Raw genomic sequence first — 261440 nt, 5'->3', positions numbered from 1 at the left:
GAACCAGGAACCCCACGCACTAGAAGTAAGCGTTCTATTACTGAACCACCGATACCTCCAAATTAAAACTAGCAAAGGTACCAATATATAAATAAAACGAAAAAGATAATGGGCCATATGCAGAGTCCTTTTGGTGTCTGATTTAAGCCATGCTACAAGATTGACTAATGAATATCAAAATTGTATTCAGAGACCCTGATTAGGACGTAGTATTTGACGAAGTTAATCACATATGACTAATTAATCTAGAGCAGAGGCTAATCATATACCCGCGGTTTAGCGTGAGACACAACAGTTTGTATTTCGTATTTCATGTATTTTCATTTTTACAGACTACGCATGCGCTCATCTAATTTTCCATAGTTATTGTTTCAACCGATGCATTGGGATTATATTAGTTAAACATACCCAAATCAAAATTTTAGTTGTACTCAAATTAGACTCTGAATACCTAAAAGTGCACCTTACTTAGTACGGATCTAGTATGACACTAAGTAGTCTGTGTCTAACCACCGGTTAACGAATTCTCTCTGAATGCTGCCCAATGTATCTAATTATAGACGAATATCATTTTTATTGCCTGTTTCTTAAATATATGAAATAGTTATGGTTAAACGGGTAACAAATTTCTGCGAAAAAAATGTGAAATAATAAACCCCGTTCAACATAGTTTTATCTCATCTACAGATTTACTGCACTATGAGACTGCACTGTGTATATAAATAACGTTTGAAACTGTTAATCATAAAAAGTAACTTATATATGGCATTAGATGAGTTGCTTTCAACTGGTTTGAATCATGTATGTGCAAAAGGCTACAAGCTGTATATTTTTGCCATTGTGATAGACTAAGCAATATAAATCAAATATAAAGCGAGTGTAGTAGGCCGTCGTTTTTCTTATTCCATATTGTGGACTTAAGTAATAAAAATGGAAATTAATATTTTAATTTTGTTGAAATTTTTATGTTTATTTCCCGTATGTGGATTTCTTAGTTTTGTTTTTATCTGCATGTTAAATTGTCTTAATAAACTTAAAAACAATGTAAATTATGTTATAACATAATGTATTATTTGTAAATTATGTTGTCTTCATCGTATAACTTCCCTGTCATGTAAACCTGTGATTGCAACAAACTATAAAAACTAACGTGTCATGCAAATCTAAGTATGCAAGAAGTTGTAACAAACTGAAAGAACTTAGTAATTTGTACATTATACTGGCGAATGTATTTTTCTGCACACTTCGAGATTATATATTTGAGACATTACAAATAGTACCTTTCCACATTTCAGTGCTATCTCTTTCGTGGTATGTAAACTGAGGATTTCCTAGTTTTATTTATTCGGTCTCTACTCTAGTCACCCATAACTAGCAGACCAATACATTACCATTTCAGAGATCTCCAAGAATTTAGATTTTCCCATTCTCCTCCACCCTTTTACATTGGTTTAGAGTATTATACACAAATCAACTCAGACAAATCGAAAAACTGTTTAAACATTGTCTAATCTCTTCACTACCTGTTGTTCGTACCTTGTCAAAAGATGTGTACTAAACCCTGTTCGGCGTAAGCTCTAAACTGTAATAAACAAAGCCACGTGAAACTAAATCTCGCTGATTTGCTGTTGGCCTACCGACGCTTTTACTCCTCCGCAAAACAGTTCATATGATTTGATTATTATTTTTGCTATGAAGCTCCATATAAAACTGCTACATTATTATAAATGACAGAAATATAATTCGGATTATCTAATAAAACTGCAATGGAGTGTGCTTAGAGAAACAATAGAAATAAACACTAAGCATGCACAGTAATTATGGCGCCAATTCAAATGTGAATGCATGTTCTGCTTTTAAGTCTGAAAGATAGCTGACATGAATCCCGGTTCAGCGAGTGTTGTGGTGAAATATCAACAAAGTAAACCTTTACTCACTAAGCAACAATTGTTTACCAGCGAAATTAAAAAATATTTTTTAATCTTTCGAGTTTTTTCTTTCTTTCCTGCTGCTCCTGTATCTGGACAACACGAGACAGTGTTGTCAAAATGCACGTGTATAATTTGCTCATCCCCGTGGGGAGTGGGAGTGATACATCACTAGCCAATCGTATTTGTGACAAGCGGAAGGATACAAATACTTTGTTTATCGGAGTTTAGAGCTTACGCTGAACAGGGAATAAATAACCCGTAAACAACACGGAGCAGGCAAACAAGATGAAAGCTGTGAAAGTACTGGGATATAGTAAAAATAGTGTTTTGAACTGTGGATTGTTCTGAAAATATTTCCGTACTCTATACGTAGTTTCTACTGAATTCTTCAATTATTGTGTTTTGTTTTCGAGTTGAGTAAATTCCATATTATACAAAAGTAAATAACATTGTATATCCTATGTTATTGGCTAAGACCATGGAATGTGTTCACAATGAGAAGTTTCCTCCATATCCACGTTCCGATTTGAACAAGTTTTATTGTATTTAATTTTCCAACTACCGAATTACAAGAGAATAAACAAAACAACTATAAGTCTAGCAACTAAAATACTACATGGAGATACCACAGTTAAGTTTTTTAGATATAATATTAGAAAGTGGTCGAAGTGAGACAGTTTGCGGTGGTATGCCATACGGTGGTATGCTATGCGGTGATGTGAGGTAGAAAATTTTGTGCCGCTATATTTTTCCGGAAAATTTTCCGTTCTAAAAAAAGTATCAGTAATCAAGTAACAATTCCTCAGCAATCATAAAATTGGTTGAATTCGTGTACAGAAATGTAAAAATGTGAAAGATCGTTTAAAGAATCTGAAAGTTTTCATCGCTCACACAATTTTCAGTACTATGTAGGAACAAAAACCATTTTTCATGAATCGAAATATTTTCTGTCTTATATGGAAAAATTGAAGAACTTTTTATGAGTCGGAAAATTTTCATCATTTTGAAGCAAAAAGTAAAACAACTTTTTGTGCATCGGAAAGTTTTATTGCTCTAACAAATGAAAGGAATTTTCATAGATCGGAAAACTTTCATCACGATGTAGAAACAAGTGGAAAAAACTTTTCAGAAGCCGGAAAATTTTGAATATTATGCATAGTTATGTTAGGTGGAAAATTTTCCACTATATTTAACTGCACATTCAGCTACAAAATTTAATTTCTGTAGAGGAAAGTTAGTCAACAACAAATTATAATTTTCCAATTAGCTTTCGGGAACCGGAAAATTTTCTAATATTTCAAGTTGGGAAGTAAATTTTACACAGTGTTTCTCTCTCTCTCTCTTCATCTGCGAGCTCCTTCGTTCCTTACCAGTTAGCATACGCGCCTTTGGCATGGAAGACCGGGCTTCGATTCCCAGCGGGAGCTCATGTTGTTCGGATTTCACGTTAATCAGTTGGTCCCGTCTTATATAGTCTCGCTGCTGAAAAGGACGTTAAACTCAAAATCAACTCAATTCAATTCCTCTCTCTCTTTCTCTCTCTCTCTCTCTCTTTCTCTTTTTCTCCCCCCCCTCTCTCTCTCTCTCTCTCTCTCTCTCTTTCTCTCCCTGTGTGTGTGCATTCAAAGTGCAGAGAACATGAGTTCGTAGAGTACAAATATCCCATTCTATTATTTAAAATTTCAATTTATTAAAAGTCATGAATGTATTCCGACTCATAAAAACATACTCCACTTATTCCTATATCGTTGTTTAGCCGTAAAATTTATTGGTAACAAATAATATCTTAAAAGTTTCATGAAGTGAAAATCTAACAATTCTTCATTTCAAGAATGTTTCAAAAACTTCAATGCGTTCTTCCCTCAAAATCCACCTTTGATCTTACAATATTAGATTTCGTCAGTTTAATACGCATAAGACGGTTTTCTTATAGCTTTACTACTTTTATAGATTTACATTCTGCAACATTTATAAATAAGTAGATATAGTAAAGAGACAGAGAGAGAGAGAGAGAAACTCTATGTAAATTTTTACTTCCCAACTTGAAATATTAGAAAAATTTCTGGTTCCCGAAATCTAATTGGAAAACTATAATTTGTTGCTGTCTAATTTTCCTCTACAGGAATTGTATATCTCAATGAGCAGTTAAATATAGTGGGAAATTTTCTACCTAACATCACTATACACAATATCCAAAACTTTCCAGATTATGAAAAGCGTTTTCACTTGTTTCTACATCGTGATGAAAATTTTCCGATTCATGAAAATTCCTTACATTTGTTTCTACAGAGGAATAAAACTTTCCGATTCACAAAAAGTTGTTTTACTTTTTGCTTCAAAATGGTGAAAATTTTCCCTCATAAAAAGTTCTTCAATTTTTTCATAGAAGACAAAAAATATTTCGATTTATGAAACATTGTTTCACTTGTTCTTACATAGTACTGAAAATTGTGGGCCATGAAAATTTTCAGATTCTTTAAACGATCTTTCACTTTTTAACATTTCTATACATGATTTCAAACAATTTTATGAATGCTGAGGAACTGTTACTTGATCACTGATATTTATTAAGAACGGAAAATTTTTCGGAAAAATATAGAAGAAAATTTTTCACCTCACATCACGGCTAAACAACGATGTAGGAATAAGTGGAGTATATTTTTATGAATCGAAAAATTTTCCGTTTTAAAATTTTCCGGAAAATTTTCATCGCTGTACAGGACAGACAATTCTTCGATTCATGAAAAATTGTTTTACTTGTTCCTACATAGTACTGAAAATTATCTGAGGCATGAAAATTTTCAGATTCTTTAAACGATCTTTCACTTTTTAACATTTCTATACATTATTTCAATCAATTTTATGAATGCTGAGGAACTGTTACTTGATCACTGATATTTATTAAGAACGGAAAATTTTCCGGAAAAATATAGAAGAAAGTTTTTCACCTCACATCACGGCTAAACAAACGATGTAGGAATAAGTGGAGTATATTTTTATGAATCGAAAAATTTTCTGTTTTAAAATTTTCCGGAAAATTTTCATCACTATACAGGACAGACAATTCTTCGATTCATGAAAAATTGTTTCATTTGTTCCTACATAGTACTGAAAATTGTCTGAGCCATGAAAATTTTCAGATTCGTTAAACAATTTTTCAATTTTTAACATTTCTATACACGAATTTAATCAATTTATGAATGCTGAGGAACGTCACTTGATCACTGATATTTAATAACGGAAAATTTTCCGGAAAATATAGAAGAAAATTTTCCACCTCACATCACGGCTATACAACGATGTAGGAATAAGTGGAGTATGTTTTTATGAATCGGAAAATTTTCCGGCATACCGCCTCTGGTTTTTTTAGTGATGAAGGCACACCGTCTCTGGTTTTCAGTGATCAAGACATACCGTAATTGGAAAGTGAATGCTAATATAGCCTTAATAATTCCATTTTTATACACAGTAATTGACGAATAGCATTACACGTCAATGATTTTATTTATTATGTAGAAATAATTTCTAAGTTTCCAACACCAACAATTTTGTTATTTTCCCCATCTTTTGTTTTTAAAATGAGTTGTCTACAAAGAAGTTCAACCTTTCCTCCTACGCAAGAATTCGTGTTGGTTGTAGATAAGGGTCATAGACAGAAAGAAATGAATTATGGGTCAAATCCAAACAAAAAAAAAAAAATAGTGTGTTGAGGTAACTCCGTTATACTAACAGTCGGAAAGTAATGTTATGAGTTCGTCGGGACTTCTTTTGCGTTTACAACGATAAAGAAATTCATAACTGAGTACAGTATTTACGAGAAAGAAATATAATTTAGGCAATCAAATAATATTTTCATTGAAAAGTATTTTTGCGTTCTTCTAATAATTGGATAAAACAGTGAATACGTGTGCGTGAGTGTACCCTAATATTTAGATCTTTGTGATGATTGCTTTCAATTCAATTTGATGCTGTTAGTTAATAGAAGTTAAACATTTTCAATATGGAGAAGTTTTTAGAAAAAAATAGAAAAGCAATTCTTTACATGCTTTTCCAATAAATTAATCAGCAAATTAATTCTCATGACACGAATTTCGCTTTATTTTCTAGTTATTTTACTAAAGCTATAGGAGTCCAAATTTAAAGAACATACGTGGATGACATACAATGATGGTGGTTTTGATTCTTCTATACTTATAAATGCGAAGGGAACTTTGGGTGCATTGAAATCAGAAACTTTGAGTATGGACTGATTTAGGGGTTGTCTGATGTGGAGGGGGCAGACCTTGCGGGCGTCTGGAATACTCCGCAGTCGAGTTGAAGGTCTGGGAGTTGTCCCGCGAGAAATTGCTTAAAAATTGTTCATACAAAAGCTCAATTTTTGAACATTTTCGTGTATAATTCTCTATAATACAACATAAGGAAATATTTTTTTTTATTTTTCTCAGAAAATTGTTAGTCATTGTATAAATAGAAAGGCAAGTTTTTAAGCAATGCCGGTATGCCGAGTAAAAAATTGTACTAAAACATACCGCCTCTGCTTTTATCCCACTTCGAACACTGATATTAGATCAGAATCTCAAATTGGATGATCACATAGAACAACTCTGTAAAAAATTGAGAACGATGTACTTAACAATTCGCTCATTAATCAATAAAATATTAATGCATGCAATTATAACATTATATTATACAGGTGTAGAATGTCATACAAGATGTAGAATTGAAGTGGGGTAACATTACAAGATGACACGAAGTATTGAAAGCACAAAAGAAAATTATAGAACGATTAAACGAAATAATCCAATAACTACTCCAAAGCATTATTTAAAAAAATAAACATGCTAATTTTACCATAGCTTTACATTTCAGATTGCATAATGTATGTAAGAAAATCAGAAAATATTCAAAAATGTAAATATACATGGTTTTCAAAACAAAACCAACAACAACGTTTGGGAGGTGATTCCTGTTACAAAGATAAGACAAAAAGTATTGACCAACTTGGATGCACAAATACCTGAGTGCACAATATTGAGTTATAGGATGCCGGAAACATAAAAAAAAAAAGAAGTTTAAAGGTCCATAGCTCCAAAACTATTTCACCTACCGTAGTCGGGTAAAGACTTCACTGAGAAACTAATATGTGCGCTATCCAAAAACACGTGTTTCAGAATTTTAAGGTAATCACGCAACAATTTTTATGGAGGCAGTTTGGCTACGAGCATATAATTTGAAGTACTCAACAACTACCTCTATAAAAATTGATGCGGAAGTAGCGCAGGATTTTGAAACATAGATATTTGAACAGGGCACATGATAGTTCCTAAATAAAGTCTTGACCTGACGATGTAAAACTAAAAAAAAAAAAATCATTTCATCTTCATTTTTACTGTAGGTCCCATAGTATTGTAGCTATGGACCTTTAAAGTGCCTGTTTTTGTTTTCAGCAGCCTATAACTTCGAAAGGAAGCATTTGTGCATCCAGGTTAGTTTATACTTTTCGTCTTATCTTGGTATCACTAATCATCTTCCAAACGTTGTAAGTGTTGTTTTGAAACACCCTGTATATAGTCTTAATACAAGAGTTAACAGTATACATGTTCCTTCATGTACATTGGATAATGTCGGAAAAGTATCTTCTGAATATCCATTAAATTGTTAAATCATCTACCTCAAACTGTTCAATCCTCTATCTCAAACTACTTGAAGATGTTGATAAGTTCAAGACAACAGTAAGGAAAATCTATTAAATGCTGCGTTTCATTCTGTCAATGGTTGTCTAAATAATGAACATGAATAGTAGCTCTAGAGTAACTATAGGGATTGTTACTTCACTTAATGTCATTCATGTAAATAGTACTTTCGTATATTATAATCAATTAATTATACGTAGACATAATATATTAATAACGTTAATATTCCTACAAGTTTTATACCTATGTACAATGTGCACATGTATTTGGTACGCGAAATGCATAAATAGAATACACAAAATACGCATTAAGAAATTTTAATTTTGAATTTGTGAAAGAATTGCAGAGGATGAAGTATTTCAAGGGCAAAATTTGCGTCCATGACTGCAAATCGTAAAACCAGTTTGCGGTATCTATATAGTAAATCAAATTTTGCGTGTGTAGATATGAACCAAAAGGGAATGAGCTCCGATACGGAAACAGTTCAATAATAACGCAGTAGGTATCCTATTTCATACCCAGATCTTCATCTCACATTATCTTCCTACATTTACATTTTCGGAGTATAAAAGATTAGAGTAGCAGACTTATTCTGTTTCTAAATGGTCGAAGAAAGTTTGAACAGGACAGTTGTTCAAGGCTATTCAAGACTATTTGATGAAAAAGACGTCAGCACTGACATCATTTTTTGTCTTGAATTTAATATTTTTGTTCAAGAGACTTCGTTTCGTTCTTGTTGTAAACAATCCAATTCAAGAGCATTCAATAGCAAATTTGGTCCCGAGTTGATTACGGAGTAAATATAAAACAATTAAGTTAGTGTCGTGGGACAGAGCGGCAGTTGTTGAATAAATATCTTTTTATTAATCTTTTCCATATTTACCCAGAGGCGGACTGGGCCACCTGAATACCCGGAAATTTCCGGGTGGGCCCTGCTCTCTGCAAAATAAATTAAGATATTGCTCGATTAGTTATAACTAATTCAAAACTCCGTTCTCGTTCATAGTAACCACTGTCGTAACTAAGGGGCCCGCTGTGCTAGCGAAGGGGAGGCACTAGGGAAAGGGGTCCAGAGCCTTGTTTGTTAAGTCTAAACAATACATGTAAGTTATAAACTCGAAAATGTAATCTCGTCCATAAATTACACATTCATTAATGAGATGTGCAATCGATAATATATACCACGGAGTTGATTGTCCAACGGTAAGGAAACCATGTTATACATGGAGTTGTTGGGGGAGAGTGGCAGGAACGGCGCCAGAAACGCTTCATGGGGTGGGCGGAAAGAGGCGGACCTAGTTGCTGGGTGAGCGGACAATGAAAATGAGAACTGGACAATGTAGACATTTTTTGACAATAATTAAGTTTCAATTTTTATACTCTTTAGTTAGCTAAGGCTCAGACCGAAATAGGGGAGGAACAAGGATATGGAAAACAGCTGTCTTGGCCTTATAGAAGGTACAATTCCGGCATTCGCCTGGTAGGACTGAAGAAATGCAGGACTTACGATGGGCTGCGGAAGTTCGTATATGCTCGACCTACAGAATTCCGCGTGGCAGACACAATACCTCTACTTCCAGTTTTTTTAAAACAATAATAACAGTGTGTACTGTGTAGTCGATGAAGTTCAAGACAGCTTTACCTCCTCTCCCTCCAAGAATGCACATGAATGCATAGAAATAAAAGAAGGTTCAAACAATACAGACCAACAGATAATACTGTACCTTTCGTTAATAACATAAAATACACAATAAGTAGGTAAAGTAAAACAAGGATAAAATAGGCTACTGCAAACATTTTTGTCTTTGAAGGATTTGTTACAAGAAAGCAAGAGACAAAAAATATAAATCAGTATCTTCAGAAGCAATGCTGTCATCTTCGCTCTCTCGAAATAGAACACTTCAAATTGCAAATCCTGGTTGTCAATTTTTTTTTTTTTTTTTTTTTTGTCTTTTTCCCTATTGAAGAAGGATTATCAGAACGTCAACGAATTAAAAATCGCGCTTCTTTGAACACGAGGATGACACTCAGCCTAAGAAGAAATCGCTGATAAGTTTTTCGACATATTAGCTGAACAAACACCGACCGCCGACAAGGGCGCCGATTTATCTGTAAATTTGGGGGGGGGGGCTCATTCAGATGGAAAAAAAATATATATATAAATATTTTAAGACAAATTATGCCAAATATTGTATACACATAAATACAATAGGGGGCTCACATGAGCTTTGGGGGGCCCGGGCCCCCTCGACCCCCAGGATCGGCGCCTTGTCTAATGCAACAGATATCAACTCAACAATGCTACAATAAGGGCTTTTACAAATCTGTCTAATGCCACACGGGTAAACATGAGGTGCATTGCTGTAAACAATTGCAAGTTGCAACCCTTTTTTAAGAAGCTATCGCGCCGACACAAAGCACTACTCCCCTCCCTCTCTTTCTGAAATGAGACAACAGACAATACTGGCCAGTCATGTTCATTATTTAGTCGGCTTTTTAAAAAGGAGTGCTTTTTTTATCAGTGAAGCATATACAAACACTGGCGTTTCAATAGCACGATTGTGTGTGTGTGTTAAACTTTAATTCATTAATCACGACTTTTTGGCATCATTATATTACTACTAGGGTTCCCAGATTTGTAAAACCAAAAAGAACACTTTGACTTAAAAAAAAAAAAACTTAAAAAATTGCTTTTATCGAAACTTAAGTTTGCTTCCAGATTATATCAAACAGCACATTTTAAAGAAAAAGAAAAAAAATATTATAGAAATTAATACATTATTAAAGTAAACTAATAAAAAAAATACAACTACAAAATGATGACTCACTAGCAGGCAGCAATACTAATGATACTTTAAGTCATGGCATTTAATAAAGTCATGGTTCTAACAACTTATTAATTAATTGGTCTGTTTCATTAATTAGTCTACAAACTCGAAAAGGAGGACAAAACCACGTCCGGCTTGGGTACAAAGCCGGGCATCAATTTTCATGTCCAAAAGCCGGACGTCTGGCAACTCTAATTACTACAAGTTTCTGTCTTAAAATCATTGTTCATTGCAGAGTTAAATAGAGTCCTAGAACCTATTAGATTACAATCTACTTCTGTTGAGGTGGGCGGTCGCCCAACCCCGCCCACCCTTAACGCCGTCCCTGGCGAGTGGTGGCGATAAATAATGGTCCTTTGAACACAGCGGTGATGTCAGAAAACGAGTTTGAATTCCCACAAATCGGGCCCCGAAGTTTCGAGCTTGGATCCCACAGACAAGGGATATATCCTTTGTCTGTGTTGGATCCCTTCTAATCACCAATAAAATATGTAATTCTTGGACGTGGGAGGAGGCAATGGAAAGGTCGTGGTCTCCTGAGCACAGCGGTGATGTCACAAATCGAGCCCGAGACCTGATGTCCCCAGATATCGGACCCCGAAAGTATAGGGTCGGGTCCCTTCTATTCACTAATGAAGCATGGAGTTTTGGGACGTGGGTGGTTGCATTGGAAAAGGTCGGTTACCTCTGAGCACACCAGTGATGTCGTAAATCTGGCCCGAGGCTCCAAAGGATGTTCATGCCATATTCTCCATGCTTTTTTTGCTCAAAAAAGTAAGTTTCCTTATTATCGTTTCTGAACATTATTCAACCGAACATTACAAAACAATACTGTGATGCTGCATGTTAGTAAGGAACAGCGCAATATATTTGATATAGAACAGAAGGGACATGAGCCCAAACATGTGGGGCCCGAATTCTTGGGTTTCGAGCCACGGGACCTATTTCTAACATCACTGCTGTGCTCAGGGGACCCAGTTATTTCGAAACCCACAACTCACGTTTACAACTCCATGTCTAACACGGTTTCCTTACTGAAGGAGGATCTTCATGATATATTTTTCATGTTCTTATCCAAGAGTAACAAAGACATTACAAAGCTGTGTGAATTGACAGGACATTAGATTGGGACAATATCTTTTCATCGTATATGTAAAGTATACGTGAAATAGTGAACTCCAATGGAAACGCACCACTCCTTTCTTATAAATCTATTTTTTAACTTATGATTTTTATTTCGAGTCTATAAAGAGAAATTGGGATAGCAGGATGGAGTTTCTAATTCGGTATACCTAAATACTGCAACCAATATTGAAGGAGGCTCATTTGCGAATGTTGTGGAGGGTTGGAGGCACGCGATCTTAGTTACGCTACTAATAGTAACGTTAAAAATAATATAACGTGAATTGAATTTATGCGTGTGTTATGTGGAATAATTCATCCTATAGAAATGTGTGGATTACACAGGTCATATGGATCTTTAATACGAAGGGGCTCCCGAAGCAAACAGATCACGAAAAGATATTACAATTAATCATTGTCGTAACTTGGAACCCGATTAACGATGAGCTTTGTGGTATTTTCTGAATATTTTATTTCACAGCGATTAGCAATAAAGCATAATCTCACCCTTTCCAATCCTTAGAAAATAAATTTTACAATCATAAAATCTTTTTTTAATTAAGTTTCAACGCCGACTGTTTTCATTACCATCTAAAACCTCGACAAAATAAAAGAACCGCGCTCATTGTTTTAACCCGAACATTTTTAAACTTAGAATTTAAAAGAGTTAAAAAAAATAAACTCCATTATAGCTAAGTAAACACTACTCGGAGTATTCTAGTTAAGTTTGAGTACAATTCCGCTAGGTTTGCGAATCATTGCTAACGGTTAGAACGTACAGTACTCAGATAGCTGCATATTTCTTACGCCAAAACTGTAAGGATTATGTTCTAAATGCGATACTCTAAGCGTAGGACTGTTTCATTTGGCGAATTTGGTTTTCTTTAAAATCTGAAAGTAATGGAAACGATAAAAAGGTACACGATTAACACAAAATCCAAAGAAACAAACATTCGAATATCAGAAACATAAAGAAGCATAGAATAATGCACTTGTCGCAGCTGTAAGTGATCGAAAGCAGCGAAAACTGCTTTTTCTAACAACCTCTGAGGTGGTAAAGGTAAGCTATATATTCTTTGTAGGCATATTTTCCATTCATTTATTTGAATGTGTGATGTCAGCGACAAAGCAATTTATCTCAATAGAAATAACTAGGGGAAAATGTTACCCACGGCCAATCCGGATTAATCTGCGTGGAGGCCTCCAAGCTACTCGACTCCCCTTCCGCGATTTTAATAATAGCAAAATAATACTTGGCTATAGATACGAATACACAACTTTACATTTCGTGGGGGCGGGGGTTTAGCCATCCAAGACTCCATCTAAGGGTTCATTCCTAAAAGAGCAGTCCAGACTCCAGACCAACTCGGTATTCATTAAGGCCCTTAAGCGTTATTCTCCGAGTGGGCTCTTGTACTACCAGTCCGCCTCTATATTTACCTGATATCCAAAGCGTACATTATCATAAGAAACAACAGGAAATATCCCTCTGGAGATAGTAATTTTGTCAGGTATTGAATGGTCTTGTTCAATCTTTCTTTGAGCGTGTATAATCTTCATTATGGATCCTAAGTACTATTCTTGTTCAATTTTTTTTTCATCCAAGAACATAAGTAGGGGGAGAATTCGCTTCTCCTACAGTAGTGAAGTGAAATGAGAACCTCGGAGCTTACTATCTATATTTACACCAATCTGCATTTTTTTTTACATCTTATAAAAATCTCTAAAGATTTAACTCGTTCATCGATCTTTTTCTTTTGAAGATTCCGACTGTTATTGTCCGGAGAATGATTATAGTTCAGATACCAAGACTCAAGGTATTTTCCTTCCTTCTCTTCGGAAGTTTGGTTCCTGAAAAAAAAATTAAAAATAGTGAGAAAAAAATCATATACTGCTCTTTTTTCATTTAACATTTTCCATTTTCGTTTTCCACCAAAATTCAAGAAGTTCTTTGTTTTTTTTATTTATTTCTCACTTAGCTCCCTTCCATTTACATTAAAGCCTAGCCTCCAAGCTAATTTAACCAAATTTCCTTCCTTTTTCATTTCATCGTTCCATTTCCATTTTTCCCTGATTTTTAGGGTTTCTTCACATTTTAACAACAATTGTTCTAATGTTTCATCTTTTTTAAAACATAGTTGACATTCATCGTTCACTTCTTTAATTTTTTTTCAATCTTACCCCTGTTTCAACGCTCCCTGACCTGTCTTTGAAAAGTAAAATGCTTCGTAAATCATTGTCCATATAATTTATTTTCTCATAGCGCCTTTAATATGTGTATATTCCTTTAAAACTGCTCCTCTTGCCTACTTCTTATACCATTTTTCCTACGCTTTTTCTTTAATTGTTTTTTCGGTGATATTTTCCCAATTTTTATAATTCTCTTCTCTGTACCGGGTAGTTTGAACATATGAAGGATAAGGGGAAAAAACAAGGAATGTCCATGTGTGTGCTTTATCGGGTACTTTGTCCTATCTGTTGGTGACTCTTGGTACTATTTGACTGTATATGTAAGCATCCGTAGATGTAAAAATATCCATGTATAAAGGGGCAAAAGTTTTGACTAATCCTATTCTTTTTTTACGCTGCTTTCAATATTAAAACGCCGTTTTCTCGAAAATACAGTTTTGTGACATTCCTTCTTTTTTCCCCTTACCCTTCATATTGTCTTTCTAATTTTCTAACTCTCCTAAACCATTTTGTGTTCTCCCCTTTTCTCATATGTTTAGTGGCCTCATGCACAACTTTTACTAATCTTGTTTTCTCCATAAATTTTAATCTTTCAAGATATTTTATTTTACTCATAACTTTTCCTTTTTCAAAATCACTACATCTCATCTCTCTTGTTATTGTTAAATTTGCACTTAATTTATTTGCTCCTAGCACAAACCTTCCTCTTTGATTCTGTGCTTGTTGTAAAATATTCCTGGTTTTATCCGTTAAAGTTTCATTTGCATATGTTAGCGCCGATACTGCTACTTTTTTCCGTAGTATTCTTGACACCTCATATCTGTTGTATGACCACATTGCTTTATTTTTTATAATTGCTGTATATTTTTGTATTTTATTTATCAGATTTTTCTCGTGTTCAAGTAAGTATTGTTCTCCTCCTTCAAGTGTAATTCCTAAAAATTCTATTTTTTCAGTCCTGTTTATTACTGTTTCCTGCTTGTATATTTTGATCCTCTATGTCTCAATTAAAAACCATGAACTTGTTTTTTTCTTAATTTATTTTAAACCAATTTCTTTTCCTTTCCTAACTACTGTTTCTGACATTTCCTTAATGTCTTCAATATTATTACTCATCAATGCTACATCATCTGCAAATAGAGTGCCAGGAATTTTCTTACTTTTTCTTTTCCTTGCAATTAATTCTATCCCTCTGTTCGTTTTGATCAATGCTTCTTTCATTTCGTGTATGTATATCAGGAATAGAACTGGTGATAGAAGACATCCTTGTTTCAAACTTTTGTTACTGTCTATCCATTTTGATTTTGTTTCCCATTTCATATCTCTATTTGTTATCCTTATATAGTTCCTTAAGGAACATAATAAATTTCTTTGATATTCCTAAGTTTTCCATTACTTCCCATAATATCTTTCTCTTGACTATATCATACGCCTTTTCAATATCAACAAATGCTACTATAAAATCTTTTCTTTCTCTGCATATTTCTATCAGTTGTTTTTACATTAAAAAAATATTATTTTATATAATAATAAATGATAGTACATTATTGTATTTTGTATGATGTTCCCTTTCCTTGAGATTACAGGCTATGTTGAATGTATCACCGACTAGTGACACCGAACCTACTGGGCCCGTATGGGCTCGTCATCAACAGTCACTGACACACTCACCAAGCCAATCATCTACGGAAAATAGAACTCAAATCTGGCCCGAAAATATAAAGATTCCAAACTCTCTTCCATCTCGACTCACAGTCCGGTATCCAGGCCTGCAGTTCATCATCCACATCCCATCCGAAAATAGGTTGCGAACCACGACTACAGACACAGGACATCGACCTACGAGTGGAGCTGGCAATGAGCACAATGAAGATCTTAATGTTGTCTGTGAAAGCCCTATCTAAATAAAAAAAAAATCTTGAAACAAACAGAATTTTGCAACTAAAAAAAAAATCCAAACTGAGATTTTGATTGAAACTGATAAAAAGAGAAAATTTCTACAGATTCGGTTGTTTTCAACCCCGGTCACACTAAGGAAAGTCTTTTCCCTTGATTCACAGCTATTTCATTTCCCCAGTAAACTTATTATGTACGCACTGCTCTTTGCTTTGATCATGCTTCGCATACATACCAAAACATAACTGTAACTCAATATTTCTACTACTTCTTAAAACTACAAGATAATTATATTCTGTATTCGAAAAGAAAGATGTTTTCACGGCTAGTAAATTTTATTCGAAAAATATTCATGAAAGTAGTGTTGGACAAAATATTTGATAACAGAAAATCTTTACACTTGACTGACATACCCATCTAAGAAAACTAATATGATCGATTTCTATAACTTTCAGAGCCAAAACATTATTTACTTTCCACAGATATTCCTAAAATATTCATATTCATTTAATATTCTTCACTTAATATTCTTGACTTTCAAAACATTCACATTCAATCGACACATGAAACAAATGAAAATACACAATATAAATACATTACACTATTGAAAATAATACGTCACTGCACAAGGTTGTGGTTAGCTACTTTCACTTTTCTTTATCTATTCTTTGGTGCTTAAAATCCGCTGTGCGTTAAGATTGTGGCCGGCATAGAGGATTTACGCTCTTCGCTACCTCTCTTACAGCTCGGACCCACTGTACAATCTAGCACAGGTAAACACTCACACAACATATTGCCATAACTTAAACCTAAATCCCTATTCTAACTACACTAACTTAACCTAAACAAAATGAAAAAAAAAACACACATATATTTCATGAAGCACCATCCTTATTTTATATTTTGTTTCGCTACCACATTCAAACCAAAGACGCAGTGGTTACTTGCATTAGTGTCGCTCTGAAATTTTAAGTTTCTTAATAAAGAAGGAATAAAGTATCTACTAGTAATTATTAAAAAAAACTGAAATTTCTAAAACTTGATGGGTATCAGGATAGAATATTACGTAGGTTTAGCCTATTGCCGAAAGTTTTCTGTTACCGGTACGCAAAATTTCATGTACTTTTGCACTTAACTGTAGCCGTGAATCTTACTTCCAAAAGCCAACGTTTAGAATTATTTTGTTTAAAACCAAAGAAAACATGTCAAAATAAATTAATATTTAATTTCGAACAGTGTTACCGAAAATGAATAATTTCAAGATTTCAGGGAATCTAAACATCTTTTCTCTTCACTGGGGGAAAATGTGTGTGTGGTCCACACATTTTCTTGTGGTTACGACAATCGCTCTGTGCTGAGATAATCTAGCTTTCTTTCCCCCCCATTGAATGAAAACACGATGTCACATTGACCAAATCTGCATGTGTGCGGCGTTGAGGGAAACTTTATGCACTTAACACATCATGTTAAGAATTTCACACATGCACCAGAAAATATAATCACACATATTTGTTCTATCGAGACAAGGAATTTTGAAGATGCCAATACCTGGATTGAATTTCACTTCCACTGGTTCCTACTTACGTGAGTCCATTCCTTTGACAGCGACTAAGCGGATATATTAAAAAAAAGGGTTTTCTGATGAATTATGCCACTAGAATCTCCTTGGAGATTCTTCACTTGTGGTTCCAAAAAAGTTTCAGATATTAACAACTGTAGCACCGATCTAAAAAGCCATTGAGCGTCACTCAACTTCTTCTTCTCCGATGCTTGCACACCGACTCAATATTTACTCTCTGTCACCGTCTCCTCCGGCTTCTCCTACGTTCTCTCGCTGACCGAGAACGTAAAATTTGCCAATGAGCTCATTCCGTAACAATAAGCACATTCCATACTAGTATCCCTTATACAAGACGAAAATCACTTCACAGGTTTAGAATATTACTTGTTTAATAATTTTGTTAAAACACCAAACACAGCACGTTTATCTCTGCTGACAACTTCTGATACTAGCCAAAACGAAGAATTTATCACAGTTTCAAAATAACAACAAATTATTCCACAATTTCTACAGACGACGAACACCGTACGCCTGTCTCCTGAAATGGCTGACGATGTAAGACAAAGAATCACATGAAGATGATCCCTAATTGGAAGATAATCGTGACGTAACTATCGGATGATAGGCTTCTGTGCGAAGATCAAAGAAAGCCGAAATCTCAGCCGCAGCTGTGATTGTGGATTATCCAATCAAATAATTTACTTCGAAAACAAAGAGATGCACCAAGAAGAAATTATGGCTGACTTTCTTAATTTGGAATTTTGAAGAAGATTTACGAAATTAAAATTTTAGTTTTCTTGTGAAGATTCCCTATGCCGAAATATGTATAAAAATAAACTGAAAATCATTGAAAAAGCTGGAATATACACTTATTTTCTAAAATAATGTTATATTCTTGGATAAATACGTAAAATATACAAAATATAATTACTAATCATGTAATCTTCATGTAATATTCGTTGAAACGATTTACTTTACTGAAATTACACAAAATTTGCGACCTACGGTTTTCCTACTATAAAATAAAACAGTTTTCTAACGTTTTAAATAATATTAAAATTTCCCTTCCAATATACAAGGTGCTGAAAAGCACCGGGCCATGTTACGTTATGCCGAGCATAAGGTAACATTGTGTTATAATGTAGATGTTATCTGTTCTGAATTCATTTTGTAACTCACTTAATATTTTGTTTTTCTCTAGCTAGTTCATTAATCTGTCTCTTAGAATATTTGCAAAGAACTTATATACGCAGCTGGTAATAGCTATTGGTCTATAATTTTTGTCATGTTTATTTTTTCCTTTTCCTTTACATATTAACTTAATCTTTGTTTTCTTTCAACTTGGAGGAATGGTTCTTGATTCAAGAATATTACTCATAATAACCTTTAAACTTTCCAAAGATTTATTATCTAGGTTTATTAACATCTCATTTGACACCTCATCTGTTCCTGTTGCTTTTCCTCTTAGCTCTTTCCTAGCCTTCTCTATTTCCATAGTTTCAATATCATATGTTAATTTTTGACTTTCTTCTTCTACACTCTTATTACTTATTTTTGCTAATTTGTCTCATTTATCCGTTCTTCATAATTTTGTTTCATCGCGCAATTTGTTAAGTACGTCTCAATTTCTTTCAGCATTCCTATCTTTCAGCATTTGTCCCTTTTCATTTGTAAGAATGTTTTTTATTTCGTTTTGTTTTTGTCTGACATATCTCCAAAATCTTTTCCCTGCTTCTCTCCCTCCTGACTTAATTTCTTCTGCTATTTCTTCATTGAAATTTCTTATTTCTTTCATTTTAGCTATGTGTGCATCTTTCTTGCTATTTATATATTCATTTCATGCTTGAATTACTTCTTCTTTACCAATTTCTCCTTTCCTAAATTTCTTTAGTATTAATCTATGGGTTCGGCTTTTTTCCTTTCTTATATTAATTTTTGTTTCTGCATCTTTGGTCCAAATGAACTTACTACTTTTTCTATAACCTTTCTTGCGTTCCTTCACATTTGTGACTTCAGCTGCAGTACTTTTAATTGTTGTTTCTAGAGATTCATAGCTTTGTTCATTTATGCATTCTTTTTCTCTTCTCTTTATATTTCTTTATATCTTTTTTCAGTCTTCTAATAGTAGGTTTCTTTTGATCTCTTTTATTTATTTTTTGAGGAATTTTCTTTGCCCTCCAGACCTAATAGCTCCAGTTTTAGTAATCTAAGATCACTTCCTACACTGTAAATTCCCTCTTCATCAACATCAAGTTCTTTAACCATTTTCTGCTTTTTTTACCAACAAGAAAGTAATCAATAGTAGTAGATATCTCTGTTTTGAAGTATGTCTTCTTAACTGATGTGTGTATTATGCTCATTATTTCAAAATTAAAATCCTCTACTAGTGAGTATAAAAGCTGCCCATTTTTGTTTACTCCTCCTTCCGTTTCTATGAAATGCGCATTTAAATTTCCTCCTAATATATAATGTACATTTTCTTTTCTTATTTCATTTAAATCTTCATTTACACAATTATATATTTCCGAGTTTCACTCTAGATTTTTTCGGGTCTCCAATATATTGCAACTATATAAGATTCCTTTTTCTTGCAGTTTTACCTTTATCCATAAATGATCATTCACAGCCTTGGTTTTGCATCTTAATTTGTTTTCTCTGATACTTATATTTTTACCTTTAATATCTCTAGTCTTTTTTCTTCCTTCCTACTTGTACTTAGTATCTTCCAAAAGTGGGGTAATTTCATCCCTCATGTTTGTTGCTGTAAGTAGCATTATGTTTATATTTAATTCCTCCATATTATCAAGAATTTCCTTCCATTTTTCCATTTGATTTCCCCCTTCCTGAATATTTAAACAACCTATTTTATATTTACATAATTATTTTTATTTACTTTTTCATTTCTACTCCATCTTGCTTTCTCTTCCAGTCAGAAATTCCGATTCATAATTTTTATTTCAAGAATTTTTTTCGCATTCTTCCAAAATATGTTGTCCTAAGAAACACCCTCCTCTCCAGTTAAGGTGTATTCCATCATTTGCTGTTTCATATTTGGTTAGACTTTTATTTGCATTAACATATATCGTTTCTAACTGTTTACAGATCCAATTTATGCCATCATTCAGCTTTTCTATAGTATCTTCATAAACATCATTTCTATATATTAATCCATTTACGACCCATTTACTTTCAGGATATAGTTCCTTACCTTCTTCAAGGAACACCCACATTTCTTGGATTAGGTGCTTCCCGTTTCTTTTTCCTATATTATATGTTCCAACATGCACTACAATTACTTTTGGATTTTTATCTTCTTTATTTTTCTCTAACATTTTCCCTAATTCATTTATTCTAATTCTTGGGAAAACCTGGGTGTTTGCTCCATATTTTTCGCTGCAACTTTTTACCATTGAATCTCCTATTACTAATACATCTCCTTCCTGTAAAATATTTTTAACATTTGGATTTTGTTGCTTATTTCCTATATTTGCATTTGATCTTTTTCTCTTTCTACTATTTTCCAGTATTTTTCTTCTTGTTCACTTACTACCTGTTCTTTTTTATTTTCTGTAACTTCCTGTTTTACTTCTCTTTCCTGTCCTTTTACTTCATTTTTTCCTTTTTCACTTTCATTATCTCCAATTGTCTCTATGTGTATTCTTTCCTCAGGATTACTGTTTGTTGTTGATTTTTTTTTACCTATTTCTTTTCCAGGTATGCTCTCTCTCTGCAGGTATGTACTCTCTTCACTTACATTTTCACTTCGGAGCTTCTTTCTTTTGTAGCTTCTTTAAAATGTTGTTTCTTGCTTTTTGACTTTGGCACCTCCTTTGCTCGATTCTTCATTTCTGCTTTGTTTTGTTTCTTATCCTCTACCGTCTCTGATTTCTTATCTCCTAAGTGCTTACCTGTGTTTGTTTGTTTGGTTTCTTCTCCGCATGTACATGACTTTTCTTGTATTACTTTCTTCAGTTCGTCTATTTCTGCCTGAAGTTGCTGTTTTATAGGTAATAGGTTTTGTACGTCTTCTGTTTTACTCTATTTCCCTTTCTTTAAGTCTATCCATTCCCTTTTGCAGTTTTCACAGCTCCAAAAGCTATTTATCTCATTTTCGTCTATTTTACGTTTTACTTTTCTCAATTATATGTCTCTACTTTCTGTTTCATCAGCTGTTATCCCTATACAAAGTAGGTGAAACCAATTATTACACAGATCAAAAGCAACCATTTTGTCTCCACTGTCCTTTCCTTTGTATTTACATTTTTGAAAGCAATACTTTTATCCATATTTATTTTAAATTTACACTTAAAATGTGGTAATTCTTTTCCCAATTCCAGTTATTTAGAAAAAAGGCATGCACTATTTAACTACTAAACTATTAAGTTTCTAAGATATATTATTAGCTATATCAGAAAGTGTTATTTACACCCGATGCACATGCTGCAACACCTAGTGGTACTATCTGTTTTTCACATTCTTTTATGTAAATCTATATATGTACTTTACCTCCTAGTTTGCGTTCTTTTCCTGTGAAGGAATTTTCTAGAATCCTATACTCTATTTGTAAGTTTCTTGGACATCACTATTTAGTTCCGAAGTAGGTCACTCAGGTCCTTGATAAAACCTTGTTTTGCTTATGTAAGTCTTATAAGTACAAGGGGACAATTTATCCACTTACACATTTATATCGTTTAACCACTAAATTCCGATTGTTGATAATCGCTGGTTTTCCTTATGTATAAAACTCGTGGGCACAAAGTTACACTATTATACAGTAATAACACTGACCATTAATAACGAAAACCTGCCTTCCAAGAACAATTCACTTCAATTTACAACCATTCTTCATACAATTATGTGCTCAAATTTCTCCAATTCACACAACTCACTTCAATTCACATCCATTCTTCACACAATTAAGATAGAAACAAAAACGACAGCGTGTCTCAGTGATGCCGATTGAAGGGAAATTTCTCTTTGTGCAGGGAAATTTTGAGTAAATTTTGGAGAAAAGGGAAAAAGGGAAATTTCTTGTAATCTCTCAATATTGCAGGGAAATTTGAACCTCTCTTCAGTCATTTATAGATTGAATGTATTTACGTATCTGATTAATCTCATTAAAATTCAGTATAAATTGAACATCCTATTTGTTCCAAACATAATCTGTTGCACATATTTCACATAAATTCTCATAAGTTATCTTGCTTTGCATTCGTTAATATTTATCAACATTACACATCGATCAACATATTCAGTTAAATTCGAAACATTACAACAATGCTTATTTAAAATCTTTTAACAAAATTAATCTCCCTATTGTTGAATTAAATGCAATGCAATAAGATGAAATATTTCTCAATTAAATTATCATTCCAACTATTATAACAGTTTGGTTTGATTCGTGTTCGGGACGTGTCGTGAATGTAAATATGTATATATGGGCGAACACTGGGTCAATAGTGTATGTGTGTAAGTTTACAAATTTTCTAGTGACTGTGTGCACAGAATTATAAATTCTTAAGAATTCCGCATCTCTAAACTTTTATTTAGTTTGTATTGTGCTTACGAACATTCAGTAAAGTAGTAGCAGTTAGAGTTTTCTTTGTAACTGTTCGTATTCGTTTCAGTAAATATGGTATATCTGTTCTTAACTAAGTACATACCAAATATATACTTAATATTTTCTTTGTACCTTAGGTTACATTAATATTAAAATCTATCATGATATCTAGAATAAAAATTAAATTTACATAATATTTATTTTATATTGTTTATGATTTATTTAGGTTGTCCGTCCTGACCGAGGTATTTATAGGGTTTTTTCTGTCACACCAGAGATTGCACCTGACCTACACCTTTCCATATCCTTTCCCGGGACGCCTTAGATACCTAAACAACAAATCAAGTTCAAATTCTGCATAAGTTCAAAGGAAGGCTGTCAGGTATCTGCTTATATGTGGTTATAAGATTGGGGTGAGGGGTGGAAGCGAAAACGATTAAAAATACGTTTACTAAGTACAGTACTTGAACGGTTTGGATGAAGGGAAATTTTTCCGGAAGAGGGAAATTCTAACGCTTGTGAAGGGAAAACGGCTCTGAAGGAATTGGCATCAATGGCGTGTCTGCTAGTCCACTGTACACATGCACATTCAGCCAGGACTTGAGTTGATTCACATACTTCAATTGTCGAACTTTTTAACACTTCTCTTTTAAAAGCTGTAATTCAAAAACAAACCTACTTGGAGTCGACAAAAACCAGAGATTAACGTATAAATATTTTCACCAACACCTCATTCTATTTTATACAAAGCCAGAGTTTTCGTATTTTCTATGAATTGTCTCAGGAAAGAAGAAGAAGAAGAAAAGTACAATATTTTGCAGCGTATTTCGAACGTTCTGTATTATTTTATATACCTTGGTTCTGTAGTAATTTTGTCTGAAAGATTGTATTTTACGTTTCATTTGATGTCAATCATCTAGCAATCTATATAATTTAGAAAATGCTTTATTTCTCAATGGAGGTTGATTCATGTGAGAATATTGCATGAGAGCTTGGTTTAATTTGCAGGTAAATCTCTAGAATTAAGTTCATCTGACCAATCTAGTGTCTTACGATAAATGTACTTTTATTAATTGGTAGTAGTATAACACATGGGCTGAAAAGTCCCGGGCCTAACACATAGATGGCGCTAGTTGTATTGCAGTCACCTTGTTTTCAGTGAATACTAACCTTCACAAGACAGCTGTGAGAATTTCATGATATTCTATTCATTCGTCTGTGAGTTATTGTGCTAAGAGTGACCCTACTTGTGTTAGTTTCAAAACAATGGATCAAAAACAATTTCGTGTTTTAATTTTACACTGCTTCTTGATGGGAAAAAATACCGTTCAAGCGAAGCAATGGCTTGAAAAGTGTTATGGGGACTCCGCTCCATCAGAAACAACAATAAAACGTTGGTTTGCTGACTTCAAACGTGGTCGTAGAGACACCGATGATGCAGAACGCAGTGGACGTCCAAATGAGGCAGTAACATCAGAAAACATTAAAAAAATCCACAAACTTGTTTTGAATGATCGAAAAGTGAAGGTGCGTGAGTTAGCTGACATCGTAAAGATATCAAAAGAACGTGTTGGCTTTATATTGCATGAGCATTTGACTATGAGAACGCTCTGTTCAAAGTGGGTGCCGCGTTTGCTCACTGTTGACCAAAAACAAGAACGTGTTGATGCTTCTGAGCAGTGTTTGGCCATGTTTAAACGTAACAAACCGGACTTTTTGCGTCGATATGTGACCATGGATGAAACATGGATCCATCACTTCACTCCGGAATCAAAACGATCGGCATCTGAGTGGACAGCAACTGGTGAACCTCGTCCAAAGCGCCCGAAAGCACAACAATCGGCTGGCAAGGTGATGGCCTCGGTATTTTGGGATGTGCGTGGTGTAATATTCATCGACTATCTTGAGAAAGGACATACCATTAACAGTGACTATTATATAGCGTTATTGGAGCGTTTAAAGGCCGAAATTGCAAAGAAACGACCGCATATGGCAAAGAAAAAACTTTTGTATCATCAAGACAACGCACCGTGTCACAAGTCAATCAAAACAATGGCAAAACTACATGAATTGAACTTCGAATTGCTCCCACATCCACCGTATTCGCCAGATCTGGCTCCCAGCGACTACTGGCTGTTCGCAGACCTGAAAAAAATGCTCGCCGGTAAGAAATTTCGCACGAATGAAGAGGTTATCGCTGCAACTGAGGCCTATTTTGAGGCAAAAGATAAATCGTTCTACAAAAGTGGTATTGAAATGTTAGAGCGGCGCTGGACTGATTGCGTTGCTCTTCATGGAGATTACGTTGATGAATAAAGCTAATTTTGAACCAAAAAAACGGTGTTTTCTTTGTTAGGCCCGGGACTTTTCAGCCCATGTGTTACATGAGAACTCCCACAAATATTCACCCATAGCGCGGTCAAGTTTAGGTATGCTATTCGAAATTTACTAATTGTTAAAAAGCTATAATTTATTAATTTCCTTGTCCATCAAAAGATTTGCGTTTTCCTACGTGAGAATAACCCACTTAGCATAGATAAAGTTCAATGGAGCCACGAGTTGTATTTGTTCAAAATTTACAAGGATAATGTTTAGCAGAAAAGATACAGCTTTTTTTTTTTTTTTTTTTTTTTTTTTTCATTTATTCCGAAGGTTATAGTTAAGGAGCCGTACTTCCCATTTAGGGAAGGACGAGAAACGCCATACTTTCAGGAATTATTCATCGACTATCTAGGATGTTAAAAAGTAGGTAATAGACTGAGTTCTTGCCCGTGTACTTAGGGTGAGTGCAACAGTAAGATGTATCCTCGTGCACGGTGATGAGAAGTAGCTGTTCTTAACTATTACCATTCCGAAGTTGGTTCTCCGCTTGTTTTTCGACAAAAAGGAGGAGTCAAGTTCCAAAGTTGGGCGTCCATTTCCAGCAATTTTTTAAAAATTTACAGGAAAGATATGGATAATTTGATCGTTTGTGTGCTTGATAATATATAGGCTAAGAGTCTAGAAAAATTTGTTTGTTTGTTGTATATAAGCGGTTATAAACATGGGACTATACGGCGAGCGGAGGGAACTACTTGGCGCAAGTTAACCGAACAGTTGTATTGTGGGAAAGAAACGAGCATTTATGTTATCAACATGGCGAATATACAAGGGCAATGAACCAACAGTTTTAACACTTGTGAAGCAATACATTGATAACGAGCAAAATCTTTTAAAAGTTTGTGAAGAGCACGGATTAATGAACCTAATAACAAATTGCAGAAAGTGTGGAAAAGAGATAACAGCGAAAAAACGTGGCGAAAGCGGACGCCCAATTTCGGAATAAATGTCAAAAGGAGTAATAATAGCTACGAAAATTTTAAATCGTCGATTTTAGGACCGCTTTAGAAGGGTATAATAGAGTAGGTGGTGCAGTTTTACTATACGGATCCAGAAATTGTAAAATGTATGAAAAAATGTGGAGAAGTCTTTAATTTCCGCATTTTATGTCAAGTTAGGTTAGAGTAAAGTAAGCTAGAGATAAGTAGGGTTAGGGAAGTTCGAACGCATTTTGTTAAAATTAATACAGTGTAAGTTGTCTCCGCGTAAGGATACCAACTAAAGTGTTTCTGTACACCTGCAGCCATGTTCAGAATACAAATGCTCGGTACTTTCCCACATTCAACCATGCGCTGACTTTGCGCCAAGTAGTTCCCTTCGCTAGCCTAAGAGTCATGATTATATCCGCTTATTAAAAAAAAAAAAAAAAAAAAAAAAAAAAAAAAAAAAAAAAAAAAAAAATCCGCTCTCCGTACATATTATCAAGCACACAAAGGAACAAATTATCCATTTCTTCCCGGTAAACTTTCAAAATTTCGCAAGAAACGGACGACCAACTTCGGAACTTAACCCATTTTTTTCTAAAGATGTTACAATGTCGGTAGTTTCTGTTCTCGTATGTTAGTTTATGTTAGTGTAGGGGTCCAGCATAGTTAAAAAAAATCGCTTATTTCTTTTAGTTTTCGTTATATTATGCTAGTTTATGTTCAGTTTAGGTTAGGTTATGTTAGGTCTAAGTACTTGCATCTGGCAAGAGTGCTGTGCAAAACAAGTGATTTGTCACATTCTTGACATGATGCAAGGTGGGAATAACTAGGGTAAGTATGGTCGGGTTAGCTTACGGTTAGGGAAGTTAGAACCCATTTTGTTGAAATTAAGAGAGCGTAATTCCTCGTGTTGCTATGCATTGTATCGGTTCCTATGAATGTTCTGCACAAAGTGCACTCTTACCATTCCCATTACTCATGTAAATTTTGTATCTTTTACGTAGGCTACTTGTGGACCCCTTCTGCTAAACCAGGGATGCAAATAAGGAACAATTTTTTACTCGCCCAAGAAAAAACTAGCCAACATCCCACAATATAAATCATTTACTTACCTTCGGTATGATATTAGATACTCGCCCACACGGCTTAAACGCGCTAAACATTGACCAATTACAATTGGGCGGTGTTATGCAACAACCATTCCACCCACAACGAATCAGTTTTGGGAAAATCGGTTATAGGTTTCTCGACCCCATAAGATATTACCGTATTTGGGTTGGATTTTCTCTTCATAGATGGCAGACCGATCGCAAACAAGTTACCAGAATTTTTTAGTGTGTTCCTTACATATGTTCGAACCCTGCAGCAGGGTTAACTATTTTTTTTAAATTTTGTGGGTTGACTGGTTGTTGCATAACATCGTCCAATTGTCAAGTTGTACGCCTAAACTTGTCCACTTGCACAGCAACCTTAAAGGGCTGTACATATGTGATTTAGATTTCGTGCTGTAGATTTGTTTATAGAGAGCATAAGAGTAATGCCTACAGTGGAGTGAAGTGAATTTTATAGTGCCTGCTCTAGTGGCTTTCCTTACACCGAGAATAGGAATCACACTTAGATTAATTTTAACAAAATGGGTCTAGACTTCCCTAACTCTAAGCAACCCGGCCTGTTTCTACTCTACTTTTCCCTATCCTATCTAATCGTACTGTATTACACCTTTTTAAAGCGGTCCCACCATTCGACGTGCGGTTGGTAATGTATTGTAAAGATTATTTTGAAAAAAAAAAAAAAAAAAAAACTTTTACGAGTTCTAATTTCGCGAGCGTATTTCGTGATCCACTAATGTGAAAGCTCTAGAAAGTGAAGGATGGGGATTAGCACAGAGAGGGTAAAAAGAAGGGTTCTAGAACACTGGCCCGTCTCCAAGTTCACTACCCACCGGACAAGTTACGTGAATTACAACGAAAGTCATCTATTCAAAAACTACTATTTGCTGATCAAAATAACAGTTGCAAAAATGAATTTTTGGAACTTATCTATTTCCTAAAATAATAGGAGATACAGCTTCTCTATCCCTCCTAACAATTTATTCTCAAGAAAATTGATCAACTACCTGATAAATCATGTGAAGTTAAGAACTCGTTCTAATGTTAAAAAAAAATTAAATATAATAAAACACTTAAAATGAAAAAGCAACAACATTAATAACATATTCAAGGACTAGGCCTACAATATAAAGAAGTGTCTCACGAAATTGACAAATAACTTAAAAATATTACTAACCACTCTATGACGTATAATATCTACTAGAAATTCTAAGCATACGTAACTTCAAACCAATTAATGACTGTAAGTGAAAGACAGGATTGTATCTACGACCTAACCTTCATAAACTTTGGCGAGCGTATCTTTAAAAAAAAAATCGGAAGAATACCAAACAGGAACGAAATTTATGAATGTGAAAATTGCGAGAATATGGTGAAAGCAGTGAAGGATAAAAGCGTCAACCTAGGGTATAGAGTTTAATGTACAGAGAAAACGAAAAGGTAATGGCACAAGTAGGCTGCAATAATACAGTAATACAATGCATAACTTGGCTGTATAACTCAAAACTAAAAGACATACAATTTTCATTCATACTACTATCTTTTGTAAGCAAGCGATCAGTGCAATTTGTCTGCGGAAATCTCAGAATAGCCAAACGAAAAGCCTGAACTGTTTCAGTTTCTGCCGTGAAATCTATAAAGTCATGTGTTCACAGACAAGAGAACATACACATTGGTGGGCCAGGAACGACTGTTGAAGTTAACGGAACCTTCCTTCGAAGAATAAAATACAATTGAGTGACCGTATTCGGGTTGTATTATCGTGAAACCGAAGAAGGAATATATTTCAGAGTGGCAAATTAATCCAAAAACATACTGTGACCATACATGAAAATGTACATAAAACTGGCACCACAAAAATATCCAATAGTGTAAGGCAATATCGCAATTGCGAAGAAATGAATTTCAAGGATCATACAAGGCACATTATACTGTGTGCTACAAAAAACTTTTTTTTTTTTTAATCCAAACAACCCAAGCATCACACAAATACAGTACAGAAGGTTGATTTGTCTATATGTGTCCGATTTTGATGTCTGACTTACTTTCACGGGAAAATCACGGGACCACCATCGGTTACACTCGACGGGAATACCATGTATCTTGGCAATAGCTTTGCACTGTAACTTTCATTATATGAGGCCCCGTTGAAGTACAGGAACGGGAATCTTGAGCCACTCCTCCTGGCAGGTTTGCCAGAGGCCACGGACAAGTGACACGACGGGATGCGATTGCTCTTTCAATATAGACCAAACCCGCAAAAATCCGTGGGACTGACATCAAATGACTTCATTGGTATTTCCTGGAAGGGAATAACCTGAATGCCAGTGTCTGGTGCCATCTGTTGCAGAAATCCCTGAATAGAACGGGTTGTACAGTACGTAATAAGGCCTTATTCATATGCATACGGACTTGATTTATTGTATTTCCGTCAAACGGGGCAGATCTGTATAAATATGTGTTACAATATGTTGCTGATTTTTTTTTTTTCCTGCAGTTTTTACGCAGCTGCTGGATCGTTAACTTGCCTTCATAGGAGTGCTCGACAACCAGAAATCCCTTCGAGAAACTTGCTTTGCATTAATGGATGAAATTAGAATGAGTTTTTGCGTCTCGTGGAGTGTACGTTACGGATCGAATTTTGACACAATCTGATAATAAATCCATGCCTCATCGAGTGGGGCAAAAATTTTCCTGTTCTCCCCAGATAGATGGCATTTCGTGGAGGCGTCTGCAGTGGATTTTTCTCTACTTTCGATGGGCTGTAGTAAGGACATGTCCGCGATTTTTAACATCATCCGGAGCTTTAATTTGCCACGTAGATTGCGATTCAAAGGCCATTCCGCGCAGCTTTCGAGCTACAGGTAGAGTCACCGCAGTACATTGTCGCTTTCTACTCCCATTGGTGGGTGTACGAAATTCTGGAACATCGTAATGTTTATGACGATTAATTGTTCTTGGTGGTTTCCAATGTACGTCCATTATTCCTGCACTGCTTTTGAATCTGCGTATCTAGCCTTCCCAAAACCTGTTTACCTTGAGAGCCACAATGCACACACCACCGACACCGGAACTGTAGAGACTTTTAATTAGTCAATTCGGTTTGATTCTGTAAGCACGAATGAAGATTTAAAGTCGATATTTAGACGGATCAACCTTCTATAGAAACAGGAAACAGGAGATTCAAGGAAGCAATAAAATCTTTAAAATACAAGAGCAATCAAACAATACATAGCACGATACACATACTTCGATCATTTTGTGAATGGAAAAGTTAGTCCAAAATTTTAAAAATGAACAAACTTAAAATATAGTGAAAAAAAAGTATCCAATACTACAACGCAGAAATTACATTGGAAAAATGATCAGTTTCTAAAACTTGATAGTATAATAACATTTTTTCAAGTTGGTGAGTGGTCATATGACCAAGATATTTTCTTGTTACCGGTATTCTACTGAATTAATTACTTCGGCATTGGAAATAATTCATCATTAGAGAGAGAGAGAGAGAGAGAGAGAAAAAACCTTTGAAAATAATAGGCCGGCCAGTGTTCTAGAACCGTCCAGGAGTGAGGCGTTGAGATGGAAGCTATTTACTTAATAACTTTGATTTGTACTTTTTTTTTTAATTACCCATTAATATACCATTGCATTTATTAATTTCCTTTCATAAATACGGTATCTACTTTTCTTCCTCAAAATATCGAATAATTTCAACAAATTAACCTCATTGTTGGGTTTCCGTTTATTGTGCAAAATTTATAAGCTTTATGATATGGATTGAAGTTGTGTAAATATCTCTGTTGGTCTAGTGGTTTGCACGTGTGCCTTTGGTACATGTGGACCCGTGTTCAATTCCCGCTGGGAGAACAAAATAATAATAATAAATTTTTATAATTCTTCACTGTCCTCAATCACTCGTCTCCTTTAGCCTAAAGGGTATATTGGTGAGACGTTAAACTAAAAAGAAAGTTCATTTCATTTCTGGAGTAACTGTGCCCTGTATTTTTTTAAAGTGATTAAAGGTAATTTGAGGGTGTTGATTCGATTCAACTCGATCTTGATCTTGATAAGTAACCGCAACGCGGTTAACTCGAGGTCATTAGCTAATTGGAGTAGCTTTACAAATTTCTTTTTCATTCTCTTATTACATTCACAGTTTGTTCAGATTTGACAACTGCTTCATTCTTTTCGGCTTCCATCAATTCGATTTCATCCCGCTGCAGATGTTTTAATTGAAGAAGTCTTTCAGTTGTCGCTGGGTTTCTTTTGTAGTCTCGCCTCTTCAATCTTTCTGTTATATCGGAATCAAATTTAGCCTTCGTTTTGTTGATAGAAACTCGGACTTGGAGGATTTTTACTCAGTGGTAGAGCATTTACCTCTGGTGCGTGGGGTCCTTAGTTCGATCCCCTTCCAAGTAAGTTTGTGGTGGTCAACATCGTTTCCTGGTGGTTTCTCCCGTTTCCGCCTACATTTTCATTCCACTAATTCTTCCTTAGCCTAACGGGCAATAATCATGGAACGTAACTGAACTATTTAATTTTCATTTCATTTCGGCGGGTTTCCAGGTGTAGGCAATCGGTTGGCGGTAGACGGGAGGCGACATAAAGGGCAAAAACATGTTTGATAGTAGCACAATCTGGATTGAATGAATCCGATTCATTCTTGGTGTCAGGTACTTTAGCATTAGCTCTATGAGAAAAGAAAAGAAAAGAAACGAAATCTTCAAGTTTTATGTTCTACGATTATGCCGGTTAGGCGAAAGGAGACGGTGATGATGAGAAATGAATGAAATGGTGGAAGGAAGGAAGTGGAAGAATACGGGAGAACCCCGTGAAAACCCACGCTCACAGTATTTGGCCACCATAAAGCTCACTTGGCACGAGCCCAGGATCCCATGCGCCAGAGGTGAACGTTCTACCACCTGAACCACCGCGGCCAAATAGCTCTATGTGAGTAAGCAAAGTGCCTCACTCTGTGACGAAAAAGAACTTGTTGACCCTTGACCTCGAGTTTGTCCAGGTTACTGTCACTTCTCGAGGTCAAGACCGAGCTCAATCTAATTAAAGGGGGGCGCGGTGGCTCAGTGGTAGAGCGTTCACCTCCGGTGCTTGGGGTCCCTGGTTCGATCCCAGCTCGCGCCGTTTGGACTTTGTGGTGGACAAACACCGTGCTCGTGGGTTTTCTCGGGGTTCTCCTGTTTCCTCTCACTTTCTTCATTCCACCATATCACTCATTTCTCATTATCACCATCTCCTTTAGCCTAACCGGCATAACCGTGGGACGTTAACTTAAAGATTTAATTTCATTTTTTCAATCTAATTAATTCTTTCAAATTACGTGTATTCATTAAATATATATGTGTATATATAGGAATCACATTTATTCATTTTTAATCTGTAATATGGATAGGCAGTAGTCTTTTTATCTGGTATGGTACATTTTGTCTGTAAATTTTCTAAATCTTGGCAACCCTTTTCTTAATTGACACATTTCTACTTTCTTAAAAAGATTATTGTGTTAACGAAATCTCTATTTTCATTCCCAACAGGCTGGTATAAGGTTAAGAAAGTACGGTTGCTGCCATATAATTATTAATGCCTTGAGGACCCTTGTTTCATTTGCGACTTTACACTTTAATTTGAGGCCTCGGTGTATATTAAGCAAATGTTGCTGGAGAGTGCACGTGTACAGTTCTGTTTTGGAGTATTAAATGGAGGTGAGGCTAATATTATATATACACTATTTCTTATTATTTTAGTTAGAGATATATCTCCTGCAAAATAAATTCCCTGAACATATGTTTTCTTTCTGAAGTAATCTGTTCTATCAGTAATTTCTAATCTTGGCTCCCTATTCAGCTTCCGCGATGAAATATTTCATACATCAAATTCGCTATAAGCATTAAAAATAAGTTTTGCAGTTGAAATAGAGTTGCACAAACAGAACGTTTGCATCAGCTTAAGCTGCTACGGTCAGAGACTTGTGTGTGTGGCGACATGACGGTTTACTCATTTTGCATGAAGAGGAGCGGCCGATATTCATTACGCAAAGCTTATAATCGCAATCTCAGTCTTTCACTAAGGTAGACGACTCGGCCTACTTATTGTAGATAAACTTTAGGAGAGCCACCTGAAATTCTTACGATACAGATTAACTTAAAGAGTAAGAACCGATTTGCACCAGGTCGTTTCAAATTCAATTTCCGATCGGTAGCTGCAGACTGAAATATGAGGGTTCCTCAAGGGATGCGTGTGCTTTAATGGTAGTGAGTATATACGTAAACAAAGGCATGTTTGAATTTTTTATAAATGCAATGAACACTACTATCAATTAGCTACTTACGAAAGAAATATACATTTAAGATATTGCTTCAATTCATAAACGTGTAAGCGTTATGAAGTTTCTAAGCTTGTGAGACCTGTTTCTTATAAATAATATGCAAAGGCGCTTAAAAATTTTAACAATCATCTTTATTTAATTTCTGATTGCACAAAATTCATTGCATTTGTAAGTTTTCGGTTTTCGCCAGGAGATCTATAAACAAATAAATTAAATAAAACAAAAACTTCATGGAAAGATAAAGGAATGGAATCACTGGGGAAGAACATTGAAGATACGCCTTATCCATTGTTGCTTGTTACGTATCAAGTAGTCTGATAAGTTCTTTATTGTTATCCTGCGTGAACAAGGTTCCAAGGAAAAGTCGAAAGCTTGGAAGTGCAAAGAATTTTCAGGAATCAGAATTCAATATAAATGAGATCCTTACTTGCTAATGAATACTGTTAAACTCCATGATTCTGGATAATCACAGTAACATTTTAAAACACATTTTTCTGACCAGAACAAAATGAATTATTTAATAACTATACGATTTTTCTTACAGTTTCAAGGACCTAACGTCCTCTTCATCAGACATTGAGAAAAGACAGATGACAGCAAATCTTATATCTTCTTCAGCCGTTAGTTAGCATATTCATTTATATAATTTTAATTGTTGTTTTTGTATATATAAAATTTAAATTTGTAATATGTAACAATATCATATTTACATTGTTAATACATGTTAATTGTCAATGCAATTTTACAATTCTGTTGATCTTTATATAAAATAAAATAACAGAAATTTGGAAATATTCAAATTGCACTAATAGTCTTATGCATTTTTCTTTTCTATCACTTCTAATAATTTCTCCCATTGCTCATGTATATTCATACCACTTGTCCAGTTCATTAAGTTCTCCTCTTGTTCTTTCTTTATTCTTCTCGCTTCCTTTCACTTCCTAATAATCTTTCTTTCTTTTTTCTCTTTCTAAGCCTCTATCCCCTTCCCAATCTATCCTATGTTCCGCTTCTTTCACATGTTTGTAAATAGCATCATTTTCTCTTTTCATTCTAACATCATCTTTATGTTGTTTCAATCTGTCCATGAGCCTCTTTCCCGTCTCCCCTATGTATTTCATGTCACATTCACTACATTTCACTTCATAGATAACTCCTTCTTCCTCCTCTATATTGCTTCCCCTCCATTTCTTTTTCTTCCTCATACACCTCAACAACGTTTCTCCTCCTTTTCTATATGTCTTAACACCTCCTTCTCTTAATAACTTCTTTAGCACTTCCGTCTTTTCTCCTATGCTCTGAATTCCATACCACTTCTTATTTTCTTCCTCTTCTTTCATTTTTATATTTTCTTTTTTCTTTCCTTTTATCTGTTCTATCCTATATCCATTATTTTTAAGTTGTCTATAGAAGTTTTCCAAATCTTTCTTCTTTTCCTGTTCTTCACTATTGATGTTCTTTATCCTCCTTTCCATGTTCCTAATGAAGTTCTTCTAAGTTGCTTTGTCTACATCACTTCTCCAGTGACAATAAATACCTACCCAACACGTTTTTTGATACCAACTGGTAATTACTTTCTCACCTTGCTTCTCTATCTTCATATCCATAAAATTGATGGATTTATATTCTTCTACTTCTAATTCTAACCTTATACCTTTTTCTTCGTCTTCTATGAGTTCAACATATTTCTCCAGTTGATCTCTATTCCCTGTCCATATGTAGATGATTGTTTAGGCAGGTTAAAGATACTTGTATATTTTGCGCTTCTACAAGTCTACGTTGTTTTACGAATGGGTCTTTTGTTTATAGATAATACTTCCTTTTAGCGATATATTCTTTCTACGTTATTCAGTTCTCCTGTCTAAAATTTTTTGTTAACATTTTTACCTGTTATTTATAGCTTCATAACTCGTCTAATAGTTCCATATGTTTTCTTTTGGAGATTCTTCGCTATTTTGTCCAAGCCTTCTACAAAATCTATATCTATTAATTCTAATCCATTCCAAAAGGTTTCCCACCTGATATATATATATTTTAAATAGTGCAACATAACTTAAATTCCATATTCAGACTTCAGTTCAGATCTAGAGGATTGTGCATGAGAAGAAATACTTTTTTTATTCACTTTCAAAAAAAAGTGGCATTAAAAATATAATATTCAACAAGAAATATCCGCAGAAACCCTAGTTATGAAAAGTAACCATAAACGATTTGAAATCGTAGAATAAAAATTGAATGGTAAGGACAGAAATCAATGGAGAGCTTTTGTGAATGCAACATTGAACCTCCGGGTTCCATAGGCCATAGAGTTAGTTAGTTAGTGAATACAAAAATGTAGTTCAATTCCCGAGCATATGAATGTGTGATGTATGTCATTAACATCTCGGTGACGGCTTCTGTGGGTTCTGTCATTTCGTTCCACAATTTTATTCCACGAATGCTTTCATAAATAATCATTTACTTGCATGTATCATCCATCGATCTGTTATTGGCCAAGATATATAAATTCAAAGTTTTGCTCTTTTTTTCAGATGTTTGTTTATTTGTTTCAGTCTCCTCCTCAAACTACATTTCGTACCACTTCAGTAGCTGTTGACAGAGAAAACTATTATAAGTTATGGATATATGATCTACAGAATTCGCCTTTGAACTCTGAATATCAACCTAAAAAAGGTTTATGCCTAAACTTCAAAGGTAGGCTAGTACAGGCAGTGGATATAAGTGGTGTAATCACGTGTAAGAACGTGCGCTTCAACTCAATTGTCTATGAAGGTAAGTGGGATTTTTCTTTTCCCATTTTGTACACTTTCTGTACACCAACATAGGTTGTAATATATTAGAAATAGAACAGTAGAACTGAAAATTCAATTACAGATCGCACCCTGTAGATTGATGAAGGACAGAAATCATTGGGTACTTATTTGTTGATTAACCTCGTTAATGATGAAAAGGCTACCATTTCTGAGAGGCTGGTGTATTCTGGGATACATAATTCGGGAACAAAGCACTGTAGTTAATTTAAAATGTTTATTATTATTATTATTATTATTATTATTATTATTATTATTATTATTATTATTATTTTGTTAAGGAATGCATAGTAACTCCTTTTAAATTAGAAAAAAATGAAATAATTTACCTTGAAAGCGTTGAATTGTTTCCTTTTACTACATTTCATTTTCTGTCGTCTTTCTGGAAATAATTTGTAAGTGGCTGACTAGTGAAGATGAGTTGATACGTACTTCGTTCTTGCAAATTTCTTGGTATATTTTGGTTCCGTCCGTCATTAAATAACACTAAAATGAATACAGAATTTACCTTGTGCCACTATTCTGTTCTCTATCTTCAGAGTTTAATTCTTCTCGATATTCCGGCTAGCTCTGTAGTCATGAACACGAGCCACCCTGAATGTAAGCTGGCTATTCCCATAGCTTCATCTTATTAAATTATGGTGACAGTTATTTATATGTAAGAGGTAAACTCTCCTCTTTGCTGTTTTAAACACTTTTTACTAATCTCTGTATTATATTTCTATTGCTTCTTGTTGCATTAATTAAGTAATGAAGTATCCTGTACAGTATTAATTTTCTGCTCTTCCAGTCTACAAAAGTGACCCTATCTCTCCAAATGTTATAAGTTAAAACCAATGATCTACAATAGATTGTAATTTTTCATATACAAATTATTAACTCGTTGTTAATAATTAAGTTGCATAATTGGTTTGTCTATTCTGAAGCTATTCACGTAATATTGGAGAGAACTTTTTATTTTATTTTATTTTATTTTATTTATTTAAGTGTAAAATTACTTTTTGTTTTTAATGAAGAAGAGGGTATTCATCACTTATTAACATTTTCACTGGGCCAAATATTGGGTTGTAAAATGGTTCGGTGATTGAATTGATCTGAAGCACTACTCTGGCTTGTGTGTAACTAAGACTAGTACCCTGCTCTGGGAATAAAACCAAGGACTATTCAGACAGAAAGTATTCGTGTTTGCCACGAAAAGGCATAGTTTTGTTATTAGTTAGTTGTTATTGTTGATAGTCGTATGTAAAGTTTTTTCTTTCTTTCTTTCTTCAGTTGATGATGGCACAGGAAGCATAGAATGTTCCATATTTGAATTCAAGAAATCAAACTTGCTAGACGATCTAAAATACTTTGAGCGAAGATTTGGTTCTGACGACCTGCCTGAGGAAATTGAGGTATGATTGCTGTATAAGTCGAAGATTCTTATTCTTATTACTCGTACTTTTTTTTTTTTCGTAACAAAAGTATTAAATATTATGAGCACTATACAATATCTAAGGGTATGGTGGAAAAATATCGATATAGTGATCCTAATATCCTCACAGTGGTAGTTATTATTGTCATTTCATGACGTGATAAAATGTGTATTATACTTTGATCCTTAATGGAGAACAGCATATTCATTACTTATTGAATTTTTAGTGAATTTATAGTAGATCCCAAAATGGTTAGTTGCGTAGTATTGAACACCCCTTTTCAAATTTGTTCAATAATGAACACGAGGATCGAACTCAGAATCTTTCATATTCCCTGCGCATTGATTCACTTCTTCACTGTGTGTTAAGAAGTAAAAATGTAACAATAATAATAAAAATGAAAGACCTGCTACTTGTCTTTCGAACCCATTTTCATTGAGTGAACATTATTGCCTGTTTAAGTGAAATCTCTAGTTTAACATCAGACACTTATGCCCTTTAGGATGAAGGATACGAATGATTTGTGAGAGACTTGGTGAAATGAAAGTGTGGGAGGAAATGGGAGAACGTCGAGAAAAATAGACACGCGATGTTGTCCACCATATACTCCTAGACCTGGGACCAAACCACCTAACTCTCACTTAAAATAATTGCTATATTACTGAGCCACAGTGCTCCCTCCCCCCCCAATTATGTCTGTTGTATAAGATAAAAATAGCACTATTGTCAAGTAATTATTACTACGCAATGATACTCAGATATTTTATACATATGCTGGTACTATGAACACTGGGCTTAATTCTGTCATGTTTCTTCCTTACCATTGTGTATTACCGAGAACCACATACAATATATACAAATAAAGAAAATTATACATTTCTCACTTGTATATGTGTGAATATGTACACCAATGCAAAATACCGGAAATTCAGAAAGTAAGCTATTTAGTTCCTACAACATGCTTTTAAATAGGTTCAATGTTATTAAATAGATAACAGTTCTAGATCTTTTCTTATATCCCTGAAATATGTAGGATCAGTTTATGACATAATAATGTTCAGGTTCGAAAACTGCACTGTCTGATCTTGATTACAAGCATTAGTTTATTAAATAGTATTTTAAAATTGTCTATCAATTTTCATGTTTACTTTAAGTTTCTGTTCTTATGAATTACATAATTTTCACGCGCTTCCAGTGTTTATCTAAGGATGACTGTAATTGGAGTAGGGTGAGGTGATGTGTGGGGTTTCTAGGTTACAACATAACAATTTGAGGGAATTTATCCTATACGCATACATACATTAAAAAAAAATAAAATAAAATAAAATAAAAAATAAAAAAAAGACAAAAATGTTTTTCCGTAATGTCCGGCTACTAAATGTGTGTGTCATTATTCTAGGTTTAGAATTCAAAGCTTATCTGTTGGTTGAAGAAATTATTGCTGTTTTTTTGAAATAATTGTTACTATTTTTTTTTAAAAAAAAATAGCGTCTAAATTATGGTGGCTTTTTTGTTAAAAATATACATTGTTTCGTACGTATTTCGTTTGTGTATGTTCCTGACTCATGGATTTATTGAGTATCATTCAACTTTCTTTTTACGTATCTCTATGTATTTGTACTTAATTGTGGCAATGTTTCTTCCCTAAATCAATAATAAACTTTTTTTTAATGTTCAGACAAGGCATATTATTTCACCTAATTTATTTATTTTAAATATTAGCCTTGGTTAAAGAAAAATGAGTTGACCTATTCTGTACTTCTCCAACCATACACTTATTTTCGTTCACATAGACGTCAGACTTGAAAATGGATGTTCTGAGATTGACGTACATATCAAGCCTACCGAGTGTGTGCATTTCCTCCACTTCAAGAGCTCCCAGCCTCACCGCAACTTTTCATGCCTTATGTCTTTACTTTTAGGATAACTCGTAGCTGTTGTACTGCATTGTCTTTCCATAAATATCTTAAGATCCTCTCATCAGAACTCCACAACCACAGATACTGACCAACTTTATCTGCAAATAATTCAGTCGTACCAGAAGCTTCGAAAAAAAATAAATAAATAAATAAAAAATACTGTATGAGAAAAAGCGGAAAGACTATTACTCACCGCAAAAAATAAGTGGCAGAATTTTCTTCTACATGCAACAGACTTCCTTCATCAGCCTGTGGTAGACTTCAAAAAGGATAAAAAAAACATGAAGGATGGTTAAAAGATGATTTTAAAGGTTAGGATATGTAAAAAAAAAAAAAAAACAAATCTTCTGTCAAACATTAAAACTCATGGGAATTTCATGTTTGACAGAAGATTTGTTTTTTTTACATATCCTAACCTTTTAATCATCTTTTAACCATCCTTCATGTTTTTTATCCTTTTTGAAGTCTACCACAGACTGATGAAGGAAGTAGCATCTTCCGAAAGCGCTACCTGTTGCATGTAGAAGAAAATTCTGTTACATATTTTTTTGCGGTGAGTAATAGCCTTTCCGCTTTTTCTCATTGAATATAATCACCGCTCGCAATAGTGTGATAAAAAAAAAAAAAAAATTACTGTAATTTTTCATTTTATTGTTTTCATTAAATTCATTAAATTACTCATCTGTCTCATGAGATTCACGTTAACTTCATTTTATTGCTCTGATTGCTTTATTTCTTTCTGTTAACTGCTCTTATTTTTATTGATATGTTACAGCATAAAGTGGCAACGCTGCTTTATGGTATTTTGTTCAATAAGTAAATAATTTGTTTTTTTTTTTTTTTTAGATGTTTTTCAAATACTTTGATATGTTACATAATGTGTGATGTTTCAGGAAAGTGGAGAATTAGACGATACGCAGGAAAATCCACTCGATAATACCCCATTTAAAGTGTTGTTGGAAAAAGCAATTGCTGCTCAGAAGACATCGGCCGTAGAACTTAACGTGGGGACTGCTGTCAATGTATTAGGAAAAATTTTTGGTAGTTCTACAAGAAGATTCGTGTATATAAATAACATCCGTATCCTTTTTATTTTGTGTGTCTAGATTTAAACAAGTGAGTCTCGTTTCACAATGTGAAACTACGGCAGACTTCCAAAATATGTGAATTCAATACTCAAACTTGAAGTACTACAACTATAACTACAGGTTGCGATAGAGAAATAAGATGAAAGATAGAACCTATTTCTCGAACACTGAATCTATACCGGAAAGCTGCCTGTTAGTCGTTTCCTGTTGCAATGAAGGAATAAAATTAGACGTGAAACGTGTTATTGTGGTACTGAATCCATATAAGAATACTATTTGTCACTCTCTGCTTTTGTTTCACCCATTATGCGAATAATGTTGTAACCAAATAATCGGAGATTTTCACCACTTTCGATTTCGACAGATAGATAAAAATCTGAACAAAACTTATTTTTGAGACGCTGAATCTGTGAAAAAAATATCTTTTCGAAATCTGTTACCTTCTTTGCTCTATGGAAATAAGTACCGAAACCGGAAGTAATAGTCCGGTTTTGGCAGAGTATTGCTAGTTGTGATGGTATTTCCCTTGAGACGCTGAGTCGGTTGTTGGAAAAAGACCGCGGTGGCTCAGTGGTAGAGCGTTCACCTCTGCTGCATGGGGTCCCGAGTTCGATCCCAACTTCTGCCAAGTGAATTTTGTGGTGGATAAACACCGTGTGCGTGGGTTACCTCAGGATTCTCCAGTTTCCTCCCACTTTCTTCATTCCACCATTTCATTCATTTCTCATCATCACCGTCTCCTTTTAGCCTTACCGGCATAACGTGGGACGTAAAACTCGAAGATTTCATTCCATTTCATTTCGATTGTTGAAAACCGCTTGTCGCTATTTGTTACCATTTTTGTTCAGTAACGATCAACGTTGAAAGGGAAAATGGTTGATTTCTACTACTTCTGGTTCGAATAGAGGTTTCACTAAGAAGATCGACCTTATTCTTTGGACGCTGAGTCAATTGCGAAAACAGTTTCTGCGTATCAATTACCTTTTTTGCTCTATGGAAATCAATATTGAAAGTTGATTTACTAGTAAATTCCATCTACTTCCGGTAGAGTATTGCGGGTGGTGATGATGTGTTCCCTTGAGATGCTAAATCGATTAAAGAAAAACAGCTTGTCGTTATCTGTTATTATTTCTGTTTAATGAGGATCAATGTTAAATCATTCTATCATTTCTTGTTTACATAGAAAGTTAACAGAACAGCTGGATCCTATTCGCGGGACGCTGAATCGATTGCAAAAAACCGCTTCTCAGTATCTTTATCGTTTTTGCTCTGTGTGGATCATCGTTCAAATCGGAAAGGTTGAGTGTACCACTTCTAGTTTGGATAGAGGGTTAACAAAAGAGATGGATCCTATTCGTGGAACGATGAATCGATTGCAGGGAACCACTTATCGCTATCTTTGGACCGTGTTTGCTCTATATAAATCAGTATTGAAACCGAGAGTAGTAATATATTCAAACCACTTCCGGTTTCAAACTACTCCCTGTTTCGGTCGAGTATTGCGGGTGGTGACGATATGTTTTCTTGAAACACTGAATCTACTGCAAAAGTAGCTAGTCGTTATTACTTTTTTTTGTGTAGGGCGATACATGTTGAAACCTGAAATAGTTAATTTCAGCTACTTCCGGTTCGAATAGAGGGTAACGACGGTTCCGGTAACATGGAATCTATTCTTGGGACGCTAAGTCGATTGCAAAAATCCATTTTTCGATATCTTTTACTGTTTCTACTCTGATTCCTGGCGACAAACAGACGGACATAGCCGTTCTATAATATTTCTGACACATATACATAGCACAGTTTGGAAGTCTAATTAAAGATTCAAGTAATTTTAGATTTTTAAGGTTATTTCTGAAACTTAATTAATGTAAGTATAAAGTTAAACGATTGTGCTATTTTTTAATCTACCTTTTGATGCATCTGAAATGTTACAGAGAAAAAGAAGAAATATAGTTTTGTAAACCTTAGAAACACTTTTAGGCGGGGATGCAAAAAGTGACCTTTGCATGTTTAAGCTATAGTATTGATATTAATTTCAGTGTTGAAAGTTACGTAAATCCGTAATGGTAATCTTCGCTTCAATCTACCCTCCCTCCCATCTCTTTTACTTTCAGAGATTTTGGTCTTCGAATGTTTGACTTCTTAAAGGTTTTATCTTCTGCAGTAGGCAACTCATCAGAAACCATTCTACAGGTGATTTCTATATTTTATTCATTTTGTAGTCTCTCTTCATACATGTAGAATTATTCTTTGCAAAGAACAGATTCTAGCGGTTGGTTCATCGATTAGAAACTAAACAATCTGTGTGTCAGGTAAGGATACGTACGTTACAGTCGCACCACATGACCGAGCGCCAACAATTTGCCCTCTGTAGAAATCGTAGGTCGCCTATTTTAGACTACCAGCGTCTTCTCAGTTCACTGCACACGGCCATTCGACTGCTTCTGACGTAGTACGGAATTTATCCTAACACATCACCACAGAAAGCCTAGCACTGCGATCACCACTTTATTGTTGCCAACCCAGGCATGTGACATGCTTGTATTAAGTTGATCTGGATTTCTGAACTTGGGCTTGCAACTTTGGCTAATTCTCAATTGTAATCAGTTATTGTAACGACATTTACATGACAGCAATTAGGTATTGGGATCATAGTAATTTGCGTATGCTTAAATTATCATAAGTCTTTGGTTTGAGAAATACCATTTTTATTAGCTTGCACCATTTAATTTATAATGTCGATTGGATCGCGCCATTCTAAAAGGACACAACATTAGTAATACCAAGGAAAAAGAGTGAGTGCTTGCTCCACTAGTATAATAATTCCACTTGAGTTGGAATGCAGATTTTCCTTAATGAGTTACAGGTGTACTTAGTACCGATGAGGAAGCTTTAATGGTTTATCACACGGATGCAGTGTACAGACGAGTGTATAAATTAAAGTAATTCCTCTGCTGAAGTACTTCAGAGTCTAAAAGGCCAGTTCCCTATAACTTTATTGTGAAGAGGAAGACAGAAGAATTCTTACCATGGACATAAATGAGGAGGACCAAGAAACTCCGACCGAAACTGTTCGTTCGAAGCTCCAACATTTGTGTAAGCAGAATCGTGAGAAGCAAAGAGGGCTATGGCTATTACAAAGACGAAGTGATTTTACCAATGTGCAGAAGAGTTTGACAACTATTTCTGAGGCAGAAGTGAAAAAACTTGCAAACAATGTCAAGCATAAGTCCAAATGCAATCAACAGGTTTTGCGAAAGTTGAAGATAGCTTTCTATGATAATTCTGAAAACATAAAGACATTTTTATCCGTTGATGGTTCCCTACCAGCTGTGATTAGATCTTTATCAGGTATAGTATTTAGTTTCGAATGTAATGTAATTTATTTTTATTTACTCAAAGACAATACTTGATATATTTTTATTAAAATTTGGAAAGTGGTAAGTATCGAGGACTTGACTTGGATTCTAGGAGAATTTGTATCTGAAATGTTTCGATAAATTTATGCAGTTGTCTTTATCAACAATATTGGGTCACCCACGAGTATATCAATACACTTCTTAAGATGGCGAGTTTCTTCGTGGCTAAGCGGTTAGCATACGCGAATATGGCGTGGGAGACCCGGGTTTGATTCCCGGCAGGAGCTCATGTGGTTCGGATTCCACATTAATCAGTAGGTCACGTTTCATATAGCCTCACTGCTGAACGGGACGTTAAACTCGAACTCAACAACAACTTCTTAAGATGGCATCTTGCAGTTTTGTGGTGCAAGAGTAGATAAAGTTGAATTCACAAAATAATAGTAATTGGCAAACAGATTCCTTTGTATTCCTGCAGTTAGATTTCCTTAATGGCGCACTGGAAACACGCAAGCTTATATTGACGAAATACGTCTTTTTAACCCTCCGGCTTCTAACGGCTAGCGCGTGAGCCTTTGGTGAGCTGGTCTCGGGATTGATTCCCGGTGAGGAAACATGAAAAAAGTGTTGAACGCATTACGGTCGTTGGGATTCCATTTTAAAGTGTAGGATTTCATATGACCTCGGTGTTGTAAAAGGACGCAAAACTTCAATAAACAAACAAATATGTCTTTGCACCGACTTCTACTATCAAATGTGCTTTTCTTGGTAAATATTACACTAATGATTGAATGTACATGAAAAGAAAAATAAAATTGTATAAACAAGATATTTGGAAGACACTATGAATCTGTACTTGATTTACTCCTGAAAACTAAGATTCCGAAGTCTTCTAGACGCAATCGAGGTAAGTCCTCAGTTTTTACTATTTTCCAATTCTGAATTACATTAATTTTATAATAATCGGATGTCATGTTTTTCATTCTCATAGTTAAATGTGCGATTTTATTCTGATATTGTGGGATAAATTAGGGCCAACAATGTTTCGTAGTTCTAATGTGTCTGAACATTTTAAAAAGAAGATTACGAAGTAGAAAAAGACTTCGAGTGAATATAGCATATATTGTAATTATATTTTACTTGAAGTCTTGTACTTGATTATTCATTATTACTACCATACTCTTGCCTAAAATTTAAAAGAACGAAGTAACAGGAACCACCCAACTTACTTAAAATGTCTGGAATTTGTGACTGTAGATATTCAACTTTTTCCGTGTGAATGTTCATGATTTGGCAGAAATGTCAAGCACCAATCTTCTTTTTTGACTACCACCATTAGTATGATATGCTCTGAATTTTCAAACTTTTTCTAAATATTCATGTCATGCTGGTATTCCAGATTTGTTTTTACAGCATCCATAAATGCATGGAGAATAGGCATATTGTCGACTCCGATTGTAACTTAAATTAAATATACAGAAAGATCCTCATTAGTGCTTATTACATTTTCAGAATTTGAAAGTAATGTCCAAAATTTCTGAAATAAAATGAAAGTCAAGAAATAATACTAAAATTTCTTCTATAACTGTTTATTACTTAGAAAATATTACCAGTGAAGTAGTCTATATATTTACCAGTGTAAAAGAATATGTCTTCAAATAAGTTAGAGCATGGTGGGGTTAAATTAGGTTGAAAATTGAGTTGTTTTTGAGTTTAACGTCCCTTTCAGCAGCGAGGCTATATGAGGCGGAACCTACTAATTAACGTGGAATTCGAACCACAGGAGCTCCCGCCGGGAATCGAACCCGGGTCTCCCACGACAAAGGCGCATACGTTAACCGCTTAGCCACGAAGGTGCTGTAGCTTAAATTAGGGATTGGGATCAAGACCATCTCGAAAATATTTGTTAGTATACCAAGTACGACTTTGTACTACATTCTAGAAAATTACACAAAGAAAGTATAATATTTCTGCATTAGTTTGGGAAAAATGGAAGTTGAAAAACGATCATATTTAACATATGGTGTTTACAGCAGGGTTGGCAAAAACCATGGTTTTTATTGAAAAAAAACAAACAGAAAAACCGTTTGTTTTTTGGTTTAAACCCGGTTTTTTTTGGTTTAAATAATTTGCTCTATGTATTTATATCACATATGGACAGAAGTAAGTTTGTTTCGGCTTGGCGTTATTATGCAACAACCGGGTTATGCTGGAAGGGGTCACATAAGCTTAAAGCGGAATCCAAACAGCTTTTCGGCTTACATCCGAGAGAAATTGTCCTCCATTTGAACTCGAAACCGGAACTAATTGGCCACAAATGCGATACGTCTGCCGACTCACTCACGAAGGACTCCTGATAAAAATACGTTGTACTGATCTTTACATATTTGTTAATATAATTATCAAGAGCCATTTCAGAAGGACAAAAAAAATAAACAGTTGCCCAAGTGAAACCATTATACAGAATTACATATGGACAATTTCAAAATACTGCAGAGTACGGAACTAATAATTTAGTTCAAGTTAGTTCACTGCGACTTGTATCAGTCTAAGTTAAAGAAATACAACAACTTAATTTGCATATCAGTAAGAAAAAGTGAATAAAGATACGAATTATATGAGTTCACTTTGGCTCTAACCCATTTATACATAAATAGATACCAAAGATACTTCTGATTTCAATAAATGCCTCTCGTGTGGTTTGTATGACCCCCTCCAAAAATAAGTATGGCATTTCGATATATTTTATCAATAGTAAACATTATTAAAATGAAATAGTATTTAGAATTTTTCTTTAATTGCAATTGCATAACAATAATAATAAACTATAAAAATCACAAAAGAAACGTTCATAAACTTATAAAAAAACAAAAGTTGCTTCTGTAGTATAATCCCTAATACGAATAATATACGGGAGTGAAACGTAATAAACCACAAATGTGTGTTCATCAAGATTTTACGAACACACTTACACCTTTACAAACATTTTTTTCCTTTTTTGGTTTAAACCACCACGGTTTAAGCCAGCCAATCGTGGTTTACAGTATATTACTTAGTACAGATTCAGTATTGAGCTATGGTCTGAATTGTCCATTAGAATTACAGCTTCGAAATTAAAAGTTAAATTTGCCAATTATCTTTTCCGAAAACAGTGAAATTGTGACAAAACAGTGGAGTAACAATAGGTATAATTCTTACTTACAAAGGGAAAGCTCAGAACACATTAGGTTAACTTCAATGAGGTGAAGGAACTTAAGAGATAAATAAACCTTACTTTGAATCGGAAAAAAAAAAAATGGTAACATATAGAAAAGTTCGTTTTTTTTTTCTGTGAAATCCTTTTAAGAGAAATAAATAATCATCCCTTCAAGAATTGTGGAAAATGTGCCGTCTTGAAAGAAGAAAAGTTATTATAAGTTGTAGTTGCGTTCTACTTTCGTGGTATTGAGTTGTGATTTTACACGAATTCGTAAAAAGTAAGAGTTGTTTCTTAACACCTGCGTTAGACAGAGCCATATTTGCTTATTTATGAAGTATACTTCCTGAAATACGTATATACCAATTTTCAGACTCAAGTCCATGTGTCGTACTTCATATTTGTTAAATTTATTATATTTAACGATACAATGTTATGAATCAAATAATGTAACTTTTTTTTTGTCATTGTCTTTACTGTTACTTACAAATGATACTTCCATTGTATAGTCAATATCTATGAAAAGTGGGTACATATTGAAACAATAACTGTTCTCTATTGTAGGTCAAAATGCTGTGTGCCAGTTGCAGGCTGTGAGCTGCATTTGTAATATGGCTTTTGCTGATGGGAAATTATTGGTACAGCTCACAAAAGCATGTTCTCCTTATTTGCTGTCTGACGTTGATAGCACAAATAATGAATTAAGTGTAAGTATTCAATATAATGGATTGTTTAAGTGTATAGTGAATTCTCTGTTAGTATCCGTATTAAGAGTTCATCCCGGCGAAATTAAAATACCGCTAATTTTACAGTAATTATGTGTTATCTTCAAATAAATAAAAGATAATTGAAATATGGACAAGAGCGCCCTAGACAATATTATTTTGCTTGCGGTACCGTTATCAGAAGTCACCTAGTGGCTTTCCGTTTTCAGCTGTTTAGAAACGCGAAAATAAATGCCGATTTTCAAAATGGCTCGAAATCGAAAGCAGATAAGTGAGTCATGATAACGGTTTCTCATGTAAAATAATATTGTCTAGGGCGCTCTTGTTCCACATTTCGATTATCTTTTATCTGTTTGAAGATATCACATAATTACTGTAAAATTGGCGGTATTTTAATTTCGCCGGAATGAGGACTTTTAATATCAGCATTGTGCGAATTCAATGCTGAAATTAAAAGTAATACCTCTATAATTTTTGGTTACAATATGGGGATAAAGTCAGAGATGGAACCTGTTCTTCGGTCGCTGAATCCATGTCACAAACAATTCCTCTTATTTCTTAATTATTACTATATAATGTGCAGGTGCGGGTTGTACGTTTTATTGGCTTAGATGTTAGTTTATATGTCGACAGAGCGGTGACTGGGTTGTGGCCACAATTGAAACTAACACCAAAACATCCCTTGACAGCAGGGTTACCAACTACAGAATATGTTACAATAATTTGCGTCCCAAGTAAAATATCATCCTCACATTTTTGTTTGATTGAATGTTGTGTGAAATGTATGAGATTGATCGTATTGGAATTTCGAATGTTTCCACGAAAAGTATGACAAGAAGTTGTCTGGTGTTTCTAGTTTACCGAAATTTGCGGGGTGCATGCATTGACTGACCACCTGAACATTCCTTTCAACCTGTGGTTCATGTCTTATCTACCGCAGATATCTCCTTTGTATCCGACAAAGAACCAGAAAGAAAAACAAAACCAGTCAGCATTCACATTCGTTTCAATGTTGAAAAGCATAGTAAAATCTGAGAGGTTTACAAAAATGATACACTGCAATATAACATTACACTTCCGTTGAATAGAAGCATTTTTCGAACGCTGCTTATTCCAATTTAGTATGGCAACATGCAACTAGCCCTCGGCGAGAAATGTTCGCGGATCCCGGGGCAAGAAAAGTTTGTAATGCCTCCGTTATATATATATATATATATATATATAGAGAGAGAGAGAGGGAGAGAGATAATAATAATAAATTCTCCAAATCAATTAATTTCAACGATGTTATTAATGCTAAACAAATGAAAGATTTATAATTATATGGGCGCATGGGGGGATATTCAAAATTAACAAATTTTTCAAGGGAGGATTCATTGGTAAGTAGCCATTTTTTTGTTAAATAAATGAAAGATTTGTTTACTTTCATTACTGAAACGTTAAAGTATGCTCACTGCCTGTCGCCTATGGTAGTGGCCTAATATTACAAGAATAGTTGATAAGTTTGTTTCAAGCCACCATTATGTAATGTTTTATGTAAACAAAACTGAATTCATAATTGTTGGTATTTAAATTATTAATTATTGAATCGATGAAACTGTAAGAACACCGCCTTCTACCATATAAACAAACGATACTAGCGGCCTCAGGAAAAGGGAGCCAGCGCTTGGTGGCACTATAATTTATTAATAAATTAACATAAAATTTTAAATAAGGGAATGTGGGTGGAGATGAGAATTGACAGTTTGTTTGCAACTGTCATAATGTACGGTTATGCTTTAATGTATACATGAAATTTAACTATTTTAAATGGATAAAATAGCGACTAGATTAGGTAGAAGGTAAAAGAGGGAGAGAAGGGATTTAACTAAAAGGATTGGAATGAACACTTGCCTTAATTATTTTTGGTGTTAGTTGACATTGTAGTTGTGATGAATGATGATTAGCCTTTTTGAAGTGCTGCTGTACTTGTTGGGTGGCAATTGAAGAAACCAAATGAAGTTGACGATTTAATTTTTATTTTGTAAAATTTGCCAGGAGCGATGAATGGATTGCTGGAGTAGTTCGATAATAACTGCTAGATGATGGACTAGTTTTTTCATGGCCTGTTTTTGCTGTGATGAATTTTCAGCGCTTCAAGGTTTGGGATGATGGCTTGTAGACCGCTTCTACTTCTAAATGGAACTGGATAATTTTTAATTCATGTTTATCCACTTGAAACGTGTTTCCAATAGTTTTGTTAAGAAAGGGCATTGATGTTGGAGATCATTTAACTAGAAGACTCATGCAATTTAAAGAAATGTGGTGTGATGGAAAAGGTTTACTAGTGTTTTGTTTATTGACTAATTTACACGGTTACGGAGTGAAAATATGATTTTAGAAATATTTGTTTGACAATGTACGTCCATAGTTAGTTGTTTTAAGAAGCCGAGTTAATGAATTAAGATTTAAAATGATTTGATTTTAACAATGATTCGGGTAGTCCAATGAACTGTAGTAATTCTAATAGCGTTTGCTTGTTTCACAATATAGCACGTACTACACATCCTTGTTGGGTACTGCACAATAGGAATCAATATTGAGACCAAAAGTTGTACTGCTTTTTCCGTTTTTTCTGCTTCTGATTTTAGTAGAAGGATAAAGGCTGAAATGAAACTTACTTTTAGGACGCTGAACCCATATTAGAAAGCAATTTTTGCTCTCTCTTCCGTTGTTGCGCTATAATAAGGTGCCCACCCAACCGTGAAAAAGCCGTGGATTTCCTATACCATGAAAAAAAAAAAAAGAGTAAACCATGAATTTTATCAAACTTTGAAAAATCTAGAAAATTTTCAAATTAATAGTAAAAGCTTATCAGAAAAAAAAAAAAACAAATCCAATATTTTAATGTTTTTTCCGTTTCTTGTACAGTTTAGACATTGTAAGGGTGAACGAGGACCAGATGAATTATTCTAGTACAACGCATCGACCGCCGCGCCGCGCTTTGTTCCTGCACGAAGAAGTTTTTACTACTGTGCGGTCAGTAAAAGTGATTTTTATATAAACTTTCCGACCGTGAAGTTGAAAATTTTTGAACCGGGAATTTTATATATTTAGTTTGGGTGGAAATCCTGACGGAAACCAAAATTGAGACCCGAAGTGGTGGGAAATTTCTATCACTCTTTTGCAACAAAGGAATATAGGCGGAGCTGAAACCTATCCATGCGGCACTGACTCAATAAATAAATAAATAAATAAATAAATAACTTCTCGTTATCTATTACTATTGTATTACTATGACGATGAATGTTGAAACCAGAAATCATAGATCTCCATCACTTCGGAAATCTGAAAAATGAAGTATTCTCAAAAAGCGTTGTGTTTGATTTATTAAGACCCAATACGGTTTCAGTGAACACTATTACCTTTTTCAGATATAGTGTTTCATTATAACAGATAATCCAAAAGATGCGCACATCAAAATAATAAAAAAACCAAACGACATTAAGTAACACTACATAATACTATATGATATAGTATTATATATTTTCCCAACACTTGTATTTTCACAACATACGAACTCTTGTTAATGTATATTTTCACAATATGCTCAAAATAGATGTCCCATTTAGTAATGCATCTACGAACTCTTTTAACCATGTTTGAGGCCACTTTGTGAAGCACATGTACACTGATAGTTATTCTTATTTGTTATGTTCATCTTTAGTTCCTCCGCTGTGTGTGGTCTGATGTTAAAACAATCCTTACTTTTGAGGTAGTTCCACAGGAAGAAATCTGGAGAAGCCAAATCGGGTGAACTTGGGGACCATAATCATTTAGAGATTATATGCTCGCCAAACTCGCGCAAGAAATGCATCGTGTTATTAAATGTGTGAAATGTAGCAGCGTCGTGCTGGAACCAGCAATCATGTTCATCGTCGTCAAGAAGCGCAATGAACTGTGTAATATTTGTATCAATTGTGAACAGTGATCTGTCTCTTGAACTTCTTGGGCTGAGGAGAACCTGAGTGTCACCAGCCCATTGACTGTTGTTTCGTTTCAGGATCGCAATGTTACAACCATATTTCGTCCATGGTTGCTATTCATGACACAAAGTGGTCGGCATTGCGGTCAAAATATGAGATTACTTCCCTATGATGCCGCCACTCTTTCACTTTTTGATCTGCTGATAGATTTTTGGGAACCCATTTTGCCAAGAGCTTGCATATGCCCAGATCTTATGAACTGTATGCTATCCCGAGAAATGCCCATAATCTCTACCATACATTTTGCTCAAATTGTACGATTTTCAAGAATAACGTCATGATTTCATCAAGTATTTCGAGAACGGTCACTGTTTTTTCTTCCTGCACGTAGATTATTATCTGTTGAGAAATCGCCATCTTTAAATTGTGTCATCCACGTCTTCACCACTGCTATGATGGAGGAGAGTTGTGTTTTACTGATTTCCTCATGAATTTGCTTTGGTGAAATTCGCAGATTGGACATACATGTGATTGCTTCAGGGCCTGAGAAACACAATAAGAATTTTGTTCCGAAAATATGTATTTATACATAAAGAGAGATGTTTGTTAAAACTGTACAGTTTCATCATTCTACCTACACTCCTCCTGGCTTGGGCTGCAAATTTTTCAGCATTCCTTTGTAGGGAATGTATGTACAGCTTTTTGATTGTCCATCCTATGACGTAATAATTAGACTGACTTGAAGATCACAGAAGCGAAAGCACAAAACCTCCACTTTAACATTTTTCTGCTTTTGGAATGATTTTTAAACATATCTCATTCATATTTCTTTTCTATGATTCTGGGAGCTTAACTTTTCCTGGATTTGGAATTATTTATGTATATAATGACTTGTAGACATCAGCGTTTGAATAGCGTAGTAAATTAGTACTAGATTTAATATTACATCGTGTGAATTAAAAGTTTTAACTTATTATCTTCAGATAATGTGCAGCTGGGCACTTGGAAACCTGGTAGGCAGCAGCACAGAAGCATGGGAGGTACTGCATATGCAAGAATTTCTTCCAAAAATGCTGCAGCTTCTAGATTCCAAACCTCCTGATGTTATTCCGTCAGTTCTTTATGCTCTAATTCAGTACATAAAAACTGGGCATCAAAAATTGCAGTAAGTATTATTATTATGCCAGGAAATTAAGAGTATAATTTTTAAAATTAAAATTCTGATGATCAAAATCGTTCACATTTTTTAGCTATTATTATTATTATTATTATTATTATTATTATTATTATTATTATTATTATTATTATTATTATTATTATTATTATTATTTCAATTTTTGTCTTTTTGAGAAGTAGTAAATAACACGTTGTATGCCTTCAGAATTCAGAAAAGTCATTCGTACAAAACGAAGTCTATTCAGGGCTTTATAAAACAGATTATAAAGGTAGCACACTAGTATCATCTAATGGTCGAACTTTAATAATTCCCAGGGTCTTTAATGATAAGAGTTGTATAGTCAGGTATACGCTTTAACAATTTGAAGCGTAGTGATTTCACTGTCATATCATATATATTACAGTCATATAATAGTTTGAGGCGTTTTGATTCCACAACGAAGCCACTGATCAGCGTGTGTATAGTGGTGCACTCTACCGGTTGTTTGTTCTTGTAAAACTTGCTTCAGCTTGAATATGGCTTCGTGCTAGTTGATGGTTAATGCTTCAGTGTTTCAAATGATTAATCGAAATCTACAGTACCTCCCTTCATATGCTGAGTCATAGAAGATTGGTGAAGTTTTTTGAAAGCGTAGTTCATGCTAGAAACACGACCATAAATAAAGTTATAAAGTACATATTTTTCTTTATTAGACTGTAAAAGGATCCATCGGCAAAGTTAAATACATTGCAGAGTATTATTTGCAAAGTTCTACGAGACAATAAGGAAATAATTTTTGTTTGTTTACTTCTACTGGAGGTTAAGCACGGAAACATGCTCATGGAAAGGAGAAGCAAAGTATTGTTTTAAATATACAATTCTTGAGTGTTTTAACAGATTTTAAGGAATAAGCCCAAAATGATTGACGTTTTCAAGGACAACATTTCGAATGGTAACTCATTATTGTTGTACCAAGTTTGACGTATCTTTTCGGCAGCGAAGCTATAATGAGACGTGAACCTACAGTTTTAAGATGGAATCCGAACCACCGTAATGCGTTCAACTTTTAAATCTCTGCCGCCAGGAATCGAATTACACGTGCCAAAGGCACACACATTAGCTACTAGACCAGCAGGGAAGACTGAATGGTAATAATGGTATCTCACAATAAATTCATTGAAGTTTAAAGAAGTATAATGACTCAGCTTTGTCATTGTTGGAACGTGAATAGTAGCAAATGTGCGAGATATGCAGAGGGTCAGGTCACCTAAGGTGGCCAATTTTACAGAGCTGATGACGAGTACAGCGTAGAAGGAACCAGAAGTCAGTAGCCCGTATATCCAGTAGTGAGTCAAGTACAACGTTGTGTGGAAGTTGTGGTGAACAGCTATTATGTCTGTTAAAGTGACATCTTATTGGGAGGGGTACATATGTGCACTTTCCGATGTACAATTCAGTGCGTCAGTGATTGTGAAAGTGTGTGTGTCAAGGGGCAACAGTATCAACAGGCCTACAGTAGTAAAGGTAAGCCAGCGCTGTAAAACACCGGTCCTAAATATCAAGATCAAGTCGTAAGAGTGAAAAGGAAACTGTCATGTCCAGCCAGGACACCACGCATTGTGATAAACATCAGGGCATCAGTTGTGAAGAAGAACCCACCCACCTAAAGCAACCTTGTCACCTCATGTAGGATATCACAAAGCACAGTGTGTCGTAAGGACAATTTGGGACTGACGTCTTAAGGCGATGGGGCATAAGTTATCACCAAGGTATATGCAAGAGAGATTCACGAACGCAATAAAGTTGTATGAACAGTACTTCTCAGGTGACAAATGGCAGCGGGCTGTCACTCTGGGTGAAGCCTGGAATCTACCTTGATGACACCAATAAGCCCAGGGCCATTTCTCATTCACCACATGATGCGAAGGGCCACGGCGAGTTTGTCCGTGAATGTCGCAAGAAGTTTTCGAAAGGCTTCATGGTGGTGGCAAGTTTCTGCGCCCGTGGGAAGTTTCCAATGCATAGTGTAGATTCGAAGGCCAAGGTGAATGCAGCCTGCTTTCAAACAAACATCATGGAACCCTTTTACACAACACACATCCCACAGTTGTATGGCAGGAGCACCCGGAAGGTGTGGATTCACATGAACAAAGCATACAGTCACACTGCTCACAGTTCTGTCGCGTATTATCGGCGTATGGTGTGTCTGTTATACCCTTCTCGTCCATACCTATGAAGTCTCCAGATGCGTCGCCGATGGATTTCTGCGCCTTTGGCCTTCTGAAACAAGGCCTTGCGCGAAGGCATCCACCACCATAGCAGGGCTCTGGAAAGCTTTCAAGCGGTGTGGTCTACAATTCCTCTCATACACCTACGACGCGCACTACTTCAGTTGTGTGGAGATAGTCCAGGCTCGTAGCCACCATATCGAGCACAACCGTTGGTGGAGGAAGGGATTGTCGTGAGCACGTGAACGCACAACTTTGACCATCTTAGGTGAAATGACCTTCTGTATATATATATATATATAATACTCTGCAATATACACTGCTCCACAAAACTTAAGCAACCCGAGAGAACGTGGTATAAGTGACGTGTGGGGTCCATTCAACACTGGTTAGTGACATGCACATACACAGAGACACACAAGCAAGGCGAGCACCCACTCTATATCATAAGCAGCACCGTTGCAAGCGCGGTGAACAAATTATGCCATGAGGCGTACACCACAGCCCAGTAGTGTCCGAGGCTCCAAGCATTGAGTTAGTGGTTCTTGTGTGGGGTACACACCTTGCAATGGCTGGTAGACGACATTTGAGTGTCTTTGACCGCGGGCGAATAATTGGTCGGTTGGAATTGGTCCGATCGCAAGTGGAAATGGCGCAGGAATTCAACGTGAACAAAAAATTGTGTCGAGGCTGTGGAGTCGCTTCCAAAATGGAGGTGAAGTGAATAGATGTCATGGAATAGGCCGTCCGAAGAAGACGTCGGCCGTCGATGACCGATTTCTCATAATTGCTGCCAAACGTAACCGTCAAGCTTCGTGCTCTCAACTGGCCAATGAGTTGTTTCAGGCTACAGGACAACGCGTGAGTCGTGAAACTGTTCGTTGGCGGCTCAATAGAGCAGGACTGTATGCAAGAAGGCCTGTGCTGTGTGTGCCATTGAAACTGGAGCACAAATGTACGCGTTACACATGGTGTCAGGAACATGTTGCGTGGGAGGAACACCAGTGGGGGCGTGTCATGTTCTCCGATGAGTCGAGGTTCAGCCTGTCGTCTTATTCTGGTCGAACTTTAGTGTGGAGAGAGCCAGGAACACGCTATCATCCAAACTTCATTGCTGAATGGCCGTCCTATGGCGGTGGTTCCATTATGGTGTGGAGTGGAATTATGCTGGATGGGAAAACGGACCTCCATATTGTGTAGCATGGCACTTTGACAGCACAACGGTACCGGGATGAAATTCTCAATACACATGTGCGCAATTTCCGCGGAGCATTTGGCCCAGACTTCCTATTCATGGATGACAATGCCCGCCCACACCGTGCACATCTTGTGTCCGAGTATCTGGAGTGCAAAAACATTACGCGTATTGCATGGCCTGCATATTCGCCGGACTTTAAACCCATCGAGCATGTGTGGGATGCTCTTAGGCGGGGAATAGCGCAGCGCAGTCCACCAGCACGCATTCTCCCTGATCTGCAAACAGCTCTCCTCGAGGAGTAGCGCCATCTGCCGCAAGACTTGATCAACACTCTGATTTGCAGCATGGAGGCCAGATATCGTGCCTGTATAGCTGTTCGTGGCGGCCACACGCCATACTGACTGCCTATGCCCTCGCACAATCCAGCTTCACCTGTTGAGGTATCGTTGTGCTGAACTTTTTGGTCACTCTGTACATCCTAACTGTATTGTTCGTCTTCACTTGTGTTGCATTGTGCATCTGGACCCTCTGGTTGTTCATTATACTTGGTTCAGTATTTTCTGTATTTTCTGCCACTTTCTTCGAGTTGCTTAAGTTTTGTGAAGCAGTGTATATTGGTCTGTATGAATATAGGTGTATGTATATGTATACAGGGCCGGATTCAGAATTTTCTGAAAGGGGATGCACTAATAATTACCACTACACTTGAATTAAATTTGAATTTCTTAATGTCTTTAGGTAGCTGTGGTGTGAAGAAGGAATATTGTTTTGCTTGGTGAATCCTTTTCCTTCAACCGCCAGAAAATCGACTTAACTATTGATTTTGTAAAATTCCGCTTTTTTGTAATCCCCAAACGGAAACATGACGGCAAAAAGTTTCGACTATTGTCATTGTTAGCTTCTCATTTTAGATGGTGTATATTTACAACGAGGGAGGTGGAAAGGACATACGCACTGGTGTACCCCTAAATCCGGCCCTGTATGGATATATGTGTATGTGAATGTATATATGTATTATGTATGTATGACTGTTTCTAGAATGAGAGTATGACTTTATGCTTCATAATTAGAGAAAACATTATGTGGTAAATAAGAATTCGTAATTTCGTTATAAAAATATGCGTAAAGCGGGATAAAATCGGCGAATAAAAAATCAATGTAAGAACACTATTTTCCGTGTCAATTACAATTAGTTACCTTTTATTTCACCTTAATTTCCACTCATCAATCGTCATGACATGAGCTCGTGCATGACTATATTAAACAGTATTTGAGTTTAAAAAAAAAAAAAATAATAATAAGACTAAGCATCCTCACTGAATAGAAGTAGCATTTAAAGAGGAAAATACAGAGAGAGAACACTAATAGGAAAAATAACTTTAGTGTTCATAGTTTACTTACGCAAATAACACGTAAGCATTGTTTCAGTGTTTTCTAGTATTAAATTTGTTCTTTTGCTGGTAAGTATGCCATTGTAAGAAGAGAGAGCCCTCTTCACATCAACATTCGAAACTGATATGTACACTCATGTCCAAAATTATTGTCGCATGTCTATAAATATGTTGTTCTACGAATATAATTTGATAACGAATTCCCCCAGTATTTCTTATGTTAGTATGTGTATAATCGGCGAAGACATGTATGTGACAAATTTCATGTCAAAAGAGCAGTAAATAAGAACAATAAAACGAAAAGAAATCTTTCTTGTCCATTTAGCAACATTTTGTTTTATTCGTTCTAATTTTCGTATTTATAATTCTTTTTCTATAAAATTTACTTCAAATATACATTTCCCGATTATACACATAGTATTAGTATTAAAAGTACCCTGCAAAGTTTTTATCAAATTATATTCTTACAAGAAGACAATTATAGAAATGGGACAACAATTTTGGACATGAGTGTACATTAGTTGGAGACACTTTCCGACGATTTCTGAATGCTTATCTAACATACCTTGCAACACTGCTTCCACACTATCCACTTCACCGTTAGATACCATTTGGAGCTCATTTTGTAACTGCATGTAAAATTTCAAAAATTCATAGTGGTCTGCTATCTCAAAAATGGGAATTTTCATCACATTGCTAGTAATTGCCAAATAGTGATAATGAATAAATCGTAAAAGCGTCGAAAAACTGTCACTTTTGCGTAAATTTCGTGGAATATCGAGACTTGTTGCAAATTTCGCTAATTCGACAGAATTTCGCGTTTAATCGTAATCGGTTATATGACCTAACAAATAGTGAAAAAATACATATTTTTTATGCACACAACAGTTTCATACAAAGCTGATACATTTTGCGCATCACCAAAAAATCGTGTCTCTATTCATAATGCATGCATTGATCTATAAAATGTCCGCATACAAGGTTGTATACTGTATTTGCTTATTTCTAGTTCAACATTTTTACTATTTTCGTTTATTAATTTTTGTTTTATTTATTATAACATAATAATGTAACAAATTATGTATACCTTCTATAATTGGGGATATCTCTGTTGGAGGAAATAAATAAATAAATAAATAAATGTGCTCAATGCTACTCGTATATTCCACAAACAATCTCCAATCTTTAGGCTTCCGTACATATATATATATATATATATATATATATATAATATCTATCATAGGTGTGCCTTTCACGTTTCACTCAACATTGTGAGCCGAATTTAAAGAAAGGCTGATAGCACTCCACCTCCTCCGCAAATATTGAAAATATTACATGACATGAGTTATGGGATAAATCCTATCAATGATGGGTAACAGGTTTTATTCCAGCGGCACGAAAAGTCCTATTTATAGTACTGTTGACAAAATTTATTAAAATTAATAGGATTTCTAGGGCGATGATATTGACTTGTATGTTTCGAGACAGCACAATGAATTTAAAGGCAGTGACTGAGCATGTTATTCAAGTTCATGTCTTTATTTATGGGTTCTCATTGTTTCCCATGTTGACTCTAAAAGTGTGTCTTGAAGTGTTCTGTTAAGAAGCTCCAATCTGCTGATAATATCTTTAACCATTATGATCCCAAGAAACGTAGATCCTTCCTTCAGTCTTCATCTCTTCCAACATAAAGATAATTTCTTTATGATGCTCAACAAGTCCAGTTATTTGACTGAGTCTACAAATCTAACTAATGGACCACAAGAGTTTAATGTTCACAATGTTTGAGACGGAACCTCCGGCATTAGCCTCGATCAGAGTAGAAAATCTTGACTTCACTGGAAGTGACTGCGAAAACAGTATTCCTAGTTCATGCACCTACTGCAGAGTTTCTCAGTATTTCTGATGCATAACAGGCATTCGTAATCACGAGATTACCACAGTGAACTCTACAATGTGCGTGCAAGGCAAGAAGTTGCTGTTTACATATGATAGATTGAACACCAATGTTTGGACCACTCATATTTCGAGCACCATCATAAGCTTGTCCTCTGAGTTGAGCAATAGGAAGCTGGAGTCTTACCATTGCATCCAGAATAACTGAAACTCACCAGTGGTTTTTCATAAACTGTAGAACCCAAGAAAATTTTCATGAGGACAGGTCTTCATTAACCCACCAGGCACAATAGTTCTTCATCACTGACATCACGAGAACCATCACACATGATAGAAAACAGAAGAGGGTTTTGAGATTTGATTTTGTTACATATGTAAAATAATAATAATAATAATAATAATAATAATAATAATAATAATAATAATAATAATAATAATAATAATAATAATAATAATAATAATAATAATAATAATAATAATAATAAATAAAAATAAAAGAAAATCTTGGCCCATGATTTCCAGAATTTTGTTCCGGATTTTATCATCTATGACATTACATGTCTTCATGTTTAACTCTATCCAGCTCTTCAACTGTGGAAAATCTTCAGATCGAAAACTCATGAACTGAAACTCCCGGACCTGGAGTCATGTCCTCTAAATGCGAGTCCCTGTGGCTCGCAAGATAACGTATACTTAACATTTTAATTTTCTTTTCTTCAATAATGGCATTGCTTTGGCCCACAGTGCTGTCTTCTTTTCTTTTTCTTATGACAAATTTATCAATTTCAAACAATAAAACAACACTAAACACATTAACAGGTGAAAAATTTTCAGATCAACGTTATATTCACGGTCACATACATAGACATAGTTATCTAAACAACGTTACTGTTGGATAAAATACGCTGCAAAATAAGTCCTTTCAAAACCAGTGCGCACAGCCCAATTTACGAAGCTTGAACAGTACACGAAGAAAAAGGTCTCTGTAGGCAGGGATTCGAAATATTTTTGCTTTGGAAGCAAGTTGTAGTCTTTCAAAATCACTTGCTGTAAATAAAAAGGCCATACAAAATAAAAAGATATACTAGGAACTGCGTACTTTCAATTAGAATACTATTTTCATAGAGGTACATTTCAAAACCACCTTTTTGCTGCAATTGAACGTGTGCACATGTTATGGTAATTTTTGATGTACCTAATACAGTCTCGCTACGTTTTGTACTCCATTTATATTCCATGGTAATTGTTGCAGGAATTCTAAGAAATTGTAATTCTTTACCTATTCCAGGAATCATTAATTGACAATCGACGTTCTCATTTCAGTATTTCATCATTTTTGTCGAAATATTTGAGGAAGAATCCATTATATAATTTTCTGGGAAGGGGAGGACAATCTCCCTTCGTGGAAACTTTATGGGGGGTCGCGTCCCCCTCATCCCCCGGCGGGCATGCCCATGTATATTGCCCCCCCCCCCCTTCCCAGAAAATTATATAATGGATTCTTCCTCAAATATTTCGACAAAAATGATGAAATATTGAAATGAGAACGTCGATTGTCAATTAATGATTCATGGAATAGGTAAAGAATTACAATTTCTTTGAATTCCTGCAACATTTACCATGGAATATAAATGGAGTACAAAACGTAGCGAGACTGTATTAGGTACATCAAAAATTACCATAACATGTGCACACGTTCAATTGCAGCAAAAAGGTGGAGTTATATAACTCATGAGATTATTTAATAATAATAAAGATAATGAATAAGTTTAATAATAAATAAACATAATAAATAAGTTTACTACTTAGACACCTTCTGTATCTAACATTATTGAATACATTTTTTTCTTTTTTAATCCTAGATCGGGAGAATTGCGTGAAGTTGCTCAGCGAGTGATAACTCATGTTCCAAAATACCCAGAAGCTTGTTGGATTATGTTCCTTCTGTCGTGTTCACCTGATTACAACAGTGTATTTTCAGATTTGCAAATTGTGTCGTTAGTGTTGGAAGTATTGCATCAGAAAACTGTAGAAGTTGATTTAGACTATGTAATGGTGACGCCATTAATACGAACATTAGCCAATCTTTGTGTAATGGAAGAAGTGGCACTAGCTATCTTAAGGACGTCTTTCCGTGACCTGATCATATCCTTATTACTGAAATCAAAATATTCTCATATTAGCAGAGAAACAATGTGGCTTGTGGCTAATTTAATAAATCATCCATCACCTGCAGTATCGGCACTGGGAGTGGAAGTTAATTTGTGTAGTGTATTATCGATAAACGATTCTTGAGAACAACCAATGTTAGAATGGTTTGTATAAACTCGTTTTGTATCCTTTGAAGGAAGTAAATAACAGTTTTGAATTGAATTTTAGAAAATTTTGTCATGTTGGATTTTGAACTCCGTGTTAACGAAATATTTGGAATTAAAGTATCTGTTCTTAATTTGCACTGTATCATCATTTGAATTTGTAGAGTATTAGCGGTTTAAATAATTTCATCTTTTTAAAGGCGATCTGAGTATAACTACAGTTTCAAGAGAACAAGTTTATGTGAGCTTGGTTGGGTCATTCCACAGTCACCAGTGTAGTATTCACAGGGGGTGCTTTTTACGAAGGATGATCGAAAAAAAAATTACAAAGCATAAAATTTTATGTAATTCACTGTAACTTAACGAAAATTTATTTGTAGAGTAATAACTGTCTTGGTGCAGGTTTAAGATTTCGGATTCTGATCATATATACTCGAGAAGCGGACATAGAAATGATGACTCGTCTGGAAAATTAACCGAGAGTAGAAGCGAGGTCAATATTGTGGTTCCTGTGGACCAAAAACAATAAACCTGCAGACATTTATAAGCAAATTGTAGAAGTATATGGGAAGGGATAAATTGCAAAGCAACATGTTGATAAGTAATGTCGTACTTCAAAGAAAGACGAATCAATATTGTTAATGACAACCCTGGATACAGCGGTAGACCCAGTAATTCAACCACTGACATTACGCTTGGAATTAGAACACCCCTTCTACAACCCTCACCTAACCCCAGTGACTTTAACCTTTTCCTTGTTCTTAAAAAAAAAAAAAAAAAAAAAAAAAGGCTGGCCACCATTATCTGGGATGTGATTCTGTCAAAACCGCTGCATCACGGTGGCTACTAGAACTTGACGTAGATTTCTTTGCAAATGGTATAGAAAACTTTATCTGCTGTTGTGATTAGCGGTTGAATAAAAACCGTGGTTACATTGAGGATTATTGTTGTATGTCCTTTATCATTAGGTGTGTTGATCTTTCAGCTATGTCTCATACATAAGCCATAATGAGCTTTGTAACCTTTTTTTCGATCATCCTTCGGGTGGAATTGCAGCGAAAACAGATCGATTATTAACAGACAGATTAATTAATAGCAATGCAACAAATTAATATTATCAACTAACTGTTTTATATATATATATATATATATATAGATAGATAGATAGATATATATAATTAGTATGTAGATAACGAATTTAAACTAATTCATAATTGTGTTTGAATCATGGCTTGGACATCAATTGGAATCAAGTAAATTATATTGCATTTACGAGGCAAAAAAATAACCAATCAGAGTCAACGACCATGAACTAGAAAGTAATACGGTTACAAAATACCTAGGATTACGGAGAAATTAATATGGAGATAACATTTGGATTTTTTAAAGAATTGTAATGAATAAATTACAAAACATTCTGGCCAACTTAAGCTTTAAAAGATTGGAAGTAAACCCACTCATCTTAAGAGCCTGGCATACTAAAAATAATGCAAAATTTACTATTTTTGTTTTGCTTGTTTTTCATAAGTGAAAGTATATAATGAAATGTAACTTAATACAATCATAGATAATGTTATTCTACAATAGAAAATACATATGAACCTGAAGGATTTTTAATGTTGTCGAATAACATTTCCTCCAAAATCTAAATTAAGACAGCGATTAAAGGAACGAACTCAACTGCATTTAATTACGTATCATATTGTCTTGGAATCCTGAGGATTATTTGTTAAATAATAGTTGTATTTAGTTTGTAATAAATAAAATAGTTTTAACATACAGTTATTAAAACTAAATAGTAATGTTATTTAAAAAGTAGTTCACAGGATTCCAAAACAATACGCTACGTAATCAAATGCAGTTGAGTTCGCTCTCTAGCCGCTACCTTAACTTAGATTTTAGGAGTATTGTTATTCTGGTAACACTGTAATATCTACGGATGGCAACACGGAAAATTCTTCAAGTTCATATTTTCTGTTGTAGAATAACATTATATATGATTGTGGTAAGTTGCATTTCATTCTTTCACTTATGAAAAACAAGCAAAAGAAAAATGGTAGATTTTATATTATTTTTTGTATGTCAGGCTTTTAAGAATTAGTGTAAAACAAAGTAAAACAAACTATAGAAGCGAAAATACTTTATAGCAGTAATTTTATTTTTCTAACACAGGATGTACTTGAACCTGAACCAACAAAGGGGTGATGTATATATTTCCTGAAAGCTTGGGTCAAGGTAAGATCAAAACCGGTTACCAAAATTGGGGAGGTCTCAAGCATTCCGCTTGAGGGCAGGATGTTACTCATTTTTATTAACACCTATAAGTGTGTCAAGTCCGTTGCAACCCCCAAAAATCTGAAACGGTGAGACAGGTGTGAAAACAGAAAAACATGTCTCATCATTTCAAAAGTATAACGTATCAAAGTAAAATAAATTGCCCCGGGTCCCAGACGGGGTCCAACTCAAAATTTTTAAACGGAAAGGGGGATCAACTTGCACATCGTATGAAAGTTGGTGTTAAATAAAAGAAGATAAATCAGGTCGCGACTCTCTACGATAAGCATGTGCAAAATAGCGGTGGGTCAAAATATCAACACAGTCTTCATTGCAAAGTCTATGGCCACTCGTATGTATCTCAAACGGTGGAATAAATGTAGAAACAAAAACACGGATATGTCATTATTTCAAAAGTATAATGATTCAAAGTAAAGTTAAAAAAAAAGTTCCAGGGTCCCTCGCAGGGTCCCAGACGGGGTCAAACCCAAAATGTTGAAATAGGAAGGGGTTCAAATTGACTATCGTATGAAAGCTTATGTTAAGTGAAAGAAGAGAAAACAAGTCTTGACTCTTGATGAAAAAGTCTATTGCCAGTCCCAATAATCTGAAACAGTAAGACAGGTGTTTAAAAAAAATTAAAAAAAAAAAAAAAAAACTAGAATGTATCAAAGAAAAAAAGAAATATCCCAGTTTCAACAGCAGGATCCCAGACGGGGTCCAACTCAAAAGTTTCAAGTGCCAAAGGGGGTAAATAAGCACATCATGTGAAAGCTCGTGTTAAATGATACAGAATTGGACATTGGACAAGTCTCGACTGTCGATAAGCATTGCAAAATGGCACGAGTCATTTCCTTTGATACATTCTAGTTTTTGTTTTGTTTTGTTTTTGCACCTGTCTCACAGCTTCAGATTAATAGGAGTGGCAATAGACTTTTTCATCAAGAGTCGAGACTTGTTTTCTCCTCTTTCACTTAACATAAGCTTTCATACGATACTCAACTTGAACCCCTTTCCATTTCAACATTTTGAGTTGGACCCCGTCTGGGACCCTCCGAGGGACCCTGGAACAGTTTTTTTTTTTTTTTTTTTTTTTTTACTTTGAATTATTATACTTTTGAAATAACGACATATCCTTGTTTTTGTTTCTACACCTATTCCACCGTTTGAGATACATACGAGTGGCCATAGACTTTGCAATGAAGACTGTATTGATATTTTGACCCACCGCTATTTTGCATAGGCTTATCGTAGAGTCGCGACTTGATTTATCTTCTTTTATTTAACACCAACTTTCATACGATGTGCAAGTTGATCCCCCTTTCCATTTAAAAATTTTGAGTTGGACCCCGTCTGGGACAATTTATTTTTACTTTGATACGTTATACTTTTCAAGTGATGAAAGACATGTTTTTCTGTTTTCATATTTTTGCAACGGACTTTAAGATATGCTTAAAGGTGTTAATAAAAATGAGTAACGTCCTGCCCTCAAGCGGAATGCTTGAGACTTCCCCAATTTTGGAAACAGGTTTTGATCTTACCCTGACCCAAGCTTTCAGGAAATATATACGGAGGTTGTTCAGCCTACGTTTGGCCGATTTCGTTCCTTCCCCCTCCCGGGCAGAATGGACTCACTCGACCTGGCTCGTGGCGTCCTGCAGTGTTGTGGAGTGGCTTCCTGGGAACGTAGTTGTTTTTCCGCGCGGACGACAATAACGCACAAAACAGGATCATTGTTGTGAGTGGGTTTCCGCTCTCTGACCAAAATGCCGCCCAAACTAAGCCGGTTTTGGGAAGGCTATGTTGCGGCTCTAGTGTTTCTGTCATTAGAAAACAGTGCAAGAAGAATGGTTGCAACACGAGTTTAAGTGGAATAAAAAATGTTATTAAAAAGTACAAGGGCAACGAAGCTCCACTATTTGGATCACCAACGAAGTTGCCTAGGAAGCGGGAATGCACCAAGGTCACCTCCACCGTACAGAGGAAACTTCGCAAAATGGCAATGCAAGAAAATCCGCCAACACAAAGGTGTATGGCTAATCGTCTTGACGTGTCTTTGAGGAGTGTGAGCCGGACGTTACACCATCAACTGAAGCTGGAAAAAGTCATGAAAGCTCGCGGCCATCTTCTCACGGATGCCACCAAAAGGATCGAAAGTGTAACGCCCGGAAGCTGTACGAACGGCATCTGGCAAAACAAAGGTGGATGTACGTCGTAATACTCAATGAGGCATGGATTTATCTTTTCGACTGCGGCAAACCGAGAGCCATCATGTACCGAGAGAAAGGCGCCAAGAACTTCAGAAGGTGGGTCCGTGTCTGTAAAGAATCCTTCCCAAAAGGGTTCATAGTCGTTACTGGCTACTGTTACCGAGGTAAACTGAAGATTCGTAGGGTGGTGAAGAACTGTAAAATAAATTCGCAGTATTTTCAGGAGCAGATCATTCGGCTGATCTACGAGCATGAGATTCCAACAGTGTACGGAAATGACGCCAACCTGGTGCGCATTCACATGGACAAGGCCTCATCATATACCTCACGATCGTCCCTCGCATTCAACAGGGAGATGGAGGAGGCAAGTGGTATACAGGTGATACCTTTCAACGAGGTATCTGTTAAATCTCCAGATGCAAGTCCTATAGACTGTTGTGGATTTGGATTGCTGAAGCGGCGTGTGACAACTGTGGAAGGACTTTGGAAAGCTTTGCAAAGGGAATGGGACAAGATTCCCCTCCCAGTTCTTCAGACAAGCCTATTACAGTGGAAATTACGCTGTCGGGCTATTGTTAGGGACCAAGGGAAACACATCGAGCACTTACGGACCTGGCGCCATGGATTATTCTAAATTTTTAGGTAAGTCGAAATTGGCCAAATGTAGACTGAACAACCTCTGTACATCACTCCCACTTTGTGGGTTCAGGTTCAAGTACATTCCGTGTAAGATATCACAATTTTACGAGACATTAGGGAAAATTAAATATGAGATACTAGAAATTAAAAAAATAGGTGAAATCAATTTTTTCTACCTGAAAAATGCTTTACGTGAAGAGAGAATGACAAAATCTATATTGATTAAAATGTTTGCTTTGGCTTGTAATTTTGTTATTTCAAGACTTGCAACCTCTTCATCGGTACTGATATCTGAACCGAGTCAACTTGACATTATGAATCAAAACAAGAAATGTGCTTATATCAATCAACTTCCATGAATATATCGAATGGAATTCTTTTAAGACTTGGGGGCCGCGGTGGCTTAGTGGTAAAGCGTTCACCTCTGGTGCTTGGGGTCCCGGGTTCGATTCCAGCCCCCGCTAAGTGAACTTTTCGGTGGACAAGCACCATGTGCGTGGGTTTTCTCGGGGTTCTCCCGTTTCCTCTCACTTTCTGCATTCCACCATTTCATTCATTACTCATCATCACCGTCTCCTTTAGCCTAACCAGCATAATCGTGGGACGTAAAACTCAAAGATTTCATTTCTTTTAAGACTTACGAAACAAAATATTGAAAGCTCTCTCTCACCTTGTTCCGTCTTTGATTATAAAACAAACATGTTGAAGCAACAATTCAGATTCCTTCATTAAAATATTAAGCATTATAAATTCCCGAATCTAATATCAATACTTGAGGGAGAAGCTTTTTCAGTTCACCAAGCACGTATCTTAATAAAACAAAATCAGAACATCTTGCATATGTAAATATCTCTCAGTGTTTTAAAAGCTCTGTCTACAATTCATTGGGAAAATTCCACAGATGCTACAGATGCTGAACTCCCATTAAAAATTTCCAATGGGTGCTTGAGCTTCTGAACACACATCTTTTTGGCACCTATTGTCATAACCATATTTGGGTTGGAGCATAGTTGTGTGACCGCACGTTTGGTCACCAAATAACCTAATTGCATATGTTTTATACTAGAAACCATAGTATTCAAGGGTGCAGAACAAAAGTAATATAGTATTTGATGTATAGCTTGGGCTTGCATCTATTTTTGTGTGTCAGTCTCTGATGATACATGGATGAAATAACTATCAAGGGTAATCCCATAAGGTAAAACCAATGTTAATATTGTATAGACTCGGTTAAGCGCCCAGAGCACTTCCGTGGCTAAGCGGTTAGCGTACGCGCCTTTGGCGTGGGAGACCCGGGTTCGATTCCCGGCAGTAGCTCATGTGGTTCGGATTCCACGTTAATCAGTAGGTCCACGTCTCATATAGCCTCGCTGCTGAAAGGGACGTTAACTCAACTCAGCTTGGTTAAGCACTCACTATGTCGCCGTAAATTTAGGTGAAAACACAGTTCTTACGAGGATGATTCAGAAAGTAATGCCTTCAAGGCGATGCCTTTATTTGTATTTGACAGATAGCACCGATACAGGTATCAGTGGAAAGCTTGCAATGACAGCTACAAATGATGTCATTATTTTTCAACATGGTCCCCATTACGGACAACACACTTATACGCCAACGCGAAACAAGGTTTCTCATGCCGTCGGCGAATAATTATGGTAGCTCCTGGCGACATCATTGTCGAACTGCTGCTTCCACCTGCGTCACAACTGTAGCGTTGGCCCTTAAGGTGATCCTTAAATTTGGAGAAGAGACAAAAGTTGCAGGGCGCAAGATCTGGGCAGGATGAGGCAGAATGTCCGTAAACCTCAGGCGCTGCAGTGCTGCGTTTTGTGGCTTGTGTGCGGACGAGCATTGTCGTAGTGCAAAATTGCCTGTTTATCTTTGCGAATGCGTTGCAATCTGACCCGCAGTAGCTTTAGAGTTTCAACGTAGCGATCTGAGTTTCTGGCCGCACAACCTTCCGCAGTCAGAAATTCAATGACAGCGCGCTGTTTCAACTGGATGCCATGGATTGCTCCATTACTCTGGAACGAAAAGAGATAGGAAGGTGAAACAAGCGACATTCTACAGCTTAAACCCCAGTGCATTAATGATAAACAATTCAGAATGTTTGCAGTACTGTTGACCAAGTAGTGGGCTTGAAGGCATTACTTTCTTAATGCCCCTTGTATCTTTGCTGCAATGAAGATACAAATGGTTGTACATTCCCGCCATCTACATAAGTACACGCAAACTACTTTCGAAATAGCAGTAAAGTCGCTCAGAGAGCCACAATAAATTGCAGTCGACTGACAGCAAGGAAAAAGTTTTTTATCATTTTTTTTTAATTTGCGATTAATATTACGATTACGAATTGATATTACACATTAATATCGCGTTTTTTCGCATTCACATTCGTATTCTAACAGCGTTTGTACACGTCTCCAGCAATGCCGGTTCCGGCTCGGACAATGCCGGCGATGGAATCGGCGGCAATAATCAAATGATAGCTTGCACACGCTTTCCGATCCGGCAAAAAAGCCGGTAGAACTCCCGGGACCAGCTCCGGCAAACGCAGTTGGCCTAGCCTCCGACAATGTTGGTGTCGGCTTCGGTTTTGTCGGCGGCAATGGTTTCTTATGCGTGGATGCACACGCAGCCGGTAATGCCGGAGCCGGCTTGCTGATAGGTTTCTTCAATCTAGCTGCAGTGAGTGGCAGGGCATTGTGTATTCTTGTTTATTTTCCTGTATTTGGATTTTTTGTTTACTTTAGTTTTTTTCTGTTCTTTTTTTTCACATGATTTCAATATATAATGATGAATGAAATAATCAAAATGGCTGTGAGGTACAACAAGTATAGCGGCTTGCTATTTGCATACATTCTCAGCAAGGGAAATTCGGATCTTGTTTGAATTACCCAATTACGGCAACGCGGAAAGCGAGTTTCACAGATGTATATATTTATATTAATTTATTTCCTACAGTCGAAACTTACTTAAACTATTTAAACAAAGGGCTCGTTGGATTCGTTTTGATAGAGAATGTCTTACCATATATGAAGTAATAATTTAAAAAATCAACATGGCGGAAATGAACAAAATGGAGATACGAAGAAATTATAAATCTAGGATAGTTTCGCAGTGTTTATACTGTTAATTATGCAACCCAGTATGTAGGGTATGAATAACCTTCATAATAAGAAAACAAGGGTTTAAATCTCCATCATAATGGAAGAAGTAAACATTCCCAAGCGTAACAAAGGTTCTAAATAAAATGAAAGTAAATAAAAACTAAAACACAACTACAGAAAGAACTGAAAAAGCACAAACAGAACAAGAAAATTTCCAGTCTTGTGGTTGCATGCTGCTTTACCCTATAGATCATAATAAAAATATTAATCTTTGTGCTGCTTTGTTTCCTCTTTCTTCGCCGTAAGTAAAGCAAGGCACGGAGATATCGTTTGTTTATTGCTGGACTCATTTTCTCTCCTTCACGTTCAAACTCAAACTACTTCTTGGCACCGGCATTACCGGTATGTGTGTGCAAAGCAGCGCCGGATCCGGTCTTGCAGGCCGCGTGTGTAAAGTATCCCCGGTTCCGGCATTGCCGGGGACGTGTGCAAATGCTGTAATAATATAAAAGGTAAATGTATCAGTCTGTGCAACAGGATAATTACTAATAGTGAACAGTTACACTAATAGATGTGCTACTGTGGCCCAGGCCAGCTCTAGGCAAGTTGTGGCTCCGTGCAATGGCATTATTTGCCGCCTTCTCTTTCTCCAGAAAGAACAAATCTTAAAAGCCAGGCCCATCATGAACAGTGAAGGGAAAGGGAAGTGAACTCGCACTGAGAAAGGCCTAAACACTACAAATACAATCTCGTTATATCCGTATATTAGTGAAAGATGATATTCCTTTTTATAGAATTCAATATCGAGCTTCAATGTCAATATATCAATTTGCAATTTCAGTGCAACTAGTTTTTTTTTTTAATTTGAATTTCTTGATTTTCCTTCTACATCTGTTAAAAGAAAAAAAAACTTGTTTCCATCTTCAATAATAAGGAACTTGTTTGTGTCAAAGCCAAGATTAGTTTGATATCAAAACTGTGATAACTAACTAAATGGAACAGGTGTTAGCTAATGTTCGAGAACTAACTTCTTCCATTTGACATCAATCAAGTACTTCATGCTGGGATTTGTTTGACCATTTGCTTTAGCATTGTCCATGCGCCCTTAAACTAATGAGATTCAAACATGATTTATGAATGTAGTATTCCAGTAGAGGGTCAGCTTAGCAAATTTATAGCTATCATCATCATCATCATGAAGTCTGTTTCCAACAAGGAATATTTATTTTATATAACATGACAGATTTTGACGCCCCGTACAAATGCACGTGTTGCACATGGTAGAGTCGACCCTGCTGCGGCCTTTCTGACGGTAATAGATGTTACCTGTGGGATTGCTGTGTATAACTAAGTCCTTGAATAACTGAATGGAATTCGGGGTGGTTAGTGGAAAATAATAATAATACTAATAACCACTCCTGCTGGTATAGTGGCTAGAGATTTTGATGTATTTAGTCCCTGGTTCGGTTCCTGGTCCGCGAGTAGCACAAAAAAATATAATTTCACAAGCACTGACTTTCATTGGTCATCTATTTGTTTTAGGATAAAGGGCATAATCGTGGGACGTTAAATTTTCATTTCATTTCATTATAATAAATTTGTGAGTAAAACAAACAATTGAATCTTTTAATTAACTACGATTTTAACCTACGGCGTAGAAATTCTAAAGGATTGGGTGCAACAACTAGTTTAAAATAACAGAGAGTTCAAAAAGAAAGCTTAACAATATTAAAATAGTTTCAAATACACTGAAAAAATCTGTTACAGTAATAATAATAATAATAATAATAATAATAATAATAAATCTTTTTATGTCCCACGGGTAGGCCGGCTAGGGTAAAGGGGACGGTGATGATGAGAAATGAAGGAACTGGTGGAATGGTGAAACAGGAGAACCCCGAGAAAACCCACGCAAACGGTGTTTGTCCACCACAAAGTTTACGTGGCGCGAGCTGGGATCGAACCAAGGACACTATGCACCAGAGGTGAACGCTCTACCACTCGGCCAGCGCGGTTTCACCCTGTTACAGTAAAATAAACATTGAGTACATACTTGAACTACTGGACTTCTACTAAAAGCCACCGAAGCGAAGGGGCTGCCGTCGTCGTAAATTAGATGTCAGTTGCCGCTTTTTCGCCAGGTGGTGGTATAAAGACTTTTTGACGAATGACTGCTGAATGATCGTGAGAACTCGGTAACGTCCGCTGAGAACTGTGCTGCCACCTGTTCTTTCTTTCTTTTTTATCTTTTTTTGCTAGGATATAAGAACAGGTATTGCTACTCATGTAACTGTTGTCAGACAATTCAAAGGCTTACAAAACTAATTTTCGTGACAGGTTACAGCAGAACATGTTACGTTATCCGTTACTTAGCAAAAATGTCAAATATACTGCGTAAAGCTTTGCTCATTGCAAACAATAAAATCCAATTAAAATTCTCACTAACACGCTAAAGTGGTAGCCATTTTGTGTTTTAACCATGTATTGGTATAGAACTTTTCAGGATATGAGTATCAATGCAATATGTTGTTGGCAAAATTGAGAGTAGAGAATTAAAAAGCGAAAAGAAACGACCGTGTGGCGGTACTGACGGTATCCAGCCGGCACTGGCGATTACATAGACCATATGTTTGTTTAAGTGCAGCACTAGCGGTTCAGACGAGGAGACACGGCGGATACAATCTTATTACCGCCATAGCGGCAAAATTGCGGCATTCGTGTAATTTCGTAACGGTACCGCTGCCATCGGCGCACGAAATTTTAGACGGCAGGTCACCGCGGTTGGCGGTCGATCCGACTACTCTTACACATGGGGTACGCACGTTTCCATAGCACCAACCCAAAGCTTTGCACTAAGTGAAGGATTGGCGTCGCGGCTCCGAATGCTTCGACAGGGCACCACTTCTTGCTCCTTCGCGTACGTAGTTTCCATCTGCAGCCATCCCTCATCCAACGATTGGATTTAATACGATACGAAAAAGTAGTCAAACATATATTGCACTGCCTCATTATCAGCAAAAGTCTTTCTTCGCAAAAAAAGTAAAGAAGATGCTGGAAGAGGTGGTTTTCAATGGGAGAAACATAAGAAGAATACAGTGCAAGAGAATGAGTTTGGTACTACAATCTTAGAACATGGACCGTCTTTTTAGCAATGCGTGGGCGTATCTTTGTCGATTAACATGAGGCTACTATGTTTGCTGACCACTGCTGGTTACTTGTGGACAAATTTAAGGTGTATTTTATGGAGCTCAGCACTGTAACGAACCACATTGATGGTTTCGCCTCGACAAACGAAGTTATGGTGGATCACTTCCATCGTAGTACACCATACGAACAATAGCATCCAGGGGTTTTCACCTTATCGATTGCACGGAGCTGCAAAACAGCAGTGGTATGGAGTCTGCAGTTGCACGATAATTTTCCATCATTGCTTCCACAGTATACTTGAGAAGCGGATCAGAAATTACTATTGGTCGGTGGACATGCGCTGCTCATTTTTAAATCGGGAAGAAATTTCACAAACTAACGGTGTACGGTGCGTTCCTTTACCATTCCTGACCCTTGGTGTTTTCGCACTTAGATGTGCAAAATATCTTCGTTTGAACACGTAAAGGAACTTCACTTGCAACTGTGTCTCTATGGTGTACTTTCACACGACTCTGTGCAACAATGCATTGACCCGTGACTGATTGGGCACTCTAGCCTGTTTCCTGAACAGATACGAAGTTTATGATGTCTTACATGTGACCTAGAATCGATAATTACTGAGCTTCTGAACAGTTCGCGCTCTCAGATGCTAGAGTCTCGCCCCTTTGCACACGTAGTTACTGATTCCAGTGGCCGAAGTCAGCGATAAATCTTGGTTAGGGCCTTAGGGTCTTTCACTTGGTAGGGTTCAATGAGTATGTGATATATGAATTTAGTAGCCAAAAATCATAGAAGTGATGTAAAATAAATAAATAAAAGAATGGGTTGCTTTTGTGTTAGTAGTATATAAATATTATGAATGACCCTAATTCCTTTTAAACTCACGATTACTTGGCAACTCTGGACGAAGCAAGAGAAACAAATCTTGTCCACGCAAGAAATGTAATAAAATGATATCTTTCAGTTTAATGTCCCACGATTCCGCTCGTTAGACTAAGGGAGATGGATGATTAAGGCAAGTAAATGATGATAGAACAATTGGTGGAATGCTAACGTGGAAGGAAACGAGATTAGCCCGAGAAAACCCACGGATTCAGACAAGAAGATAGAGATTAATGTAGAGAGGGGTCAGAAAATAACCTAGCCTACCCTACCACTTTATGTATTGTACATTTGGCCCCATTGTGCAACATATTGTCTGAAGATGGTTTCAAGTCATACCGGTACTTTTGGAAATCGATAAGAGAAACAGTATGTAAAACCATTACAAGTGGTTTCGATGGATAAAACGAGTGCATATGAAAAATGACTCTATTAGATGCTACTTTTCACTGGCGGTGTATTTGTGCACATTGTACAGTATTGTATGGCTACAAGTAGAGCGTTACTAGTGTGAACCATGACAAGTGCTATTGAAACTCATATCATTGCCAAAACCCAATTCTTTTCACTACCCTCGCTTGCGCGTATACTTACAATCGCTGACGAGCCTGCTCCTTTCGAACGGCCAAGCAATTTTGCCCTAACTCAGTTAGATAGCATTCGTGTTTTTAGTGGCCATCTAGCACAGGTATATTTGTGTTTTTTGCGCTAGTTTTTATGAAAATCGTAAAAGAGTTGGGGATAGTTCTGGAGCTGGGGGGCCAAAATCAGGTAAAAAAATGTTTACAGAAGAAATTAGTTCATGTTACGTAAGGGAAATTATTAAGTACTAACATAACCTAATCTAGCCTAAACCAACAAAAAATGGAAGAAAGTACGAATTTTAAGCAAAAAATTCTGCCCAAATCCAAAAATCCTAACCTAACTTCACCTAAACTGACTTAAGTTAACCTAAACCATCAAAAAAATACAGAGAATATAGCAAGCACGAAATTGAAGCAAAATATTCTGATCCCCTAATTCAAAAAATATGCTAAAAATTGTAATTTTTCAACAATATTTTTGGTGGTTCCCTTGAACGTTACCTAGGCCTATATCAAATGAGACATCGCCCAGCGGAAATCTTCTAGGGGACAATAAAAAGGAAATTAGGGAAAGAATTATATATTTTCAAATTTCGAGTGGTGTGCCAAACGTAAAGCTGTACTCTAGTACAACTAAACATAGCCTAACACAAACTTATACTACCAAATACCTGTTCATCTCGTCTAATTTGAACATTAAATGTTAAAAACGGTCGCTGTAACTAATAAATTACTAAATAAAATATTAGCATTAAATTTGCAATTACAACTAATAAGCGCAATTGTAACTCCTTTCAAAATGCATTTAGAAATATTCATAAATAATTCGTAATCAGTACGTGCAAAGTGAAAGAAGACATTTTGCTTATACCTAGCTAAAATAAGTTAGCCAACATTACAGCATTCTATATTATACAGCTTCGATTCTAAGCTTTAAAAAGCGTTGTCTTATACTCCTACATCTTTAATATAACAATCATGATTTTTAATAAATAAATGTTATGCATATAAACTTCTATCATGTTTTCAACCTTGAACACAAACGGCAATATCAATACCCTACTTACTTGTGTCTTACATTTAGGACTACGATTTGCTTGCATTATTGTACTTAAAATGTAAAACAGAGAAAACACAATTGCTAAGAAGTATTTAGAGGGGAAAAAACATTGTAAACATGTTATTAACTTCGAAATATCTGCATTATTATGTTACACTATTGATTGGCCCCCCTACACAAAATATTCCAAATTGTTTAAAATATCTAGAAAATTCCAGTTTCCCTTGGTTGGACCACATTGTTTTCTGAGACGTCCGCGCTTATATTATATAAATAGTGCTCTCAATTCACATTTACCACAGTTTCTTCTGAATTTCGTCCCTATCAGTTCTGTCACTCACCTCACTCCTATAGCTTCCGTCACAAATAACGTTTAAATATGTCGAAAAATTCAGACAGAGTGACAAGTATGATTGTATCAGCGATTAAAAACATTAGTGTTAAAGGAGGAAGCGACGTGAAGAGCATCACAGATTTTATAAGATGTAAGATGGGCGATAACCCTTCAGCTCGCGAAGTAAGAAATGCTTTAAAGCGTGCTGTAAACATTGGTCTCCTGGAGAAAACTAAAGATGGAAGATTTAATTTGAAATGGAATCCACCGAGTATAAACCTTAAGGAGCTTGAAGAAAACAAAAACTTTAGCCGTGGAGACATAAGAGAAAGATCAAGCACTAGAAGTCGTCGATCTGGGAGATCCACAGGATCTAACAGAAGCAGGAGCAACAGCAGAAGAAGAAGCAACAGTAGAAGCAGATCGAGTAGAAACATAAGCGGTAACGCGGACTTCGTGAAGGAAGATCTTGGCTGGCTTGTAGAAAGAAGCTCAAGTTCCAGCCGATCTAGTAGGAGTCGATCTGGTAGATCCAGCAGATCCAGTAGAAGCAGCAGCAGAAGTAGAAGCAGTAGGAGCAGTCCCAGCAGTAGAAGCTCCAGCAGTCGAAGCAGAAGCAGCTCTAGCAGAAGCAGCAGCAGTGATGCAGACGTCATGAAGCTTCTTGGTTCGCTTGCAGAAAGAAGCTCAAGTTCCAGCCGATCTAGTAGGAGTCGATCTGGTAGATCCAGCAGATCCAGTAGAAGCAGCAGCAGAAGTAGAAGCAGTAGGAGCAGTCCCAGCAGTAGAAGCTCCAGCAGTCGAAGCAGAAGCAGCTCTAGCAGAAGCAGTAGCAGTGATGCAGACGTCATGAAGCTTCTTGGTTCGCTTGCAGAAAGAAGCTCAAGTTCCAGCCGATCTAGTAGGAGTCGATCTGGTAGATCCAGCAGATCTAGGAGGAGGAGCAGCAGCAGAAGTAGCAGGAGCAGTCCCAGTAGTAGAAGCTCCAGCAGCCGAAGCAGAAGCAGCTCTAGCAGAAGCAGCAACAGGGATGCGGATCTGCTTGATATTGGCTCGCTTGCAGAAAGAAGCTCAAGTTCCAGCCGATCTAGTAGGAGTCGATCTGGTAGATCCAGCAGATCCAGTAGAAGCAGCAGCAGAAGTAGAAGCAGTAGGAGCAGTCCCAGCAGTAGAAGCTCCAGCAGTCGAAGCAGAAGCAGCTCTAGCAGAAGCAGTAGCAGTGATGCAGACGTCATGAAGCTTCTTGGTTCGCTTGCAGAAAGAAGCTCAAGTTCCAGCCGATCTAGCAGGAGTCGATCTGGTAGATCCAGCAGATCTAGGAGGAGGAGCAGCAGCAGAAGTAGCAGGAGCAGTCCCAGTAGTAGAAGCTCCAGCAGCCGAAGCAGAAGCAGCTCTAGCAGAAGCAGCAGCAGTGATGCAGACGTCATGAAGCTTCTTGGTTCGCTTGCAGAAAGAAGCTCAAGTTCCAGTCGATCTGGTAGATCCAGTAGATCTAGGAGGAGGAGCAGCAGCAGAAGTAGAAGCAGTAGGAGCAGTCCCAGCAGTAGAAGCTCCAGCAGCCGAAGCAGAAGCAGCTCTAGCAGAAGCAGCAGCAGTGATGCAGACGTCATGAAGCTTCTTGGTTCGCTTGCAGAAAGAAGCTCAAGTTCCAGCCGATCTAGTAGGAGTCGATCTGGTAGATCCAGCAGATCTAGGAGGAGGAGCAGCAGCAGAAGTAGCAGGAGCAGTCCCAGTAGTAGAAGCTCCAGCAGCCGAAGCAGAAGCAGCTCTAGCAGAAGCAGCAACAGGGATGCGGATCTGCTTGATATTGGCTCGCTTGCAGAAAGAAGCTCAAGTTCCAGCCGATCTAGTAGGAGTCGATCTGGTAGATCCAGCAGATCTAGGAGGAGGAGCAGCAGCAGAAGTAGCAGGAGCAGTCCCAGTAGTAGAAGCTCCAGCAGGAGAAGCAGAAGCAGCTCTAGCAGAAGCAGCAACAGGGATGCGGATCTGCTTGATATTGGCTCGCTTGCAGAAAGAAGCTCAAGTTCCAGCCGATCTAGTAGGAGTCGATCTGGTAGATCCAGTAGAAGCAGCAGCAGAAGCAGTCCCAGCAGCCGAAGAAGAAGCAGCAGAAGCTCCAGCAGCCGAAGAAGAAGAAGCAGCAGAAGCTCCAGCAGCTGAAGCTGAAGCAGCAGTGACGCTCAGTAAACTCAAGTCGCATGGGAATAACTTTAAAAGGAACACTCGTTTCAAAATAATAAATGGATCTTTTTTCTTTAATTCTTGACGGAGTGAGGTGATCCGTTCTCATTTCAAAATATATCTAACCAAACCACAGAATATTGTATCACAATACGACACTGGTAATAAAGCCATGAAATCTGAAATTATTTTATAAATGAATAATAATAGTTTTCTTTCAAGAGTGCTATAAATAGCTGAAGAAAATATAAAAATAAAAATAGTTCACACTGCAGATCACTAATTGTTTCGTCTATTCCATGGTTTCAAAAATGTAATATAGTATATTCAAAGTGCTATGAAATATTCTATACAAATTTAAACTCCAAATGCTCTAACGTATGAATTAACCACAAGTCACTACAGGAATGAGATCGTTTTATTTAGTTTACTAAATAATTGTCATAGTTATAATCCACATACATTAGAATAATTAATGCCTAACTCTTGACATATCAGACGTAAGAATAGCATATTCTTTGAGGATAGTTATTTGTAGATTTAGTCTGACTCCAGATTTTATCTTTGTGTTAAAATTTGCGTCACGTTGTAGCTATGATTCACTCGAAAATCCTTTAAAGTGGAACGCAAATATCTGTTAAATTTAGCGTGAGGTGAAACTTCTTACGTTATTGAATTTTTCATTTAAAAAAAAAAAAAATTGAAATCAACCTTTCGCTAAAGATAGTCTTCTGCTGAAGACTGAACGGTAAATGTTTAGCAGAAAGGGTCCAGACGTACGTAAAAAATACAAAATTCACAGGAGAAATGGAAGATGCAAGTACTAACCTATATTAATAGAAATAAGCGAAATGTAATTTTTTCAAAAAATTATGGTGGATCCCTACACTAACATAATCTAACCAAATCCTGCCTAAACTAACCTAACTTACGCTAACCTAATGTGAACAGAAAATACCGAAATTATAACCTATTTTAGAAAAATAGCTGAACCCCTTTTGCTAAACATTGTCCGACTGAACTCTCATGGCTATGTATATGTGTTAAATCATTCTTCTTTTCAAGAGCATTCTTCTCAGACCATTGGGCTCCTTCTCTCCTTTATATATACGTTAGAGAATAAATTAATTCGTTGTACTAGAAATTTCCCTTCTCTTTTTTGAGTGATCCTGCCTTATACAACGTGTATTCAACAAGACACTGTGTAGTCCTCACAATACTTTTACCAAATATTAATCAGCTACTTAAGGATTACCCTGTCCATGGCAGTCGCTGCTCTACAGAAAGCTCTCGAGATTAAAAGCCGAGCTACAATCAGTGATAATCGATAGAACTAGCTATCTGCTCTGAGCTGAATACATCCATGGATTTCAATGATGGATTCTAAGATTTGACAGCTTAAGTTTAGGGGTGCCTCTCCCGTTTCATACGTACAAAAAAGTTGAACATGTAACCTAATGTTAGGTTAACATGTAACCTAACCTAACATGTAATGTAACCTAACATTAAAAGTTGTTAGGTCACCCGATAAGACTTTAGTTAGACTAGAACAGTGACTGGAACCAGTTCTCATAAAAATTTAATAAATTCTCTTCATTATTCTTATATAATTCTGTAAAACTCAATGTGGAAAGAGCATATTCAACGTACCGATTCTCCATCGTATACGTTTACCATGCTACTGAATCACCGAAATCTTTCGCATCTTGCAATAGCTTCTACATGCCTTCTCTCGTATTAAATATAACTTTACTGCCAAACTTACACATTGGCATAGTAAATAATGAACTATTATATCTATGCATGATTTCGTATTTTTTTAATCAAGTATTTTTATTTTGTTTACGTTTTTACGCGTTTACAGCACTACAGCAATTAATACAAACACAAGCTTTATATAACGAATTAACCAGGTGGAAGTGTGTCCGTATTTTAGCATTTTTAAATATAACTCTACACATATGATTTAAGAGATAAATCACAACAGAAAAGGTGTTAATTGACATATCTGTTAAACGTGGAATTGGTGTGCGTATTTTCAGTTGTTTTACGTCCCACGCATATGTCGGCTAGGCTAAAGGAGATGATGATGTAAAATGAAGAAAGTGGAAGGAAACGGGAGAACCAGAGGAAAAACACACACACACACAATGTTTGTTCACCACGAAGTTCACTTGACGCGAACTGGGATCGAACCAGCGACCCCATGTACCAGAGGTGAATGTTCTACCACTAAGCCACCTCGGCTTCTAGTAGTAAACGTGATTAATACATGGTCAGGTACCATTATTTCTGGCTTTCTGGACTGTAGCTCACTACTTCTTAATTCACATATTGCCAATTACCTCATGATGAATCAAGCCGAAGTAATGTGTCACGGACTCCGAACTCATGTGCGCTAACAATGCAGCTTCAGTGATCGTCGCATGTCATCCGCACCTTACAAAGTGGTTTTGCAGGCTGCGAAAAAGGTGGTAATCTGTTGGTGCAAGATCTGGTATAAACGCCAGGTGGGAGATTTTCTCCGAGCCACATTCCTCGACCTTAGCACAGACCCTTCTTGCCATTTGTGGGCGCGAGTTATCACTGCGGATGAACACACCCTTGCGATGAACCAGAGCAAGATGTTTCTCCAACAATGCAGTCCATAGGAGTTCAAGCTGCCGACAGCTGCACTGGGTGGTTGAGTGGCAAGAGCTCAAAAAGGATCATCCCATGGATATCTAACCAAACATTCATTAGTATTTTGCAGGGGGTGGAGGTCCTGCTTCGGCACAGTTCATGCGGCCTTCTTCTTTAGGTACCCGTTGGCGTTGGCGTGTAATGTAGTAGTGAAGGACCCTGTCAGTTTTCTGTCCAAAATGGCGCATGTCTGTGACAAGTGAACACGGTTCTGAAGATATTCACTCGTTGTTGCATATGTTGAGGCGCTAACGCATGGGATACCAATTTACCGAGTTTGGACATGACCCAAGGTCAAGTTGATGACACTAAACGGTCGAATGGGTAACACTGGAATTCGCTGGTTAGTTCTTCAACAATTTACATTTGATTTGCCTTCACTGCTGCTCGCAGGGCTTCGTTGTTCAGCCACATAGGTCTCCCTTCCCGTGGCTTATCGATGAGGTTGGTGTCCCTAGAGTGAAATCTGGCACTTGCGCTTATACACAACAGAATGACCATGTACGGCATTGATGTTTCGTGCTTCTGAACTGGCTGAATGTCTCTGGTAAAATTCATACAGCATCACATGCCGTACGTGGTCATCCGACATTGACAAACGGAGTAGACTGTTATGGTTCTGCACACTGCTGCGAGATGAAGCAGTGTACAAGGTAACCAACAAAGTTCTTGCCGTTCTAGAGCAGCGATAAACAAAGAACAATACAGTGAACGGTACGTACCTTTAGGCTTCGAAGTAATCTACATCAGAATCCGACACCTTTTGCTAACGTTCCTGCAGCTCAGAACACCGTGATGCTAGAACTCCACGGTCGTGGATGCAAAGAAATCCGTGTGCGTTCCGCACATCTCTCATTTGCTAAGGATCTCCTATGGAGGTGGTTGTTGAGGGGATGAAACAAGTCGTAATCTGTTTGCGCAGGGTCTGGTGAATATAGTGCATGGTACAGAGTATCACCCAGCCAAGTTGCTGAAGGGTTTCCCGAGTCCTCTTTGACATATGTGGCTTGGAATTATTATGTAGGAACAGCACATCCTTGCGACTCACCAATGCCGGCTCCTTCTGCCCCAATGCACGGTGGACCCTTTGCAACTGCCAAGAGTTGTCAGCAGTGAGGGTCTGACCAGGTGGAAGTAGCTCGTAATGCACCACTTGCCGACAATTCCACCATACAGAGGCCATAACATTTCGTGGGTGCAGAGGTGGTCTTGAGGTGTGAGGAGCAGGTGACAACCAATTTCTAATATGCTTGGGAGTGCCATAGAGGATCCACTTTTCGTCACCGCTGAGCACGTGATCAAAGATGGGTGTGTTTAGGTGCTGAGTAAGCAAGGACAAATATGCAGTCGTTGTTCCTTGTTGGCTGCAGACAGTGTGTGGGATACCCATTTGCTTAACTTGTATGACTTTCCTATCCCATGCAGGTGCAGTCTGACTGTTTCAGCGGAAACATAGAACCTGTTTACAGGTACATCACACATTAGATCACTATTCTCCTCGATGGCTGCTTTCAAGGCCTCGCCATCCAAAACATGTGACCGTCCATTGCGAGGTTCACCCGAAAGGCTCACATCTCCGAACGGAATTTCTGAAACCAATGCCTCGTGGTGCGTTTGATCACGGCACTCTCTTCAAATGCCTAGCATATGCGACGACTTGATGCGCCAGCTGACATGCCCACTTTACAATCATACAACAAATACATGCGAACAAGATGTTTCGATATCTCCATTTCTGTTTGCTAGACGAGCTTTGACTGCTGTATGAACGTAATGTGCCTGTATTACTGAAAGTCAACGGTTGGACTAACTCCTGTGCGTCATTTCATTTCCTATGACTAATGGAACGTCGGTGCGGCGTCCATGGAGAACATTATATGAGAGAGACCGAATCTGGGGCGCGCGAAGAATTGCATTCTCCACGATGACAATGCAATGTCTCACTGAGCATTCTCTGTTCGTGAGTTCAACAACTTGCCTTTTCTGTACCAACTACTGTTTTTCCGAAAATGAAAACGTAGCTGAAAGATCATAGTTTTTACACCGTTGCCGGGATTCAGAGCGAATCGTGCAAGATCATAGATTCACTTACGCGAAGTGACTTCCACGTAAGAATTTTGCACAGGGTGCCTACTTCAAAGGAGATGCAGTTCAAACTTAGATACTTAGTTTTTTTCTTTTTTTTGGGGGGGAGGGTCAACAGAGCTAGTACCGAAGCTTTTTGACACACCCTTGTATTGAGCATAACTTTTGTTTACACGCTCCGTGTCTGTGTATCGTTATAAATATACCAGTAGATGGCATTAATCAATCGTTGCGTCCATCAGTAAAATATCACGAAGAAAATGCAATTATGAGTGAAGTGGTATTCACGAGATATAATCAAATAAGTTAGAAGCCATACCAAGAGCGATACTATTGTGCAAAATAAATAGTAAGTTGGAGGATGGTGAGACGGGTCATCTAATTATAATGGGAGAGCTGTTGGTCAGCTTGACGCAGATACAAGCGAGTACGTGTGATTGGTGTATGCGTGTGCATGGTCGAGATGGTAGATGATGTACAAAACTTCGACAAGATCGGCGCATAAACCAAATTGACCCATCTGCCACTTCACTCCATATTGCTTACGCATTTCGTGATGCTTCTGATGTCCATGTGTCCTCCCTAGTGTCATTTCGCGACAGCTAAACAGTGTTTGGATGTATCCGGAAGCCAGTGAAATATGTTCCATAATCTCCCGCCCGTCGTTGTACCATATTACAAACACTGTAGGGAACATGGTGACTGGGATCAAGGAAAATGGTCCAATATGTTCGCAGAAAAATGATGATTTTGTGCGACAAGTGATTCTTGGACTCTCTCAGTGTAGAGAAAACAGGGAGCACGTTATCATCTACAGCTTATCTGTGAATATGAAATGTATGGAGTCCTGAGTTATAGTACTGGCGGGTAAAATGAAATCTTTCAGTTTAACGTCACACAATTATGTCCTTTAAGTATGAAGAACACCATTGAACATTTTCGACGCAGGATCTGTTACTAGAGAATGGTACCTAGCTAGTCTTACCATAAATACTGTCGCAAAGCATTTAAGTACATTTGTACATTGACACAAAATGGTTAGACATGTTTTAATATTCTAATAACATGAGTCACATGAATGTATCATGAACCAAAATCACAAATAATTATTCAAAATGGTCACCATTTGCACAATCATTACGTCTTTGTGGTTAACAGTCAATTGCATTATGCAACACATCAACTGGCAAATCTACAGCTGCCTTCCGAAGAGACCGCTTTGAACTTTCAATATTGGGATGTCTCTTTTTCTTGCAAGTCATCTCCTGAAGCTTGGATCACAATTAGTAGTCCAAAGTGTTTAGGTCCGGACTAGCAGAATGCCAATCTGAAGTGGAAATGAAGTCCGAAGCATTTTCCTCCAGATACTGCTGGGTTGTCCGTGCCTTGTGTACTGGGCTGAGTCCTGCTGGAAGCTCCAGTTCTGCCTATGGAAGAGGGTGTTGGTGAGACTCTTGACTAGTCTTTCAAGCACTGTCTCCTGGTACACAGACGTTTTGACTTTTTTTTTAAAAAAACAGAAATGCAGTTTCCTTGTGCCCTCGTAGCTCCCACCCCACCATACCATGATAGGGTGGGATGCTGACCGTCTGGATCCTTGGAGCCTTTTCACCAGCTTCTCTAGAGGGTGTGGCATATATCCTGTCATTCTGGGCATTGAAAGTCTCCTCAACACTGAAAATCTTTTCATCGGTGAAAAGGATTCGACAATGTCCATTTGCTACGTAATGCTTTTAGGAGCCTCTGCACTTCAGTTCATTTGTCAGGAGATGTCCTTTGCGTTGTTTGTAAGCACGTAGTCCTAGGTCACTGCTTAACTTGTGAGACATAGCCATTTTCGATATCTTTAGCCCACGAGCCATAACTGACTGTTTTCTAACTGGATTTCGTCGGACACGCGGTGCCACTGCTTTTTCACACGTTCAGTGTTCGTATTGCGCGTGATTTTCCTTGCTGCGGGCTAATTTTCACAGTTCCTATTTCAACAAAGCGCTGGATAGTGCGATAAACGAATTTTTTACTATATAATTTAGTTTCTGGGGGGTTCTGAAAATCTTCTCTGGTGACTTGCCTACCTTGTACAACGCTCTCACAGCCTTTACGATACCGCTCTTAACGTCGCTCGCTTGTACGGCGGAAGTACAGCCACCCTCAAAAGTTGGGGCAGTATTCATGGTCCTGAAAAGATATGTTTCGACTTTTGTGTGTTGCTCTGGGCACTCACTTTGTTTACATGGATGACAGCACCCACAAGGATCCGTACAAGAGAGGCACTGAAGAATAACTACATCAAACGTGTGGAGTGGCTTCTCCGGATCTAATTCCATCGAACGTGCCTGGGATGCTCTCGGAAGACGAATAGGAATCCAACACTCCAGATGTTTCAGGCTTTCCTGAACACTTTTGTGGACAACATGCCAAACAAATGTGCAGGACGCTGTACTATCCGAAATATTTAGATCAAACCAGAATTATCGATGATCAAAGAAATATATCACAGGTCAGTACATTAGAATATAATATTATACTCTGTTTCCTACAAAAAAAGCAGACAGTTTACAGATATATATATAATATTTATTTATATATTAAGAAGAAATATATATATGCATAAGAAGAAAGTATCAGATTTATCATGACAAAAAAAGTAATAATCACACACTGACTCCAACAATTATCTACATGAACCTGTAAATGTAACAGATATCTATATCTATAGATAATGCAAAGTAATGTTATCACGTTGACGCACCGCCAGTAAATTGCAGTCAAAGATAATCTACTTTCACATACAAAGAAATTTTGGAAAATATTTACATTGCAACTTTGACGCTGCTTAGTCTTAAAACGTGCTGTCAGCAATCAACATAAATCTTGTAAACTTATATAAATATTTCACAACGTAAGTCAAGCTATAAATTATCAAACAATCACTTGATTTTTATTACTATGTCTTCAAATTCGTCCATGAGCATTATTTAATTTTCATCGTACAACGGCGTAGCATCTCCACCCAAAGAACTCTCTACCATTGAGTGGGGACTAGTGTTCGTTCGGGGTGTAGAGCGTACACTATCCCTTCCGGAGCCGGAGCCTCCGGAGCGTGGGGTACTCCTCGGGGACTTCTGCATGCCAAGATACGGCAGTCTTCCTCGACTAGGGTCCATGTAACTGCGGGGAGTGCCTCGCATCGATTCTTCTGGATGTCGGGGAACTTTCCGGACATCGTCAAATCGAGGTGTAGATCCACTGTAAATACATATAGGTTGATAAAGTAACAAAATTTTCACAAAAACCAAATGTATGTATTGCAATTAAAGATTTTCTACTCTACGTTTATTGGGCAACAAAGATTATATATATACGTACAGGGTGGACGGTAACAACACCGAAAAACTTTGGGAGGTGATTCCTTATATGAAATGGGGGGAAAAAGTTCTAATAAACACGGGTGGAAAAATGTCTACTTTCAGAGTTAAGAACTACCGAAAATTCGAAAAATCACGTTTCAAAACGCCCTGACTTAGAAACTATAGGACCTATCCCAAGCGGTTCAAGGATTTACACAGGAACTAGTATGTCCTATCTAAATATCCATGTTTTACCATCCTCTGTTATCGGCGAAACGAACTGTAAAAAGGAAATTGAGATATAGGGACATCCCTTTAAGTACTAATTATGTGTTCGTTTCGCTGGTACCGGTGAATTCTGAAACATGAGATATTTAGAAACAACGCATACTAGTTCCTGTGCAATTCCTTAAACTGCTTGAAATAGGCTCTGGTTTTTAAGCCAGGGCGTTCTGAAACGTGATTTTTCGAATATTCGGCGGTTCATAACTCAGAAAGGAGACGTTTTTCGACCCATGCTTATTAGAACTTTTTTCTTTCATTTCATATACGAAATCACCTCCCAAAGCTTTTCGGTGCTGTTACCTTCCATCCTGTATATATAAACAGCATAACGAGAAAGAAAACAACTTAGTTGCATTCGGAAAAATACTTAAGATTTCAAAGCTGAACCGGGACTCGATCCCGGGATCTACGTTAACCACTACGCCACCCAACCCGCTTCTCAGAACAGCCATACACTTTGTCACTCCTAAAGTTGGTGCTCTCCCTTTAAACACATGGCTTGTACCAAAGTCTAGCTGCCGTGCTTGGACAATCCACTGTCCATGTATTGAGAACACCTGTTGAAGGTTGTAATTTTATATATATTAATGAAAAGAGGAAGCAACAGTTTTAAACTTATTTTTATACACCTGATCCTCTGTTGCTGCGAATTCAATATCGCTAGTGGTTAACGCATCTGCACGGTATGCCGGAGATCCCGGAATCGATTTCCGGTCCAGTGTTATCTAACTAAAATATATACACGATGTTGATAAACATAACTTTATTTCCTTATGTTGATATAATCGTAGGGAAAAACTTAGAGTTCAATATATATTCGTCCACAGAGCGTAGTACACAAACGTATTGTCAAACAACAAACTACACTACACCACAAGAAAATGATCAGAATTAAACTAATGTTGCAGCAAATCTGAACACAACTGTTAATATGTTTTCTGCAGCAAGTCTCAAAACACCTATTAATACACAGTATGTCGCAAAAGTAACGGATCTTTTTTTCTTTACAGATAACCTACTAGCTCCATCTATTGAAACAATACATAATCGGAAAACTGAATATCTGCTCAACAAAACAAGTGAAGAATCATGAGAACCGATTAATGGAGTGTCAAGTTAGTGCAAGAAAAGTGAGTGTAGCTGGCGTCACCGTTACAGAAACACGACGGAGCAAAGAGCCAATATTATATTTCGTTTCAAGCTAGGTAAAACATTTACGTAAACATTGGAAAACGACCCAAAGCCAGGCACACCAGAAAACAAAAATCGCTATGATTGGTGGAACAAGTGTGTGAAATAATCGCCCACGATGCGAATTCGACTGTGAGATGGATGGCGGAGGAATTAATTACGACGAAAGACATGATTCACGAAATTTTGACAAAGGATATAAAGAAACGGAAAGTCTGTGCTCGATTTGTTCCGCACACCTTAACTGACGACCAAAGACCTGCTCGCGTTGAACATTGCGTGAACTGAAATTGCTTTTCAAAAGTCACGTGAGAAGAAAGTGTTGATTTCTGTTTTACGATTCCAAAGGTATTATACTTCGGGAATTCGTTCCACAGGGTCAAACTGTTAATGGTGAATATTATCTGGGTGTTATGGAGCGTGTGTGGAAGTGAATCGTTCGCGTAAGGCCCGAACATCAAGCGCCAGCCAGTTAGTCTTTATTGCACGACAATCCAACATTTCAGAGAACGCAGTTCGCGACTTTTTGGCTAAAAGACAAATCTCTTTTCTTCCACATTTTCCGCATTCGCTTGATTTATAGCCATGTAACTATTTCCTGTTCCCAAATAAAAATTGGCCATGAAAGCAACATTTTATGACAGTGTTACACTGTTCGGTCTGCCGTGACGAGGGTTATTGAGGCGATTCCGAAAAAGGGCATTAAAAAGCTAGCATTGGTTAAACGTGCCCAGTGATGTATTGTTGCGGAAGGACTGTATTTTGAATAATAATAATAATAATAATAAACATAGTTTGTAAAATACCTAATTCGTTTTGTTTAATTTAAAAAGTTCCGTTATTTTTCCAACATAGTGTATGCTTACTGCACGGGCGTAACAGCTACATGGGTTGTATTCAGTGGTGTAATACTAGAATGTTTGGTAGGCGATCGTTTTCAAAAGTATAGCATATACGGAAGACTATTCGGCGTATACGCACCGCAATATACACTCATTCTTTCGTAAATTTAAGGTGAGTATACGCTGGAATACAAAAATTTTAGGTGGGTATACGCCGTATACTCCCGTATACGCCCCATTACATCCCTGGTTGTATTATTTCCTACACAAGGTAAGTGATAAAACACAGAAATGTAATAATTACCCATGTCTTGGAGTTGTTTTCCCATCCTGCCTCGGAGTATTCCATCCGGCATTTTCCCTTTGTTTTAGTCTTGCCCATGCTTCTGCCGCTTTCTTCCAGTCCATTGGTTCAGTTGGCATACTTGGCTGTGGTTGTGGCAGTCTGAAAAGAATAATTAAAAATCTTAGCAAAGCATATTATATTCTACAATATTCTATCTTATTTTCCTTGTAATTCAATTCACTGCTATGGAAAGATTATTACTGTCACCAGTCTTTGCAATTCGCTGGTGCTCTTTAACGTCATTTTCTCCTTCCTTCTCAGTGGAACGCCAGGGAGACATCACTGATTTTATGGAAGTAATGGTGGCAGGGAAACAATGGCGGAGTTGATTGTATTACAGAAATACTTTCAAACGAGTACTGACCCGTCTTACAGTGTCAATATTCTGGACAGTTATTACCCCCTCTCCCCCTGCCAGTTGGTCCCCTGCCGCTGCTCCTGCTCTTACATCAAACAATAATGAACATGTTTGAGAATTTAAGACTACTTTTTAGCATAGGCAAGACAAATCACTGTATTCCTCACACACAAAAAGCAAAATGAAATGTACTCATTGGTTCTTAATATAGAAATACAAGCTCATTCAATAAAAAATAACTATATTACTATTTTTAAACATGGTCTCCCCTTTTAGTTTATGCACCCACGCCAGCGCTTGACAAGGTCATCGATTCCACACGAATATATATATATATATATATATATATATATATTGCTCGCGGAGAATAAGCGCGTGCATAACCATTCATGCTCCGTTGACGACTTTTTCGTCATTCTGGAGCCTCAATTCACTTAGTGCTTTAAGTAGGTCAAAGATATGGAAGTTGCGAGATCGCACGAACATGAAGGCTGGCTAAGCACTCAAAACCGTAGTCTCTCCATGGTGGGGAATGTGACACTGGCAGTGTGCTCTCTCGCATTACTATTTTGCAAAAGCATACCATTTGTACATTTAGGAAACCATGTCGTCTGTGCAGAACAGCTGGTTTGTTTTTATCACGTAGATTGTTTAAGCAGGTTGTAATGTTTACATTATCATCTCTGGGCATGTAATGTTCAAGAACGGACTCATGTAAGTTCCAAAACATAACGTCCACTTCAACAATATTCTCTCCCGAAACTGCAGTGAAATAGTGACCTGGACGCGGAGGAACTTCAACAATGTTATACAACAGAGAAAATAATACGATAGATATATAACGTAAACAGACAAACGTCTACGCGATTTAGCAAAGATATCGCTGTAATCGAGCACCAGATGGCTCTGGCAGTCTCATTTACGAGATTAAATATTACAGAAATCTTTATATTTTAGCGCTCAATCGCATAATCTGCTACTTTATTTCCTCATAAGGAAAACAATTAAACTAAAGTTAAGCTCCACAAAACCGAAATTCGTGAAATAATGAATCATTTCAAAATGCTGTCAGAGCCATCTAGTGCTCTATTACTGCGATCCCTTGCTAAATCACGTAGACGTTTGACTGTTTATTACATCCCTGTCTTGTATTTTCTCTGTGGTTATACCTTGTTTGAACTCAGCCCACTAGTAACTTTGTTGGCTGCTGCTCCATCTTTGAGCAATCCTGTTAAGGTCCCGCTAGCTTGTGTAACTATTTTCCAGCGTCTTTTGCACAACCCATACGTGCCAGCCCCAATTATGAATAGCTCTAGGATCTCATCACAAAATAACCAACATCTAACAATCATGTCCTATTTTTTTGATTTTTATATATCTTTTTTCGGTAATTTACTGAATGAACCTCGTATATAAAGTAATTCATTGAAATATTTCGATTGTCTTAACCGTCAGTACACAAGAAGACAAAATGTCAGTAGTGAACGAATACAAAATAAAAGCAAAGTATTAGTTTACAGAAATATCAGAAAAACTCGAAAGATATTCGATATACAGTGGATCATACTTTGCACAGACACAACTTCTAGCATTTATCATATATTAAAAAATCATACGTTAATAGAACATTTATCACTTACATATGATACAAATAACGCAGCAAAAATTATACTGTATTGAATCACTGTATCATTTCAAGTGTTACTTACCTTTGAGGTGTAGGCGGAGCGTGTGTTGGAACCCTATGAGAAGGTGTCCTGTGCGCTGGAGTCAAATTACCCGGATGTAAGAACCCGTGATGAGGATTGTGAGGATTGGGCGTCTGTTGTCCATACCGTGGAGTCTGGGAAGTATGGGGTGTTTGATAAGGTGTCATAAACGGCGTCTGTCCTGACGGCGTGTATGGCTGAAAAGAACAAACAAATTACAAGTTTTATCAAAACATATATTTTGTAAAGCTTACTGCATTTACAGTATATAACACATAAGACCCACTAAACTAATTTCAGTTTGGTCTGGTGATTAGATCTCGCAGTCTTTATTTTAGGCTTTACTCGCTGTTTGTTAATAAATCAATCTACATTTTTCAATTTCATATATTTTTTGATAGCATCTGTAGAAGAACCAGTATATATAATCCTTACCTCAGATATACCATTTGGGAGGTAGGAGGGGCAAGGATCAATTTTGCTCACGCTCAGGTTTTCAGTTCTCTGCAGGTTAAAGTGATTTCTAAGAGCTCTTAATTTTTTACATTGTTCGCTTGAATGTAATGTTCACTTTTGTTATTTTTATATTATATTCACAGTATTATTTTTATACATACTGTGTATATATTGAAAGATAAATTTGCTGCGAGCAGATTTGATCTTCCGTTGGTCCTAGGTGTAACTCATTCTTGTTTCGCCAAAATTCCTTTTTATTCCAAACCCTAATTGTGTTTTTAAAAAGTATTACTTTTCTCTTTCTTGTTCAGACATTGAACCTTACAAGAGTGTAATATATTTTATTCTGAAACCGGACGTAAATACAAACATACATCGTTACGACAAAACCGAAGTTCAGATTGTTACGCAACACATGCCGGTGCTTTAATAATGTAAACTATGTTATGTAACCATTTACGATAAATGTACAGTAGAAGTATTTCAAAGTTTTTGTTACTAGTTTAGAATAAAATGTTAACTTAAATTCAATACATGTAGTGTTAACAATCATTTGAAAAAAGCGCTGGAAAATTTGACCCATTCCCCTTGGCACTACACATAACAGATACGGGCTTAGTAATTCTGGGGTAGTATTTTAGTGTGATACTGTTACAGTGCAAGTTAGAGAAAAAGAATTCAGAACAGATGGAAGAATATGACAAAATGTAGATGATAAATAGGATCTTCATCTTGAAAAAGACACAAAAAGTCTTACAACTTAAAGTCTTACAAACGGAATATAAACGCAAGGCAAGATACGTGCATAATTTTATTTCTAGATCAGAGTTAACAATACCTCTCAGTGGCCTTTATTTCAGGCTTCTTCGACAGGAGTTCAACATCTCTTAATGGCCTCTATTTCTAGCTTTCTAGATATTAAATCTTAATGGAAGTAGCTCCCGACTGCCTCACAATGTTACGTTAATACCGAAAATTATAAGCCCTTCACCGGGAATTAAATCCAGCACCACATACGCTAATCATTCCACCACACGGCAGAATATACACCAACTTCATAGTGCACATAAATTCTAGGTAACTCATGCTCGTACTCTGGATGTAAACATATATTCAGAAAATCCTGCACACACATACTTCTCTTTCAGAACGTGTATGCCCTTGTACAACTATAATTATTTTCTTAAAATTATTATTACTATATGCCCGTGTTCCCCGTTAAGACAGGCACATATTATGCGTCCGTTTGAAACCTTTCTCAAGCAACTGTGTCAAAACTAGATAATGAAAAGCATGGACAAAGCGCCTTTAAATTATTGCACGTACATAATATGTATATTATGTAACTAAATTTAAGCCTCATTTTTCTACTTTGAGTACTTTAAAAAAAATAGTAGTTAAAATTCATTTACTGTTTACAGCACGATTTTCGCCTGTAAAAATTAAAAAACGTGTCTGCAAACCAGAGCAACTTCACTCATTATGTTTCACCTTTTTCTTTATTTTTTCACGCTAGACTTGGAGTCAATTACGTTGATGCTTTAAAAAAAAAAAAAAAAAAAAAAAAAAAAAAAAAAAAAAAAAAAAAAAAGATCTTAAAATGTCACACTAAGTTGAATTATTACACTCTTATTGTGTGCAATATATATTTAGTGCACAATACAAGCCCAGTGATTATGACGTAGTAACATCTTTAATTTTGTTTTGTAGTACGTTTTGAAAAAAATCAATATATGAGTAAAATTCCTATTTCAAACTCGGCCAGAATTTTTTTCATATACGTAAAGGTCCGAAATGTACCAGCCCAAATATGAAGGAATCGCAATTATCACTATCGAAACTACCATATACACACAAAATAACACTGATCGCCTTTATCGAAGATATTCTAATAATGAAACTAACATTACTTATGGAACATACCACATCTAATAATTCATTAGGAACACATATAAAGTGCTGCACAATAATTAGACTGGGCTTACTTTACTATTTTATAATACAAATAAAAAAAATTCCTTAAACAAGTTAATATAGTATTTTCTAGAAGATATTAGTATACGCACTCTAATTGTTCTATAATATGAATTTTGGTGACGATATTTATGTGTCAAAAAAGTCAGTTATGCAAAATAAGTTAACTAATTGTATAATGATGAACCCATGCTACTTAAGTTCAGTTCTACTTTCCATGAAAAGAATGATGTTCGACATTATAAATCATAAGCTGTACACTTAAGTTTTAAATTTATAATTGAACATTTTTTAATGGCCAAGGATATATAATTTCCCCGTCGTTGTTATTTTGTTGTAAATTATTAAAATATGAATGCAGTAAACACAAAACAAATAAACACATATCACTACTTCCAGCCTCTTTGATTTGCTATCACTAAACACCAACCAGGACAGTTGGGCCAATAACGAGATCTCCAGAATTGTGTGGATGAAAAATTGGCACTTGGGAAATTCCAGAGAAATTAAAAAAATCAGTTGAAGTTGCCGATAAAGTGAAATTAACGTAATAGTGTTTTACGTTAAACAACTGCTAGAGCTGATGAGAACTGTCTTGTGCTTACTTGCACTCAAATTAATTACGAGGGTAAGTCAAAAATTATCTGCAACTTTGACGTAACTCTTTTTACATTGTTCATACTGATTTCTGTCCTTGTTTATTTTATTGTTATGCTGTTGTGGTCATGCTATGAAAGTTCCATCCTAATTCCACCCTTTGTCTTCCTTTTGTTGCAGATAGATCATGGCCGCTCCATTAGAAGTTTGCACCAAAGACGAACAACGAGTAGTGATCTGGTTTTTGTGGTCGGAAGGTGTGTCAGCGTCCGCAGTCCATCAAAGATGATGCATCACTTCATCAATAGTCACTCGTCTGTCTAACAGAACCATGTCACGTGCACGCTCAGTGTTGTCATCACTTGTGGCCGTGGATGGTCGTCCGGCTTCTTCCTCGTGCTCCATTTTGTAATTTTTCAATCTATTCGTAGACACTCCGTTGTGGCAAGACACTGTTCCCGTAAAGTCTGATGGACTGCGGCCCCTGATACACCTTCCGACCATAAAAACCGTATTATGTCCGTTATTTCCTCTTTGGTGCAAATTTCTAATGGAGCGGCAAAGATCTATCTGCAACAAAAGGAAGACAAATAAACGAAATAGGATCAAACTTTCATAGCATGACCACAACAGCATAACAATAAAATAAACGAGGACAGAAGTCAATATGAACAATGTAAGAAGAGTTACGTCAAAATTGAGGAAAATTTTTTGACTTACCCTCGTAATAACAACTACAAAGAGAAAATTATTCAACTTTATAATATAACAATACCAATAAAACGGCAATAAGTACGGTATTATAGAAAATTTCTTACTGTATTAGCGTAAGTACTGAAGCCTGCAGCACCGTAACCACCTCCTGGCGTATGGGGATAATGCGGCGTTTGGCTGGCCACTTGCGACAGAGACTGAAGCATGTGGGTTGGCATACTTTGGGCAACACGTTGAATAGCTTCTGGATTCATATCTACAACAACAACATATATCGTAAATACTTCAAAATTTTCAAATTAACTTTCGCTTTTATTACAAAGCATAATTACTAATATTTCTGTTATGAAAATAAATAAATAAAAAAAAAAATAATAAACCTAATTACAAAATCAAATCATTAAAAAGCATTCACGTGGACTAATGTTTTCAGATTGCGAGATTATACGAAGAAGGGAGAGAAAAGGAGACATTATACATTTATGACTAGAAAGTGACAGAGGAAGATAGGTGATTAGCATTAGATGCGTTTTCTTTTTTCTCTTTTCCTAAGTATGTGCATGGTTATCTTAAATTTAACACACAAAATCGTATATGTGAAAAAGGTTTGCTTCAGCATTTCGATTATCTGATCGGCCTCATAGAACAGAAATGAAGCATATGTGAAATAATTTTGAACTGGCGATTCAGTTGACTATCTTTGATTAGACAGCGATTTCTTACGTACTAGTCGTGTTCGTGGATTTTCTCGGGGCACCCCCGTTTCCTCCCACTTTCTCATTCCACCAATTCTTTCATCACCATTCGTTTGCCTTAATCATCCGTCTCCTTTAACCTCAACGGTATTCGTGGGACGTTAAACTGAAAGATTTCATTTTTTTTTTTTTTACATGTATTACTTTATTAAGGACTGACAGTATGACTATATTTGTAGTATTTTTTCTTTCTGTCAAAACTCTTAATCACACTTCGTTGAAATCGAAAACTAATTTTTTTCTTTATTGTATATTTAAGAAGTATTTGTAGAAAATAGCCATAATTAAACTAGGCTTTTAGAAATAAATTCTGATTCGTAAATATCCCTAACGTGAACCTCTGATTATTACAAAATAAGCCCTCTTAATATTGTATATCCGTGTTATCACATCTACTTGAATAATGATAATCTTTGTTTTAAAAAGAAAATGCTAAGAATAAAGCTGCATAACGAAAGACAGAATGTCATTGCTTCTTAAAATACTTATAAAATGTAATGAAACTGAGGGTACAGCTAGTATGGGTTAAGCGTTTCAGCTTACCGATGGGCCATAAACAGTTTTCATCATATATATATATATATATATATATATATATATATATATATATATATATATATATATGTATGTATCGTCATCGTATATGAGTCATTTATCTTGATATGCCCTTATAACTTAAATTAATATATACAAAATGCAGAAATTTCGTACTATTATACCCCCAAAGCAGAACAACAGACGATAATGCCGCAGATCGAAAATTCGGGCTGCAGAAATATTGGCTAACCTCTAGATGAAAATTACGGCCGCACTGTCTACTCTTTAAATAAAACTTACGGTTGCAGAAAGATTTTTTCTTCTCTGTAAATAAAACACGAATCAGAACAATTCAATGTTTGATACTCACGATAATATACCGAGAAACATGACAGACGCGATAAGGAAGAGTGAGCGATACATACAGTCGTCACTGCTACAACATATGCAGCCGAGTCAAGACTAGTAGATACCTGTCCGGTGGTGGGATGTTAGCTAGGCCATTGTACATTGCTTGGTAATGCTGCTGTCGTGGTTATAATGTGATTGTGATACTTAGAAAATAGCTTAGAAAAAAATATATGCGAGGTTTTTTTTTGTTGGTTACTTATTCAGTTATTACATAGCCCTACAACCCCTTGTGTATTTCTCCATAAATAAAAACCCTATAAGTTAAAAAAAATTAGAAAAATGGAATTACGAAAACTTTTTTTTTTCTTTTATGGACTTGAAAATTTTAGATTATAATTTTAGTACACTATTACTAAAAATGCTTGAAGAAAGTTTAGGGTTTTACTTAAACCGCCGCAGAAATTGAAAACCGTTCTGCTTTCGGGCTATTACACAAGTATCAACAAGGGGACACTGTTTGACGTAATCTGAAATACCACCAGATTAACAGTGCTTTCAAACTTTTTTTTTTCAAATGACACTATCTCAGGATATTACATACTCCAAATCGTGTACATATTAAACGAAAACTTGCAATACTATAATTTTCAAGTAGATATGAATACACAGGTTTTGATAATATAATTTTAATACAGGAGATTTACAAATTACCTGATTTTCAAGTAGAAATCTTGTCTAATTCATAATACAACCCTATACTTACACCGAAAGCTTACAGAAAAAAATACTTACTGGCAATATTTATGCTTGGCGTAGTGTTGGCAAGATATGGAGTATGATTGGTCATTGCTCCACGAGGTGTGCTAGTAGGAGTGCCAGGGATTGGATCCCGGAAGTGTTCCTTAAACCAGCGGAACAAACTTGCTAAAGAATCAAACATTTCTTGACGGAAGCGGAATCCTTCCGGCGTAACGGTAATAAATTCATGCCTAGCCTTGTTGCGAGGAAGATACGAAAGCATGAATTTCCCTGGGAAGTCCTACAAAAGGTAAGAAAATAAAAGTACATTTTTAAAACTCTACGGCAGGAATGTGTATACTGCTCTGAAAATTGGAAAAAAAAAAAAAAAAAAAAAAATTCAGGGTTGAAAAAAAAATTCACAATTAAAATTTTTGTCCATTTTTTTTATTTAATTCCATTTTTTATTTAAATAACTTGATTTTTTAAAAGAATATATTGAAATTATATTCATTTTTATAACTGGTAAACTACGTAAGTTTCAGGTTTCTTTTACTATGTGATGTTAGAATAAAAATGAATTCAAGGATTCCCTGATATTTATGCTATGTTTTTTTCCAAAATGTTTCTTACATGTAACAGTTTCTCAGCAGCAGTACATTACTGTTCTTCCAACATGTAAAAATGGGCGGTCACAGTATTCCTCAGAATTCACTTCACAATAATCGAACGGAACAAAGATAATCATGGTAATCTTAGTACGTATTTCTTTTTTAAGCATCTTAAACACTAAAGAACCTAAGTAAAGTATGCAAAGTATAGTATATGTTATCCTTTCATCATAACTTTCTCACAATCAATATCAATATCTTTTGCTTCAAAATTGTAATATTATTCAAGGTAAACTTGCATATCAGCATGAACCGTATATGAACATAAGTACTTGATTTCAAGGTATCTGACTCAGTACGACAAAAATAATACCATAATGTGTAAGATATTTTAGTAGTAAGGTGTTTCTAGCCAAGAATGGCTTTTTCTTATCAATTATAATCATTTTTCTTTTTGTTTACAGTATTAACAACTAGTTAAAATACCCGTTCCTATAGCACGACCAACAAGAGATGGTCTCTGACGTTTCTTACCACATGCGGTTGGACATTGCAGCCCCTACTTTGATACCAGTGTTACCAACCACGATCACTCTGTCTTATACCATTAATTAAATTGCCACTACAGTTCCACCGAGAAAAAAAAAAAAAAAAAAAAAAAAAAAAAAAAAAAAAAAAAAAAAAAAAAAAAAAAAACTTGACACGCGAATAGTGGCAAAGTCTTTGCGAGCTGTCAAAGACGTTTTCTTACTGGACGGACTATAGCACGAGGAGAATAGGTTTATGGCAAAAGATGTATATCAACCATTTTTTTTTTTTTTTTTTTTACCTTCTTAGGATGCATATTTGCGAAAAATTCATCCCCCCCCCCCCTTCCTTGGAATACGAATTTCAATCCAAGAGTAGAGTTAATGATAGATACGGAGGTCAATTCATATTATGTTTACAAATTCATTTTAAACGGTTTTATCGTGTTTTTACTTCCGCATTTTATGAATAAAAAATAGAAAATTTCCTCCTTGAGAGGAATAATCTTCGAAAACCCTGGGACAAGCCTCAACTTATTTTCACTAAGGCTTTTATATACCTAGTTTCAGCTGCCTAACTTGAAGGGATCGTGAGATACACACTTTTGCCGTAAATTTTGAACCCCTTTTCCCTTAGGATATCCGTTTTCGTGAAAGTGAGAAGATAAAAACGCGGCTCAAGTTTAGTGGTAGCTTAGCTCGAAAATCCATTCCACACGGTTCACCCATTTATCCATGATGATGAAACAGGCAACATTGATGCTATTTTTATATCCTGAGAATAACATAGAAATTGCCTCCCCGCCCCCTTAGAAACTGAATTCTCTAAAACGGTGGAGCACATGCCCACTTATTTATAATGAGGTAATATAGAAAGTTGTATCTTTCGAAAAGAGGGGCTCGTAAGATTTTTAGAATATATTTTAAACACCCTCTTCCAACACCTTTCTGATATGAATTTTAATGAAAGTAGCACAGTAAAATTAGCCCGATCCAAGTACTAACTATATTCAAAATTAATTTCAAACACTTCAGCCGCTTTTCCGTGATGATGAGACAGACAACGTCAGTTTGGATATCGAGGAAACTATATAACTTTCCTTCTTTTCTCCCATGGAGTGGAGTTTTTGTAAACGCCGGGACACGTGTTATATTTTTGATGAGGAGTTTATATATTAAGTGTCAATTTCCTAACTTGAGAGGCTCCTGAGACACTACTTTTGACTCAAAGTTGACCCCCTCTCCCCTTAAAATGTATAATTGAAGTGACATGACAAAAACCCAGTTTGAGGTAGGTATTAACATAACAATATTCAAAAATTAACAAAAAGGTTCAGCCAGTAAACTCCACCTTCAAGCCGTTAATTAACTGAAAGCTCCACTTAGGATAAAAAAAAATCTATGATAAGTATTACTACGATATGCAAATTTCTCAACTAAGAATTGTGATTATTGAATGTTAAATGGATTCACGATTTCCCTTTATGTTTCCTGCACAATATGATATGAAGTCACTACATTTTCAAAATTCTTGGCCCGTTAACTGTAATCTAAAATACTATATACAGTACTTTGTTTAAACTTGCATTATTAAGATTCAACTATCATCGTACATTTGATTAGTGTACCACAATGATCAGAAATATTTTTTAAAAAAAAATCATTCTATTTAAATCAATTAACCCTGCGAGATTCCAAATGAAACATCGAATAATTCCATTAATATACTACTTTATACAACTTCACCCAATCTTCCAGGTTAAGAAATGAAAATGAAATGAAATCTTTGAGTTTTTCGTCCCACGGTTATGCCGGTTAGGCTAAAGGGGACGGTGATGATGAGTAATGAATGAAATGGTGGAATGAAGAAAGTGGGAGGAAACGGGAGAACCCCGAGGAAACCCACGTACACGGTGTTTGTCCACAACAAAGTTCACTTGGCGAGGGCTGTGATCGAACCCGGGACCCCAAGCACCAGAGGTGAACGCTCTACCACTGAGCCACCGCGGCCTCCCCAGGTTAAGAAGTCGTTCCGTAACACATAATATGTTCGTCATAATTAACGCTTAATGTATCTAAGGCATTTGCAGTTTCTCTTCTACATTATCATTCGCGAATTAACTCTATTAGAATTTTCTTTCCATTTTCTTAGCACAAAATATAACGTGAGTGATCGGCATATGTGGGCCAGAAAACAGTCACCATTGGGAATACAAGCGATTCGGATCTACACATTGAACTACAAGACAATGTCTGATGTAGTCATGCCGATTAAAAGAACATTGGACTTCTTTTTTATTTGAAGAATATTGACTATTCACGAAAAAGATGTAAATATGACTGGATTCAGATCCTTGTTAAGCGTGATATATAGACTTTCTGTTAGGACAGTCAATATCAGAATTGTTTTCCAGTATCTATAATATACCCCAACTGGGATGGCCTTCCTTTGAATTCTATATTTCTAGTTTTCTTTACATAGCTTTTTCCATAAGACTTGTCATGTTTTCATCATAAATGCTTTTTTTTCTTTTTTTTCTTTCTTTTTTTTTTTTTTTTTTTGTTTCTACAAAGTAAATGCAATCTTGATGAGCGTACAGGAGCCTCAACTACCAACAGATGGCAGCACACTTTTCCCTATTTTTCCAATGAATATCTTAGAGAGTAACAACATTTTCAATTAATTTATTATATTTAAGCAACGGATGTCGAAAACTTCCATTCATCTTCCATAGCACTGAGGCTATGTAAGACGTGGAATCATCGTCAAATTGAATCAATAATCCATTGTTTTTTGTTTGTTTGTTTGTTTGTTTCGTTCATTATTTTGAGAGCCTAATTACTCTTGACGCATACTGCTGAGATTAAAAATATAATACAATAAATGAAACAAAATAATTGAGCTGGGCGTGCAAAGCTCTTATGGATTCACTTGGAGTTTCGTTTTCCTTTTACAACTTAAGGACGGATATATTTATAATTATCAAATTTTACATAGTAATAGTGGCCATTTACAGCTAGGTTTCAGGGTAAAGATATCGATGATCAGTAATGTCCTTGAGAACTGACCAGCGAAAAATTAAGCTATATATTTAATACTGCCACGGTAACTTTTACTGTTGTGTGCGCGTCTGTTTAGATGTTTTACAGCGTTTAAGGTTATTCATTGTAGCGGTACCTGCTGCTGCGGATACCAGTCGATGCGAGTTCAGCTTCAGAATGACCTACGCTGCTCTCAGTCATTGGTTGAAAGGTTGATTTGAAGTTTAGTATAACATTCAGCAACGAGGCTATATGCGACCTAGATCTACAGCTTAAAGTGTGATTCGATCCACATGAACTCCCACTGGGAATCGAAACCGCAGACGGTGCGTAGCATTTAGTCGTGTCAGTGTTTCCAATTAAAAATACGTATTTGAAATTTGTTTAAATTCACATGCTGAGGTAATTACCCTGCTTGTCTGGGGACTGATCAACTACATAGTAGTCACAAACAACGTACAGGTAAATCAGTATTTGTTTTTTGTTGTAAACTTGCTCAGCCCAATTGTAGATTTGATCGAAATGAAATGTGTATACAAATTACCCTCTGATTGCTGATTCAATTGGTCCTTGTGCTGTTTCAAGTGCGATTCATTTCTTGAATGGCAGAATTGTGAATATAGTAGCGAAGTTAAAGAAAAAAAGTGCTGTCCCCTACTGAGAACGTTGACTTTATATTCACCTAAAACAACTACTTGATTCCCTTCCAACAGTATTATAGGTAAATGGAAGACATATGTATACACATTAAGAGCTAAGATGTCACAGTACTGACTCAAAAGATATTCATAACATGAAAATTTGCAATGAAGTACGTATACTTTCATTTTGACTTCACTAACCTTGGATGCTGAAATGATATAATGAATTTTTGTTGCAATCTTCTTCTTTTCCTCTTTGAGAATTTCTTCTGCCTTCTCTCTATTCCCGCCATCCGTCTCTTTATAATACTTGAAGGATAAAATATCTCTCGCGTGTGCAGCCATTGGGTTTACGTGACGAGCAATAATTTCATCCAAATCCTCAAATTCTTCGTTGCCTATAAAATAATGAAATAATAAGTTTAATTTGATGTTATATAATTTACCTTGCTTGCTTTGTAATTCCATTATTACTTGAATCCTGGTACCTGTACATTCTTTAAAGAGATTCACTAAAATGTATAGTCGTGCTACTACTTTCTTATCTTAAAATTTTAATTCTACGAAAGACATCTCATATATGGAGCAGTGAGGAATCAAACACAGCCCTTTCCTCCTTGTCTAAAGCATAGAGCATTTAGTGCACGTGATCCCGGTTTCGATTCACGGACGAAGAACATTATAATTTGAAAGTATTACAGTAGTTCGGATTTCACCTTCAGCTCCAAGTCCATGTCTCATACAGCCTCGAGTGCTGAGAAGAAACGTTAGACTTCTCAACGAACAAAGCGGTCTTCCACTTGTAGATATAAAAAAATGCACCTACTTACACCTAATAATTTTGTCAATTTGGCAGTATTCAAATATAGTAGAAGTGAAGTGTGGTATTAAAAAAAAAAAAAAAAAAAAATCCATGAAACGCATCTGCTTCCGTTTTGTGGTAGCTCTTCAGGGTGTCTACTAAAATTTCACAATGAAATTTCATGACTTTTTCGTGACATTTCTTTACCAAATCATAAAATTTCCTAACATTTTCAAGAGCGAATTTAGGTGTTAATTAGGCCGAATTTTCATCCATGCGATTCAAACGTACTTTGCTTGCGATTTGGTAGCATCTAAAACCGACCATAGACATTTTTGGTGGTGAATTTTGATGTTTTATAGAACAAAAATTTCCAATCTGTACTTACATTTGCACAATTAAAAAAAAATCGTGACCCAAAAGCTAAATTTCGTGACTTTCATGACCGTTTTCTAATTTAGTGACTTTTTCGTGACTTTCGTGACCGATAGACACCCTGCTCTTTAAATCTTTCTTTACCAAGTTGAAATAGTTATGTTCATTACCGCGTAAATGCATCCCAGCACAGAAATCTTTTCTCCCCTACAAAAGCAGGAAAAAATATTTATAAACCAGATTTTTCCTAAGAAAGAACGAGAACCATCACAATAAATCAATGGTCACCGAACTCACGAAGCTTTTGAGCTAATGTATAGTTTTTAAATTCTACTGTTAGCTACCAACCAAAAGAACTAACAACTTCTATGTTTATTGCCTATAAACTTACATTTCTAGTAAATATGAAATCGAACTATCCAAGTTAGGAAATGTCTAATATACACACAAAGAACACAATGTGCACAACCCGATGCGTATGCACAATCAACTGTGAGTTGAGGCTGACAATGGCAGTTGTGCGGGAGAAACAAGTAGTTGTTGTTGTCAGCGCCCCCTGTCGTTAGCGTCAGCTCGTGGAGGAATGAAGGTTAACCAAACGGAGCGTTAACGCGATCTACCGAAAATGTCCACGCGAGCTACTAGTAGTTCGCGATCGACGGTCTGGCGAACACTGCAGTAACAGTATTAACATAAAACATCTTAGAGAAATAAGTATGATCAGTTATCTGATGATAGTTCAGGAAAATATTTGTTGTTTCAGTTACCAAGTGGGATACACCTCTCTGTAATTAACTTTAAATTTCTAAAAGGGAACTTCATGAACAGTGTTTGTTCTTAGTAGATATGTTTTATAGATAGGAATAATAACAGTCAAGGAATACTATATCAAATAAATATCACTTAAGTAACAACAAAATATATAGCACTGGGGATGCGCACATCCGAACTTGGTGAACAGAGGGTTGTGAAGGAGAGCATCACAACTGTCACGATTTTGGCTGAAACAATTTAACAGGCTTATCAGGAACTATTGTAGTATTTCAGAATGTTATTAACTAGAACATTACACTTAGAAATTTCCAGGCTCTACATACGGCACAGCAAGCAAGAAAATTATTTCCTATCCCAAGAAACACAGGCTAACAATCTGATAATCTATAATGATTAAAGAACGAACTAATAATGAGTTTTCCTTTTGCCGAAAAGGTTCGCCCTTCCTTGATTATAAGCATACATTATATTTACTTAACGTTTCACAGGTTTATTCCACATGTTTTTCTTTAATTTTCCTTCTAAATGACAAATAGCGATTTTTTTTCTAAGTCCAAACACCAATTTTTGACAACCAACATTTTTCACAGGAAAATATTCACATGCGTACTAACCAAATCAATGTCTACCTCTACGCCAAGTTTGGTACAGCGAATGAATTCTGCAGATCACGTACCGTATCTACGCATTGTGATTCATCATTATTATTATTATAAAAATTCAATAAAGGACGAAAAAGTATTAAAAAGTTTAAGATAAATCAAAATTCCATACCTATCCATAATGATTGTCCCAAACTAAATGCATTTTCTTTTCCTTCTTCCCGAACGTCTATATGTTGATAAATGCCATCTGTTACCTTCCACGTCACTGTTAAGTGGTCAGCTCCCTAAAAATATAACATTATTTAATTTAGTCCTGTAATTCCAATACATGATCCTGAGATAAGGAAAAGAAAAGAAAGAAAAAAAAAACCGCCTCCGCTGCACATCTCTCCATGCCTTAGAAAAGCGAGCAAGAGAGAGAAGAGAGAAAACGAAAGAGAAAAGAAAGAAAAAAGATTTCTGACAGAGAAACATGAAACTATAGCTTGTACTACTAAAGCTAAACTCACCGAAGAACTCAAACAGTAAAATCTTGACCGCAGACGTTTCAGCGACGACTTGTCTTTAAACAGTACGAATTCTTTATGGAATTCTATGTTAACTTACAGATTTACATTAACAAAAATTCCTGCATTTTAGACATAATTTAAACTAAGCTATTTTCTTAACTATGAATGTATGTCTACGGCCAATATTACTACTTGACCATTCGGGTGCTTCGGGTGAGTACGAATTTTATTAAAATTCGATACACACCTTACCAGTTCATCACGTACAGTCAAATAACGGTAGTTAAAAATAAGTAAGTTTAAGAGGAAAGAATTAACAACAGTCAAAATAAAATACTACCTAAGTGCTTTAAAATGACAGAATATCGGATTGAAATGATTCACGCTACATTGAAAACAATTCAAATTACGGTAATAAAAACAGTACTGTACCTTGCTTGAAGGCCGAACGATAACTTCTCCTTGATCCATTTGAGCCATAATTTTTTCAGCCTCCTTATAAGAAATGTTATGAAAGGAAGGATGGACTATCACTCGCTTAATATAAGTCTGTCTTTGTTTCAGTTTCTTAGCTTCTTCTTCAGCTCTGACATCACTTTCCTCAGTATCTACGTCATAATATGGATCTTTCGGCGGCCTGAAATCAAATAAAATATACAGTTTCACATGTTATTATTTGAAACATCATCAAACTACACACACAAGTATACTATAAGTCTCCACCACGGTGGGAAGTACGCGAACTTACTAGCAATTGTATCCTTGTCAAAATACCGTGTACGGGGGACATCCAATAAATTATATACCTAGACAGGAAGGAATGCAGATAGGCTTACTTGGTCATCATTGTTTTTGGATGTAGTCCCCATGGAGGTCTACTATGCACCGTCGCCACTTTGTCGGTAGCGAAGAAATCCCAGAGAAAAAAATAGTCTTTGTCATGGCCTGCAAACCACTGGGAAACAGCCTGTTGGACCTCGTTGTTCAACGAAAAGTCTGACGGTGCTGCATCCCAACAGACTTTCACCAATGGCTCGTGTATCTTCTTTGGTCTCTTGCCTTCTTTAGTGAAAAACTTGATGACCGAGCGGTGCTCTAACTTCCGCAAATCTATTCCTCGCGGCGTCACACAAATACTTTGCTCACGACTACTGTGCTGCTTCGACTGACATCAAATTGCGCTGCGGGGTTCCCCACAGTGACCTTGGCGTGCGTATCAGGCGTTATTACGCTCCGCTCCTACTTTCCTGTCTAGGTAGATAACTTATTGGATGCCCCTCGTATATCAGGATAACGCTACAGCTCGGAACACGGGTATCGAAAACTTTAAACGTCATTCTGAAAACGTAATAAAATCTTTAAAAACGAACTTTGTTATTTTAAAGTTTAAAATGAAATCTATTTTAGGCCTCATGGTTATGTCCTGTAGTTTACAGGAGACGGATGATTAATAAAAGTGAATGATGACGTGCGATCGAACCAGGGGTGAGCGCTTTACCATTGAACCATTGTGCCCCTAAGCAAAATCTTCAATATAACGTCCTGTGCAAATGCTATTTACGATGCGGACTATGAATATCAGAAAATGAATGATGAAAGAATGGGGAATAAAGATAATGGAATAAACAGGAGCAATCCGAAAAAAAGAGCACGATGTAGTCCGCGACAAACTTAGGAACCCTTCGCATCAAAGGAAAGCAATCCACTATTGAGCCACCGTGTTCTCAGTCTCTTTGTGCCCCATTACTGAATAAACGTTTGATCCGAGTGTTATATGTATGAAATTTTAGCTTGAGGGTTGAGGCATTTGAGTAGGAAGGCAGAACTCAAAAGTTACGAGCAATCTGAACGCTTGGAAATTACAAAATAAGTTTAACGTCCACGATTATGTCGAGGTTAAGGGAGACGGTAATGACGAAAAATGGAAAAAAAAAAAATCTTTGTTCCTTTACGTCCCACGATTATACCGGCTAGCTGAGAAGGTGACGGTGATGATGAGAAATGAATGAAATGGTAAAATGAAGAAAGAGGGAGGAAACGTGAGAACCCCAAGAAAACCTACACAAACGATGTTTGTCCACCACAAAGTCCACTTGGCGCGAGCCCGGATCGAACCAAGGATCCCACGCACCAGAAGTGAACCCTCTACCACTGAGTCACCGCGGTTCCGCTTGGAAATTACATTTGAGGTGTTCGAGTAGTAATACCAAATTGCTCTGTGACAGTCATTTCCCGTGCCTATATGCTTAGCTTAAGTTGTAGGAGTCATTCCCCTTTCCATTAGAAAATATAGTTTCAAGAAACACACCTTTCTTGAGTTTGCTTTTACTACTCAGAACACCTTATATTAAAAATTATCTTTAAAAAAGAGATTTATAAATTGAGAAAAAAGACTGAAATGCTACCTACCTCCAATCATTATTTTTATCAATTAAATCGGTGCTCTTTGAGGTGCATTCGACTGAGAACCTTTCCACATCTATTTTAGTAATTCGACAATGAATTATTTGGCCTCGGTGAACCCGATCTTCTGGATTTGTGACATGTTTATCTGAGAGATTCTTAATTGGAATGTAGCCAGATATTCCATTATCCAAGCGTAATCTAATACCTATCGATTGACCTGGACACGAACCAGCATCAAAATGATTCCACACCTGAAAGAGGAAAAACAAAACTTTAGGTATACTGTGAAATCTCTTCAAGGAGATCACTCAAAAGTTACAACCAAAATCGGGCTTCTACATGGATGGGTTGTTTTCTTACGTAGAATTCATTATTTACTAAAGATTTTCAAATCAGGGAGTAAAACTCTTATAAGAACGGAAGTACAACTAAATTGAAGGGCGTATTCTATATTTACAATTTTGTGAGAAAAACACAATTACAGTTTATAAAACAGATAACACTGCACGATTTAGATAGAAAAAGACAAGATTTGCACACCCTACAGCAAGGAAGTTCCAACTACAGATAATATAAAGGTAACCAAGAACGTTTTGTCGCTTTTTGTGGAGGTCTGTGTTCAATTGGACCTCACACAGCGAGTTGAATGCGAATGGAGATAAGGCGAAGGTCAGTTGTTGGTGTTGATATATCCAACATACTACCTGGTTGTGGCAGTTCAGTTACACCGCGCACTTGCGTAAGAACAGAGTGAACATTGGACTTCCACACAGCGTCATAAGGTCGTGTATGTTGTAGAGTTCAAACTGGAGTCAAATGCCGCTGCAGCGAGGCGGAAGATGTGCCAGGCGTTTCATTAGGATGTCGTGACTACGCGGACTGTGCAGCGGTGGTTGAACAAGTTTAAGGACAGTGACAAAATAAAGATCTTCAGGTAGCAGTTGAAGCGAACAGTGGCCAGACATTTGAGAAACTGGGACTACAATTCAGTGTGAGTGAAGAAGCCATTCGGCAGCACTTACATCAACTTGGGAAGCACTACAAGTTGTGTCAATGAGCCCACATGATTTAATTTCGGGCCAGCGAGCAGACACCTGTTTCTTTGTTGCGTCGTCTGAGGAAGGAGCCATTTCTGGACAGGGTGTTGACATGTGATAAGAAGTGGGACCTGTACGAATTCCACTGTGCCGTTATCATTGGTTAGCGTCCCATGAACCAGTTAGAAAACAGCCGAAACCAGCACTGCACCACAAGAAGGTCGTCCTGAGTGTTTGGTGGACTGCTCGCGGCATCGTGCATCGGAACTGCTACCAGCTGGTCAGAGCATCAATGCATCAGGGGTCCTCCTGTTACAGAACAACGCTAAACCCCACGTGGCTAGGATGACCCGGGACACCATTCTACGCCTTGGATGGGAAACAATATTGCGTCCGCCATACTTCCCGGACATTGCAGTCCGATTATCATCTGTTCCATTCCTTGGACAATCACCTTAGAGGACGCCAGTTTAAATCCCTAGTAGAGGTGCAAAATGCACTTAATACTTTCTTCGCTTCACGGCCAATCAAGTTCTACAGCGATGCAATCCATGGCCTTTCAGAACATTAGCAAAAAGTAGTCGATGCGATGGGGACTATGTTTGATCTTCCAGGTATGTTGTAGGTGACTTATCGATATTCGAAGGTGGCGGATGAAAAAGAGACAGATCTTTCTTGGTTACCTTTATAGATTACACCAGCTTTCATATAATCATGAAAAAAATTTCTGCGGAGAAGTGGGATACGTCCTTCAGTTATATCGTGTTATATATATTTTTTAAATAATCATTTCGTATTAAAAGCAGTGAAATTGAAAGGGAAGGCCATGATTTACATTACTGCATTTTCATTAACACTACGACCGTGTAAAATCACATTAATACAAAATGGAAATAAACTAGCGATGCGGTTGTTTAAGAGTACAAAGGGCTAAGTACCTATTTGCGTTGCTCTTGTCAATTTACTTAATAAAATATGAAATACAATGTACGGTATTTTAACTGAAAAAGATAGTATCCTATTAGTTATACAACCTTTCGTCAAACAAAGTGTTAGAAACAACCAGGAACACTAACATTCATATACAAATATTCAGATCATGTCTTGCCCCCTCCCCCACTTTTAACGTCCAACCGCCGCATATATACACAATAAACTAGTTATTCGTTTATGGTTTGTCATTTGGCAATAAATCAGTAGGCGTACAGACTTATCCTTTTCCCTCTATAAATAAAAATTGATGGGATTGTACAATTTTTCAATTAAAAACAGGTTTCTGCCAAAAGCAAGTTGATCGTAGAAGCAACTTCATTATTTCAAGAAACTATTTTTTATAGTAAGTAATTAATTGCGAAATATACGATTTCCTGTATTGTATTGAATTTTTGAGTTTCTCTCACGGTTCTGTCCTTTAAAGATAAAAGACAGGGTGAGAAATGAACGGTGAAAGAACAATAACTCATTCATGACCTGAGTGGGGTTCAAACTCTCAATAGACAAGGTTACTTCTACTGCCACACTCAACTAATGATAGATGGCATACGATTTCTTTGTATATAAAAACTGAAATGTCGGAAGATAAAAATAAAGCGACTACTATGACCATTCAGCTATTTACCTCAGAAAGCTCAGGGAAGTCATTTTTAAGGCAAAATGGACACTGCCAGAGACCAGTCTCATCATTTCTCACTGGGTTTGCTTGATCCAACTGCTCTCCTTGGGGCTTTCTGTGTGTTATACCTGGAAATTAATGTGATATATTACAAATTATATAGGAAATAACAAGTATAAATATATATTGAGTGTATTAAAAACTGGGGGCCATAGAACAACTCCGTTAAGAGTAAAGAAACAAAAAAATGGAAAGAGAGGAAAGTTGTTAGATGATTTTGAATCTAGAATGCTGAAATGTTTCCAATCACACCTGCCGTTTGGGTTCCACACTGATAAGACGCCCTGTTAAACGAAAAAGTAGCGCTGCCTGTTCAGCAGGCCGTTCTCTTGGGACCGCATCATACCAAAAATACAGCAGTATTGGGAAACGGATTCGAGGAGTTTTATTCCCTCACGTAAGAGTATACAAGTTTTCCGTATCATTTTTGTGTGGTCTTATGTTCCGTTCTAACACTGATGAAGTGGAAACGTTGATTTTTCATTTAACATAGCCCACATTACTAGTATGGAGCCCAAACGGATGATGCGATTCGACAAATTCCATTTTAGATTGAAAACTGCCTATTTCAAACAACTTTCCTCTCTTTCCATTTTTTCGTACCTTTAATCATAACAGAGTTGGCTTATAGTTCTCAGAATTTCGAAACACCCGGTATATATACTAACGAAGGTTCAATATTAATAAAATGTAATTGCTGCAAGGTCAACTAAAGCTATTAGTAAATTCTAAGCCAGAATAACAATTTTTTTTAATGATAAAAACCTACTGGTTATAGTTATCGCCTTAGCTTTATTTGCAGTGCGTAAATAGTCCGTATATATATATATATATATATATATATATATATATATATATATATATATATATATATATATATATATATATATATATATATAAACTCATTCAACAAATTGAAAGTCTGGAAACTAGAAAAAGTCCATATTTTGAACGTAACATGTCGGTATCCTCAATATTTAAAAGCAAGAGAAATTGAACAATTAGTACACCCAAATACCCCTAAAGCGTGAGGCAAACTTATGAAATTTGAAGACGGTCCTCCAAGTTAGCTGTAAACGCTATTACCAAATGAATCTCTGTACACATTCACGTCTATCTGCCACCTGTTCGCGCTGTAGTGTATCTGCTTAGCGAGACTCCTTTACCTCATAACAATGTCGCGCTACAATCTTAGCTTCGACCATATGGCATGAAGCTTGTTACATGCTTTAGTTCTCTTTGCTTTAACACTTGATTATATATATATATATATATATATATATATATATATATATATATATATATATATATATATATAAAGAAATCAAGCTTACAGCTTGAGTATTATAGTTACTCTTAAATAATGGTAATACAGGGTGTCTACTAAAATTCCAAAATGAAATTTCGTGACTTTTTCTTTACAAAACCATAAAATTTCTTAACATTCTCAAGAGCAAATTTCAGTACGAATTAGGCCGAATTTTCATGTATACGATAGAAGCGTGCTTTGCTTGCGATTTGGTAGCACTTAAAAGTTGACTATAGGGAATTTTGGTGGTGAATTTTGATGTTTTATAGAACAAAATTTTCCAGTCTGTACTTATATTTGTTCAGAAAAAAATCGTAACCCAAAAGCTAAATTTCTTGCCTTTCATGACCGTTTTCTAATTTCATGACTTTCGTGACCGACAGACACTCAGTAATAGAAACCAAAATAAATAAGTATATATTAATTTATTTTACATTTGTGGTAATGGAGACAATTTTGTTGGTGTACGGAAAACAAATGAACTAATGATGAGAATAGTAAGAAAGAAAATCAAACTATTTGAGATAACTGAAGTAAGAAAATGAAATTAGTTAAGACACTGAAAAGGAATTGTACAAGGGCTGCTGGAAATGTTTCTGCGAACGTTCCGCTATTATAAAATTCGGAAGAACAGACCTTTCTATGTTTACATTATCTTTGTTTAAGCCTATTCGTTTACTTTTCACTGCAGTTTAAAGAAGTATTTTTTTATGTGAGAAATGGAAATTTCTCGGGAACACGTTTGGATAATGATTTTTTTATGATTTCGAATGTACTTTAACACTAAAATAATGCATCGAACAACTTCATTTGGCTTTCGGGGATGAAGCATCACCCAATAGGGCTGTCTACAGCTGGTTTCCCCAATTCCAGCGTGAGTGTATATTTCTTTGCGACGAACTTCGTGAAGGTCATTGATCCTCACCTGTTGTTGAAAATAATGTTGATGTTGTACGTGAAATTATTGAAAAAGTTTGGCATGTGACATACCGTGAGATTCAAGCATCTCTACACAGTGGCCTGAGCTGAACGTACGGAAAATTTCAAACCGTTACATCATCAGACATAACTTGACCGGAGCTTGAAAACAGGCTCTTGTCAATTGGTGTAAAGAAATAATCGAAAATAATAATAAATCTGGTGTACTATATCACAACAGTGGACGTTGGATCTAATTATACAAACCCGAAAATAAAGAGCAATTTAGTGTTTGGGTGTTTCAAAGTGAGCCGAAACCAACAAAACTTGTTCCTTCGAGGAGTGCTACCAACTACATGATGGCTTGTTTCTTCAGTTATATCGGACATATGGCTACCATAGCTTTAGATAATAGAAGTGCTGCAAATGCTGAATGTATATAACAATTTGTTTGCCAGAGGTCATCTGCGTAATATTAGCTCACATTGTCGCATCATTCTTCACCAAAACACCAGCTCCCACTCACCACACGAAATTGTTGATTTTTTTGTCCAGTGAAAAGGTCAAATTAATTACTCTATTCGGTGTATTCACCTGATTCAACACCTAAAGACTTCTTTTTGTTCCCACACATTAAAAATAAAATGCATAATGAGCAATTTGTGATGCCTGAAGCAGCTATTAACGTATTACAAATAGCCGTTTCTCAGGTATTTCTTCAAATCACTGAGAAAAAAAGAAAAAAGAATCAAACAAACAAAAAGATCATTTAAACGTAGCAACGTATATTCTTCTGAATTTTATAATACTGGAACAATAGTGTCACGTTAGTAGTAGTTTGCAGAAACTTTTCCAGCAGCTCTCATATTCTGAGGGACGCAAATTGTAATGGAAGCAAACGAGGAAAGTGGAGATTATAAATAAGGAAATATTATACGTGATCCCACTGGGAATCGAATTCTGGTCTCACTCCAAAAGTGAGACCTACCATTTAACCACGAGGGAGACTACAACTAATGGATGATGATAAATTGGATAATTCCTATATCAAGACGAAGAGATTAGCTGTGAAACTGTTAATTTTCTGAAAGTGACCACACAGCAATAACACAATATTTACACTTAAGTTAATGGTATACTCATGTGAGTCACTTCGCAGTTTCTTCAACACATAAATTGCACATTTTACATACAAACATTAAAATCGCCATTAAACTTACCGATAACTGTAGCCATAATCAACTTTCCGATGAAGAACGTCTCAGGAGTTTCTTTCGTCAGCATATTGAACAGTTCTTCTGGATTGGGAGACACGTATGGACTACGCAAATCCTTATACCTGTGGTTCAATTCAGCTCGTATATCGTACAAAGTAATACTTTTGTTGCCAAAACCCTATAGAAAGAAAAAAGATAAAGATTACAAAAAGTTTTCTTGATCCGCTGGTACATCCTTTTGTCAGAAAGGATGTATAGGAGTACAGTTTAAAATGGGATCTGAACCACTGCAATTGTGTTTCAAATTCTCCCGCCGAGAATCAAACCTGGGGCCATGGTAGCTCAAGGGTTGACCGCTCACCTCTGGTGTGCGGGTTGTCCCTGGTTAGATTCCCTGCAACGCGTGTTTGTGATAGAAAATATCCTGTCCGTAGTTTTGTCTCCTCCAACATTTTCATTCCACCAATTATTTCATAATTGTTCACTGTAATTTATCATTCGACTCCTTTCGCTTACAGTGCATAACGTGGTATATAAAACTAGAAATTTCATTTCATTTCAGGTTCAAACCTAGGACCTCACGCACTAAACCCACATGTGCCAGTCACTAGACTATAAAAATTCTCTTGAAACTATATCTGGAGTTTTAAGGAACTACATTTTTGCTGTGCACAGACTTAGGTAGAGAAAGTGGATAATAAAATGGGTTCTTGGGTTGATAGTAAAACTTGGTTACGATGTTGTTCACCACAAACATTAGACATCTTTGGTACAAGAATAGTCCATTGACAGACAATTTTTTTTTTTCTGTTGTTTCCGTAGTCATCGCAACATAAAATTTACACAACAGGTGACACTATGACACTATATATATATATATATATATATATATATATATATATATATATATATATATATATATATATATATATATATATATATATATATATTGACAAAAATCAAAAATGAATTTTTCAATGTTTGAGATTAAAGGTCACAGTGTGTGAGTTTGACCCCACAAAATAACGGCAATGGTCTTCGTCGCATCTATTTTCTATTGAAAGGACAATCCTTCAGCTTTACGACACGCTCAGAATGACGTTTCTATTTAAATTAGGAGCGAACTTATATACTTTTTTTTTTTTCATTAGGACGTTTGCGAAAAATGGCACTTTCTGTCAGGCTGGCAACAATGTTCTCCGATAACTACTTGTCACTGAAGCTTATAACTTGGCAAACGCTTACTCCACAAGCACTTGCTTTTCATCAACTTTCATCACAATCTGAAATGTTGAGAGTTTTTTTAAGTTTTTAAATTTTTTTAATTAATGATTTAGCGTGGATTGACCTTATATATGGCCTGTGATGGAACTACGATGAAAACTCTATTATTAGAGTTACCGTTCTCCCTCTGCAATCTTAACTGTAATCAATACGTGAGAAGCACATTACATAAAATACTTCCAAACATTCCACCATGAACTATATAGAACATTATGAAAAGCAATTCGCTTCGTTCTTTACTGTGACGAACTTATGGTTCAAAGAACAAACCAATTTCAAATCAAACAGACTCACTTTGAACAATATTTAAATGTCGCACATGCAGAAGGAAATTAAATTAAATTAAATCTTTCAGTTTTACGTCCCACGACCATCGTGTCTAGGCTAAAGGAGACGGTAATGATGAGAAATGAACGCAATGGTGGAATGAATAAATGGACTGAAACGGGAGAACTCCGAGAAAAATCCATGGACACAGTGTTTGTTCACCACAAAGTCCACTTGGCGCAAGTTGGGATCGAACCAGGGACCCCACCTACGAGGTGAACGCTCTATCACTGAGCCGCTGCTTCCCAGCAGAAGCAGAAGGGAAGAAAAACTTATTAGTTCTAGGAACAATATATGCTGTGGATAAGAAAAAAAAAATCTGAATTCTTTAAAACAATTTATACCATATGGAATTTCACTATATAATTAAGCAGCGGTAAGTTTATTCAAGCCGCACAGAACATGATGGCTGCCTACCATTGAAATTGCGATTTTTCTTAATTTGGATGTTTTGAGGTGAGTCTGTTTAACTAATAAATATGGATCCAATTTTGTCAAAAAGTAAGACTATCACACATTTACAAGTATTTGATTAACTTTAAGATGCAAGGAGGAATGATACAATTACCTGAGGTTTGTCCAATATTTATCAGATCCAAAATGTAAAAATGCTAACGATAAGGTTTTGTACAAAGTACAAGCCTTATTTAAATAATAATAATAATAATAATAATAATAATAATAATAATAATAATAATAATAATAATAATAAATGATAATAGTAATCCACACTTTTGGGGGGAATAATTGAACAAACTGTGACACTAACATTTACCTATAATGTGCTCTGGGAATCCTACAGAGATTTTTATATTCCTAGTATCATTTCGGCAACCAATCTTGTTGCAATTTACTGCTAGACAGTAATGAAGAGCTTTGGCTTCACAAATATTTTTGCCTTTTATTCAGCTCTTTTTTCTTTTCACACGAAACACTAAAATAAGCAATATGTAGTTAAAATTTTAGTGATCACCACACATACTAACTCACAATTAGGAGTATCAATATAAATGGAATCTACAATACCATATAACAGGCGTTTCATATAAAAATTGTAAGACGTTTCATAGACATTTTCAAAAGTATAAAATAGTATTTTCTAATTGTTGTCATCAACACAACAGTATTACGTGAGAAATGGAGAATGACTTTCAATACCCCAAAGGATGGTAGTCATGAACTTCCCTGCAGAAGGGGTTGTCTTCAATTTCCTTTTCTAGGTAATTACAGATGCCACTTCGTTTTCGTCTCGCTTAATAATGATGGGTCCAGACTTGGTCACTTGTGACGATCCGGGATAAAAATACCTAACTCTCAGCATCAAAAAAGTTTTCAACAATTCAGACATTTTCCTTTACTATCTGTGCTAGGTAGTGAGGTTTCAAGGAACCAATCTTGCGTATACCTTCGAATAATCCAAGTCGTGAATAACTGTCAATGATGGAAAGTTGTACGACCAATTGTCGACTTGCGATGCACCGATGCGTCTAAATGTGAAGCCATGGGCACGCTCCTACATGTCTGGGCTGATGAAAGAACACCCAGACCACAGCGGATCATGTAGATCTAGAAACCTATACTTTCTCACACCATATAACTGTTGGTGAATGTTTCTAATACTTTTTTTTCTAATACTATAAATTCACAATTACATTTCGTTGTTTGTAAGGTGGGTTGCTCATAGACACTATTTCCATATATTTCTTCTACTATCTGTCGAACGGTCGGTACTTAACACATATGTGGACAGTGAACTTCAGTGATACTACCCTTCTATTTGTACACAGTTCGCTTCACTAGAGAATGAGAAGAAAATCTGGGGTGTAACTTTCTAAACAACACTTGTATATATCCTACACCCCTGAAAACAATACTGATTTTTGGAATCATAATTATATCCGGTCTTACGTAAAAATCTTACCTGTCTTTCCAATTCTTCTGCAAAGGCATCTAAATCGAGATCTTTTAGCCTTTCTGGTGACTCCAAGATCTCTTCCAGAGCACCGGCTGGATTGGCATCCTCGTCATCGTATTCCAAGGCATCCACTGCCATTTTGCGAGCCCATTCGTATGTTTCAGGATGAACACGAGATCCGTCCAGAACTTCCACGTACGCCTCCGTACTATTCGGAAACAAATACAGAACATTAATTATAATTACTTTTCACAGTATTCAACACAGTTATAAATTCACTTTACCCCATTTGCTATAAGTACTACTGCACTACGAACTATCGAATGATAAACATCGTAAAAAAGAGCATACGGCATCAGTTTCCGCAGTAAATAGAACAGGAATGTAAATACTAACGCGAAGACCACTCTACGAAAAATTACAACATACGGTGAGAGAAAACTAACCACAAACGTAATAAAACATTACGTGTATAATCGTGTTAAGATGAGCAGACACGGCGCTCGAATAGCAAATATATACAAAAACGAAATACCTAAAATAATACTAGGGAAACCTTTGACTAGATTAGGTAGATCAAGGTGATATAATCATACGGTGGAACTTAAACGTGCTATCTGACTAGATTGGAATTCTTCATGGTACGATTTATTGCGGAGTTTTGTTTCTGTGGATACGAACTTCCCAACTGCAATAAATTTTATGTCTATTTCGCGGCAAAGCTTTGATTTTATTACAAATCACGTTTACTTTAAAGAAGCTTTTTAAATTCGGAGTTCTCGGGGACACGAAAGAAGTTCGAATTATTCAAAATTCAAAATTAAAAAGAAACAAATGCATTTTTAAATACCTAAAATTATTTTAACAAAAGAGACACTGACCAAAGCTTAATACTTTACTTTATTTTAAATTATAATTTGTTACTGTTTCGGATATCTAGCATATCCTTCTTCAGACACGATCGAAATTAATGAAAATACAGACATATATATAAATGTTGTTATAACAGAGTTTAAATTCTTTAACCGTCGTATACATATTCATTGTTATAAATTTTTTTTTAAATTCTTTGAACAGTCATATATAGAGTCATTGTTGTACTTTTTTATTTTTATCTATTTATTTATTTATTTTTCTTATTTACCGAGGCCTTCAGCCCATCCTATAAGTCTTCGTGTTCACTTTCCAATTAATCACTTCCTTTATTTTTGGTTCTTATAAGGGCTTTTTATTTATTTATTTTTTTTTATTTATTTTCTCTATGTTATTCAAACTTCCTTGCCATGATTCATTAATTGGTAAGCCCCCTGTCCAGTTCATCAGTTTATCTCTTCCTACCTTCTTTATCCAATCCTGTCTGTCTGAAGAAGGATATGCTAGATATCCGAAACAGTAACAAATTATAATTTAAAATAAAGTAAAGTATTAAGCTTTGGTCAGTGTCTCTTTTGTTAAAACAATTAATCCAAAGCCATGAATAGTCTTACTACCTAAAATTAAGTGAACTAAAGTACTATACTTACAAGAAAAACAATAACTATAAAAGTAGACTTTATCTTTAAAGCAATTATTATTTGCGTAATACAAATCCGGAAACAAACAAACGACGTTTACTCGCATATAAATTGTCACACGAGCCACGAAAATACAATTAAGTATGATATCATATACACTAAATCAACACACAAAACCATACTCACAATTAACAACAGGATATCTACTGAAATTCCAAAATGAAATTTCGTGACTTTTTCGTGACCTTTTCTTTACCAAATCATAAAATTTCCTAACATTTTCAAGACCAAATTTGGGTGCGAATTAGGCCGAATTTTCATCCATGCGATAGAAACGTATTTTGCTTGTGATTTGGTAGCGTCTACAGCCGACCATAGACATTTTTGGTGGTGAATTTTGACGGTTTATAGAACAAAATTTTCCAATCTGTACTTACATTTGCACAGTTTAAAAAAATCGTGACCCAAAAGCTAAATTTCGTGACCGTTTTCTGATTTCGTGACTTTTTCGTGACATTCGTGACCGATAGACACCCTGAACAACCTTAATCACAGCGGAGTTTCGTTAGAATTCGAATAGAAGCTTATTCTCCTTGAGAACTGCATTGAAAACAATGCTAAATAGGTGGGTAATGCGTATTTTGAAATCTCTTGTTTGGATAAATCAAAGTTATACAGTACAAGGATTTTCAGTGTTGCACAGATTGTAAACAGAAGAATGAAGTTTCAACTGGTTTTCAGTTATTCGAGGCAGCCCCAGGGAAGAGTGAAACAAAACATAATCTGATGATTTAAAAGGCGAAATCGATGGTGAAGTAAAGAAACAGTGAGTAACAACTTCATCTGAAGCTTCCAAAAGGGTTGAAAATTTAAAAGACCAATTAAATGTCAACTAAATGTTACTAATAATGTACTTCACGCAATAAATTTAACTTAATACTTTGTTGACCCTGTAAAAATAATCAAATCACACCAAACGAAAATCGCCATCTTCTGTTAGGACAAATTAAGGTTGTTTCTAGTATATATGATATTGTATGTTAATTGTGTTTTCCATGGTACATGTGACTTAATTTATGCATGATTAATGTAGTTTGTTTGCAGCATTCTATCACGCGAAAAACATGCTCCTTTAAAGGTAGTCTACTTTTTTTCTTTTTTCTTTTTTTTTTTTCATATAGTACAATAGTTTCTCGCTCGCTCGCTTACTTTTAGGTTATTTAATAAAGCATACTGTTCGATAATTCTTAACATTTTCGTGTCCCATTCGACTCTGAATTAAAAAGATTTCGCTGTATATGTTTTCACGTAAAATAGTTCGTTATTTAAATTTATTTCAATTTGATTGTTTTTACATAGTCAACAAAATTTGTGAAATACGTTATTAACACGTTATTAATAACGTTATTAATTTGGTTTAGTTTCAATAAATCTGGAATCTTCAGATGAGTTTGGAACATGCTCTTTCTTTACATAACTGCTTATCTGGTCTTCATCTTCTCTATCATCATCAATAAATAGGATCTAAAAGGATTCTGTGTTTATATTACTTTTGTCTACGGTTGCCTCTGGCTCTGCAAGTTTGAGTATGTCCGTATGTGTCTAGGTGGTGTTTAGGTAATATCTTTGCTCCCCAGCGAACGCCCGTCTCCAAAAGTAGTGTGTGAATACGTTGGTTAATTGGATAAGGGCGTTTGTTTTTCTGCTCTCCTGAAAAGTTGAAGAATTGCTAGTTACGCCCTTATCTAAATTTACTCCTCAATTTGTTTCCATGAACGTAACTACTTATTTTCATTGATTAGTTATCTACTTACAATTTTCAATATACTTATTTGATATATTAATATACTTGTTTGTTTGATTTATGAAAATGGAATAATTTTTTAAGCACCCTGTAGTCATGCGTAGGAAACGTATAATAATGGAAGAATTGGAAATTTGCCAGTAGCAATAAAGAACAGAAATGTGTGTATGTGGGGAAGGGGGAGGATATAATGACATCCCTTCAAAACTTTTCTGTGCTAGGACCAAACTAGGTACTCTATGAATCAGCGAAAACTACTTCACTCTGTGACACTTCTTTGACTTATAAAGGCATACAAAGATCAAGTAATGAATGTGAAATATACTGACTATTATCTTATTACTCCAAAAATTATGGCATTGCAAAGCATTCTCTAATAATAAGGACTAAAAATACGGCTCGTGTCGATAATTTGTAAGTGCTGAAAGAATTTGGCTTACGTGTATGTTAACTAATTTTTCTTTATTCTTTTCCAAATTAATTTCTTCCAAATTAATATTAAGACAGACAATCATTCATCTGATAACAAGCAGCTGAACACAACAAAGAAAGATCACGATTGAAATGGGAGAAACAGAATGAAAGGTAACAATCACAACTGTTTTCCAACAATGTTAAGTACCTTTCTCTCCTTTCTATGTTGTTTAATAATTACTAATCGTTCTCTTACTGATAACTAGTAACGAATTACCATAACGTAATATATGATACATAATACTGTACCTGTCTCCGAGAGAATTTGTGTCTATTTTGATGAATCCTGCACAATTGATGAAAACTTTTGGACCCATATGACAAGCAGTTACCAACTGAGTTCTATTCTCTAGTCTTTGATTTGTTTGTTTCAGTACCTGCCGGGAGAAATCAATCATGTTAAAATAAATACTGTACATGATATTCCAATAAGGAATATTATATACAATATGGTAACAAAATAACGCTGTACACTAGACAAATTACTCTAAGAGTGCAACAAAGTATTACCTTAAGAGAGCAGAAGTGGATACAACTAATATGGATTAAATGTTTCGATTTTAACACTTATCATTACATATCCCGGCTCAACGATTATTTATTTATTTATTTATTTTTAATATGGCAGAATAGTTAAATGTAAAGGACAGGTTAATGCTGCTGAACCGATGGAAATTTCATGAGCACATTGGAGTTTAATTTATTATATTAATAATCGATTTCCTTATGGTGTTTTGGATTAGTAATCTAATATAGTACAACTTCAATATGTCCATAAAATTTCCATTGGTACGGTAGCACTAACGTATCTGTTGTTTACATTTTATCACGTTGTCGTTGTCTACAAAGTATTGAGTCTTTGGAGGTCAAAATCGAGAATACATCTATTGTGATTTGAAAATAGTATTATGAAAATATATACAGGTGTATACACACACCATTTGTTCGAAGAACTTCTGCTTCCCTCCCCCCCCCCCCCTCATAATCCCGTCGTTACGTAAATTTCTCGTCAAAAAAATGTGACACGTGTTTTTACAGACCCCTTTTGAAACTAACTAAATACCATTCAGAGAGTTTTGCAGAGACCGAAACAAAAAATAGTTTAACTGTGTCAAGTCCAGGGTATATTATGAAGGCCTTAAAATCTCCCAGTCAAATTCTCGCAACTTCTAAAGATGTATGACAGGTCGTTAAAGATGTATACGGTCTGACGTTGTCAGTGTGGTATACAATCTGATCACAAGTTCTGAGCGTTTCTATTTGAATTGATAGATGTACTCGCGCTAATCGTCGACAGTATATGTTCTGCCCAGCAGCAGCAGCTCGTGATGCACGACGCCCCTTCCAATTCCACCAAACCCATAGCTCAACCTTCCTAGGTGTCAATGTGGGCTTTGCCAGACTGTGGAAGTTGATTTGGCTTCAACCATTATCCTTTCCGCACATTATTGTTGCAGGTTATCCACTTTTCATTCTTCGTGAGCAATCTCTTCCTAAATGGTTCGTGTTCGTTACGTTTCAGTAGAGATTAACAATTAGAAATGGATCGAATAAATGTTTTTGAGTCAGATCATTTGGTACTCTAACGTCGAGCTTTTTTCCGTAGCCAGCTTTCCTCAAATTGTTTAACTTGTCTGGTGGTGGATGTTTAGATCATTAGAGACGTCATGGGTGCTTACAAGCCTATCTTGTTTTGACCTTTGCCAGAATATCGTTAACTTCTTTGTGATAGGTCGCGCACTGCGAGAAGCATCTTGGACCTCGACATTTCCACAACAAAAGTGACTGAACCATCTTTTGACTGTTGCTTTTGATATCACATATTGCTAAACAGCACTTTTTTTTTCTTTCTTTTTTTTTCACGGGCCTGCGCAGCATTTATGCTTTTATCGAAACAAAATTCTACAATTGGAGTAATTTTGCAGAAAATTCCATCTTCACAAATCTTACAATACCTTATGTCTGGTTATAATAATTTCAACACTTTTTGCACATCTTTAGCTGAACTGTCACCTTTCAAATGACGTTAGACCTGACGCGCTGTACTCATGTACTTTACATATGTGACACTAACGATATCTTGTGCGTAAAAGACTGAATATCTATACTTCAAACAGCCGAGATACATAATGAAAAGTATATAATGCCCGATATTAACTCGAGAAAGCCCATGGGGTGCCTCCGAGGCACCCTGGTCCACGTTTAATGCAATTATTCTTAATATATGTTTCGTCGCGTGTCTTCCGCTCTAGAATTCTCCTATCTCTTTGGAATATGCCCCCTGATTGAGTTGTTCATACGTTTTCTTATTTTACTTCAGAAAAAAAAGGTTATTTTTTATATTGACGTAAAGGCCCAAGGGGTGCCTCGGAGGCACCCTGGTCAATTTTTAAGGCCATTATTCTTAATAGATATTTCGTCCCGTGTCCTGTGCTCTAGAATTCTTTTATCTCTTTGAAATATACCCTCTGATTGCGTTTCCTAAGCATTTTTTTTTTACTTTACCTCAGAAAAAATAGCGTTTTTATACTAACGTAAAGGCCCAAGGGGTGCCACTGAGGCTTCTATTGAAGTATGTACTTTTCTGATCATTTGATACTGTTCATTGTTTATTACCATTGACAAATGATTTCATAGCAAAGTAGTGACTAGCCTTTCCTATTAATGACGGAAAATACAAATGGTCGCGGTTACTTCAGATAGCTTGTATATGCAGCAGGGAGCCTCAGAGGCACCCCCTGGGCCTTTTAAGGATAAAATTTGCGTGGGCTTTCTCGGGTTAAATCGAAGCTCTTAAGGTGGATCACCACCCGGAAGTCAATGCTCATTTCCTTAATTACTGCGCAATGAAACGCTACAAATTATAAACATTGTACTATAAGATAGAGTTATGTTTCAGCTACGAAAAAGATAACAAATAAAAGAAAATATTCGATTCGTTTTGCAATGATCATACAAGATGACACTTGTTCTTAGATCTTACTAGAAGTACTCAGTTCTATGAAATGTTTATTTGTATATGTAAAGTACATTAAAGTAACGATCTTATTATGAAATAGATAAATTGTTTGACCGTTTTTCGTGTAATGTTCCACATTTTATTTAAATTTTAATTTACGCGTAAGGAAATAGATTTTGAGAAGAAAATTGCGCAGGACGCCATAATGCGTGTTGCCAAATTTGTACATTTACTGTGGTAGTCACAATAAGAAAATTCCTGGATTCGAGCGTTGCAGTTCGAGAAGCAGAACTTAGCTGTGAATTGTGGTAAGAGTCGAAAACTAATCTCTCCAATAAGTATCCAAGCAGAATTCCATCATTACTTGTTTTATTATCTGACATCAGTACACATTCAACACTATGTGGCAATGTGGCACTATTCAAGCAGCGTTTAGCATAGCACCAAGAACACCTAGTGATCCACCTTAATACATACTACAAAGGAGCCACCAAGAGGTTGCTGACAGCTCACACCGGTGTCACTGTGGCAAGGCTTTTTTGGTGTATCTATGATGGCAATTTTCTTAATGGTGTAAAACGTATTGAGCTATGTTGATAACACTAGCACCAAAGTAGGGGCTGCATATTCCCTCTGCACGTAGTATGAAACTTTAGGGACCACCTCCTGATGGGTTCTTTATAGCTATATTCACTCTCGCTCCTATTTAACTGCTACTTTAAACTTTTTTTTTTTTTTTTTTTTAACTGTACAATGAGAATCACAGGGATACTTAAAATCCAATCTATCAAACTTTACTACTAAGTAAGTTAAAAAAAAAAAAAATGCATCTATAACACTAATGTTCCAATTCGAAGACCAAAATACCGACCTTTTAACTGAGTGATGAATTGTCAGTAATTCAACAGTGAAATTTATAGTGAAAAACGGTCCTGCTGCAAAACTACTTAAATAATTGTAGTATATAATTGTTTAGTGCTCAACTTTTCCCGATGTATTTCGAGTGAAATATATGTTACAGAAAAAAAAATAGGGAAAAAATGTTTCATAACAATTCCGAGCCATCAAATTGACAACCACATCATCAAAATTGATCATTGCACAATAATGATTCTTAAGATGTTTCAAAGAACCCGTTTAACTATTATTTAGAAATATGCCTACCGCGATCCATAATAATAGTATAAATCTAACACAGTGCGTAGTTGATCAGTACTTAATACAACTATCTTGCGTTACAGCTCATAAAATACCATGGTCGGGTGTTATGCTTGGTCAATATGTCGGCTCCCATTACTGTCATTATTTTCTGCTACCTGGATCAGAGTTTGTTACCTTTTAATTTTAGTAACTGCTCAATTGCATTAAGATGTTGGATTAACACTGAAAGATTGTATCTATTCACCAGGAATCAAACTAAGAAAATAGATACTGCTCTTTCGGCTAAACGGAAGCGTAACAAACCATCAGTGTTTTTCTTTCTTTTACCCGTAATAGTATAATTACGTATGTATATTATACCTTCAATAATGCTTGGCCTTTCCTAGGTCCCAATCCACACACAAATTGTACAAGATTAGATGCATACTGTTGTTGCACAGCCATGTTAATATCCACACCAACTTCATTAGTTCTATTCACAAATTCCAGATACAATGCGTCCAGCAGTTCATCTTTTGGTAATTGCTCCTGCAAGAGAAAAGTAAATATATATATATATATTATTATTTTTAACAAATTTTCAAAACATGCTATATACTTCAATAGATCACAATATATTAACAGAATAATTTTAAAAAATTCAATACAAGTTTATAAACAAATGAAAAAAAAAAACTGCAATTCTATTATGGATACTAAAAATAAATAAAAACATTTACATAACGTCAAGGTCACAATCTCCTCTTAATTACTAACTGATGGGTTTATAAACGATTAACCTCTCTTTACTTAGTAGCGAAATTTCATTTTGTGTACTGAAAAAAAATTAATGAAATCAAATATTTATAAATACTAGCTGTGTCATTCGAATTACTTCAGAAAATCCCCAAACATTTTCATGATCAATATTGTGTCGGGATTGGAAAATCACCACCACCAAACTGAAACGCTTGCAAAAACTAGCCATAAGATAATGTTTTTGTTTTGATGAATGAATTATCCGCTCTAGCAATTTTAATATCCAATTTAGAAGGGTTTCACTGTATTACTTGACCTATTTCACTAACTTCTTTAGTTGTCTCACGGTTAATGCAATTTGCTAACGCTCCTGTCTGTTCGTATTAACTCAAAATATCACTTTGATTTAACTTAATGGAGAACGAGTTTCGAAATTGTTTTTCATTTTAATTTTGTCAGAAAAGTTTGAGACAGAACTCATACTGTAGACCAATTTCTGAAATTTGTCTGCTCCTATTATGGATAGAGGTTTTATACCCATACTGGGACCATTGTTTTTCTTGCATACATTTAATGATATACAGATATTTATCAATTTAATGGAAACACTCAAAATAGAGTAACGTAACACACTAATACAGCGTTGGATCGCGTTTCACCATCAGAGCAGCTCTGATGAGACGTGCAACGGAGTCACAGAGGTTATGAAAGATAGCATGTAAAATATTGCACCATTCCGCATGCAATGCGTAACTCAGTTCCGGGAGAAAGGATGGGGGCGCAAATATGAACTGGATTCTACCTTCAAACCGAACAATAGTCTGCACATAAACAAAACCAACTTTTTTTTCTCTGAGAGTCAATATCTGCGAATGATACTGTTTAAAGGAATAACATGTCGGTCTTCCCTGTGTCTCCTGATGACATTGGCAAATGACAAACCTTTTGTAACAACAACAGCATTCGACTCATTAGGTCCCCGAATGGCCGCTAATGCCCTTCTGATAGTTATACTGCTAAGAAAAGTTGGTTTAGTTCGTAGTTCCACTATACATTTGTTCAATTACATTTACGTCTGAGTATTGGGCGGGCTAAGGGAAGTGTTCAACTTCATCCCGATGCTGGTCATAATACCAATTTTAAATTCTGCTTTTCAATGCATTTCAACTCGATCTGCATTCCGAAATTTTGCGTGTGTGTGGAAACTTTGATATAAGTCTTTTTCATTTATTTAAAGGCTTTCAGGAATCTTGTCTACGTAAATTTGATTACCGACAGTTTTAGTTGCCCGACTATCCATATAGCTTTGTCTTGTCAGTGGACCATATGCTACGAAAATTTCCGCACCACCTGGAAGTTGTTCATAAAAAATACGTGACATCCTCAAAACAAGCCGCAAAAGCTACAGTTGTGTGAATTGGCGTCTTACCATCCTGACCTATGGTGTCATTGCTCGGAAACACCATCCTTTATATACTATAGGATGCATACAGTATATATAAAGTGTGACGATCACGGCCAGTGAGGCGATCGGTAAGCGTGATCACAGACCCCACTGAAAATAAGGATATTGCGGACCACTGCATCCTAGAGCTGTCGTCATATTTCACTGCGTATCACACGCTTCATTGGGCGACCGCCACGCATTAACGTAGCCCGTGGTGAAATAAGGTAAACAATCCTTGATTTGATTTTAGTTTAGTTTAGCGTCCCCTTCAGCAGCGAAGCTATATGAGACGTGGACCTACAGTTTAACGTGGGATCTAAACCGCATGAGCTCCTGCCTGGAACCGAACCCGGGTTACCCAACCCAAAGGCGCGTACGCTAACCGCTTAGCCAGAGAGAGCTTAAGATAAACAATGACACCCGACCACATCATAGGGTGTTGCTTGAGTTCTTCCATCATTTGCACCGCATTCGCATGCCGGTTCTGAGTGACAATCCACTTTAGTGCTCGGCGGGACCTGTCCACTGATTATTTTCTTCCGACCACTGTTCCTCTTCGCCGACGTGGTTTTGCCGTGAGTTCTGTAGGCCGTAATCACCCTGGACACTGTCCCTCGCTACACACTTAAAATCATATGCTACTTTCGTCACGATAGCACCACATAACGACAGCCAACAATTTGTCCTGTTTGGGAATCAAAGAGGTCGCCCACTTGACACTATCACCGTCTGGTCAGTTCACTACACACTGATGTTCTACTGCTTCTCACGTAATTAAGAGTTTACTCTAACACACCATCACCAAAAGTCCGTTGCTAACCCATATATCTGACGTGTTTCCACTAAACTTATAAGGATCTCTATTACTTTGCTATTTAAAATTTTGAGTGACCCACCTAACCCCTCTGATGACATTAGTGGAATCTGGCTAGTTTAAAATATCAATCCCTCAAATTAACGGGATGCGGGTTTCAATGTTTTGTACCAATTGTTTCTGATATAAAAGGATGAACCAAGACTTCTGGGATATCCAGTGCACTATGAGTATAACCGACTATTACAAAAGAGTCGAATAAATAATTTAATCTGCAGTACCTTTTGACCGTTGCAACAATTTAATCTTCTACTTCTTTAATTATATTCCTGAAATAACAACTTCCCCTAACTTAATAATTTCCTGCAGACGCGAGAATATATGAAAAAACTTATGTTTTCATTTTCACACAATACTTTATAATAAAATCAAATCTAAAGATCATAACCACGCATTTTCGGGGTCATTAAAACATTTAGAAGAATCTAAGCATACCATGAAACAAATTCACATTTTATATAAAACTCCATCGTTAATAGACAGAATAATATTCGAAGCTTACAGTACTTAATTAGAAAAAAAGAATCCCAAATTAAATCAGCAAAAAGGAAGCTTAGATAAACAACTGACTGTGAATATAATAAATGACAGTAAGAAGATGAATTTTCTTATACAACACTAATGCATCAAAATTTCTATAGTACGTAGTCGAATGGAAAACACCCTACGATCATTTCTTTCATAAAACTTCTAGACATCACAAACTGATAGCTTGAAAAATAAAAATGGCAGCCCAATGTTGAAGTTCAGTATTTTTTCACAGCTTAGTTTCATTACTTTTTAGCGCTCCTACAGATTTACAAATTATTTATTACTACTAAAAGGAGAGAAGTTATTTTACCGTAGATCAGAAGAAAAGGAAGATTTTGAAGTTCAAAAAATTCAAAAAAAAAAAAAATATTCTACATGATCACCCAGACAGAAGTCAGACAGTAAAATATTGCAAACTTGAATTTCACAGGATACTTAGAAAAGGTAAAAACTGTTTGATTATACGGGAAAGAAAGAAAAAAAGCCATGCCCGACGAAAGAGGGAACACCAATAAATACAAGAATGTATTAAACAAATTTATACCAAATTATTGAGCTGAACGAAGAGCAATTGTTTACGTTTTCTTTGGTGCTTCTAACTCGAGATCCATAAAAACTATAAGTATGCAAGTCCAAATTTTGCATACTTATAGTGAAGACAAAGCTTATAATAAAGGTATCTATTATCATGAAGCAACCAGCATTGAGTTGGATAAAAGGGAAAAAGGCGTATAAAGTTAAACGAGTTCAAGGAATTGATTGTTTTATAAATTTAAACAGCAAACGGCAATGTAATTTCGCTTAACTCAATTTTATATCTCAAATTGAATTATCTAGAATATTAAGTTCATTAATTGCGTGAATTTTGTTTTCTAAATTACTCACCTGCAATGGATGATAACGAAGACACATAATTTCCTCATCGCTCGTACACAACTGAGAGAATTCCATCAACGGATCTTGCATTCTACGAGCAATGGATATGGCTTGTCTCAAAAGATGGGGATAATCTCTGAAATCACTCTGTAAATTTACAAAAGACACGGTAAGAAACACAACTGCAAAAAGTAAGGTCACATATTGCTACTTTCGTAACTCTTACGTCTCCTCAAAGTCAATTTCTCAAACGATCCGATATATATATTTTCAATAATTTAGTACGCATTTGTGAGCATCTTATTTAATGATTATTTATAGCAGAATAAGCAAGTTTTGAATGATGGAAATTCTTCTACATTAATTAAATTTAGAAATAATATATTCGCTGAGAACTTCAATTATTTTCTTGTACTCTTAATAAAATCGACATTCTCATATCCCAACACCTCACGTCAATACTACTTTGGTAAATCATAGTTTTTATCAAATATTTTACAATAATTAAAACTCACCTGAATATTCTTTTATTTCTTTGCCTACTTTCAAACGCTTCCCGTGGGCACTTTTCGTCAGGATTTAGGGTTACGACTTTCATCTGTGCAGGTCTTTATAGGATGTTTCAAAACAACACCGACAACGTTTGGGAAGTGATTGCTAACACCAAGATAAGACAAAAAGTATAGACCAACCTAGGTGCACAAATGCTTCCTTTCGGAGTTATCGACTGCCGAAAACATGAAAAAATAAACTTTAAAGGCCCATAGTTCCAAAACTATGAGACCTACCGTATAGTCGAGTCAAGACTTCACTTAGGAACTAGTATGTGCCCTATCCAAATATCCTGTGGTGCTTCTGCAACAATCTTTATAGAGGCAGTTGGCAAGTACTTCAAATTATACGCCCGTAGCCAAACTCTTTCTATAAAAATTGTTGCGTGAGTATCGCAGGATTCTGATACATATATTTTTGGATTGCACACATGTTAGTTCCTAAGTGAAGTCTTGACCCGACTACGGCAGGTATCATAGTATTGGAGCTATGAACCTTTAAAGTTCATTTTTTCATGTTTTCGGCAGCCTGTAATCCCAAAATCACGGGTTTCTGCACCCAGGTTGGTGGTCTGTACTTTTTGTCTTATCTTGAGCTAACTCAAATACTTTGTTTTTTACATTTTGCAGGAATCTTATTCTGTAATCTTCTACGTTGAGTATAATCATAACTTCCAACCGATGGATGTTTAATTCCCTGTATATACACTGTTGACAAACTAAACATTGTTGTCAATTTATGGTCAAATTCAATTCTTGATATGAACTAAAAAATGCATAATAAAGTATTTACGGACTTAAATTTTGTTTTTTATTAATGCAATTGGTAAAGATCGTATGCCAGTCCTTCTCAAAGTTTCTTTTCTTTAACCCTTATATAATAAGCTTCAAATACGTTACTTTCAATATTAGAAGTGGCCCATGCAAAACTTCTATCTTTAAAACTGTATGCTTTCTAGCTTGGACGTGTTTTGAAAACTCTGAGACAGCCTCTTTATTCTCAAGGGACTCTCTAACAAGGTTACTAGAGAATAGGTTGCCTCGAAACACTTCAGTTTTCGTTCGGAGGGAGTCGGTGAAGATCGTAATACGTCACCCGTAGACCAAACGCTTTGAAGACATGTAAGAACTCTATGATCATCTTACAGTTTTAAATGCACTAAATAGAATGATTATTTTAGGCAATAATCCTGGCGTACTGGAAATTAACAAAAACACAAATACTGTCGAAAATGAAGAATTTATTTTAAGCAAATTTCTTTAAAAATGTGGTGGTATATGTACTGATGAAATGCTGAAGAGAATGACCGAAGACAAAGATGTTCGTAAGTCAAGTGTGCTACATTGAAACACAATCAGCAATTAAAGAAGATGGACTGGAGTATATAGCAAGTTGGCTTGCAATAATAATAATAATAATAATAATAATAATAATAATAATAATAATAATAATACAAAACACATCCTCATTTAAGTAATCAGTACAGTAAAAATGTTCCCGTTCATCATTCTTCACCATCATGGATTCAAAACAGTGGTGTAGCCATGGGGGGCATCGGGGCCAGACCCCCCAAATGATTTCCTGGACCAAAGAAATGACCAAACTTTTAAAACACCATCGTCAGATTACCTTGCTTCACTCATTTAAAAATAACAAAGTACATATAATTAATACGGTAAATTATTTACCGATCCTTACCGATCGAAAAATAGTATGGTATCTCTTGCTGCCACATTTGCTACAATCGATTGATCTAGTGCTCCTGTGCGGATCATGTCCAATATGAAGCATGAAAATATTTTAATAGGCCTATTTTAAAATAATTGTTAATCTATGCTAATATGAGAATTTGTATGATGTTTCTTAGTCAAGATCAAGAATAATAAATAAATATTTTTGTCAGGAAATCTTAAAGAAATTAAGTGAAATTTCAAAGAAAATCACTCTTATATAAATAGGTTCTGTGTAAAGGGGCTTAAATTATAATACTTATGCGCAAATGCATAACATTTGGTCCGGAGCTGTAGTTCTTGTTTAAGCATAATAAAAACTACTTGGTACATAACTTTTATGGAGAAAAAGCAAAACAAAAGCTTTAAAAAAGGTATTTTTAGTTTTCCGGACGGAAACGAAAAATTTCCGTTTTTTTCAGGCCTCAAAATCACTAACTTTTTTTTTCCCCTTTGTAAATTGTAGCTGTCCTCCGCCCCAAAAATGACGGGCCCCTCCTAGATAAACCTACTGGCTACACCCCTGATCAAAGCTTGTCTCATGGCCATCTCACTCAACCCACTGAAGAGTGCTTTCGTGTGTAAAAGATATGCAAGAACAGTTTTCATTTTACCATGAAAGAATAGTGCGTAGGGGAAAAGATACCATGAAATGTCTAAAGAGGATTATTTGTGGGAGTAATACTAATGTGAATTCTGAAATAGTGACTACATTTCTGCGAATGAGAACATACGCCAGAATTAAGTTTTTGAATAGTTTGGCAAAACAGAAAAGTGTTAAGGTTTCTGTTAAAAAGAGAAGGAAGCTCTCAGGACAAACGTGAGAAAAAGTTCAGGAAACTTGTCCAGTGAGGTAAGGTTTCTAACAATAGAATATTATCGTAAAACACAATTATCATTATAAATTCTGTTCTCGATCATTATTCTATGTAGTAAATTACAGACACTTAAGTTTGATTCTGCATGCAAGTAACAAAAAGGATTTTACTATGTAACGTTAATTCAGTATAGGACTTCTCACGCGAAGATCCTCTTCCTTATTCTTACGTGGGAAAAAAGCAGGCGACAATTTTTTTGCGCGCTTCACGGGTCTATAAATGACGTCATTCCGGGACAGCCTATGACCGTTCAGCATGGTTAAGAGGCAACCTGTTCTGTAGTAACCTTGACTCTCTAATGTGTTTCTTTAATCTAATTCCAATGTTTCTTTTAGCCATTCATATATAAGAACCATCACAAAAGCAAAAGACTTGGTATATGCCATTTAATTTATGTTTATCCATGAAATATTTTTTATAATGACTTAATTACATTGTATATATAGGAATTTAAACACTCATCTGTTAGAAGACATGATTATATACAACGAAGATGACTGCAGGATAAGATTACTTAAAAATACAACAGTTCTAGTTTAGTAGTTAATGAACTAGTGTTTTAAACCTGCATGCATTCCATGTTAAGTCACTCTTGTCTACAAGTGTAATTCTTGAAAACTCTTAAGAATCGTGTTTCGTTCTCCAATAAGCTTGTAGTTTAGAATAAAACTGAAGATTATCTTTAATATAATAAATTATACAACTCTCCAAATATTCTACACTTACAACAAATTAAAAAACGAAAGTTTCCATAGAATCATATGCTTTAGTTTTCTTAGAATCAATGTTTTATGTTTTAAAGCAGTGAATTTTTACAAAGTATGAGGGAAAAATTGGAATATTCTTGCTACTTTCTTTTTCAATCGAGAGAGAAATAGAATTTTTTTTTATACAGAATCGAGACATACGAGCGATAACTTCCGATTTCTTCCACCGCACGGTGGTTAGCAGCTGCGGAAGATGGCCGGAGTGCTAGGGACATCCACGCTGTATGAGATGAATGCGAAGTGAATGAATGCGAAGTGTTATTCATTTTTGCAAGTACAGGTATCCACAGGGAAATGGAGCCTTTGTACGGGAACAAGCGTTTAGCACTGTGAAATGTGTAGTGGTGGCACAAGGAGTTTGAAAATGGACAAAAATCGTCCAGGACAATTCGCGATCGGGTCGACTTCCCTCGTTCCTCACTGACATCGAACATTAAGCGTGTTGACGGATTGGTAAAAGTGGATTGACATGTACATTGCCAGGAAGATTGATATTTCCTAAGGAAGTGTTTATGACACTATCCACGAATCGTGGGGATACCGCAAGATGTCACATCGGTCGGTTCCTATCCTTCTTAATGATGTCAACAAGAGCAAGCAAATGGTCATGTTTCTGAACCATTTGCAGCGTTACGACGAAGAGAGTGAAAACTGTCACTGACAACGAAACTTGAATACTGCATTACACTTCCTAGTCACAACAGTAGAACATCCTGAAGCTACATCCAGGCTCGCCAGTACGAATAAATTCCGAACAATACCACTGACCAGTAAATTGATTCTTAGTCTTCTGGAAGTCGGGGACCACTCCTACTGAATTTTTCGGAAAGAGGTAAAACCATCAACACAGAACGCTACTGTTGCTTACTTTCTCAACAGTAGTGTGTCAAGGTATTCGGTCTTAGAAGGGTATCAAGGTGTTGACGAAATGGTTTTCCTTCATGACATCGCCAAACCACATGTGGCGTGCAAAAGAATCGCCAAACTTCATTCTTGTGAGATGTGAGATTATGTAGCATCTCCCTTATAGTCTAGACCTTGCTCCCAAATATTACCATTTTGGTCCATTGAAAAAGCTCCTGGTAGGAGAGAGGTTCACGAACAACACTGACGCGCAGAACTTTGTTCGATGTTGGTTTGGTGATCCGCTGACCGCCTTGTATGTAGCGGGCATCCAGAAACTTGGGCTACGATGGGACAAGTACCTCATGATGTGGTTATGAGGAAAAATAGACAAAGGTGCGTAGAAAATTGTGTATATATGTATTTTGTTCGTTTATGGATTATAATTTGACAATAAATCAATACACACAAAGCCTGTTCGATTTTCTTTCGTATCTAGACAATTATTCTTTACCAAATGCTTTTAATCAGTATTGACTACTTAAATTCAATGAATATGATCATCACTTACCTCTCCCTTAATAGAATTGGCGTATATTTTTGCCAATTCATTGTCGCATATTTCGACGGAAATCTGTGGAAACTGTTCATCTTCCACCAACTGATTGACAATTTCCCGTAAATCCGAGGCTATCATCATTGCTTCTCGTGATTCTCCACCAACACAAATGACATGCGGCTTCTTGGTAGTGATAAAATTCTTCAGAGCTAATAAATCAGCTTCCTACGAAAGAAACACATCGTGCAAATGAATATTTTCAAATCTACGTATCGACAAACTTTCCATATATGCATTTATTCTTGACTTTGTTGGATTTAAATTAAAAATCAAGTCTAAATTTTGTTAAAATCAGATTTAAATTAAAGATAACTACGAATACCACAATTATTCGCAACCTTTTCGCCCATCAATGAAAATTACTATCTACAATTTTACATCCAACCAGCATTTTTTGGTTTCTTCGTTAAGTTAAGAAACTGTTCAGCAGAACAGAAAAATAGATTGAGCCAGTAGTTTTAAAAAAGGGTATTCATAATAGTTTTGAATAAATTGAATTATGATTCAGCTGCATTGAATGAATCTAGAGCCGAAGTTCATATTATCAGCTCCAGTTCTAACACACAAACCTAATTAACGCAATTTAAACTATTTGTTCGTAGCGTAGTCGCTAACGCTCTCGCCTTTGGTGCGAGTGGTCCCTGGTTCGATTCCCGGTGGGGACACTCGGTCGGAAAAGGTGTAACAGCTTCTTCAGGCCAGCCATCCTGAGCGAAGTGTTTCCTGGGTTTTCCTCATTCACACCAGGCAAATTCCACGATAGAACCTAACACAATAGTTCCAAGGCCGCTTCCTTCATTTCCCGTTTCTTTCTTCCCCTTAAATTCCACAGGTGGTGTGATCGCCGAGGGAAGTCATCCCTCATACGTCACAGATACCGAAAACCCAGATATCTAATTCCTAATCCTCAAACTATTTGTTACTCATAATCAATAAGTTAAAGAAAGAAAGAAAGAAAAAAAAAATCACGCCTAGAAGTATCAATTTCGTCCGGTAGATGTTAACTGCTGAAGGATTTTGCTGACATCTAGCGGTGCGATGCGTACTTTTAGCACTTCAGAATTCTGTTCCTGTTTTAATAGAAAACGAGATATGGAGAGCCACCGTTAAATCACCGTTACCCGTAAATATATTAACGGATTGACTCCATTAACAAACTTGGCCCAGATAATCGTTCTCGCTATCTATCGAGAAAAATAAAGCTCTTTTATTCACGAGTTACCGTCCGAAGTAACGGACGTACTATAGTGCGTCCAGTAAGAGAACGTCTCTGACAGCTCGCAGTAACATTGCCTTTACTCGCGTGTCAAGGTTTTCTTCGGTGCAACTGTAGTGGCAATTTAATTAATGGTATAAGACAGAGTGATCGTGGTTGGTAACACTGGTATCAAAGTAGGGGCTGCAATGTCCCACCGCATGTGGTAAGAAACGTCAGAGACCATCTCTTGTTGGCCGTGCTATAGCATTACAATCTTATAAGACCAACTAGCGTAATCCTGATAAAAAAAGAAAATGAAATCTTTTTTTCCCGCGTAGTTCAACGTCCCACGTTTATACCCTAATGATTAAGGCAAGTGAATGATGGAAGAAATGGTAGAATGATAATGTGCGAGGAAACGGACCCCGAGAAAACCCACGGACACGATGTTGTCCATCAAATTTATTTGGCTGGGATCAAAGCAGGGACCTCACATATCAGAGGTAAGCGCTCTACTACTAAGTCACCGTGCCCCGCTAACACACAATAAAAAATACGCTAAGTACATGGAATACTGGGGATGGACTTAGAAATACATTAGAAAATTTGGGAAATATATTGGAAGCTCTAGAGCGTAATTGAGACCATTCCACTGGGAGTTAAAAACAGACAGGGGAGGGTGCAGTAACCTCAGTCTACATGTCAACGGTTCCTGTATTTCAAGGAATACATTATTATATTTAAACATCAATCCAAAAACCAGAGTTCAATCTACTATCATTTTGTTTCTTTCTTGATAAATACAGTGAAATAAAGCCTGTTACCTTTTTCAGCCGTTCATCTTCTCTCCAACTTGTCTTCCGTCGAAGCACATGAGGCAGTCGAAGGTAGTCAGTACAATCACCATCTGGGCCCACCATGCAAGTAAAAGCCGCTTGGGAATAATCGGGAACGTACGCTAGAGCCATGACACGAAGACCCTTTGATGTATCCCATTCGTCTTCATCCTCATCGGGAAAATCGACAGTATATGGAGCAACCTGGAAAGACGAGAAACTACGTAAACCCAAAATAAAGTAAAAATGAGTTTAAAAAGATTCACACTGTTGTTAAAAGAGTGAGTTATCAGCTTCACTTTTAACTTCGCTTACTATGTACCGCTATAAATCGATAGCGCGCGTCAAGTATATTACGTGAAAGCTAAACTTCTTACTCTAATATTCCCTACGAAATTTCGTTCACATATAATATTATTTGCTCTGTCACCTGTAGATTTTCTGAAGGTACCAGAAAATTGTTTTAAGAGCTTCGTAAGAGAAACCTATTTTTCAGTTAACTTGAAAAAAAAAAATCTTTCTGTTGTATTTAGTTATGTGAAATTTGGATTTTTATTAACGTTTTCTAACTTTTTTCTTTAGCATATGTACCATGAACGATCTTTAAAGATCTGTGTCCTGCACTCCATAGACAACCTCAGACTTTGTACAATTCCAAATAATAATATATGAACTATTGTTAATATTACTGTGAAAAGAGTTTTCAAGATAAAATAACTATCATTATAGTATTACTTTTCGTTTTTTTTTTTTTTTTAAAAAAAAGGGAAAATGGCCACTACTTTTCTTTAAATAGTCATACTCTCGCAACCACAATAACTTTAAAATTTAGGTCTGAAATTTAAAAAAAAAAAAAAAAAAAAAAATGGAAAAAGAGACACATTTATTCAATTCCATCTATGGATAAGAGCAAAGAACTCAAGATTTCTTTTTTCTTTTTTTTTCTTTTCTTTTAAAGAAGACTACCTAATGCTCTAAAGTACTTATCTCTAAATATTCAGAACTTTTAAATATTTAACATTCTTAATTAGTTGGATTAAAGATAATCACTCTCGTACAAAACCTTCAGTATTAAAAACAAAGTTTCATTTAACTGCTGTTATAATACACTTATTATGATTACTACGGAGGATAAAGGATACTAATGTAATAACCAGGTTCGGGAATCGAACTTGGAATTTGTTTGGCGCCCGTGCATTGACAGTTTTGTGAATAACAACTTGAATGCATATAAAGCTATTTGCACACACTCATACTATGCAAATTGTGATATGATTTAAACAAAACGAAGTTTTGTTCTACTTTGCCACAAACAATTGCAATAAATTACAATATTAGGAATTATATTGAAAGCAATATACTTTACATAAAATTTAATATAGGCGACCTATGGACATAACGATTTTGAGGAAAATATCGAAAAGAAATTGCATATATAATTTAATTTAATGTATTGAATACTTTTATACGTAAGATTTTATATATTTACACAAAGGTTAAGAAGAGGAAAAGGGAAATAAAAAGTGTAAATATTTAAGCACAAAAGTTACGCAGGTTTTATTGTATAAGTTTGTTTTGAACACTATTGTATTTTGTTTTGTTTTTTAGACGAAGCCCTACCCACGGGTTTAGAACCCAGGCGTAAAATGAAATTTTGGAACTTTTATATTACACAAATTTTTATTTATTTTGTTTGCACATGTACTTCTATTGGCTGGAGAATTATTATGACGTATAAGCAAGGTACGTGAAAGTAAGTTATTGCAGTAGCTTTTACGGATGAGGTTTAAATGTGAATAGAGAGTTTATTTTAACGTAAAATTAAAGAAAACGCAGAAATGGAACGAAATGCACTTTTTAAAGTTCACTGCTCAAAATAAAAATGATTTAAAAATTTGTTTATAATAAAGATTGCTATACACTGAAAACATTTTTATACAAGAGTACGATTTGTGGAAATCGTCATTATTTTTGCTGGACTGGCAACAATGATTCGTTTAACTTTCATCTGTTAAGCTAATATGTTAATGAAAGACTGGAGGGGGATCTTATGCAGGAACCTTTTACCTTACATACATACTGAATTATACTAGTAGATTAACAAAAAATTGGCTACTTACCAATGAATCCTCCCTTGAAAAATTTTAATATTTTGACGTTTCGGAACTCTCAGCTGGTTCCTTCCTCAGTGGCAAGGTAAAAAAGGATTAAAACGAAAAAGAGATAAAAGGAGTAAAACCAGGAATACATACCACTATAAAAAAAGTAACGTACAAAAAGGATCCTGAGATGACCAGAGCAGAGTGAAAAAAGAATGAACTGAATCAAAAAGAACGCGGTATCTATGTTAGGCCACTATTGCCAGATCCCTGGTAACATTATTCGAACTTCGGTACCTACCTTTGATGCATATTTTGGATCTGACAATAGTGGCCTAACATCGACACCGCGTTCTTTTTGATTCAGTTCATCCTTTTTTCACTCTGCTCTGGTCATCTCAGAATCCTTTTTGTACGTTACTTTTTTTTATAGTTGTATGTATTCCTGGTTTTACTCCTTTTATCTCCTTTCCGTTTTAATCCTTTTTACCTTGCCACTGAGGAAGGAACCAGCTGAGAGTTTCGAAACGTCAAAATATTTAAATTTTTCAAGGGAGGATTCATGGGTAAGTAGCTTTTTTTTTTTTTTTTTTTTTTTTTTTTTTTTTTTTTTTTTTTTTTTTTAATATCCCCCATGCGCCCATGTGATTATAATTATATACTACTAGATCTTTACAGTGCATGCTAATGTCGTATTAGCCGAAAATGTATATTGAAAATTGATAATCAATCACAATTAATCGTTTCTTAACCTTGGATTTCCACCAAACTGAAAGTTAAAACTCAAAACCATATACATGACGTGAATCATCTACAAAATTGTAGACACATAAACTACATATTCGCGTTGAAAAATCTCCTCTCAGAAGGTCTCCTCCAAGGTAACTGGATTTCTACTTTTTAATTCATGATTGCGTATATATACTATTTTCACATATCAATTTCGTTCATACCTTTAACCAGTTGTAAAGTTTTCTGCAACAAGCCTTCATCACAGCGTCTTTCGATTCCATTAACAGATGGTTGTGTAATTCTCTTCGCAACACAGGAAACAACAACCTTGTTAAAGCCAACTCAACACATTCGCCACGAAGTTTGTTCCATTCTTGGACATTCTTGCTAAATTCATCCTGAAAAGAGAATTCATTTTTTTATTTAATAAACGTAAATACATACATTTCTATTACGTACGTTTCTAAATGACGTGCATTTCTATACTAGGGCCATGTTAGTAAGTACGAACTAATTAAGAAGTTCTTTTCAAAAAAAAGAGAGAGGGATACGTGGGACTTGGCACAGCACACGAAATGCTATAGCCAGCTAATTAGCACATGCTGATGAGGGTCAGAAACAAACGTCCATTGTCTCAATGCTGGATCAAAATAAAAAATTATGTATCCATTCGAAAGTCGAGCCCGCAATCACATTTGCTAGAAACACAGCGCTTAATATTAGCCTACCTGGATGTATAAGGTACAAAATAAATAAAAATGGCCAGTTTATTTACACTAGGCCAGTTTATTTAAACTAATATTAATTATAATGTTTAAAAAAATCACCACAGCGTACGGCGTCAAAATGGACTTTCAGACGTACTGCTCAACATTAAAGAAGTTCTAAGCTACAACATATTTTTGAAATTAAATTATTTGCTTATTACCACTAAAAGGAAATATGCTGCAAAACTATAACGATGTCTTTTAATTCGTACCTTTTCTATAAACCCAAAACACACTGCTAAATATAAAGATTTTTCACACTGAAACTTACAGTATTTTGTACAAATGCCTGGAATTCCATTAGAAATGAGACAGTGAACTTTAATTTAAAACAAATGATGAAGTATTACTACAATAGTAACACATGAATATTCTTGTACTTACTCTGTAATACAGTTGTTTCACTTCTTCAACAAAGGTGGCGTTTGCAGTTATTCCCCGAATACTATCTCCAATTGAAATGGTTACCAATTTATCTTCTTCAGCCATGATTAGCCTTAAAAACTGATCTCCAATCAGATCACGGACAGGTTTGTTCTTCAAATATTTCATACTGAAACAGACAATATTATATAATCACAATAAGGAAATAACTAAAATATCTAATATATATATATATATATATATATATATATTTATTGGATCATGACTAAGAAGTATGATGGCCCTGTGGTTCGATCTACGCCATATAAATTTGTGGTGGACAACACCGTGTCCGTGAGTTTTCTTGCGATATTCCGTTTCAACCCACAAGCTCATTGCACCAAATCTTCCATACATATTTCATACTTTTATTTTTTATTTATTTATTGGCTCTAGATAGCCAGATAGTAGTATAATTCAATGATTTCTAATTTCCTGTGCAGACTTCGCTAACTATTCATTCAAGTAGCTCTCTTACTGCCTTACGATGTAGAGTCATTGCTTTCATTGAGAATCGAAACAGGGACAACTAATACAAAATTAACTTTCATCACACACCATGAAGCCATATTTAGGTTGGCATTATACGAGGCTTATTTTTTAACTTTAAAATAAAACTTCTCAATAATGTCCACAGCTGCTGAGACACTTGTAGCGGTGGATAGGCTTTTGTAGACCTTCCTCAGAGAAACCTACCGTCAGCTCAGACAGCCAATTCTTCACCGGCTGTTTGGCTTAATCGGCATCGTTGAATTGCTTTCCATCAAGAAATGTCTTCAAGTGGGAATAGGTGATAATAATCGCTAGAGGCATGATCCATATTGTACGAAGGATAGTCCTCATTGTTCTTCGTCATAAACATTCATGCGACCGGCTTCAAAGAGAAGAACCCACCTACGTACTCACTTTGCGTTCACATATGGCACTCTCATCATACAACTGGCAATAATGTCTGCCGCTTTCCATTTTACGCAATCAAAAACCTTATCACTGATTGTCTCACACACTCGGCACGATTTTCAATCACCTACAGCACTTTCATTGTCCACCGCAACAACACCAAACGTTTCTAAATGCACAAAGGCGTCGGTTTATGTGAAAGCATGTCGCTAACTAATACACAGGCACAAAACGCCAAGCACGCAGTGCACGAAGTGAGCGGAAAACGGCCCCTAATTAAAAAGTAAGCCTCGTACTTAGTAATTATATTCACTTTTGTTTCTTACACCATATTTACGAGTGTATGCAGCGAATTCTAGTTTTGATAAAGAGAACTAAAAATCATACACACCGTCCACCACTCAAGAAATAATTTTCTTAGTTGTTGATTGCAAAATTGTTGCTACCTTCACCAAGAGCATAAAGCATCGTGCCAAGCAGTAAGTCATCTGCTGTTATGTGCACCAAAACCAGATATTCAAAAGACAATAGTAGTTCGGAATGACTTCCGACCAAATCCACGGAGGTTCTGTTCATATTTGTGTGTTACCAACAAGTATGCACCATTACATGTAACCGTTTGAACTATTCCGTATATAACATACAGTATATGTTATAGATTTTTTGGAGTAAATATCTGTGTTGCGTTATATATGATTAAATGGAACCACAGGCAAATATAGGTTTCTTTCCTGAGTGGTATACTAAGCAAATGGATCAAATAAATTTATAATGGAATGGAACTACATACGCTCTGGCGGTTACATAAAATGAAATCGTTTGTTTAATGACTCATAATAAAGTCATGAAAGGCACACACAAATTTAACAATTGTAGAAGTACTTGTTTTAAATCTTATGGAAGTTTGCTCTTTTCAAGTATAATGACTTGTCTAAAAAACGCTTTATGTTAGTACTGGCATGATTAATTGCCTGATATGAATAAATTTTCTATTATAATATCAGTTTATGTGCCCTCATGTAATTTTATCCACAGTTATATATAAATTCTCAATAGTTTTAGACTGACACTCTCAGACCTTTAAACAAATCAATTTCTCTGAACTATTTTACAAGGGCCATATAGCGTACGCTAAGTCACACCCTATATCCCATACTCAGATGAGTACGAGCCAGTATGGATTAATCGTAGTTGGTGAACTTTACATTCGTTACATTGACTTACCTATAACATGCGTGATTCTCATCTATCTCCTTACGACCCTTTTTGGTTGGTTTTACATTTATAGTAGCTCTCTCAAAGAATACTTCACGAACACACTGTCTCACTAAAGGTTCCCGCGACAACTGAGTGGCAACCATGAACTTCGCTGCTCTCAAAACCTCCTCCGCTGTGGGAAATTTACTGAAAGAAACCGATACATTACATTACATTTTATTCACATAACATACACTATATTATTTTCTATACTATAGGTAACCCTCTATTTTGAATTAGATCAGTGTTGCACTTTTATAAATGAAAAGATATGCTAAGTCGCTTGTCGATGTTAGCTTAGGAATAATCTAGATCACTGTTGTCCTAATAGAGACTTGTAACGTCATTTTCACGATTGTGATTTAATATTAGTATTTACTGATATCACTTTTGATTTTAGTCACAATTTTTATTTAAGCACATAATGTGGAACAGCAAGTCAACTATATGAAAGTAAATACAATAACTATGAAGGCGAGGTTCGAAAAGTGTTGATTAAATGTTTGATGAAAAAATTAAAACAGCAAACAGATATGTTTAGTGAAGTTAACATGGTTCAAACCTACGCGTTGTATGCTTGGACCGCAATTTTCCTGGAGCTTGATGGAAGGTGGAAAAGCTGTTGAGTGACTGAATTACAATGATGAAGTGCACAATAAAAGTGGCAAAGGCTTTTGGTAATACGAAGTGGCGAATCAGTACCGCTTTCGCATCCAACTATGCAGAAAATAATATTAGACATGAACGACCAAATAGGGAAAAAATTATCGAACAAAATCGACTTTGCTATGCATAGGAGTCGGGAGTTTATTAGAATGCCTTTGTCTGTCCGTCTGTCCACAGGTATCAATCCGAGCAAAACCAGCCAATTGTTATTACCTTCTCGGTAAAATTCTAACGACATGAATATTTTACTGCTTGTGTAACCATCAGCTAGCAAACGAAAGATCTGGCTTAGAATACGGGTAAATGGAAAGCTGCGTCAAACCAATCGAACGACAACTGACCCAAGAAGAAAAAGAAAACGAAGAAGAAGAAGGAGGAGGAGGACGAGGAGGAAAAAGAAACAAGTCTTCAGTCTTACAAAATATTTAACATTTACTTACTTGCTGGTGTAGTCGCGTGCAACTTCTAATGGCTCGATAGGATACTGCTCTACTTCATGTCGCTGGTAATTATCACGTAAATTTTCAGCGAACTGCTCAGCACTCAGACCAAACTTTTTCACTAAACCATCTGTAAAAGAAAGTGTATAATTTACGTAGGTATTATTATTTATTGTTAATGCACGCGATATGAAGAGCTGTCTTATAAATAAATACAAAACATAAATAAATAGAGTTCCCACCGATACTGTGCCAAAATTTATTCTTGAAATACCTGTATTTCAAAAGTATATCCTCTCTTCATCGGATATCGAAAAACGGAAGTAGGAGTCAATGAATTTACATAACGTAACAAGGTATTCTAAAAGAAAGGCAGAAAATGCTGAGTTTAACGGAATTATAGCAAACTGAAATTCATTTTATTACCACAAAGAACACTTCAAAACGCAGCATCGAAGAGTACTCTATTTACTTTTGGAAGATGTACCAGATGCACTTTTTATTCCAAAACTCGTATAGTACTCATCTTGCCCTGTGATAGTTTAAAAATTCGTTAATAATGTAAAGAACAGGTAGGTGAGTCTATTTTAAAAATTCGCAACAGAGTAGTAAACACATCAGTTATATTTAAATTACTTATATACAATGCATTCCATAAATTTGCAAGACATAATAAATGCTCATACATACAATGACTTCATGCTTTCTCAAAATAGACAGACGAGGTACTTGAACCACAAAGGTTCTTCCATGTTGAAGAAATAGTACGGTTTATCACGTATTTAAGTCTGATAGAAGTTTTCTATACTGTACAACTACATTCACTTCTAATGTAAATTCTTCAAAGCTACTTATCGAAATAAGTAACAAATCTTCGTTGTCATACATCAACAACTACGAGGGTATCCCCAAAAGTACAAGAACTAACAAAGAGAAAACAAAAAAAAAAAAAAAAGAAAAGAAAAAAAAATTGGGAATTCTCATTCTCACATCTTCATTTCTCAACATAGTATCATTTTAGCTCAGCGATGTTCAATAGCTTCGATACTCTATTTACAGTAAGAGCCGTCGAGCTCTTCAAAATAGTCATTAACTACAGATTCAATCTCTTCATTGTTGGTAAATCTTTTACCACTGAGCCATTTTTCACGTCTGGAAACAGAAGATAACCCGAGGGAGCTAAATCTGGTGAAAAGATGCAAGAGGAAGCAATTCGAACTTTAACTCATTCATTTTGACCATCGCGATAACGGATACGTGAACTGACTGGTGCATTGTCTTCATGAAACATTTTCTTTTTCACTAAATGCGATCGTTTTTTTTTTTTTTTCCTGATTTTATTACTCAAATGCTGCAATAAGTTTGCATAATACTGTCGTTGATTGTTTTTTTTTTCTTTTAGAGGATAATCAATGAAAATTATCCCACGCGCATATCAGAAAACTGACGCCATGATCTTGCCAGCAGATGGAACCTCTTCACCTTCTTTACAGCCAATTCTCCCCTTTCAGTCCATTGTTTTGACTGTTCCTTCGTCTCAGGTATGAAGTGAGACCCATATTTCATCCATGAATATGAAGCGACAAAAAACCTCGTCGTTTTTGCTGTTAAATATTGACAAACACTAGACTTAAACATCCTCACGACGTTGTTCTTGTTCTATTGTGAGCAAGCGCGGCACCCATCTCGTGCACAACTTTCTCATGTCCCAATATTCATACAATATGCAATGTGCAGCACTTTTTGAAATGCCTACCATGTCTGCTAGCTCTCACACTTTCAGTCAACGATCATCCAATACCATTTTGTGGATTTTCTTCACAATATTTGGCGTGGACACCTAATTTAGTTTACCACTTCGATGTTTCGTCTTTGCAGCTCGTTATCGGCCTCATTTGAAGTCTGGCACCCACTATTTTACTGTCATAAACAAAGAAGCAGACTCTCCAACAGTAGAATTTAGCTCGGCTTTAATATTGGTTAGACTAAGTTCAAATAAAAGTATTGTATTATATAACGATGACTCATTTTTTCCACGTTTACAAATATACTGAGTGTTCACTATTAATGGCCGCCACAAAACAGAACAACATAGCGCCTTCAAACTTACGCTTTTTAAGTTTGGCACTTTCGACCATATTAATGTTTTTCAAACAACAACTGCCATCTATACATCAGGTCGGGTACTTCTGGAGTTACCCTCGTAAGGAACTCGTCACAGTGTATGCATAACACATGTGAATTAGTCAATTATGAATACGTTTTTCTCTACCTTAAAACAGATTCGATTATACAAAAAAAAAAAAAAAAAAAAAAAAAAAAAAAGTTTATTCGAAAGTTCTTGAGTTCCTAAGTTTTTATGTATGTTACCCTGAGCCATTTTACTGACGTTTATAGTAAATGAAAACAAGAAGTACAAATCACTTCTCGAAAACATACTGCTCTACAACTTAAAATTACTATCACAAAATAGTGTCGTAGGGTTTCTGTAAAGTGATATTTTACTGCCGAAAAATACACCACAAACAAATAATGACATTCCTACATGATCATGATGTTTAAATTGTAAATAACATATCTGCAACTCTTGTACGATTCTATTTTATACTCTTTAGAATGTGACTCTAAGAACAAACATGAAACAACATTGAATAATACAATTATACTAACGGTAAGTTTCGGTGTATCACACATTTTTATTCTTATTATCAGCAGAATGTACTCCAATCTTAAAGCTGGAAACAAATTACATTATCCTTTCAAATACATACGGAACCTATGCTGAACAAATGTATGGTCCACCACAGTTTATAGACACTCAGTGACGATTTCTTTTTTTATATCCTCTAATATAAAATAATTTCTTTTTATTTGTTACTGTAATTTTATATAAGGAAATAGTAAATACAAATACAGACATTTCTGTTTGCAAAATGAACTAGAAATATTACCACGTCAATGACCGAGCAACTCCTCATTTTAATTTTTACTAGAAGATATACGTGTGTAATCAATACATTATTCGATAAAAAATTACGGGCAATCTTCACGACATCGATATCCTTCCATCATTTTGCTCCTTTGGAGTTTCACGTCCCCTTTCAGCAGCAAAGCAATGATAAGTATTCTTAGAAGCAGTAGCCTGAGACCCAAACCATACACAGGGTGTTGCAAAAATTTGGCCCAATATTTTGGGAATAGATTCCTCCCATTAAAATAAGAAAGAAAAAAAAAGTTTATATGGACCTGTGGTCGGAAGTGCATACTTTCGTAGTTACAGTGTGCCGAAAACGTGAAAAAATGAACTTTAACAGTCCATAGTTCTACTACCATAGGACTGATCGTAGTCGGGTCAAGACATCACTGAGAAACTAGTATGTAAACTATCCAAATATCCATCTTTCAGAACCTCCGGTACTTGCACACTCATTTTTAGAGAGGCTGTTTGGGAGTACTTGATCCTCACCTCTAAAAGTTGGTGTGCAAGTACTGGAGCATTCTTAAACATGGATATTTGGATAGTTCATATACCAGTTCCTCAGTGATGCCATGACCCGACTACGACAGGTCCCATAGTAGTGGAGCTATGAACTTTTAAAGTTCATTTTTTCATGTTTTCGGCACCCTATAACTCAAAACTATGCACTTCCGACTACAGGTCTATATAAACTTTTTTCTTTCTTATTTTGATGGGAAGAATCTATCCCAACATATTGGGACATATTTTTTTGTAACACCCTGTATATCGGGTTATTCGAGAAACACTGAGAAAAATCTCATACTAAAGATGGAACAAATCATGATACTTTTTAAGTTGGCATAGAAAGAGTAATTCTCCATGTCTTCTTCAAGGAAATATTTTTCGTGCATAGTTATCGTGATTTGCTGCTAGGCGATAGTAGTAGTAAATATGACGTTTAATAAACTAAGCATTTGTTTTGTTTTGGAAAACGCAAAAAAACTTGTCCAATTTCGAACAAATCGGGAAACCATCGAAAACCTCGCATCTTGTTACATGTTTGTCTTTACATATCTCCTTTCCTGTTAAGAGCTGGAACCTATAAACAATTGTGATAGTTGTGCTACTCGTAATTTAAAACAAACCCTTGTCGGAATTACCTATGTCCATGTCTTTCTCGAAGGTTCACTCACAATAAAGAAGCAGACACCTGGAGACAAATATGATAATATATATCTTTTTCTATCCTCCTCTCGCTCACATTTTATCCCCCTCTCATTTTTCCTTTCTTTTTAGTTTCTTGTCAATGCTCTTGCAGAGCAAAAATTCAACAAAGGAACATGTTCATTTAATTCACAAGGATAATCGGAGTTCTTCAAGGTCAATTTTGAATAATTATTTGCTCTTTAGCGTAAAGCTATAAAGGTGTCCAAATTGCATTATCAATCAACTTACCAAGACCAGCTTTCCTACATATGGCATAGGGTCCGCTTCGAACCGCTTGTTTCACAGTCTCATTGTCATCCACGGGTTCTTCCACGTTCTCCTCTTCTTCAACCTCCTCTTCCTCTTCTTCGCTTCCTTCCTCCTCAACCTCCTCTCCATCCTCATTCGTCACTATCTTCTTCTTCTTCTTCTTCTTTTTCCTATTTTCTCTGGCCCGTTCTCGCTCTTTCTGTTTCCACGCCTGTTGCATCCCAGGAATCTCGTGAGAATAATACAGAAGGAAGTGCAAATACACGTCCTTCAGTTCTTCTGCTGTCTGAACGTTGTTTAACCTGAAAAAGTAATAAATTGTGTAAGGAATCACTTTAACAAAGATAGTCTGGAACATTTTGTTACACTCAACAACTAGTTCTCTTATGAGCCCTGGGAATCCTAACTGGATCCGTATTTTTCTGGTATTATTTCGGCACTAAAAAAGAGCTTCGGCTTCACTTATTTAACTTTAGTCCTTTTTTTAAACAGAAAACAAGAATACCACATTTTTAAAAAAGTTCTTGTTGATTTTTTTTTTTATAATACTAGAAAAAAATCTTCATTTAGTACAGAAATACTACTCCAGAATCAGGCATTCCCAATTAGGATTCTCAGAGCACATAAAAAAGTTAGTAGTTGTTAATCTATGTTATGAATCATGTGCTCACTATATTCTACAGATGTGGGGCCGCGGTGGCTCAGTGATAGAGCGTTCACCTCTGGTGCGTGGGTTTTCTCGGAGTTCTCCCGTTTCCTCTCACTTTCTTCATTCCACCATTTCCTTCATTTCTCATCATCACCGTCTCCTTTAGCTTAGCCGGCATAATCGTAGGACGTAAAACTTAAAAGATTTCATTTCATTACATTTATACTACAGATGCGAACAGAAGACAACTGTTCAAGGTTTAAAAATGAGTTTTAAAGACGAAGCTAATTCCAATGCCAATGTGAAAAAATGGAAACAAAATTTTTGAATACAGCCTGTGCGAAAGAATTGTGGTTTCATTAATAGAGGACACCTCTGGTGGTAGAGATTTTTTTTTTTTTTTTTTTAAAGAAGTATCTAGTTATAAGGTTATCTGGGATTTTAAATAGGTAATTGCCTTATTATGAGTGGTGAGTTTTAATGACCAGAGTAAATAAATGTAAGTAATTAAGTAAACCTGTAACTGCTGAAATTTGAACGTCAGTATTAGGCCTAAACTTTAAGTACTTTTCTATCCTTTATCATTAAAGTGAGCTTCTACATAAAGACCTACGCTGACAAGACCTAAGATAAAATATAGCACTTATAGGCCCGTTGATTAAACAGAAGGAAATGTTTTTCCAATCATTTTGACACGCAATATGCGGAAATCATTCCAAAGAGTAAAAGAAAACGAAAAAGGAAGCTTAATACAAATCAACAATTATAAAATAAATTTCAACACAGAACTTAAAGAACAGAACTACATCTATTAAGGAAGAGTAAGGAAACGCTGCGAACCTATTCGGAAAATTACAGTATTCACGATTTCTGAAAAGGTACCAATCAAGTTATGCTAGATAATTCATTAAGTAACCTTTTATTCAGGTATAATTTTATGGACGCTCTGCAAAAAGGTCAAGGACGTGATCACAATACATAACAAGCACTGTTTTCTTAGTGCTGTGTTGGACTTGAGTATAACTTATGATTGTTAACTTGTTACTGATTCTTCACAGAATTCTAACTTTACTACATTTCCTTACCTGTGATAATAACAACCACGTACTGCCGTTGAAATGATTGGGAGAAATGTTTCCCTTTTTCATTCAACAGAGCTGTAAGTGCTAGTTTTCATCTTGAATATTATTTTGTGAACTAGGGAACGTTTACACACCTTTGCAATTATTCAACCCAAAGAATCTCTCTCAAGCTCCAAAAGCATTTTCTTTGAGTATAATACATATATACCCCAAAAGAAATATATTTATTTTTCCAATTTAGTGGCTTTGTCCATTTTATTTAAAGACATAAATTGATGCATACTCGTATGTTTGTTAAAATATAATTACTTATTGCATATAAATAGCACTGTAATTGTATTATACTCTTTTGACAATCACTACTAGTGACAAGTCAACAGAACCAAATAAGATGTCTAGGAGCAAATACTGAAAATTGTCAAGATCTGATTATTAACTAAAAATTAAATAAACCACAAACCCACAGAGAGACCTGGGAAGAACGAAAAAAGAACATATATCGTCAAAGTAGAAGGCAGCATAATTCAAATTTATAATAGTATATTGCAGTTGCTTAACTAGTATTTAAAGTAACTGAATGGTAAGGTGGAAAAGTGTGGAAACTTTTTAAGTTAATGACGACAACAACAATCTTACAGTTTCTTTTCAATGATCAGCACAATTCTGCGAAACTAGTTTTACATTACATTTTTCATTACAAAATGTCTAGTGTAAAATGCCGAAGAACAGTGAAACAGTCTGAAAAAAGCACAAAAATTTGTGACACAAGATAAGACTATTCGTATTTGAGTTATATATCTTACAGCATCTATCAGCAATTATCCTAACGCAAAGTGTTTATAGTAACGAGGGGGAAGATCTCTGAAGCAATGTTGCGAGTACAAAGCATTTGCACTATCAAAAGTTTTAATTTTATCACTGTACAATTAGGAACACATCATTAGCACAAAATGACATTGTAAGTAAAGACAAAAATTACATGTAAATCCCTGAGATAACGATGAAGGCGACTAAGTTTGCCGAAACAATATAGTAAAATTACAGTACCCTTTACACGCAGCAACTATTTGTTTAGGTTTTGTAATTTACTATTATGTAAGTATAAAAATAGACAGTAAAAAGAACAGTATTGCAATTTAGAACTCGATTCGTTGGAAGCAAATTGTTCGTATGTCTTTCCTCAATCAGCTTACATATTACTTTATAGTTCTGAGGTGTTTGTACCTTTGATTGATATAACATAAACCTTATTGATATAATATCGTATTGCAAGTTCGTTTGAGAATACTGTCATGTTTGATATATTATACAAATCTATTATCTATACAAGGAAATGAACTTACCTTTCAATATCTTCATCTGACAAAATTCTGACGCTATCACTTATGGGTTGATCTGGGTTTTTCATCAACTGGTCAGTCTGATAGTCACGCATTTTCTCAAACAATCGCAGAAGATTCATCTTGCGTGTGCGTAGCTGACACCACTAAAAATACACAATTGAATTGCAAATAATATTTAGGTTTCCTCTCTGTGTATTTACACTACCCAAATTTCATAGTAAATTTTCTCTGATAAGCAGCAACATTCTTTCTAGTATTTTAGTTTGCATGAACGTTGACTGTAGTCATAGAAAGAAATCAAAAATAAAAAGAGAGTATTTTTTTTGAAACTGGAAAATAAATTTTGCGGTAAAGGAGATGACAACCATTCTTTAAACTATCTACATTTCTGAAACATTTGAAAGAGTAAAACGTTTAATTTTTTTAACATCTTTACCATACTCAGTATCGAAATTTAAAAACATATTGCGAATTTGACAGGGACAAGTGAAAGCTAGAATAATTGAACAGATAAAGTGTTGTACGACTTCTCTCACTGCAATTTTATATTCTTTTTTTATTCCTCCGTATATCAGCGTAGATAATACATGTACAGCATTATAAACCCACTTCACCATTGAAGTTTTCGATAAACAAATTTAAGGGAGGAAAATTACAGATTTGAATGGTAAGTGTACCGATACTTTCGTAATTAATTGTTAGTGGTATCCTATCCGATACTCAACATCTTTTTAATCAATGTTTTATCTTTTTGCCTTGTCCTGATAGTGAGTACAGATGTTTGCTCAATATTGATTTTAAAGAATATACTGAACAAAGGTAAGACTAAACTTATTTCTATTAAAAGTCAAAGTTTGTTTACCTGAATGAAGCCACGTGACGTTTGAAAAGTTAAATTAAGATATGCATTTCAACGAAATATTTTCCATTAAGAGTCCTTTTTTTTCCCTCGATATTTCGAGGACTTTATTCCTATCAACACTGACGAGTATTTTATTACTTTGGGATTATTTCTTGCTGTGCTATTTATTCCATATTTATTTTTCTTCTGGTGTGCGGGGAAAAAGACATCTTCATGACCAAGTCGAAATTAGTAGTTCTACAAGCTTGTTCCCTTCTAAAATGAGACAACTTAAAAACACTGTACACTGAATATAAGACGAGTACCATATCTTTGTTTATCCAGACTTTGACTTTCAATAGAAAATAATCCGTTGAAATGTGTATCTTAGCACACCACTTTATTTTATTTATATTAATACTGTCAGCGTCAATTTACTACTATCTTCGAGATGTATTCTTACCTTTTCATCATACTTGTACACCTTCCATAAGTCGTTAATATTCAGCTCCGGTTGCACGTATTCCTTTCTGTAAAATGCAATGAACGGCACTTCGAAATGCTGGTTTCTCATAAACTCCAGAGACTTTTTAATCTTGCCCACGGTTTGAGGTCCTTTTCTTGAGCGTTCCCTTATCTCACTTTCTCTGTGGCCATCCTATAAAAACAATGAAGATATTCTTGAGTTATTGTTACATTGAACTGGCAGAAAATCAATCAATGGTAATTTACCTTCTTATTTTTGCAACACAAAATGCAAATAACACGTTAATGTATCGGGTAATGGAACTTTCCTAATCTTCAGAAGAACAAGTTTTTTTGTTTTTCTTATAACATTTTTTTTTTTCAGCTACGAGGCTGTGTAAGACGTCGACGTACATCTTCATGTGGAACCTCAACAACATACAATCCCACAGGGAAACGAACTCTGGTCCCTATGCCAAATTACCAGCAATAAAGACAAAACAACGATGTCAGAAAATCACATTAAAAGCAAATAGATGAGGCGGACTCAAAAAGTAAGTTCATCAAAATGAAATCAGTCATAATCTACACCCCGAAACAGCTTCAGTTTTGAACAAGTTTTATTTTATATATATATATATATATATATATATATATATATAATGGTTTATCCTTATTGTTTCGCGATATAAACGTATATCATATCTTATTATATTTACCTTTTAGTGTTCTGATTATTTTTTCAACTGCATTGTATTAAAAGTTTAGGATCATGTTTAGGTGGCAGATAAGGCTTCTTAGAGCTTTAACCTCGACATGTAAAACAATCGAAATCAATAAATTAGCATACGCACCGTTATAGACATCTCGTCACTGGCCCATTAACCATTGCAGTAGACTCATTATTTTGTCATGTTTTATTGTTCTTTTTATTGCTTTATTGAGTGCTTCATACGCGTGTAGTCCCTGGTTTGATTCTCGTGGAAGTGCCTGATACAAACTTAAGTAGTGGTTCGAATCCCATTTTAAATAGTAGATTCCGTCTCATATAGCCCCAGTGCTGAAGAGGGACACTAAAACTCTTGTCAATCAATCAATCTACAAACTTCATCACATGTGAAAGAAAATTAGTAATTTTAGAAGTAATTTAAAGAAAATTAGATTTTGAACTCCACTGTTTTTTCCCTCCAGAGAATAATGACTGAAATTTTTGTTAGCTGATTGATTGACTTGAAATAAGTGAAGATATCCTAACATCTTACACATGTTCCCTATTCTAGTGTGTGCATTGTCATATTATTTAATATCTGCTTAACTCTAGTTAAAACAGCAAAACCATACCGTCCACTTCAGAAGTACGCAACGGGACAAGAAAATTCCTACACTATGTATAATCGGATAAAGAATTTTTATAATGTGTATAATTGATTTTAATTTCTCACTGACAACGGTTTTGAATTTAATATACTATTAAAATAAATAAAATGTACCTTTTCCTTTTTTTCTTTCCTTGCCAAGTTAACTTACTGGCACCTTCGTACTGTTACTATGGGTGAGTCAAGAAATTCTGTCACTTCAACAAAAGATTAAGGTACGAAAAAAATGCACTTTCGGTTTCAAACGTCTGTTAGATAAAGAACGAACAGGCCGGTACGTGTTTCATTATTTTCATGCAGACACATTTCCCTTCCTTCGTTGGCTTTGAACCATTTAATATTTTTTAAGTTTCTTCTTTCGGAAATATATACAAAAACTAATAATAATAATAATAATAATAATAATAATAATAATAATAATAATAATAATAATAATAATAATAATGCTCGAAACACTGATAGAAATAAGTCACGCTTGATCCATGCATTATATGTATAATAAAGAAAACCAGAGTAAAGGCTTTTGTAACATTCTATGATCATCACATACCTGTAGAGAGATTGTGGGCTTGCAGAATGCCTGCTTGTAAATCCATTCTGCTTCTTCTTCTGGTTCATCCGAGCCTTCAGGGAAAGAAGTAACTGGTACATCACGGAGTTGCATACGCTCAGGAATATCTGTATTCCTTATCTGAAAGTAAGTAAATTTTAAAATATTTTACTTAAAAGGAAAGCATCCTTAATCTTTGAATGCAAACCCCGTAAGAATACTAAATAAAACATTCTTATCTCCACTCAAATTAGTGGAAGATGAGACATTTTTTTTGAAGTCCACGTACTTCGACATTTGTATTTTCTATTTTCATTCATATCGAATCCTACGTTACGTAAATTAATAACATTAAAAAAATAAAAACTTCTATATCAGTAACTGATTCTTAAATACAAAAACAATACCTGAACTCTGTACTGAAGAAAAATAGCTACAATAAGGATTTGTTCCTAAAATAAAGAAAATGTTCATGAGGGAAGTATTGCACATGCCTATCTTAACTTTGGTATTAAACTACACGATCTCCTTCAATATATGTTTGTATTCAGGGTGTCTACTGGAATACCAGAAAGTAAATTCATGACTTTTTCATGACTTTTCATGAACTTTTTGTTCAAATTTTCATGACCATGGCGATAAAAATTCACCATTAGTAATAAACCCCTACCATCAGTGGTGCATCGGAACTATGCGGGTTGCTAGTCTTAAATATCACTTATTGTTAATCTTAAAGAAAGAATCTAAAATTCTGCCGCCTTGTGCTCGAGCACAGAATAGCACTTACCTAAATACGTGCCTGCTCTTACCAGTGAATCACTCTATACTGTATTTGAAGTTTTAATTCTGAGTATAATTATCCATCTAGCAGAAATTTGTCTGAAATTAAGCACTCAGAGAACTGCCCAAAGACAAAACAAATTATAAAAGAAATTAGTTTTAAAAAAAAAAATAGATCATCAAATTTAAAATCTGCACTCAAACGAATAATATTAATGGCATAAGTCTAAAGGCCCAAAAATACACAATTTACATTTCTTAGAAGTAAAGAAATAGCAGATCAGAAAGTTGGACAGTAAAAAGTTGTTACTATATTACAGAGACTAGAAGATGAAATGGGGAGCAGCTAGGAAGACAGTAAAGTACCAGTTAGCCAGCACTAGCTGGTGGGGGAAATTCTCACAATTACTGACCTGATACAACTGTTTCAGTACATGCAGTATGAGGTATAAAAGTATGAAGTATACAAATATTCTGAGATTTCAGCTTTTCATGACCAGTTGGGTAAATAAAGGACTTTTTCATGGCTTTCATGACCACTAAGCAAAATATATGACTTTTTCATGACTTTCATGACCAGTAGACACCCTGATATTGTGTACGAAATGAACAACCTACCTCATTATCAAGATCTGTAAAGTGGCCACGTTTCAATTCACTGGGCTCGTAAATTTCAAATATAGATTTCTTTGTAGGTTTCTTGCGTGTTGCTTTCTTTGCTCTTCGTCTGTGAACGAAATAAATAAATTAATTAATATACAAGATCAACTTGCCATTATAATTTAGAATAGCTATTTACTGTATTAACACATTGCTTGCATTTACGAAAAACAGCTGAAAAAGTCTTCTGGTACACTATAAAAGAATTAAGAGTGTACCCGAACCCATTGGAATTAGTGATTTCTTGTGACGTATCCAATTTGTATTTATCCAGTGAGTTTTGATTGAGATTCAGTTCTGACTTCTAGTTCTAATAAAGTAGGGTTCGTAAGTGGGGTTTCGGATTTATGAGATCTTATGGAGCAATCGTACCTTATTAATGATATGCTTCCAGGTAGACGAATGTTCAGATAATCCTGATACTGCAAGATTTTGGACCTGAGTCCTTCACATGTTTTTTTTAAATCCTCGTTAAAATACACTTCTTTTTGTCATTCCGATGTACGTTTGTTTACAGTGAAAGTTACTAAATACGTACCTGAAGAGCTAAGATAATCTACATAGTAATTCTTATATTTCGTAAAGTTACTTTCTAATTTCATCGGAGATTTAAACGATACATTAAAACCATACTTGTTGGCAGATTTTCGTAGTCTATATTAAAATTACTACGTATTACAGAAAATATGAAAACTTCCAACTTACTAAAATTAGTTTAATATGTATTTAAATATTTGAAAATTCCGGTAATCAACACATTTACATTTAATATTCGTAATACATTTAGTATTTGCTACTGTAATATATTCTTTTAATAATAATTTCCAAACGCAATGACGCAGATTTTACTGTACAGAGAATTACTTTCTATTTGTGTCAAAGAAAACTGAACAAAAAACAAAGAATAGGTAGAAAACAATATTCAATTACTTAAAATATATCATATAAAGCTCAAAAGCAAATAAAATAGGTCGACTTGTTTCGAAATTATTAGTAAAAGAACACGCGAGTAAATCCCACTTCTGCTAGTGACTGTGCTTTCTTCTCACGTATTTTCTTAAACAATTATTTTTAAACTGGTTGGACAGATTTCAGTTCAAGCACGAAAATTTAAAATAAGGATAAAGCATCAATTATCAAAGAGCCTTTAAATTTTCGCATTATTTTTCCAAGTATTGCCACTAGATTAAATTATAGAAATTACGTCTCAAAAAAGAGTGTGTGTCTGAGGCAATTAATCTTTAGGTTTTAGAACTAGAAAATTATTGAGTTAAAGTGTTTAAACAATCACTTACCTTCTTTCACCTTCTTCCCCTTCTTCATCATCCATATATTCATCTTCTTCCATATCATCCTCATACTCATCATCATATTTATCAAATTCATCATAATCGAAATCAACACCGAAGATGTCCTGAGCCTCTTGTAATGCACTGGAATTAAAAACATGAAATCATTAAAATCAAGTTCAGCTTCTACGTATCACTGACCACAAATTTACTATCTTGACTTGTGAAGTGCAAAAACTGTTCCTATGGTATATTTTGAATGAATGAATGAATGAATGAAAAAAAAAAAAGTATGGATAAGTGATATATCTTATAATTAATCCTTCCAAGGAAACCACGTTTCTATCGCCTAGAAAATATTGTAAAAGTACTTATGTTTTTAGAATAATACGAATATTTATTTTTATAATGTCACTGACATGTTCTACACCATACGGCAATCAGCCAATGTAAATGGTCATTGAACGCAATAAAGTTCAATTCAATTTTAATCTCTTCACTTATTTCAACATTACATATACTCTACACTCTGGGGTATAATTAACGAAAGGAACAAAATTATTTTTCTATTTATTTATTTATTTTTTTTTTTAAAGTTTAACGTTTCTGGACTATGCACCGAAGATAAAGAGTATCAGTGATGGTAAGATGGGTGATAGTGACGGAACGACGAAAGTGGGAGTAAACAAGAAAATCCCAAGGCAACTCACACAGACGATGTTTGGCCAGCATCCAATTTACTTGGCGGAAGCTGTATCGAACAAAAGACCCCATGCTCCAGAAGCAGGAGCTCTACCACTGAGCCCTCGTGCCCCAGCATTCACGAAGAAGTATGATCGGTTAGACAATTTTTAGCTGAGTCTACACATCAGCTCCCATTAGTTATTCTTGCTTTCTAGACCGAGGTTCGCTGTCTTTTAACCCAAGTAACTCGCCAATTGCCTCATGTTGCCTGGACAATATAAGAACTTCTGTATTCTCACTGGGAATCAGACCCGGGATCACTTGCACTAGAGGCACGGCAAGGTCTGCGGGGCCGTTACTTACGCCCCTGGGCCCGTTCCATAAATTACAAATTAATTAAGGGGACAATATTGACAAATCTCAAAGCCATACGAATAAACGTTATTCCTAGGGCCCCTAATAGTAGACCTTTTTTACTGAAATGGGCCCGCGACTCATTTTTGTTTAATTTACCTTTTGTGTGCTGCTTTGTTTATGTAATGTAGTGAACATGTTTGATGTTTGATTTATAATTTCATGTTTGTATCGTATATGGATTAAGAAAATTTTGTCTCAAAATGGGCCCCCTTAGAACGGCGGGGAACCTCCCTGGGGGGCAGTTGCCCCTCTCCTGCCCCCCACAAGTTACGGCCCTGATTAGAAAAGAAGTAAACTTTCGAAATTTACACAACTTGCAAATACCAAATCTTATTAGTGCTAAAGTTGAGGAGTTAGTTCCACTGTTACCACTGCGATAAGGGGAAAGAAGGGAAGGACTGATAAGATTCGTTAGCCAGGTTTTGTGTCAAAACACAGCGCCAAGCTATAGTAAACGGACAATATGTAGACACAATTATGTCAATTATCTTCTAAGTTATAAATTTTTGAGTACATTTGATAGAAAACACATACATCTAAGGAGTCTCAATAATAAAATAAGTAAGAAACAGGAAATACACTAATGAACGGAGGAAACAACCGATTTTTTATTTTACACACCAAATCCTGTACAGATGCGAATTAAGTGACCGACTAGTCCGGAACACGAACCCGGGACCTTCGGCAGAGTGCCGATGTGTTAACCACTACGGTACCCTAGTACTTAACGCATCGGCACGGTATGCCGGATGTCCCGGGTTCGAGTCCCAGTTCAGTCGGTCACTTTTACACCCTTTGCATTCTAATTCGCACCTACAGAAGGTTTGATGTGTAAAATAAAAAGAAATCGATTTTCTCTTCCTTTCATTAGTATAAATGAAATTACAACCATCAGAAGGTGCTCAACGTATGAACACAGGAACTGTCCAAGTACAGCAGGGGTTTGTGGTACTGCCCAAGTGGTCCGAGATAAGAGCACCGACCTCGAGAGTGAGCGGCTGTTTTGGGAGGCGGATTGGGTAGCGTAGTAGTTAACGCATCGGCACGAAATGCCGGAGGTCCCGGGTTCGAGTCCCTGTCCAGTTGGTCACTTTTTCACTCTTTGTATTAAAAATCGAGTAGTTATTGAAATATTACAAATTTTATGCACATATCTGTCTTCAGGGAACATGGAGGGGAGTGTGAAAAATTTTAGCTTATATAAGACTTATTTCAATATTACTTTACCTCTAATAGTAGCTGGATAAGATGCTTATGCATCTTAGAATTACTAAACTGAACTCGATTTCTCAGTGTCGCACCCACAAAGGCAATGATCGGTAAGACTGCTTTTATTTGAATAAAGTGTAATCAGCACATAAGATTCCCATCATCGATATTTCTGGTTTTCTCGTACTTTGCTATCTCTTAACTGAAACACCTTTCTGGCTTAACGCTGATATTATTATACAATGATAAAATCATCCTACTAGTGACGTATTTGGCAAAGCACACTAAAGAGTAGACAAATTTTCTGATTCATAAGTTAAAAAAATTATGTAATTTGAAATTAGTATATACACGCCTATTCACGTGCTGAATGACACCATGAATCGACAATTTAAGAGTCTCATTCGAAAAATGAAATGAATCTTTAAGTTTTTCGTCCCACGGTTATGCCCGCTACGCAAAGGATGAGAAATGAATGCAATGGTAGAATGAATAAAGTGAAAGGGAAATGGGAAGACCCCGAGAAAACCCACGCACACGGTATTTGTCCACTACAATGTCCACTTGGCGCGAGCTGGGATCGAACCAGGGATTCCATGCACCAGAGGTGAACGCTCTACCACTGAGCCACCGTTGGCCCACAGTCTCTCATTCAAATCTAACAATATAAGTACTAATTTTATGTACTGAATGTCTACAATTTTCGCGTAACTATTTACAAAATGACTGATTTTATTACATCTATGAGTTGATTTTCCTTTAAAAAAAATAAAAATAAATAAATAGATAAAATAAACTGCCCAGGAAGTTTCCTTGGATCCGTCTGATTAATTTAATCACAAAATGACGATAATTTTAAGAAATAGTCTCCTAATAAAACTTAAACAATACTTTTTTTTAATCCCCTACAAAATTAAAATGAAATTCAGAAAAGCGATGGCTATACTAGAATCCAGACGACCAAAAAGTGAAACGAGCTTTTAAAGTTTAACGTCTCATGATGATGCCCTTTACGCTACAGGAGACGGATGATTGTTGGAAGTAAACGATTCTGGAAGAATTGGTGAATGAGTATGGGGGAGAAACCCGAGAAAGCCCATGGACATGATGTCTATCTCAAATTCACATGATCTAGGATAACCTCTCACAGCAGAAGCGAACTCTAACATACACCATGAAAGACGAGAACTATATTATGTGCACAACTGCTAATCGTGAAGTTTAAGAAAACAGCCATAACAACTCTCACTGTTATTACCAGATTTCTATTATGGAACTGAATTTTTTCGGAATATCGGGTTGCTAAACAAGAATCTTATTTACTTCTTCTTGTATAAGTTAAAAAAAAAAGAAAGTAAATAGTAGATCAGGTATTATTATTTCCTTCAAAAAAGAAAGTAAACAGTAGATCAGGTATTATTATTTCCTTCAACAGAAGTGATTTAGCCAGCCCGTTATTTATAGAATTCAATATAGCAGTTAATAAACATTATGATATAGATATACCCATCTTTCGTGCTCCAATGCAAGGAGGGTTCGTGTTTTGAGGCAGTTTTCAAAGTATTGATTAGACATTGCGGAATGAACTACTTCAAGATCTCGAAATACGGGGGTAGGTTGATAAGTTCTCAGCCTATCCAGGTTCAAACAAAGCAAGATATAAAAGTTATATATGTTTATGAGGCTTATAATTTGTGAAGCTACTGTGCAAAATTTGGTTTGACTAAACCACTTTTAATTTTTTTTTTTTTCAGGTCCAAAGTGAGGATGTCAGCCCACGTTCCAGGAATTAGTAAATTTGAACACCGTGCATTCATCAAGTACCTCTTCCTAAACAGACTCTCGCCGAAGGAGATCCACAACGACGTTGTCACGACATTGGGGGACAAGGCACCATCGAATGCCACTGTGAAGAAATGGGCAGCGAACTTCAAACGTGGGCAATTTAGTCTGAACGATGATACAAGGTGTGGCACACCAATTTCAGTGACCTCTCCGGAGATGATTGACGCCATTCACCGGAAGATTCTCGACAATTGCCGAATCCCGCTCAAGCAGATAGAGGACTCATTGGGCATTAGTCATGAACGGGTGTGGAAAGCAGCCCTAAAGGAGAAGAGACGTGGAAAGCTGTCAAAAGGGGTAATCTTCTTCCAGGACAATGCGCCCTCACACAAGACACGTCTGACATTGCAAAAATTGAAGGACCTATGGTTTCAAATACAGGAACCTTATTCGCCTGATTTGGCTCCACCAGACTTTTATCTCTTTCCTAAATTGAAAATGTTTTTAAAGGGAACGCATTTCAATGGCCTGGTTTGCAGAGCATTCATCCGACTTCTATTTGTCTGGCTTGCAACCACTGCAGCAGCGATGTGGGAAGTGCATTGCACTACAAGGGGAATATGTTAAATAAAATCACCACGCTTCGCTTCCTATCTACTTGTTTTCTTGATAAGGTTGAGAACTTACCAACCCACCCTCGTAAAAGGTTTGAGATAACGATTATGAGGCATGACGTAATCCTGAAAGGAATGTTTTGAATTATGGAACTTTGGAAATAACAGTTAAGATTCGTTTTAAGTTTTTCCGTTCATTTTTCAATCAAGTCAAGAAAGATAAATGAGAAACAGTCTTCTATAATATGTAAGAAATGCAATCTTTAAGTTTTATGTCCCATGGATATGTCGGCTAGGCTAAAGGAGACGGTAATGATGAAAAATGAATAAAATGATGGAATGAAGATGTGAGAGGAAACAGGAGAACCCAAGAAAACCGAAGCACCCGGTTTCTGTCCACCACAAAGCTCACTTGGTGCGAGCAGGGATCGAATCAAAAACTCCATGCACCAAAGGTGAATGCTCTACCACTGAGCCACCGGGCCCCTAAATGAGAAGGAGTCTTCTTTCATATGTAATTGCATAATGACATACTGAACAAGTGTTACAATTTAAGTTTTACAAGAAAATCTTTCATTTCATGTTACTACAAACAAAAGCTGGACTGATTATTATCAGCTCCATGAAACAACAATAGTACGACACCAATTCCCTCGTTCTTGTAATATCGAAGTTATGTATCATGGAGACTCTGTATATAGATATTTATTCTGTTAATTGTCAAGAGCTCAAGTCAGCTCCTCTCGTCACACCTTAAGTTAAGGACTGAGAGCAAAAATATTCTATGTATTTTGATTTTTTTTTTTTTTTTTTTTTTTAAACATTTTGCTTGTAAATTCTACTAAAAGGAAAACAATAAACGCAATCTATAGGTCCTTAAATGGTTTCTACGGATAGGAGACCACAAAAATTTAATTTTATCTTTGTTCACTTTTAGTAATCATTTGTCTGCTTTAGCCTAAGTGCATAACCATGGGATATTAAATTAGTTTCATTTAATTTCGTTAAATGGTTTCTAATTTGTCTAGTGACGAACTAAGCATCTTCCAACACAACCATCTTATAAATATTTAGTTCATGCAACATTCCTGAAATATCAGGAAATACATACGCATCGGTAAATATTGGTCTTCTCTTCCGCCTTTTCTCAGGCCTGCCTTCATCATCCACAATGAAGCCATCTTCATCTGAATATTCACCTTCCGACTGTTCGTCATCATATTGCTCAGCTTCAGCATGCTGTCCGGCCTCGGAAGTTTTCTCTTCTTCCTGTGTTGAACAAAAATAGAATTAAGAGTAACAATACAGCTATTATTTGCTTTAAAACTAGACGAGCACATTAAGTCGAAATTATATATTGTTTCATTCGTATCCGAACCCTAGCTTGAAATTAGATTTCTGAGGTTTCAGCACCTATCGCCATATTAGCTCGTCACGTATCAGAAATTACGTGTCCCGGCGACTACACTATCCGGGAAAATCGGGGGGAGGAAAGAAGCGGTGTGGTATCATTATATAAGGAACCATTTCGGTACTTGCTTGGTGTGAACAAGGAAAATCCAGAAAAATTTCATTCAGGATAACTGGCGTGAAAAAGTTTTCACTTTTTCGATCAAGTGTACCCACCGAGAATAGAACCCGGGACCGCCGACTCCCTCGTGGGTATACAGTTAGCGAATGTGGCTGATACGGGAGATCCGATTTTGATTCTCCGTGGGAACTAGTGGGGTTCGGATTCGTTAAGCTGTAAGTTCATGTCTATGCTGAACGGGAAGCTCAGCTCCAAATAAACCGACCAACTATACGAGGCCTGTGTCCACAAAGAGAATTGAACTCAGAACAACGCATACAAAAATGGAACGACGTTAGCCACACGCCATAAACAGGCACATTAAAAAAAAAAAAAAAATCTCTGAAACCAGCATTATTCCCAAAATTAGCAAGTACAGCAGTTTTTGAAAAAAATTTGTGAAATAGATACTAAATATAATTTCTTTAATGATCTCTTCCAATGCGAACAGAGTTCTAAGAAAAGAAAAGTATACTAGAACACTGGGCAGTTAACTATAAAGTTATTGACAAAATAAATCCCATCAGACGAGAGAGAGAGAGAAAGCTCCTCAATTATCCTAACTATATTTATTTATTCCCGACTACTATTTAACTGGTTTGCTACTATCAGCACCCTCAGAGATATATATATTTAGTTGATATATCACATATATATCAACTAACCAGACACATAATATTTATTAAAAACTTAACAGTGAAGGTTTAATGTGATAACCGAGACACAGAAAAAGAATAGGATAACCACGCCCAAACTTCCCTCTCCCATCCATTCGCCTTCTATAAACTACAGTTAGGGACTAATGAATTCAAAACAATATGAATTTCAAGTTTTAAATATTACTGTTCTACGAAGAGTTCAAAACCTCGTTTACAAGGGTACTACAAGGAAAAGAAAATGTCAAACATTTAGTCAATTTTCAGACTAGCAAATACATGAAGTGCAAGGATACTAAATTAACGTGTGTATTTGAAAATTTTGTGTGCATCTTCCTTTCCTCCTTGCACGCTTGTAAACGAGGTTTTGACCTCGAAAGGTAGTTCATTTATCACAATTATTCTTTGCATGATGTTATGTGGTACTCTGTACGTACCTCACAAGTACTACTTCTAGTACTTAGTTCCCATCTCATATAGCCTCGCTGCTGAAAAGGACGTTAAACTCAAAATCAACTCAACTCCACTTATTTCTCGTAAAACTTTAATTCTTGATTCATGTGTATGAATGACGTGTTATATGTACCTGCTTCGATTACGTACCACGTGCATGCAATATATATGCATAATGCTGGTTATATATACTACTTGCCGCGTTTATGTTTGCAACTGATGATATTCCTGTTTGGTACAAGCACAATGGATATCCATCACATGTCTCGTATCACTTAACTGGCACAGAACAAGAATAAGGTCGCCATGTCATTGTGTACCTTACGTAATGTTACGAGCTGAGTAAATCAATGAAACAAACATTTCATGTGCTACATCATTCAGTATAATATTAATTAGACATGTCAATGGCATGAACTTTCTGATTGGAAGTTAAACTTATTTAAACTCACTTGATTTCATCAATCACCTATTGGAATAGCTTTCTTTCCGTTTTCACTGAGCGTTTGGTTTTAACTTTAAGAAAAAAAAATTGCAAACAATATAAGAAAGAAAAAATACTTACATGATCCGATCCCTCAAACAACTGATTTGCAATAGCGTCTCTCTCCTGCCGTTCGTTTTCTTCTGCTTCACCTTCGGAATCTTCATCCTCAACTCTACGAAGACGTTTGAATCTTTTCTGGAAAAGAAAAAGTTAAAAACACCATTAACATCGTACATAGAACGAGTAAAATAGAAGCCGTCTACTCTCTACATGCATATTGTGCTACTATATATTCAATATTCAAATATAATGTTTCACTACATTATTAGTTCCAGAAAGCCTATTTTTTTAGTTTCAATACTAATTTTATTTCGAGGTTTATACATTTCTCCGATAATAATTTTAAAAACTTTGTTATAAGTATGTTCTAAAATCTTTTTACAAATTTGTGCTAGATTACCAAATACAATTAATATAGCTCTCGTAATCAGAGTCAATTTACATTAAACAGATTTGTAATTGGTACAGAAAGATGCCAATGTTTTGCTTAATACTGTAAATTCATTCTTCTTTCAACTTGTATGTCATTGTTTTGCATTCTCACACAAGAGAATTAAAGAATATCCTTTCTGTATGTCCGAGTATCTCCTACATCACATACTAAAGAACTTATATAATTACATTAGAAAAAAATACCTACCCTTTGAACCTTGACACCCAAGTTTTCTTCCAGCAAATCATAATCATCTTCTGATAACCTATCATCTAAATCATCTTCATCATCACTTTTCTTTCTCTTTTTCGAACCTCCCGAGGCATCTGAATCTTCTCCGTCGCTTTCTTCAATCGGATTGTCATCAATCAAGTCCTGAAGTTCCTCTCGCAACTTTTCCTCATCATCTGCAATGTATACAAATTTAGGGCAATGTAAAAATAAATTGCGTAAACTTGACATATGACAGAATAAGTAACGGTTGAAGATAATGCATGATTGGAACAAAAGGAGCATGGTGTGGCTCACTAGCAGATACTGAGTTCTGAGGGCAGTGGTCCCTGGTTTGATCCTCAGGATTCTCCAGTTTTTTTTGTTTTTTTTTTTTTCATATTCTCATTCCACAAAATTTTTTCCAATCATTCACTTCCATTAACCAGCCGTCTCATTCGAATTAAAGGCCATAACTATGGAATGTAAAACTAGAAATTTACTTTCATGATTGGAACAAACGAATACAGAAGTGAGAAACGGAATGTGTATCTCGTTTAATGCATGTCTCTCATATTAATTATACCTTTCCTCTCTGAACCTTTTCCAATTAACCCGTCCCGCGATTCCACTAACCATCTCCATTTCGGTACGTGACGTTTGGGCCCCGCCGTTTGGGCGCGAAGCCATTTGGGCGCCAGACGTTTGGGCGCGAGTTAAATTAAAAAGTCATTATGTCAGGCGCTGAGTACTAAGTTCCAATCAAGATATCACAAGGTGTCTACTGTAGTGGAAGTCCTTGAATTATACTGGATTTTGTTTTACATACTAGAAATATTGTAATTTTAAAATTCTAAAAACTGAATTAACAATTAAATTTTGTAAATTTAAGTTTCAGCCAAAGTTAAGTATGCTTTTTATTTGATAACTTTTCAAACCAAAGGTAAGCAGACCAAACTAGATATGATTGACTGCACTACATACATAGTGAGCCTATTCCATCAAAAAAAATTAAACAGGCCTTCTACTGTAGTTATGCAAGAAGTGTGAATGTCAAACACATTTCTAGTGGCTAAATGACCAATATATTTACACTTAACAATATTTTTCACATTTATGGGGGCCGCGGTGGCTCAGTGGTAGAGCGTTCACCTCTGGTGCTTGGGGTCCCGGGTTCGATCCCAGCCCCCGCCAAGTGAACTTTGTGGTGGACAAACACCGTGTGCGTGGGTTTTCTCTGGGTTCTCCCACTTTCTTCATCCCACCATTTCATTCATTACTCATCATCACCGTCTCCTTTAGCCTAACCGGCATAATCGTGGGACGTAAAACTCAAAGATTTCATTTCAGATTTTATTTTTCACTTTCAAATCGTTCTTTTTTCCTTTCGCCACTTTCTTTAATGCAGATTAAATGCTTACAATGGGACGAAAAAAAGTGTGTTAAGTTTGATTTTTATATTAGAATGTTAATATAAAAAAGTGATACCAGAAATACGGCATACTGCAGTTCCTAAACTCAATGTCTTAGACACCCTGTATTAACATATTTCCCTCAACTCGGTTAGGATTTAGGATTTTTAGATTTCTGGGCTCTCGGCATCTAAGGCCATTTAGCCCGTCACGTTTGAGGGAGCACACTATCCGGGGAAAGGGGAGGAAGGAAGCGGCCTGGACCTATAAATTAGATACCACCCCGGCATTATTAACAGTTCGTCTGGTTCCTTCATTTTCTAGCTTTCTTATATAATACAAAAATTAGATCATTAGATCAGAAGTACAAGAATAGTGAACAAGCGAAAAATCAGTCCATGACGAGGTTAGGCAACAAATACCACAAACGCATTAAACTATTTAATTTAGAAAATATACAGATAAATGAGGTGAGATAAAAACAGAAGTGTAGGAAATGTATATATCTTGATTCGCGCTTAGTTTTTAGCAGGGTGGATTGATTTAAATCAGTCTGATTTAAATCACGATTTTAATCAAGATTTAAATCACTTGATTTTTTTAATAAAAATCGTTGATTTAAATCAAATTCCGAAATAAGTTAATTCAAAGTGAAAATAAGTAAATTCGCGTTTCTGTTTTGTTAATTCAATTATGGAAGATAATAACCATAATACAATGAGGCTCATACGTATGTAAGCACAATATGAAACAAGTATCATGCAGAGGATGATTAGGGAAAATTCCGTTTCGAACGGGTAACGGATGAATCCTGCTTTCTTCTCTTCGTAACATAGGGTTTTTAAATCGTTAACTATTCCAACGGAAAAATCACCATGGACATTTAAGACAAAATTTCTTTTGTATCCACGTCTATTTGTTTGTTTCCAGATAATAGGAGCGTATTTAGAGCGGCCCGATCCCCTCTCCGAAACAAAAAAAAAAAAAAAAAAAAAAAAAAAAATGTTAAAACTTTTGGCGAAATTTATGTACTAAATACATGGAAGTTCCTCGGGATCGTAATACGGCAAATTTTGGATGCGTTAAAATATCGAATAATACTTTTGATAAAGCGGATTCTTTCAAATATCTAGGATCAGTACTAACAGACGAAAACGATATTTACGAAGAAATTAAATGTCGACTAAAAGCACGGAATTCGTGTTATTATTCAGTAAAAAATCTCTTGTCGTCACGAATTCTGTCCAGGAATTTGAAGATTAAAATATATATGCCTGTTGTTCTCAGGGTGTCTACCAAGCAGGCATAATCAAATTCCCTGACAAAATTATAATTTTCCTGTCATTCTTTTTTTCTTAGTGTAACTCATGAAAAGTAACTTATATTTAAATTATGAAAATGAAATCTTTCAGTTTTACGTCCCACGGTTATGCCGGTTAGGCTAAAGGAGACGGTGATGATGAGAGATTAATGAAATGAAGAAAGTGGGAGGAAACGGGAGAACCCCGAGAAAACCCACGACCACGGTGTTTGTCCACCACAAAGTTCACACAGCGCGAGCTGGGATCGAATCAGGGACCACAAGGTGAACGCTCTACCAGTGAGCCACCGCACCCCTAACTTATATTTAAAGTGAACTGTAAGTTTTCATCATTGTTTATATGCTTACACAATATTCTACAAACGTACAGAACAACCAATTCATTTACCTGTAATTTATGACTACTTTAGTGGCATTCCTTCACCCCTCACAGCCTAGAAAAGATTTTGCCCCGACATACAATGAAATTCTCTGACTTTCCCTGGCCCTGCAAATTCCCTGACTTTCCCTGACTGGTAGACACCCTGGTTCTGTATGGTTGCGAAACATGGTCGCTTACTATGAGGGAAGAACGTAGACTGAAAGTATTTGAGAACAAGATTCTGAGACGAATATTCAGACCCAAGAGGAACGGAAATGGCGGAAACTTCATAACGAGGAACTACATAATTTATACGGTTAACCAAATATTGTTAGGGTCATCAAGTCTAGGAGACTTAGATGGGCAGGTTATGTAACCAGGATGCAGTCTTGGGAAGTAACGTAACGCAAGTAACGCGTTACTTGTAACGCGTTACTTTTTAAGTAACGTTTCCTAGTAACGCGTTACATTTTTTCCAAAGTAACTGTAACGGTAACGCGTTACAAATTTTTAAGTAACGTACCTAGTTTGCGTTACTTTTCTCGCGTTACATTTCGGATGAGTAACTGCAATATAGGTATATTTTTTTCGGAAACAAATGTTTCTTTCCTGTAAGTGAATTTCTCAGAACGAAACAATCGAGCATGAACTACGTATGTCAGTGACCGACAGTCACCGACACACAGAGAAACAGATAAGTTCGTAGTGCCACTTGTTGTTTTTGGAAGATGACGACAGCCTTAGAGAAATCACGTGTACTGATTGCAAGCACCTGGAAGGTTTAGTCGTAGATTTTGACAGCTCCGAATCAATACATTCAGTGAGTGAACTAGAAGTGCAATGATACCGGTAGTATATTTTACTTTGATTGGTGTTGTTTTTATAAAGATGGAGAACGAAAATATTTTATCGTTCGAACATTTGAAAGAATATTTTTTTCTTAAGAGCTGAGGATGATGGTGGACAGAATTTAAAAGTAAAGTCTGAAGTGCCCCGGCGGAAAATATTTATCAACAACTAGGGTGCCATAATTAACGATATGCAGTAAGGGGTTAATATGAATAAACTGTGTTCTGATGAGCAGGCCTACTTTATTACTAGAAAATAGTTTGCTGATGGTATGTAATATTGGAGTTCTTTCAGATCAGTTTGCTTATCTTAGAGTCCCGTTGATTATAGAGTTTGAAACTAGCTTTAAAAAGCATGTATCAATTTTAGAGTTACTGGTAAGTTTTGATTCACCACCAGTTTGTTTTTTTCTCATTTTATCACTTGTAGTGTAATGTTTCTCTATATTCTGTATTTTTAATTTTACATAACAACATTGTTATTATTATATAATTAGTTTAGCAGAATAATAAAAAGAAACCATTTTTTCTAACGCATAGGAATGAGCACGAGTCAAGCCGAGTTCAAGTCGAGTTTCGAGTCGTCAAAGGTAATATTCTCGAGTCGAGTTCTGAGCCGATTCGGTTTTTCGCGTCGAGTTTCAAGTCCAGTCGAGTTTGATAAATGGCTCGTTCGTTTTAACTCGTCTTGAAATCATGGCCTGCGCCTGATTACACTGGAAAGCGAAAGCTATGGGAAATGTAAGCTAAACAGTAATATGGAATACTTTTAGTGTTGGTCACGAGAGGGGATACTGCTCGCATCTCATCTCGTCTTGATAGCGAGACCACAAGAGATTTTTTATAACAAGCTCAGCTCAACTGAGAAGATGGCTCGAGCCGGCTCGATTGGGGTGAAACATCGGCTCGAGTTGGCTTGGTAGGGATGAACCATTTGCTCGGTTCGGCTCAACTGAGCCGAGTCGGTTGGGTGAGCTGTTGGCTCGGCTCACTATCTCGGTTCGGGTCTATAGTGAATGAGCTGTGAGCTGAGCTGCTCGAGTCGTTGACAATTTCTAAACTCGGGCCGAGCAGTTTTAACATATTTGGCTAGTGCTCTATAACTTTTAACGGTGTTTGGCTCGAGCCCGAATACTGAACCTAGACCCTCAACCCAAATTCAGAAGCTCGTTAACAATGTCCTTGACTCCTAGACTTCACGACTACCGAGGTTGGCAATCAACTAGTTTTTTTAGTATTAAAATACAAACCGCCTATCTTTCATGTTTATATACAGAATTAATAATAATAATTAATAATAATAATAATAATAATATAAGTTGTAGTAGTAGTAGTGTCATTGATAATAATTATATTGTCTATGTAATATACTTGAAGAATGCACTCGAAACTACACACCGAATTTGGCTCGACTCGACTCGAAATTCGACTCAAATTCGAGTCAAATTGGATGAAATTTTTCGAGCCGAGTTCTCGGGTCGAGCTCAAAGATGCCTGTTTCTAGTCGAATTGAGTTTCAAAGAAAACTCGCTCGAACTCGTTCGTGCCCATCCCTACGATTAACGCAGTATGGCATTTTATCAATATTACATTATATGAAAATGTTCATATATCAAGTAAAATTTTGTCCTTGCATATACATGAAGCGATTAAGAACGTGCAATAATAATAATAATAATAATAATAATAATAATAGCGGTAGTAATAGTGGTACGGAAAATTGAAGTTATATTTTTTTTCACATATTTAAATTCTCGGACCTAAAAGTAACGCGTTACTTTCAAAGTAAAGTAACAGTTACCTTTTTTGGGCAAGTAACGCGTTACTAACGCGTTACATTTTAAGAGAAAGTAAAGTAACTTGTAACGCGTTACATTTTTACAAGTAACTTACCCAACACTGCCAGGATGGAAGAAAATAGGAACACTTCCAAATTCTTAACTGGAAAACCAATCGGAAAAGGACCATTAGGAAGATCTAGGCGCAGATGGGATGACAGAATTAAGATGAATCTCGCAGAAATAGGAATACAAAGTAGAAACTGGATCCAGTTGGCTAAGGATAGAAGAAAGTGGAGAGTTTTCGTGAACGGCATTGAACCTCCGGGTTCCATACGCCATAGAGTTAATTAGTTAATTTTAGGCGAAATTTATGTACTTTACATATATTTGGTGCCGCTGGCTAGTTCCGAATTTTTAAAAATATACCCCTGCCAAATATCAGTAACTTCCGTGAAAAGAAAAGTGTCATGATGACAGACGTTGCTGTACATTTTTTCCTTAATGCTTAAAAAATATTGGGATTGAAACAGGTTAACGATTGGGGGTTAATTCAAAATTAAACCAAAATACTTTGACTTAAATGGCATAATTATCATTTAATATTAATTCCTAATGTATTTTCTCCAGTTCGCAACTTGCATTATACGAGGAGAAAGATTTGATTTAAATCAAAAAAATCGATTTAAATCAAAAAAATCAACAAAAATGATTTTTATTAAAAAAATCATGATTTTTTTCCACCCTGGTTTTTAGTGCCTAGCTTACTTCATATGTCGTAAATTGTGATTTTTACTATGTACCTTGCGCCCAAACGTCTGGCGCCTAAACGGCTTTGCGCCCAAACAGCTGCGCCGAAACGTCCGCGCCCAAATGGTGGCGCCCAAACGTCCTGTCCCGCTCCATTTTGGAACTGATAACATTGTCATGTGACTCTGGATGCAATTAATCAGCTCGCTTTATCCTTTCGGTTGTTGTTTTCCAAATAAACAATTATATACAGGGTGTTACAAAAATCTGTTACACTATTTTGGGAATAGATTCCTCACATCAAAATAAGAAAGAAAAAAAAGTTTATATGAACCTGTAGTCGGAAGTGCATAGTTTCGTACATACAGGCCGCCGAAAACGTGAAAAAATGAACTTAAAGAGTCCCTATCACTGCGAAATTAAAATACCGCTAATTTTACAGTAATTATGTGATATCTTCAAATAGATAAAAGATAATCGAAAAGTGGATCAAGACCTCCCTAGAAGACGTTATTTTGCATGAGGTAGCGCTATCATGAGTCACCTAGTAGCATTGCGTTTGCAGTTATTTAGAAACGCGAAAATAAATGCTGATTTTCTAAATGGCTGGAAATCGAAAGCAGATAAGTGAGTCTTGATAACGGTATCTCACCCAAGATAATATTGTCTAGGGAGGTCTTGTTTCACTTTTCGATTATCTTTTTTCTATTTTAAGATATCACATAATTACTGTAAAATTAGCGGTATTTTAATTTCGCAGTGATGAGGCCTCTTAAAGGTCCACAGATCCACTACTGTAGAATCGATTGTAACGGGTCAAGACATCATTGAGGAACTAGTACGTGAACTATCCAAATATCCATCTTTCAGAACCTCCAGTACTTGCACGATTATTTTAGAGAGGTTGTTTGAGAATACTTGATCACTCTCCACCTACCTCTATAAAAATTGGTGTACAAGTACTGGAGCATTCTTAAACATGGATATTTGGATAGTTTACATACAAGTTCCTCAGTGATGTCTTGCCCCGACTACGATAGATCTCATAGCAGTTGAGCTATGAACTTTTATGAAGTTCACTTGTTTCACGTTTTCGGCACCCTATGACTGCGAAACTATCCATTTTTGAGCATAAGTCTATATGAACTTTTGTAAGGAATCTGTTCCCAGAATATTGTAACAATATTATATATATATATATATCGAGTGCTCTAAATATGGCGCACACGAATAAAGCGAAATATTCATATATACTATGTGATCAGAAGTATCCGGACACCTGGCTGAAAATGACTTACAACTTCGTCGCGCTCTCCATCGGTACTACTGGAATTCAATATGGTGTTGGCCCACCCTTAGAATTGATGACAACTTCCACTTTCGCAGGCATACTTTCAATCAGGTGCTGGAAGGTTTCTTGGGGAATGGCAGCCCAGTTTTCATGGAGTGCCGAACTGAGGAGAGGTATCGATGTAGGTCGGTGAGGCCTGGCAGGAAGCCGGCGTTCCAAAACATCCCAAAGATGTTCTATAGGATTCAAATCAGGACTCTGTGCAGGCCAGTCCATTAGAAGGATGTTATGGTCGTGTTAATCACTCCGCCACAGGCCGTGCAGTATGAACAGGTGCTCGATCGTGTTGAAAGATGCAATCGCCATCCCCGAATTGCTCTTCAACAGTGGGAAGCAAGAAGGTCCTTAAAACATCAATGTAGGATTGCGCTGTGAGAGTGCCACGCAAAACAACAAGGGGTGCAAGCCGCCTCCAAGAAAAAACACGACCACACGATAACACCACCACCTCCGAATTTTACTATAGGCACTACACACGCTGACAGATGACGTTCATCAGGCATTCGCCATACCCACACCGTGCTCTCGGATCGCCACATTGTGTACCGTGATTCGTCACTCCACACAACGTTTTCCCACTGTTCAATCGTCCAATGTTTACGCTAATTCCACCAAGCGAGGCGTTATTTTGGCATTTACCTGCGTGATGTGGTTTATGAGCAGCCGCTCGACCATGAAATCCAAGTTTTCTCACCTCACGCCTAACTGTCATAGTACTTGGAGTGGATTCTGATGCAGTTTGGAATTCCTGTGTGATGGTCTGGATAGATGTCTGCCTATTACACTTTACTACCCTCTTCAACTGTCGGCGATCTCTGTCAGTCAACAGGCGAGGTCGGCCTGTACGCTTTTGTGCTGTACGTGTCCCTTCATGTTTCCACTTCTCTATCACATCAGACACAGTGGACCTAGGGATGTTTATGAGTGTGGAAATCTCGTGTACAGACTTCTGACACAAGTGACACCCGATCACCTGACAACGTTCGAAGTCTGTGAGTTCCGCGGAGAGCCCTATTCTGCTTTCTCACGATGTCTAATGACTACTGAGGTCGCTGATAATGAGTACCTGGCAGTAGTGGCAGCACAATGCAACTAAGATGAAAAACATGTTTTTTTGGGGGGGTGTCAGATACTTTTGATCACATAGTATATATATATAAAATTGTATACCTTTAGGGTTTTCATCTGGAGACGCGATTTGCACTATATGGCAACGTCGCGGATAAAGAACCACAGAGTAGACCTATGAGTCCATCAAATAATTACATCGATTCTTGCCAGATGACAGTTAAAGTCAATAGATGTCACTAGCACCACTTACTAGCGTAACAATCGATGTAACAGTTTGATGGATTTGTAGAGTTAATGTTAATAGTTTCAAGTTAATATGCGATGTTGCCACATACTGAAACTTTTGATTTCCTATAGCGACTTACAGACGCCCCGGAGAATATACCATTATATAGCATTTTCGCTTTACTTTGATCTAAAGAATAGTGTTCTGTTGTCTGTGGGCACCATTTTGAGAACATCCAATATATATACATAAAAGGCTTACTCAATATACTGCTGGAAAAAAGTTGGCACCCTTAACAAGATTTCTCCAAGCTAGGGTAGCGAATCTTTAGATGCAGCTGTATGAGTTGAAAGTAACATTACAAGTAGGCTGAGAAATTCTCTATATCCACGCTGCTCTTTCGCTGCAGTGACGAATAGCAACATCCTGCGTATTACTGTACATGCAACTGCTTCATAGATGGCGATTCCCTACCAAGTCTTCCACTTTCTTTTGTTTCATGAAGTGATTTGGGATACATAACTATAGAGTTCGTATGTATAAAGCCACCACCAAACATCGAGAAGTAATTCTTTACATCAAACGTTTTAATAAACAAGGATAAAAGAAGTCTCTCTTCAAAACTTAGGATGCCGAAAATGTGAAAAATAAGTTTTTGAAGCACTTCAGAACTACTGGAACTGGCTTAAAGAATTTGAGAAATTACAAAGTAGTACAAGCCTGAATTTCAAAGAGTGAAACTCATTGAACTCGAACATGAGTCGAAATTACGTCAGCTGAGATCGATTCTCAGCCAATAGACAATGCTCGTATAAAGATGATGTACAAAAAAAAAAAAAAAAAAAAAAAAAAAAAAAGAAAGAAAAAAAAAAGAAGTTTCCTTCATTTATCAAGAGTCCTAGTTGAATTTAAATATTCATAATCGTTTGGGAATAGTTTAGACTATTTAAAGAATTTTCCACATTTACTTAAGTTTCTCTTCTAAAATCCGTTGTGTAGGCATGGTATGCAAACATGAATATTTAAAGATAATGATAAATTCATCTACAGTATTTTTAATCACTTATGCTTTTATAGTTTTCAACGTATGGCGCTTCAAAAACTGATTTTTCGCACTTTCGGCAACTTGGAGGACTTTTCTAACTTGTGTTTATTTTTAGATCATTTTTCTTTTTGATATGAAAAATTATTTCCCAGCAAGTTTAGTTGTGCTGCTTTACTGCAATATATCGTAACAAAATGGCTTTTAAGATACTCTAAAATCAAATAAGAATTATTATTATTACTCTTAAAGGAAAATGTACTTAAAGCAATAAGAAAAAAATGTCTATTATACTTCACAGCTGGTAGTATACCTAGGACTTGAATTATCAAGTGAGCAACTAACATTAAACTTGTACGCCTTGGAATATGAACGCACCGGCTCCCACCGCTGTTCTGGCTTCTAGACCTGAATTATCCCTATAAATAGTTTCCACATTGCTGGTCAATACCATAAATTTAGCCCATCGAAAATCAATCTTGAGTCAACATGCAATAACCATTGGACTATAAGGGAGACTCGGAACTGAAAATTAAACTTACTAACAAAAACTGAACTATTATAGATGTAATCGCAATTGTAGTAGCCTTGTAATCCACGTTGAACCACAAACTTGTCATGGTAGCATAACTTTACAATTATTCATTTCACTTTCATTAATCATTTATCTTCTTTACCGTAAAGGGCATAACTGAAGGAATTTAAACTAAAAAGATATCATTTAAGAAATCACTTAAGCTAATAAGCTGGGTGAAGTCATGCCACTAACAGGAAGGGTTCTTTCCCTTTGGGTACTGGTATATTTTGTCGTTTAGCGCCTTTATTTACAAGTTATCTGTCGTTTAGCACCTTTACTTAGAAATTAATTAACTGTTCACTGATAAATTTATCTCCGCCGACTATATCGTTTTGAGCTCTCTCACATTCTTCAGTCGATAATTTGAAAGTTGAAGATGCTCTTTATATTCTCAGCGAGACACCCTACCTTTATTTAAGAAAAAAACGTTTTTGCTCTTTTCGTGTTTTTTCCCTCGTTAAATAGCAAATGATGTTGGCAACAAGTAATGATTTATAAATCAGTTGATTTAATTTCTGTTTAGTGTCCCTTTCAGCAGCGACGCTACATAAGACATGGACCTACAGCTTAACGTGGGATCTGAACCACATAAGCTCCCACCGGGAATCTAACCCGGGCCTCCTACGACAAAGGAGCGTATGTTAACCACTTAGCCAGGAGGAAGCTTGATAAATAAATATGGTTAAAATTGTCTTTACACAGGTATGGAACTTATGACTTGGAAATGTTACTTTTTATTATAGCAGTCCTTGTAACTTGATATAGTATTGGGGCAGTGATGGCTGTGATAGATCGTTCACCTCTGATCCGCAGGGTTCGTGGTTCGATCCCAGCTCGCTCCAAGTGGCCTTTATGGTGGACAAATATCGTGCGCGTGGGTTTTCTCGGAGCTCTTCCGTTACATTCCACCATTTCAGTCATTCTCATCATCACCATCTTCTTTAGTTTCGATGAGCCACAAGAATATGACAGGCATCAAAAACGATCTTTTCTGTTGGTAATTTTGTGTTGTATGATACCAATATCTTGTCTATTGTATGTTCACCTTTCGATGTCTAGATAAACCAGAATTAGTTGCATTTAAAACACAAAAAACATCTTATCTTTCATCCTTGTAACCACAATAAAATATTATTTCAAGGTTTATCTGGCCCCAACTTCAATGTGCTTTCTTTCTGGAAGTGTGAAATGAACTTGCGTTGATTTTCATTTTTTTAAAGTATTTTACTCGTTATGGGATAAAAAACTTCCATCAACCCTTAGCAGTGCAGCTGAAAAATCACTGTGGAATACGCTATTGAAACATTGCAGCAATAACTTATTCCAATGATGGAAGTCAAAATAACCTTTTTTTATTTTAAATATGCATTCTATATCATCTGTCAGTAAATATCTTAATTATCTGTGTCTGGATATGGGTTTCTAATGTGTTTTTTATCTTACTGAAAAGTTTTCTTTTGTTCATTCCTATATAAGAATCTGCAAATTCACGTGTGAGTTGGTATGCTTGCTCAAGATATAATCCTATCTATGTAATACCGTCCGTATTTCGCTGTCGGCGTCTGATTCAGGTTTAATTCTTATAATGTGTTCTGCGTACTAACAGTGTTTCTAGATGGTGGCGCAAGAAACTTAACACAAAACTCTTTTCACTATCGACATACATACTTATGCAGCGTCTCATAATTACTTAAAGCTTCGAGTGATAAATTGTTCATTTGTGAGCCTTCACGTATTTAAATGAAAACTTAAATGTTACGTAAACTAGTTTTTTTTTTTTTCTCCTCTATGCCCTATGGACAGGATTGATCAAAGGTGTCTTTATGATGAATATTTTAATCAATATTGTATTCCAGGGCAATTGGACTCTTTATTAGTTTTTCGTTTCTTGAGTTGAAAATGTTGCATTAACACTTTAACCAAGTGCTCTCTTCTCTAACCTAGAGTTCAATAGCATTACGCAAAATTATTAACGAAAAGTTCTTAAATTTCAATAGGTAAGACACATACCTTCGTCATCTTCTTCTTCATCATCACTCTGCATTCGCTTTAATTTCTTTAACTTTTTCTTTTCATGTTCTTCCAACTCCTCCTCCTCCTGAAATATTATTAAAGAAAGAAATCATAAGTTTAGTATTACACGGACAAGGAAACAAATACTTACAACGAACCCATGTATAAACTTCCTATAATTTTTATTATTCAAAAAGACTATAAAAACATCTTGCCATCCATCTAATAAATTATACCACGGAGTGCTACGACTTTTACATCTATCTCATAAAATATTGAATATATCTTATATTTGCTATTTTGTTTGAGACTTTCAACAATTTAGTCATTTCAATATTGCTGGTATAATTTGAACACACTTTCTGAAATATATGTGAAACGTTTTTCAGTCTTTATGTCCGAGAGAAACAGTTTTAGTAATTTTGACCGCCATAACTTGGAAGTGTGGCATAAACTTGCATTGGTCTTCATTTCCAAAATGTATTTTGTTCGAGTTACGGGATTTTCCACCCGAAAAAACTTACAAGCCTTGAAACAATGTGCGTTATTATAATTAATTACAAGGACGCAAAGTACGATATTTATCAGCATCATGCAAGTGTGACATTTAATATTGTAATGTTAGTACGTCTGTTGTTCCACACAACTATCTCGACCGCGTTCGTTAACGACGCCGATCCGTTAACATCTTAACGGGTAACGGTGACTTATGTATGTCCGTTAATGCACGTGTCAAGTCTTGAACGAACATAAATTTTTGAATTTTGTTTGTTTGCAAAAGTAGAAGTCTCATACCTCGCCATTAGATGGCAGAAAACATTCACCATCGGCTGACGTCTACCGGACTAAACTGAAACTTCTAGTGCGTAATAATTTTTACAATCTACCAAAGTTTAGTGTGTGTTAAAAATGCATCCTACACTCTCCATCAAATATTTCACGAAACAATTTTGTTGAAAGTATGCATCATTATGTGAATTGTTCCCTTTCAACAAATACAGGGTGTCTTAAAAGTTCCCTGACATAGGGTAAGTTTGTTATTATCAGAGTTACAACAAAATATAAGAGGGGAAACCGTCCCCAAATCTGATGTTTTCAATCTAAAGTGAAGGATTTTTTTTTTTTTAAATCGGACGAGTTGTTTGGACTGTACATTCTTTGTGTCCAATGTTAAATGAAAATGCAGCTTTTTACATGTAACTGGACCAGGATATCTACTAAAATTCCAAAATGAAATTTCATGGCCTTTTCTTTACTAAACCATAAAATTTAGTAACACTGTCAAGAGAGAACTTGGATGCGAATTAGGCCGAATTTTCATGCATGAGATAAAAGTGTGCTTTGCTTGCGATTTGGTAGCGTCTAAATCCGATTTTTGGTGGAGAATTTTGATGTTTTATAGAACAAAATTTTCCAGTCTGTACTTATATTTGTACAGATTTTAAAAAATCGTGAACCAAATCTGAATTTCTTGACTTTCGTGACCGATAGATCAGTGGACCCACAACATAAGTGAATGAAGTTACCCGAAACGGTTCGTCCGACCTTAAAAAAAACTTCACTTTAGATTGAAAACACTATATTTGGAGAAGGTTTCCCCTCTTACATTTTGTTGTAACTCTGATACTAATACCCTCAGGGGACTTATGAGACACCTTGTATATGCCGAACACTATCAGTACTGTTTCTTCGCTCAGAGAAGTTATACAACCGAAAAATGTCCCAAGAACAAAATATGTTTCAAGCACTGATAATCTCCCACTTGACCAGGTTGACAAAAAAATCTGACTATATGACCAATACAGCAGGAAAATGCTACCCAAACTTTTATTCTTGTAAATTTATTACTATTTCAAGAATTCTTTTTTCAACAATTGTTAAAAATCTGCTCCAACGGTCATAATGATTAAAAGCAAAGGAAAAATTATGACATTTCTGCAATTCACATACCTCAATCCGGGTTCTATACCTGGTGGGAGAACAATGAATGCATTATGGTGATTCGGATTTCACCTTCAGCTATAAGTTCACTCTCATTTAGCTTTGACACTGAAAAGGCACGCTAGATTTAACAACAAACATACCTCACTTTCTTCTGCTTCTGAATCAATGAAGTCCGCCATAGTTTACTTATGAACTCAACGTTCTCTAGATCTTCTCAATAATCTGTAAGAAATGAAAAGAAAATGTCACAAGAACAACTAAAGAAAGTACATATATTATATAAACTTATTTGAAAAAAAAAAAAAAAAAAAACGCCTATGTCTCAACTTTTTAAATGCATTTCACTGGTGAAGTTTATTCTTGCTCATGTAATTTATTTTATGAAAATAAAGTTAACGTAATATATTTATTATACGCAACAATATATTAAATAGGAGCATAAGATTTGATCAGACAAGATTTCGCACCAGTCTTAATTTTTCAAGTGATTCCGTGCATTTTCGGAGCTGAAGTTACATGATCAAATAAAACTACATTAAATATGTACGCCAGTGTGTTAATCGATAATAAAAATGTGAAAAATCATTCTGGCTGAATATTTATAAAAAGTGTGAACTAGAACCCAAGTATTGACCCAACGTCATAAAGTGAATTATAAAGCGATTTTGAGCAACAAGCCGCATGGTCGGTCGAAATCCTTTGTCTCTGCTTACTTTCAAACATTTTCGTTACAATATAATCATAATTTATTGTCAATTCGGAAGTACTTTTCTGTCTTCTTACATGAAATAATTCAATGAAGGCAGACATAGAAAGGCTTTCAAAACTGACAAACAGCAGTTAACACCGATCTTGTTCCAATCGTAATTCCTGGTGGTAGCTATTTGCACTAGTTTATACAGTACACATAGTAAGGCATTAAAATAAATTCCAGGCAAATAATAATGAGGCGGATATTAAGTTCATAGTAGAGGAGTCCTACGAATTGCAAACAACGTACTGAACGATGACGTCATTTATTATAGACCTAATTCAACAGTCAGCGTAATCTAATCTTCGTGTTGGATGAAACCTGCTCATAATGGAAAACTAAAATAGAGGCCAACACGGGGAACACAACTCATGCACAAAAGAATCCACAAAATAGTTGGGGTTTGGTTGAGACAGGCATCCCACTGTTTCACCAGAAGTCGGCCGAAGAGTTCGGGTGGCACTGAACCATTCCATCACTGCACATTTCACCTCATCATAGCTATGAAACACTTCCCCCTCGAGATTTTTTTTTTTCAAGAACCAAAAGTAGAAGTCATTCGGTGATTGAGTTTGAGCTATAGGGTGGATGAAGCAGAATCTCCTATCGTTTCTTCCTTAATGCCTCCTGCACAATGCTCGCCACATATGGGCAAACACTGTCATGAAGAAAGTTGCCATCAACAATGTGGGACATTTCCTTTGTATGGTCGCATGCAATTTGTTTGTTAAGCATTGCACTCTGAATTCGCTGTGATGTCTCCAATGCATAGCTAAGGATTCGAAATGTTGGAACCATACCTCATCCCCTACAACAATAAGCAGGAAAAAGCCGTCACCACCTTCGGGGTATCGATACATGTGCTGCAGACACGCACGCACGCGGAGATGCTTTTGGTCTGCATCAACAACTCGCGGGATCCATTATGCAGCGCGAAACACCGAACTTCATGGCCAGCGTACGTACACTTTTCTGCCGATCCTCGCGCGTGGATTGACAACTACGACTTTATCACTGATGATACGAGGGTTGGGGCAAAAGTCATGGCAACTATTTTTTTTCTTGCAGATACGTGAGCGGATCACAAACTTCTATGTGTCGTGTGGAAGTCCTGCAAGCATAGTGTGTATGCAGAACAACAGATGGCTCTGTGATAGCTGGTAGTAGCACAGTGAGGCCTGTGAAATCAGTCAGTTGGTGAGTGTCGTGCGAGATGAAAGTAACCCGTGTTGAACATTGCGCTTCCATCAAAATAGCCGTTTTCCGAGGGTGAAATGCGATGGAATGTCACAGTGAATTAGTGGAAGCGCTTGGTAATAATGCCCTACCATACCGGACAGTAGCACAGTGGGTAGGAAAGTTTCAGCAAGGACTTGTGTCAATCAGTGATGAGCAATGTTCGGGACGACCTGTCAGTGTGCGGACCGACGTGGCACGTGTCGTCATCCACCCACCGTACTCTCCTGACATATCGTCCGGTGACTTTGATCTCATTCGAAAGATTAAGGAACCACTATGTGGTAGGCGGTTTACAACACGCGAGGACATTGCTAATGCTGTGCGCGAACAGGTGACCCGATTCACACATGGTGTGGCAAATGCTGAGGTGGATGGTATTCAACGCCTCCCACATCGTTGGCAGCGCGTGATGCAAGTAGCAGGGGACTACTTTGAGGGTTTCTATGCTCAGGTTTGTCATGTCAACTGTATGCGTACTGTGTTGTCATTCTTTTGCACCGTGAAGGCCATATAGCCCTGTATACTACCGTAATAAATTAGTGTGTTACGATATTTCAATGGTATTCATTGTCCACACATGTAGTTAACACCTTGTCCTTTCGTATGTATATGTCAGATTTTCCAACCGGACTGGTATCTTCAAGACAAAAAATAGTTGCCATGACTTTTGCCCCAACCCTCGTATGTGCCTGATCTAACATCGATCTGTTACATATTACCGATCTACCCGAAACATTCGTGAGCAAACCTGTACAGCTGACTTCGATACACACTTTTTCTCCTGCGAATTTCACTAGAATGACATCCCTATGCTGACAAGAACTGAATCACAGTGCGCTGATCAATGTGACACACGTTTACAAATGCCGCCATACGTTTTACGTGCCAACACAAATGTCATGTATTAACAGCTGATCTGGTAACCTTGCGCGTCCATTACTAACTGCTGCGTTACTCACCTGACACACACCTTCCTCGATACTCAGTAGAGCGCGCCGTGTTGCCCAGGCAACTTTTATTTCAACACGTTTTGTAATACGGAGTAACTTTTTAAGTCAATCATCCATGTGCCAAAAAATTATATTGTGTACATTGAAGACTTCAAAAAATGAGGGTGTTCCAATAATGTTCACTTATTTCTGAATAACATGTATTTACACCCACGTTAGGTTAAGTTGGCTTCAGTACTTAGTCTTGTTAGACTATCAGGCGATTAAGCGTCACATGAATTGCTCAAGTGTGTTCACCATTTCCAGGCAGTTTTGAGGATCTTAATAAAGAGTTAGGGCGTTCTCATTGAGAAAATAATAACTAGGTTTCGTAATATTGTGCAACGAATATGTTCTTACCAAATTATTAGTTTTCCCTGTCCCCAAATGTGTGTTCATCAAGAGGTTACGAACACTTACACCTTTACGAACATTTTTCGTTTTTTGGTTTAAACCAGTTTTTTTTTTTTTTTTTTTTTTTTTTTTTTTTTTTTTTTTTTTTTTTTGTGTGTGTGTGTGTGTGTGTGTGTGTGTGTGTGTGTGTGTGTGTGTGTGTGTGTGTGCAAAAACCAGCTGGTTTAAACCACCCAACCCTGCTACCCTAACTTTTGAAAGCGGTTCCACTTACCGACGCGCAGCTGGAGCGTGTATTGTAAAGTTTACCCAATGTTTATTACGAAAAGCAATAATGAATTGTGTATTAATATTAAAACTAATTATGCCTTTTGTAAATTCATGGAACAACAATGATGATAAGTTAAATAAAAGTTTCTTTTTTTTAGCCTTTTCTTTTCGCTTCTACTAGTACTTGGTTAAGTGTAATTTTGAATATAATTCTAATACAACCACAATGATGATTATTTCGATATTACTCCTCGATGTCTTTCATGCTCCTCTGTACACAACCAAATCCACATCCTGAATTGAATGTGGCCACAATTTGCTCTGAGAGAGTGCAACCGAATCGATACTGAAGCACCTACACAAGATCGAATTCAAAGTCGTCCACCTTCAAGTTCAGAGTGGGGCTGGATGAACCCAACCTAAAGTCGAAGCATTGGCATATTCATGAAGGTTCGAGAAAGAGAGAAATCTGTCTAACTTATTAAATGTTCCGAGACATAGGTACATAAAGAAAAGAAAAAAAATGGGGTATGTTTAGTACAAGGGGTCCAGAAGCACGTAAAACACAAAATTTACAGCAGAAATGAGTGGTGCAAGTACTTAGACGTAACATAACGTAACCAAATCTAACCTAACCTAACATAAACTAACGTAAGCTAACCTGAACTAACCTAAACTGACGTAATATTAGTAGAAATAAGCGAAATTCTATAATTTTTTTGGAAAATTATGCGGGACTTCTACACTAATATAACATAAACTAAACTACCCTAACGTAACCTAAACTAGCCTAACCTAACTTAAACTAACCAACCCTACCCTAAACTAACCAAATGTGAACAGAAATTAACATAATTGTAACATTTTTTAGAGAAAAGAGCTGGACCCCTTCTGCTAAACATAGGCCAAAAAAATATCACATTTTCAATTCCAATAGCACGGGGAATTGCAGGGAAGGTTCTAGAATACAGGTCCCCCCATGTAGGTTAGTAGCTAGGTTGGTTCCTTTCTGTACCAGTTTAATTTTTAAATCACATAGTATTGCAGAACGAGCGTTAGTGGTGAAGGCGTGTTAGAGCCCCGCAGAGCACGTTGTTTTCTATCTTTAATACAACTAGACGGGAAGGGGGACCTGTGTTCTAGAACCTTGCCGGAACTGCATTATTACAAGAACGTTGTACAAGATTTTTTAAAGTTAAACAGCAAATCATATCCATGCACCCTAAGCATATGTTTTACTTGCCTACTTCCCGGTAGGTCATGAAAAAACAAATCTTCTCGTGCACATGTCCCGTACAGGGGGCTAAGAGCACTAGCAATATGGTTGTAAAATAACGGTAACTGCGGAAGTAGATCCTTATGTTTGGTCCCGAAACATTTTCATCTATATGTCTACAGTAGTAATGGTTGTATGAATGTACTGATAAAACAAAAGCTACTACGTTAATTTTAATATTTCTAAAGTATGTAAAGATAACATAAAAAGCATTACATTTCAGCAGTTCATCATCATTTTTAGTGAAGAAATGTATGTTTGTATAACTTTCTTGCTGCCAACAGCTCGTAAATTTGCACATTTTTGTAAGTGCGAAAAGAAACTCAGTCATAAAGGATATAATTTAACATCACCCCATTGTTACATATGGAATTAACTGTCGTTGCACCATAATACTGTATAATTATATTGCCTGAGACTACTCAAATTATTCAGGAAAGATGTAGAAACTAATTTTTCCGCAATTATGCGATATCACAGCATAAATCATAAAATTACGAACATACGTAAATATGAACTTACAAAATATCAATCACTTGTGTCCTTTTATCCAACTATTTTCCACATTTCACTAGTCGTAGAACACCCTAATATCTTGCATTAGACAACGTCCTCTATTCCATTGTAAAGATAATTGTGAATAAGAAGGTCACAATATCACTTCGCACGGAAACCATTAAACTCGTTTCCCTTCTGTACTGGAAAGTTATAAGGTAAATTATCAATGCTAGCCTAAAACTAATACTATCAATTGTCTTATTATAAAGATCAAACTCACCTTTTTTAAAGTTTTATTTTTTTATGCCTACTTTCTTGCTAAGAAAAAATATTTATTATAAACACATTACTTTTATTCCATTAATGCCTGCCATAACATTACCAAGTGTATCGGCATGTTGCCAGATAATGAATTATTATTTTAGCTTTACATATTTGGTTTGTTGCTTACACCAAAAAGTTAGAACTCAAAATTTCATTATAAGAAATATCGATAGAGGAAAAGATATCTTTCTATTTATCAATTTGGTAATAGTATACAAGAGGACCTCATTATGTCCAGTGCACGTGCATACTTCCTACTGTTGCACTACGTATGAAAATGATTTTATTACATGTAGAAGTGGTAATAGAACACGCAAGAGACCAAGATCATGTTGTATTCACACTCCAATATGAAGTGTGAATACAACATGATCTGGGTCTCTTCCGTGTTCTATTACTACTTCTACATGTAATAAAATCATTTTTATACATAGTGCAACAGTAAGAAGCATCCACGTGCACGTGACATGCGATATGTGTTTCAAATGCCCCACATATACTCATACAAAATGTACAAGGGCACATTATTATTCTTCGCATACCATATAAAAAAACATTCTTAGAACAACATCTGTAAGTACAAGGGCCATTTTAAGAATGCAATAAAAATTAGGGAGGGAGTACCAAGCGAAAAAGCGCACATATAGCCCGAAGTACACGGGCTATATTATTGTTAATCACGAAATATAAAGGTGTGGAAAAGTTAATGCCTACAATGACCTACTGAGCAACATAGAAATGGTTACCGCCAACGTGCTAAAATTTTAATACATTAAACTATCAATCAACAGAAAAAATCACTTATTATCTCCAATACAAGATCTGCAATACAAGATTTTAAAAAACAAATATAAAAAAAGATTAAGATCGCACATTTACTTCACGATCCACGCACTTTACTTACTTACACGTACAAAAATCACCATTTTCATCTTCTTCCTACCGTACTGCCATCTGCAGAACACAAAGCACAAACAAGCTCCGTCAATATACGCAGAACCATAACAAAAAACAAAACAAAACAAAACAAAAATGGCACCCCCATGTAGGCGGAACCTCTGTGTAGAACTGCAGGACGTTATACGGCCCGCAAGAAAATCCCGAAAATGCAAATTACCAATAAGCGAAAGTAACAAATAAATAAATAAATAAATAAATAAATAACCGCGAGCTCTGAAAAACCTCTACGGAATGAGCCCAAACCTTCACGAAACAACCCTTGAAAACAACCCTTCAAAAATCGGTAATCAATCACGGTAGACCTGCTACTACTGCATACAACTCTCAAACAGTTGAAGAGAGTTCACCGAGCATCAAAATAAACAAGTTGTACGATCCCAAAAGTGAAATACATACGTTGTTCTTTATATTCGTACCACCACAAAAGTGAACGATACTCGCTTTTTTACCCCATTTTTAAGTTCCTAGATGTTCAGTGAATAATCTGTAAAAGACTGCACTTCGTGCGTCCTCGGGAAGTAACGAGGCACTGTCGTATACTATATCCATCAATTTTTATTGTTTAAATTTATTCCCCTACTTTTCAATTTATAATAATTATTATTCATTTATAAATTACTTTTCACCGAAATTTCCGAAGGTGTAAAAGAGCTATACCGCACCATAAGGAAGAACATACTGGATTTCCCGGAACTCGAGTTCATCTTTTTTTCTTTTTTCACTCCAGATATTGTAGACTTTTTTCTCTATTTTATTATATAATGAAGAAGGAGCAGCATTTGAAATATTATTTATAACGCCCTGACACTAACTTCCACTAGCATCTATAATTGAAATATAAGTTAGGACAAAGGAGCATGTAAATTTATATAGTTTGATTCGGCCTTAATGCAGAGTCGTTGTGACGAATGATTAGCATCACACTAAAAGCCTGACTACTGCAGGAAACATAGAACTCTTTAGTATTGCACTAATCACGTGTCAGAACGACTCTGCATAAAGCCTATTCTACATTATTAGTCCTACAGTGGTGGAGCAAATAAAGGTGGACATAAGGTACCAGGCTTCTCTACTGAAAACTACCGAAAGTAGGACCGAAGTCCATCGAGCAAAACCCCATCAGCAAAAGTCCATAGCGATTAATCGCACTATAAATTTCCAACGTTGTACGAACTCCCACCACTTGGCTAGAGCTAAAGCCCACTAAATATTTTATAAGTAAACATTAAAACCGCAATAAATTTAAAATTCAAAGAACACTTAATTGACTCAGTATACAAGGTTAAGACATAAGTCTTGCAATATTCTAGTAGAAACATACCTATATTTATTACAGCGAAAGCAGGTTAAAATTTCAAAGTATAGCCTCTTAAGTAGACTGTCTACAATCACCTACCTTCCTGCCAGGTCCTCAATTCATAAATAATGTGTATATAGCCTATGAATATTTTCATTTTCAAACTAATTTGATTTTGCATACATAAAATAAAGAATTTTATTGCTGAAGTAAAAAATATAGCATGTTGAAATATCAGTCAAAATTGAGATATGATTTTTTTTTTCACGAGGGGGCAGAGTGATCGCATGCAGTTACAACCATCGAGGAAGCCTACAACTAGTGTAGATAAGTTCCTTAACATAAAGATAGTTGAAAACCAAGGTTAATAGGTTGAAAACCGGTAGTTAATTAATTGATTACTTAGGTAGTTAATTTGATTGCTTTTCCGGTAAAAATTGATTGGTTGTAAAGTGCTGCAGCAAAGCGGACATCATCAACATCTTGACAACCGTTGAAAAATGGTAATACCACCAAAAATCAATCGTTGACCACCACTTATTTGATTACTTGTGAGTTATTATTATTATTTAATGCAATTACCTCTAGACGTGTATTGTATGTAGGTCAAGTGACATACAACTACAATTTTCAGTACACAAAACAATGAGTGTTCTTTCCCCAAAAAAAGAATTATGTCCTTCCATTTGTACCCTCAAGAAATTAAAGCTGGCGTCATCACCTATTCGAACCTAGGCTCTCCAACACAAAGACGAGAATCTTAACTATTTACTCATGAGCGAACTGTAATAAGAAAATTGTGGAATAAGAAAATGTGAACACTAATAGACGGCGTTTTGTTTATTATTTCCTGGTGTCAGGGGCGGGTTTAGGATTTTAATTTTGAGTAGACCCGCTGCCTCGCTTATGGGATACATATACACATTTGATTGATTAATGACAGTAGGAAATTACTTTTATAGTTGTGGTTGATGCTATTGTGTTAAATAATTATCTACCATTAATATAAATAGTAAAACATATATTTACTATTTATTGTATCTTTTAGCGTTTATATACTTTTCAAAAGTTTTGGGTAGGCCTGTACATACCCAGCCTACCCGCTAAAGCCGCCACTGCCTGGGATCGATTTCAGGAGTCTTCTGCATCATGTGTGAGTGTGCTTTTATTGAGGAATCATATATCCTATTACATAATAACATTTTTAAAAAATACTCTTCTTTGTCCACTGTCAGAAACTGTTGATTGTGCAAGGCATTGGGCTATACAATTTACATCTGGTATTTGTCAGGATGGATAATTGCTTATGAACCTTTGCATTTTTCTATCATGAAGAGCGGCCTTGGAGAGGAGGTCAAAGCTCACTATGATTTGTTGATAAGAATATTCATGACTTCCTCTAACACAGTGGTCCGGACTATATCTCTTGTGTAATACGTACTTGTGGCGGTTTATACTTGTGAATCTTGAGGTTTTAAAGTTTTGCTTGTTAAGAAGGTAATTAATAATTTATTTACAAAAAAAAAATATCCACTTTTGTCATCTCTCTTCCTGTTTTTTTATTGTCATTAGATCTCTCTAAGTAAATAGTAAGCGGCAAATATTTACATACAATTTTGGAGGGTGATATGTTTAGTGCTTATCTAATAATTACTAAATGTTTTTTTTTAATTAAGAAATTAGGTTTACCAAAGCTCCTTTATATATTTAGCTGTCTGTCCATGTGTCCGTCCGTTCACAAGGCAAAAAATCTCAAGAAAAACTTGATGGGTTAACATCAATTTTGGCCAGTTTGTAGAGTAATGCCGGATTTACGTAGAAGCTAAACAAGCTATATTTTAGGGCCCCTCTCTCTTGGGAGACTCCAAAAAATAAGGGAAAAAATAGATGGCCAAAATTTAAGATGAAAACAAAATAAAAATTACATACATCAATAGAGTTTTGTGTTGTGTAGCTTCCTTGGATGTAAGTAATAAGGACGTTCCTGCTAGCCTGCTTACTAAAATGGATTGATACCTATTTCATCCATAAATCACCATATAACACATTAAACATGAAAAACAGCGACTATTTGTCATTGAGAAAGGACAGTTGAACACATAAAGGATAGCTTAGGGTCTTATCAAACTTAAATCCCGCTCTGGTGCAGAGAGTCAGAAGTTAGGAACTGAATTCGTTAATAGAGATGAGGTTCAAACCAGAAGTGGTACAAATTAATCATTTCCATTTTTAACCATTGGTCACTATAGATCAAAAAGGATAGCTTAGGGCCTTATCAAACTTAAATCCCACTCTGGAGTAGAGAGTCAAAAGTTAGGAACTGAATTCGTTAATAGAGATGAGGTTCAAACCAAAAGTGGTACAAATTAATCATTTCCATTTTTAACATTGGTCACTATAGATCAAAAAGGATAGCTTAGGGCCTTATCAAACCAAAATCCCACTCTGGAGTAGAGAGTCAGAAGTTAGGAACTGAATTCGTTAATAGAGATGAGGTTCAAACCAAAAGTGGTACAAATTAATCATTTCCATTTTTAACATTGGTCACTATAGATCAAAAAGGATAGCTTAGGGCCTTATCAAACCAAAATCCCACTCTGGGGTAGAGAGTCAAAAGTTAGGAACTGAATTCGTTAATAGAGATGAGGTTCAAACCAAAAGTGGTACAAATTAATCATTTCCATTTTTAACATTGGTCACTATAGATCAAAAAGGATAGCTTAGGGCCTTATCAAACCAAAATCCCACTCTGGAGTAGAGAGTCAGAAGTTAGGAACTGAATTCGTTAATAGAGATGAGGTTCAAACCAGAAGTGGTACCAATCAATCATTTCCATTTTTAACATTGGTCACTATAGATCAAAAAGGATAGCTTAGGGCCTTATCAAACCAAAATCCCACTCTGGAGTAGAGAGTCAAAAGTTAGGAACTGAATACGTTAATAGAGATGAGGTTCAAACCAGAAGTGGTACAAATCAATCATTTCCATTTTTAACATTGGTCACTATCCCTTAAGGGATCTAGGGTTTTTGGGCTATTTTTTAGACTTTCAGTCAAGCAGCTACTGCATCGTCACTATTTATCCTAGGATCATGGTTCATACCTCATTCTCTTCAGAATGGAGCTGGCTTTCAAATGGTACCACTTGCATGCTCATACCGTATACCAGGAGCGGGAAAAATGATGTCAAAGAGAAAATTTTGGAGGGAAATTTTTTTCTCGCACTTTGGGCCCCTCTGGAGCGGCCCTGTATAAACGTATCCATCTAAAAAATCTGATAAATAGTACTTGGTATACTGAATGTGTGTGCCAAATTTCAAGTTTCTATCTTGAATACCAAAGGCGGGAGAAATTTTATCAGGAATTCCCACCATGCCCCAAATTACCGTAAAACACCATGATCTCAGGTAAAAAATTTCCTGAGACATTCCTAATTACCCTAGGATCATGTTTCGCCCATCATTCTCTTCAGAATAGAACTGCCTTTCAGGCTGTTTGACTCGCGTGTCTCCATCATGTATCTAAGGCGGGAAAATGATGAAAAACGGGATTTTTTGGGTCTAAATATCCTTTTTTTCAACTTTTAGCCACCCTGGACCTCCCCTGGTTTAACGCAGAGATCTGAAAAAAATCTGGTAAATATTACTCGGTGGGCTGAATGTTTATGCACAATTCCAATTTTCCAGGTGCAAAAGTAAGCCCGCCAAAAAAACAATATACCGACAATGTCCCATATTCCCGTATACAGAGGGAAATTTTTAAACATTCCCTGAGACATCCCTAATCACCCTATGGTCATGTTTCGCCCATCATTCTCTTTAGAATAGAACTGCCTTTCAGGCGGTACCATTCACTTGTCCCCATCAAGTATCTAAGGCGGGAAAATCCCGTAAAAGGGATTTTTTGGTAAAAATTCCCGTTTTCAACGTTTAGCCCCTCTGTATCCCCCTGTTTTAACGCAGAAATCTGAAAAAATCTGGTAAATACTACTCTGTGGACTGAATGTTTGTGCACAATTTCAATCTTCTAGGTGCAAAAATAAGCCCGCAAAAAATAATACCGAAAATGTCCAAAGTTCCCCTATACAGAAGTATATTTTGATAAAAATTCCCTGACACTTCCCTAATTACCCTAGGGCCATATGTCGCACATCATTCTCTTCAGAATAGAACTGCCTTTCAGGCGGTACCATTCACTTGTCTCCATCATGTATCTAAGGAGGGAAAATTAGGAAAAACGGGATTTTTGGGTAAAAATATCCCTTTTTTCAACTGTTTGACCCTCTGGATCCTCCCCCCCCCCCCTGTTTTAACGCAGAAATCTGAAAAAAATCTGGTAAATACTACTCGGTGGACTGCATGTTTGTGCAAAATTTCAATCTTCTACGTGCAAAAATAAGCCCGCCAAAAATACTTTACATAACCTCCCCCCCCAAAAAGTATTACACGAAAATATAACTTTTAGACTTATGACGTCATCTCCTCCTATGTCTCGACGCAGGAAGGTCTGAAACCATACGTAATGTCTTCTACAATGCCTCTGGACTTGAAAAACAAAAACAAAAAAAAAAAAAAACCGGACGAAAAATCTCAAATAGAAGAGAAATAACGCAATGTACCATGAAAAACGCATATGGTACAAATTGTACCAAAAGTTCCCCAAAGGGCTATAGATCAAAAATGATAATAGCCTAGATAGCGAGAAGCGATTTCCTGCAATTGATTCAGAAGCCTTATCACTGCGAAATTAAAATACCGCTAATTTTACAGTAATTATGTGATATCTTCAAATAGGTAAAAGATAATCAAAATGTGGCAAAAAGATCGCTTTAGAGAGTATTATTTTGCATGAGCTGCCGTTATCACGAGTCATTTAGTAGCTTTCCGTCGACAGCCACTTAGAAACGCGAAAATAAATGCCGATTTTCTAAATGGCTGTTTCTGAAGTTTGCGATTCGAAGAAATCTTCAACCGCGGAGCACCACCCAATTGTCAGGGAAGGTCTTTCCTCTCAAGAAGTGACCAATTTCTCGGAAGGGATGGTAGTCAGTGGAGGAGATATCGGGAGAATATGGTGAGTGAGGAAGGGTTTCGAACTGCAACTTACGGGGAGCCTTCACCATCCTTTGTGAACACGTGGGCGAGCATAAGGAAACTGTCTCTTGGCTATTGTTGAAAATTTGCGGACAAGTTTACGGTGCATTGCATGGAGCTCAGCATTATAACGATCTGCAAGCATAGTTTCACCTTCCCTGAGAAAGGCATGATGGATCCTTCCACCATATACGTGGGTCGTTCAATATATATTTCCCTAAGCTGTAAAAAAAAATTAAGATACATATGTAAACTATACGTATACAGGATGGCTCAAAAGTCCCATGACATAGGGTAACGTTATGTAGTTACGTTTTCAGTTATGTTGTGCGTCCAGGTAAATGGCAACCTTGCACTTTCATTTTACATTGGGAGCATAGAGAGTGTACAGACCAAACGGATCATCCGATTTAAAAAAAAATCCTTCATTTTAGATTGAAAATATTGTATTTGAAGACGGTTTCCCCTTTTACATTTTGTTATGACTCTGATAATAACAGAGTTACTCTGTCAGGGGACTTTTGAGACATCCTCTACGTGTACGTGGGCCCTTCCTAACTTCTCCACTTAATCCTCATTGAGATTCAAGCATGTATCTCACCGTTGCACTAATTTGTCCAAACCATTTGCAAAAAATTAGGGTTCTGGTTATTTAGCACTCTGAACTCGTTTTTAGAGAAACGCAATCGACATAAGCGACCTGGTCTCCTAGCAATAACACCCACCCTCTCTACTCAGCACGCCAACAAAACACAAAATTGAAGAATTAAGGCGGGAAGATTGCCCTACCTTCTATACAGCTTCAATTTAGCGCAGTTATTTTAATCTTTTTCAAATGTTAAAGTTTGCATTGCAAGGTGAACGTTTTGAAACAGGTGAAGAAGTGATGGGGAATGTGAGGAAAGTGCTACGAGGCACATCCAGAAAGTAAGTTTCCCATGCGTTCCATAGCTAGGAAATGGTATGTTGCGCGAAGCGACTGCGTGTACGTGAGAGAGTAAGGTCCTAACATGGCGCATGCGCCAGCAGAACTTCCATAATTCTCTCAGTAGCGTCGTGGCAGTGATTGAAGATTGGCGTTCCTATTCCAGCTCCCGCCGCGTGTGAAGTGCGAGCAGTGATAAAGTTTGTGAATGTACAGGGCATAGCACCGATTGAAATCCATTGTCAGCTGTATCGTTGCAAAAATGTCAATGCTGACCCTGTGCACCTTGCTTTGTGCTCTAGGGTCACTTGCTTCAACACAAAATTTCTTGATCAACAGGCATTCCGTGACAGTGGTGTGCAATAAGGAGCGGAAAATCTGCAGGAACTGCTTGCTCATGCAGTTAGACCCATGGACCTGGCACAGCTAACGATGGATTTTGATTGGTGCTATTCCTTGTGCATTCAAAAACTTTATCACTGCTCGCACTTCACACGCGGCGGGAGCTGGAATAGAAACGTCCATCTTCAACCACTACCACGACGCTACTGAGAGCACTAGGGAAGTTCCGCTAGTGCATGTGCCATGCTAGGACCTTACTCTCTCACGTATATGTAGTCGCTTCGCGCAACATACCGTTTCCTAGCTATGGGACGCGTGGGAAACTTACTTTCTGGATGCGCCTCCTAAATAGCCAGAGCCCTGATTTTTTGTAAAGGGTTTGGACAAATTGATGCGACGGTGAGACATATGCCTGAATCTCAATGGGAATTATGTGGAAGGTGAGGAAGGACCCTCCTACAAATGTATGTATAGTTTGTTAATGTATATTAAAAATTAAACATTTTACAGCTTAGGAATAGCTACTTATAGTACATTGAACGACCCATATATCACTATACCAGCAACAGCACTTTCTATGCGTGGATGGGTGGTTGAGGAAACCGTCCTAGACGTTGATCACTATCCAATCACTGTCCTGGCCATTTACAATTTGTCATAACGGATGCAATTTCACCTGAAGTGACAATCATTACTGCATGTAACCAGGGCTGGATTAACCCATCTTGAGGCCTGGGGCTAGAAAAAATATGTGGTGCCTGCTGACTTCACCTAATACATTTCTGTGAAACTACAGTAGGAAAGTTAAGGGAATATGTTTCATATTTTTGGTCATATCTTATTTTATGATGATGATTATATCTTCATGATTCTTTTAAGACAGCCACTTGAGATTTTGATCAGAATGGAGGCCCAGGGCTATAGCAATCCCCCTCCTTAATCCGGCCCTGCATGTAACTAAGAATTTACTTTGCTCTCTCCTTCTTTTTAAAGGAAACATGGATGTTAAATTGTGGGGTGGCAGATTTGAGGAACGTACAGACTCAATAATGGAGAAGTTGAATGCTTCAATTAAATACGATCAGAGAATGTGCCTTGAAGATGTCGAGGTATGTAAGAACTACTTTTTATTAGTGTTGATCTTACCGAAAATATGCTATATTTTTCTCTCCTGAGAACTGTAGTAAATAATAGTTAATTAAAAATCTATAAATTTGTTGAAGGAAACATTTTGTTCAGCGTTTAATATGTAATTATTAGCCTACTGTAACATTTACGAAAGGATAAAATGAATCTCTTCAAGATAACAAGTAAGATACTTCTGGGTGTACTTAGGTCCAGTCTATGGATTTCAATACTGCAGTCAGAAACAAACTTTTAGTGGAGTGAGTTCAATACGAAATTTAGAGGGACACATCGAATCTTCTAGACCATTATTCAGCATGCTTCATGGAAATTATAAAATACAACTGGATCCCATACTTACTTGTGTCAAATATGTATTGACGGGTCTCTCTCGTTCGTCGATTATGTGTTAGTCCCTGGTTTGGTTCACTTTGCGATATAATAACGCGCGACCGTATATGGCCAGTGGTGCTATTCAGCCGGTTCGCAACAGGTTGCTAGAACCGGTTGTTAAAATATTTCGAGTTCGCAGAACCGTTTGTTATACGCAGACATAACAGTAGGCTAAATTATACCTAGTTATACCCAGGAACTGTAAATTTTAATTTAACTATCTTTGTTTTACAAATTCTTACAGCTACGGGGTTAAACATATGATCTCTTAGAACACGTTATAAGCGTTTATTTCTTAATCTTAAATGCTCAGATATCAAGAATGAAAACTGGGATCAAATGGGTGTAGTCCTGCGAGTTATTTATATTTCGAACGGGTACATACCATTATCAACAATTCTCGATTCATTGTTTTTAAATAATGTTTTTAAATACACTACTTTTAAAATAATATTTGTATTGATTTTGTAATATTATAGTAGCTTAAATCTACAAGATTCTATGAAGTAGTGGCTCTATGTAGCACTGCCCATTGTTGATGTTGCTGAAGGCGTTGACTGTCTAAATTGGTTTTTAATTATTGAATGCTTTATGACTTAAATTCTACAATTTCGCGACATATTCTATGTAATACACCGGTCGGGAGCCACTGCTGTAAGCTATCTGTCACATTCGAGCAAAGGTGCCCGAACTCATGAGGTCGGCGCTCATGTGTTCGGAACTCACTCTCAGTCAACCTCATAAAATAAGCGTGAGGTTCAGTGAGAGCGAGTTCCAAATCATAATGTGAGCGTGAAGTCGAGTGAGCGTTATGTCGGAACGATATTAGTGTGAGGTCGAAAGAATGTTCTAAGCGTGAGGTCAAGTGAGCGTAATGTCGAGATGATGCTATGAGCGTGAGGTTGAGTGAGTCGCTGTTGTGTGTGTGAGTTCAAATGAGAATGAGGTTGCAATGATGTGAGGGTGAAGTCGAATGAATGAGAGGTCGAAAAGATGTGAGTATGTGATTGAGTGATCGTGAGGTCGAAATTATCTTGTGAACGTGAGTTTGAATGAGGTTAGTCGAAAGTAGACATCTTCGCATTTAAGGTCTTTTCCTCCTTGGTGTTTGTTATGTTCTTAAATCCAACAGAGTCTGATCTGAAACATTAATATGCATCATAGGAAGCTATTTAATATTATGTTCTGAATTTTAAACACTATAAGGTCACTAGATTAGGATTAGGATTAGGATTTTAGATTTTTGGGCATCTAAGGCCATTTAGCCCGTCACGTTTTGAGGGATGACGTCCCTCAGCGAACACACAATCCAGGGAAAGGGAAGGAAGAAAGGATTTGGGAAGGAAGGAAGCAGCCTGGGACCTATAAGTTAGGAACCACGCCGGCATTTGCCTGGTGTGAATGAGGAAAACCCAGGAAAACCTCATTCAGGGTGGCTGGCCTGAGAAAGCGTTCTTACACCTTTGCGACCGAGTGCGTCACTAGATTAAAAACATGCTTTGTGTAAAGTGACTCGCCCACTCATAAGAAAAATTACATATATTAGGTTAATTATATGTTTATTGTTCTTTAATACTGTGAAAAATAAACTTAAATTACTTTTTCTTCTTTTTTTAATAAATAGGGAAGCAAAGTTTACGCCAGAGCTCTGGAGCGGGCAGGAATCTTAACTTCTGCGGAAGAAAAGCTTATTACAGAAGGATTGGATAAAGTGAGTAATATGGCTAAGTCGTCATTTTGGAACAAATGCTGTAAACTTAACAACACTTAAGAAAAAGAAAGCAGCATTTCTATCATTAATAGCTGTTTAATTCTATCAGTAATTCAAATTTATGTTTGTTGTCTCCTGTCTTCATAATTCTGTGTGAAAGGACTTGGTGAATTTTTGATAAGTGTACAAATTTCTTGAAAACAAACTTTCATTTCCTCAAAATTTACCGGGGCCGCAGCCACAGTAGGGCTCCACTCGGTCCGGATCTCTCCTCCCCAAATTTCATAAGTGGGCAGACATTTATTCACTTTCTGAACAAAATATACTTGCTTTAGCAGAGAAATGATTGATGTAATCTAATGATTTGATCTTTTCCTTCATTTATAGTCTTTCTTTGGTTAAAAAAATAATTTAGTTATATTATTTAAGTTGTTTTATGTTTTTTCTCGGGTTAGAACAACAATAGTTTCATATTACATAGACGTCTTGTAGTATTGAACCCCCTTTACCCCAAGAACATCAGACCCACAACAAAAATTTCTTCATGCGCGCCTGGAGTTTACTATCATTGTGGTGCATCGTTCTTATTCTTCCGTTGTTTCTCGAACTATAAATATACTGTTTTCTTACATTATCAGCAGTAGGGATGCGCACGAGACAAGATTTATGGCTGTCTCGTCTCGAAAATGTGCTGTAAAAGTGGTATCTTGACTCGAAAAATGTAGTTTCTCTATTGGAAGAGCCGTGTCTAGACTCGAATTTTGTCAGGAAAATCCTGTCTCGACTCGTCTCGTGCGCATCCCTAATCAGAAGTGGTGTATTTAAGGGGGGCCTCCGACCTTAAGCCCCCGAAATTTTATTTACTATATTAAAGTAAATGAAATAACTTACAGAATTTTCACATTTTCAGGACTAAAGTTAGCAAAGCTCCCCCGGAAACAAAACCCTAAATACGCCACTGATTATCAGTATCAAAATTTCATTTTAAAAAGGGAGAGAAAGAAGAAAATGTAACAATGAATCAACATGCAAGTGTGTGTAAGGTAAAATTAGAAGGTTCACATTTATAAGAAGTAATAGGTAATATACTACATTTTAGTACTGTAGTTATTATTGATGTAAAACAGTGACTGCCATACTGTCCACTCGGAGCAGCACCGCGAATTCATTGTTGATAAGGGATGCGCACGAGACGAGTCGAGACAGGATTTTCCTGAGAAAATTCGAGTCGAGACACGGCTCTTCCAATAGAGAAATATACATATTTCCGATCGAGACATCAGTTCTACAGTACATTTTCGAGACGAAACAGCCACAAATCTTGTCTCGTGCGCATCCTTATTGTTGATAGTGTTGCGAACGAAACGAGACGGGACGAGAAATAAAGATTTCTCGTCTCGTTCCTTAAATTTTTGTTAAAATTTGTTGCTTTTAGATTCTCGAATAATTCTTTCTTGTCTATTCTCGATCCTCAAAGAATTATTCGTCTCATATCGATTTTCGAAAAGTTTTTCTCGTCTCGTCTTGAAATGTTCTCGTCCCATTTTGTAAATTTATGTACAAAATATATGTCCCAATTTTCTTCTTAATTTCATCTAGAAATTATCAGAATTCTTTCGCGTCACGAGAAATCCATGTAAGGTTTCATATAACGACATTTAAACTAAGTATATTTACCATTGGAGTACATTACGGTGTAATGACTTCCGTATCTTTAAACGTTGATAAATACTCTTCATTGTACTTGCACAGTCACTTTATAGTTTTTATACTATGTACCATGTAACATTAGAATAATGTTTGAAGATCTGAAATTTAGGTGAACTAAACTTAGTATTGTCCACGAGACCTGATAAATTTCTCATCTCATATAGAATTTGAAATTTTGTCTTGTCTCGATCGACTCATTTTTGTGACAAGACGAGTACCGTCATTTCTTGTGTCGTTGGCAATACAGTAGAGCGTCGATTATCCGAAGTAATTGGGGGACATGGGTGTTCGGAAAACTGGTTTGTTCGGATAATCGAACTGTACATGTTTATTTGCCAAAAAGAAGTACTGTACAGTAAATTTATTCATAAAAAGAAGTGTGCTGATTGTTGAAACACAGCGACTGGCGGCTTGGCCGGTCAGCAGCGCCTTATGAAGGCCCCATTAGAAGCAATGTTCCGCCAGCGGTGGCTCAGTACGGCGACTACTGTGGGAAACTTGGTTCGGGAGTGAGGGGATGATGGACGGTAGGGTGGGAGAGTAACAGGTGCGAGCGAGTACACAGTTCGGTTAAGCGGTCGTTCGGTTGACCGACGTTCGGATAATCGACGCTCTACTGTATTACTCGTTGCTCGTTTGAGAATAACTTCGGTTCTCCTATGCAGGCCACAGCGTTATGCAAAACTATAACCATGAAAATAGTAATAGGATTATTCGTAAATAGTTTAATGATACACGAAATTGAAAATATTATATCATTATATTGTACAATAAATTTTGATCTCTAATCATCAAATTTGGATAGCAGGCAAACCTATTAGTACAGTCAGCGACAAAAGTTCTTTCCGTTTGATTAAATTAGTTTCCTAAATAACTTCAGAATGGAAGGACAATTTCAGTAAAGTTTTCAGTAAATTAAAAAAAAAGTAATTGTCTGTACGTTATCGCCACCGTTATTCCCCAAATATCAGCCATACCACCGTTATTCTCAAAATAAATTTTACCAAAAGCAAAGAACTTTTGTCGCTGATTGTACATACCTATGATTGACATTTAGATATTGTTAATACTATTTTACTTTACGACGCAATGATTCAACCATTATATATATATATATATATATATATATATATATATATATATATATATATATATATATATATATATATATATATATATACTTAACGAAAGTGGAAATATGTTGTGGACTTAATTGAAGGATCATGCATTAGTAATATGATATAGTTGATATATATCATATATCATATATATTATAAAAATTGCTGAGAGGATAAAAGGTTACAGATATTTGGATGTGAAGTGAAGAAGGTGTAGCATGTATAATAGCACATAAACAATATAGGTGATGATATAAATATTGTAATGAGTTAAGTTTTAAAGTACTATTTTTTGGGGTGGGTGGGTGGGATATTTTATGATTATATTACAAATTAAAATTTCACATCTTGTCAACCTGTAAAAGGACAATCAAATAATGAAAAGAAATCCTGACAATTTCAAAACAAAAACTTCCAAACCAAGATTTCGATGTTAGTTATATCGAAGCAACATTCGACCTCACAAGGAAAGTCAACATCTGTTAAATCATAATTCTTTTAACTTTTCAAATAAAGAAAGGAAAAAAAAAGAAAAAAAGAAAGGAAAAAGAAAGAAAGGTTAGGTCAGTATCTCCATACTTAATCTTAGATATTTAGAAGGTAAATGCCCTAAGAGTAAATTACTAGTAACATATATTGAAGAGCTGTCTTATTATTGTTAGACAATTACTTTTTGTCATCTAGTTATGATCAAAATCGTATCTTCGTATTTACTTGTATGTAAATACCAACTTCGAGGACGTTGTTTAAGATTATCCATTATTCAAGCTCTAGCCTTCAATAGTTGCTGAATGTTTTAAGACAAAATATGTTTTAAGTTTCAGTATTTTGTTCTTGTTAAGCAAACTAAATTTGGTGTTTTAATGCTCGTTAGATGTATTTCATGCTAGATCAAAATACTAAAAATAATTTGTCACATATTTATGTATCATAGTTTAAGATTTAAAATGTGCTTGACGTAGACCTAATTCAAAACTTCGGTATATTATAGTCTATTTCACAGATTATTTTCTTTTCGAATACAGGTATCTGTGGAATGGAAAAGTAATACGTTTAAAATCCTGGATTCAGATGAAGATATTCATACAGCAAATGAAAGACGATTAAAAGTAAGTATTTTTTTTTAAAAACAAGTTTGGTTTATCAAAACCCCTTTATAGGTTTACCCTGTATGCGCGTATGCGTGTATGTGTTCGGGGGACAAAAAATCAAGATGTAGGCCTACTTCATGGATCGCCAAGAATTTTGTCCAGGATGTTGAAAATCTAGTTAGGAATGAAGCTCGTGGGTGGGGGGGGGGTTCAAATCGGAAGTGGGAGAAATCAACTATTTCTGATTTTAATGTGGATCACAATAAAGCAAAAACAGCAAATAGATAGTAAGAAGTTGTTTCATGCAATGATTAAACGTCCTAAGGATACATTTCATCTCCATCCCTAACTGTACTAAAACCAGCAGTGATAGAAGTTCACTACAACTTCCCATTTAAATATTAATCTACATAAAGCAAAAATTATAAGAGATAGGAAGAAGTTGGTTTTCGAATCGATTTGAAGTTCTATAGTCCAGAAGGTATAACGTCATTGGCTTTTCGCGCTTAGATATGCTCGTCACTGGAGGTGTTGTAAGAGAATAGCCAATCACCACCAACCGTCTACTGCGCTCAGTGAGCCACGAGTAACCAAACTGGCCACTCCCCATAAACGTCACTACGATTTTTCGCTCGAAGCCAACGAAACGTTATGCCTTCCGTACTATAAAGGTAGGTATATCATGCTCTTTCTTAATCGCCTATTCAAACCGGAAGTGGAAGAAATCAACCACTTCCAGTTTTAACGTTGATCGGTAGAGCAAAAACGGTAATAAATAGCGTTTTCTGAAATCCATTAGGCATCGCAAAGATATTTTGTGTTACTACTCTAATCTCTCTACTAAAACCGGAAGTGGTACAAATTTACTACTACATCCGGTTTCAATGTTAATTAAGGAAATACCATGTCACACAAACCAAACTTCTTTATGTGGTGTACACGTGATACTGTAACTTCTTATTTTATGATTTAGTTTAATATTTCTGTATAATCATCTTCATTCATGCATCTGTTCATTTATTTTTGCAAAACTATAAAAGTAGCCATAGGTAATAAGATCGAGACATCCGACTAAAGATGGACATGACGTGTCATTTGCATGGAAAATATACATACTCCAGGATTGTTCGAGTTCTAGTTGGGAGCGAGTGGGTTAAATATCTATCCCGTTCAACATGAAGGAAGTGGGATGCATATTGACTTAAGCTCAAGGAATGCATACAATTCTAATCTATATCATGGGTTCTTAAATAGGGGCGTCATTTAGGGAAGGCAAGAGGGATATTGTCCCCTTTGAGTTTGAGAAATACATATTTTTTTAATCAATTGTTTACTAATATACTAATAAAATAACGTGAAAATTTGGTGTCAGTGGAGAATTTTGCTCCTCCACTCCCATCCCAATCAAGAGCTGAAATGACACTACTGTTCTTAAGGAGTAGCCAATTTAGTTGAGTTGAGTTGATTTTAAGTCCCTTTCAGCAGCGAGGCTATATGAGACCGGACCTACTGATTAACATGGAATCCGAACCACATGAGCTCCCGCCGGGAATCGAATCTGGGCCTCCCACGCCAAAGACGCGTACACTAATCGAGCCACGAAGGAGCTCAGTAGCCGATTTAGTAATAGCCATATCCAACTACTACAAATTAACCAACATATATGTGGATTTCGTATTCGTAACATGTACTTTACTTCTGTCACTATTATTGTGTAACAGAGAAGGAAAACTCGATTCTAAAAAGAAAACTAATGTATCATTAGTTATGTCTACAACACATTATGTTACAGTAGTCATTTTTATTATTAAGTATCCTGCCATTTGGCAGGTCCTGGGACGATTGACTTTTTTTTTTTTTTTTTTAATTTTTAGATTTAGGCCTGGAAATGTTTCTTTTACGTTTCTCGATCTTCGGCTGCTTCTTTTAACTCCCAATGTTTTCTTCTATTTTACAAATCATCGATTACTTGTGTTCTTCTTCCTATTTCTCGCTTTTCTTCCATCTTTCCTTCTATGGCGGTATGAATAAGAATTTCTTCGCAAGATGTGTCCAATTCAATTGGCTTTTCTACGAAGGATGGTGGCTAGAAACGTCCTCTTCTCTCCTATCCGTGTTAAAACATCTTCATTTGTTACTGTCTCTATCCATTTTATCTTCTCCATCTTCCTCCAACACCACATTTCGAAGGTCTCTAAATATTTATTCTCTAACTTCCGTAATGTCCAAGTCTCTGAACCATACATTTCAATACTGCAGATATAGCGCTTGACTAACTTCTTCCTAAGGAACTGAATAAGATTGTGTGCGAGTTTTTGTTTTTGGGGAGATAAGCTTCCATGCTTTATGTCATAAAGTTGATTAGTTAAACAAAAACGTGCTAGCCATCACAGTGGTAGAAAGGCTCACTTTCAGTGTACAAGGTATCTGGATTGATCTGAGGCCATGTAATTATTTTTTTGGTCATTAACGAGATTTTGAAGGATGACTTATTATTAACTTGGGCCTCCGAATCATCACCACAGCTTGAATCCCATTGTAGTTGGCAGGTGTATAGACCATCATGTAAGATCAAAACATACACTACGCGCCCTTTCCCACCACACTATCTAGCTTCCAAGAGAGTTAAATATCAGGGCCAGCCATGTGAATTTGAGGTGGACTAGATTGCGTCCAGTGACGACGCCAGAGAGAAGATAAGGGAGAGGCCGCCTTACCCTGACCCTGAAGGGCCCTTAGACTAAGGTGACCAGGTATCCCGTTTTATAAGGGACAGTCCTTTTTTCCGACCCTTGTCCCTTCTTTTAACTCTCAAACGGGACGCCTAAATGCCCCGTTTTTTAAATCAAATATGAAAAAAGTGTCCCGTAATTGTTATTTAAAATAGAAATGATGAGAGCGAATTCTACACTCTTTCGTTAAAATAACTGTGTATAGAGCTACTATTTTGGTACCAATACTTAATGGGAATTTTTAGGTCGTGCCTGGAACTGGCAATTAATACTGGCAACTTAACAAACGCTACAGTATCTCATTTAATTGTGTATTTTGTAACTTTAAAACACTACTGGCGACCAAAATCCAATCTAGGAATTTTATACCTCTCTCTTCCCCCCAACGCGATTCATAGATATATATATGTCCCATTTTTGCAAGTTAAAATTCTGGTCACCTTACCCTAGACGTATTGTAAGGTAAGTGAAATAATATAAAATTATTATTTTCGTTGTACCAAAAAATAAATAAATAAAATGGCTCATCAAAAATTTTTCTGCCCATTCACCTGCTCCTCCAAGAAACTAAAGCTGGCGTCGATACTGATAGTATCCGTCTATCAATTATTCCATTATTCTTGAGAGTCTTATTTTAGCTCACAAGAAGTAACTCTGGGAAGTTAAACTAAAAGTATAATTTCACATCCATTTTGTGTGGCTGGCAAATCTTGTATTGCTTATGTAGGGATACTTCAATAGCTCATAGTTGGAACGTGTTCTTAGTATTAATGGGCCTTATACAGAGTCGTTCTGACGCGTTATTAGTGCCACATTTAAGAGTTCGACTAACATATGTTTTCTGCAGTAGTCAGGTCTTTAGTACCACGCTAATCATACGTCAAAACGATTCTGTATATGGCTTCATGTCTTTAACATATATTACACAATTCATTATTCTTGTACTTTACAGTGCATTTATATACAATACGTAAGCTAATTCTATTACATAATAAAACGTGAATGATTTTGTTTCTCTTAGGAAATTATTAGTCAAGTCGCTAGCAAGCTTCATACAGGAAGAAGTCGAAACGACCAAGTTACCACAGATTTAAGACTATGGTTAAGAGGACAGTTGGACTTATTCAGCTCATTTATTATTGATTTAATTGAGGTAAGATTCGTTATTGATATTATTATTATTATTATTATTATTATTATTATTATTATTATTATTATTATTATTATTATTATTATTATTATTATTATTATTATTATTACAGAAGGTATTTTCCATTTCAACAACATTTTAATCTTTACTCTATAGCATAGGGGAGAAGTACAAGCTTACAGATGACGAGAAGAACCCTAGCAGAAGTACTTTGACATAGGTATGGGCTCGCCCACTTTTCGCACGGGGGTTTCAAATGACACTACGGAATAGCACACACATAACTTTACCCGGAGTAGCAGACATCTAAGTATAGACCACACCTCAAAAACCGTAAATGTACTTGACCGTGTCGTTGACCTTTCCCCGCTTCCCCTGTTTTAAGGTTCTTCTCGTTATCTGTGAGCTGTATTTGTGCAAGTTTTCCAATGATTTTAATCAACTGAAAGAATTTACAAAAGAATTAATTGAAATATAAGTCATTCATGATATAACTTGATTCAAAATTGAGGTTGTTGAAAAAGGAACAATGGGGCATGGAAAGCAGTTTCTCCCACTTTTCCGCCATATTATGACATGCGAAACTTTGAACTATCATTACTTTTCCCCCAATCATTGGGCATTGGCAGGACGTTTACTAAATGAAGTTTTTTTTTTTTTTTAACTTAAAGAGCAAATTAATGTAATTCACCTACACGAGCTTCATATGATAAACATGAAAGAAGGGTCGCGCAAAATATTGCAAGGTTCTACACGTGCTGCCAATACCACGCACTGGCTGTAAACAACTTCAGACGACAACCACGTAGAAGACATCGTTAACCATGGTCAAAGATCGTCAAGTCACGAAGATTAATAAAGTCAGCAACTTTTCTGGATAAAAGGAGCCAGAACACCGCAGAAGGTTTCGATCTCCACCGATTGATCATTACTTCCACTGTTTAGGATGCCTGGTCTCTGAGGGTTCCTTTTGCTAGAAAGCCTGCTCTCTGCAAAACACCTCGCCACTCTCTAGAACTCCTGGTCTCTGAGTTTTATCCTTCTCTCTAGGATGTATGGTCTCTGAGAGCTCCTTCATCCTTACCTCTCTTTAGGACGTTGGTCTCTGAGAGCTCTTTTAACCTTTCCACTCTCTAGAACTCCGGGTCTCTGAGTTTTATCCTCCTTTCTAGGCAACCTGGTCTCTGAGAGGTAGCTATATACACTCCTTGGGCGCAAAGAGCCTTGCATCTCTCCCTAGGACGCATGGTCTCTGTTCCTACAAACTCATAAACAAACTATCAAATACCCAAGAAGAACTTATATTTGAACTACAATTATTATTACTATTGTATATAAGAAGAAATTTTATAATTAAAGGTGATTGGGAAAGTCCAAAATTCCCGTGTACCACTTCTTAGCTCTATCCCAAAAAGAGAGAATTTTACAGTGTTAAATATTATCCGTGGTAATGCACAGGACATTTGTTTCGTCCCTCCTTAATCTTGTTTTTTGATTTTCTTAATTTTTATTTGGTAATTATGTTTTTAGTTGGAAAGAATAAAGTTATAATAAAGAGGAGACGTATAGTGTCCCAAATAGCATAGTGTCCCAAAATGTTAAACTGTATTTTTAATTTAACTAGTTTTTCTTCTTTTAATTTTTACAAATTTAGAGGAGCCGTTTATTAAAAATATGATTTTCATCACCAAAAATGAAATTTTATTAGGCTGTTGAATATTAATTTTTACATGACCTTTACCACAAAATTATTTACAATAAAATTTATCATTTTAAAATTTTGATTAGCAGGAGACCTGCCATTCTGTTTCTATGTGAGCTTCTATTTTGATAGAATAGATATTGCTGTTAACAAAAAGGTAAACTTACGAAAGGAATATCTTCGCCATCCTCTCCCTTCTGAATCCAGTGATTAAACTATCACCAAAAGCAGCCTAGCGTGTAGTCAATGTAAATATGCCTAACACCCCCTTCCCCCCCCAAAAAAAAAAACTCTTCAATACCTCTTTTAAAAACTTATATAGGCCCTTCTTTTTACTTTTACATCCTTCATTTGTAAAACAGTATCTGTTTCTCTTTCTGTTTTTAGTTTTGCTTTCTTTCCTTAACCTAAAATTATTTTAAAATTAAAAATTGTCCTGTTATTCTTAAATAAACATTTAAAATACAATATCTCAACAGGTAAACATGTCCTACATTTTAAAAGTTATACCTAAATTTAAAAAATTCGTTTGTTTTTTTCAATAAACTGCACAATATCATTACACATTTACTAGTAATATTATGAAATAACTTATAATAATTCATGTGGTATCTATTATTCCGTTGTTGGCAATACCAGACTAAATAAATAGTGTATTTTTATTTTTTCAGTATTTCAATACATCTGTATAGTAAGAGTAGTAATATACCGTATCTAGTGAGATTATAATTTATGCTTCTTAATTAATTATTTATATCTAAAATAGGTAAATGCGTGTTAGTATTTTTGGTTGAAATTTCTTTTTCAGTCCTTAGTTGAAAGATCTTCAAAAGAAGTTGATGTTCTAATGCCTGGCTACACTCATTTACAACGAGCTCAGCCTATACTATGGAGTCATTTTCTTCTGAGGTGATCTTTTACTATATTTTAAGTAGAAACAGTAATACTTATGTAGTCCCTTTCAGCTCATTACGTGCATTAGACATACTTTCAGTGCCGTGCCATGGCGGGGAACGAGCGGAGTGACGCCCCAGGCGCCGAAGTAAGGGGCACAAAATTCAGGAGGAAGAAAGAAAAGAAGTAAAAAGTAATAAAAAAATACTCGAAATCAAGGAAAAGCAGCATTTATTTTTGAAAATTTTCTTATGGTGGCGCTTTGCGGCTGGTCGGGGTCTGTTGACCTCATTGGGGGCGCCGTCGTATACTCTCGCCCCAAGCGCTGATTTTCTATGGCACAGCACCGCATACTTAATACTATTTTGTAGTATTCATAGTTAGAAGGTAGTCTACAATGCATTTGGACACTTTTATACACTATGTTTATAAGCTTAATATTCATTAAAATACGTAATAGTGTATTTTATGTTTATATTTTCTTCAAATTATGTGTTCATAAGGTTTAGAAAGTTCTTTAAAGAAGGAAGACTGCAAGGTCAGAAGTATCATTATCTTCTTTTTCTGTGAAGATTACTAAATGCTAAAGTGTCAACTGAGAATCGAACATCTGATTGTTCATTCTCAATCTATTTAAATCTTACAAGGTACAGTACATTCGCGAAGTGTCCCCTAGGGATTCGAGTAAAATTGATTCCTCCGCGGCCCAATGTGTATTGTACTGATTTTACAGATAATTTGCATATTTATGGGTCTTCATATACCCCGAATTCAATCATACACTACTATAACGCTTGGACCCAAAATTGGTTTTAATTTATTTAGATGTAACTGAACATAAATGTGAGCTTATGCAAAACAAATTGGATCAAGTACTGCTTATCTGACTCATGTTACCCACCCCGTCCGCCATCATGGGTCCGCCATGTTGGATTCAACTTCCGGCTTTTAAAGTGGGAATAGGTGCAAGTGATACATCAAATTCATCTACAATTTTCTCGGAAATTCATTGGTGTAATGAATTTTACCGTAGCTTGTACCGTTTGAAAAGTATTGCGTGTTAATTCACTCCAGGCAATTCGCGTATAGACATTGCAGAGTAATATAAGTTACACTTACGATTTGATGTTGACAAATCAGAACAATTGTTAACTGGAAAATACTGTAGCTATAAACAAACTCTTTACAACATTAGTCATGTCAGGGGCGGATCCAGGACCGACTTCTGGGGGGGCGGTGGGTTGTCATAATGCTACTTTTAAGGGCTCCAAACTCTGGGATGGATTTTATTTATATATATAAAATAAGAAAGTTTCTTCTTCTGGGGGGGGGGGCGATCGCCCCGATCGCCCCCCCCTTGGATCCGCCCGAGTCATGTCATAATCTTATTACATTTCTGTGAGTGATTAATATTACTTCTATGTTATACTCAGTGGCGTATTTACGATTTTGTTTCGGGGGGGGGGGCTTGGCTAACTTTCGGAGGGGGCTTTGCCTGAAAATGTGAAAATTCTGCAAGATATTTCATATACTTTACTATAGTAAGTAAGATTTCGGGGGGGGCTTAAGCCCGGAAGCCCCCCCCTAAATACGCCACTGGTTATACTATAACAAGGAAGTATTGTATTACGGTTAAAATGCCTAATGTACAGTAAATCCAGATACGACCAGATTTGGGTGAAGACCTACCATTTCCGTATTGACGTCTGTGTCTGTATGTTTGTACGTTCAGAAAATATTTCGTCAACGATAAAGGACGTAAAAGATTATATATATACACACACACAGAGCCTGCACAATTTTCTATTTGGTTCCATATTCATGAAATGCCTGACATTTAACATAGTGGCCCAAAAGTAGGTATATACCCCTGCATTGATCAAGTATAACATTCTAGATTATGGATTTATTTTAGGGATGCATTCGAGTCGAGTCGAGTCGAAATTTAAGCCTGTCTCGACTCGTCTCGAGAAAATGTTGTCTCGACTCGAAAATATGTTTCTGTCTCGACTCATGTCTCGACTCGACAGTCTCTGTCTCGACTCGACTCGAATTCGAGTCGAGACGTCTCGAAATTCGAGTCGAGACAAGATGTACAAGTTAAAATATACGCACACATCAGCCAGACCATCATGACTACCTACCTAATTGTCAGTATGTCGACATTTGGCATGGATAAAAACGGCGACACATCTTGGCATACACGCAATGATCCTTGATAGATCGCTGGAGAGAGCTGGCACCACATGTGCTCACTCAGTCACCTAATGCCCGTAAATTCCGGGAAGGGGGGCGATGTGTTCTGACGTCACGTTCAATCACATCCCACAAGGGACATCAGTCAAATGTCCGGCTCCAATTTCAATGAAACTTTTTTTGCTGATAGAAGGCATGTATGCATCATTACTTGTGATGACAAATTTTTGCCATGGTGCATGTTTTCTATTTTTTTTAATAACTTTTAAGAGTTGTGATGTGGTTATTAGAGATTACCACAGAAGTCCCTTACTACCCTTTGTAAACGGAGCGTTAATGAAGAAAAGTGAAGAAAAACCATGTGGATACATATAAGTCCTGGGGGGAAGTCGTATGGTAGATATGACCTTGATGGCAGCCATCTTGAAATCCGCCATTTTGAATTAAGGTCAAGTTTTCAAAATGGGAATAGGGTAATATGATACATAATTTCGGGCTAGAATTTAATTAGAAAAATAATGGTGAGATTAGTTTTAAGATACACCCATTTGGGGGAAAGTTACCGGCATATTAATTGTTTTTTTACTTACTGTGTGCGCAAGACCCTTCTTACTTTCGTCTCAAGACCTGTAAATCGATCGCAACGGCAGAGTCCGGTTTCGCACTAGTGTTTAGAAATCTTTAAACTCACTTGAGGCAATATTTGTGGATTATTGTATTGTATTTTGCCTTTAATTAAATTTGAACCCACTTCATGATCTTGTGTAAAGTATCACTAAAAGAGAATTTCTGTTTTTATGGAGAACGTAAGCATTAGCAATTATAAAAGGTGAGTAAGGTGCGTATGTATTTATAAGAAAGTTTATTTTACGAGTCTTTTGTGGTTCCGCCAACCTATTCTTTAGTTGTTTTTTTTTTCTTCAAAATACTCATATCTCATAAATAAAAGAGCTATTATAAAATCTCTTACCAATATTCTTTAATACTTATACAATTTTATTTATTGTAAAAGCACTGGCGAGATATTTCTTATCGCCCACTAAAATTATGGTGGAGCTCCTTCGTGGCTAACGGTTAGCATACTTGCCTTTGGCGTGGGAAACCTGGGCTTGATTCCCGGTGGGAGTTCATGAGGTTCGGATTCCACGTTAATCAGTAGGTCCACGTCTCACATAGCCTCGTTGCTGAACGGGACATTAAAATCAGAATCAATTCAACTCAAAATTAGGGTTTTGACTTTATTATGATGTCATTAGTTTAAACGCCCAACTGCCCAGTAATTATAAACATTGACTACATTATAAAATTGTAATTGTGACGACTAAAATATCAGAAATTAAAGATTATTTTTTGGGTTTTGGAACATTTTGAAAAACGTGAAAAACTGGTACTGCACCGATACAACACACCTTTTGGATTTGTCATTGTGTAAAGTGATACAAACTAAAGAAGAATTACAACTTTATGAAATTGTATTAGGACTTATTATTTAGAAATAAACACCAAATAAGTGTAATAGTTCATATCCGTATCAAATACCAAGTTTATGATGAATCAACTACACAAAGTAGGATCCAAAAACGCTCATTGCAATTTGTTCCATCCTTCAGTCGAACCAGGAACTGAAACATAAAGAGTGACATTTTCTTTTTAAAGATACTTTGTCCAGCTAAGTATTGTGAAGGTTTGTGCCAGTAGAAGGAATTGCATTCCATTATACAAGCACAATTTCACAACTTTATGTACACATTACTAAATATCGAACACCCTTGTCCATATGATTAGCGTACGCGTCTTTGGTGCGGGAGACCTAGGTTCGATTTCCGATGGGAACTCCTGTGGTTCTGAACCCACGTTAATTTGTAAGTTCACGTCTCATATAGCCTTGATGCTGAAAGGGACACTAAACTCTAATCTAATACTAAATACAAATATTTAAAGAAAAATGATGACGCACCAAGATGACGTGAATTTGGCTATCAAATCCATTTTGTGTTTTCAGTTATTTTCTAGTAGTATTTTTTCTAGGCATCCTTTCAAAAGACAGTGATGCAAATTTCGTAACTGCGAATTCCTGTTAGAAGCCATGAAATTATCCGATTAGATGCAAAATTTCCCGTCCACTAAAATAGATACCGTAAATTTACAATATCTAACAATAAATAATTTTGAAAGATATCGCTTTCGAGGGAAAAAATGAAGTGAAATCTTTGAGTTTTACGTCCCACGGTTATGCCGGTTAGGCTAAAGGAGAGGGGTGATGATGAGAAATTAGTGAAATCGTGGAATGAAGAAAGTGGGAGGAACGGAAGAACCCCGAGGGAACCCACGCACACGGTGTTTGTCCACCACAAAGTTCACTTGGTACGAGCTGGGATCGAACCAGGGTCCCCAAGCACCAGAGGTGAACGATCTACCACTGAGCCACCGCGGCCCCGCTTTAGAGGGGCCATGACGTATAGTTGAACTCATTCTCGTAGTATGAAAGGCATTATTTATAATTATGCATGATAGGATCACAAACAAAATTTAAAAATATTATGTGCACTTTCTTTTAACAAACATTATATTGTCTTTTATGGTGTGGAAGGGAATGTTATGTTCGAAAAAAAAGTCCTTAACATGATTCTGGTTGCTACACACTGCATGTTTCTAGCCACAGAAAAGATGCAGCGATAGGTAGGCTATTTTTCAATTGCTTTACATTAGCTTGATGTTTCAAGTCTTTTGTGTGTTTCTGAAGTTCACTTTTACCACAAAAGAGCTCAATATTAACATGTCTTACATAGCTTTGGTTCGATTCTCAACACGGACTGCAACTACCCGTTAAATTGTGCATCCGAAAGGCACTCTTTGTTAAACCTCGCTTATCACCGCTCATCTTAATAATATATATAACTTCACCTCGAAGCAAATGTTGCATTTCTCTCTTTCGTCCTAACACAAAACAAAACTAACCACAGCTGTGACACGAAGGAGCTATTTCAAAAAGAAACAAGCTGTGCTTCATAGAGATGTGTACCAAATGATAGAAGTATAAAGTATTGTTTCCTTTCCTGTTTATTGATATCAGTTGGTGTTCTTAATGAGTTTACTCATTAGTTTAGAAAGAGTATATATGGAATTTGGACATATGTTGTACGTATTCTCCTGAGAAATTGATGAGACCAGAAAAATTATAAGGACAGATGGAATAGGTTTAAGCGCATCTACGTGACTTTATCAAATATTTATTCTCCATAATGGTACCACGCGGAAAACTTGGTATAGGCCTACTTTTATCTTTGCCTCCATCTGTTAGCTGTTTTGTATCATATATATCGGATGGTTTTGATATTTCTTCTGATCATTAAAACAACAATGGTACCTGTGTGCGTGCAGAAATGCAAAAGCACAAGGTAACTTCCTATTTGTTTTGGAAACAACAAACCCATTTCACGTGTGCGAGAGAAATTGAGCACAGCGATATCGGGTGTTTACTCACGGTCAGTTCGCAGCAGGAGTCCATGGTAAAAATTTGGCTATCTCGAAAACACTCGCAAAACCTTACAAATACAAAAGACTGCGCTTCAAAGAAAGTTTAGACACAGGTGTTTCAATTTTCTTTTAGCATCGTTCTTCAGCAAAAAAAGAGTCGGTTCATTGTATTCGAAAAAGAGAAGGGAGAAAGGGTGAATTTATATTTTATGTGGGGGGTAACGTTGTAAGTAGTATAAACAATACATACCGCTTCCGACTCTGTACGCATACACTAGCCGCGGAGTTCACACACACACACAGAATCAGAGTCCTCACACACCAAGGGTGAGAGCTGTGCCACTGAGTCACAGCGGCCACGGGGCTAGGTCGAGTCCACTTTACGTTCATAGTTTCTTAGTACATAAATGTTACGATTATGAAATAGATTTTCCTTAATGAGTTGCATAAAAACAAAAGCTTTCGAAATGCATTAAACAATTAGCTCGATTTGAGTGTGAACTTAAAGTTATATCAGAGTGTAAATACGGATACGCACCAAAGCTCGAAAACTTAATACACTATTTCTCCTATATAGTCAGCATGTATCAAGCAATCATTCAGCTTTCATTTGAGAGGATGGAAATCGAAGGCCCCTGAACAACTATGTTACTAATGTGCGGAATGTATTTATCTTACAGTGAACTGCTTTGATGCCAAGTGGCCTAACTCCAAAATTGAAATTTTCCAGGAGTGAAAGTTGAAGTTCAATATCTCATGAACAATCCATATTTCTTTTATGTTGGGAACCAAAACCATAACTACTGTATGTAGTTCATTGTTTTATAACTTAGTGTTTACAAAAATCCTTTTAAAAAATACCTATTCATAGAAGTGGATGGTACTTATCTGTACTAGTTCTTGGCATCCAAGCAGTCCATTTATTGTAATACTAGCTTAATATACCCATTCTTCGCATGGGGGCTGTATTTGGAAGTCAACACCTGTGGAAGTATCACCATTCATTTCAGTGACCGCGAAAACTAAGGATTTGACACTAGTATCAATCAATATGGGCTATTTATACATGTCTCGGTATTCCTCACCCGCTGACACCCGGCCCGCATACAGTAGTAGCTGAATTTGCAAGTCATCGCTGATGGAAGTGTCACCATTGATCTCAGCGAGCGTGAAAACTATGGATTTGACACTAATGTCGATCAATTTGGATTACTTTTACTACATGTCTCGCTAAACGCCCCCCTGAGACCCCCTGGTTCCAATTTTGACAAAAACGCTTCGCCTTAGACTGGGACCTGGACCAAGGTATCCGTGACCAAAATTTGGTAACTCTCGGTCAACTTGTCTGGTCCCCAGGTTGGTCCCAGTAAACGCCCCCCCGAGACCCCCCTGGTTCGAAATTTAAAAAAAAAAAACGCTTCGTCTTGATCTGGGGCCTAAGGTACCCGTGACCAAATTTTGGGAACTCTCGGTCCACTCGTCTGGTCCCCAGGTCGCACAGACAGACAGACAAACACACAAACAAACTCTTTATTTTATTTATATTAGATAAGATATACTATGTAAAATAGTCTCGTATCATAATATGTGATGTACAACAAATGTTACATTATATATTATCCGTAGCTCGTGATATGCTGCAACATATTAAAGCCTCAGAATAGTTGGGCAAGCGAATAATCCAGAAGTTACGTAACCCTATTGCGTTCATGGGAACGAAAACACAATAATTATAACTACGCTAAATTACTATAGACTACCAACTGCTCATTCAGAGAATTTATGAAGTTCACTCTATCGCAATAGTTTTATACAAACTAGATTTAGACTACGGATAATAGTTTTATACAAACTAGATAATCAATTATTATTATTATTATCATTATATTTACAGTACAACCAAATACAACGACATTAACTATTAGTTCTAATTAACTGAATTGAGCTGAAAATTAAATCTTGATCTTTAAAGATTAACTATTAATTTTATGCGTTCTGTACCTTTCTAAAGGAATAAAAGCTGGAATTGGTTTCAAGGCTGTTTCTGAGTGAATACTTTCTTCAAAATAATATTAAAAATTATAGAAAGATTTTCGAGACATTCGAGTCGAGTCGAGAATTTTAAGAGCCGTCTCGACTCGACTCGTGTCTCGACTCGAAAATTCGAGTCGAGAAATACGTTTGTCTCGACTCGTCTCGAATTTTACAAAGTGTGTCTCGACTCGAATCTCGACTCGAATTCGAGTCGAGTCGAGTCGAGATTCGAGACATGTCTTGACTCGAGCGCATCCCTAATTTATTTTCTTTGACCGTTCCGGGCTGAAGTTAGAAGTAAAAAGACGTTAAGAACAAATAATAAAGAAACTGGGTCTACCTGTTTGATGACAATAAGAATACAGTGAGCTGATCAGTATGGGACTGTATACCTACTTTTTGGGCCACCCTATACAATACGCTGGAAATAGTACAAGCTACGGTAAAACTCACTACATCAATGAATTTCCGAGAAAATTGTAGATGAACTTAATGTATCACTTGCACCTATTCCCATTCGAAAAACCGAAAATTGAAGCCAATATGGCGGGCGGGGTGAGTAACATGTATCAGAGAAGCAGTACTTGATCCAATTTGTTTTACATATGCCCACATTCATGTTCAGTTACATCTAAAGAAACTAAAAGCAATTTTGTGTCTGAGCGTTATAGTAGCGTATGATTGAATTCCGGATATATGAAGGCTCATAAATATGCAAATTACTGGTATGGGCCGCTAAAATCAGTACAATACACATTGAGCCGCGGAGAACTTTGCATTTGAATCAATTTTACACGAATCCCGAGGGGACACTTCTCGAATGTCCTTTGTTAGATCGTTGTCTCACAGACTGTTGTGAGAGATAAAAGACAAAGTGAATGTAAAACTGATAATTGAGTGACAAAGAAGTTTTAGTACCTTTAACTGTTCTCATCGTAATGACTATGAGAGTTGTGCCTGATATACGCGGCAGGAAATCGAAAACGGTCAGGAAAGGTAATATGAAAAGGCACTTAAATCGTGTTTGTCTGGCAGCTTGAAGTCAACCTCGAAGCCTGAGCTTCCTCACACCTTGCTGTAAGTAGTATCGGTTAAACTACAAGTCTCTTCGAGTTGTCAATCGAATGAATGACTAAATGCAGAGAGTCTTTTTCTATGTGAAACGTTAGAATGCAATCTGCATTCCCCTTTCATATTTTCTTGTATAGCAGTTTCACGTGTCTATCTTGTAGAATAAAATAAGTTTTGGGTTTGTCTCAAGAATAAGAATTAGATTTTGGAAACAACCTTGACTTAATCCATTCAATTCAGGCAGTTGGTGCTTAATATTCACGACTGCCTTAAATTATTTACATGAATTTACAAAATAGAAAATCGGAAACGAAAACTTACCAAATGCTTCAACAGGCTTTCAAGAATGATACTATGAACCGCACACAAGTTTTTGAGTGGTTTGGGCGCTTTAAGTGTGCTGAGATGAGTGTTGAAGATCGTGCTCGTTCTGGCTGCTCTTCATCATTTCGAAACGACGAAAACATCGAACAAATCTGCCCCAAAATCAGCGAGGATCGTCGTTTCATGATCGATGATATTTCAAAACAGGCAGGTGAGTTGGAGCTCGTACCAGCGTGAGGGTTTGCAAATGAGACATGTTGCCGCTAAGTTTGTTTCTCGCCTGCTCACACAGGATCAAATCATTCGTCTGAATTAGAGCCAGGACTTCAAAAATCAGATTGAAAGTGATCCAAACTTTTTGACCAACATGACGACATTTTCCGAGAATTAAACAAAATCTAAAAGAAAAATATTTTGATGGTGTAGAGGCTGTAAAAAGAACTTCGCAGAACGCATTGGACGATATAAAAGTTCCAGAGTTCCAGAGTGCTTCAAACAGTGGGAAAGAAGATGGGATAAATGAATCGCATTTAATGGAGAGTACTTTGAAGGAAACTGAAAGAATTTTGTAAAAAATGTAATAAATTATCTTTTTAGAACAAAAGTCCGGTTCATTTTGGGTCCTCCCTCGTACTACAATGTTTTGTGATAGTTTTTTTTAATGTATTGAGTTTGATTACCTATAATATATAGTTCATAACTATATACTGTTCAACTTATAGAGGTATCCTAGTTAAGGTGATAGCCATACCTCCAAAGGTCCATGATACATATTCATAAATTTTCTTGATATAGCTACTATGTTCAACATAAAATCAACACATTCTTTTCATCTTTTATTTTTCTTTTAAAAATCAATCACAAAGATAGTACAGTGAAACCTCTGAATAACGGACACCAATGGGACATGAATTTTTGTCCGTTACTGAGAGGTGTCCGTTACAGAGAGGTTACAGAAATCTAATTTTTCACAACGGTAATTGTATGCAGTAATATCAGTAAGTACATTATGTATGAGAGTAAATTCGTAAAATTCAATATGAAAATACTCTATTTAGTACATAATTTGAATTACGCGGAGAGATGGAGAAATTCATTTCTGTTAAATAATATTATTACTGGGGGATATGTTAATATATTCGTATACTGCAATCGCCTAAACTCTTTTGTTTAGCGAAAAAGGCATGCTTTTTCCTCTACAAGGGTAATAAAATTCATTAGCAATTGTCCTCTGAAAACCCTCAGTACGGTTGCGGAAGAAAAGTGTGTGTTTGTGTACTGGCGCGGTACTTTCGTTGGCGAAATGGATGAAAAGGCAAATTATTGGGAGTGCATATGTTTATTGATCCAGTCGCAATCACACAGAATATCCTCTAAGTTGAAAAGGAAGCCTGGAAAACTCCAACCCAGATTTGTTCCAGTATCATAAGAAAAATGTTGCTTTTCTAAAAAAGTAAGAGGGGAAACATTGTTCGTTGAAAATGTGAAACAAAGTTTGTTTTGTATGAAATTGTTGGGAAAGATGCAAGACCCAGAGCAAAAAGGACTAAATTTGTTAGGGAACGGAGGATATTTCGCATAGAATTCTTGGGCATACGACTGTCCCTGCGTGAGTGTTATTGAAGGTTTTCTAGGATTTACAACAGAAAGCAGTTTATTGCGGGCAGAAAAAAAAGAATAATTTCAAGTTCAGCTTGAAGCTGTTCTGTTTGATGGTAAATCAGGTTTAGACTCATGATAGATACACTCGTGGGGAAAACACTTTTCTGTCTACTGTAATATATCGCAGAACTGAGAATAATTCCTGTCCGTTATGAAGAGGTTATTGAAACGTTTGGGGAAGAAAAGGACTTTCCGCGTCCGTATCTGAGAGTGTCCGTAAAAGGGAGGGTTTTGTTCTGTAAGAGAACATATATTTTTGCCGGGACAAAATAATCTATCCGTATTATAGAGGTATCCGTTATTGAGAGGTGTCCGTTAAGGGAGGTTTCACTGTATATATATCATACATGATCGATGAAACTTATCCGATTTTGACCAACTTGGTATATTAAGGAGATTGTAAAGTATATTAAACACTATAGTGCACAGTGTTGTGTACAGTGTGTACCGTGTGTACTGTGTACAGTGTACAGTGTGTACCTTTGGTGTACCTAGTACCTAGTGTGTACCTAGTATAGTTTACAGTCTGTACCTTTGGTTCATAAGTTGTTGGTCATCAAAATAGAACTAACTAAAATATTTTTTTTTTTCAAAAAATCATCATATTTCAGTGGATTAAACTCATTTGATCTTTACCAAACTTGACACGGTGATAGATCTTGAAGAGAGTAGTAGGTATATGAAATACTATGGTGTGAAGACCTTTAGTTCTCGAATTTTGACCATGTAAGTTGGAATTTAGACTTTTTTCTAATTAAGTTCAACTCCCAAATGTGATGACCAATAAAGTGGGAACCAAAAATTGGCACGATGTAATATTTCAAATACATACTAAGCTTGTCAACTTCTGGCATCATTTCAAATTTGGACAAGTAGAGACTTCTAGTTCCTGAGTTATTGGCACCAAATGTGGGGTTTGGATTTAAACATAGGCTATTAAACATTAAGTAAACGCTGTGTACTTAAAGTAAAGATTTGATAAAATTAAATGAAGGACACATATGTTTTCATTATGGCGAACACTTTAGTAAACTTTATTCTGTCCTGCTATAACCTCTTCCCTCTTGTCCCCCCGAAATTATATTTACTATATGCTTATTAAAATAAATGAAATATCTTGCAGAATTTTCACATTTTCAGGAATAAAGTTAGCAAAGCCTCGCCGAAACAAAGTTATAAATACACCACTGGTAGTGGTATACACAGAGTTTCGTCAATTGGTGATTCAGATATTCTATCGCATTTCTGTTTAGGGCAAGCGTGAATTTTGTATATACACACTAGAGTGCGTCCATTTAACCGAATTTAATGAAACCAATGATGCTATATCCTAATATAAAACCTAATATATATCCTAATCTCTTAACTATATATAAATCTACATGAACTGACATAAATTAAAGGGGTACTTTGAAGAAAACCGAACCGGTTTTGGAGAAAACCGAAATGCCGGTTTTCGGATTTCGGTTTCTCTAGAAACCGGTTTGCCCGTCCCTAGTTTAAGCCTCGAATCCTCCATTGCGTATCCCACTGTTTTTGTGTAAACCGCACACATTTTGTACAAAATTTAGTTCCTCAATCTCAATCTTCCTCCCCCCGTAAAATATCAATAACAAATTTTGTGATATGCATATCCTCTTGGACACCCCCCCATGCATATTCGTACGCAGGGCTTTTTGGGCTTCAAGAGAAAGTTATGCGAGAAAGCGTATGTTTGCTACTTTGTATTTATATATAATTTCTATTTATTTTTCTGAAGCTATGCTTGGCGCTTTAAAAATGACTACGATCGGCTGGAAGACCTCTACAAAAGAGTGAATATCTTACCCCTTGGCAGTGGTGCGTTGGCTGGGAATCCATTCAATGTTGACCGTGAAAAGATGGCGTCAGAGCTTCAATTTGGAGATATCACTTACAACAGTTTGCTTGGAGTGAGCGACCGAGATTACGTAGGTAAGAGTGAGCTGTGAACGTTTATACAGGCCTTACAAATCTTATACCAAGAGAAGTCGCAGAATCTCATACCAGGTAGCGTACGAAAGATCAATCCTTCCGGGCATATGTGTGTGTGTGTGATATACATCACATATACTTTATTCATATATTGTTACATACCTATAATACTCATACATTATACACAGAAGGGAGAGATTTACAAATTAACATACAGCTCAGTGGTAGAATGTTCACCTCTGGTGTATCGGGTCCTTGGTTCGATCCCAACTCGCGACAAGTGAACTTTGTGGTAGAGAAACACCATGTGCGCGGGTTTTCTCAGGCTTCTCGCGTTTTTTCCCACTTTCTTCATTCAACCATTTCATTCATTTCTCATCATCACCGTTTCTTTTAGCCTAGCAGGCATAACCGTGGGATGTAAAACTGATAGATTTCATTTCTTTTTTTTTTCATATAAATATACAAACCAACATTTAATTTCCGATTGTTAAAAGACAAGCAAACAAACTAGAGGGATTTTCGTGAGCCGCCCGGTAGTTTCGAAAATGGCAAAAAAGACAGAAAAATAAAAGGAAAATTAAAAAGATATATCAAAATGTGGGAAATATTGAGGTCAATTGTGTACTTTAGTCACAATACAACAATCATACAAAAATAGAAACATGTTCCTTCATACAAATTATTTTTCTTTAACTGTTATACGTATGGATTGAATGTTATAACTGTTATAAATTGAATGTAGTTTTATGTAAATTATAGAGGGAAAAAAAACTAAAACAGGAAACTATTTACACCTAAGACTTATAGGTCACTTTATTCATAAATTATCAAGTCGCATATGCTGAATGAAAATGTAGATTGAAATCTGCTACTTTACAAAGCGAACAAATGTTATTTTTAGCTGAACAAACCGCTTCATAATTGCGTAGATTTGGCTGTGCATTATAGTTTTCTCCCTGTATATCCTGCTTATAAGCGTTGAATTTTGAGAAATCATTCTCTCACCTATTGGAAATCTTTTCGTAGCTTTTTGTAGAGTAATATATATTCAGAGCTCCGAACTAAACAGTAAGTACAACTTGCCATTTATGTTCTCTAAAATATGTTCTCCTCTACAAGTACTGCTGCTGATACATGTTGTTTTCAAGACATGTCTCGCTTGAAGTTCAAGCTCAATCTTGTTACTTCAGTTTCAGAAAAATATGCTATTTTATAGATCGTACCGTTCTGTTGTATGTAGTCCTATATTTCAAGGTTTATCATACACAAAAGATCTACTTACGGAAATGAACATGGTTGCTAAAGTGAGTTATAATACCTGTTTCTCAGTCTATACTGATAATGGTAATAAATATGATGATGCCGAGGGTAAAATATCACTTTGACCTTATGTATCATGTTACTATTGATTTAGGCATACTGTAGTAGTATTGTTTTCTGCACATACTGAATGTGTCAAAGCTAAACCATCAAAAGTAGTTCTAGATCCTAAATTCTGAGTTTAAAAAGCTCCCAACAGACATTCGGGCTCCACTGGCAAATGTCTAGATTAATAGGTTAAATAATAAAATTTGAAATATTTTAGTGTGAGTAGGCCTCCCAAATGTCATGGTTTAGCGGGGACAGTCTCGAATTTGCATAATCTTTCTCTCCAGAAATTGTTTAGAATTCCAATTGTCTCGACTTCCCTATTAATAAATAAATAAATAAATATCATTCATGCGATACCTAAAATATGTAAGAATTCAGCTTTTGTTAGTCATCGACACTCAACTGGTAAGAATAATCTACTCTTTTATCAGTTATCGATACTCCACTGATAGGAATAATCTATTCTTTTTATCAGTTATCGATACTCCACTAATAGGAATAATCTACTCTTTTATCAGTCATCGTTACTCAACTAATAGGAATAATCTGCTCTTTTATCAGTTATCGATACTCAACTAATAGGAATAATCTACTCTTTTATCAGTCATCGTTACTCAACTAATAGGAATAATCTGCTCTTTTATCAGTTATCGATACTCAACTGATAGGAATAATCTATTCTTTTATCAGTTATCGATACTCCACTAATAGGAATAATCTACTCTTTTATTAGTCATCGATACTCAATTGATAGGAATAATCTACTCTTTTATTAGTCATCGATACTCAACTGATAGGAATAATCTATTCTTTTCTCAGTTATCGATACTCCACTAATAGGAATAATCTACTCTTTTATCAGTTATCGATACTCCATTGATAGGAATAATCTACTCTTTTATCAGTCATCGATACTCCACTAATAGGAATAATCTACTCTTTTATCAGTCATCGGCACTCAACTGATAAGAGTAATCCATTCTCTGTCATTCGCTTTTGGTGAGTATTAACCTATTATTTAAATAATTCTGGTATTTTTTCAGTGAAAAACAAATGCATAGCATTGACTACACTGTAAATTTTTATAGGATGTCCTGGTTTTTCAGTCTAGAAATACCGGACCGTAAATATAGGTCTACAGTAAGTCTTATATACTAACAGTAAGAACTTGCTTCTAACAATATTTTAATTTGATTTAAAGTTGTATGTTTATCTTTTAACCTTGCCATTTGCTATATTTGTAGCTGAATTTCTTTTCTGGGCCTCGTTGGCTGGTATTCATTTGAGTCGTCTTAGCGAGGACTTGATTTTGTACAGTACTCAAGAGTTTGGCTTTGTTTCGTTAAGTGATGCCTACTCCACTGGAAGCAGTTTGATGCCACAGAAGAAAAACCCTGACAGTCTGGAGTTGATCAGAGGGAAAGCAGGAAGGATCTTCGGATGGGTAAGGAAAACTTCTAAGAAATTCGTTATTTATGTTGTATCTAAAAATAGTTACATGTTTCACAAAACATTTATACAGTATAATTAAATGTTTCGTCGAACGTGACTTTGTAAAAGGGAAATATTTAACGATTAAACTTCAACAGAGAGTATTATTTTCAATTACACTGTTAAAAATGTTAAACATTGTAAGAGTTTCTGTAATACCTTTCATTTAGGAAGCATTATTTCTAAGTAACATAATAGTAAAATGGCGTTAACTCTTCTGAACTTGTCCTCAAGCAATGGAAAAATGGCAGAAACTTTACAAAATTAATCATTTTTTTTAAAGTTTAACGTCCCACGTTTATGCTCCGAGGCAGAGAAGGTGATGATGATGAAGAACGAAATAGTTGAGTGAGGAAGGTCGGGAAAACCCACCCACTCGGTGTTTGTCCACCTATTTCCCATTAATGGCCGGCCAGTATTCACGCATTTTTAATGAATGTCACACGAACAACGCATCGGCTACCATTGTCATTATGAATGCGTTAAGCATGACATATTTCCACCAGTTCTTCCTTCACTATTTGTTCCCAGTTGGTTAGAAACACATGAACTAACAACTACGGAACTTACGATGATAATGTTTTGTACTGGCTTATAAAACATTATAATGAAAGAGAGAATTGAAATTTTCGTTAAATTAAAAAAAAAAAAACTTTAAAGAACAAATGGGTCAAGGATAAAGTAGGTAAGGAAACATATGTACATGAAAATACAAGGTAGCCAGAAGAGTTCTTGCCGTTCTAGAGCAGTGATAAACAAAGAACAATACAGTGGGTGATACGTACCTTTAGGTGTCGAAGTTATCTCCATCAGCATCCAAAATCTTTTGCCAACGTTCTTGCAGCTGCACAATATTCGGGTGATAAAACTCGGTGGTCATGGATGCAAAGAATCCGTGGATCCTCTCCGCAGGTCTTCCTCATTTCCGAAGGATCTCTCACGAGGTGCTTATCAAAAGAATGAAATAAGTGGTAATGTGTTGGATCAAGGTCCGGTGAATATGGTGCATGGCGCAGTGTCTCCCAGGCAAGTTACTGAAGGGTCTCCCGGCTCCTCTTTGCCACTTGTGGCTTTGCATTGTCGGGCAGGACCAGCACATCCTTGCAATTCACCAATGTCGACTTCTTCTGCTGCAATACACGGTATACCTTTTGCAACTGCTAAGAGTAGAGATCAGCAGTGGTGGTCTAACCAAGTGAAAGGAGCTCGTAATACACAAACCTTCTGACAATTCCACAATACTCAGACGGTGCAAAGGTGATCTTGAGGTGTGAGGAATAATGATAGATAGTGAGGGATAAATACTTAGAGATTATTATTATGCTAGCTATCTTTTGAGGCTAAAATATTATTTCTTGTCGTTAGAGATATCTGATATTTAATTTGATTGATGCTGCCGTCTATGATAAAAGAAGCCAATTAAAAGGTATTGAGTCTCGAATATTTCTTAAGTTCTGGTGATCTTATAAGTTAAATTCAATTATAATTGATGATGTAGTATTGGTACCTATAGAGAGTGTTTTCAAGTTAAGGTTATTCAGTTGTAAATACGCTTACGAGCATCTTCACAATTTATTAACTTTTTTTAGTGTAATATAAAGTACCGATCCCAAATATAAGCTAAACAATTTCATTTATTATTATTATTATTATTATTATTATTATTATTATTATTATTATTATTATTATTATTATTATTATTATTATTATTATTATTATTTTAAGTGTAGTGGTTTCCTGATGACGATGAAGGGCCTTCCATCCACTTATAACAAGGACATGCAAGAAGATAAAGAAGCGGTATTTGACGTTTGTGATACTTTAACTGGGGTTCTTCCCGTTGCTTGTGGAATAATACGAACCTTAAAGGTAAGTTAAAGGCATACTAGTAGAAATTTATTCAAAGAAATCTAAATCTAAAGCTATCATTTATTCTTGCTATCACATTCTGTTGATGGCCAGAATGGAGTAAAACATTTATTCAAAACAACATAGTAAAATGCATTTTTCTTAAGAAAGTTCCCATATATAAGGATGTTGCCTAATTTACGGAAGTGGAATTTCTCAACAATAAGGAAAAATTGGCTGATGAAAATTATATGTATGTATTCTTTGGGCCTTACGCAAAGTTGTTTCTATCGTTGGATTAAGAGCTTGACTAATGCGTGATGCTAACTTCCGTATTTACTAACACGTAAGTGAAGTTGACAACGATTTATATCACTTGTTCATTTGTCTGGGATCGAACCCGGGACCCCAAGCACCAAGCCAACTAAGATGCTTTGGGATTTTGCTGCGTTTCATTTTAACTCATGAGCCGTAGACCAGTCGCTGATTCTTCTTAAATCGCTATTTATTTTCTCAATCGCTTTATTAGAGAAAGAGATATCGATAAGTGGTTTTTTAGTAAATCGATTCAGCGTCTCAAGAATATGTTCCATCCCCTCTATTAACCGTCTATTCAAACCAGACATGATGGAAATCAATCGTTTCTGGTTCCAACTATGATCGCCATAGAACAGAAACGGTAATAGATAAACGTTCTTTTTTTATTTAATTTATTCAACGTCTCAAAGAGAATCACCCAGGTTGAAACTTACTAGTACTTCCGATTTTAGTACTTATTTCCATAAAGTAAAACCGGTATACCTTACGAGATACCGAAAAGCGCCCCCCCCCCCCACAGATTCAGCGTCTGAAGGTTGAATTTTGTTTCGACTTTTATCTATCCGTTGAAACCGAAAGTGGCGATTTTCGGTTTCAACTCTGATCGCATAATGAATAAGACGGAAACAGACAGCAACAAGTAGTTTTTTGATATGGATTCAATATAACAAGAACGTTTCACCTCTGATTTTATTCCTTGATGGCAACCGGAAGTAATAGACATCAATTAACACTTCCGGTTTCAATATTAATCTCTATAGTGAAGAAACAGTAAGTGATAGTGGGTGCTGGCTTTTTAATATGGATTTACCGTCCGAGAAACAGAGTCTATCTTTGATCTTATATCTGTATTCAAGTAGTTATGGATGTAATATTTAAAGTTTGAGTATTTGCATAGTTTGGAAGCCTAGGGTAGTTTCACATTGTGAAACGAAACTCACTTAGTTTTATTATTATTATTATTATTATTATTATTATTATTATTATTATTATTATTATTATTATTATTATTATTATTATTATTATTATTATTATTATTATTCCTTTGGTAGGTCCTGGGACAAATGAGCTTTTTGTGTGTGTGGACCTGCAAATGTGTTTCTTACACGTTTCTCTATCTTCAGCTGCCTCTTCTATCTTCCAATATTTCTCTTCTGTTTTTCAAATTATCGATTAGTTATTTTTTTCTTCTTCCTATTCCTCGCTTTCCTTCCATCTTTCCTTCTATGGTGGTATGAAGAAGACAATTTCTTCGCAAGATGTGTCCAATCCAATTGGGATTCCTGCGAAGAATGCTGACTAAAAGCGTCCTCTTCTCTCCTACTTGTTTTAAAACATTTATTTGTTACTCTCTCCGTCCATTTTTATCTTTTCCATCTTCCTCGAACACCACATTTCGAAGCTTTATAAATATTTCTTCTCTAACTTCCGTTTTTTTTTTTTTTAAGTTTAACGTTCCACATTTATGCCCTTTAGGCTAAAGGAGACGGATGGTTAAGAGGCCCCATCATAGCGAAATTAAAATATCGCTAATTTTATAGTAATTATGTGATATCTTCAAGTAGATAAAAGATAATCGAAAAGTGGAACAAGAGCTCCCTAGACAATATTTTACATGAGATACCATTATCATAACTTACTTATCTGCTTTCGATTTCCAGCCATTTAGAAAATCGGTAGTTATTTTCACGTTACTAAATGACTGAAAACGGAAAATTACAAGGTGACTCGTGATAACGGTACCAAATGCAAAGTAATGTTGTCTAGGGTAATACTGTTCCACATTTTGATGATCTTTTATCTATTTGAAGATATCACATAATTACTGCAAAATTAGCAGTATTTTAATTTAGCAGTGATAAGGAAAGTTAATGATTGTGAAATTAAATTTTTGTGCCTTACCACCGGGAATGGACTCCGGTACCCCGTAGATACTATCGTTAAGTTTCAAGGAAACTTTGACAAATATCTATTATTAGATGTCCACTTGCATATTGAAAAGTATTTATAAATTGATGGAAAATATAATGTTGACTAGCACGATCTTCTGAATTCGTTGTTTTCAATCGATTATTTAATTCGAATGAAAATATTATTTTTATAATTAAAACACCTTTATACGAATTTAATTTAAAGCTATAAATGTTATTTTCGAATTGCAAAGACTGAAATAAGAAAGAAGGGAAAATACGGTAAATTTGAAATAATAATTATATTTACTTCTCAACAGGTGAATAAGACGGCTTGTGAGTCAGCGCTTAGTCCTGATATGTTGGTAACTGATATGGCATATTACTTGGTGAGAAAAGGGGTAAGTTGAATACTATGTTTATCGCATAACTTTACTATAAAATGAACATATATTAAACCATAATGTAGAAAAGTTACACAAAAAATAACAGTCATTTTTCTTAAATTTTTAACTTTCCAGATCTTTTAATTTTTTAACTTTCTTTCAAGACCGCTGAACTAGCAAGGAATATCCCACCTTCTACATGCTATTGACAATTTGTTTAGTTCTAAAATGAAACGAAAACTGAGAAATAAAATAAAATAATAATTTTCAGAAAAGTTACACGAGTTATATGTTTTTATTAAACAATGAGGGTTACAGTTGCCCGAAATAAAACTTCATCTCAGTATATCGCGGACAATCATGACCATGTGTTAGAAGAGGATGCAGAATATAGTGGACATAAATATTTCACGAAATAAACAGTGTACTACGTAGTTCCTAACTATAATATGTTCCGTCCTACTTCTATACGAACGTAAACAAAGCCAAATGTATCTGAAACATATTAATATTCTGTTGAGTTACTGACGTTATGTGCTCTTACACGAAGTAAAGTATCACAAGAAATATAATTTTATTATAAAACAATGATATAAAACTAAGATACTATAATACAGGGATGCAAATAACCACTCGCCCGGGGAGAGTGGTTCATCGGTGCGGGGGAGTATTTAATATCATACCGAAGGTAAGTAAATCATTTCTGTGCGATGTGGGCTAGTAGCTCTTTTCTTGGGCTAGTAAAATTGTGTTGCTTATTTGCATCCTTGCTATAACGGAAGTCAGCAGCAAGATAGTAACACACTGTAATAAATTACAATTAATGAAATAATGGAAGTATTGTAATAAGGATGCGCAATGGTAGACTTTCTCGTGATCCCAGTTCAACAATGTGGGTGGTTTGGCGCTTGTTCTGTTTTTACGTTAAGAAGAAGGTTGACTGCTGTTTCTACGAGTATTGGAAGAATAGCAAGAGACAATGAATGTTTTTACGTACTAGTAAATAAGTAGTTAATTATAATAAATATATTGGCCATTGTAATCTTTGGTTGCTTAGGGAATTTTAAGAAGAAAAAAATAAGTATTGCCAGTTTTCTGCTGGATGTTCTCTACATTACTTAGACACTTTGAAAAGCACATGTGTAATATGCACGTCTCTGCAAGCTTAAGACTGGCCGATCAAATTCTTGAGTAGCTGAAGATTACATATAGTTTTGTTTGTTGTCGTTTAGAAGTAAGAGAGAACAGAGAGTAGTCGTAATTTAAAATGTATGACTGAGGAAAGATAACGATCTAACATTCAGAAGTAAAACACAGTGCTTAAGTAGAGCTGGGATATCATTCATTTCCAAACCTCTTAACTTTCCTGGATATTATTCAGTGTACTAAACAAATGGTTATCTACATATATCTGACTATAGCATCCTTTATGACGCATAACAAAGCACTTTCTGTCAATTAACGGGTATTTAACCAGAACCATTGACGGAATTCACCAATGTTGGCTAAACAGGAACTCATACAAAATTATCAATTATACAAAATGACGATATATAAGAACATACCGACAGTCAAATGTTACAAGCTGGATGCGTGCTTACGAGGGCATGGCATTTGGACAAACCTTACCAATACCAGAACATAATTTTCCATGGTACCAAATTTCACAAAATTAAATCTCCACGTTAAGCGGGTTTGCATATCCAGGCTCCTAACTATGAAAACATTTACGCTCACTCCAACCTCAATCATTTCACGAATTCAACCTGTTTTACATATGTTATTAGGACATAATTTCGATTGTGATTTATTCTAAAAACACTTTTATACATTGCAAGAGCTGTAACGTTCAAATATTTACTGAGAACTTATAGTCGTATCGGAATAAACAAAAGCGAGTATGGAACAGTAAACTGGTTTCACAAAAGGCAAAATAAGATGTGCAAAGGCATACGAAACGGTCGAGTGGTTTGGGTCGATACACTACCAATCACATGTTTGTGTGTTCAAACCCTGTAGCAAGTTGTTTCTTTTTTAAGTGTCTTCCTATTTTCATCCGGAGGCTGAAAATATTTCTTTGAGTAACTCATTGAAAACTTCTTTTGTTTCAAATTCGATTAGAACGGAACATTATATGAATTGCGAATCTTAAATCCATAGTTAAAAAAAAAATTGAAGTATACTCACTACTCCATTATCCTCTGATTTGTAACGAAAAACTATTTATAAACAGTGGTGACTTCAGAAAATTATCCTCGGGGGGAATTTCAATATGCGGGTGGAGGGCAAACATTGGTAGTCCACATTGAGCACGATCAAATATATGGTCCTGAAAGCAGAAATTTCTTAGCTCCAGAGGGGTCTCAAATTCTCCCTCAGATCACGTCCTGAAAGCATCATTGCTTAAAAGCTTTTCGTAACAAATATAATATTACACTTGTTTCTCGTTCTACATTTTGAATTGGTAAAATCATAACTTATAGAGAATTATAATAAAAGCATAAAAATTACAATACCAATCATGTATAAATTATCCTGTAAGTTACCAACTTTGGGTCAGATTAAAACTCAAATATTTGTTTTCGGATTGCACTTAGAAGTAAGTCCTCTCTATATAATCCTGATTGAAAGCCATGTATAACTCTAATCAATTAATCAATATTTATACAAATATTTTTTTTATTTTACTATTTTTACTATTTAATATTATATACACTTCATTTCCAAAATCAAAATCTCGAAAATGTATATTGAACGAGTGCAGATTCACAAATAAATGATTATTTATCATATATATTGGTCTCTATTCGAAATTCTATTTAATCGAATCCGACAAGAACACAGACAGAAACATCGAGAACAGGTGAAAAAAAAAAAAGAAAAAAGTGCGCGTGGACTAGAACTTAGTTCGAATGGTGCTTTATAAGCCGAACGCCTTAGACCACTTGGCTATGGTAACAACTAGTGATTGTCGCAAAGGCTTCGAGTAGTAGTTCTTATTACAGAATAACATTTTCTATTGCCTAAAATTTAAACCTAATTTACTTTGATATAATATATCTATTAATTTGTTTCATGAACACGTTTTCGTTACTTTGATGAATGATGTATGTTGTTGATATAAATTCTATTACACGTTCTTTTGTAAATATTATAGAAAGTATCAGGGTTATTTATGATCTTTTATGGAAATTGGCGCATGCGCAGTGTACAGACAGTTCAATTGGAAGGCGAGGAAGGAAACGCTAACACACTGTTAGAATGTTTCATCTCTGTGAAGTATAAAGAATAGCTAAAATGTATTTTAGCTTGTCATTGCGTAAAGAATTACCAGGTTAATGTTTGTTCAAGTTCTCACTGATCAACTGGACTTATGAAAAATAATTAATATTGTCATTACTGCACAATATGAAGAATAAAGAACGTAAATTACACCACATTGTTCTCGAATTCGAACCTAGCTAAGGAAGGGACAATAAACAAAATGTGATTTATTCATTCGAATTGAGATAATTCAATGAAACTAGAAATTACACAATCAAAAGGAAAACATCGTTAAAATGACAATAATACTTTTATCCGAGATGTGAAATAAAGTTATTAATTAACTGGAATGAAAGTAATATTGTGCATGATATAGAGTAAGAAAAAAAAGTATATGTATTCTTAGAAAGGTTCAAAGTAAATTCACAAATACTTTTTGAAGATATACTACTCTTCCTTTACGTTTTAAGGAACTAATAAGTAAACAAGCAAAGGAAAAGAATGAAGAACGAAAGTATTGCTCTTGAAAAAATATAATAAATAAATGAAACTTAAATAAATGTTTACACAAAAAATAACACACTAGTACTTCGTGTAATCACCTCCAGAGTCAATAACTTATTGAAGTCTGGAGGGGATACTAGATACAAGTCTCGAGCAATACGACGGTGTGTCACGAAAATGTTGCCACAGTTCCATAACATGATTTTGAAGAAACGTTTGGTCTCTGTCTTCACGTCTCTCTTCCCATTCTTGCACCATGTTGGCCCACAGATGTTCAATTGGGTTCAAATCTGGGGATAGAGGGGGGCCACTCAATACAAATTAACTCTGGATGTTCACTTAGCCACTCTCGTGTTTGCCGGGAAGAGTGAACAGCACTGTTGTCATGCATAAATATATATTCTTCCTGGTCGGGGAAGTTTCTTTCTAAGGACGGTAACACTGCTGTTCATTCTCTCAGGCACCGCAACCAAATCTCCAGGACCAGCAGCCGTCATGTATCCCCAAAAGTGTGCTGATATTCGCCCTGAACAAGAAATTCTGATAATATTTTGTTCAGCATACCCGGTTCCGCGCGGTCTATACAATATAACTCTGCCTTGTTGGTTAGACTTGAAAACCTTCTCGTCGGTCCAAATGACTAAGTCCCAATATGGCTGAGGTTGGGTTATGTTATTCTGTGCCCATTCCATTCGTCTGGCCTTGTGAGTTTCAGTCAGGAGAGTCTTCCTAACGGGTCTTGAACATTGTAGACCAACCCCTCAATAATCTTCTTATTGTTTCGTGAGAACAATTATATTCTCTGGCTTTGTCCAAGAGGATTGACGTGTGGCGTAGAGGTCTGTTGATTACTTCTGTAACTAAAGCTTGATCTTGAGCTGCAGTTGTCACTTTTGGCCTTCCACTTCTTGACCGAGACCTGAACCATTCACCACCTTCTTCATGTCGCTGAACCCATTTCTTGACCGTTTTCTTGTCACATCCCAGATCTCTAGCAATCTGAAGCACAGTTTGTCCCATTTTTGCTCGGCCTATGATTTCTCCTCTCAGAGCAACAGACAGTTCTCCACAACCTTTAGAGCGATGCATTTTCAGAACTTGTTAGAAATTTGCGTTCTGGCGTGTATGACAAATGTCGGTAAAGTGTATCTTTCTGTTTCTACTGCGCATGCACCAGTCAATTTTCATGATAGATCATAAATAATCCTGACAATTGTTGTAATATTTATGAACAAATACGTAATAGAACCTATATTAACAACATCATTCGTCAAAGTAAAGAATACCGTAAACATAAAACAATTTCAACAGACTATTACATCAGGCCAAAATAGGCAGACTTCAGAGAATACAAAATAAATTTCATACTGTAACAAAAGATTGAACATGAAACACGCTTACTATATTTTCAACTTGTCACATTAGCCGACTGGAGTACGTCATCATATAATTTCCAAATGCCCATCTGCGAATTGGCAACGTATTTGGAGGAGCATTTCATGTAATTTTGTGTCCACCTCAGCTCGTTCGTTATGGTACAGATCTGTTAATAACCTAATAGATACTAAGGCTAAACGGCAACATCTTCAAATTACAGATGACAACCAATGTCATATTTGTGGGAAAGTTGATACTTTGGAACATCGTCTCACTACCTGCAGCGAATCGCTCTCCGTTTGGAAAACTTATCGTGAAATGGTTCAGTACTTATGTAAAATAAGCTTGGATTTCATTACTGTTCAAATGATTTTGTTTCCTGATTTTAGATTTTTTCCTACAGAGAAGCAAAATTCTGTTGTTTGGCTATCAGCTGATACTATAGAATTTACTCTGTCGCCTAAGTTACCTCAAGCACATCACACATACAAGGATTTCCTGTGTTCACGTTATGGTAAATTCCCACCACCAAGAAAGAAAAAACTCTTTGCACATTACCTCAACTACCTATTGTATGGACGCCCGCTATAATTGACATGTAAATTTTGTTAATTTTCCCTACTATACATTGACTTTGTGCCAATGTACACAGTGTGTACCAATATGTAACTTTATTTTTGTATTTTGATATAATATGTAACGTCAATTAGTAAAAATAAAAAGTGATTAAAAAAAAAAAGTGGACTAAGGCATTCGGCTAGAGATTCTGAGGCACCATTCAAGAGTAGTTCGAATCCCACCACAGTACAATTTGGTTTTACCTCTTCTTGACGTTTCTGTTTCTGATCCTGCCGGATTCTGTTAAATATAATTTCGTAATACGCTCAAATATACGTAATATTTGAAATCCTTAACCTCCCATTTTTACATTTTTCTAGCTCAGTTGAGAAGAAAGGGAAAATGAAAGTACAAAGATTTACAATAATTACTTAGCATTTACTGTCATTGTAATTGTGGATATTTTATTTATGAAAATGTATAATGAACTAAAAATATATTTAGTAGGTCACATGTCTCCATTTTTCGATTCTAACTTGAAAGTTACAGTTTAGGCGGTGACATATCAAAGACCCAGGGGGATGAGGGGGTTGTAACCCCTCCCATTGAAACTTTTATATTCTATTGAAATAAAAAGTGATTCAGTTTATAATCTTGGAGAAGCAACAATCACTGTGTGTAGAGGACGGTTTATTTATACTACGATTTATCACTTTCAAATGTGTAGAAGATGTGACTGGATATTGTGCATAATCATTCAAGAAATATAACACAACGAAGGGACTTCGTAAACCCTTCACGCCACCCCAGGAGGACGAAGTGCGTCCCGCCGTCCCTCGGTTGGGAACTACTGCTTGCGAGGGAAACATTCTAACAGTGTGTTGGCGTTTCCTTCCCTCGCCTTCCAATTGAACTGTCTGTGTACTGCGCATGCGCCAGTCAATTTCCATAAAAGATCATAAATAACCCTGATACTTTCTATAATATTTACGAATGAACGTGTAATAGAATCTATATCAACAACATACATCATTCATCAAAGTAACGAAAAAGTGTTCATGAAACAAATTAATAGATATATTATATCAAAGTAAATTAGGTTTAAATTTTAGGCAATAGAAAATGTTATTCTGTAATAAGAACTACTACTCGAAGCCTTTGCTACAATCACTAGTTGTTACCATAGCCTAGTGGTCTAAGGCGTTCGGCTAATGAAGCACCATTCGAACTAAGTTCGAGTCCCCGCGCACTTTTTTCTCTTTTTTTTTTCACCTGTTCTTGATGTTCTTGTCGGATTCGATTAAATAGAATTTCGAATAGAGACCAATATATATGATAAATAATCATTTATTTGCGAATCTGCACTCGTACAATATACATTTTCGAGATTTTGATTTTGGAAATAAAGTGTATATAATATTAAATAGTAAAAATAGTAAAATAAAAAAAATATTTGTATAAATATTGATTAATTGATTAGAGTTATACATGGCTTTCAATCAGGATTATATAGAGAGGACTTACTTCTAAGTGCAATCCGAAAACAAATATTTGAGTTTTAATCTGACCCAAAGTTGGTAACTTATAGGATAATTTATACATGATTGGTATTGTAATTTTTATGCTTTTATCATAATTCTCTATAAGTTATGATTTTACCAATTCAAAATGTAGAACGAGAAACAAGTGTAATATTATATTTGTTACGAAAAGCTTTTAAGCAATGATGCTTTCAGGACGTGATCTGAGGGAGAATTTGAGACCCCTCTGGAGCTAAGAAATTTCTGCCTTCAGGACCATATATTTGATCGTGCTCAATGTGGACTACCAATGTTTGCCCTCCACCCGCATATTGAAATTCCCCCCGAGGATAATTTTCTGAAGTCACCACTGTTTATAAATAGTTTTTCGTTACAAATCAGAGGATAATGGAGTAGTGAGTATACTTCAATTTTTTTTAACTATGGATTTAAGATTCGCAATTCATATAATGTTCCGTTCTAATCGAATTTGAAACAAAAGAAGTTTTCAATGAGTTACTCAAAGAAATATTTTCAGCCTCCGGATGAAAATAGGAAGACACTTAAAAAAGAAACAACTTGCTACAGGGTTTGAACACACAAACATGTGATTGGTAGTGTATCGATCCAAACCACTCGACCGTTTTTTTTTTTTTTTTTTTTTTTTTATCACAATATACATTCGCACAAGCACCTTGACCACTTTTTTTTTTTTTTTTTTTTTTTTTTTTTTAAGTTCGTCCCAACCGGGATACTGTTCGCCATTGGCAATTCGCGCAATTTCTGCGTAATCCAAACACGACAGGGACACAAACAAAGAAAGATCCAGGACAGTTAAAATTCCGACCTTGCTCTTCAGGGGGATTCGAACCCCCAGTGGATTGCGCCTCATGATCTGAAGCCGAACGCCCGAGACCACTCGGCTATTGCCACCGGCAACCGTTTCGTATGCCTTTGCATATCTTATTTTGCCTTTTGTGAAACCAGTTTACTGTTCCATACTCGCTTTTGTTTATTCCGATACGACTATAAGTTCTCAGTAAATATTTGAACGTTACAGCTCTTGCAATGTATAAAAATGTTTTTAGAATAAATCACAATCGATATTATGTCCTAATAACATATGTAAAACAGGTTGAATTCGTGAAATGATTGAGGTTGGAGTGAGCGTAAATGTTTTCATAGTTAGGAGCCTGGATATGCAAACCCGCTTAACGTGGGGATTTAATTTTGTGAAATTTGGTACATTAGGGTTGTGTACTCTCACCTAGAGCAGCACTAGGGAGCGTCGAAGTTGCAGAGAGGGATTTTTAAGAGAAATTTTCTGTAAGATTTTATTTTTTTGTGTGTGTGGACGCATTATTTTGTACTGACATGCGCCATATTGCATTTGAAAACCTGCTTTATTATGAGGTAAACAATGTACTGACTATGAAATTCAAATGAATACTGTTGAAGTAGTAGCTATTCAAATAAAGGTCTCAAAATTGCTTGAAACCCCTATACTCCAAAGATACCATAGTTAATATTTGTATCTAGCTATAGACAAATAATATTTGGTGTATTTATTCTTATTGATTGACTTTTCTTATGTTTTAAGGTAGTATACGTGTTCTTTTAAACTTCTTTGTTGAAGGTTCCTTTCCGAGATGCCCATCATTGTGCAGGTGAAGCAGTCGTGCTAGCAGAAAAGAAACATGTTCCTGTTACACATTTGACAATAGATGATCTTAAAACTATCAGGTAATCTGGACACCTATTATAATAAACAAACAAACTCCTAATTATCCGTGTAATTAGATGGTTCAGCAACTGCAAATAGCCAATCCGCAAAATCATCGAGAAAGAACAGAAAACAACACGAAAATAGCTTTTGAACAATTGTTATTCATAGTAGGGGCCTACATATACAATTATGACTTAAAATAAACAGCAGTTTTCTGTACTTCCAAGTTTTTTTTTTTTTTTTTTTTTTTTTTTTTGCTTAACTTTTTCGCACACACAAATCGGTCAACTGTTTTGCTTTCTTCGTGTTAAAACCGCTTTTCTTTATTTGTAAATAAAGTTTAAAAAAAAAAAAAACAAATTTTCTCAAAACAGAAGTCGAAAGGAAAGGGATAATCAAAAGGACCACAGATAATTGACAGCTTACGGTAATTTTTTCGGGGAAAAGAATATTGATTATTTATTTATTTGTAATAGTCCTCTACAGAGCCAAACTCCATTTACAGAGGAACATAGGTAGGCTATACACACATAATACATATATATCTATATATTGAAAGAAAGAAAAAAGAATATACATGTAAAGAAGGAAAAAATAGAAGTTAAATAGTAAAAACTAACTAACTAACTAACTCTATGGCCTATGGAACCCGGAGGTTCAATGCTGCGTTCACAAAAGCTCTCCACTGACTTCTATCCTTAGCTAATTGCATCCAGTTTCTACTTTGTATTCCTATCTCTGCGAGATCCATCTTAATATTATCCTCCAATCTGCGCCTAGGTCTTCCTAATGGTCGTTTTCCTATGGGTCTTCCAGTCAAGACTTTGAAAGCGTTTCTACTTTCTTCCATTCTAGCTACATGACCTGCCCACCTAAGCCTTCTAGACTTGACGACCCTAACAATGTTGGGTAAACCGTATAAACTATGTAGTTCCTCGTTATGAAGCTTCCGCCATTCCCCATTCTCGTTCCTCTTGGGTCCGAATATTCTTCTCAGGATCCTGTTCTCAAATACTTTCAGTCTATGTTCTTCCCTCAGAGTAAGCGACCATGTTTCGCAACCATACAGAACAACAGGCATGATTATCGTTTTATATATTTTAAGCTTCAAATTCCTCGACAGAATTCGCGACGACAAGAGATTTTGAACCGAGTAGTAACACGAATTCCCTGCTTTTAGTCGACATTTAATTTCTTCGTGAATATGATTTTCGTTAAATAGTAAAAACAAAGTTAAATACTAGTAGTATAAATTTAAAAAATCGAAAAAATATGAAAAATGAAAAATAAAGTTTCCAATATATGTTCAACATTCATAGAGATAACACTTTTTACTTATATCATTATTATACCATTTTTTGAAGATATTGTCACGCTAATTATCTAGTATAAAAGCTTTTCGAATGATTTCCGAGTCACTGATCTCTGGTTCTGGTTCCAAGAGCAAGATATTTGGCAGTAAAATAACAGACAATAGTTTTCTAATATTCTTATTTTTTTTAATTCCTTATATACAAAGATTCATACTTTCCCCCTGGGACTTTATTATTTACTAATATTTTATGCTAAAGATTACATTTTCTTCCTTATTCTTTGATGTTCTTCATAAGTACGAGAAGTTCTTCAATTCTAGGCGTTTTAGGAATACTTGAATAGGAAATCCGTTGGCACTGTCTGCTTACACTGCTAACAGATTACTGTACCTACCGCCTCTTTCAATTTTTCCCTGTAATTGTTGTGACACAGTAGCGATGTATGTGAAATTAGATGTTAAACTTTCTTCATAAATTATGCCTTATTGATCGTCAGTTGTAACTATCAATTTTAGTGATTGATAATACCGGTATTATTATTGTTTGGGTATATTTTTTCTCGAAAACTCTTCCATTTTCTTCCTTTTAAAATAATCGTTATATTGTTAAGAAATTGCTTTCATCTTCGAAAATAAATTTGGCAACCTTATTTATCAGTTATCTTGACTCTTGAGGTAACATTGTTACTTTCGTGCGGTTATAGGAGAGAAGAAAATACGGTGATCGCAAAAAAAGTTGAATTTGAGGTTTCAACGGATGTACATGTTTCATGAACCGTGCGTGCCGAAAAACGGATTTTAGGACTCTATCCTTTTATTCATCCGCCAATCCGTCCATTTGTCCTCACGTAAAGATGTTCACTCACCTAGAGACCATACCGTTTAACGTATCGGTACCAAATTTTAAATTAAAAGTTTTTATAGATTCTCAATGGTCTTTTTTCTAACAATTTTCTTCCTACCACTAATAATAATCGTGGTTTACTGAAGGGTGAAAATCAAAATTTGTCATTTTCTCAAATACGACTCAGGCAATTTTCGTCATATTTCACAAATAAATGTTTGATTAATAAGTTGATAATATGGTATAACTCCAAAAGGTATAGTTTATTTTTGGAGGCTCAATTTCTCGGGTGATTTTCTCAAAAAGTCTCCAGAGAGTTTGTTCACACATTTCATAAATAAATGTTCGCTATTAGCTTGACAATAAGCATAACTCATTTATGATTTAAAAATCCACAAGAGGTACGTTATTCTTGCTAATTTATCTCAGAGTATTTTTCTCAAAAACATCTCGTCGGATTTTGTTCATACATTTCATAAACAATTGTTTCGTTAATAACCTGATAATAGGACATAACTCATTTGTTCTGAAACAATCCACAAGGAGTAGTTTAGAATGTGAGTTTCCCTTCTGACCATTTTCTCAAAAACAACTCATGAGATTTTCTTCATACTTTATAAATAAATTCTTCAGTAATAACCTAATAAAATGGGGTAAAGCATTTGTCCTGAAGGAGAGGTGATTTCGAGTTTAACGTCCCGAGGCTATATGAGACTTGGACCTACTGCTTAACGTGGAATCCGAACCACATGAGCTCCGGCCGGGAATCGTACGCTAACCGCTTAGCCCATTTGTCCTGAAAAGACCATAAAGAGCAGTTTATTCGGACTATTTTCTCAAAAAGAACTCAGGCAATTTTCTTCATATTTCATAAATAGACGTTTCGTTTAATAACTTAATAATACGGTATAACTTATTTGTAGTAAAAATATGTATAAAGGATAGTCTATTTTTGATTTTTCGGACGATTTTCTCAAAAGTGACTCAAAAGAGATTTCCTTCATATTTCATAAAAAATTGTGCCATTATCATAATTCATTTGTCCTAAAAAAAAAAAAAATCCACAAGGGGTAGGTTCTTCTTGGTGGTGAGTCTTTCTCTGACGATATGCTTAAAAACGACTCTAGTAGTTTTGTTTACATATTTCATAAATATTTCATTAATATCCTGAGAATATGGTATAACTCATTTATCGTCAAAAAATCCAGGATGAATTTTTCTCTTACGATTTTCTCAAAAATGACTCATGGAATTTTGTTGACATCTTATAAACAAATGGAATCCAGGACCCTGTAGGCACTATCATTAAGTTTTACGAGCACGATCTTTTGAATTTGTTGTTTTAACTCGGTTATATAACTCGAATTAAAACATTATTCAATTATATCAATTAGTAATCTTAATATAAAGCATAGGTCATTTCTCATGAAAAAGTCTCTAAAACATGGCTTACTTTTGTTAACGGTTGAGTTTTCTTGGAACGAGTTTTCGGAAAATACAATTTTGTTCATATTTCATAAATGAATGTTCCAGTAATAACTACAGTATAGTATGATTTAGCTTAAGAAATTGGAGAGGGAAAATTTAGTACGGTGTGACCAGTACCTTTTATTTATATTCAAAACTGTATATGTTTAAACAAGTGACTCATGCATTTTATATCATTTTATATTCGAGGCCTGGATATCATGTGAGAAAAGCTCGCGGTCTATTTAAATGAAAAATACCTTCAAAGTTATAACACAGTTAAATCAATTTGAACAGATTAATACGGTGGAACGCACACTGAATTTATTAAATGTGCGTCAAATTTTATTGCCTTGATTTGACAGCATTACAAAGATAGTCAAAATCTCTCTGTTTATGTATGATCTGTCAGGAAAGTAAATGTACACCTATTTTTCGAGTCTGGCATTCCTGCGCTCCATCCGTGGAGAGTATGAGAATTAAATCAATCAAATGTTTACTGAGGGGCAAAAAGAAAAGCTTAATCTGAATAAGACATTGCAGAGGGGCACAAGCTGTGAATACGAATAGTGCATTGTGTAAATAAAGGACGACACCGAAAGAGAAAGCCAGAAACAGCTGTTAAACTTACAAAAAAAGAGTAAAAATTGTCGAAGTGGGAACATAAAACACAAATACAACAAATACGCCGACAACTAAACGGTCACCATACCATGATCTTGGTGTAGTGGTTAAGGTGCTGGCTTACAAATGCAAAGGACGCAAGTTCGAATCCGCGGCAAGGACATTTTTAAAAATTTTTGTTAATAATACATACAACTCATGAGAGATGGTAAAAGAGGTCGTATTTAGTTTTTCGTAGCAATTATTATTGGTAATGTTTAGTACTGATAATACTTTTTGTCTTTGCGTATTGCTTTTATTCTTGTCTTCATTTCCAAAGAGAAGAATATCCGAACAAATGCCACCAAAATTCCTCATATTTTGAATGTAAGCGCCATTTGCAATTAGTGAAGAATAAAAATTGAACGTTCCGATGTAGCTGCAAAAAGTAAAAAGAAAAACATGGAAGTGGACCATACTCATGGTTATTAAAAATACAATTTCTACATGCCTTACACCTCCCGACCACGTTTCTACGTTAGCAAGTAAGAGGTTTGTATTTAGGTTAGGTTGGTCAATACGTTTTGCAAAGGGGCCCGGTTTAGCTCTGACGCACCACAGGTGCGAGAAGGGAGAAAAACACTTTTTCTCTCTCCCTCTGTGTGTCTACTTATCTATCTATTTGTATATATATAACGCTATTTGTGAATGCCATAACCACCCTAATTTTCAGCGGATTGAGACGAAACTTGGCACAAATATTAATTGTTGAAATATCTTGATGAGTTCGTTAACCAGAATAATCAGATGAAAATGTTCAAAATGGTGGCCCTTCAAACTCTTAAAAAGTTCCAAGGGAACCAAATTTCGCCCATAAATAGGTATTCAGAAAGTTTGGACCCGATTAATCGCCTAAAGAAGGTTCACGCCCTTTCGCTACGGTCAGTTTTTTTTTTTTTTTTTTTTTTTTTTTTTGCAGGAGGGGGTTATCTTCCTATTGGAACAAGATGATTGTTACTGATGATATGAAATTACACATTGAAAGTGAAGTAACTTGTGTAACGTGTTATTTGAAAGAATAATATAATAAATGTGCATTCCTCTAACACAGAGAACTCATGTATTTCGAGTTCGGGAGCCTGAATGGCGAGGAGTGTTATTTGATTTGCTTTTTAGTAACACATTGCATTGCAAATAAAGGTAGGTTGTTTGTGGCAAGGTAATATCTTAATCAATTCTTCTTCAAACGTAATGATTGTAACGCCATATCTCCCTTACAAACAAAATATTAGCAATTTATATCGAGAGACTGAGAAACTGTAGAGCGATGGGAGCAACGTTGGACAGTATGCACTCATAGTACTCAGAAAAGTAAGCGATTTCAATGCAAAAGGAACGAAGAGTCATTGTCATGGGTAGTCATGGGGCCACGGCAGAGCCCTCTTTAGGCAAAGTGTCAATAACTTATATCGAGAGGTGATACTGGGATGGGACCAACTTTGGACACCGTGGACCCATAAAGCGCATCGAAAAAATAAGGGGGGGGGCGCCAGCCAGCCTTACTTATTTCCACATAATAATATAAAATTATGTTGTCGAAATACACACACGAGTTAGCTACTAATATTTCATATTATTATTATTATTATTATCGACAGCGTCTTTTCATTACGTGTGCGTGTTTGACATGAAGCCAAAGAGAAGATCCATCATTCGTAGAAAGAATAATAGTCAGTTACTTTAACTGTGAACGACAGCGAAAAATACGAAAAGAGTGGACTACCTGAAGGCGTAAAGAAGCAATATTTTCTCTCAAATGGATAAAAAATCAAGCCGACATTAATTCGAACTCGCATGGACGGCGCGAAAAGCCAGTGCTTTGTCCACTTTTTTTTTTAACTGACTCACTGAACGTGTTTCAGTAACTTACTTATTGCTAATTTTACTTGCTTCACTCGTTTAACTTGCTTTTTCTAATAACTTATAACGACAGAGACACGAACACAGAAACATCGAGAACAGTTAAAAATCATAGATGCTCTCCCCCCGGGAATCGAACCCGGAACTCCATACACCAAAGGCGCACGTGCTAGCGACTAGACCAGCGGGAAGGGCACCGCCCTCTCCCTGTGTCGTTAGGGATTACGACCACTGTCTTGCCAGCTATCACTTCTGTGGGTTGTATACTATGATGACATGTTTCTTCTCTGCTGCAAGAGTAAAACCTACATTATATGTAATACATGAGGTATTTAGATCTACATGCTCTTCATATAATGTAATAAAAGGGTCATGCTGGGAATAAGAAAAAGAACATTCCTTGGACAAAACGGAAACTATTGGCATCAGAAATATTTATCTACGAGCCATGCGCAGTAGTATATTTCAGAATAGTTACTGTTTTGTTCAGTAAACGAAGAAAGGGGTATAAAAAAGCAAATATGTCGCGTCAACGAGATCGACCAGATTTGACAGGGGCGGAAGCAGATGTATAGTAATACAACAACTTCGCTCAGTTGATACGAGCCGAGCCGGTTGATATCACTACCCGAGTTGGTCTTCTGCTTGGGCTCAAGAATTCGACCGTGCAGGTCTCAGCCTCAATTTTAAGAACTACAGTATAGTTTTAAGTACTACAAGAAAAATACCTTTGACTCGACTCGGATTGAACTCGAGTCGAGTCGAATTTTGGCTCGACTCCTGCTCATCCCTATTCGTATTTGTATTTTGTTTCCACTTCAACAATTTCTACTCTTTTTTTCTTCGTTTACCTATTGTTTCTGGATTTCTCTGTCGGTGTCGTCCTTTATTAACACCATGCACTATTCTTATTCCCAGCTTGTGACCCGCTTCAATGTCTTATTCAGTTTAGGCTTTTCTCCTTACATTGACTTGACATGTGATTGATTTAATTCTCACTTTCCGCGCACGACCGATGAAAATGTTTTATTATTATTATTATTATTATTATTATTATTATTATTATTATTATTATTATTATTATTATTATTATTATTATTATTATTATTATTATTATTATACTATTGAACTTGCACGGCGAAATTACTGTATAATACGATATCATTTCAGTAATTTTATTTCATTGTATGTTATTTAATTTATTAATGGGCACTAAATTGTCTCCAAATCAACGAATAAATTAACTACGGCATGCACTTTGGTGGAAATATCATTACATGAACATGTTTGGAACGAACCAATAATCTTATTGCAATGATATTTCCACCAAAGTGCATGCCGTAGTTAATTTATTCGTTGATTTGGAGACAATTTAGTGCCCATTAATAAACTAAATAACATACAATGGAGTAAAATTACAGAAATGATATCGTATTATACAGTAATTTCGCCGTGCAAGTTCAATAGTATAATAATAATAATAATAATAATAATAATAATAATAATAATAATAATAATAATAATAATAATAATAATAATAATAATAATAATAATAATAATAATAAAAAACATTTTCATCGGTCGTGCGCGGAAAGTGAGAATTAAATCAATCACATGTGAAGTCAACGTAAGAAGACAAGCCTAAACTGAATAAGACATTGAAGCGGGTCACAAGCTGGGAATAAGAATAGTGCACGGTGTAAATAAAGGACGACACCGAAAGGGAAATCCAGAAACAGCAGGTAAAAGGAGAAAAAAGAGTGGACATTGTTGAAGTGGAAACATAAAATACAAACACGAATAGGAATGAGCACAAGTCGAGCCAAAATTCAATTCAACTCGAGTACAATTTGAGTCGAGTCAAAGGTAATTTTCTTGAATTGAGTTCCGAGCCAAGTCGCTGTTTTCGAGGTCTAGTTTCGAGTTGAGTTGAGTTTGATAATGGCTCTCTCGCTCGTTCAGCTCGTTTTAACTCGTTTTGAAATATTGGCCTGATCAGACTGGAAAGCAAAAGCCATGAGAAATGTAAGCAGTAATGTGGAATACTTTTAGTGTTGCTCACGACAGAGGTGCGTCTCATCTCGTAATTTTAGTGCATCTCGTGGGGCAATTTTAGTGTATCTCGTCTCGTCTAGATAACGAGAAGACAAGAGTTTATTATTATTATTATTATTATTATTATTATTATTATTATTATTATTACGAGACAGCCTCAAATGTCGTAATCACCAATATAAGTATATACTGTAGTTCTTAAAATCAAGGCTGAGGTCTGCACGGTCGAATTCTTGACACCAAGCAGAAGACCAACTCGGGTAGTGATATCAACCGGCTCGGCTCGTATCAACTGAGCAAACAGCTCGAGTCGGCTCGGTTGGGATGAGCCGATGACCCGAGCCGGCTTAGTTGGAACAAGCCATCGACTCAGCTCAATTGAGCCGATGGCTCGAGCTTTCTCGGTTGGGATGGGTCACCTACTCGGCTCATGTGAACCGGTTCGAGCCAGCTAAGTTGAAACTAGTTCATCAGCACGTTTCGACTCAGCTCAACTAAGCCGATGGCTCAAATCGGCTCGGTCGCGGTGTGGTGAGCTGTTGGCTCGGCTCACTTCTCGATTCGGTTCGATATTGAATGAGCTGTAAGCCGAGCCGCTCGAGCCGTTGAGAAGCCCAAACCCGGTCCCAGCTGCTTTGAATATGTTTGGATGAAGCCTATAACTTTTAACAATTTTTTGCTCGAGCCCGAATACTTGCCCCTTCGGAACCCAAACCCAGAACGTGACCGATGTCCTTGCCTCCTGAAGACTTCCAGACGACCGAGATCGACAGTCAATTAGCTTTTACTATTCAGATACAAACCGTATATCTTTTAAAGATTATACATGGAGTTGATATAATAATAATAATAATAATAATAATAATAATAATAATAATAATAATAATAATAATAATAATAATAATAATAATAATAATAATAATAATAATAATAGTTTTAAACTTGCCCTGAAATTTGGCAAAACTTACTTAAAAGTAGAGATTTCGGGGAAAGGGTTCCGTACCTTCAAGACACACCTCTGCAACTACCAACATTTTAAACTAGAACCTTTCATTGAAGTTTCATGTAGAAAGTATGTTTTGAGGAAAATAACTGTAATAAATATAACTGAATATCACGCGACAGTAAGGCATATAATAAACTAATTTTTAGAATATGCAGAGGTAAATATAAAAGCTTTGCTACAAAAATACCTACACAGAGCATAATTCAATGAGCTCTGAAATACAATGTAACGAAATAGCCCATGAGATTCAGTCTACAGAGCAATTGTTACTTAAAGAATGGACATACACTATTTCGAGAATCGAGACAAGACGGGAAATGTTTACGATACTTTTCGTCTCGTCTCGATTCTCATCTCCAAAGAGAGACGAAAATTTTGATTTAGCCCTGACCCGTCTCGAATGTAAAATGTTAATTCTCATGTTATTTTATTTGTTTTAGAAACGAGATGAGAAACTCCTCTTCTCGTGAGCAACATTAAACCAAACCGAAATATTCTTTCCAAATGTCACGTTTCTCCTTGTAATGGTATGACCTGAGCGAAAATTTAGCTTCTAGCTTTTAATCTTCTACGAGATAATAATAATTATTATTATTACTATTATAATTCCTGAAGATTTGATAGTTCAAGTATTGAAACATCCGAGTATTCAAATATCTGAATATAATAAAACGTATGTTATCGCTGATCAATCGCCATCAAAAATTCTAAAGTAAGAAAAAAAATTGCAACGTGCATTCGCAGAAGCACCTTGACCACTGAACCGCGATCGCTACGTGGTAAACGATCCGTCTTTAGTCTGGTTACGTTAGGTTTCTTTGTCTCCGCTTGCAAAGTTGTATGTTATATTTTTCGATTCAAAATGTCTTTCGTATTTCTTTTATGAAGTCGGCAAAGTTTATATTAATAACTTGCGTTTTTCTTAAACCACTGGTTCACAAATTCGTTCTTTCTCCACACGAAACTACAAATATGACAGATTGAATTCTCATACTCCCCATTTCTTTCAAAGCAGTCGCCATTACCTGGTCAAAGACTTATTTCCGCCACGATTCATATTAACCAAAATAAATTCATTTTTCGGAAGCGGAACTTTCACTTTCCGAATTTCGCAAAATTATGGAATTCAGTTATACTCCGGAATTCAGAAGAATTTCGGAACTCGGAAAGAATCCGGAATTTAGAAAATTCCGGAATTGAGAAAAACTCCGACTTTCGAAAAAATCCGGATTTCCGAATTCCGGAATGTTAACGAAATCAGAAATTTCTAAATTCCGGATTTTTCCGAATTCCGAAATTATTACAAAATTGGAATTTTCCGAATTCCGGAATTTGTCCGGCTTTACTTTCGGGAGTCCGAAAACTAATAATTCCGGAACGGGCTATCCCTAGTTTATACACAACCTTTCAGAACACTAAGCTAGTAGCTGTCTACAAACAAACAAGTAATGCAAAGCATGTTGTATACTGCAATACGTCATGTATTAAAATCCGACACCATGACCCTTTTATTACATTATATGAAGAGCATGTAGGTCTAAATTCCTCATGTATTACATATAATGTAGGTTTTACTCTTCCAGCAAAGAAGAAACATGTGATCATAGTATACAACCCACAGAAGTGATAGCTGGCAATACAGTGGTTGTAATCCCTAACGACACAGGAAATGAGCGTTGCCATCGCCGCTGGTCTAGAGGCTAGCACGTGAGCCTTGGGTGTATGGAGTCTCGGGTTCGATTCTCGGCGGGAGAGCATCTATCATTTTTAACTGTTCTCGATGTTTCTGTGTTCGTGTCCCTGTCGTTATAAGTTATTAGAAAAAGCAAGTTAAACGAGTGAAGCAAGTAAAATTAGCAATAAGTAAGTTTCTGAAACGCGTTCGGTGAGTCAGTTAAAAAAATAGTGGACAAAGCACTGGCTTTTCGCGCCTTCCATGCGAGTTCGAATCAATCTCGGCTTGATATTTTATCCATTTGAGAGAAAGTATTGTTTCTTTTCGCTACAGGATGGATTTTCTCTTTGGTTTCATGTCAAACATGCTCACGTAATGAAAAGACGCTGTAGATAATAATAATAATAATAATAATAATAATAATTATAATAATAATAATAATAATAATAATAATAATAATAATATGATATATTAGTAGCTAACTCGTGTGTGTATTTCGACAATATAAATTTATATTATTATGTGGAAATAAGTAAGGCTGGCTGGCGCCCGCCTCCCTAATTTTTTCGATGCGCCTTATGGGTCCACGGTGTCCAACGTTGGTCCCATCCCAGTATCACCTCCTGTTTTCTAGATATAAGCTATCGACATTTTGCCTAAAGAGGGCTCTGCCGTGGCCCCATGAGTACCCATGACAATGACTCTTCGTTCATTTTGCATTGAAATCGCTTACTTTTCTGAGTACTATGAGTGCATACTGTCCAACGTTGGTCCCATCGCTCTACAGTTTCCCGTTCTCTCGATATAAATTGCTAATATTTTGTTTGTAAGGGAGATATGGCGTTACAATCATTACGTTTGAAGAAGAACTGAGGAAGATATTGCCTTGCCACAAACAACACCTATTATTATTATTATTATTATTATTATTATTATTATTATTATTATTATTATTATTATTATTATTATTATTATTATTATCATTATTATTATTTTACTTACCACTAATGGTGCCTACCTTTATTTGCAATGCAATGTGTTACTAAAAAGCAAATCAAATAACACTCCTCGCCATTCAGGCTCCCGAACTCGAAATACATGAGTTCTCTGTGTTAGAGGAATGCACATTTATTATATTATTCTTTCAAATAACACGTTACACAAGTTACTTCACTTTCAATGTGTAATTTCATATCATCAGTAACAATCATCTTGTTCCAATAGGAAGATAACCCCCTCCTGCAAAAAAAAAAAAAAAAAAAAAATTGACCGTAGCGAAAGGGCGTGAACCTTCTTTAGGCGATTAATCGGGTCCAATATTTCAATAAGTTTCTGCACACAAATATTTCAGTAAAAGAGGAAAATTTATTCAAACTTTCTGAATACCTATTTATGGGCGAAATTTGGTTCCCTTGGAACTTTTTAAGAGTTTGAAGGGCCACCATTTTGAACATTTTCATCTGATTATTCTGGTTAACGAACTCATCAAGATATTTCAACAATTAATGTTTGTGCCAAGTTTCGTCTCAATCCGCTGAAAATTAGGTGGTTATGGCATTCACAAATAGCGTTATATATATACAAATAGATAGATAAATAGACACACAGAGGGAGAGAGAAAAAGTGTTTTTCTCCCTTCTCGCACCTGTGGTGCGTCAGAGCTAAACCGGGCCCCTTTGCAAAACGTATTGACGAGCCTAACCTAAACACAAGCCTCTTACTTGCTAACGTAGAAACGTGGTCGGGAGGTGTAAGCATGTAGAAATTGTATTTTTAGTAACCATGTGTATGGCCGCTTCCATGATTTTCCTTTTACTTTTTGCAGCTACTTCGGAATGTTCAATTTTTATTCTTTACTAATTGCAAATGGCGTTTACATTCAAAATATGAGGAATTTTGGTGGCATTTGTTCGGATATTCTTCTCTTTCGAAATGAAGACAAGAACAAAAGCAATACGCAAAGACAAAAAGTATTATCAGTACTAAACATTACCAATAATAATTGCTACGAAAAACTAAATACGACCTCTTTTACCATCTCTCATGAGTTGTATGTATTATTAACAAAAATTTTTAAAAATGTCCTTGCCGCGGATTCGAACTTGCGTCCTTTGCATTTGTAAGCCAGCACCTTAACCACTACACCAAGATCATGGCATGGTGACCGTTTAGTTGTCGGCGTATTTGTTGTATTTGTGTTTTATGTTCCCACTTCGACAATTTTTACTCTTTTTTTGTAAGTTTAACAGCTGTTTCTGGCTTTCTCTTTCGGTGTCGTCCTTTATTTACACAATGCACTATTCGTATTCACAGCTTGTGCCCCTCTGCAATGTCTTATTCAGATTAAGCTTTTCTTTTTGCCCCTCAGTAAACATTTGATTGATTTAATTCTCATACTCTCCACGGATGGAGCGCAGGAATGCCAGACTCGAAAAATAGGTGTACATTTACTTTCCTGACAGATCATACACACACACACACACACAGAGAGAGAGAGACAACTATATTTCGAACAATATTATATTCGTAAACACTTAAATGTAAAATAGGACTTATCAAATGACCATGGATATTTTCCCCATTATTTTGAGTCGTAAATAATAATCCTTTAAATTATTCCAAAAAAAAGTTATTATCGTAACTATCCCAATAAAATATTTGAATAAACAAATGCGTATTCAATAATAAAAGAGTGAAAAATTATTTAGATAATGTTAGGAGAAGTTTTTAAAAAAATATTTTAATAAATACCAGTACGTGTTGCACTCTGATATTGATGCGTTTACGAGATTACCTTGATGCAGTGGCCGCACGAGAGATCTGCAAAAGGCCACCGTCTTCTCAACCTTTGGTGACGCTTGACCGCCAGGTATGTTATGTTGTAATGTTGGTCAAGTAATTTAAAACTACCCTTTTTGAAATACCAAAAACAAAAAAACTTTCAAATATTTCTACCCTTTCTTGTCTCCCCCCAAGAAATTACAGCTGGTGTTACCACTGCATTGATGCTTTTTCGTTATTACTTACAAGGTACATTCGCGAAGTGTCCTCTTGGTATTCATGTAAAATTGATTTAAATGCAAAGTTCTCCACGGCCCAATATGTATTGTATAATTATAGCGGCCCATACCAGTAATTTACAAATTTATGGTTTTCATATATCCGGAATGCAATCATACACTACTATAACGCACGGAAACAAAATTGCTTTTAGTTTCTTTAGATGTAAGTCGACATGAATGTGGATATATGCAAAACAAATTGGATCAAGTACTGCTTCTCTGATACATGTTACCCATCCCGACCACCATATTGGATTCAACTTTCGATGTTTCAAATGGGAAGAGGCGCAAGTGATACATTAAATTAATCTACAGTTTTCTCCGAAATTCACTGGTGTAGTGAGTTTTACCGTAGCTTGTATTATTTGCAGCGTATTGATATTAGCTAAATATCAGGTACTTCACGAATATTGAACCAAATAAAACGTTGTGCAGGGCCCCGTGTGTGTGTATATTTTACGTGATTTATCGTTGACGAAATATTATCTGAACGTACATACATACATACACACATACGTCTATATGGAAATGATAGGTCTTCACCCTGGATTTACATTAGGTATTTTGACCATAATACTCGTACAATACTTCCTTGTTATAGTATAATATGGAAGTAATAACAATCACTCATAGAAATGTAATAAGATTATAACACCAACGTTGTGAAGAGTTTGTTTATAGCTACAGTATTTTTCCAGTTAACAATTGTTCTGATTTGTCAACATCAAAAACGTAAGAGTAACTGATGTTACTCTGCAATGTCTATTCGCGAAGTGCCTGGAGGGGTTTAACATGCAATATCTTCCAAACGGTAAAAGCTACTATAAAATTGACTACATCAGTGAATTTCCGAGAAAATTGTACATGAATTTGATGTATCACTTGCACCTACTTCCATTTGAAAAACCGAAAGTTAAATACAATATGGTGAATCCAAGATGGCGGCCGGGGTAGGTACCATGTCAGAGAAGCAGTATTTGATGCAATTTGTTTTTCATATGCCCACATTCATGTCCAATTACGTCTAAAGAAACTAAAAGCAATGTGTGTCCGAGAGTCCGAGAGTAGTAGCGTATGATTGAATTCCTGATAGTATATATGAAGGCTCATAAATATGCAAATTACCGGTATGGGCCGCTAAAATTAGTACAATACACATTGGGCCGTGGAAAACTTTGCATTCGATTCAATTTTACATGAATCCCAAAGGGACACTTCGTTAATGTACCTTGTTAGTTAAAGTATGATCAGTTAGCTGATTATTTAAGCAATAAATACGGTACATGGAATACCCGCTTACCAGTATATCAGTACAAGGAACGTGAAACAAAAATGGCACTTGCTTAAAAAAAACCGCATGTGATCTGTATTTGAAGCGCCCACTATCACAATCCGCCCCATCCATTTCGCTTAGTTTCGAGTAATCTAACAAAACGTGCAGCGAAGCTCCATATACACGCGTACAAAGTCCCATATTTGAACTCGTTTTTTAGTATGAAATATTAACCTTTTAATCAAAATTCAGTTTCCATGGAATTTCTTTAGATCAAACATACAACAAGCGATATATAACTCAATTTCCGTATATATATATATATATATATATATATATATATATATATATATATATATATATATATATATATATATATATATATATATATATATATATATATAAATGGCGGTTTTTAATACTAGGCGCCTCATTTCTAAATTGTTCATGTGACATTTTCGGCTATAGGCGTTCACATTAATAATCTGTAGTACTGTTTGTGGTCATGGCAAAGCGTTAATAATTTCAGATTTCCCCCAGGGGAGGTGGGGTATTTGAACTTACTTTGGATGAAAGTAGTACTGCAAAAATACTGAAAATCTACGTTGAGCACCATTAGAGAAATGCTTTGGGGGGAAATTTCTTAGTTACGGGGGGAGATTTTACTCCTCATCATCCCTGATGACAACTGCATTAGTTGTTATTAAAGATGGCGGACTTCGAATCCAGTAACACTTTTGCGCAGCGCGTTATTATTCGCTTTATTTAAAGCAAAGAGGTCAAACCTGCTGAAATTTTGCAAATATTGACAGCGTTATTTCGAGAATATTGTAAAGAGAGAAGCGTACAAATGATAAAAATAAAAGGGGCGAATCTAATCGTGAGAACGATAGAAGAGGAGGTTCAAATCCCGCCATAGGGAACGGTGAGCAAATATTTGTGAAAACACCCATATAATATTGTAAGTGTTCATACAATTCGTTAGCATCTACACTTTCGTAAGATACCTGTGAGGTAGGTTTCGAAAGAACCAACAGATCTTAAAACCAAAACAGAGATCATATCTGTTTAAAACGCTTGATCCTTTTAAACAAGATGTTCAGTCATTTATGGAATACAGAATATGTGGTTAGGGGGTATTTACAAGGGAAGATGGTGGTTTCACGCCAAGTGCGTCAATGAACGCAGAGGGAATCAAAGCTTTTAAACTAATTAACAACTACAATTTTATAGAAAAAGTATTTAATTTAATTAATACATGATAATCAATGCTACACCCTATTACGGGGAGACTAATTGAAGATCTGAACCATTGATGAAGTTTAAAATATTATGGAGATACGTACGTCAAGAGAATTCAGGGAAGGTCTGTCTTGGACATGGAGTGGGCACCCTGCCTGTGGTTTAGGATTTAGATTTCTGGGCTTTCGGCGTCTAAGGCCATTTAGCTCGTCACGTTTGAAGGATAACGTCCCTCGGCGAGCACACTATCTGGGGAAAAGGAAAGAAGGAAGCTGCCTGGGACTTATAAGTTAGGTACCACCCTGGCATTTGTCTGGTGTGAATGAGGAAAATGCAGGAAAACCTTATTCAGGAGTTTTACACTTTTTCGACCGAGTGCCTCTACCGGGAATCGAACTCGGGACCTCTCGCACCGAAGACGAAAGCGTTAGCGACTACGCTACGCGGGGCCACCGTTGCCTGTGGTGATGGGTCCATGAGTATATTATTTCAGAAGCAAGAACACACATAAGACGGGAGTAAAATTCCTTTCCGTTGAAAAAGATGAACTTAAAAAATGTGCATGTACGTACGTGCGTGTAACAGTGGTTCAGAAGTTAGCACAAATTTTTCAGTTCTGTCGTTATTAACGCATTGGTACTTATGTAGGAAAGTACTTTGGTGTAAAGGGAATCAATCTATACAGAAATATTTCAGTTTTGATGTGAACAAATTTCGTAATAGGTATGTAGAAGATAATAAATTACCATACTCTACCTACATATTATAGGCACTATTCAATAGCATAAATCATATCTATAAGTACTGGTATATAACGACCTTTTAGACATGGACTCTTAATAGACATTATATATACATTGTCATATATATAAACTTTATATCATAAATTTATACATATCATTATATCAAACTTTATATCATATCATTATTGTATATCATATATATATATATATATATATATATATATATATATATATATATATATATATAAACTTTATGATTAGCAGTGGTACATAAGTGTTTTTTCCATAATAGAATAAGAAAAACTCTGTACTTTAAATTGATCAATTCATTTATTAACTTTCAGTATCTAGTTTGTTTTCTTGTTACAGCAAAGAATTTGAAGTTGATGTGTCAAATATTTGGAACTACAGAAGAAGCATTGATCAATATAAATCAACGGGAGGAACGAGTCAATCAAGCGTCCTTCAACAAATTCAAAAATTACGAGAGTGGATCACTGCCAGAAGACAAGGAAGAAACAAAGATAATTAAAAGACATATTATGCCATAAATAAAATTATTTTAAATGTCTTTGTATTTATTTGATGCCTCTCTTTCTATTCCTTTTATTTACAGTAAATTTACAGTAACTTGGGTTCAATAGGACTTTGATTACATTAGAATATCTAACACTTGAAACAGATTTAGTAAAAGCCCAGAAGAGTTGTACAGTGTAGTTTTAACCTAATGTTTGGGAGACCGATGACTAGGGCAAAACAACTAGTGTTTGTTAAATTACACACACACCGCGCGTGACACAGATGACAAATAAGTTCTCGAATAATATTCAATTATTATTCTTACGTTATGACCATTCCTAAGATTTTTAGGGACAGTTTTCAAAATAAACAAAGTAAAAGGAAAGGTGCTAAATACGGCGAAAAGAACGCGCACACACACACACATGAGCATATATATACAGGCCCGGATTTAGGGGGAGTGCAAAGGGTGCACCCCCCTTCCTTGTAAATATATACACTATCTAAAATGAGAAGCTAGCAGTGAAAATAGCAACACATTCCGAAACTTTCTGCCATCATGTTTCCGTTTGGGGCTTAAAAGAAAGCAGAGCTTTGCAAAAGCAATAGTTTAAGTTGATTTTCTGAAGGTTGAAGGAAAAGGATTCACCGAGAAAAATAATTGTATATAACATTTGTCAAGTAGGGAAGAAAACAGAAGGCAGGAGGAGAGAAGAACATTTTTGTCCTGCATTAAACTTATGGCCCTCTTTAAAATACTTTCCTCCGTTCTATGCATCAGTGTTGTCAGGGGTAAAGAATATTGTCACATGCCACTTTGAAGAGTTTCAGTATGATTGGTATTTTGGTAGTTATAGGTGCACCCCCTCAGACAATTCTGGATCCGGACCTGTATATATGTCGGCAAAAATACCTTTATTGATTTGGAAATCCGAAACACTAATCCCGTTCAAAGTAGTCTTCTTGGTAATTCACACACTTCTCCTAGCGCTCCTGCCATTGTTGGAATCACTTCTGGAACGCATGGAATAGGGAGCAACCGTGCCATCGCATTCCGCAGACGTCTTTTCTTGACTTAAATCGGGTCCATTTTAGTTGATATTTACAGCTTGGGAAGTAACCAAAAGTCACACGAAGCCATGTCGAGTGAGTAGGGAGACTGACGACGCACAAGAATGGTTTTGAGTAAATGCCTGAAGAAAATTTCGCAAACACTCTCCTCATGCCCAAAATTCTCATTCAAAATTGAATGTACCGATCGGATTGGATAGTTTCTGCTTGCGTACCGCCAATTTTTTTGACAAAATTTGAGGCAATATCGCTGCTCAATTTTTTCTGTCGTTTTACAAAACACTGAAATACGACGACCGCTCACTACACGTCTTCACTCGTTGGCCGAATTCCAGCGACAGGCGTTTTCTGCGGGCGGGAAAAGTTCATTATTGCGCATGAGTATCTCCTCTACATCTACACTGAGGCTTCATTAGTTTACGCGGGAAAAAAGGTTCCCTCGTATATATTTTTTATCTAAAAGAAAAAGTGTGCACCTAAAAATCCTAACTCTAGTTATAACAAAATGAAAAGATTGCTAGTTACTACGAAGACACTGTTGAGTAGAGATGGCGTTGCATAGTGTAGTCGCTAACGCTCTCGCCTTTGGTGTGAGCTATCGAGGGAACGATTCCCGGTCGGGACACTCAGACGAAAAAGTATAAGAGCTTTTTCAGACCAGCAATCCTAATTGAGGTTTTCCTGGGTTTTCCTCATTGACTCCATTCAAATACCAGGATGGTTCCTAACATAAAGGTCCCAGGCCGCTGCCTTAGTTCTTCAATCCATTCTTTCTTCCCTTTCCTCGGATAGTGTGATCTCCGAGGGACGTCATCCCTCATACGCGACGGGCTAACATGGCCATAATTGCTGAAAACTCATAAATCTAATTCCTAATCCTAATCCGTTGAGTAGAGGCACCGATGAAAGTAATAATATCAACCATGTCCTGTTGTAGCTGACATTGATAAGGTATGACGCAGCCCGCAGCCAGCCTAAAAATGTAGGGGGGCCCGGCTGGAGTTAGGGGGGCCCGCTCCAACCATATTATAGTTCATTTGCAAGCCTACCGTGAAAATTTTGGGGGGCCATCAAAAATTTAGGGGGGCCTGGCCCCCCTAGACTTCCCTGGATACGGGCCTGGTATGACGGCTCATCAATCGTAGAAGCAGAAGCTGTCATTGTTGATGATATACTTAAAGCGACAAATTAACAACCTGTGATTAACCAGGAGATTTCATCTTAAAGCAATATGTCTAAACCAGCTGTTGTGAGCGCTATTCGTCTAACCATGGATGAAATTTTGCAACGAATCTTGAGTCAAAGGTCACAGATTTCTCCTCACAAAGACTAACAGGGAGAAAAGAATATTGATTAATATGTTGAAACCTGACTCATTTCTTTGCTTTCCCAACACTGTAGTGTGGCTAAAGACAATTACGTTTTCAGAGAGAGTGTATGACGAAAAAGCATTATTGCAAGCACTAGGCTTATTCGCAACAGAAAACACTCGAAAAGGCTTGCAGTAGAAGCTTGGGGATTTGGCATCGAAAAATTTCAAATTACAATGACAGTTTTCATTTCAATATAGAAGACTTTTTCTTTTCTTTCTTCTTCTTCATTACAACCAGTGAGCTGATGTTTTGTTTCACTTTCTCATTAGGGTCCAACTCCAATGCCAAAACCATGACTTGGTGTTTACTGTTTAAAAACATCGAAGATATAGCTAGTTGCAAGAAAAATTCTAATTCAGATTCGTGACATTTTCAAAGTTTTTTCCAAACAAACAACCAAAGGATGCTTTCTAGAGTAAAATTCAACTCTTGAAATGTTAGTAAGCAAATGAAAAGATCAAATTATGTCAAAAGAATGGCAAAACATATTCAGCACATTTGTACAGGCAAGCAGCGGTGTGGGGGGCGCGGTGGTTCAGTGGTAGAGCGTTCACCTCTGGTGCTTGGGGTCCCGGGTTTGATCCCAGCCCCCGCCAAGTGAACTTTGTGGTGGACAAACACCGTGCTCGTGGGTTTTCTCGGGGTTCTCCCGTTTCCTCCCACTTTATTCATTCCACCATTTCACTCATCTCTCATTATCACCGTCTCCTTTAGCCTAACCGGCATAACCGTGGGACGTACAACTTACAGATTTCATTTCATTTCATTTGCAAGCAGCGGTGCAAATCTGCCTTCAATATTGGGGCGGCTGGGGACGGGTCAGACCAAGGATCTTATAAAATAGGGGATCTGCCCTTAGAATAAAATCTTGAAGCCATACGTCACAGTTTTGCCACCCCTACTCTGCCCACTCCGCCCAATAAGATCGCAATGTTTTGAGCCAACAATCATGGCGGAAACGAAAGTAGCCAATTAGAAGATGGCAAAGGCGAGATTAGCCAATCAGACTTGCCGATGCTCGGTTGTTTTCTGGCTTCATTAATTTAATAGGATGAAGATACATATAGGCAGATCCTCTATTTTATAACATCCTTATGGGTAAGACCGTTCCCATAATTTTTTTTTTTTTTTTTTTTTTTTTTTAGCGATGTTCAAAATATCTATGAAGTTGAAAAACAATGCTGTGGAGGATCATCAGGGGAGCACAGTTGTCTTCAACATTGGGAGGTGGGCAGATTTGAGGCCTATTCTGGGGTACACCAATTTCATCTCATTTTCCCTTGTGGCAATCGGACACAAATCATCACATTTCTCCCCTAAAAATACATTCCAAATCGGGTTATTGGGGGGACAGTCCCTCCAGTTCCAAGATTGGAGGGGACATGTCTCCCTGATTCCCCGGGATTTTCACCACTGACAGGCAAACAAAATACAACCTTATGAATTAAATTTAAAATACTTTCAGATCACTGGTGAAAACGATTTACTTTGCCATCCTAGGATTGGTTTAATTGATAAAGTTGTAATTTGTTTGCCTATACAAATGCTTTGCATATGTTTTCCCATCCTTATATAGATTTTTCATTAAAATATATAATAATTAGACTTTTTGATAACATTGACTTTTGTAGCCTCTACAAAGCGGTTTCCCCCCCCCTTTTTTTAAAAAAAAATCAGTGTATCCCTTACGAACCTTTCCATTCAAGTGCGGCGTACCGTCAAATTATCCGTAACTCAAATTATAAGTAACTATATCAAAAATAAATTAAAGAATTTATTACTTTTAATTAAAAATCCCAGTTTTACTATGAATAAGAGAATCACACTATAAATTTAATAGATCTATATTATTTTAAATTTTCTGCACCTCTAAGAAATTATTGCCTACCCTGGGAGTACGCGCACCTCAGCATGAGTAAGAGATGCTACTGAAAACGAAGTAGACAACCATGCGAAAATTGAAGTATATTGGATCGTTTTCGCTTCAGATCCGATTATCAAGGTTCAGTACAGTTCAACGGCGCCGACTTTCCAAAATTTATGTGGGTGCATATCAATGGAAGAACGTTTAGTCTATAGAAAAATGTGTTTTCAGGGAAGTCTCGATATTTGAGTGATTTATTTTTAGTTAAAATCTTTTAAAATATACCGGCACTATAAGGATAAGCTGGGGCTGACTTAGGTCAGTCGGTAACACGGCTGACTTAAACGCAGGAGAAACGGGTTCAAACTAACTTATAAGATTATTTGTGTGGGTTCCCGAGCCCCAGAGCACCCACGTAGTCGGCGCGTATGGCACAGTTTATGATATGCAAAATGGAGTGATGAACTAAATAGAGGTCTGGAAATCACGAATGTATTCGATGTATCTTATTTAGGCTTTTCCTCCTCAATCGTCAAGTTGCCTAGTATTTTTGGTATACTTATCCCTTTCCAGTAGTGTTGGTGGATAGATCCTTTTCCTAAACAAAATACTCAAATCTTATCTTCGAACCAAGGTGGCTTCTCAGAGTCTACAGAACCTGGAGCCTTATTGCATAGCGCTTTGTGTCAACACAAGCAGAATTAGAGTTTTGGTTTGCGATAGTCAATATAGCAGTTATAATTACGTGTTACATTATTTATTTCACATTGCGTTGCGATCCGGAAATTTTGTGTTAGTGGTCCATCACGGAATAAGGCCCCTAAACTCCTCTTTTTCCCATTTCCGTAGCAGCGCACTTGGTATTCCACATGTATGGTAATGCTCACCTCGATTGGGAAATGGTAATTAGAAACATAAAATAACCTAACGCACTTTAAAGTGTATGTTGCTCAGCCAATGATTTACCATCATTTATCCAATAATTTCGATCTTGTACTCCCAATCACAAATTTTCTTGTGTAGGTCTTATATTGACATTGAGTTGGTTGGTAAATGCTCGGCAAAATGGACGATCTCGACATACTGC

At 36.0% G+C, this 261440-nt stretch overlaps 5 protein-coding genes across 11 annotated transcripts; 4 read left to right on the top strand and 1 right to left on the bottom strand.

Moving 5' to 3' along the window:
• Positions 1-23369: 23369 nt before the first annotated feature.
• Positions 23370-43775, top strand: LOC145694573 (uncharacterized). 3 transcript variants are annotated; one of them, XM_081770911.1, is made up of 6 exons: positions 23626-23789; positions 32748-32915; positions 36070-36310; positions 37621-37742; positions 40576-40762; positions 43637-43775. In XM_081770911.1, the coding sequence occupies exons 2-6, from the start codon at positions 32910-32912 to the stop codon at positions 43714-43716; spliced, it is 636 nt and encodes a 211-aa protein (XP_081627037.1). In that variant the 5' UTR covers positions 23626-23789; positions 32748-32909; the 3' UTR covers positions 43717-43775. The 3 variants fall into 3 exon arrangements, with proteins under 3 accessions (XP_081627038.1, XP_081627037.1, XP_081627039.1); XM_081770913.1 differs by having other exon boundaries at positions 23628-23789; positions 36091-36310; XM_081770912.1 differs by lacking the exon at positions 32748-32915 and having other exon boundaries at positions 23370-23789; positions 36091-36310.
• Positions 43776-43799: 24 nt separating this feature from the next.
• On the top strand, positions 43800-88960 carry LOC145694571 (transmembrane and coiled-coil domain-containing protein 6). 2 transcript variants are annotated; one of them, XM_081770910.1, is made up of 5 exons: positions 43800-44121; positions 47890-48032; positions 52999-53180; positions 61747-62199; positions 88033-88960. In XM_081770910.1, exons 1-4 carry the CDS (start codon positions 43800-43802, stop codon positions 62177-62179), a joined length of 1080 nt encoding a protein of 359 aa, XP_081627036.1. In that variant the 3' UTR covers positions 62180-62199; positions 88033-88960. The 2 variants fall into 2 exon arrangements, with proteins under 2 accessions (XP_081627036.1, XP_081627035.1); XM_081770909.1 differs by lacking the exon at positions 88033-88960 and having other exon boundaries at positions 61747-62333.
• LOC145694569 (uncharacterized) lies at positions 76389-78805 on the top strand. Its single transcript, XM_081770904.1, has one exon. The coding sequence runs from the start codon at positions 76485-76487 to the stop codon at positions 78597-78599; it is 2115 nt and encodes a 704-aa protein (XP_081627030.1). The 5' UTR covers positions 76389-76484; the 3' UTR covers positions 78600-78805.
• Positions 85943-188060, bottom strand: LOC145694570 (transcription elongation factor SPT6-like). Of its 4 annotated transcripts, none has more exons than XM_081770907.1 (33): positions 187998-188060; positions 181529-181610; positions 179442-179529; positions 166692-166891; positions 166070-166186; positions 163937-164094; positions 158123-158260; positions 156786-156894; positions 155388-155528; positions 153460-153654; positions 152156-152298; positions 149061-149383; positions 144647-144776; positions 143508-143687; positions 141345-141513; positions 140415-140591; positions 137351-137566; positions 135281-135493; positions 129949-130086; positions 125834-126001; positions 121603-121730; positions 117568-117769; positions 114039-114213; positions 110538-110659; positions 107886-108133; positions 105909-106113; positions 105137-105251; positions 102613-102809; positions 97645-97891; positions 95314-95465; positions 91469-91665; positions 89360-89500; positions 85943-86636 (listed from the first exon to the last, which is right to left on the bottom strand). In XM_081770907.1, the coding sequence occupies exons 2-33, from the start codon at positions 181565-181567 to the stop codon at positions 86366-86368; spliced, it is 5442 nt and encodes a 1813-aa protein (XP_081627033.1). In that variant the 5' UTR covers positions 181568-181610; positions 187998-188060; the 3' UTR covers positions 85943-86365. The 4 variants fall into 4 exon arrangements, with proteins under 4 accessions (XP_081627033.1, XP_081627034.1, XP_081627031.1 ...); XM_081770908.1 differs by having other exon boundaries at positions 187994-188036; XM_081770905.1 differs by lacking the exon at positions 187998-188060 and adding an exon at positions 187046-187186.
• Positions 188061-190686: 2626 nt separating this feature from the next.
• On the top strand, positions 190687-256097 carry Argl (Argininosuccinate lyase). The gene is made up of 12 exons (XM_081770903.1): positions 190687-190843; positions 196699-196814; positions 198848-198934; positions 202788-202871; positions 206607-206738; positions 209246-209346; positions 221855-222048; positions 224667-224866; positions 226639-226782; positions 229310-229390; positions 238235-238341; positions 255896-256097. The coding sequence occupies exons 2-12, from the start codon at positions 196704-196706 to the stop codon at positions 256056-256058; spliced, it is 1404 nt and encodes a 467-aa protein (XP_081627029.1). The 5' UTR covers positions 190687-190843; positions 196699-196703; the 3' UTR covers positions 256059-256097.
• Positions 256098-261440: the final 5343 nt, after the last annotated feature.

This window comes from Thermobia domestica, chromosome 9 (genome assembly GCF_964235325.1).
Source record: "Thermobia domestica chromosome 9, izTheDome1.hap1.1, whole genome shotgun sequence".
In the NCBI taxonomy this organism is placed as follows: Eukaryota; Metazoa; Arthropoda; class Insecta; order Zygentoma; family Lepismatidae; genus Thermobia; species Thermobia domestica.
The sequence above is the reverse complement of the archived record's forward strand: the minus strand, read 5'-3'. Positions and strand labels throughout refer to the sequence as shown.

Bases quoted from the DNA above. Each gene is read 5' to 3' on its own strand.
- LOC145694573 (XM_081770911.1), top strand. The intron at 36,311-37,620 runs GTAAGTGGGATT...TTCTTTCTTCAG, and splicing joins CAACTCAATTGTCTATGAAG to TTGATGATGGCACAGGAAGC. The intron at 37,743-40,575 runs GTATGATTGCTG...GTGATGTTTCAG, and splicing joins ACCTGCCTGAGGAAATTGAG to GAAAGTGGAGAATTAGACGA.
- LOC145694571 (XM_081770910.1), top strand. From the start codon at position 43,800: ATGGACATAAATGAGGAGGACCAAGAAACTCCGACCGAAACTGTTCGT. The intron at 44,122-47,889 runs GTATAGTATTTA...TCTCTATTGTAG, and splicing joins TGTGATTAGATCTTTATCAG to GTCAAAATGCTGTGTGCCAG. The intron at 53,181-61,746 runs GTAAGTATTATT...TTTTAATCCTAG, and splicing joins ACTGGGCATCAAAAATTGCA to ATCGGGAGAATTGCGTGAAG.
- LOC145694569 (XM_081770904.1), top strand. From the start codon at position 76,485: ATGTCGAAAAATTCAGACAGAGTGACAAGTATGATTGTATCAGCGATT.
- LOC145694570 (XM_081770907.1), bottom strand. From the start codon at position 181,567: ATGGCGGACTTCATTGATTCAGAAGCAGAAGAAAGTGAG. The intron at 155,529-156,785 runs GTAGGTTGTTCA...ACTTACTTTCAG, and splicing joins TTACAGATCTTGATAATGAG to ATAAGGAATACAGATATTCC. The intron at 153,655-155,387 runs GTATGTGATGAT...TTGTTTTTATAG, and splicing joins AGCCCACAATCTCTCTACAG to GATGGCCACAGAGAAAGTGA.
- Argl (XM_081770903.1), top strand. From the start codon at position 196,704: ATGGATGTTAAATTGTGGGGTGGCAGATTTGAGGAACGTACAGACTCA. The intron at 209,347-221,854 runs GTGATCTTTTAC...ATTTTTCTGAAG, and splicing joins TGGAGTCATTTTCTTCTGAG to CTATGCTTGGCGCTTTAAAA. The intron at 224,867-226,638 runs GTAAGGAAAACT...TATTATTTTAAG, and splicing joins CAGGAAGGATCTTCGGATGG to TGTAGTGGTTTCCTGATGAC.